The following is a 219,797-nucleotide window of genomic DNA, read 5'->3' as shown; positions in this document are numbered from 1 at the left end:
GTCGCCAGAGCCTCGTCTGTTAGTGAAACAGGATTCGCCGCGGATAGGTGAGGTTGACAATTGGGTTTGGAGAAGCTATATATTGCGCTGGCAACCTGAAGGGTTGCGCTACAAACCCCTTGAATCTGGTATTTTAGTCGCCTCTTACGACAGGCATACCTACCGCGGGTATATTCTGACCCCCTTACCCGCTGGGGGTCCTATTATTCTCCTATTATTTCTCATTCTATTTAGTTCATTTAGTGACTCATTATTACAAGGACTCTTTTCTGACAATTTGTTACAATCTAAGTCCTCAATACATAATCCTTCCAAAGACTCTGCGCCACGTATGCTTGTCCCTCCTCCAACTCAAAAATATTGTAACGAACTTACTGAAATTCCGCTCATTCTAAATCTTCTGCTAACGTTCGAATCACTAAACTGTTGAATAAATAACTCCAATATTGAATAATGCAAAAATGGTCTTTATTAGACTACTTGAAAATAACACTTATACTTCGCAACTGATAGCTTGCTTAAATCAAACTGATTGTCGTGCCTCAACTGTTGCCGCCTTTATACTGCCTGGTTTCCTCGTTGACATATTTCTAAGCGCTTCTATTTCTAGAATTTACTACACTGAACCAAAAAAGTGCATGTATACTCAGAAAAAGTGCGTATATTTTAAGAAATGTTCATTGAAAACCTCTCCAAAAACCGTATTCATAGAATTTCAGAATATAAATACAAGCAATAAATTTAGTCAAGCAGCTTAATGAATATGGTTCTCATATTATAAGAACGAAGTTTTGTCATAAATATAATTTTACGAACTTTTTCTTAGATCGTACCAAAACGGACCACAAATACGATTTTTTAGAATATCTCGATTCTTGCGCCACCTAGCGGATATTTTTTAATAGGTTGCTTTTTATTCTTGTATGTATTATGTGTTCGAAATATGAGCCAAATCGGATCACAAATACGATTTTTGTGAATATCTCTATCCTTGCGCCACCTAGCAGCGAATTTTTTTCATAGGTCGCTTTCTATTCTTGGATGTATTATGAGTTCCAAATATGAGCCAAATCGGACCACAAATACGATTTTTTTGAATATCTCGATCCTTGCGCCACCTGGCGGCGATTTTTTCCTTATTATTGCATATGAACTACGTTACTCAACAAAATAAATAGACACTTGGTTTATCCTGAAAAAAACTCAAATGCAGTGGCTCACAGCTTAATTGATAATTTTCATTTAAAATTTCGCAAATTTCCTAAAAGAAACCACATTCAAAAAAATGTCAAAGGTTATTCAAAGGTAAGGAGAATTAATCAAAATTTCAAAAATGACCATCAAAATTTTCAAATTTTTTTTTTTTCAGAATTTCTAGAAAAATTTTGAGTATGCATTTTTGTAGCCCAATAAATTTTAGTATAATAACGTGCAAGCTAGAAATAGCTTAAAAATTTTCCTGAATTTTCACAATTTTTTTCTTCGAGGGTGTTGAGCAATTTTTCCATACATCGCATGAACGAAAATGTATTTTGTATGTGGGAAATTGTGCAAAAACCTCGCCGAAAAAAATTCTGGAAATTCAGGAAACATTTTGAGCTATTTCTAACTTGCACATTATTATACTAAAATTTATTTGGCTACAAAAATGCATACTCAAAATTTTTCTAGAAATTCTGAAAAAAAATTTGAAAACTTTGATGGTAATTTTTGAAATTTTGATTAATTCTCCTTACCTTTTTTTGAATTTGTTTTCTTTTAGGGAATTTGCGATATTTTAAATGAAAATTATCAATTAAGCTGTGAGCCACTGCATTTGAGTTTTTTTCGGCATAAACCAAGTGTGTATTTATTTTGTTGAGTAACTATATATTCCAAGTTTCAAGCTTGTATCTTATAGGGAAGTTACTTAAATATCAATTACAAAATTCGTGCCAGCCTGTCAAGTCAAGCTAAATAAAACCGTTTAATAAAAATGTAGTCGAATCTGGTAATGCTAACATGTATTTAAGCATATTTTTATAAGCTGAGTCCGAGCCCCCCATTAGAACTGCCGTAGTTGTTCTTAGTTCCCAAGATACAAAAAAATCACAGATATCTATGTTTTGGTGACTCATTTCGAAAAACCGGGAAAATTACATGTGGATCAATTGGTTTTATCGAATATATAGAAAAAAAAATTGGTTTTATAATATTGTGATATTTTTAAATACTTTATTAATACCACCAGCCGCCGAGGTGCGATAATCCTAGAAGGTTTAATGTGCTCATATTCATCGTTCCAGCGATGGTCGGGCTAGTACCTTAATGGTGCTTGTTACCGGAACGTACCGTATCTATATACGGAAAAGGACCATCAACATCGATAACACTCCCCACACGGTCTAGTTAGTGTCGGCGTACATGGCCCATGATAGTGATGCTACGCAATTTTGTAGTTAAAACATCAACAATGTCCCGAGCGGATATGTTTCACATACAAAAACTAGGGTTGCAATAAAGTTATAAGCTGAGATGATCATTATACATACGATATCTGGGGTAGCAATACAACAAATGGTAGAGGTAACTCCATTTTTCACTACAAACTAAGCTCTAATTTGAGTATTTGTACAATAAACTAAACCTACCTCCATCGGAGAGGTTTAAAAGCTGGGAGAAGGTGCTTGATCTCACAGCCTTGATAGAAAATTGGCGGTTGTCGTACAAGCTCTCACTGTATTCTCTTCGATATGAAGTCCAGATCTGATAAAGCCGTTAGTTTCACTACATTTAAGAGTTCGCTTGTAAACATTTTTTTTTTTTATAATTGTAATTAAGTTTTTATTTTCACGTTATGACACATTGTTAACTTGTCTGTAAGATATATAACATCATAGACTAAATAAATAAGAAATTTCTATAACTCGCAAGAACTAGCCAAAACTGAAAAGAACTAGCGAGCGCACTCATAATATCCTATATGAAAATACTCTGCTCAGTATATAAACGAACAAACCCACTTCTCAGCTGCGCGTCGACCTAAACTCTTTATGATTACTAACTTTCATCTTCTGTGGCATATACTTTCCAAAATTTTCATTTCTTAATAGAAACACCACATTCTTTAGACTTTCTCCCTTTTTTCTCACATGCTGTTGTAGCGATAAGGTTTCTCCCCGAAGGCTTTGGGGAGTGTTATCGATGTGATGGTCCTTTGCCGGATACAGATCCGGTACGCTCCGGTAACACAGCACCATTAAGGTGCTAGCCCGACCATCTCGGGAACGATTTATACGGCCACATTAAACCTTCAGGCCATCCCTCCCTCCCCACCACCACGTTCACATCACTACTCGCTATGCAACAAAGCCGGCCCAGGTCAAACGTACGTAGGTTAAACAAAAATAGTGAGCGCTTCATAACTAAATGGCCACCGTACAATGTGACTCAAAAAGAGCTATAAGCGTACCTCTCCTGGTCCTCGCTTAAGAGCGAGAGCCTTCGCGACTAAGCAAGATTCTGTCCAAAGAACACCTTTGCGATCACATTATGAGTGGAAAGGATGGGGTATGCACGGAATTGGCTAAGGACTCAGTAAACGTCTTAACAAACACTTGTTTTCCTGTACGATAGCCCTTCCGCTAACCTGATTTTTCGGAGCTTCCGAAGGTTTATGGTCCTATCCGTAATGTCAGCATTGTGTATTGATACAAGTTAATGATAAGCTGGCTAGGTCATGTTATGGGAGTGAAAGAAGACACTCCGACTAAGAAAATATTTCTATCGGCACTCAAATCCATCCACTGTCTTGGAAGTGTCAGGCGGAAGAAGGCTAGGTTTGGTAAGCCATATCAGCAAAATGGTCATTAGTAGACAGTTACCAGCTATGCCAAGTTTTTCGTGACCATTATGAAATTTCTTATCAAAAATTTCTTGAAGACATGATTTTTATTTGCTTACATTGGGATAAGGCTTGAAAGTTATGGCCTCATATCGCATAATTTTCTGTAGCATCGTGCTTTTACCTAATTTATGTTTGGATTACCTTATCAGTTCAATATCATTTTGGGTTGTTGTGCATGTGTTTTTGATTAGATTAGGCTTTCAATTACTTATCAAATTATAAATACACACGCACAGTAGCGATCAGGTGGTCGCTTCCCAAGGCAGTCGGTTCTATGTACCGGAGCGGCTTGGGATTTTTCCCGACCAAGGACTGTCATTTCAGTGTAACCCCATTTAATTTTTTGTGTCCCTCCCACAAATTGTCATCCTCCCAGCAGCATCGGACAGGTTGTTCTGGGCTATATACCAAAACCAGACGTCCTCGTAACTTTTATAAATCGTTTGTGGCTCCTTGCCGAAGGGCGTCCCGTAGTCTACACCTTAGCACAATAAACGGAGACGCCCTCGATCGCGGCGACCCCCAAATAGGGGATATAAACGAACGCATCAGATTGCTTGTGATGAACACAAGCGGGCGAAATGGGAGGAGCATCTAAGTAGTTGTAACCTCTCTGCTGGTGTGGGTAAGCTTTGGTCTACCGTAAAGTACCTATCGAATCCGTCCAAGCACAACGACAAAATTTCCATCGCCTTTGGCGCTAAAGTGCTGTCGGATGCGAAAAAATGCGCGAGCGCTTTTTGCCGACAATATATAATGTATTCTACGGCTGAAAAAGTTAGACGGAGGGCCAACAGACACGCACACCAACATAAATTCAGCGCGTCCCCAATTACCATCACCGCCAAAGAGGTTGAGGATGCCATCGGTCAAGCTAAACAGTCTAAAGCAGTGGGCCCAGACGGCATAGCCATGCAGGTGCTTAAAAGCCTATGAAAAGAAGGTTTCAAATATTTAGCACATGTCTTCAACTTAAAAGCTTTTGATACGGTCAACCATGGCATGTTACTGCAAGACCTGGAAGGGTCTACCCTTCCCCCATGTCTTAAAAGGTGGACCGCAAATTATCTGGGTGACCGGCAGGCATCGGTGCAATTTAGAAACGCAAACTCAAAACCAAGAAGAATTAAACAAGGGGTGCCACAGGGTGGTGTCCTATCCCCACTTTTGTTTAACTTGTACATATCAAAGTTAACTTCGCCACCAGAAGGAGTGACTATCGTTTCCTACGCCGATGACTGCACAATAATGGCCACATGCTCAGGCCCACAGATCGATGAGCTTTGCAACAAAATAAACGGCTACCTCCATGATCTCTCCAGTTTTTTCACCTCGCGAAACCTGAAATTATCATCGTCTAAATCATCGGCGACCTTACTTACAACATGGACATCCCAAATGTCGACCATTTTGAACATCCACGTCAATGGCACTACGCTGCCGACTGTCTTACACGCCAAAATCTTGGGTGTGACGTTCGATCAGGATCTACATTTTGGGGAGCATGCAGCCGCAATTGTACCGAAAATCCAGAGCCGTAATAAAATCCTTAAATCTCTTGCTGGCAGTACTTGGGGAAAAGATAAAGAAACGTTCATTACCACTTACAAAGCAATTGGCCAGCCGATTGCATGCTACGCGCCCCCGATTTGGTCGCCAACCCAAAGACTACTCACTGGAAGAAGCTATAGGCCTGCCAAAATAATGCCCTCAGAACCGCCACGGGGTGTCTTCTTATGTCCTCAGAACACCACCTACATAATGAGGCGAGAATACTCCACATTAGGGAGAGAAATGAAATGCTAACCAAACAGTTCCTGTTGAATACCCAGAAACCTGGGTATCCTAACAGATATCTGATTGATGAGCCAACACCGCCCAGGGGCTTAAGGAGTAATCTCCGTAAGCGTTATGAGGAAATACGGCACCTAAGAACACAGCCGTATGAAGCCAAAAAACACATGCAGGTCCTCAGTGAACTCCACAAACAGGCGTCGGACCTCTATGCTGGGAATTGCCCGGTGAATCCTGTACTCAAAGAACAATACCCTAAACTTGCAGAAGAGGAACACGAACTCCCTAGGGAAACGCGAGTCACTCTAGCTCAACTTCGTTGTGGACAGAAACAGGTTAAACTCTTACCTATTTAGATTCAACCTCGTCATAGATAAAGTATGCCCTTGTTGCAATGTGTCCCCACATGACACCAACCATCTCTTCAAATGTAATGTGGAACCAACACCTCTAACACCCCTCTCATTATGATCCACCCCTGTTGAAACAGCAAGTTTCCTTGGACTCCCGTTAGAGGATATTGATGACAATTTGCGATCGGTCGCGCCTATTGGATGGGGCGAAGCACTGCTACAACAACAACAGCAGGTGGCCGAAACCATAATGCGACCACACTTGATGAGTAAGTAGGTCTCTAGAAACATTGACGGCTTCTCATTAAGGCCTATTCGGAAAAATAAAACAGAACATGATTAGATTCAGCTTACTCCATTATTTTTGTTTCAACCTCCTACTCACATGTTAATTAAGTATGTACTATATATGTTCTTTACTAGTCTCAATTATTTAGATTAAAGCTCTTATTTGTTTTTTATTCATTAGATTTAATGTTTGCCTAGATATACACACATATTTATATGACTAGCACAATAAATATACTGTTCGCCATTGTCGTGCTAGGATGTCACGAAAGATAAATAAATAAAAATAAAATAGATATGGAAGCTCCTAAAAGTTTTCCAAAAGCATATATTTCTACAATTTTTTTGCCATTTTCATTTTTGAAACTTTTTGTAAATGCAATTTTACAGTTCAAGGAATTTTCATATAAAGTAAATTTGAAACGGCTAGAAATTATCATCGTTTAAGATAACTTTTTCAAAAAATTGGTAAAATTTTTTTCTAAATATTGAGCGTAATCTAAATCTTCCAGATGGCAAACGATCATTAAAAAAGACGAGACTTGTAAAGAGGGTTCGAAGAAAGTTGACAGAATATCAGCTTTCTACGGATGTGTATCAACGTTGTTCCGTTGCTCTGTCGGTTGTTCTTATTTTAACAGTACCTCGCCCTGCTTAGAGATATACGCCGCCGATAAACGCCGCCGCCGCCGATTTTTGTCGTTTTTTGTACGCCGCCGCCGAATGTCAAAAATATCGGCGCGGCGGTGGCGGCGTCCGGCACGGTACTATATTTTATACTCATTTAAGACTGTTTAAGCCATTTATTGTTCATGTCGAAAATTGGACGGATATGGTCGAAAGGGGTATCAACGGATGCGCATCACTGCCAGTTATAAGAATTCAAAACACTCAAAGAAAAATTCAAGGTTCGAAACGAGCTCAAGGCCAGAACAATAATTATTTGTAATGAATAGTAAGTAGAAAATTTTCAGACAAACTGCCATAGCTGCGCAGATAGATCCATTTCGAAGGGTGCTAAGCCTTCATCATCAGTACGCGTTAGGCACGCTGCGCTAACCATTTAGCTATCCAGCGATGGTTTGTTTGACTGACAAGTTGCTACTTCTATTCCTTCCTACCATCCATATTTATTCAGCGTTGCTCCATCTGTTGTAAGACACTGATGATGTTGGATTTGTTTATTGTCATTTACTTTATTTGACATTTCCCAAGTGCTGGTTTATTAAAACAAAAACAATTCTAAAAGAAAAATTATATAAAAAATTTAAATGCTCACTTTGCATAATTTAAAAAAAAAATTTATTCAAATAAAATGACCCAAGTCGAACATGTTTTGAAATTGTCCTTAAGTGGCTAAAAAGCAAGTTACCCGAAAAAATACTGATTTTTTCAAAAGTTCTATATTCCGATTCGCGTAAATAATAAGCAAAATCAGTAATGCAAAATCCTTTAGTAGGTTGACATTTCCTAAAGTTGGCGGCCCTATCCCAACTAGTCTCTTGGAGTGAATCACAGTGATTCTAGCCTATCAACCAAGTTTAAATATCACCTACACGTTTCGTCTCCTGTTACATATGTGAATACGTAGGCACATATATTTACCATGAACACTAAAAGTGGTGAAGCAAAAGTTTTTCACAGACAGTCGAACAAATGACCGGGTATGCTACTACTCTAACGTAGTGGACAGTCGAACTAGTTTGAAAAATGAAGCTACGCGGTTGTTCATAATGAATTATTGTATCAAAAGGACGGAACACAACAGTTTTAACTGAGCGTGTAACCTTTACATCTTTCAACTTAAAATCGGTCGACTTTCATTCTAAAATATCGTTTTGGTTTAGCGAAGACTATTGAAATCAATGTTTCGAACACAAACGGTTGCAAATTTTGGTCTACATTTAAAAAAAAGGTATCCAGGGTCCTTGTAAAATTTAAATTATGTAGGATTATACTATTTTCACCCATGAGTTACGCAATAATATCCACTTGGACTGCTTATGATTTCGAGGGCGGCAGTCTTGGACGAATAGTTACTCCCTAACGTTTCAAGGTGTTTCTCTGGTAGTGCTCGGCAGTATAGCGCGACAAAAAAAAAATCTTAGAAAGTCTTCGGAGCTATACATAGAGCTTCTAGTGACATTCACGAAGGTATGAGTTCGAAGTCGCAGTCCTATAGCTTCTGTCCTGGCATGTTGTATGAGGGCCAGGAGGCGTGGTAGCGACTGGTGGTGGACAGGATTGCTACTGTTCGCAATTCGGGAATTATAGCTCTTAAAACATCCGAAAAAACTAGATGCCTCCTTTGGCGCGATTAACAATAGGCCAGCGTTGGTGCTCATCGTTAAAACTGTACCATGAGAGCCATGAGTATTTTAAGAGTATTAATACCAACCGTAAGTCGCCTTTGTGCGTGACCAGCAAGGGGTCACAAATAATATAAAGAAATCGTGTCGATAACGGTTATTAGAAATTATACCAGAACATCTCCTTCGGTTGAACTACGCTTTCTACGAGACATACAGACAAAAGTGTGGCCATTTAAAGTACCAGTCCCTAAGACCGAGGTTAGGTTCGAAGTTTCCCTGGAGTAAGTAAATGAAGGACAGTTCCTCCGCAAGGAACTGCTCTTGAAATTTTTTGAACGATCCGCGAGACTTTGAGGCAAAAACCCTGGATCTTTCCGAAAACGCCAAAACGTTGATTCCCTTAAATACATACAAACAAAACCTTTCCTAAATATAATTTTTTTAAATATAAAAAAGCTTTTTAAAGCAAGAACTCCGCCGTACACCGGCGCGCCGCCCTCGCCGCCGCCACCGGTATATAATAGTGCCTACGCCGCCGCCGCCGCCGATACAGTGATCGGCGTAAACCTCTAGTCCACATATCCACTTGGAAGATGAAGCACGGGTATACTGAAAAAAGCCCTTGGCCGTCTTAAATCCCCAAATCATCATCCTCCAAATTTGAAATAGCTTTCCCAATTGCAAACGCCTTTAGCGACATACATACATATGTATGTATAGTTGTGCAAATGCGGCCGACGGTCATAAAACAAATATTCGTATTATTAATCACTATACTTTGGCGAATTCAAGCACAGCACTTTGCAATAGTGTATATGGGCTATTCCATCCATTTCCACCAGTTTTAAACCCAACCCCTTTAGAATTGGCTGAAAGTTTTTCTTCTTTTTCTAGCTTACGAAAGACGTTTTTCAGAATTTTTTCAATTTTTTCATCCAACTCAAAAAAAGTTATGAATTTAAAAAAAAACACCGTTTTTGTTTTCAAAATGCTATAACTTTTTCAAAAATTGACCGTTTGGGATCTTTTTTTTTTAAATTTGTTTTTAAATGTACTTTTCGAAAAAATCCAAAAAAATTTTTAAAGTTTTTTTTTAATTATTCAGTTTTTCGAGATTTTTCGAATTTCGCCATTTTTTTTTTTCTCATGAACTACTTCAATCAAACCTGCAATCATCCCCACTAATCCCGGAGTGGGCCGATTTTTTTTTATTTAATTGAAAAAAAAAATTTTCAAAAATAAATTTTTTTTTATCAATTTTATTTATATAACAAAAAAATGTAAGAAAATGATTTTTGAGAATTCTTTTCTTTATATATTATGGTAATCTGCGATTAAAATAACCAGGATTAATGACTGTCACAGTAAACATATAAGTTGTCTAAAAATAATGTAACAAATTATGAATTTATTTTCTGGCGTTTAAATATTTTACAAATTCTTTGTTCTTCTGAATTTAATTTTAATTTTTTTAAGAAATAATTTAATTATTTTTAATTTTAATTAATTAAAAATAATTAATAATTTAATTAATTTTAATTAAAGCACGAAAATTTTCACCATCATCATCGATCGATTCTTCATCAGTAGAAGAGAGTAAATCCTTTTTCAAGTTCTCACAACAAAAATTGTTAATACATCCCAGAGCACGGGGAAAAAGTGTCAATAAAATATGACACTATGGCGTCATCGCCATAAACAAAGTCCAATTTTCACAACTATTCTGTAACAGATGTCGCAGTGCTGTGAATATCAATTGGCAAGAACCAGAATTGAAGTAGGAATAATGAAGACAAACAAAAAACCGCTGTGATGGCTGAATGGTTATAGCAGCGGCGCCTAAACGTTGCCGATGAAGGAATTTAGCAGTTCCCGAAATGGATCTATACAACGAGCTTTGGCAGTTGTCTAAATTTTTTCTTTCTTCTATTCTAATTTAAAATTTTTTCAATTAAGAAAAAATATATTATAACAATAATAATGATAAAATAATTATTGTTAGGCCTTGGGCTCGATATTAACTCGCGATATTACAAATCAGTAGGCCGATATAACAACAAAAATTGTTCTCAGATATTTTATTTATTTTGTTGTACAAAAATTGATTGTCTTTTGACCTTCTTGATGGAATTGGTGATTGATTCAATAGTTGTAAAGCACGGTTTATTACAGGTAATTGAGTTGCAGCGCTAACTTGGGATTCCGAGGTTGATTGTAAATCATCTGTGTTACTGTCACTATATTGTTTTCATAACTGTTACTTGCGGCTTGCTTAACTATTTTCGAAGCTTCTTTACGACATGAACTGCATAATAAATAATAATCACCTAATCCTAACACTACTTTCATAGCGTCAGTCGCTGAACGCAAACCAATTTTTTTATAATGAGACTCCAACTCAAAAGGATTGCAACATCGATAGAATGGTTTATTTGATGCCATGATATTTCGATGCAATTATTTTAATAAACGTAGATAAGTATTGAATAGGAATGTATGTGTATACCGGCCTAATGCAGTTGCTGGACAGCGAAAGCGAGTCATTTTAATCATAGATTACCATAATATATAAAGAAAAGAATACTTAATAATCATTTTCTTACATTTTTTTGTTATATAAATAAAATTAATAAAAAAATTATTTTTTTTCTATTAAATAAAAAAAAATTAAAAAAAAAAAATCGGCCCACTACGGGATTAGTGGGGATGATTGCAGGATTTATTGAAGTTTTTTATGAGAAAAAAAATGGCGAAAATCGAAAAATCTCGAAAAACTGAAAAATTAAAAAAAAAACTTTAAACATTTTTTTTGTATTTTTTCCGAAAGGTACATTTAAAAACAAATTTAAAAAAAATACCGTCACAACGGTCAATTTTTGAAAAAGTTATAGCATTTTGAAAACAAAAACGGTGTTTTTTTTAAATTCATAACTATTTTTGAGTTGGATGAAAAAATTTGAAAAAATTCTGAAAAACGTCTTTCGTAAGCTAGAAAAAGAAGAAAAACTTTCAACCAATTCTAAAGGGGTCGGTTTCAAAATTGGTCGAAATGGGATGGAATACCCCATATATAGTTATGTACAGTGGTGGTCACCTAAAAAGCACACTTCTACTTTAAGACAGTATTTCTAACTGCATTTATCCTTCAATTAAAATATAATGCTTTCTCATTCAGATTTCCAAAGAAATCAAGTTCAAAACTTGAAGAAAACTCACAGCAAAATTTTAAACTTTTTGTTAGACATTTTTAGAATTTCTTAGAGTAAGTTTTTTCTTAGCTAATGGCGTTTTCCTTTCTGGAAATAACGTTACACTCATGTTGCAATCGTTAACTCTAACTTTTGATCTGGGTTACTTGACGTTAAGCCAAATGGCTATTTATAGGTAATAAAACCCCTTTTCTAATTGAGTGGAAAATATTTTGTGAAATGAACACACAAAGTCATGAGAGAGCTGAAAAGAACCAACAGAGTGACATTGTTTTAGAAAAGAAAACATCGTAAAATGCACATGGATGGCTGAGTGGATAGAAGCATCCTTCTTTACTTGAATTATGAATGTTACAGATTTCGAGTTCAAAACTCAGTTCCTGAAAAGCTAGCCGATAAAGAAATGAAATTCAGAAACATGTTCTAGTAACCATTGCCATGTGCAAATTTTGTAATTTTTCTCTATCATCAATAAATTTGACTTTAAACAATATGCAAGTTTCAAAACGCTATTGACTGCAGTATAATTTTGAAAATTTTCTGTCGAGGGTGTTGCTAATTTTCTCCCATAATCTTCCTTCATTGAAATCAAAAAGAGAAAGTATTAGAAATTATAATTTTTTGCGACCTTTTTCTTCAACTAATTATCCTGCTTTGCTGGCTCGAGGTCCGTGTTTTATAAATTAAACACAATTGTTTCTTTTTTCAAAAAACCGATATATTTCGATTGCTCTGCGGCAATCGCCTTCAAGGTCACAGAGCTAATAAAATCATAATAACAACAATTAACAAATATACATATCAAACATTAAGGTAACATATTTACATACTTTTCTTAACATGTCTGCTCTGTGTGACGTGGAGTATGGTACTGTCTTTTCGTTAGCAGGCGTTTGTAGATATGAGCGGAATGATCCACATCACTCTTAAAGCTGGAGTCATTGGTGCCGTTTGTCGTATCGCTGGAGTCGTATCCCTAACGTAATCAGCTGTTTATCGTTACTACGGTAAACCAAAACCCAATTGGTTGGCTACGATACGGTTACGACCTTAAGCTGGAGACATTGGTGCTTTATCGGTAACCGTATCGGTAACCTTTTAACAGCTGATTCGACCAACCTTATGAGAATCAATGCAATCGATTATTGGTGCCGCTAAGGTCGTAACCGTATCGTAGCCAACCAATTGGGGTTTGGTTTACCGCCGTAACGATAAACAGCTGATTACGTTAGGGATACGGATACAGCGATACGACATACGGAACCAATGACTCCGGCTTTAGCGGCACCAATAATCGATTGCATTGATTCTCATAAGGTTGGTCGAATCAGCTGTTAAAAGTTTACCGATACGGTTACCGATAAAGCACCAATGTTTCCAGCTTAAGCGGGAGTCATTGGTGCCGTATGTCGTATCGATGTAGTCGTATCCCTAACGTAATCAGCTGTTTATCGTTACGACGGTAAACCAAAACCCAATTGGTTGGCTACGATACGGTTACGACCTTAGCGGCACCAATAATCGATTGCATTGATTCCCATAATATTGGTCGAATCAGCTGTTATAAGGTTACCGATAAAGCACCAATGTCTGCAGCTTTAAGCTGGAGTCATTGGTGCCGTATGTCGTATCGCTGTATCCGTATCCCTAACGTAATCAACCCAATTGGTTGGCTACGATACGGTTACGACCTTAGCGGCACCAATAATCGATTGCATTGATTCTCATAAGGTTCGTCGAATCAGCTGTTAAAAGGTTACCGATACGGTTACCGATAAAGCACCAATGTCTCCAGCTTTATAGTTGAGTCGTATGTTTGTGTTTAATTCAGGCATAGGCAAATTGGAAATGCAGATGGGTTAGTGAGAGCACGATGATCGCGCACATCACCTGATGTATCGGTTTGCTTAGTTTATTCGCTTATTAGCAAGCAAAAAGACAAAATCCTTTGTTATTATATTTTTAATGTGCACAATGGGAAGCAAAAGGTTTATACAATTAAATACATTGTATTTGCGCAAAAGGGTTGTTGCTTGCTAATAACATTCGTCAACATTGCGAGCGACGCACAGAATCGATGTTGCTGCGCAAAATGCTCGTGACTACTAAACTAAACAGAATAAGAATACGTGTGAATTGAGTGTGCACGATTGTGCCACTAAATGCCGATGCCTGGTTTAATTTATAAAACCTCGAGCCAGCAAAACAGGATAATTAGTTGAAGAAAAAGGTCGCCAAAAATTATAATTTACGTAGACGGAAGGCACGCCGTTGGCATCAATCACCAAACATGGGATATGCTACAATAAAGAACTATAACGAAAAAGCTAGATTAACAATCAACAAGTTGCAGTCAACATCAAAAAAATTGGTAAAAGTCAAATCAAATATAAATTTCCTTTTATTTAAATGTAGAAAAACAAGAATTATTCCTAAGTTTATAATTCCAAAAAATGTAAGAAATTATTTGTATCTGACTCGGACAGACACACGGACATAGATAAATTATTACACAGCCATACGCAGTTTTACCTCATGAAAATCTTGAGCCTTCTGATAAAACACAAACACACATATTACAAAGATTAAATCAGCGAATGGATCAAACAACAAAAAACTCAGAGAACAATTAGGTGAGACCGACTTCAAAGAGCTAATGGAAAGGGAAAATAATCTCGCAAACAAAACAAAAACAAAATTTAAAAAGCGCCAAGAGTTAAAATACAAGAAAATCCGAGCGAAACGTAATGAAATACTCACTAATAATAAATGGGTTTTCACAGGCAACTACTGTACATTTTTATAATTCTTTAAAATTCACCAATCCTTAAGCCGGAGTCATTGGTGCCGTATGTCGTATCGCTGTATCCGTATCCCTAACGTAATCAGCTGTTTATCGTTACGACGGTAAACCAAAACCCAATTGGTTGGCTACGATACGGTTACGACTTTAGCGGCACCAATAATCGATTGCATTGATTCTCATAAGGTTGGTCGAATCAGCTGTTGTAAGGTTATCGATACGGTTACCGATAAAGCACCAATGTCTCCAGCTTTAAGCGGAAGTTACCCACGAACGTACGTACAAAAAACGTGTCAGCTGATACAACCTATCTTATGAGTGTGCAATGTAAACGAAAACTCACCGACGTTCAACGTACATACGTACCATGGTTCAACTATACATGGTTGGCTCATCTGTAAAGCAACAAAATATGTCTGTTCAAATTGTCAAAATCTGTGTATTGGTGTTGGTGCGAATGGTATGGAATGGAAACATAAAACTTAGCAGTTTTTGTATGTGTAAGTAAAATGTTGCCAATGTGTTGGGTTCATTTTGAGTTTGCCATCTCCTTTTGACAATCCCTTCGACCATGCAATGACATAAATAAAATCATCTGGTGAGATGAGCCAAACTGTATAATTGAACCATGATACGTACGTAGCCCGGAACGTAGAAATCAAACCAATTTTAGCCGGAGTCATTGGTGCCGTATGTCGTATCGCTGTATCCGTATCCCTAACATAATCAGCTGTTTATCGTTACGACGGTAAACCAAACCCAATTGGTTGGCTACGATACGGTTACGACCTTAGCGGCACCAATAATCGATTGCATTGGTTCTCATAAGGTTGGTCGAATCAGCTGTTAAAAGGTTTCCGATACGGTTACCGATAAAGCACCAATGTTTCCAGCTTTTGATTTTTTCCGTAAGAACGTGTCAGCTGATCGCTGTCTCTCAAGACAGAGTTGCCTATTAAATATTTTGTGTGCTAAGTTTTAACCAATTGCAGTTATTATACAAAAATGCCTAATGATTGTTTAAAATTTTGTTGAAATATCCTAAAATTATGATATAAAATTGGAGGTTATAAGTAAATGAACTAGAAATTCTTATTCAGTACTTGTTTCTGCCATTTGCACCATGAAAAATTTTAATTCCAAAAGTTGATGTTTGCATAAGCATGTATGCGAACTGCTCAATGGCAACAGTGCTTTGCTGTAAACAATACACACACAAATATGTTATATACATGTACACAGACGCACACATTGATTCCTACGGGTTTGAAGGTTCGGTCAAACGTGCTTCGTACAACAGACGTCCGTACGTACGGCAAACGTGGGTGCGTAACTACCGCTTTAGGTGTATATATACCTGCGATACAGGTAGTACTACTGAACATACAAGAATATACAAGTTGTACTACACACATGCGTTGACGCCATTGGTTGTAGTTGTGCTGCATGAGACGAGACCGTGCAAGTACTTGTACATTTTTCTACTCACAGCCTGTTGTACGCATACACATCAGTTCTCATGCCAGTGAACTGAATGAGCGCTTGTACAAAATTTGTGTGAATGTATTCTTAGGCATATTTTAGTGCAGAGCCGACCACACAAATGCTAAAACAATTGCATAAGTGTGTGTAAAAATTGAGTGACAACTCCCCACAGTGTGCTAAAAGAAAATGTGGACTGTGAAGTTCGAAATTAAAAAGGACCTTGGTTATTTGATTTCAAGCTAATCCTAACAATACTTACTTATATCCATATAACTAAGAACGCGGAGGTCGAGCTAGCCAGATAAAACTTTTTTATAAAAGAAGGTATGGTGTTTCTTCAATGCAAAATTTACTTAAAAAATCACTTTTTCATCAAGAATAAACTATAAAACAAAGTAAATGTAAAGATAGAAATACATATTTTCAAAACATAAAGTTATTCAATAAAAAAAAATTTATAAAAATTAATAAAACTAAGTAGAACGTATAAAAAGTTACTTATATTAAATTGTCAATATTTATTAATAATTAATTAATTATTATTAATTATTAATATTTAAATTGTCAATATTAATATGTATGTTCAAAGGAACTTAATAATAACAACTAAAGCGTATTAAAAGTCACTTTAACATTGCAGCATATTGTTTTTATTATGTGCCCAAAAAGTAGCATGGACTTTTCCTTATGCATTCACTGTTGATTTTAATGAGTGACCAGCGACAGCAAACGATCGTGATCGCACATCGTTAGTGTCTGTGTGAAAATACGAACTCAAATTGCGCAATGTGCAACTTTTGGCCGGCTCTGTTTTAGTGCTTTCATGCAGGGGTCTAGTAAATATGTTAAATGTTTGATATGTATATTTGTTAATTGTTGTTATTATTTTTTAATTAGCTCTGTAACCTTGAAGACGATTGTCGTAGAGCAATCGAAATATATCGGTTTTTTGAAAAAAAGAAACAACTGTGTTTAATTGTTGTTATTATTTTTTAATTAGCTCTGTAACCTTGAAGACGATTGCCGTAGAGCAATCGAAATATATCGGTTTTTTGAAAAAAGAAACAACTGTGTTTAATTTATATAACGGACCTCGAGCCAGGATAACTAGAAAGTATTAAATCGCACACTAACTACAAAAGAATCACAACTTAAAATTTTTCAAAATCGTTTTTTTCCATAAACCAATTCATAGTACACATCTATAACTGCCCCTTAAATTTCGTTGTCATTATTTTCTTCTTTAACTGTAAAATTACCGTTATGCCAGTTTTCGTGGGCATTGCATCGCTTGCGCTCTATCAACTAAAGAGTACTATTTTTAGTTGTGTCAATCTGCTTATGAACAAGTGAACAGTTTTTTACGCATAAAGTGTATTATTTTAAATTCTAACTATCTTGTTGCAAAAATTTTTTAACTTTGTTGTGTATTAATTAAAATTGTGTCTTTTTATAGTAAAGAGTGAGTAAAGTTGCTTGTATTATTGTGAAATGTGCCTTTTTTGATGAAATAATTGTGAATGTACGAGTAGTAAGTTTTCTTAGAAATAGTCATAATTCAAAACTGCTATATATTTTGTCCGTAAACAAATAATTACAACAAAACTTCGTCAATTAATTTTATAAGGAAGGTATCCTTCTTTGTAAAACTGGATTTCAGTATAACATTACAGACGTTTTCACATAAACCGTTTTTCTTCTCTCCTGAACATCTACATTTTTTCAAGTTGTGACTCTTTTGTAGTTAGTGTGCGATATTTTAATTAAAATAAATAAAACAGCTTAAGATAAAAGCAATGAAGAATACCATCTAACAAAAAGGTGTGATATTTATGTGACCACCACTGTTTATAGTTGTGTACAAAATAACAAACAGCGTAATGAAAACAGACGCCGGCCTTCGCTATTTCCAAATACATACATATTTATTATAATAGTCATGCGGGGTCCTAGTATTTAATGGGAAAGGTGGGTGGTTCTTATTTGCATTGTAAGTGTTTAATTTTAATAGCATTCCCCCAACCGTTGTTGTAATTGCTTTCAATTATTGGTTATTTTGAAATGTTCTTTTCAGTTTCGCTGTATATATTTTTAGAGTTTTACGAGACCATTTCGTGGTTCCTTAAAGCCGTTTTCCTGGTTTGCACACCCCTTTTTATGTTATTTTAAGCCCTCTTGGTTCGTTTTATAAAAGAAATTCGCTGTCGGAGCAGCATCTCAATGAAGATTTGAATCACCTTAGAGCTCAAGCTGATAATTCTCATACTTCTCAAACCTAAGGCGTTGCTTTTCAGCAGTGGCTCAACTCGAAAATCATAGCGTTCCTAATAAAAAGGGCATATTATCATATTTCAAAAAATGCTGTTTCTCAAGTTGCGAAAAAGATAGTTCTGAACTTTTCCTAAAGTGTAATTTCCAAATTGGAATCAATTGTGGGATTACAATACTCCGGTATTTTGAAAGCTAAACATGAATAAATAATTTATAATTTTAAAGGTCCGTAGTAACAGCTTTATAATCAGGACAGTACCCCAAACCAAGTGGCGTTGTTAGTTTTCGGCGTCTTTTTTTTAGCAACCGATAGAAGCACTGTGTGGTGATACGTAGCTCAAATTCTAAGGGTAATTTTGTGTACGTAGAGGCTACCTTCGCCTTTCAGGTCGAGAATAGCGTGACCTCGACTGGATAAGATTCCCAACACGGATTTTGTAAAGGCAAATCTACCATTACTTATCTACTGAATTCACAACTCATGTTTCTAATGGATTTACAGAAAATCTTCACACCGATGTAATTTATACCGATTTCAGTAAAGCATTTGACAAAGTCTCCCACTCCTTGCTTGTCTACAAGCTTTATCGACTTGGCTTTCAACCTGGTCTCACAGTGGATCTTGTATTGCGGTCGAACGCAAAAAGTAATTCATCGATGCCCCACAGGGCAGTCATCTTGGTCCGATTCCGTTCTTGCTTTTTATACCCAGCTGTACTTGTACACAGGGTATTATAACTTTGATTGGATAATGGTCGGCTGTACAGGTATAAAGGAATCGAGATAGATATATCAAAATGATCAGTATCGAAAAAAAATTTGATTGAGCCATGTCCGTCCGTCTGTCCGCTAACACGATAATTTGAGTAAATATTGAGATATCTTCACCAAATTTGGTACACGAGCTTATCTGGAGCCAGAATAGAATGGTATTGAAAATGAGTGAAATCGGAGGATAATCACGCCCACTTTTTTATATATATAACATTTTGAAAAACAAAAAAACCTGATTATTTAGTAAATAATACACCTAGAATGTTGAAATTTGACGTGGACTGATATTGAGACTCTTGATACAAATTTAAAAAAAAATTTTAAAATGGGCGTGTCACCGCCCACTTGTGGTAAAATCAATTTTACAAATATTATTAATCGTAAATCAAAAATCGTTAAACCCATTGTAATAAAATTAGGCAGAGGTTGCCTTTACTATAAGGAATGCTTTGAAGAAAAATTAATGAAATCGGTTAAGGACCACGCCCACTTTTATATAACAGATTTTTAAAAGGGTCGTGGACGAATAAAATAAGCTATATCTTTGCAAAAAAGAGCTTTATATAAATGTTATTTCATTTCCCAAGTGGATTTATAACAATAAATAGGAAAAATTTCAAATTTTAAAAAATTGGCGTGACACCGCCCCTTTTATGACTAAGCAATTTTCTATGTTACGGGACCCATAACTCGAAGAAAAATTAGTTCAAAATAGCTTGCTTAAATGAAACTGATAATACTGCTATTGCTCGCTAGATAGCGTCTTAAATCCAATTGATTGTCGCGCCTCTACTGTTGCTGCCTTTTATAGTGTTTGGTTTCCTCGTTGACATTTCTAGGCGGTTCTGTTCTAGAATCTACTAGTTGGTTATCTGCTATAAGTTTCTCAGCTATAACTACAGATTCACAATTTTTATAGCTTCTCTCACATGCGCGTGTATTTGTGAGCGACACTTTCAACAATTATAATTGCATATCTCAGATAAGATATCTGTATGTGTTTGTGCGTTGCTTCTCCGCTGCGTGTACGTACATATGTGTAGACATAATGATAAATTTGGTTATGTGCATACAAGTCGCTGCTTAGCATCGGCTTAGGGATGACAGTACCCCTTATTGTTGCTAATATTCGTAACAAAATGTATTATTGCGCAGCCTTGTAACACTATTAAGCACACAAAACAAACAACAACAGCATTTAATGTGTACAGCTGGGTATGTAATGTTCGGTTTTACCCGAACATAGACCTCTTTACTTGTTATTAATGAAACTTGAACCACAATAAACTATTCCAAAATCTTAATATATGCTGATGATATACGCTGAACCTCAATAAATGTAAATTCATGTGCCTCTCTCGAAAATCTTTGCCACCGGCCTCTTACGTAGTTGATTATTTTCACGATGGATGTTAAACTAAACCTTCATATTAATGCTACTGTCATTACGGTTAGAGGTGTTCAACTATTCATGAAACGATGGTCTAAAAAACTTAGCGACCCCTATGTAACTAAAGCGCGTTTTACCACATTAGTTATACCGATATTAGAATACGAATCAATAGTCTGGAATCCGCAATATCAAATTCATGCAGATAGACTAGAATCAATACAAAAGAAATTTTTACTTTTCTTTATTGTGGTACTCTGCGTATAATCTTCCCCCTTATACCTGTCGGTTGAAGCTTATCAATCTTCCAACTCTTGCAGGTCGTAGAGAAAAGCTAGGCGTTATATTTATGTCTAAACTACTGAATGGATTTCTAATCGTTTTCTTCTGAACGAGGTAAACTTCAAACGTCGCACCTCTTCTTTTGAGACAATATAGAGCTAACTTCGAATTAAATGAACCTTTTCGGTGTTTGTGTCATGGCTTTAACTCTCATTCGAATTCATACAACGGATTCACTTTTAGCTATAAAGAAAACTGTCCTATCCTACCCTTAAGCCGCAACAAAATAAAAAATAATTTAACAATGTACATATGTATGTAGTATATGTATAAGTTCTAACTGTTATGTATAATTCTCGACTGATGATTTTATTTCGTAGCTGAGCAGTTTTAGTTCACGACGCTTAACAAACCTACGCCCATTAAAAACTCCCCGTGATGATTGGGCGGGCTTTGGTGAGTAGTAATCCCTTGGGTTTATTATCATAACAAGAAAGGAAAAAAGTGTGTAATTATTTCTGTATTTCTAACTTATTCAATAGACCAAATGCCACAGGAATGGTTCTTTCACAAGGGTGCCAATTTTTAAGAATTTTTATACTCAGCTGAGCAGAGCTCACAGAGTATATTAATTTTGTTCGCATAACGGTAATCCGTAACGGCATAAACTAATCGAGATAGATATAGGCCCCTATATATCAAAATGATCTGGTCGAAAAAAGAAATTCATCCGTCCGTCTGTCCGTAAACACGATAACTTGAGTAAATTTTGAGGTATCTTGATCAAATTTGGTATGTAGGTTCCTGGGTACTCATCTCAGATTGCTATTTAAAATGAACAGAATCGGAAAATAACCACGCCCACTTTTTCGATATCGAAAATTTCGAAAATACGAAAAAGTGCGATAATTCATTACCAAAGATGGATAAAGCGATGAAACTTGGTATATGGGTTGACCTTATGACAAAGAATAGAAAATTAGTAAAATTTTTGACAATGGGCGTGGCACCGCGCGCTTTTAAAAGAAGTTAATTTAAAAGTTTTGCAAGCTGTAATTTGGCAGTCGTTGAAGATATCGTGATGAAATTTGGCAGGAGCGTTACTCCTATTACTATATGTGTGCTAAATAAAAATTAGCAAAATCGGATGACGAACACGCCCACTTAAAAAAAAAGTTTAAGTAAAATTTTCACAAAAAATTGAATATCTTTAGAGCATATAAGTAAATTATGTCAAAATTCAACTCAAGTAATGATATGGTGCAATATATACGTAATACTCCAATATTGCTACAAAAGGCTAGGAACATTCTCAAACATCAGAGTGCCGATATATTGCTGTTTAAACGTTTTTGTTTTTGTATTCAATAGTCGAATGTACCTAAATTTAAATTTTTCTTGTCACACTTATGCTTCTACAATCACAAAAATTTTAAAGGCTGTCTTGTTTTGATCTCGAATTCAAAACACATCGCGAGTATTTTCTATTAGCAATATAGGAGTATTAAATACATGGGTGCAATAAAATACAAAAATAATATAAATGTAGTTTAAAAAAACTAAAAAATACGCAAATATCGTGCTGTTTTAGTATCTACAATCCACTTAGATATTTGCTGTTGATAGCATCGTAGCACAGAGGTTCGTGTCTCCGCTATTAAGCACAACTCATTTTGCCGCTAATTGCCGCTAGATGGGTCTAACTCTCCTTTGCGCGCCTAGGCAAGAGAGTTACAAACAAGCGTCATACAAGTGAAGCTAATATAAGCGTGTTAATAAGGATAATGGGAATCTGTTCTTAAATAATTGCATTGTCATCGGTCCTTGATACGTATGCAAAGTTTCAAATTAACCAGACTTCTAGAAACCGGTGAAAATTAAGCTCAAAAATTCCGTTACATACATACATGGATACATAGATAGATACAGGCCAAGCTAATAAAAGCGTGTTAATAAAAGAAAATTTCAAAAATTTACCAATCCTTGTGAAATTTGGTAGGGGCGTAGATTCTATGACGATAACTATTTTCTGTTAAAATGGGCGAAATCGGTTGAAGCCACGCCCAGTTTTTTTACACAGTCGACTGTCCTACCGCTCGACCGTTAACACGATAACTTGTGCAAAAATCGATATATTTTTACTAAACTTAGTTCACGTACTTATCTGAACTCACTTTATCTTGGTATTAAAAATGGGCGAAATCCGACTATGACCACGCCCACTTTTTCGATATCGAAAATTTCGGAAAATTTAAAAAATGCCATAATTCTTTACCAAATATGAAAAAAGGGATGAAACATGGTAATTGGATTGGTTTATTGGCGCAAAATATAACTTTAGAGAAAACTTGGTAAAATGGGTGTGACACCTACCATATCAAGTAGAAGAAAATGAAAAATTTCTGCAGGGCGAAATCAAAAGCCCTTGGAATCTTGGCAGGAATACTGTTCGTGGTATTACATATATAAATAAATTAACCGTACCCGACAGGTGATGTTCTGGGTCACCCTGGTCCACATTTTGGTCGATATCTCGAAAACGCCTTCACATATACAGCGAAGGGCCACTCCCTTTTAAAACCCTCATGAATACCTTAAATTTTATACCCATATCGTACAAACACATTATAGAGTCACCCCTGGTCCACCTTTATAGCGGTATCTCGAAAAGGCGTCCACCTATAGAACTAAGGCCCACTCCCTTTTAAAATACTCATTAGCACCTTTCATTTGATACCCATATCGTACAAACGCATTCTAGAGTCAACCCTGGTCCACCTTTATGGCGATATCCCGAAATGGCGTCCACCTCTAGAACTATGGCCCACTCCATTTTAAAATACTCGTTTTTAATACCTTCCATTTGATAACACATTCCAGGGTTACCCTAGGTTCACTTTCGTACATGGTGATTTTCCCTTATTTTGCCTCAAAAGCTCTCAGCTGAGTATGTAATGTTCGGTTACACCCGAACTTAGCCTTCCTTACTTGTTTTAAAGAATATTTGCGACCGGGTTTCCGGACTTGTTCTTTGCTGCTATGCATCACTAATTAATATCTGGGAATGAATGTTTTGCAAATATTTGTGTGTGTGTATTTTTATTTATTTAACCATGAATCATTCTTGTTTTTTTTAAATTTTATTCCAATAATACTACAATTTAATAATTTTATAATAATAATAATATAAATTGTTTTCAATTCAACATTTAACATATAAATACATACATACATATACAAGATTTCTGTAGCATTTCTTAGCTTGCGCTTGCTTTTTTAAGTATTTACATTTACAAATAGTAGGAAAAGCAAACAACAAAGTTATTACAATACCAACTAAACAATATACAAATGTCATAGTGGAAAACGACTAAAATATTGGAAAACCATAGAAGCATGAGACCGGATCAACAAAAAAAAAAAAAAAAAAAAAATTAACTGCCATGGAATCGTAACATCCGTAACATGGTTTTCGGATTTTAACATACATGATCCAACTACTTGTTTCGTGTGCAGCATGATGATATACGTCAACGATAAATTGAACATAGTCCCTTAATTGATTATTTTTTAGTATTTGTTTAACCAATACGACGTTTTTATATCTATAATGACCTTAAAAAATGTTCCAACGTACTTTTGGTCCTCAAAATAAATCGCGATTTGTTTGCTATCATATTTTATAATCCCATTTAACTTATGCGACTGACGTATCACGTAATTTTCTTTCGTATCGTATTCGATCCGCGATCGGTCCCTGGTTTTTCATCGGAATTAATAAAGTAATCCCGACTTACAAAGCTTCTAAAAATGTCAGTCCGAAATATCTAATCCAGACACGACAAAATCCACAGCATCCATTACCCATTATCAAGATTCGACGAAATCATGATCACACACCCGACAAGACACAGTCTACACCTTTCCCAGTTTGAGTTCAGAAATTTACAACTCAAGTTCTGAAAATTGCAATTTAAGTTCAGAAAATCACAATTCAAGTTCAGAATTTCCAATTTAAATTCAAGTTCAGAAATTTACAATTCAAGTTCAGATTTTCCTATTCAAGTTCAGAAAATTATAATTCAAGTTCAGAAATTACAATTTAAATTCAGAAAATTACAACTCAAGTTCAGAAAATTACAATTCAAGTACAGAATTTTCATTTCAAGTTCAGAAAATTACAATTCAAGTTCAGAAAATTGCATTTCAAGTTCAGAAAATTACAATTCAAATTCAGAAAATTATAAGTAGGGTGTTATTTTTCAAAAGTTATTCCAATTCATAATACGCAATGCAATACTTATACGTTATTTGCGGAAGTGTTGATGCTTCGTTTACAATGGTGGCTTGGATATACTGTATCCCAAGTTTTCTAGAAGGCTTGTACATCCCGAGCTAAGAAATCAAACGTAGGATAACTCTTTGCAACAAGTGCAAGAGGACGCTCCGGCCATGAAAGTACTTCAGTCGACACCGCAGTTTGGAAGCAGTGGAAGGGGGAGACCTCCACAGAGTTGCGAGAGGCAGGTAGAGGAAGACCTGATCTGGGCACACAGTACTTGTACGTTACTTGCGGTATTGTGGACGCTCCGTTGATTTCGTCATCACTGCTGTCATACTCAATGCAGATCAATGTGCTTGTGACCTTTATGTAGAATAGAGGTAGATGTCCTTGTAACTGACCTCTTATAACAGGAGGAGAGAGAAGAGAGGAAACGGTTTTTTTCGCTATCTCCTTCATGTGAGCAAAATTGATTTAAGTGAGTTAAGAAGTCCAATGCTTTCTTAACATATAGTAGGCCTTCAAATCCTTGAATCAGATTATTAGTGCTAACATTTACCACGTTACATACTTTAATTGCAATTGCATGAAAAAAACAAATGCTCACAAATTTTCTGAACTTGAAATGAAATTTTCTGAACTAGAATCGTAATTTTCTGAACTTGAATTGTAATTTTCTGAACTTAAATTGGAATTTTTGAACTTGAATTGTAACTTTCTGAATATGAATTGTAAATTTGTGAATTTAAAATGGAATTTCTGCACTTTAATTGTAATTTTCTGAACTTGAACTGGAAACTCTGAACTTGAATTGTAAATTTCTGAATTTAAATTGGAAATTCTGAACTTGAATTGTAATCTTCTGAACTTAGTAAACTGGAAAAGGTGTAGATAACAAATCTGAAAAGCGTTCACTTAGAACGAAATTATTTTTATATATATATATATATATTATTTTACTTCAATTATTATTACTTTCACTTTCTGTCGACATTCTAATATTTTTACACTCGTTCTTTGTTCTTGATCAAAACATTTAGTAAAATCTATATAGCTTGCTTGACATTTCATCCTTATAAAGTCGGAGCTGGAATCCTAAAAAAATATTTCGAATTTCTATTCCAAAGTTCATGTTGGATTTTAGAAAGTGTCAATTGTATTTTAGAAATAGCTAAATCCAATTGAAGTATTTTAAGTATTTTAAGTCGGGATCTTGCTATGTTATACTATATATGTATGTATATTGTTAGATCGAAAAGTTCGTATGCCTGATTTTGTCTTTTCTGGATAGTCTTGTTTTAAACTTTGTGGAAATTTCTAGATTTTGAAGGTAAGGGTTATTAAGTGCTCCCAAAATGTTTGTTGAAAGTAATGTAATTTACAAAAGCTACGGCAAATTTACAATATTTTCATTCAATTAATTAAAAGTTAAGAAATAGTTTAACATGCCAATAATTTGTGGCATTTTAAATATGAAATCATATATGTATGTAATACTACAGGCTAGGTACACTTACAAACATCAGAGTGCCGATATATTGCTGTTTAAATGTTTTTGTATTCAATATTCGAATTTGGAATTCAAAACTCATTGCGAGCATTTTGTATTAGCAATATAGGAGTATTACATACATATATGTATGAAATGCTCAATTCATACATATTAGACTGGGTCGATGACTTTTTTTCGACTTTGATTTTTAAGGTTTTTTTCATGACCTACAATAATGACCTACCTAAAAAAAAATTCATTTGATTGTAAAATTTTCATGTATACCCTGTCCGACCTAAAAATGTGAAAAAAATTTAATTTTTCAAAAAACTGGTATCGCCATTTTTAGCGGACAGTTTTGGGTCGGACAGGGTATATATATGTAAATTTTTTTAGTAGGTCATGAAAAAACCTTAAAACTCAAAGCCGAAAAAAAGTCAAAAAAATGAAATTTCGCAGGCTCGAAAATAATTTTTTTGGGTATGCGTAGTGGAACTTTTTTCCTGATCCCAAGTCCTATCGAAAAATCGATGGCGCAATATCGGTTAACTTTCGTCTATACAAATCGACCCACCCTAATACATATGTATGTGCTTCACCCTCCATACAAAAATAAATACATGTTACGTCTCCATTGTATTTATACATAAAAATTATTTAAAATTGGTCCAAAAAATTTTGTAATTTTTCTTTAAAATTTTGATGGAAACGGGTATTTGAATAAGGGCATGTGGGAATAGATCGGTATAAAAAAAAAAAACGGATGAGCTGGCTAACAAAGGGGCACGAAGCTTGCTCCGTAGACGTCCCAATCAGTATGGGCGAGACTACGAGAAGGCGAGAGTTGCACATGATCGACCAAGCGGGAAGGTGTGGGCCAGTGAGCTGCAATTATTCATCTTTTAAGGTTATTAGTAGACTAACGAAAAAATTAGTATTGGTGCGTACACAAATAAAGAATATCAAGCACTTATATCCACTAAAACACATTTACATAGTCATGCTTCGTAAAATGAATAAGCCACGAAGCAGTTCACTACTCAATTGTCTTATTGAACAAGAAAGCCAACTGTGTTATACGAAAACACTAATTAGAATCAGTAAGACTAATAGTGCAATAAAATGAATGTAGTCATATCAGTTTTCTGACGCTAGCAACACAACGATGTACACGAAACTAAACTGAATACAGCGCTAAAGAAAAACCGATAGTAAACGAAGTATACAGTATATTACACACGAAACCAACATGCTACTGAGTTAAAGCGACTATGACTTCAGTGTATACTCAACAATGTCATATATGTATGGGACATATGTGTTGCGGGGCACTCGTATGTATTTTTTATTTTATGTACTAGTTACTCATAGTATTTTTCTGTACTTGACTAAGTACACATTTAGACACAATTTTTTGGCTCATGACTAAGTGCACTAATTTTATTAGTACTCAAAGCAGATCTCTGGTGTGGACGCAAGAGCGTGGCTGTAAAGAATCGAAGATCATGCGTAGGTTTTACAACCTTATTAACAAAGTTACTCTTATTATTAAAATTATATTAGGTGCATGACGGGTATTCTGACTGAACATGCTTTTAATTTGGGTCTAGTCAGTGACAGCAAATGTTGAAAGTGCGGGTTAGAGCAGTAAACGATCGAGCACGTTTTATGCTCGTGCGCTGCGTTTGGCAGGCTAAGACTCCAGCAGTAAGTGGCATAGGTTCTAGAATGCTTCTAGTTTCGGCGACGGGGTTATTTTATAACATAGGTCCTGGGTTTTAATAGGGTTTTTCAGTTTTATCGCTAAAAAAAAACTTCTGATAACTCTATCGACTCATGTGAGTTCCTCACGGGCCGGCCAGTTCAACCTTACTAACCTGTCAAACGAAAAGGGCACCTTGTTTTTCTGGGGTCTTAGATTTAAAATAAATAAAATTTGTGTAATTCTGACCAAAATTCTTTTCTAAGAAAAAGTTTATAAACGAATACTTTTTAACGTTAAATAATTCTACAACGTATGAAAAAAGTGTAATAATTACATACGCAACTTTTTTGTTGAGCCGCCTTAATCTACACACGTATTTTATAGCCACAATTACAACATGTACACATTAGGGTGGGTCGATTTGTATGGAAGAAAGTTAATCGATATCGTGCTATCGATTTTTCGATAGGATTTGGGCTCAGGAAAGAAAAGTTCTACCCAAAAAAATAATTTTCGAGCCTGCGAAATTTCATTTTTTTTACTTTTTTTCGACTTTGATTTTTAAGGTTTTTTCACGACTTACTAAAAAAAATTTCATGTATACCCTGTCCGACCCAAAAATGTCCGCTAAAAACGTTGTCGATAACAGTTTTTTTTGGGTATGCGTAGTCGAACTTTTTTTCCTGAGCCCAAATCCTGTCGAAAAATCGATGGCGTGATATCAGTTAATAAATCGACCCAGTCTAATGTACACATATCAACAAAAATTTGTTGCCATTTAGTTTTACCCTTCATCTCAAACAAACTTCCAAAACTAGTTAGACACATTTTGGCATAAGTCGTAATTTTAATAACTTAAGCGAGTGTTCACGATTTTTTATATGGAAAGTTAAGCAGCCTAATGTACATACAAATACATATATAATAATTTAATTAGACATTTTTGTGCTACCTCACAATTTCTTTTTCTGTTCTCATGATTAATATTTAGTTCTATAACTCATGCAAAAATGATAATCAGGTTCTGCTTCGCAAATAAATAAGATTTTAGTTTGTTTTTAGTTTAAATAAGTAAATTTTTCAAATTTTGTATTTTTTTAACTTTTCACAAATTATACGTGAATGCACATTATTTTCACTTTCGTTTTAGGACTGTTTTATTTACTTATTTATTTTTGCAATGAAATTTCGCTTTTATCTTTGCTCATTACTATTATTAAGTATATATTATGTATTGTATGTAAAAGTGTTTGTGTAAGTGCTTTTAGATTACTTTTATATGTGTGATTTTCTACGTATTTTATATGGAGATATTTTTTGTTATATTTTACGTTTAATTTTGGTTTAATATTATTTTAATTAGTTTGCAGAATCAAAAATTTTATTTTCTATCTTTACGCCGTACCAGTTTTCGCTTATTTGCTGCTTTTTGTTTTTCGGTAAAAATATTTGGAATTGCATTTTAGAATATATCAGGACACATAGACCAGTCTTGAATTTCCTTTTGCTTCCAATATTTTTCATTGAAAACATGCACCAAATTTTCGCTACCCTCCCCTTTTTCACGTCTAAACCATAGTGGTTCGTATGGAGGATATGGACGCCCTTCATTAGCGGCTGCCTCAGCAGCTGATTCTCTTTCGCGTCGTTTGAGTCGCTGCTTTTCTTCGAGACGCAATTTCTCACGATTGCTCTCATCCCAAAGTCCTTCTTCCATTAGGCGTTGATCGGGTCGTAGACGTGAATCTGTAGGAGCTACACCCTCCTCTGGTTCATTCAATTGGGCGGCTAATGTAGTAAAATTGTAATATTTTTCAGAATCTGGTGGCGGTAAACGACGCGTCCAAATTGTTTTGTAACCATTCGTTTGATAGACTGGACTATCAGCTGTACCGGAAGTAGAGAGTACTGGCGCAATTTCAATGGAAGAATCCCATGTTCCACGTAACACCCATTTTACTTCTTTATTTCGATTCATAATTACACCTTTAACACGTCGTTGTTGCTCTCGTGAAAAATATGAATAGGCTATATATTTGAGGTGACATATAAGACCTGATGCTTTATTGAGTCCACGTATTTCCATATCGCCGTGTTGATCCACCCACAACTTGCCAACTATAATATTATTTACAGTGGTCGTAACTTTACGCCATGTGTATTTATGCCCAGTTGCGTGAAAATTTACGAATGCGTTGCCCAAAGGAATAACCTAAAAAAAAAACCGTAAAATAAGTTTTATTTGCAATATAAGGTAGTAAGATCGCATTAGATTAGAAAATCGTTATTCCCTGCAGTTTCCTGTCAGACCTTAATAGTAGTAGAATACCCTGAGTTTTCCACGTTCATTATGATTTCCTACCAAATAAATAACATTGTACGAGTATTAAACTGGGTCGATTTATTAACCAAAAAAAGTTCCACTACGCATACCCAAACAAATAATTTTCAAGTCTGCGAAATTTCACTTTTTTGACTTCTTTTCTACTCAGCGTGCTTTGCACACAGAGTATATTAACTTTGCTTGGATAACGGTTGGTTGTACAGGTATAAATGAATCGGGATAGATATAGGTATAGATCATCAGTGTAGAAACAAAATTTGATTGGGCCATGTCCGTCCGTCTGTCCGTTATAACACGATAATTTGAGTAAATATTGACATATCTTCACCAAATTTGGTACACGAGCTTATCTGGGCCCAGAATATATTGGTATTGAAAATGAGCGAAATCGGATGATAACCACGCCAACTTTTTATATATACAATATTTTCGAAAACACAAAAAAACTGATTATTTAGTAAATAATACACCTAGAATGTTGAAATTTGACGTCTGGACTGATATTGAGACTCCTGTCAGTTAACACTTTGTAGTATTTGTACTTGTATTGAAATGTAAAATCTAGCAACGTTTTTGTAAAACGACTTTTGTCATATTTTTTCCGAAATCATAAATTTATTCCTGAATTTGTAACCCTTTGGAAGGAGTCGTTCGTTCTATTAAATATTATAACGTTTTATAAAATTATTCGCCTACAATTTATTTAATTTTGGTCAACTCGCGACAGTCAGAAGTGCAAAAATAATTAATTAACGTTTTATTTCGTGTAAAATAGAGCTCGAGAAATGTACGGTCGTGCAATTGAAGAAAGCATTAGGTAATGAAAACGTCTGGAACAAAAGAAGAACTTATTTTGAGGCTACAAGGAATTGGGTGTTCAATATTGCAGGAAGATGATGTGTCGATTCCATCGGAACAATCTAACCAAGAAGATGAAAGTGTAGTTATGGGCGAGCAAGCGAATAACGATTTGAAGCAATTGTGGCAGGTCTTAAAAAGATGATTGCAACACTCACGGCAGCAATGGGGCAGAGCGGCTTCTCGGCATCCACAACATCTTCGGCTAGTGAACATTTTGATGGTGAGCAATTGTACACACCATGTCTAGCAACATCGAAGACTAGGACTCCGACTACGACGTCCATAGTAGCGGCGGTAAATTTTAGTTCGAGATATACCAATAACCAACAGACTCCTTTCGTTTAGGCAAGCAGTAGTGGTGTAAGCAGTGAGGCTGTTGTACGGACACAATGTCAAAACCATGGTACTTTTCCTACTGTAACAGCAAATCAAATTTCAAGGTCTTGTTGGGGTGCGCAGTCAAATATGTCAATAAGAACACCAATAGTTACAGAAAGTGAACAAGTGAGGGTATTAAACGAGAATATGCTTCACGTAAATTCATCACAGGGTTATGCGAATTTGCGTGGAGAAACTTTTACTTTAAATAGTAACAAATGTGGTTTAAAAGAAGTAGTAGAAATGTTGCCAAGCTTTGATCCTTGTAAAAATGATATAACATCTATACAGTTCATGGAAAGGGTATAACAATTAAAAGATGCGTATGGTTGGGATGAGAGACTGGTGAATATGGCAATGCTGAGTAAATTGAAAGGTGTTGCAAAAGGCTGGATAGATTCTCAGCCAATATTTAGAGTCTGGACAGAATTTGTTTGTGCATTTCTGACAGATTTCCCGTGTATTATTAATACAGCAGATATACATATTAAATTGATAAATTCGCGTATACGTAGAGATGAATCTCGGATTGAATATTACTACAGAATGTTAGCACTTGGGAAACGCGGCCAAGTTGAAGATAATGCAGTAATTAAATATATCATAAATGGGTGGAATGATAAAGAACTCATTCGAATTTTATCAACAATGAATTTTTCAAGACCTTCAGATTTGTTGCAAGCTTTAATGTCTTTAAATAATAGTGGTGGGCAGACATTTAGTTTTAAAACAATTAACGAAAATAAGATACGGACCGAAGTAAATAGTAAAGAAAGTATGTCAGTCGGAAAGTCATTAAATGTATTAGAAGGTCCAGTATGTTTTAAATGTAAAGAAAAAAAAGGGCATATTGCGAAAAATTGCAAAACAAAACAAAATCCAAGGGTTAATATTATTAAAAAACCTGAAATTAATAATAAAGAAATTATAAAAGACCTTAAAATTGGTAATATAGAGAGTAAAGGATTAATTGACTCTGGAAGTGGAAGTTCTTTAATAAAAGAAGAACTGGCAAAACATTGTGAAGGTGAACTGGTGAAATGTGATGTAAAGTTGAACGGTTTTGCTGTTGGTTATGTGAATGCAAGGAAGCATTATCGACAGTGGTCACAATTAAAAAAAAAAAAAAAAAAAAATGGTCACAATTGAAAACAATAAATATATGTGTAAACTTTTGATAGTCAACAATGAAGCTATACCTTATGATGTATTGGTTGGTCGTGATATTTTGAACCAAATGAAAATAGTAATGGAAAGTGGAAATTGTAAAATTGTGCCACTGGCTGAACAATATTTATATGGCATTAATGATAATGATGAGAAGACACTACAAGAACTTTTGAATAAATATACTGATTGTTTCGGTGAAAAATTGCCAGAATTGGGTAAATGCAAAAATTTTACGATGGATATTGTTTTGAATTCTAAGAAGCCTGTTAATCGCAAACCGTATCAAATGCCAATTCCTAAATAAACAAGTAAGGAAGGCTAAGTTCGGGTGTAACCGAACATTACATACTCAGTTGAGAGCTATGGAGACAAAATAAGGAAAATCACCATGTAGGAAAATGAACCTAGGGTAACCCTGGAATGTGGTTGTATGACATGTGTATCAAATGGAAGGTATTAAAGAGTATTTTAAGAGAGAGTAGGCCATAGTTCTATGGATGGACGCCATTTGGGGATATCGCCATAAAGGTGGACCAGGGCTGACTCTAGAATTTGTTTGTACGAAATGGGTATCAAATGAAAGGTGTTACTGAGCATTTTAAGAGGGAGTGGGCCTTAGGTCTATCGGTGGACGCCTTTTCGAGAAATCGCCATAAAGGTGGACCAGGGGTGACTCTAGAATATGTTTGTACGATATGGGTATCAAATGAAAGCTGTTAATGAGTATTTTGAAAAGGAGTGATCCTTAGTTCCATAGGTGGACGCCGTTTCGAGATATCGCCATAAAGGTGGACCAGGGGTGTCTCTAGAATGTGTTTGTACGATATGAGAATCAAATGAAAGGTGCTACTGAGCATTTTAAGAGGGAGTGGGCATGAGGTGTATAGGTAGACGCCTTTTCGAGATATCGTCATTAGGGTGGGCCAGGGGTGACTCTAGAATGTGTTTGTACGATATGGGTATCAAACGAAAGGTGTTACTGAGCATTTTAAGAGGGAGTGGGCATTAGGTCTATAGGTGGACGCCTTTTCGAGATATTGCCATTAGGGTGGGCCAGGGGTGACTCTAGAATGTTTGTACGATATGGGTATCAAACGAAAGGTGTTACTGAGCATTTTAAGAGGGAGTGGGCATTAGGTCTATAGGTGGACGCCTTTTCGAGATATCGCCATTAGGGTGGGCCAGGGGTGACTCTAGAATGTGTTTGTACGACATGGGTATCAAATGAAAGGTGATAATGAGTATTTTAAAAGGGAGTAATCCTCAGTTCTATAGGTGGACGCCTATTCGAGATATCGCCATAAAGGTGGACCAAGGGTGACTCTAGAATGTTTGTACGATATGGGTATCAAACGAAAGGTGTTACTGAGCATTTTAAGGGGGAGTGGGCATTAGGTCTATAGGTGGACGCCTTTTCGATATATCGCCATTAGGGTGGGCCAGGGTGACTCTAGAATGTGTTTGTACGATATGGGTATCAAATGAAAGGTGGTAATGAGTATTTTAAAAGGGAGTAATCCTTAGTTCTATAGGTGGACGCCTTTTCGAGATATCGCCATAAAGGTGGACCAAGGGTGACTCTAGAATGTTTGTACGATATGGGTATCAAACGAAAGGTGTTACTGAGCATTTTAAGAGGGAGTGGGCATTAGGTCTATAGGTGGACGCCTTTTCGAGATATCGCCATTAGAGAGAGCCAGGGGTGACTCTAGAATGTTTGTACGATATGGGTATCAAACGAAAAGTGTTACTGAGCATTTTAAGAGGGAGTGGGCATTAGGTCTATAGGTGGACGCCTTTTCGAGATATCGCCATTAGGGTGGGCCAGGGGTGACTCTAGAATGTTTGTACGATATGGGTATCAAACGAAAGGTGTTCCTGAGCATTTTAAGAGGGAGTGGACATTAGGTCTATAGGTGGACGCCTTTTCGAGATATCGCCATTAGGGTGGGCCAGGGGTGACTCTAGAATGTTTGTACGATATGGGTATCAAACAAAAGGTGTTACTGAGCATTTTAAGAGGGAGTGGGCATTCGGTCTATAGGTGAACGCCTTTTCGATATATCGCCATTAGGGTGGGCCAGGGGTGACTCTAGAATGTGTTTGTACGATATGGATATCAAATTAAAGGTATTAATGAGGGTTTTAAAAGCGAGTGGCCCTTAGATGTATATGTGAAGGCGTTCTCGCGATATCGACCAAAATGAGGACCAGGTGATCCAGAAAATCATCTGTCGGGTACTGCTAATTTATTTATATATGTAATACCACTAACAGTATTCCTGCCAAGATTCCAAGGGCTGTTGATTTCGCCTTGTAGAACTTTTTCATTTTCTTCTACTTACCCATTTTACAAAGTTTTTTCCAAAGCTATATTTTGCGTCAATAAACCAATCCAGTTACCATATTTCATCCCTTTTTTCGTATTTGGTATAGAATTATGGCATTTTTTTAATTTTGCGTAATTTTCGATATCGATAAAGTGGGCGTGGCTATGGTCGGATTTCGGCCATTTTTTATACCAAGATAAAGTGAGTTCAGATAAGTACGTGGGCTAAGTTTAGTAAAGATATATCGGTTTTTGCTCAAGTTATTGTGTTAACGGCCGAGCGGAAGGACAGACGGTGGACTGTGTATAAAAACTGGGCGTGGCTTCCACCGATTTCGCACATTTTTACAGAAAACAGTTATCGTCATAGAATCTATGCCCCTACCAAATTTGAGAAGGATTGGTAAATTTTTGTTCGACTTATGGCATTAAAAGTATTCTAGACAAACTAAATGAAAATGGGCGGAGCCACGCCCATTTTGAAATTTTCTTTTACTTTTGTATTTTGTTGCATCATATCATTACTGGAGTTGAATTTTGACTTAATTTACTTATATACAATAAAGATATTAAATTTATTGTTAAAATTTTAATTAAAAATTTTTTTTTTAAAAAGTGGGCGTGTTCTTCATCCAATTTTGCTAATTTTTATTTAGCACATATATATTAATAGTAGTAACGTTCCTGCCAAATTTCATCATGATATCTTCAACGACTGCCAAATTACAGCTTGCAAAACTTTTAAATTACCTTCTTGTAAAAGTGGACGGTGCCACGCCCATTGTCCAAAATCTTACTAATTTTCTATTCTACGTCATAACGTCAACCCATCTACCAAGTTTCATCGCGTTAACCGCCTTTGGCAATGAATTATCGCATTTTTTCGGTTTTTCGAAATTTTCGATATCGAAAAAGTGGGCGTGGTTATAGTCCGATATCGTTCATTTTAAATAGCGATGTGAGATGAGTGCCCAGGAATCTACATACCAAGATCATCATCAAGATACCTCAAAATTTACTCAAGTTATCGTGTTAACGGACAGACGGACGGACGGACGGACATGGCTCAATGAAAATTTTTTTCGATACTGATGATTTTGATATATGGAAGTCTATATCTATCTCGATTCCTTTATACCTGTACAGCCAACCGTTATCCAATCAAAGTTAATATACTCTGTGAGCTCTGCTCAACTGAGTATAAAACAAGTAAGGAAGGCTAAGTTCGGGTGTAACCGAACATTACATACTCAGTTGAGAGCTATGGAGACAAAATAAGGGAAAATCACTATGTAGGAAAATGAACCTCGGGTAACCCTGGAATGTGTTTGTACGATATGGGTATCAAATGAAAGGTGTTAATGAGTATTTTAAAACGGAGTGGGCCTTAGTTCTATAGGTGGACGCCTTTTCGGTATATCGTTATAAAGGTGGACCAGGGGTGACTCTAGAATGCGTTTGTACAATAAGGGTATCAAACGAAAGGTGTTAATGAGTATTTTAAAAGGGAGTGGGCCTTAGTTCTATAGGTGGACGCCTTTTCGAGATATTGCCATAAAGGTGGACCAGGTGTGACTTTAGAATTTTTTACGATATGGGTATCAAATGAAAGGTGTTAACGAGTATTTTAAAAGGAAGTGGGCCTTAATTCTATAGGTGGGCGCCTTTTCGGGATATCGTTATAAAGGTTGACCAGGGTTGACTCTAGAATTAATTTGTACGATATGGGTATCAAATGAAAGGTGTTAATGAGTATTTTAAAAGGGAGTGGGCCTTAGTTCTATAGGTGGACGTCTTTTCGAGATATCGCCATAAAGGTGGACCAGGGTTGACTCTAGAATGCGTTTATACATTATGGGTATCAAACGAAAGGTGATAATGAGTATTTTAAAAGGGAGTGGGCCTTAGTTCTATAGGTGGACGCTTTTTCGATATATCGCCATAAAGGTGGACCAGGGGTGACTCTAGAATTAATTTGTACGATATGGGTATCAAATGAAAGGTGTTAATGAGTATTTTAAAAGTGGGTGGGCCTTAGTTCTATGGGTGGACGCCTTTTCGAGATATCGCCATAAAGGTAGACCAGGGATGACTCTAGAATTTGTTTGTACGATATGGGTATCAAATGAAAGGTGTTAATGAGTATTTTAAAAGGGAGTGGGCCTTAGTTCTATAGGTGCACGCCTTTTCGAGATATCGCCATAAAGGTGGACCAGGGGTGACTTTAGAATTTTTTACGATATGGGTATCAAATGAAAGGTGTTAACGAGTATTTTAAAAGGAAGTGGGCCTTAATTCTATAGGTGGGCGCATTTTCGGGATATCGTTATAAAGGTGGACCAGGGTTGACTCTATAATGCGTTTATACATTATGGGTATCAAACGAAAGGTGATAATGAGTATTTTAAAAGGGAGTGGGCCTTAGTTCTATAGGTGGACGCTTTTTCGATATATCGTCATAAAGGTGGACCAGGGGTGACTCTATAATGTGTTTGTACAATATGGGTGTCAAATTAAAGGTATTAATAAGAATTTTAAAAGGGAGTGGTGGTAGTTGTATATGTGAAGGCGTTTTCGAGATATCGACCAAAATGTGGACCAGGGTGACCCAGAATATCATCTGTCGGGTACCGCTAATTTATTTATATATGTAATACCACGAACAGTAATCCTGTCATGATTCCAAGGGCTTTTGATTTCGCCCTGCAGAACTTTTTCATTTTCTTTTACTTAATATGGTAGGTGTCACACCTATTTTACAAAGCTTTTTTATAAAGTTATATTTTGCGTCAATAAACGAATCCAATTACCATGTTTCAACCCTTTTTTCGTATTTGGTATAGAATTATGGCACTTTTTTCATTTTTCGTAATTTTCGATATCGAAAAAGTGGGCGTGGTCATAGTCAGATTTCGGCCATTTTTTATAGAAAGTGAGTTCAGGTAATTATGTGAACTGAGTTTAGTAAAGATATATCGATTTTTGCTCAAGTTATCGTGTTAATGGCCGAGCGGAAAGACAGACGGTCGACTGTGTATAAAAACTGGGCGTGGCTTCAACCGATTTCGCCCTTTTTCACAGAAAACAGTTATCGTCCTAGAATCTAAGCCGCTACCAAATTTCACAAGGATTGGTAAATTTTTGTTCGACTTATGGCATTAAATGTATCCTAGACAAATCAAATGAAAAAGGGCGGAGCCACGCCCATTTTGAAATTTTCTTTTATGTTTGCATTTTGTTGCACCATATCATTACTGGAGTTGAATGTTGACATAATTTACTTATATACTGTAAAGATATTAAATTTTTTGTAAACATTTCACTTAAAAAAATTTTTTTTTTAAAAGTGGGCGTGGTCGTTCTCCGATTTTGCTAATTTTTTTTAAGCATACATATAGTAATAGGAGTAACGTTCCTGCCAAATTTCATCATGATATCTTCAACGACTGCCAAATTACAGCTTGCAAAACTTCTAAATTACCTTCTTTTAAAAGTGGGCGGTGCCACGCCCATTGTCAAAAATTTTACTTATTTTCTATTCTGCGTCATAAGTTCAACGCACCTACCAAGTTTCATCGCTCTATCCCTCTTTGGTAATGAATTATCGCAATTTTTCGATTTTTCGAAATTTTCGATATCGAAAAAGTGGGCGTGGTTATAGTCCGATATCGTTCATTTTAAATAGCGATCTGAGATGAGCGCCCAGGAATCTACATACCAAATTTCGTCAAGATATCTCAAAATTTACTTAAGTTATCGTGTTAACGGACAGACGGACGGACGGACGGACGGACATGGCTTAATCAAATTTTTTTTCGATACTGATTATTTTGATATATGGAAGTCTATATCTATCTCGATTCCTTTATACCTGTGCAACCAACCGTTATCCAATCAAAGTTAATATACTCTGTGAGCTCTGCTCAACTGAGTATAAAAATAGTCGAAAAGATAATCGATGAGCTACTCAATTTAGAAATTATTCGACCATCAAAATCTTTATGTGCATCGCCAATAGTTTTGGTGAAGAACCAAAACGGCAAAGACCGATTTTATGCGTCGATTTTAGAGAATTGAATTCAATAACAGAGAAGCAGCCATGGGCTATGCCAACCGTAGATGGTGTTTTGTCAACGTTGGCTGGTAAACAATACTTTTCAACGTTGGATCTCATGTCTGGCTATTATCAAATTGAGCTAGCCGAACAAGCAATGCAATACACTGGTTTTGTAACTCATCATGGTCACTTTGAGTTCAACAGAATGCCGTTTGGGTTGCGCAATGCACCAAGTGCGTTCCAGACAATGATGGCTAAAGTTATGGAACAATTACGAGGTAAGGTAGTCAGTTATGTTGATGAAGTTATAGTGGCATCAAATACGGTGGAAGAGGGAATCAAGTTGCTTGAGGAATTTTTAAAAACTATAAAAGAGAATGGGTTAACGTTACGTTTGTCAAAATGCTCATTTTTGAAGAAATCCGTAAGTTTCCTGGGGCATGAATTGAGTGGAGATGGCTTACGACCGAGTAAGGCAAAGACCTTAGCAATAGAAGAGTTTCCGGCACCTAAAAATGTGTCAGAGGTACGGCGGTTTCTAGGTTTGACAGGGTTTTTCCGTAAATTTATATCACAATATGCTTATATTGCAAAACCAATTACACAGTTGACTAGAAAATCGATTGTATACCATTGTTCGGAGGAATGTGATAAGGCATTTAAGCGATTAAAGCAACTGATGATGGAAGAACCAGTGTTAGGTATTTATGATGTTTTGAAACCACATCTATTGCATATGGATGCTAGTTCGGTAGGAATTGCTGCAATTTTGTTGCAAGAAGAGAGTGAAGGTAAATTTAAACCAATCGCATTTTACAGTAGGGTTTGTTCGGATATAGAACAAAAATATCATAGTTACAAATTAGAAGTTTTAGCAGTAGTCGAGGGGTGTGATCGTTTCCGTACATATTTGTTAGGGAAGTCATTTACTATAGTAACGGATTGTAGCGCAGTTACTACAATTAAACCAAAAACACCTTTCATACCTAGAGTTGCTAGGTGGTTGTTGAGGTTAATGGAGTATGATTATATTATGGTACACAGAGCAGGTAGTTCTATGTCTCATGTAGATGCTATGAGTCGAGCACCAGTAGAAAAAGAATCCATTGTGCAAGATGTTGCTGAGTGGGCAATGATGGTTAATTTACCAGTGGATGATTGGGTTGTATCGATGCAGTTGCAAGATAAGAATTTATTTGATATAATTGAAATTTTAAAAAATTCTAAGGAATCTAGTAATCGTAAGGCTATATAAGTAGACTATGCTATTAAAAATGGACGTCTATATAAGAAAGAGGGTGATGAGATAAAATGCTTGGTAGTTCCAAAAAGATTTCGATGGCGAATTTTAAAATTATGTCATGATGATATGGGTCACACAGGTTTAGAAAGTACTTTAAAAAAGTTAGGGAAAATTTTTGGTTTCCAAGGTGTAGAGATTTTGTAAAAAATTATTTAAAATCGTGTGTTGAGTGTTTTTTCAGTAGAGAACCATGTGTAAAAGAAGGTAGATTTTATGGGATGAATATTCCTTAATTTCCATTTGAAGTTTTACACATGGATCACCTTGGGCCTTTTATTAAGAGTAAAAGGGGATATGAGCATATATTAGTAATAGTTGATGCCTTAACCAGTTATAGCGTTTTGGTTCCAGTTAAATCTACGAAAACTAAGCCAGTTATAGAAGCTTTTGACCGACTTACTGTATTTGTTGGTTTACCGAAGACGATTGTTACTGATAGAGGCACAACGTTCACATCAAACAGTTTTGTTGATTATTGCAATAATAATGTTATTCAACATATGGAGGTAGCAGTTCGTACTCCTCGAGAAAATGGTATTGCTGAACGAGTAAATCAGTCAATATAAGCTTATCTAAAGGCAGTCGTTACTAATTCTAAAGATTGGGATCTCGAGTTAAGGAATTTACAATGGAAGATAAATAGTAGCAAAAATTCCACCACTAAGCATTCGCCGTTGGAATTAATTTATGATTTTCCATTGCGAGATATAACTGGCAACAAAATCCTTGCTGCTATACATGATGACGACAATCAAATATCACTTAATGTTAAAGAAAAGCGCGAGGATGCAATTAAAAATATTGAAACTGCAAGAAAAGTTTGGAAGAAAAGGTTTGATGCACAGCATAAATTGCCATATCAATATCATGATGGTGATTTGGTATTGTTGGAGTCACAAATACAAAGTACCGGTGAATCTCGAAGACTTGAGACTAAATATAAGGGACCATATGTTGTTAAAAAGAAATTGCGATACGATCGGTACATTGTGGGTGATATTGATAGTATCAATAGAAAAAATTGTCGGAAGTTTAGCACAGTTGTAACAAGCGATAAATTGAAACCATGGTGTGTAGCATTTACCGAAATCGATGAAGTTTATGAAGAAGAAAATGTTGAAGATAATATTTAATGGTGTACCAGCCCGAGGACGTGCTTGTTTTCAGGAAAGGCCGAATTGTCAGTTAACACTTTGTAGTATTTGTACTTGTGTTGAAATGTAAAATCTAGCAACATTTTTGTTAAACGACTTTTGTCATATTTTTTCCGAAATCATAAAATTATTCTTGAATTTGTAACCGTTTGGAAGGAATAGTTCGTTCTATAAAACTATTCGCCTACAATTTATTTAATTTTGGTCAACTCGCGACACTCCTGATAAAAATTTGAAAAAATATATTAAAATGGGCGTGGCACCGCCCACTTGTGATTAAATCAATTTTACAAATATTATTAATCATAAATCAAAAATCGTTGAACCTATCGTAACAAATTCGGCAGAGAGGTTGCCTTTACTAGGAATGCTTTGAAGAAAAATTTACGAAACCGGTTAAGGACCACGCCCACTTTTATATAAAAGATTTTTAAAAGGGTCATGGACGAATAAAATAAGCTATATCTTTGCAAAAAAAGAGCTTCATATCAATGGTATTTCATTTTCCAAGTGGATTTATAACAATAAATAGGAAAAACTTCAAATTTAAAAAAATGGGCGTGGCACCGCCTCTTTTATGACTAAGCAATTTTTTATGTTTCGGGAGCCATAACTCGAAGAAAAATTAACGGATCGTAATAAAATTGGGTACACAGATTTTCCCTATAGCATAAAATATTTCTAGAAAAAATGGACGAGATCGGTTAAAGACCACGCCCACTTTTATACAAAACAAGTTTAAAAGGGTCGTAGACTAGAATAATAAGATATAACTTAGCAAAAAATTGTTTTGAATCAATGATATTTCACTTATCAAGTTTTATTGTAAGAGGAAATGGGGAGACATTTTTTTTAAACGGGCGGTGCCACGTGTTAAGTAGTAATTTATTTAAAAGTAATTTATCTGAAATGAAATGTGCAATTGAAGCTCACGCTGAGTATATAATGTTCGGTTACATCCGAACTGACTTGCAATGTTTTTTTCATGACCTACTAAAAAAAATTTCATTTGATTGTAAAGTTTTCATGTATACCCTGTCCGACCCAAAAATGTCCGCTAAAAACGTTGTCGATAACAGCTTTTTGAAAAAAAAAAATAAAATAAATATTTTATATGAAATTTTTTTTAGTAGGCCATAAAAAACCTTAAAAATCAAAGTCGAAAAAACGTCAAAATAATGAAATTCGTAGGCTCAAAAATTATTTTTTTGTGTATGCGTAGTGGAACTTTTTTTCCTGAGTCCATTTCCTATCGAAAAACCGATGGCGCGATATCGGTTAACTTTCGTCCATACAAATCGACCCACCCTAACGAGTATAGCTAGTAAATAAGGGAACATGAAAAATACCTTTGAAATTTTATTCCGAAAAAGGTTGTATGCATAAATGTGAGTATGTAAGGTAAGTGTAGGTGTTAAGAGGCTGATAGCTGTGCCTAACATGGATAAAAAACTGTTCTTCAAAACACAACAAGCATAGACCAAAGGTAAGTCGATAGACACGGCACTGCATATGGTGGTTATAAACATAGTGAAAGCCTTGGATTATAAGGAGTACTTCTTAGACGTTGCCGGGGCTCTCAACAATGTCTCTATACTGGCGATCATGGTGGGTCTTAAGGACATTGAGGTACATCCAGCCATAACCAGATGAATCGGCCGCACTCTTAATTGCTGTAAGACTACTTCGCAGTGGGGGCTGTATGGGGCAACAAAATCGGCGAACAGGCGCACGTCTCAGGGCGGGGTCACCCGCTAATCACCAACCAACTGCTCAGCCGGTTCAATGTGGGACCCGTCAAAGTTACGGTGTACGCAGATGAAGTTGTCATAAGTGGAAAGTAAATACATAAATATAGGGTGCGGTAACCTCCGAGGAGATTTGAGGCCGCGCTTCTCTTCCTTTGCCTATAAATTGGCGGGACGTGGTAGGTCCCACAAGTTTTATGCTGACGCCGAAAGGCATCTGCAAGGCAGATGAGTTTTCACTGAGAAGCTTTTCATGGCAGAAATACACTCGGAGTGTTTGCCAAGGCACTGCCGACGGGCTTTGCCCGGGGCGTGAGCCCAGGATATTCGGTGTGGTAGAAGGAGCGCCACCGCGGAGAAGACGGATATGGTCTTGTTTACTAAGAGCTATAAGGTCTCAAATTGGATAAGGCCTAAGATGTGTGGTGCTGCAGGAGAAACCTTGGACACTACTTAGGCACTAAGTTAGTTAATTTAAATTCATATAAATTAAACTCTTACCATTTGCCAGATTAACAGTTCAACTCAATTCAAAATACAAAATATTTAACTTTAATGAATTTTAACTTTGAATTTATACAGAAATATTGTCATAAAAATATGATTTGTACTTATTGTCAGTAAATGAAAAAATATTATACGAAAATATGTACATATATTGAACAGTCAAGTTCACTACATGTACATATGTAGGCTATTAATGCTTAGCATAACGGGAGCCCTGAAAACAACCACGACGCCTGCACCGTTTGCCATTCTGCACATTCCACCTGTAAATTTGGTGGCGAAGAACACAGTTTAAACACTGCAACGATCCCCAGTATCGCCAAATATTAACGTAGACGAATTACAAAAAATCGCATAATAAATTAAAAACCTAGAAAAGTAGTGTACCAAGTAGGTCATAATCCAGGCACGAATCTATCAATCTTTGGTTAAGTTAGCGAAGGAACACTTTCTGGGTATGTATGCAGCGGGAAATTAAAAAAAAAAAACAAGTAAGAACGGGATTTCATACTTTTCATGAATGGGGCTGAACAATAATCTTATCCCATTCGTAATATCCTAATAATCGGGTATATAAGATATGAAATATGTATATAGTAAACAGATGTACATATGTACCTAAGCGATTTTTAAGATAAATATAAAATAAACAAGTAAGGAAGTTTAAGTTCGGGTGAAACCGAACATTACATACCCAGCTGTACACTTAAAATGCCGTTGTTGTTTAATAGTGTTACAGGTCTGCGTAATAATTCATATCGCTCATTTACTTCAATAGTGTCATAACGCAAAAAACATGACTTTTGAGTTAATAACATATAAACGTACCCAATATCATGATCTATGTTGTATAAAAAATCTTTGTGATCGGTTAAAAATTTACCACGTGCTATAAAAATTAAAATATGCCTTTATATGCGTAACATATGGCAGTTAAAATGTTTGAATGGCTCTCCTAGAAAATTGTGTTTTTTGAATAATGACAATATTGAAGTAAATGAGCGATATACATATGGTTCTATTCTGAATTAATTTTTCTTCGAGTTATGGCTCCCGAAACATATAAAATTGCTTAGTCATTAAAGGGGCGGTGCTACGCCCATTTTTTAAAATTTGAAGTTTTTCCTCTTTATTGTTATAAATCCACTTGGGAAATGAAATACCATTGTTATAAAGCTCTTTTTTGCAAAGATATAACTTTTAAAAATCTTGTATATAAAAGTGGGCGAGGTCCTTAACCGCATTCGTTAATTTTTCTTTAAAGCATTCCTTATAGTAAAGGCAACCTCTCTGCCGAATTTTGTTAGGATAGGTTTAACGATTTTTGATTTATGGTTGATTATAATTGTAAAATTGATTTTATCACAAGTGGGCGGTGGCCACGACCATTTAAAAATTTTTTTTTTTTATTATTATCAAGAGTCTCAATATCAGTTCACACGTCAAATTTCAACATTCTAGGTGTATTATTTACTAAATAATCAAGTTTTTTGTGTTTTCGAAAATGTTATATATATAAAAAGTGGGCGTGGTTATCATCCGATTTTGCTCATTTCAATATCAATCTATTCTTGGTTCAGATAAGCTCGTGTACCAAATTTGGTGATGCTATCTCAATATTTACTCAAGTTGTCGTGTTAACGGACAGACGGACGGACGAGCGGACATGGCTCAATCAAATTTTTTTTTTCGATACTGATAATTTTGATATATGGAAGTCTATATCTATCTCGATTCCTTTATACCTGTACAATCAACCGTTATCCAATCAAAGTTATTATACCCTATGTACAAGTACAGCTGGGTATAAAAATAGGTAGGTACTTTGTGTGACAATGCTTCTTATCTGAACAATCGGTTGTGGGGGATATATGCTATATATACGACCGATTTCATACGTTTTTTCAGACAACAATATGTGCAAAATACGAAAGCATATCGGGCCATAACCGCAGAAAAGGCTTAACCGACATAAACTAAATCATTCAGTAGACGCTTTTTATACCTTTCATGAAAATGAAATGGTAAATTAATTTCGTCACGAAACCCAAAATTGTAAGTCCTTAAAGGAAAATAGATAGACCCACCATTAAGTATACCGAAATAATCAGGATGAAGAGCTGAGTTGATTTAGCCATGTCCATCTGTCCGTCTGTCTGTTTGTATGCAAACTAGTCCCTCAATTTTTGAGATATCTTGATAAAATTTGGTGAGCGGGTGTATTTGGGTGTCCGATTAGACATTTGTCGGAACCGGCCGGATCGGACCACTATAGCATATATCCTCCATACAACCGTTTTTCAGAAAAAGAGGATTTTTGTCATATCTTACTCAATTTAACAGATTGAAGCTTCAAACTTCACCATATAATTTCGTATATTGCACATATTGTTGCCTGAAAAAATTGATGAGATCGGTCGTATATATAGTATATATACCCCACAACCGATTGTTCAGATAAGAAACTTTTCGTAATTACTGCCCTATTTTAAGAGCTAGAGGCTTCAAATTTCAGCGAATGCTTACGCATATAGCATATATTGTTGTCTGAAAAAATCATAAAGATCGGTGATATATATATTGATTGCTTACGTATATAGTATATATTGTTGTGTCAAAAAATCATAGAGATCGGTGATATATATAATATATATATGATGGTATACATAGTATATATATATAGTATATATATTTTTTTTTGCGATTTCGGCCCCATTTTAACAGCTAAAAGCTTCAAATTTCACCAAATGCTTACGCGTATAGCATATATTGATGTCTGAACAAAACATTGAGATCGGTGGTATATATAGTATATATCTCATACAACCGATTGTTCGGATAAGAAACTTTTCGCAATTTCTGCCCCGTTTTAATAGCTAGAAGCTTCATATTTCACCGAATGCTTACGTATATAGCACATATTGTTGTCTGAAAAAATCATAGCGATCGGTTGTATATATAGTATATATCTCATACAACCGATTGTTCAGATAAGAAACTTTGCGCAATTTCTACCCCGTTTTAACAGCTAGAAGCTTCAAATTTCACCAAATGCTTACGTATATAGCATATATTGTTGTCTGAAAAAATCATAGGGATCGGTGGTATATATATTACTAGCAGACCCGTCAGACGTTGTTCTGCCCTAAATTTGATCTATCTGCATACATTTTAATAAGCTTTTTCCGTCTAACTCTGCCCTCCCCCTCTTCACCTTTTCTTTGTCCTTTTACTCACTCCTCCCTCCGGCTTTTTCGCTTCATCTATCTCTATCTTCGTCTCACTCTATCTCTTCTCTATCTAGTCTTCTTCTCCTTCCCTCTTTTCCCTTCTCTCAAGTTTTTCCCACTCTTTTTAATACCTTATTGCCAGTCCCAGAGGGTGGTATGCATTTTGCGCCAGTCCCATTCCGAGTCCCAATCCACTCCGAGTCTCAGTCCCAGTCCTAGTCCTAATCACATTCCCAGTCCGTCTCTGGTCTACTTCCCGGAAAAAAGGATCGTAAATACTAACATGTATAGGCAAATTTATATACCAAATTTCAGGCAAATCGAATAGGACGTATGTATGTAAATAGGTATGTGGGTATTATTAATTCATGTGTTTATTTCGGCTTCGCATGCATATTTATCAGTTTTGCCAGGTTGATGCGACTAAATCGAATATCACAATGAAAATTACTTTAAAGCTCTCAGCAACAGCTTTCATTTGATATCCATATTACACGCACATTCTAGGGGTATACGGGTCCACGTTTTGGCCTATATCTCCAGACACTAGTCACCCAGCGGTATAAAACTTACTCTGTACTAAAGCACAATGAAAATTACTTTAAAGCTCCCAGCAAACAGCTTTCATTTGATATTCACATTACACGCACATTCTAGGGGTATAAGGGTCCACGTTTTGGCCTATATCTCGAGACCCTGGTCACCCAGCGGTATAAAACATACTCTGTACTAAAGCACACATCAACAGCTTCAATTTGATATCCATAATGTAAAAACACATCCTAGTGTTACCCTGGTCCACGTTTTGGCCTATATCTCGAGACCCTAGCCATCCACGGGTACGAAAAATACTCCGTATCAAAGTGCTCATAAACAGCTCCCGTTTGATACCCATATTGTACAAACATATCCCAAGATTACCCAGGTTCACGTTTTGATCTCAAGACCCTAGCCAGAACGGGATAAAAAGTATCCTATGTCTGTCTCCTGGTTCTAAGCTACCCCTCCACCAATTTTCAGCCAAATCTGTTCATCCGTTCTTGAGTTATAAAGAGTGTAACTAACACCACTTTCTTTTATATTTATACTTGCATCACATTAGGAACTTCAAAAATAACAGTATTTCTCCACTATTTAATGGATGTTATTATACATACAAACCTTCCTCTTCAATCTCTCTATCTATTAAAAAAAAGCGCATCAAAATCCGGTGCGTAGTTTTGTTTAAGCATTCAAAGGGATATAGGGACAGAAAAAGCGACTTTTTTTATACTATGTACTAATAGTGATAGTGATAGTGATACATGCAAAAATACCAAAAAATTAAACTTTTGTTTAAGAATTTTAAGGAAATGTTCAATATTTTTAACGAAAGAGTATTTTTCAAGAGATGTATGCATTCTTAACCATTTATGTTGCATTAACTTGGCAACAACGCATAAATATGTCAAGCTGATATGATATGAAAATACATACATACATCCATACATATAAATGTACTCCCGAAGTTAAATAACGCAGCGAATTCTATGTATGTACGTATGTGTCGCATCACGCCTCACTCAAGCAATTGCTCGCACAGTTGACACCGAACAATCACACGCACGAATTTTTTGGTAAGAATGTAACTTTTGTTTAAACTATTTGGCTGACATAAGAAAGGAATCAAGTATTTTTTTTGATGCAGATCGAAGGTAAATATTTCAAAGTTTTACTGAAAAGTAGATTTTTTTAAATCCATCCATCCGTTAATGAGTTATAGCTGTGTAAAGAAAAATTTTATGATTTTTACTACATTTTGGCAATTTGCCCCGCCCCTATAATATATATCTTCAAACTATATTAACTGTACCATCTCAGGTAGATAAGCTTTCAAATGCAAAAAACCGTTTTAAAATCGGAGCATTATGTGTGAAGTTATGTGCATACATGGCATTTAGCGACTTTATTTTATAAGATTTATAGATATACTTCACATAAACTGTCATTTTTGCCCCTTTTTTACGGCTAGAAGCTTCAAAATTCATCTAATTTCATCTAATAGTTACGTTTACGTCATATATTTTTGAAATACGTGATTCGTAGTCATAGTTTTTACATGCAGACCACAAAAAACGTGAAGCTTTGCATGCTCACACAAAGTACCTACCTATTTTTTATTTTATATTTATCTTAAAAATCGTTTAGATATGTTCAAATTTCACCAAATTCTTACGTGTATAGCATATATTGATGTCTGAAAAAATCATAGAGACCGGTGGTATATATAGTATATATCTCATACAACCGATTGTTCAGATAAGAAACTTTGCGCAATTTCTTCCCCATTTTAACAGCTAGAAGCTTCAAATTTCACCAAATGCTTACGTGTATAGCGTATATTGTTGTCTGAAAAAATCATTGAGATCGGTGGTATATATAGTATATATCTCATACAACCGATTGTTCAGATAAGAAACTTTGCGCAATTTCTGCCCCATTTCAACTGCTAGGAGCTTCAAATTTCACCAAATGCTCACTTATATAGCATATATTGTTGTCTGAAAAAATCATAGAGATCGGTGGTATATATATTATATACCCCATATAAACTGTAATTTTTGCCCCTTTTTTACGGCTAGAAGCTTAAAAATTCATCAGATTTCATCAAATAGTTACGTTTACGTCATATATTGTTGAAATACGTGAATCGTAGTCATAGTTTTTACACGCAGACCACAAAAAACCTGAAACTTTGCATCCTCACACAAAGTACCTACCTGTTTTTTATTTTATATTTATCTTAAAAATCGTATAGGTATGTAGATCTGTTCACTATATATTTCTTATCTTATACATCAGCCCCATTCATGAAAGGTATGAAGTCTTCGGCACAGCCGAAGACAGTCCCGTTCTTAATTGTTTTGTATCAATATTGTGATTACTTTAGATAGTAACGTGAAAGTTGGTGTGTATATAAGACTATGTAATTGACGTATACTGATGTGGGATTTTTTTACGTTTCTTTAATAATAATGGCGCATTTTTCGCTTACGCCCTTTTTGCTTTCCAAAAAAAAGATTTCATTACTTGAAAGTGTCGGTTAAGCCAAATTAAAATATTAAAAGTACACATTTGAAAACATTAAAAACAGTGGTTGGTGATCCAGATCAATGTTTTTATTCAGATTTCAAGACGGAATTCATAGTTATTTAAATTTAGAGATGCAGACTGATTAACAAATATTTTAAATTTACAACTAAACTAAGTATTTTTAAATAAAAACTATACAACTAAGGTACAACCTATTCATTTCACATTGCCGTCTTCTACATCAGTATCTGGTAATGTATCTGTGATAAAAGAGTTGTGTTTTAAGTTGAGGTATTCTCTGTGGAAAATTTTGGGAATTATATTTTTATCCCAAAGTGATTTTAAATCTGAGTAATTTAACGATGAAATTATTTGTAAGCTCCTGTATAAACTGAAGTAGAAGGTCTCTTCTTTCGTAGAAGTCTTTTGGGCAGTGGTTTCGGAATCCTCCTACCTCGTTTCCCAACACAAGTATCTTCTTCAACTATTTCCTCTGAAGAATCGGCCTGTGTTTGCAAGAAGTCCATAGTGAGATAACGTACGTCTGTGAGACGTACGTCGTTTTAATTTTGCTCTCAGTCTCCCACAATCGTAAAGAGAGGACATTCTCATTCTCAGTTTTCTCAGCTACCATTACCAGCTTGTCAGTGTGGGGTGTTTTACAGTAGTAACTTTTTTGTTTGCTGATATATGTATATACGATTGTTTTTTAAAAATACGTCTAAGAGACGTATCGTAATCTTTTACGTGACTACAAATTTAATATGTAATTTTTGCCTAAAATGGTAATTTTAGCTAATATTTTTTTAAGTATAGTTTAAAACAGTTAATTCATTCAATTGAAAAAAAAAAATGTATTTTATTTTAATTTTTTTTGCTATAAACTGACGTCCTTCGAAAAAGACTGATTTTTGTAAGGACAAGTCCAAGACAAGTCAAACTTAATTTTTAATATATTATATATTTATGGTCCTTAAACTTGAACACGTCTGTCAGACGTAAGTTATGTTTCTAGGGTAAAAAAATAACGTTATCTTTCTAGGGTTAAAAAGACGAACATTACGAAACATGCACACCAAAATGTAAAAACTTTGTATTAAAATGACAAAATTTCTGGAAAAAAAGGCTTAACCTACACATTGCGAGCACAAAAAAATATAAATAAAGTGTTTTGTGCACTTGAGCCAAAATTGCCTCATCTATAACTTCGTATCGGGACTTCGTAGGACTTTAATTTTTTTGGAGCTGGTGCATATGGTAATGGCCTTTCGGTTTCCATCAAAAACACAAAATCTAAAATAATTTCGGTTAAGCCCTTTGTGCGGTTATGGCTCGATATGTCTAATCGGACACCTGAATATACCCGCTCACCGAATTTTATCAAGATATCTCAACAATTGAGGGAATAGTTTGAATAAAAACAGACATACGGACATGGCTAAATCAACTCAGCTCTACATCCTGATCATTTCGGTATACTTATTGGTAGATCTATCTATTTTCATTTAAGGACTCACAATTTTGAGATTCGAGACAAAGTTAATATACCATTTCATTTTCTTGTAATTTTATGTATATAAAATCGGCAGAGTGTAGTGATAGGGCATATCGTCGACGTTCTGGCAAAATCACTAAGTAAAAAATGATTAATAACTTTTGCCTGTCATAAAAAGGTTCGTATGTGACTTGATGATTAAATTCTAAGTATGCAACCAGCTATACATGCTGAAATGGACTTTTTGAGGTTTGCGTGTAAAGGAACAGCCCTTTTTGAGAATGTTTGCGGTCATTAACTCAAAAATGACAAAATGATCTTAGTGTATATGTAGTTTTTCAGTTTTACTGATCTGTTAGGGTCAAGTGCAAATAAAATACGATTTATTCCACCATTTAGCCCAACGTTTCGATAATTATCCTTATCTTCTTCAGGGGCGGTCTGTATTTGTTTATAACAGAATACAAAAACAAAAACAACATTAGAAATAAAATTACACGATTTAAAATACGTAGTTATAAACAAAATATTGCACAATTATAAATTTAAATTTTACATGAAATATTACTCCACAAACAATTATTTACATAAATTCACTCACATTGGTATTTAAAAACGATTTTATCATTACTTTACTAATTTACATTATAATGCTACCATCACTGTATGGTAAACTTGTCAAATTTAAAACTAATTATATGTGTCATATGCATAATAAGTAAGTCGCGGCTATGTCTTGTGTATCTTCTTTCTTGTTCATTGCCTTTTCTCTGTTTTGCATTATTCTTAGGCTCTCGAGTGTGTACCTTGTTCTTTCTCTCGTGTCTTTGTCTATTATTTTTGTAGTTGTGAAATCTACTGTGTGTTTGTTGTTTACCGCGTGTTGTGATAACGCCGTGCTGTGTTTTTCTTTGTTGATATCGGCTTGGTGCTCTGCAAGTCGTGTGTTTAGCGCCCTCTTCGTAGTACCAATATATATTTTGTTGCAATGTTCAGTTTCATTTCCTTTGCACTCTATTTGATATACCACGTTGCTTTGTTGTTGTATGTCGATCGGGCTTTTTGTTTTTGTAAATAATGTTGATAGAGTGTGGTTTGATTTGTAAGCCAGTGTTACTTTTGGGTTTTTTGTTATGTGTTGTGCTAGATTTTCTGAGAGCCTGGGAATATAGGTCGTACTAAAATATTGTTTTGGCTCATTCGGCAGCTCTTTCGTTGTGGTTTGTGTGGGTATATTTATTAATTCTTGTTGTTTATGGTCAATTAGATTACATATTAATTTATTGGGATAATTGTTACTTCTGAGCGTCATTTTGATTTTTTCTATATTAGCGTTATGAAAACATTGATTGCTGATGGTCAGTACTTTATGTATAAAATTTTTGGCGGTATTTAATTTATATTTAAAGGGTTGCGATGAGTAGAAATTTTTTAGGCGGCCAGATGATGTAGGCTTTGTATACCAGTCAAGTATGATATTATTGTTATCTCTATATATGCGAGTGTCCAAAAAGGGGATGTTGTTGTTTTTTCTATTTCAATGGTAAACTGCAGTCTATTGTGGTATTTGTTGAGTGGGCTTAAGATAATTTCCGTGTCGCTTCGTTTTATTATTGCAAATACGTCGTCTACGTATTTGACAAGAAATTTGATGCCAGTGTTTTGTTGCTGGTTCAGCTCAGAGTACATATTTTGTATAAGATCGTCCATCACAATGTCCGCAATGGTGGGGAAAGTGGGTTACCCATCGTCATTCCAAATGTTTGTAGGTAAATATTGTTATTGTACATGAAATAGTTATTTTCTTTTAAGCAGAACTCTAATATGGTTAAAAACTTGTTTTTCGGTGTGGTTGTGTGTTGTTGGACTTTTTCCCATTTTTGCATGACTATCTTTATTGCTAGAGCCGTCGGTATGTTGGTGAAGAGCGAGACGACATCGAACGATACTAATACATCATCATTACATAAATTTACATCAGCTAATCTATTTTTCAAGTCAAATGCATTTTTAATGTTGTAGTCTTCTGATATTAGTGGCTTCAAGATTTTTCCTAAATATATGGATAATTCATAACATGGAACACTTATGGAAGACGAAATTGGACGTAAAGGGCATTCGGGTTTGTGGATTTTGGGTAAACTATAAAGTTTCGGTGCGGTTGCTGCCGAGCTTGCGAGCTGTTGTTTTTCTCTGTAGTTTGTGTGCTTTCCTTTGTATAGTTCGTTCACAATACTATTGTTTTTCTTTTGCAGTTTTGTTGTGGGGTCGACTCTGACGACTTTGTATGTGTTCTTGTCGCCTAGTAGTTGGTTCATTTTCTCCATATAGTCTGTCTTGTATAGCGCAACAGTTCTATTTCCTTTATCCGCATTCGTAATAACTATGTTGTCTCTGTGTAAATGTAGAAATGTTCTAGTTTTGTTGTATGACTCTATGATAAATTTTTCAGTTGAGTTTTGTTATACTCAGTTGAGCAGAGCTCACAGAGTATATTAAGTTTGATAGGATAACGGTTGGTTGTACATATATAAAGGAATCGAGATAGATATAGACTTCCATATATCAAAATAATCAGGATCGAAAAAAAATTTGATTGAGCCATGTCCGTCCGTCCGTCCGTCCGTCCGTCCGTCCGTCAGTTAACACGATAACTTGAGTAAATTTTGAGGTATCTTGATGAAATTTGGTATGTAGATTCCTGAGCACTCATCTCAGATCGCTATTTAAAATGAACGTTATCGGACTATAACCACGCCCACTTTTTCGATATCGAAAATTTCGAAAAACCGAAAAAGTGCGATAATTCATTACAAAAGACAGATAAAGCGACGAAACTTGGTAGATGGGTTGACGTTATGACGTAGAATAGAAAATTAGTAAGATTTTGGACAATGGGCGTGGCACCGCCCACTTTTACAAGAAGGTAATTTAAAAGTTTTGCAAGCTGTAATTTGGCAGTCGTTGAAGATGTCATGATGAAATTTGGCAGGAACGTTACTACTATTACTATATATGTGCTAAATAAAAATTAGCAAAATTGGATGAAGAACACGCCCACTTTTAAAAAAAAAAAATTTTTTAATTCAAATTTTAACAAAAAATTTAATATCTTTACTGTATATAAGTAAATTAAGTCAAAATTCAACTCCAGTAATGATATGATGCAACAAAATACAAAAATAAAAGAAAATTTCAAAATGGGCGTGGCTCCGCCCATTTTCATTTAGTTTGTCTAGAATACTTTTATTGCCATAAGTCGAACAAAAATTTACCAATCCTTCTCAAATTTGGTAGGAGCATAGATTCTATGACGGTAACTGTTCTCTGTGAAAATGGGCGAAATCGGTGGAAGTCACGCCCAGTTTTTATACACAGTCCACCGTCTGTCCTTCCGCTCGGCCGTTAACACAATAACTTGAGCAAAATCCGATATATCTTTACTAAACTAAGCCCACGTACTTATCTGAACTCACTTTAACTTGGTATAAAAAATGGCCGAAATCCGACCATAACCACGCCCACTTTATCGATATCGAAAATTACGAAAAATGAAAAAAATGCCTTAATTCTATACCAAATACGAAAAAAGGGATGAAACATGGTAACTGGATTGGTTTATTGACGCAAAATATAACTTTGGAAAAAACTTTGTAAAATGGGTGTGACACCTACCATATAAAGTAGAAGAAAATGAAAAAGTTCTACAAGGCGAAATCAACAGCCCTTGGAATCTTGGCAGGAATACTGTTAATGGTATTGCATATATAAATAAATTAGCAGTACCCGACAGATGATTTTCTGGATCACCTGGTCCACATTTTGGTCGATATCGCGAGAACGCCTTCACATATACATCTAAGGGCCACTCGCTTTTAAAACCCTCATTAATACCTTTAATTTGATATCCATATCGTACAAACACATACTAGAGTCACCCCTGTCCCACCCTAATGGCGATATCTCGAAAAGGCGTCCACCTATATACCTAATACCCACTCCCTCTTAAAATGCTCAGTAACACCTTTCGTTTGATACCCATATCGTACAAACATTCTATAGTCACCCCTGGCCCACCCTAATGGCGATATCTTTAAAAGGCGTCCACTTATAGACCTAATGCTCACTCCCTCTTAAAATGCTCAGTAACACCTTTCGTTTGATACCCATATCGTACAAACATTCTAGAGTCACCCCTGGCACACCCTAATGGCGATATCTCGAAAGGGCGTCCACCTATAGACCTAATGCCCACTTCCTCTTAAAATGCTCAGTAACACCTTTCATTTGATACCCATATCGTACAAACACATTCTGGAGTCACCCCTGGCCCACCCTAATGGCGACATTTCGAAAAGGCGTCCACCTATAGACCTAATGCCCACTCCCTCTTAAAATGCTCAGTAACACTTTTCGTTTGATACCCATATCGTACAAACATTCTAGAGTCACCCCTGGCCCACCCTAATGGCGATATCTCGAAAAGGCGTCCACCTATAGACCTCATGCCCACTCCCTCTTAAAATGCTCAGAAACACCTTTCGTTTGATACCCATATCGTACAAACATTCTAGAGTCACCCTTGGTCCACCTTTATGGCGATATCTCGAAAAGGCGTCCACCTATAGAACTAAGGATTACTCCCTTTTAAAATACTCATTACCATCTTTCATTTGATACCCATATCATACAAACACATTCTAGAGTCACCCCTGGCCCACCCTAATGGCGACATTTCGAAAAGGCGTCCACCTATAGACCTAATGCCCACTCCCTCTTAAAATGCTCAGTAACACCTTTCGTTTGATACCCATATCGTACAAACATTCTAGAGTCACCCCTGGCCCACCCTAATGGCGATATCTCGAAAGGGCGTCCACCTATAGACCTAATGCCCACTCCCTCTTAAAATGATCAGTAACACCTTTCATTTGATACCCATATCGTACAAACATTCTAGAGTCACCCCTGGCCCACCCTAATGGCGAAATCACGAAAGGGCGTCCACCTATAGACCTAGTGCCCACTCCCTCTTAAAATGCTCAGTAGCACCTTTCGTTTGATGCCCATATCGTACAAACACATTCTAGAGTCACCCCTGGCCCACCCTAATGACGATATCTCGAAAAGGCGTCCACATATAGACCTCATGCCCACTCCCTCTTAAAATGCTCAGAAACACCTTTCGTTTGATACCTATATCGTACAAACATTCTAGAGTCACCCTTGGTCCACCTTTATGGCGATATCTCGAAAAGGCGTCCACCTATAGAACTAAGGATTACTCCCTTTTAAAATACTCATTACCATCTTTCATTTGATACCCATATCATACAAACACATTCTAGAGTCACCCCTGGCCCACCCTAATGGCGACATTTCGAAAAGGCGTCCACCTATAGACCTAATGCCCCACTCCCTCTTAAAATGCTCAGTAACACTTTTCGTTTGATACCCATATCGTACAAACATTCTAGAGTCACCCCTGGCCCACCCTAATGGCGATATCTCGAAAAGGCGTCCACCTATAGACCTAATGCCCACTCCCTCTTAAAATGCTCAGTAACACCTTTCATTTGATTCCCATATCGTACAAACACATTCTAGAGACACCCCTGGTCCACCTTTATGGCGATATCTCGAAACGGCGTCCACCTATGGAACTAAGGATGATTCCTTTTCAAAATACTCATTAACAGCTTTCATTTGATACCCATATCGTACAAACATATTCTAGAGTCACCCCTGGTCCACCTTTATGGCGATTTCTCGAAAAGGCGTTCACCTATAGAACTAAAGCCCATTCCCTTTTAAAATACTCATTACCACCTTTCATTTGATACCCATATCGTACAAACACATTCTAGAGTCACCCCTGGTCCACCTTAATGGGGACATCTCGAAAAGGCGTCCACCGATAGACCTCAGGCCCACTCCCTCTTAAAATGCTCAGTAACACCTTTCATTTGATACCCATATCGTACAAACAAATTCTAGAGTCAGCCCTGGTCCACCTTTATGGCGATATCCCTAAATGGCGTCCATCCATAGAACTATGGCCTACTCTCTCTTAAAATACTCTATAATATCTTTCATTTGATACACATGTCATACAACCACATTCCAGGGTTACCCCAGGTTCATTTTCCTTATTTTGTCTCCATAGCTCTCAACTGAGTATGTAATGTTCGGTTACACCCGAACTTAGCCTTCCTTACTTGTTTTATATTACGTTTGAAGTGTAAGATTCTGTGGCTAACTTGACTTCTCGCGACTTCTTTATCTTTTTCGTTATCTATGGTTTGAATTACTTGTTCTATTTCTGCAATTGTATGTATAGGTGAAAAATTTGTATTTGTTGTAGGCAGTGTGAATTTTCGTCCCAGGGATAGCACCCACATCACATCTTCGGGGATTTCGATGTTGGCTTTGTTCACAAACCAATTACTGTTTATATTAATTCCTAGTTTTCTTATTTTTTCGTATTTAAGTTTTTTCATTTTTGTTTCTAGTGTTGCTTCTTTCTCTTTTGCTATCTTCTTACTGAGAATGTTTTGTTTGGTGATGAACTGGTCAAATTCCTGTTAGCCTAATGCATGTTTTAATTGTTGTTGTACGTGAAAAATTAATTAGATCTTTTGTTGTTTTGATGTTGATGTTGGTTTGTGTAAGTTCTGTTTAATATTTTCGAGAGAAATTTCTGTTTGGTCTTTTCTATTTTTGTTTTTACTCTTTCGGACGTTGTTTGTAGTTTTATGCATTTTACCGTGTTCGTCGAGTGGTTTGCTGTTAGCTCGTATCTCTTGCATTCTAATAAGAATTTTAACTGCTCGGTTAGCTTCGCGAATTTGATTTTTTGTTTGCTGTAGTGTTTGAGTGTCATACACATTGTTTACTATATAGTTTGGCAACTTAAACAGAGGTTATGTTGCGAATAGAGTGGAAGGCAGTGGACTAGGCAGTCGAATGTCATAAAATGAAGGAATGGTGTTCGGAGTTTTTTCAAAATTAAAAAAAAAATTGATAAAAGCTTTAATAAAAATAAAACTACTGTTTTAATAACAACAAAAACGCCTTATATATTCTATGTACATAAATTCGTAAAGATTATCTCACTTTAAAATTTGAGTTAAATAATCGTAAGTTTTGTTTTGAAACTGAGTCGAGAACTGTTCGTGTGAATGTGCGAATTTTCACCGATCAGCTGTTAGTTGCGCTACTTGGTAAAATTTACAATGGTCATACAGATATGTTCACCGTATTTGAATTTCATGTGTTTGTAGAAGTGTTTCATTTTTCCTCTTTGTTTGTTGCTTTTGTTGTTGGTTGTTTTAAACTTTGTTTTTACCGGTAGGCTTTCATGTAAAATTTAAATTTATAATTGTGCAATATTTTGTTTGTAACTACGTATTTTAAAACGTGTAATTTTATTTCTAATGTTGTTTTTGTTTTTGTATGTTATAAACAAATATATACCGCCCCTGAAGAAGATAAGGATAATTATCGAAACATTGGGCTAAATGGTGGAATAAATCGTATTTTATTTGCACTTGACCCTAACAGATCAGTAAAGCTGAAAAACTACATATAAATTAATCAAACTGAACCGAAATTACCATTCAATTGATCTTAGTGACGTTTGCTTGAATGCCGAGATATGTATTGTGGCGAATTTTCACATCACTAAATAAATGCACAACAACAAAAACATAAACACAGCAAGCTACATAAACACATTAATCATTATTTACTCACATACATACAAGAAAACGAAGAGATAACTCACACACAGATGTAGTCATCAGCCGAAGTAGTACTCACGCATACACCCGCTATGGCTATACGAGATACATAAACTACACATACCCTTCAAAAAACGCGAGTACTCCATAAATAATGTAAGGAATATTCCTTTGAGAGTATAAGAGTGTTCCAAAACTAATCTGTATTCATACAAAAAATGTGCTCCAATTAACATTGCGATGTCCTAGGAGAGGAGTAGGTGATCCCACTCTCGCTTTGTTTGTGAGTATTCCATAGAGTACATACGTGAGAGTAATTTCCAAAGTACTTTCACTGTAGTACTCCATGGAGCACCCACAGAGGATCATATGCCAAAGTACTAAAAAGGAATTGTCTCGGAGTGAATTTAATTTAAAATGAAAGTAAATGAAGAGGGGCAATGCAACTTTTATAATTTTTACTACGAATATTCTTATGTTATTTAGCATTTGCGTGAATAAAGAAACTAATATTTCTCTATACTATAGTATGCATACATAAAACCAGTGCGCGGTTGCATTTTATCAGAGTTGCCATAGTAAAATTTTATTATCAGTTATTTGTATGCAATATTTTACTTTTGGCAACTCTGTTCGATAGTCATCGTGTCGTGATCACGGTCGTTAGCAATGATCGGCTGATGGTGGTCCGCAAGCGCATTGCAAAGGAGTATTGTTAAAGTACTCCAACATGAAGAAAATGGAACACGTAATCCAACAATTTTTGCAGGGTATATATGTATATTGCTAATAACCAAGCACAATTATTCTGGAGTACAGCTTAGCGAAATGGCTAGACCTTCGGAGAAATGGATGAACGAGAAAACAGAGAGGGTCTACCACGTTATCCCCGAATCAAAATCCCCAAAATCTAAATCCCCAAAATCAAAATCCCCAAAATCAAAATCCCCAAACTCATAATCCCCAACACAAAATCCCCATTTTATGTGTGAAATAAATTCAAATTAGGTTTAAAATCGCCGCGACCAAAAAATGCTCATAATTCATACCAACTTTCTGCATAGGCGGCCTTCGGCCGCGCTTATAAAAAATAACCCTGGGCTACGCCATGCCAAGTCCGGGTGTGTGGTATAACCGTGGCTACCGCCACGGTGATGTCCTTCTGCGTAGTACACGCTTCTGTTACCTTGTTCGAATTAGAGCGACTAGCAGTCCTATATATGGATAAGTAAAAATATGTATTGCCAAAACGTGAATACATAGTTATACATACATAAATATGAATGAAAGAGGAAAGAGATATTACTATTTTTTACACGGTCATGATGTTTATCATAGCACTGGGATTTTGTGTTTGGGGATTTTCATTTTGGGGATTATGAATTTGGGGATTATGTGTTTGGGTATTTTTTTTTTCTCTGGGGATTTTGTGTTTGGGGATTTCGTGGCACTCCCACAATTACTCAATTCAGTTGTCTTAAAACTCAAATATTCACGTTAAAACAGGCGATTTCACATAGGTTTAAAAAAAACTATAACAGGCGTTTCAGAAATAGTTAAATTCCGATTACTTGACAGCTAACGCAAAGTATGCAATCGATGGGAAGGTGTAGAATTATTGTTCCTCTGTCTATTCTTAAGGTGTGGCATGTGCGTTGGTTCCACATTACAATTGAATAGATGGTTGGTGTCATGCGGGGACGCATTACAAGTAGGACATACATTTTGTATATCGGGGTTGATTCTGAATAGGTAAGAAAGAGTTTAATCTGTTACAGTACCCAGATCGGAGTTGAGCTAGAGTGACGCGCGTTTCACTAGGGAGAGTTCGTTCCTCTTCTGCTAGTTTTGGGTATTTTTCTTTCGCCGGGCAATTCATGGCATAGAATACATTTTTTTTAATCACAATAGTTTTTAAATTGGTGAGTCATATTAATCACATAAATGAACCGGAGAAAACGCATACTCATTAGCTCCATAACCTATTATGAGGAATATTAGCATCTCTAAGGTTATTAAATAGAAATGGTTTCTATAAATTATATAAATTTTTTATATATTTTTTGTATTTTTTTTTCAACTGGTTTAACTGTTTGTTATTCACAGGAATTCTTGCAATTACAATAGGTATAAAACTATGATTAGTTCCACAAATTTCAGAACATTGTCCAAAAAATAATCCAGGACGATTAATTATAAAATTAGTTTGGTTTAATCGTCCTGGTGTTCCATCAATTTTTAAAGGCACAACAACAGAAACATTAAGCAAGCTACATAAACACATTAATCATCATTTACCTACATACATACAAGGCAACGAAAAGATAACTCACACAGATCACACACAGTCATCGGTGGAAGTAGTACTCACATATACACGCGCATATGGCTATGCGAGAGGCTATAAACGTGTATCTGTAGTTTATAGCTGGTAGCCTATATCTGGTAACCAAGTAGAAAATTCTAGCAGAAGAAACATCTAGACATTTGGGCACAGAGTATAAAAGCAGCGAAAGCTGAGTAATCTGCAATCAGTTTGATTTAAGCACGCTATGGTTTGCGAAGTATAAGTATTTTTGTGAAGTATTTTCAAAGTAGTCTAATAAAGACCATTTTGCATTATTGAATATTGGAGTTATTTATTCAACAACGATACGAACGTTAGTAAAATGTGTAAAATAAGAGAACTTTCCCTAAATTCGTTACACTATTATAATTTTTGTAAATAGTTTAACAGTTTATTATAATAAATTTTTATCACTCGTATTCATTTTCTTAACTCTGGTTTTATAAACTTAATTTTAGTATTTTTGGTTGCATTCGTTACACTGTGCGTCGTAGCTTTGCAATGCTGGTGCTATACAAAGGAAACCATGTTAAAAGGTTAATTTAATTTTATATAGCTTTTGGTGTACCTACAGCAAATGTATGTCAAGTTTGATAAAGTAAATAGGGGGACAGACAGGGATCATAAACTTTTTTATCATTAACCAATTGAAGTTAACGCATGGGGTATAATAAACAAAATTCGTGCGAATTACGCATACCAGTGATCAGCTTTACAGCCCTGTAGTGAATACAGACTTGTGTAATGATAGCAGTTCTTCAGCCGAAAGCAAAATTTTATTGATTCATTGTTTTATGCCCTTAGTTTCTCATTTTTCACTTGTTAAATGCCGTAATCTAAGTTCCGTTGCTTAAAGTAAGTTAAAAGCGAGTGAAAATATCATTTTTAGTGTCTTCAATGAGTGTCACAGGAACATTCTTCAGGGATTTTCAAACTATTTTATATTAAACACTGGATTTTTCCTAAACTCTTAACAGTAGATGATTGTGAATGTTACTGTTTTAAGGTCAGAAATACACCACAAAGTTTTACCAACTATAGTTACTAATACGATTCTCGTGCGAACAACTTCACAAAAAACACTTTGAAAATTCTACACCCTGAAAAAACACTAACATTCAGAGGTGTTTATTTCTTGGGGGGAGGGTCACACGTCACTATGCCGCTAGTAAATAAATGCTGCACAACCACAACAGCAATGTAAGCAGAGATAACCTCCGAAGAGGTCTTAGGCCGAGCTTCTCTTCCAACGGCACCTGCAAGGCAAATGAGTTTTCACTGAGAGCTTTTCATGGCAGAAATAGACTCGGAGTGCTTGCCAGACACTGACTGCCGAGTGGCGACCCCGCTTAGAAAAATTTTTGTCTAATTGAAAAAAAACCTGTTTCTAAAATTTCGATGTTGCTACCATCACACTACGGTGCACAGTGTCGCGAAGCGGCCAAAAGTCAAAAAAGTTCATCGATAGATATTTTTATAAAACTTTGACAAACGATGGGGAATACATCCATTAAATCATTTCGAACAGAATTTTTAATAATAGACTTGCGCGCTTTTATCGGGACTTTCTGTAACCTGGAATTTTGTTAATTGATAATTTTGCCTACGGTTTTTTTATGAAAAAGGTCAATGAAACAAACTTAAATTCAGAGCTTGTTAGTAAATGTAAATATCTCAAATGAGTTTTTATTATATTTGGAAGTTTTCCAAACATGGCAACCCTACTTTTTTCTTTATTCATCGATCAGGTGCTGGTTAGGTTAGGTTGAACTGGCCGGTCCATGAGGACCTCATATAGACTGATTGAGTCCGTAGTGTTACCAGAAGTTTGTTTTAACGACCAAACTGAAAAACCCTATCAAAAACCAGGACCTATGTTATAAAATAACTCCGTCCTCTTGGCAAATACTAGAAGCTTCCTAGGACTTAAGCCACTTGCTGCTTCTAGATCTGACAGCTGTATCACTACTAATAGCTGGAGTCTTAGCCTGGCAAGTGCAGGGCACGAGCACAGAACGTGCTCGATCGTTTCCTCCTCCAGCCCTCACTTCCTACATCTGCTATCACTGACCAAGCCTAATTTAAAGGCATGTGACGCCAGAAGGCAGTGTCCAGTCAGAATACCCGTCATGCGTGTTCAGTCCTCTCTTATTAGTTATAGAAGCAACTGTGTTAGTCTAAGGTTGTAAGACCTACACATAATCTTCGACACTTTACAGCCCCGCGCTTGAACCCACGCCTTTCCCGCTTGGTCGATCATGTGCACCTTCGCTTAATCTCGCCCAATCTAATTGGGACGTCTACGGAGCAAGCTTCAAGGGATGCGCCCTTTTTAGCTAGTTCGTCCGCTTTTTCATTCCCATCTATTCCCATATGCCCTGGGACCCAATATAGATGTATGCTTCTCCCTGTCCCGATTCTCTCCAGAGACTGCTTACACTCTAACACGCATGTAGATGCTGTGCAATGCGAGACTATTGCCTTAATTGCTGCTTGACTGTCAATATAAAAGTTAACACGGTTGCAGCTTAAGCTATTCTCTTCCAGGGTTTCTACTGCTTTGGTTACGGCTAATATTTCCGCTTGGAAAACGCTACATTAATCCGGAAGCCCCGGAAGCCTGTAGGATCTGCTTATTTCCGGATCAGCGCAGTATAACGCAGACCCTACTCCTTCCACTACTTTGGAACCATCGGTGTACACATGTATCGCCTCGTCCGCCATTTGCGCACCCTTGCGCCAACCGTCCACCTCTATTGTGGCCTTAAGATCTCCCTCGAAGCGCAGATAGGGAATCAGGTAGTCTGTTCGTCTTGTGATGGATGACGCTATACTACTATGGCCATATGATCGGCGCTCAAGCTGCCCCGAAGCACCGATCCTGGTTGCGGGCGGTAATGCTTTGTTCTTTTCTACCAGGTCTACAGGTAGAATGTGCAGAATGGCATACAGTGCAGCCGTCGGGGCTATTTTCAGGGCTCCCGTAATGCTAAGCATCGATAGTCTGCATACGCCCTCTAATTTTTTGAGGTATGTTGTTTTTGTGTGGCTTTCCACCAAACAAGAACTCCATAGTATATAATAGGGCTTACAATCGCTATAAAAACCCAATGAGAAAGGGCGGCGATAGGCCCCACGTACACCCCAGCATTCTTTTACATGCATAGAGTGCCGTTGAGGCCTTCTTGACCCTCTCCTCCACGTTGAGCTTCCATGACAGCTTACTGTCTAGGATGACGCTAATATTTGCCACATTATGAACGATGAGTAGATTGCACGTATTTTTTATGGAGAACGGCAGATTGAGCGACATTAGCGCCATCTGACATGAAAAAGTAACCAACTTGAAACTTTTTTTGTAAGCAAAGCATAAAAAGAGTACGACATTTGCTGTGGCTAAGGGTGCTTTCACATTTTGCAAGTGAAATTATTGTTCACACTCGTTGGTACTTTTCTAAGTTTTTTCACAATAAAAACTGCATTTTAACAAATAAATAGGACACAAAATATGTTAGCAAGTATTTTTCTTGTTTAGTAAGAATGTTTATAACAATATTTCGCGAAATTTTGTATGTGCATGGGCAAGGCGACTTTTCTATTGAGCATCGAAAAGGTAGCACCCATGGCAATGGTGATGCAATGTCACGAAGACCATGTAATTTGAAATGCAAACACTGTTCAAAAGCTGAGTCTAAGGAAGACATCATAGATGTCCGGCTTATGACCATAACGTGTACGGATAAATGGGACATGGAACAACTAAAAAAGCACAGATCTGTCAGATGTTATGGAAGGGCTTGAGCGAAACGAAAGACCAAATAGAGAAGAGATGTCAGCAGAGAGTCCTATTGCGAAGTCATACTGGGCAAAGCGGAACAGTTTACAATTGATATCCGGTTGTCTGCATCGAATATAGGAGAGTGAGGATGGTCAATGTAAGAAGAAATTGATGGTTGTTCCAAGGAAAATGATTCCTGATGTTCTCAGTGAACTACATAACGGTCCAAGTGGAGGTCATCTTGGAATCACGAAGACGCCCAGAAAATTAAGCAGATATTCTATTGGGTTGGTTGCCCTCAGTCGGGCACTGAGCGGATTGCCAATGGCGAGGTTTGCAGCAGAGCAAAAGGGCCCAAAACCCGAAGTCAAGATTAGATGAAGCAATATATTTCAGGTGGAAAGGATCTCCAAGAATGTCGCAGGTCCATATCCTATTAGCTACCACAGAAACAAATACGTACTGGTTGTTATGGATTATTTCAGCAAATGGCCAGAGATATACCCAATACCAAATCAGGAAGCGGAAACAGTAGCAGATGTGTTTACAAACAATTGGGTTTCAAGGTATGGTGTACCAATGGAGTTACATTCTGACGAAGGCAGGAATTTTGAATCAGCTGTGTTCCAAGAAATGTGCGCATTCGAAAAACACGGAAAACTGCATTGCATCCTCAGTCCGATGGTATGGTGGAACGTTTCAATAGAACCTTGGAGGAACACTTAAGGAAAGTAGTCGACAAGTACCATAAAGAGTGGGATACATACACACCATTATTCTTGATGGCTTACCGATCGGCATTGCATGAGACAACGGGCCAAACTCCCCCAAAGGTAATTTTTGGCAATGACCATCGACTGCCAGCTGATTTGAAGTTTGGGATAGATTCCGATGCGGAGAAATGCCAAGAAATCCACTGGTGTCTTGGAGGACAACGAACCAAGATTATGAGTGACAAGATGAAAGCCAGAACAAAATTTATTACACACATACACACGCATATAACTAGAAGCCAAAACGTGAATATCAGATACATACAGGACAAATAAATAACAAGGTTGTTCGTGAAAAGTGTAGACCATTCGTGTAATATGCAAACGGGGTAACAGAGAGTATAAAAACAGCGCAAGCTGAGAAAAAATGAATCAGTTTGTTTTTAATGCGCTTTTAGCGAAGTACGCGAGTATTGTGAAGCACTAAAGTAGAGTTGTAAATAAAGGAAATATATTGCTATACTGAATATTTGAGTTATTTATTCGACAGTTCAGCGCATTGTCTACAAGTAGAATATGTAGCAGCACGCACATACACAGCCACGCTCACCTGATAAAATGCTTGTTCTTGTTCGTTTTTCTTATGGATGCTATTGGCACTGTTGTACTTCTTAGGTCCAAGAAAAGTGCAGTAGCTGCTAACGAAAACTCTGTAAAATTTTTATTGTAAAATTACAAAGAAATATCCTTATTTACTTTCAAACGAGCACCTAATTATATCTCTCTTTAAAATCCATGTTTTGGACAATTTTAATTAACAAATTGTGATACTTTATTACTGGAGACGATTGCTAAAACACGACCAAAACCGTCGGGGGAGGTATTAATGGACGCGTTTTTGCCTCGCTTCCAATAATTCGAATACTTTTTCGCCTTTGGACTATTGATAACACGACAAAACGTGTCTTTTCATTTCTCTTTCCACATTTTTGGACGAGTTATTGCAGTTGCTGTTGTTGTTGTTGTAGCGATAAGGTTGCTCCCCGAAGGCTTTGGGGAGTGTTATCGATGTGATGGTCCTTTGCCGGATACAGATCCGGTACGCTCCGGTACCACAGCACCATTAAGGTGCTAGCCCGACCATCTCGGGAACGATTTATGTGGCCACATTAAACCTTCAGGCCATCCCCTCCCTCCCCACCACCAAGTTCCATGAGGAGCTTGAGGTCGCCAGAGCCTCGTCTGTTAGTGAAGCAGGATTCGCCGCGGATAGGTGAGGTTGACAACTAAGTTTGGAAAAGCTATATATTGCGCTGGCAACCTGAAGGGTTGCGCTACACACCCCTTTAATCTGGTATTTTAGTCGCCTCTTACGACAGGCATACCTACCGCGGGTATATTCTTACCCCCTTACCCGCGGGGGGTGGGTTATTGGGGGTTATTGCAGTCGACCTTGATTTCAAACTGTTTTTCTTATTTTGTTTAAAGCTGGCTTCAGGTCAAATTGAGTAAAACACAATATGGTTAAGTTTTACTACCAATATATTTCGGTTACTCTTCCGGTAACCGTCTTCAGGACGTAACTATTGACAAAATCCAAAATAAAATAAAACATGGACAATTGTGCATATTAAAAATTATAAAATTGAACAAAATATATGTACATACATTGCATTTATTTACACGTCTGCTTCGTCTGACGTGGATCTGTGTACTGTCTTGTTGGAAAGTAAATTTGTAGCTGTGCGCGCAGTTCGCTATATCTGTCTTATAATTGAGCCTAATGTTTGTATCTTTGTCGACGATATGTAACATTTCTAGAGTGAAACGTTTGCTATAATGTTATTCTTGCTGGAGAATCTTTGTTTCTTCAAAATTTGGTGTATGTGCTCTCATTTTACAGTGCAACATGAGCGCTGTTTTCAGATTCATTACATTATGGCAATGTTTTAAGTCCGACTTGTGTTGGGCAAGTCTACTTTTCAATTTTTGTGTGCTTGTTCCTACATAAACACTAGGGCAAGGCTCATTGTTTTTACCTCCTTTGCATGGAATTTCATATCCATTTCGGGTTTTTTAGATTTTGTTTTGTTGGAAAAGTTTTTCAAGGTATTTATAGGTTTATGTGCAATTTCAATATTAGCTTTATTCTAACAATCTGACGTCGCGAGTCGTTCAGAGAGTTGATGTACATAAATAACTGATTTGAAAATTACTGTTTTCGGATTTTTCCTTTTGGTTTTTGGTGTTTTGATTTACTTAATAAGCTTTTAATAGTTTCATCGGGGAAATCGTTATTCCTTAGTAATACAAATATTTTTTTTCTATTTGCTTGTAGTGCATCTCATCTGACGTTTGTAACATCCTTCGAATACAGCCCATTGCTGAATTTCGTATCATCGCCTTTGGGTGGTTAGAAAAAAAGTTGACGATTCGTCCTGATGCCGTCGGTTTCTTGTACCACTTTAATTTGAGTACATTTCCATACTTGTTTATCATTGAATCCAGATAAGGTAAATTTCCGTCTTGTTCTAGTTCTATGGTGAATTGTATACTTTTGTTGAAAGAGTTTAGTGCGTTTAAACTGTTTTGTACCTCCTTGTTTTTCGCGGAGAACTTTTGAACGGGTAGAAAAACTGAGCACCCGTCTTTGTATTCTTAATACTGGAATAACTACGGGTCTTCAGATACCCCAATTCAAGACTTTTGTATAATTTTCTGTAGGACCCATATAGGTGCACTACATTTTCGTACTAAATTCGTTCAAAAAAATTTACCATCACAGCAACCCATATCTGATATTCCGCGCTTTTTTTTTGTTTCCCTGCGTCGCTTTCCACGACAGCAACCCCGGTAATTTTGACACTACGTTCAGTGTCAAACGCATGTTCCACGCAGGTTCCACTGTGTTCCAAAATAGTTTGACACTGACCGAAGTGTCAAACGGCAGTGTGTTAGAAAGAGAAAGGAATTGTTTCTTTCTCATACATATCATACTTGTAAACCTGTACTATGGTTCAGCGATTCGAACGATAGCAGAAGGTGCACAACAAGCGGGAATTTCTAAAATTCGTTACAATATTGTGACGAATATTAGCATCACTAAGCTGCTAGTAAATAATCACACAACAACCCAAAACATGACCCAAAACATGAAGCAGTCACTCTTATGTACACATTGAAGCTAGCAACACTTATGTAGAAGGTGACAAAGAGGTATCTCACACACACAGATGTGGTCATCAACCGAAGTAGTTACTCACACATACACACGCATATGGCTATAAACTACAAATATGCATGTACTCATATAACTAATTACCAAGCAGGAGATACAAGAGTTCTAAAAGGTGAAACATCTAGACCTTTGGAGAAATAAAAGCAGCGCAAACTGAACAATTAGTAATCAGTTTGATTTAAACACGCTATCAGTTCCGAAGTGAAGTATAATTATACTACTCCCAAATTAGTCCGATAAAGGCCATATTTTGCAATACAGAATATTGGATTGGTTTATTCAACAGTTTAGCGATTCGAACGTTAGCAGAAGGTTTCAAATAAGCGGAATTTCCCAAAATTCTGTACAATATTTTATACATTGTTTACTGCTGTTTTTCCGCTTGCTACTGTACATAAATAAATTGTGTGTTGTTCACCAATAGCTATCATCCGGTGGCAAAGAGCCTGAGCTAGATAAATAATTTTGCATGTAAATGCAACTACAACGATTTGAGCCAGATAAATCCAGATAGAAGTCTGGTTAAATTTGTGAGCCAGATAATTTGTTAATTACTTGTCTTTAGTTTGGCAATGCTGCCTTTAATAAACCTACTTTTTCAAAAATAGATGTCGCTGCTTAGCCTTTCGGCGTATGAGTTAAATGAAAAACAGCGGCGACATCTGCCTATCACATTTCACGTGTGCGAAAATATCACGACATCTGCTTCTCAAGTCTCTCAATGATCCAGAGCATTCCCGTGATATTGAGCGGGAGCCGGAGCTGTAAAACTCAATGGATTACGCCAAATGATGACAGAGCTTTGAACCTCACAAATTTAATAATCTGGATGGGTTGCTTTTACGAAGTAAGGAAAACGGGGAACAATTCAATCCCCTTCAGCGAAGAGTGTAGTAGAAAAGTACCTTTAGTAGTTTATTAGTAGTGCTAATAAATATGTAAATGCCAACAGGTTTAGGGGGAAATAATTCATTTTCCACTAAATATTCCGTGAATTGAGAAAGACCTATAATGGTTTGGTCATTCTTTCAGAATTTGTTTGAAGAATGCCGTACGTCGGAATTTTATTCAAAAACACTATCTCAAAATTTGTTTCAAAAACTCCCTATCTGAGCAAAAGTGCAATGCATTTTGACATAAGACGGAGTTAATGAAAAGCATTCTGAGAAAAGGTGTTCTTCAACCTAATTCTGATATAGGCCGTTTTTTTTTTTTGACAAATCTTGAAGTGTTCCCGATAAATCGTTAATTTAGAATATTCGGAACACGTTCGTTTGATACTACCTCACGATGTCCAAATACTATGAATAAGTATATACATAATATTCCAAATATAAAACGATTCGACAAATTCCTTAATGGAGACGAATTTTCCAACATACGGATTGAATAAGTTAACATGCTGAGTACATTTCGTTATGGCATCTCCATTATTTACTAAAGACATTTTTAATTGAATAGAGTATTGCAAACTGATCTTTATTTAGATTACTTTGGGAGTAGTATTTCACAATTAAACTTCACAACTAATATCGTGCTTAAATCAAAACTGATTCGATATTACTCAGCTTGTACTGCTTTTATACTCTCGGCTTCCTCGTTAACCCATTTCTCCTAAAGTCTTGTCATTTCCGGAACAGTTGTAGCTCATGCTTGGTTAGTTACCAGCTAGATAAGTACATATATATTTGTAGTTTATAGCAATATGCGTGTGTATGTGTGAGTAACTACTTCGGCTGATGACTACATCTGCGTATGTGAGATAGCTCTTCGTCGTCTTCTACATAAGTGGGGCTAGCTTTAATATGTACATGTACATAAGAGTGGCTGCCTCATGTTTTTGTTGTTGTGTGATTATTTACTAACAGCTTAGTGATGCTAATATTCGTCACAGTACTTTTCATCAATTATCGGGTATTTCTAAACTGATTGCTTTCTATTTCTCCTACTAAAATGAGCAAAATGGCTGTAATTGTCAAAAAATTTACCAGCCGAGCCTTGTGATTGAATCATGGAAGCTGACTACGTATATGTGTATGTACATAAGGTTGGTCCTTAAAAATTAATTGAACGATTTTTTCATGCTGTTGTTGTAGTTATAAACGATAAAGACACTCACCGGGTTATCGATGTTGATGCTCTTTTGCAGAATATAGATCCGGTACGCTCCGGTTGTTGTTGTTGTTGTTGTTGTAGCGATAAGGTTGCTCCCCGAAGGCTTTGGGGAGTATTATCGATGTGATGGTCCTTTGCCGGATACAAATCCGGTACGCTCCGGTACCATAGCACCATTAAGGTGCTAGCCCGACCATCTCGGAAACGATTTATGTGGCCACATTAAACCTTTAGGCCATTCCCTCCCTCCAAGTTCCATGAGGAGCTTGGGGTCGCCAGAGCCTCGTCTGTTAGTGAAATAGGATTCGCCGCGGATAGGTGAGGTTGACAATTGGGTTTGGAGAAGCTATATATTGCACTGGCAACCTGAAAGGTTGCGCTACACAGCCCCTTGAATCTGGTATTTCAGTCGCCTCTTACGACAGGTATACCTACCGCGAGTATATTCTGATCCCCTAACCCGCTGGGTTACGCTTCGGTAACCAAGAACCATTAAGGTACTAGCCCGACTATCTTGGAAACGCTTAACATGAACACATAACACCTTCTAGGCAATTCCACCTCCATCCCCTAGTTCCATGAGGAACTTGGGGTCGCTAGAGCCTCGCCTACTAAATATGTGTATGATAAATTCGTATTTCTGACAGGATTCCTCTCGCTTAGGTGAGGATGATAATTGGGTTGGGGAACCTTTGAAACTATAAAGCTTTGTATTGCGCCTATTAACCCCTTTTTTCATGCTATCCCTTTAAACGGTAATACCAAGAGCATAGATTGGAGACGGCCAAACTGTGTCGTTCAGCAGTTAAATACTGGCATGTTTTCGAACACATAAATTTACTTTAAACCGAAACAAGTATGTAAATATATAGTACTTTTTTAAACGGATACACGTTTACGCGATTGCATGCAAAAAATAACAACAATATTTAATTAGAGCTATTTCGCAAAGTATGTTAACATATTTATACGCATACATTAAAGCTAGTGAAACAAATATGTATGGAGGTAAGTTAAGTAAGGTATCCGATCTCTACATTTGCAAATACCGCTTGAATTGATTAAGTAACCTTAGGTTAGGTGGTGTGGTAGACACTTCGGCAGTGGAAATTCACTTGGTCTGCATGGGGATCCGTTATGATGCCACATAACAGTGACGTAAGCTTAAAGTACCCCCAGCGGGTTAGTGGTCTTAGAATATACCCGCGGCAGGTATGCCTGTCGTAAGAGATGACTAAAATACCAAATTGATTCAAGGGGTTGTGTAGCGTAACATATAGCTTCTCTAGCCCAATTGTCCACCTCACCTACAAGTGGCGAATCCTGTTTCTTTAACAGCCGAGGCCCTGGCGACCCAAGCTTCTCATGGATCTATGGGTGGGAGGCGGGTGGACTAGAATGTTTTATGTGTTCATACCAAATCGTTCCCGAGATGGTCTGGCTAGTACCTTAAGGGTGCTTATTACCGGAACGTACCAGATCTGCATTCGGCAAAGGACCATCAACTTCGATAACACTCCCCAGTGTCCTTATCACTGCAACAACAACATAATAGTTGAATAGCAAGGATATAGTTTCGATTAAGTCCGACTTTGATCATAGATTAATTCGGCGGAGATGCTTTCCGGGAGTTGAACATTCAAGCATGCAGGGGCTATATGGCTCCATTTCATCATGTTGTTGTTGTTCTTGTAGCAGGTCTTTTCCGGATATAGATTCGGTACGCTCCGGTAAGAAGTACCATTAAGGCACTACCCCGACCACCTCGGAAACGACTTAAAATTACCCTAGCTCCATGAGGAGATTGGGGTCGCCCGAGCCCCGTCTGCTATATATGTATGCGTATGATTTTTTGTAAAAGGTTTCCTTTCGGGTAGGTGAGGTTAACAATTGGGTTAGGGATACTGTATAGCTAAAACGTTTGTATTGTGCTTACTAAGACTTTGAATTCCTCCATATCATCATCATTAATGCAGCTTTAGCAGGAAGGGCTTATGATATATTATAATGTACTGCATAGAATCCTTTTGGATAGATGAGTCTTGATGGACCAAATTATTTGGGAAACCGACTACTAGCCCCTTCCGCCCAGACAGATCCCAGCAAGAGGTGATTTCCACCCAGCGTTACAATTTTTAAAAGAAATTTCAAACTGAATTTTCGAGTAGCGAACGTCGGTCCAGAGACGGTTTTTAATTTTTGCATTGCGAGGTCTCAACTGGGAATCAAGTACTCATTCATCTTCCACCATACAGGAATAGGCTTCTTCTAATTAATTTGCCATCTCTAGAGAATCGTAGAGTATTACTTGGCGTTATGTTCATTCACAAGCTCATCATTGGCGTGATTGACTCCCCTGACCTAATCAGTCAACTAAATTTTGCGGTTCCTGCTAGGGCGTCCAGACATTTTGTGCCTTTTCATTTACCTCTATGCCGGCAAAATTTTGCTAGAAACAGTTCTCTGCGTCATTGGTGCTCGCGGTACAATGATTTATATAACTGCATTGGCTTTGAATGTTCGTTTGCCGCTTTACATACTGCTATACTCTTATGTTTAGCCTGATATTTTAATTTTATTTTTTCTTATACAATGCGATGTCAAATGTTTATAACATACTCGTTTTCTATGTACCTTTTTTAAATTTTTTGATTTTAAGAATGGCTCTGTATTTACATATATAACTGTCTATTACAATAATTAGTCGGCCGCTTTGTGTTTGCGTAATAGACAGATATATATGTAAATACAGAGCCATCCTTAAAATTAAAAAGTTTAAAAGAGATACATACAATCCCAGTTGAGACCTCGTAATGCAAAAACTAAAAACTGTCTCTGGACCGACTCAATCCGATCTATATGGATTTGATAGATTGGAGACCAAACACATGAACAGTACTGGAGAATAGGACGTACCAACGAGGTATAAAGGATCTTTGTGAAATAAGGGTCATCAAACTCTTTAGCCCAACGTTTGAAATATATATGGTAAAACTTAATTTCGGAACAAAAATAACACCTAGATCAGTTACCACAGATATCCGCTCCAAAGGGTTGCCGTTAAGTATATAAGATGTCAGGCACGGCATCACGGTGAAAAGTCATTTGCTTACATTTAGAGCAATTCAAAAAAAGTAAATTTGCAGTACACCAGCTTTGAAATGAGTCAAGATCGGCAGTTCGGAAAGTTTTACATCATCTGCGTACATAAAAACTCTAGAATGTAAGATAACCTTTGGTAAGTCGTTAATGAACAGGGTAAAAAGTAATGCACCCAAATGGCTACCCTGGGGCGCGCCAGAAGTTACATCAAACGACTTTGAAAGATTGTTGTTGAAGAAAACTCCCAGAGTCCTATTTTCAAGATAACTTGAAATCCAACTTAATAAAGGCGCTGGAAAGCCCAGAAGATCAAGTTTGTGAACTAAGAGCTCGTGATTAACAGAGTCAAATGCTTTACTAAAGTCGGTGTAAATTACATCTATTTGTATGTATGTATGTATTTGATGTATTTGAAAATTTGTTCATAGCACAACAATTTGGCAAATTATTTAACAGTGCTAGTCATGAATAGCATGAGCTATAAAAAATGAACATTATAATAATAATAAATTAGATTAATCAAATTAAATTAAATATAACAGATAATAGTGAAATATTTATGTATGTAAATGTAAATCTTAAAACTAAAGAAAAGTAATTAATAAATATTAAAAGACAGCAGTAGTGACGACAACCTTTGGCTGGTTATAGATCGAATAGTATTTAACAAATAAAGTAAGAAGACACAGAGAAAGGAAAAGGACTTAGAAATGAACATTTTAACAACAACAATTTGAGATCCAGTTTAAGAGTCGTTAAAAAATGATGTTAGCTCTTTTTTGAAGTGCAGAGCATTACTTAAAGTCGAAGACTTGTAGATAAGGAGTTCCAAAGACGTATTGCAGTAACAAAGAATTGGCGCTCAGAGGTTAGCGTGCGGTATCTAATGTGCTTAAGAAGAAGCACTGATCTTGATGATTGCAGAAAAACATGTTTACGATATAGATAGTCAGGTTCCTTCGTGTGTATCAATTTATGGAGGAAGGACAGTGTTTTGAATTTTAAAAGATTTTCGAAAGAAATGTTTAGCAACCTTTCAGCATGTTGTGATACGTGGTCAAGTCTTTTCAACCCAAAAAACATATCTAGCAATGTTGATGTAAACAACATTTAGTTTGTTCTTGCACAGATATTCACAGTTTGAGAAAATCACACAACCATGGAGTAGCGTAGGTATTAAGTACGCTTTAGCTAGAAGTAGTCTTATGTGCAAAGGCGTGAAATACTGTGTTAAGGAGTCATTTCCGTAAGCATTTTGAGGAAATACGGCACCTGAGAACCCAGCCGTATGAAGCGAAAAAACACAAGCATGTCCTTGGTGAACTCCATAAACAGGCGTCGGACCTTTATGCCGGGAATTGCCCGGTGAATCCGGTACTTAACGAAAATTATCCAAAACTCGCGGAAGAGGAACGCATACTCCCCAGGGAAACGCGTGTCACTCTTGCTCAACTTCGTTCTGGATACTGTAACAGGTTAAACTCTTACCTATCCAGAATCAACCACGACATACAAAATGTCCCCCCAGCGGGTTAGGGGGTCAGAATATACCCGCGGTAGGTATGCCTGTCGTAAGAGGCGACTAAAATGCCAGATTCAAGGGGCTGTGTAGCGCAACCCTTCAGGTTGCCAGCGCAATATATAGCTTCTCCAAACCCAATTGTCAACCTCACCTATCCACGGCGAATCCTGTTTCACTAACAGACGAGGCTCTGGCGACCCCAAGCTCCTCAAGGAACTTGGGGTGGGGAGGGAGGGATGGCCTGAAGGTTTAACGTGGCCACATAAATCGTTCCCAAGATGGTCGGGCTAGCACTTTAATGATGCTGTGTTACCGGAGCGTACCGGATCTGTATCCGGCAAAGGACCATCACATCGATAACACTCCCCAAAGCCTTCGGGGAGCAACCTTATCGCTACAACAACAACAACAACAACATACAAAATGTATCCCCACATGACACGAACCATCTCTTCAATTGTAATGTGGAACCAACGCCTCTAACACCCCTTTCCTTATGGTCCACCCCTGTTGAAACGGCAAGTTTGCTTGGACTCCCCGTTAGAGGATATTGATGACAATTTGTGATCGGTCGCGGCTATTAGGTGGGGCGAGCATTGCTACAACAACAACAACAACTGTGTTAACCATAGTGTACGAAGCATTCCATAGACTTTTCCAACCGTTCTAAAAAAATGGTCTTTCCATGTCAATGTTTTGTTAAAAATTACTCCTAAGTTTTTCGCCGTATCTACGTATTCTATAACGGAATTGTCGAACACTACATTCTCTAAATCATTAGTGGGAAAAGACCTTCTATGAATAACAATACATTTTGACTTATTCGGGTTTATACATAAGCCATTCATATTAGCCCATGAAAATATTTGATTCAAATCGTAGTTTAAGTTACTTATACACAAGCTAGTTTGATCACGAGGACAACACGTAAACAACTGCACATCATCAGCGTAGATATGAACATTACAATACTTAAGGACATCGGGTAAGTCATTGATATACAGAACAAATAACAGAGGACCCAGGATAGAGCCTTGAGGGACGCCTCTTAAGACATGTAGGAAGTCAGACTTTTCACCATCTATACATACTGCTTGAGTCCTATCGCCAAGATATGATCTTATAAGGGCAACTGCATGACCAGAGAAGTTAAATAAGTTCACCAGCTTCCTACAGAGCAGAGTGTGGTCTACAGAATCAAAAGCTTTAGAGTGGTCAAGAAGTGTTAAGAAGGCAATGTAACTTTCATCCACTCGCTCACGAATTTCTTCTGTCACAGATAATAGTGCCGTTGTACAGCTCCGCTTTGACCTGAAACCAGACTGACTGTCTGACAGGAGCTTGTATTCATGTACATATGATACGATTTGCCCATGTAGATTGTTTGCAATCTAAAAAACTATTCATCGCTACAACAACAACAACAACATCACCTCAATGGCACTCTCACTAATTTAAGAGCATTTTTTTTTTTATTTATTATCTTTAACAAATACATAAAGTACTTTTGATTCTACACTCACCTGCAAATATTTACCACGAAATTTGCTAGTCATGGTAAACTCCTGCCAGCACGTCCACTCACGTCCTTCACAATGTAACGCTGCCATTGGTGGATGATGGGAAACTTGCTCAGCAACGACACGCCAACCCAAATCATCCATACGATCACATTCGTATGTTTCACCTAAAAGTGGATTAAATGGTTTGCCAATCCGAGTTGTTGTGGTAGAATAACTAGTAATCGTAAACGCCGCAACATATGCCAATTGTTCACATTCATCTGTACAACGCGCTGCAGTATCTAACAAATCAGAATATTCATAATCTTCTGTAAGTCGTTGTAACATTGATAATGGTTCATTAAAATTTACAGGCATTGGAATTTTCGACAACTCCTTGCCAATACAATTTTTCATTATTGACCAAAGGTTGAGTGGATAATTTGGCTTATCTGGTACGCGTGTACGTCTTTGGCGGGTTGGTTTCGAAAGAACTAGGCTAGTACGATTTGAATCATTTTTGCGATTTTCCCCGCGCGATGGGTTTCCACTAAAATTAGTATTTTTTTTGCTAATCACAACCACTTGTTGTGGCTCGGATCGATTATTCATATTTTTATTTTCTTCATTATCCGATGAACTACTATGATGTTGTTCATCTGAATTCGAGTGCATATTTTGTAAATTCATTACAAACGATGAGCCATCCTCCATATCCTCATCCTTGTGTTGGTGACGAATATCACTATTCGCCGATGGCAATTTCATTACAAAACCACAATTATTTCTTGGGGAATTTTCACCAAATGCTCCATTGTTTTCTTCAGCATCGAAAAATTCTGTTTCATCATCCGATGTGAAAGTATTAATTGATACTCCACTCTCATTTGGTATTGCTAGCGGTTTGTTATGTTGCGCTGCGCTATGTGCGGCTTGTTCCAATCTAGTTTGCTGTTTGGCTAACATCTCAACCATTTCCTCTAAGTGTTGACGTTGCTCACGCTCATGCTCTACCATTTTTGACCATTTGTGGCCTTGCGATTCAGCACTGCGTAAATAATCGTTACATGCATTTATCATTGCATTGCATGTTATACGAAAAAGCGTTGCACGCTCATTGACAATTTTTGTGCGACTAGCAAGTGATTCTTCATCATTCGTTTCTAATTCACTAAGTGCTCTCTGTAAAGCAATACCATGCTTGGTGATCAAATCGTAACAGGTTTTCAAACTCTCCAAACGTCCACTTAGTTCAGCCATTACTGCGGTAATTTCTTGACTGGGTATAACATGTGAAGTTTCTACTTCTTCCTCTTCCTCCTTTTCCATAGTGCGTATAGCTTTAGCTTTGGCCAATTCTAGCGCTGTAACCCAATGTTGTCGTTCTACCTCATTGGCAGCTTTTATGTGAAATGTTTGTGTACCACCATTTGAAATGACGAAAGTACATGAATCCACCGTGTGTATAAGAGCACCTTGAAGTGATATAGTACCGCGACATGTGTGATTCATTTCGGCTTGATTACGATAGTAACTTAGAACACCTCTGGACAGTACAAACCAACGCCGTTGATAACCCTTAATATAATTAGTCCATTTCATGAGCCAACCTTTCACTTCTTGATCTTTAGTACCTGTGACGCTGCCACTCCGTTCGGGCGTAGGTTTATTCATAAGTATATCCGTCATTATGACGGTATATCAATTTTACGTTGCCCACGAAATTCCAACAAATCAACTCCTTATCCGCACGCACCTCTTCTTTACTAATGCGATTCAGTTCACCGCAATTGTGGCAGTACCGTAGTCACTGTCACCGTCGCCACCACCACCGCCAGCACCAAAAACTCGTAAACCAAGCGGGTAAAGTTCGAGACGCAATCAATTGTACAAACGGCGTGAAATTAAGAAAATCACAATATATATAACATGGATATCTACAACAAAAAAATTAGCACAGCAGTTAACGCCACGTACAGTAAAGCGCTTTTATCGCACACGTTATTAACACAATAATCATCAGTTTTCGTCTCTCCAGTTCTTTTTTTGTTAGTTATTTATTACATTAGAGTTTATTTAACACGATTTTACGTTTTAAATTTGCACAAATTTTTGCTTTTCAATGCAAAAATTGGAAAATCTAACTAAAGGCACAGACAAAAACGAAAATTTGACACATACAAGAGACGTCCAATTGGAATTGTAGTAGAAAGAGTGCTGCCACATAAATTGCAAATATTTGTGCTACCTGCTGTTTATACTTGCAACGTCATAAATAGTGAATATTTCGTTGGTGAGAAAACAAATTGGTGAACTTTTTGTAACCAACTGAAAGAAGCCGGGACTTTCGGGACCTATACTAGTTGGTGCTTCTAGATCTAATAGCCAAAGCCTTAGTCTGGCGTCCGCAGGATACGAGCACTGCTATCAAACTTCGAAGGATGCACATTTCTTAGCTAGCTCATCGCCTTTTTCATTTCCATCTGATCACATACGCCCGAAGACCCAATGTAAATGTGTGTTTCTCCACCTCCAAGGTATGTGATATTATCCCCTAATTTCCTCCGGTGTCAGTGTTTCTACTACTACAACCGGAAAGCTCCAGAGCATACGACTATAGTCTCGTCCCCCATTGCCGCCCTGCCATCCCCACCCCCCTGTATCTATATATTGGCCTTTAGATCCCCATTGAAGTACAGGAACGGGTCCTAGTAGTTTGCTCGTCATTATTTCTGGCGCTATACTACTACGGCCGTATGGCATTATGGTTCCAAGCTGCACCAAGGCATTGAGTTTGGTTGCACTTGTCAACACTACGATTTTCCCCAGCAAGTGTAAATGTGTGATGTGTAATCTTCCTGCAATTTAACACGAAGTCGGCCCATATAGCTAAGGCTGTACGTACATTGATGGAAATACGAGACAATAGCAATGTAATCTTATATCTGGATAAAAATCAAAACCCTAGGTACTTTGATCATATGAACGCGACACTATCATTTGATGTCTCATTAGTAATTTACCACTAACGCCCAGATTCTGAGCGTTACCCGTAAAATAGTAACCAGAACATTATGTAATGGCCCAAGTGGTAACGCTGTCATCACTGAAAACTCACCAGTGTCTGTGGAGAAATTTGATGGGTAGTTTTCTTCGCTTTCACGGTTGCCACTTTGGTCCATTTGGACCAAAAATGGTCTTGGTCCGCTGGTCCCTTTTCTTCAATTTTGGTCCTTTGTAGGCAGTAGCCACGATTGGTACTTTTCTTTGCTCAATCAATAAAATGTACCAGAACAATAACATTTCACCTAGGATAAATTATACAACACTATGTAAAATATATGAAAATAAAAATTGCTTCTCGCCTAGCATATCTTATAGCGAGCACTCTGCCGTGAGCCTAACACTTTCAAAACTTATACAAAGAAATTTGGCACGTTGATATTTAAATCTTTTCCACCCAGCTCAATGAGTTCAAGGAATTCCAGGACTATTGTGGTGTTAAGCCACGCAAGGTAATTGAAAACTAAGTATCTTGGCACAAGAAATACATTTAACTCGAAGACAGAAGGAAGCAAATGCTAAAGAGAATTGATTTCGGAAGAAATGTTTTGCATAAAATTATTCCTGTAGGTGCTAGCAGAACCCCTGAGGCCTGGGATCAAAACTCACACTTTCTGAAACTAGGTTCTGATGTGATGTTTAAACGTTAAGGGAAAAAGTAAGCATCTATAAAAATAGTACTAAAAAGTTGCATAGTTTCATTTATGATTTACTCAGTTTTCCACATACATAGTTGGGCAACACCAGAACGCAAATTTTGAAACGTTTCTTACTAAAACCTAACTGCACTATACATTTATTTCATTGCAATCAACAACATAATGCCAGAACCAGGAGCTTTGTGACCAAAACTAGGTTCACAACGTTTGGTTGGTGAAAGACAAAGACTTATCCTATGTCAAAATATAGTACCATTTGGGGTTGCATGCACAATAAACGGGACGTGATGTGCATATTCATATTATGCATGATAAGTTTCTACATAGGTATATTGTAATTTATTCTGTGAAAGTACATAATATAAAAAAATATGTATAGCAAGAGGCAACACTTTTTTACTATTATCTTTACTTATTTGCGCTTACAATTCTTTATTTTTCAGTTTTGCCTTTTTCTAAACAACAGCTGATGTGGTTATTTCGATATAACCACCTACTTTTGTGGGTAAAAAATTATCCGGCTACTTTCGCGGGTAGAATACCAAAAGGGTGTAAAAGTTACCACATGATTTCGTTACCGTGGTGAAGAATGTTGTTACCACACTAGAATCGGGACGTAAGTATGAAGGGTTGAACCACTTTAACCGAACCGGTGCTGTGTTTCATGACCATGTCCAAATTTTATCAGTGGTTTGAACCATTGAACCGAATTACCGATTTCATCTTTGCGAATTACTTACATTTTTGCAGCCTGATAAAGTCTGTTTTCTCTTACCGATGTCCTCCTGCAGTCTGACAAGAAATGTATTAAACGGAGCAAGGCATGTAATCAACCGTGTCTTCTACACTGGCCATGTAAAAAAGGAAGAACGCATACCAGAAAAGGGACATACTGTTATATTTTTGGTTGGAAAGGGACTGTCGCGTTTTACAAGTTATCCATGAAAGCAGTATTGATATTTGGTTTGTAATCATGAACTACATGTGTCAAAAGAAAACGGACATTTTAGTTTTCGAAAGACGCCAGATCATGTAATGACTAAGGTGCTTTCCGAAAACGAATCCTTACTATGGACCGATTTTTCCATCTTTGGCTAACACTAACTGATACCATATCTGCCCGGAATCGTTCTGAGATCTGTCAAATAAACTGCCAGTTCTTTCTAACTGAAGCTGCTGAAAACAGTACTGAGTTAGAAAATACTGGTGGGGATTTGCTTCATCTCCCTTGGCGTTAGCTACAACTAAGTACATTCCTTCTTTCCTTATTGTTTCGAAACCCACAAATCATTATTGTTTCAAAACTCAAAAGTCATGACAGACTTCGAAAACAAATAATAAAAAAAAAAAAATTGTTATGTTAAACGGTTTTATTGAAAACAATATTTACATTAAGTAATAATAATACTAAAAGCTAGAAAATAATTATGTAGATCCTAGGTACTAATCATCAGACTACTCATCAATCTAGGGCGTTCATCAGACAATTAAATAAAAGCGATGGACACGTCAAATTTCTATTGATAGTCATAAGTAAGACCAACTGAACCTTAATCAGGTTATACTACGCCTCACATTTTTAGAAATTCCACGCGCCCAAAGCTTTTATTTAATTGTCTGGTCAACGCCCTGCTGAGGAGTGTGATGACTAGTACCTAGGACCTACCTAATTATTTTCTAGCTTTTAGTATTATTACTTAATGTAAGTATTGTTTTCAATAAAACCGTTTCACAAAATTGCTTTTAAATTTTTTTGTCAAGTTTTTAGTCTTAATTGCCTATTACTTCTCATTCTATTTAGTTCATTTAATGACTCATTATTATAAGGACTCTTTCCTGACAATTTGTTACAATATAAGTCCTCGAACTCCAAAGTATTTTGATGTCACTTCTACCGAACTGTATGTAATATGTGTTCCAAATATGTGCCAAATCGGACCACAAATACGATTTTTTTAACATCTCGATCCTTGCGGCACCTGGCGGCGATTTTTTTTTTCATATGTCGCTTTCTATTCATGTATATAATATGTGTTCCAAATATGAGCCAAATCGGACCAGAAATACGTTTTTTCGGATACCTGCGTCACCTAGCGGCGATTTTTTCATAGGTCGCTTCATATTCCTGTATGTATTATGTGTTCCAAATATGAGCCAAATCGGACCAGAAATACGATTTTTTTGAAATATTTCGATCCATGCGCCACCTATCGGTTTTTTTCTTATTATTTCATTGTCATCGGGTTCTGAACTATATCCCAAGTTTGACGCTTGTAGCTTATCGGGAAGTCACTTAAATTTTAATTACAAAATTCGTGCTGGCCGGTCAAGTCAAGCTAAATAAAACCGTTAAAAAAAAAAAACAATTATAAAATTGGATGGAAAATTATTGCTGTAGTCCATTAAAAGCAGTAAAATTTTGAGCCACTGTCCCTCGGCGGGTTTCTTTAGCAGCAAATTCTCCGGAGTAGGGTTTTCATTAATTCGCTTTATATGGTCTATCCCATGGAGCCCTTAGATTTTTATACGCTGGACTATATCATTGGTTGACGCATAGACCATTTTTGCTGTCGTGTAATAATGACCGCCTGTCATACAAAACCGAGAAATCAAATTCAGTAAGAAATTGTTTTTCCCAACACAGGAGAGGCCTATACCACCCTCTTTTTCAAATAATCCATTCAATTACGTCGCGAGCGAATCCGTTGGGCTTTTTATTGCTGCTTTACGTTCATACCCGCGTAAAGCTCGTACATTTATTATTACAAATGTTCCCATGTTTGACACTGGGAGAGGAACCCAAGGATTATTTAATCTGATTTTCACAGGGTCCATGATCCCGAGCCAACATTATGAAGTCATAAAGTGCGAACCTTAAAGAGTGTTAATTTTTTATGTATTTTTTGGGCTTTCATTACAGAAAAAAGATAACACTCTTTAAGTTTCCTATTTTATGTGCTTAGTTTCAATGTGGTCGTATTAAATCGTTCCCGAGATCGCCGGGCTTGCAGGTTAATGCTGCTTGTTACCCGAACGTGCCGAATCTATATCCGGCAAAGGACCATTAACATCAATAGCACTCCCCAAAACCTTCGGAGAGTGTCTTTATCACTACAACAACAACAAGTATTATCTTTTTTCGTCAAAGAGAGTTTTACTCCTAAATTGACTTACTTAAAACTTTGTAAGGGCCACAACAGCAAAACTGGTCAACGATCTAAAGAGCATAAAAATAAACCAGTCGTCTGAGATAAAAACATTCAAAAATGCACAACATACACATTTTGTATTTAATATGATCTTTAATAGGTATTTTTAAAAACCATTTGTTCATACAAACATAATAGAAAAAATCTTACAATATTTACAAAATATTTTTGCTTTTTTTGCTGGCTAATTATTTTTAGTTAATATAATATAATTTTTTCTTGTTGATTCTTTGTTTAGAATTTATTTTTAATATTTTTATAAATGTATGTATATAGTCTGTGTTATGCTTTATGTTTATGTTGTTTGTTTAAAATATATGAATGTAATTATTTCTGTATAAAAAAATGCGTTTGCCATTTTTTCTTTTCGAAGCGATTAGGGTTGTATAGTATATGCCTGGTTTTCTGGTTATTGATATGGAGCAAAATGAAGTTAAATTGATATTTGAGGTTGAAAATTTGGGAGCGGCATGGGATTTTATGCTTTAAAATTTTTGAAAAAACAAACAAAAAAAAAACAAAGAAAGTTAGAGCATCTTGAGATGGAACACTGTAGTGGTGTACAGAACTCCGAAACTGGCTACTTTAAAAACTGGCGGATCTGAATCTTAAAAACATCGGTACAGGAGTTTGGAGGAAACGAAATTGCGTTGCAAACGTATATAAATAGCATTTGAAAAGATATTTCAAAGGAACTGAAAGAAATTGTTCGACTTAAGTAATTTCTTCTTTGCCAGAACGGACGGCAATTGGGACCACCAAGGGACAACAAGACTTGATTCACTTACTTTTTCCATTTCATTGGAGGAGTGATGAAACGTACTTTTTCTTTTCAATTGTCAACTTAGTTCAAACAAGCACTTGTTAGCAGTAGTTAGATTTCTGCCAATCTTTTATTGGCTATCTTAGACTTTGTTTGAAGAGGACTCTAATTCAGAATTTGTTTCAAGAACGCCATCTTTTAAAATTTTGTTGAATTAAGCCCTCTCAGATTATTTCATAAACGTCATATTCTGGTTTTCGAATTCGACAAAATTTCTCCAATTTGATTTTTGATTTGAAAAACTGCTTTTATTTTCTTAAATTAATAAAATGTTCAGATTTTAATACGTAAAACCTTGAAATATTGAGTTCAATATATTTGAAACGAGAACAGCAAACACAAAATCATATGATGGGACTCAAATTCGATTCCAAATTTTTTGTGAAATAAGAAAAAAAAATATTTTGACCTTGTAATCTCTCGAACCTGAGCATGACCATGATTCAAGCACAAGAGGTTTGCTATGCTAAACATTTTTCTTTTTGACAATTGCAGCCATTTTGCTCCCAAATCGAATTGACATCCGTTAACTGTGTTGTTTCTTTGCGATTTTTCGAAAAAATATTAGTAGTAGAAATAGGAAGAAATCAGTTTATAAATACCCGATAAGTACGGAACTGCATAATTCGTTAGAAACCTCAATCAATTTAAAATTCATCCTTCAACGTCAAAAATTCGACTAGTAAATCGATTCACGTAAAAATGTTATTAGTAAATATGGAGATGCCATACGGAAATGTACTCATTGATCATGTTAACTTATTCATTCCGTATGTTCGGAACATTCGTCTCCATTCATGAATTTGCGGAATCGTTTTATATTTGGGCTATTATGTATATATGTACTTATTTGGAATACTCGGACTTCGTGAGGTTACATCAAACGAACGTATTCCGAATATTCTAATTTAACGGTTTATCCGGAACACTTCCATGAATACTTAAACGGAGAGCTTTCCGAAATTTCAGAATAAATAAATACTCCCTGTGTAGCAGGACCGCACAAAAGCTTTACTCCTCTGGCAAAGTCAAGTCCGGAATATAAAGTTCTAAGACAAGAAGCCATTTTTTGTCAGTTCATTGCGGCTGCCAGTTCGAAATCGTCCTATCTCAAAATATTTTTAAAAAATTTCCCATTTCAGGATTTGTCACAAAAACACCATATATCAGAATTAGGTTGAAGAACGCCTTGTCTCAGAATGCTTTTATTAACTTCCTCTTACGTCAAAATGCATTGAAATTATGCTCAGATAGGGAGTTTTCGAAACAAATTTTGAGATAGTAAGGGAGATCAGGAGTTTGTGGAAATGGCCAGCATCATTGCATTGCAAACTTCTGGAGCATATTTTTTACTGTACACTAACAAAATACACGGCTATGCATTTGCTACGTTAGTGCAAAACACAACATCAAAAACCGTAGTGAACTCCTTGAGTGTATTTTTGAATAACACATTGACCACATTTTTCAAACAAATTCCTAAAGAATGACCAAACCAACATAACTCTACCAATTCACGAAATATTTAGTAGAAAATGAATTATTCGCTCCCCCATAACCTGTTGGCTTTATAAATTTATTATCACTACTAATATAATACTAAAGGTACTTTTCTACTACAATTTTCGCTGAAGGGGATTGAACTATTCCCCTTTCTCTTACTTCGTAAAAGCAACCCGTCCAGATTTTTAAATTTGGGATGGTCAGTTCCTTTGAAGAACAAACCTCTAGTAATTAAATCATGATATTTTGGTAATTTTTTCTTCATTACTAATTCTCATCGGAAATTACTTGAACGAGCTTTTAAAAGACTTTCAACAAGATCTAGTTTACTTTTTAAAGTAATTCTATTAATTTTTGAATTTCACCCTTTTATAACCAAGAAATTCCACACAAACCTTAGAAATATTTGTTTTTACTCGCTCCAGCTTAATATGTATATGTAGGCGATATATTGCCAGGTTTTTTGTCAACCCGAAATTATCCAAGTTTGCTCAAGAGTATTTTTCTTGCGGTGTAAGAACCATAATAATTTGAGCCTTCTCGGACGAATTTGGACAGCCATAAGAATTATTATTTTTTCATTTCGACTTTAGCTATAAATGTTTTTGAAAATGCTTATAATTAAAATACAAATACAGTACGGGGATTGTTATGATAACGGTGAAAAGCGCTACGTAGTAGTACCTACTTACATACATACAAGTACATATATAAACTGCTCCTCCTTACAATTTCTAATGCAATCGTTAAGTTTATAAATAATAAGAATAAAATCTGCTTGTAATAATAATGAGGGGGAAAATTAACAGTAAAATTTAAAGTGAGTTATGGAAGTGAGACATAAAAAGAGTGGTACACGTATAAAAATGTGGAGGAAAAGATGAGTGATGACAAGATGGTGACTACTTGACTGGATAGCCATAGACATTAATATAGGTGCAAAAATCAATTTATAGTTTATAAACTTTCATATAAAATGTAAAACAAAGTGGCCAGCTTCAATTGGCAAACAAACATGCTAGGAACAAAAGTTTCTGGGTTTTACATCGGACTATGAATGTTTTTTAACGATTAACCACTTTTCTACAAGATTACGGATAATATAAAAAATATACGGTTTCTTTTTATGTAAGGTATCCCTAGTTTTAATTCAATATATTATATAGAACACTGAAGGGTTACTCCACTGTTTTGTGCAATAATAAAATTGAAGCCAATCACATAACATCACTTTTTCAGCAACTAAATTTTTTGCTGCGACATTTTTCGTACAAAATTCCCCAAGAAACTAGTTTTATGCAAAATTTGTTGTGTATTGTGGTGGTTATATATCTTTTTATCTAAAAAATTCTGGCAGCGGCATATATAGTGCATTTTATTTGTAAAGGTATGGTAAAATTTATTTCGATTGGAGTAGAATTCAGTCCAGTGCAACTATTAATTCAAAATTGAGGCTAGGGTATGAAAATAAAATAAATAAATAAACAAAGGGCGTTTTTCTAAAGATTCAATAGCAAGGCGAATTCAGTACCATGAATTCGCTTTACCACGACCTGGTATAAGTTCGCCTTGAAGTCAGGTTATCGAACTCAATGAAAAATTTCTTTTGACATGACATTATTCTGCATGGCGAATTCGTTTAATTTGCTTTGCCTCACCTTGTATAGATTCGCCTTGAAGCGAGCAGGAAAAATTTTGAAGCTTTAAAAAAACGGCCTAAGTTTCATATTGGATTTGGTACCTATATTAATGTTAATGAGTGTAAACATTACGTAATTAAAAATTTCTTCAAAAAAAATTTTTGCTTGGAGGTGTGAGTGTAGCTCTTCAATGAGAAAGTTCAAAAATGATAGGTGTTAGACGATAAAATCATCTGAAAATTGCTAACGGACCTACAACTCATTAGAATTCTTTTAACATTTTGTGTGTGTGTGTTTATTTATTACAACATTGTGCTGTTATGCATCCTCACCAAGCATTATATATAAGTTATTTTCCAACATCCTCATTCTGGTGTATACATAGGACTCAAGCGAAATACGAACATTTCTTTTTTAGTTTGTGTTTGGAATTTGTGACTTATAACTAAAAAACTTCCTCGACTTGGGAATTTAATGAGGAGTGGAAATTTGTTGTTTTTATAAAGTACGTTTGAAAGTACATATCGCTCATTTACTTCAATAGTGTCATAACTCAAAAAACATGACTTTTGAGTTAATAACATATAAACCTACCGAATATCTTGATCTATGTTGTATAAAAAAATCATTGCGATCAGTTAAAAATTTACCACGTGCTATAAAAATAATTCTTTATATGTACAACATATGGCAGTTAAAATCTTTGAATGGCTCTCCTGGAAAATTGTGTTTTTTGAGTTATGACACTATTGAAGTAAAGGAGCGATATATTAAAAAGTAATTCCGTTAAACCGAAAAGATTGTAACGTATTAACTTTCAAAATCAGTGTGGCACCTCAAGATGCTAATTATTTTTGAACTTTCTCATTTAAGAGCTACACCCACACCTCCAAGCAAAAAATATTTTGAAGAAATTTTTAATTACGTAATGTTTACACTCATTAACACAAAATCCAATATGACAATTTGGCCGTTTTTTTAAATCTTCAAAATTTTTCCTGCTTGCTTCAAGGCGAATCTATACAAGGTGAGGCAAAGCAAATTAAACGGATTCGCCATACAGAATAATGTCATGTCAAAAGAAATTTTTCATTGAGTTCGATAACCGGACTTCAAGGCGAATTTATACCAGGTCGTGGCAAAGCGAATTCATGGTACTGAATTATCCTTGCTTCAAAGCGAGCAGACAAAATATTGAATCTTTAGAAAAACGCCCTTTGTTTATTTATTTATTTTATTTTCATACCCTAGCCTCAATTTTGAATTAATGGTTGCACTGGACTGCCTTTGAATTCTACTCCAATCGAAATTCTTGCATCAGTATGAATCTTCTTTCAACTTCCCAAATATCATATCGAATTAGTACTAAACTACCATCTTCCTCGATTTTTTTATCTTATCGTTTGGCAACTTCCATTACTATCGAAATAGTTCCTAAATGCTGTGTCGCTTTCGTATCTAAGTGACGTTTCGCATTGGAGGAATAGCCCTTCCCGAAAGCTGATAAGAAGTGGAAACAACGGCGATATTTCTGGCGATCTTTTCTTCAGATGCCTGTCGTAAGAGACGACTAAAATACCAAATTGATTCAAGTGCTTGTGTAGCGCAACCCTCTCAAGGGGTTGTCAGCGCAACATATAGCTTCTCCCAATTGTCAACCTCACCTACCCGTGGCGAATCATTTTCATCAATCATTAACAGCCGAGGCTTTGGCGACCACGAGTTCCTCTTGGAACTAGGGGTTGGGGAGGGAGAGATGGCCTAGAAGGTGTAATGTGGTCATATAAATCGTTGCCGAGATGGTCGGGCTAATACCTTAATGGTGCTGTGTTACCGGAACGTACCGGATCTATATCCGGCAAAGGACCATCAACATCGATAACACTCTCCAAAGCCTTCGGGGAGTGCCTTTATCGTTATTATAACAACAACAACAATATTTCTTTAGAAATTTGTATCAAATGAGTTACTTGCGCCAATGAAAATGCTGGCATATGGGTGATACCACGATAAATCGACCAAGTTGAAAATATTACTATATAATTCTTTGAAGCGTTTTTTAAGGAAAAAAATTGTTTTGTAGAAAATTTGCAAGCAATAAAAGCAGAATTTCTCGAATTTGCAAAAGCAGAATTTTTGAAAATTTAACCAAATTAACATTAATTGATAAAAACTAAAACGCAGATGTTTTATTAAAATTCAATTTTAAAATTTGTCAATATTAAATGAGTTTAACCCTCCATGAAATGCTAAAGGGCCAATTAAACTTCCTTAACCATAACGCCATAGTCGTAACATACCCATATCCATAACCATCTCCAATGCGATTTTTTAACCTAAAAATCGTGAAAATTTCATGAAAATGAAGGAAACGCAAAAAATTACAAACATATTCCACAAAAAATAAGCCCCTTAGTCCTAAGGTATCCAAAACAATGAATAAAGCCTACAAAAAGTCATCAAATTCACGAACTCAAATATTTTTAGGTTATGGATATGGCGAGAAACCAAAAACCAATTGGTTGGCTATGGTATGGTTATGGAGTTAGCGTTATGGTATGGCACCACTTATCGACACAAATCACCTACCCTGTGTGTGATTTGTGATTAATCGATTACATTGATTTCCATAAGGTAGGTTCGATTGGCTGTTTTATCTGGTTATGGTTTTATGGTTATAAGTCACCATTAATTGGCCCTTAACTCTGTGTTATAACGATAACTTGGCGCTCATCCAGTTGGCATTGTTCATGAATCATGAATAATAAAATTGTTTTAAAAAGGCCTTGTAATTAAAAATTTGCATGGAAATGTCATTTAATAAAGCCTCATAACCCTTTTTATGAATATGAGATAAAGATTGAATGACAGATTTACATCATCTAGATTCTTTTCGAAAATATAAAAATAATCTAGTCTAGAGTTTTCGAATTTTGAAATTGCACCATTCTAATATATCTATGTGTTCTATTATTTTTTTGAACTAAAGCAGCAGCGGCAAATTTTCGCAAGTTCATCAATCATATTCCTCTTATTTTTATTTTCGACGTTTTGAGGGAAAAAATCATGATGAAATAATAAAGGTGATGTCAACAACATAACCTCACTTTTTTGGCAGCTATATTTGCCAGTATTTACTTGTACTACAAAAGTACTAAATTTGTTTTGCTAAATTTTTCGTACAAATTTCATCAAAAAATTAAGTTTTCTGCAAAATTGTGTCTATAATCTTTTGCGGAATACAAAGTTATGTTTATGTCTAAAAAATTCTGGTAACGGCTTACATAGTTATTATATTTCTAAACGTATAGTAAAATCTACTCCGATCGTAGTAGAATTCAAATGCAGTTATGTATGATAGACAACCCTCTAAATTATGCATGCCGAACTTGTCAGAATATGGGAAAACGTCAACGGGATGACAACACCTGAATATTAATTGCATCATGGTTTTACTGAAACTATGCAAACCAATCTCTTAAATGTTTCCCAAAAATTTAGGAAATTCCATGAAAATTTCGGAAAAAGTATTTTCAAAAAGATGCTTGAAAGGCTAGTTTTTTCCGATATGAGAAAAACTTTAAACAAAAACAATTTTATGGCATTTGATTTATAGATTTTGATATGCTGTGCCCGAATATGTAAAAAATCACATCGTTGTAGCAATATTAAAATGTGAACAAAGCCTAAGCTATTATTTAAGCGCCCTTCAAGTAAGTGAGAGTTCTGTAGTCAAGTCGAGTTGACTGCAATGTAAAGTAATGACAGATTAAGTTCAAATCTCTGCTTCATTTTGTGTTCTTACCCCCAAAATAGAAAAAAATTAAATTACTTTATAAAAAGAAGTTTCCTTTACAATTCGGCAATTTTGAAAGCGTTATAAAACGATTTAATTGTTTTTTTTGTTAATAAAGGATTCAGAATACTTATTTGGTTAAAAATTGAGAATTTTTATGAAAATGTATTAAAAAAATGCGTTCAAAAATGCAAAAAAGTCGAAGAGTAAAAATGATAAATAAATGCAAACAATTAAGCAAAACTCATTTGCTTTAAGCCGAGCTCCTTATTAAAATTTAATCGATTAGAGACCCTATTTTGTAAATCGATACGAAGAAAGTATGCTTAAATTCTGTCACGTTTTCGAATTCAAAGGTAATTTTGAAGAGGATATTCGAAAATGAATAGAAGAGTTGAATATTTAATTCGAATACAAGCAACTTTCGAATAGACTTACGGAATACGGTTTCAGTTCAGCCGATTAACATCTGTGCGTATGTATGTAGGTGTATGTGTTTGAGAGTTTTAGGCTTAAGATAACGTTTTAAAAACTAAAAAAAAAAAACATGCTTGGAACATTTTATAAACTACATAGTATTAGTTAACCTAACGCAGTATTCGGCAAAAGGGTGTGGGTGGGGTGTTCGTGGAGGTGATAAGAAACAAACCAATGCTACAAATAAATCTACATAGTATTGTATGCCGCCGTATTGAAGCTTTGTTTTGGTAACGTTAACCTACTAAGTGGATGCGTGCGACCGTGTTGTGGTAAACGACGTTGCTGATGTTGTTGTTGCTGCTGCGTATTATCGCCTATTGTTTCGCGTATTTGAGTAGCGCCGCTATGCGCTTTAGCCGGAGATGGCGGCGGTCTACTATCATTATATTCATGCAATAAACGACCGGGGGTGAACACATTTTTTCCATCACCACCTGTAACACTTCCCATTGTTTTATGATGTGTTCCATGTTGGCCACCACTTTCGTAGTAAGAATGTCGTCGGGGTTTAGTGAGACTCACAGCTGGAGCAGTAGGCACAACAATTTTAGACGATGTTGTTATTGGCATAGAAGATGCAGTAAGTGTTGAAGCAGGTGATGATGTCAGGAGGTTATCATGCCTGCTAGCGGTGGTTGTAAGTGCAGTTGGTGTTTGATATTTATGCACCAGCACCTTAACATTACGATCTATAAATGGCTCACACATACTCGACGCAGATGACGTGGACGACGAAGACGATGAGGACGCGGACGAGGACAATACAGTTGAAGCAGCAGCAACAGATGTGGCAGGCGTTGCAGACTGTGTTATATTAGTAGTTGTTAAAGAGTGTGTGCCATACGCTGGCACATTTGTAAGCAGAGTATTTGTATCATTCAATATTTCAGCTGTGGACAATTCTACCTCACACAGACTGTCTGTATTCGTAGTGGGCATATCTAATGTTACCCCATGTGGTGGATTGTGTGTTGTGTGCTGATGATGTGGATCTATATGTTGGGCCACAGGAGATGAAGGCAGTGAATGATGTCCTTTTTTTGCAGTGGTATCTGTAACTGTTTGCTGTACTTGTAATACATTTGCGCTGGTTGTACTACTACAAGTGGTGGTGATGTTAGTTCCTGCTTTAGCTTCAAAATTCTTTTTGAGTATTTGCACACTGCCGGAGATGCGTTGTTGATCTGTAATTAGGCTTGTGACGCCACCACCACGCAGAACAACTGCATCATCTTCTATACTCTCATGTTCGCCAGCAATTGTCGTCGTTGTTCTCATTGTTTGAGACGGTGGTAGCGTATTTTTGTTTTCAATATCAGACATTGTGTATGAATCGGGTGCAGATGAGGCCGACAATAATTCATTATGTAGTGGACGGCTACCATCGCTACGACGCATAACCATGTTACATGTTAGTATGTCTACAGCAGGATTGCGGCTGTCAATCGCACTGGCCACCACCGCACCGGCCACCACCGCACCGCCCGGCACAATCTCTACACTATTGCAGCGATATGGAGAACAACGTATCCGTGTTGAACCAGCCGCTGAAGCACTACGAAAAAGATTTGTTGTACCTTTGGCATTGCGCTTGACGCTGGTGGTGCCAATTGTGCTCTCATCAGACATCGTAGGTTCACCATCCTCCTCTGCGCATAGTTTCTTTAGTGTATGGCTGTTGTTACCACTTCCGCATTGTTCTAGTTTCTGTTTGGTGCGCTTTACGGTACCAACATGCTGATGCTGATATTGTGTTGATCCGGCGGATATATTTTGATAGATGGGATGAGATGGTGGTGAGACAGTCTTGTTACTCTTATTGATATTAAGTTCGTGAATTTGTCCTTCGAGAATGGCTCCACCGCTGCCGCCGCCATAATGACATGAGTTTCGATTACTATCGAAAGCCGCCCATGAACTATTTCGTACCGGTACAGCACAGCGTGTATCGCCCGAACCCCATGAAGCATGACGCGCGGGTAAATCACGATGCCTTTGTGTACGTGGTGTTACCGCTACTCGTTCTTCGTATGCCGAATCTATACTACTGTTGGAGCCTAATTTGCTAGAAGGGCCGCTGTTGCTTGTAGCATTTGTTGCGCCACCTATTTGACACAGCACGTTGAGACGATCTAAAACTATGCCGCCACCGCCGCTGCGCATGTTGCCACCACTTAATAAATCACCTGTTCCGCTGTTGTGTCCCCCGCCAGCTGCAGTCCATGAATGCGTTTTGCGACTATGACGCCGTGCATTTGAAGCAGCACCGACTTGGTGGCCATCATTGCTGCAATCTGTGGATGTAGCGTCCATTGGCACAGCATCACTACTACCAAAATCACTGCAGACGTTGTGCTGGTTTGATAGCATATCACTACATGCACTTGTACGATTGTTCGCCACGCTTTCACTAGCATCCGCTGCAGTACTTTTAAAATTACAAGTTTGTGTTATCAACTTTGCCGATGAAGTCCATACGGGACTGTCTTCACTTTGTAAAGTTTTACCAACGCCACTTGTTGTGGCGCCTGTGTCATGCGATACGGAGCGCCCAAATTGCAAATTAAGTGAACGACGATCGTCTGCCGTTTTACGTGTATTTGTATGTGTTTCCAAATCTTGAACACGTGTGCGTACAGATGCTATTTGTTGTTGCCTTTGCTTCTTTTGTTGTTGCAACTGCTTTTGTTGCTGTTGTTGTCGTTGTATGCTGCTTGTTGGTGGTGGCGGTGGTGGTGGTGGTGGTGGTTGTACATTCTTTTGTATATGCCGTACTTGATTTTGTGTGACACTATAATTCTCACCATTACTGCCAGGAAAACGCATATTTTTCGGCTCCTCTGCTACGCTCCTTTCTGGTGTTAGATTTTCAAGCGATTGGCTTTGTTGTTTGATTGCGGCTGTCATGAGTGGCACGTGAGGCACCGCCTGCGGTGATGTGCTACTGGACCGACGCACTAAGCGATTTTGCTTACTATCACTTACGTCACCCTTACCTCTACCAGTAGACGCCTTTGATCGTCGTCCAATGTGTTTGATGATATTTACATCGCTACCAACATCGGCGCATGCAATTATATTATCACCACAGCTGACGACATCATGTGCGCCAATAACTCCACCTGCTTTTGATTTAGATTGATTTAACGCCTGTATAAGTGGTGTGGGCTCACTACCGGGCAGCAGACGTGCATCCTTTGTGCTCTTCAAATTCGTTTCACTTTTACTGCGCTGCAGTTTTTCCTTATTTTTCATTGCATCCAACATACCACGATAAGTTTCCAATTGATTAAGAAAATTCTTATTCGGTTTAATACAGTTACGTCGATCTTTAACATGTTGTAATGCATGCTTGAATTCCCAATTATATGCCTTCATAGCATAAGCTATAACCACTGAAGCTGAACGGCTGACACCCATTTTACAATGTACCAATACTTTGGATCCCTCGGACTTAGCGCGTGTTATATAGCGAAATGTGTTATCCCAATGTTTCAATAAATTGGTTTTTTCATCATCATAAACGCGTACGTTGAAATAGTCAAAAACGCCAGGAAAAAAGTTATCGATTTCACGTGTCACATTGAGTATATGGCGTATACTGAAAGAAGAGGAAATAAACAAAGGTTAGGTTAGGTTTAAGTGGCTGCCGTCCGCATCGGAGCGGCACACTTAGGCCTTTATAGGCCCATTGTGAAACCACACGGATTTGTTCCTACTCTCCTAATCAAACCACTTCGTTGAGTTTGTGAAGTCAACTAAGCGTCGTGTGTTGACCTCAGCTACATCAGTCAGATCTACGAGAAACATCTTGCTCATAAACCGTTGCCTTCTTTTGCCGAGCGCTGGACATTCGCAGTGTAAATCCCTAACAGTTTCAGGTTCTTCTTCGTTCCCGCAGCTTCTACAATAATCATTAAATGGAGCACCAATCCTTTCCGCATGCGGTACAATACAAACGTGACCAGTGAGATGTCCTACAACTAAGGAAAGATTCCTCTTACGGAGGGTTAGAAGCTCTCGCGATCCCTTCTCATTCCATTCCGGCCATGTAAGTTCTGCCGTGTAGCATCTATCATGATGCTTCCACCTGGCTGCGGCTTCCATCAGTAGAGCCACCTTTATCTTGAGCTTGCAGGTGGAGAGCGGCTTACCCAACCTCTTCCAGGATGGCGAAAGTGGAAGGGAAGTATCCTTTCTTGCAAGCTCATCCGCCATCTCATTACCTGGTATGCCCTTATGTGCCGGAACCCATACCAGATGCAGAGTAAACTGTTCAGCCATCACGTTAAGTTATTTGCGACAGCCTACTATAGTTTCAAAATTAGTTGTGACAGATTCAAAGGCTTTCAGCCCTGCCTGTCTGAGAAAATAAAAATGTGTTTCTGAGAGACTGCCTTCTGCCTAAGGCAGTCCACATAGTCTTGTATGGCCGCAAGCTCGGCCTGGAGTACGCTACAGTGATCCGGAAGGCGAAACGATCTTTCTATGTCCAATCGTTCCGAATAGACACCCCCTGCGACCCTGTTGTCCAGTTTACATCCATCTGTGTAGATCTGAATGCTGTCAGTGGGCCAATCTGGGTCATTCACCCACTGTTCCCTCTCAGGGATTAATATCTCGTATCCCTTGTTAAAGTTGGTATGTGGTTTGCGGAAACAAAGGTTAAGCGTTTAAAAAAAATGTTATATATAAACTTTACCCATTCTTTTGCAATTCCTCCAAATTGCTTGCATTCCATTCCGAACCAAGATAAACATGATCGAATATTTCTGTTGGTGCATCCATTTTCCCTAATATAGTTAGCATTTCTGCATCGATGAATGATTTGAACTCGCCTAAATCCATGTCAAGAAGTTCTTCCAGTCGCCCACGTATATATTTCGAAGTCACTTCATCTAAATCTACTGACATCATTATTTCTTTTAATTTCATTTTGATTACACCTTCTGTTTCCTCCTTTGCTGTCGGTCTACAATTGGATATAACAAATATTTTCATTGGTATAACGACAAAAAAAAAAAAAAAATCAGGCGGAACTTTGAAGCTAACAAAAAAATATAATCCTAAATTGGTAGCGAACTATATTTGTGGGTATTGCACAAAAATAATTTTTTTATTTAAGATTAATGATCCATAACCAAAAAAAATTTTTCCCCCTAGCTTCCAAAACATAGATATGGGATTTCAAGGTACTAAATTTAACCCATTCTAAGTTTATTTTTATACTCAGCGTGCTTTGCACACAGAGTATATTAACTTTGATTGGATAACGGTTGGTTGTACAGGTATAAAGGAATCGAGATAGATATAGACTTCCATATATCAAAATCATCAGTATCGAAAAATTTGATTGAGCCATGTCCGTCCGCACGTCCGTCCGTCCGTTAGCACGATAACTTGAGTAAATATTGAGATATCTTCACCAAATTTGGTACCCTAGCTTATCTGGACCCAGAATATATTGGTATTGAAAATGAGCGAAATCGCATGGTAACCACGCCCACTTTTTATATATATAAAATTTTGGAAAACACAAAAAACCTGATTACTTAGTAAATAATACACCTTGAATATTGAAGTTTGATATGTGGACTGATATTGAGACTCTTGATAAAAATTTGTGAAAATTTTTTAAAATGGGCGTGGCACCGCCCAATTGTGATAAAATCAATTTTACAAATATTATTAATCATAAATCAAACATCGTTAAACCTATCGTAACAAAATTCGGCAGAGAGGTTGCCTTAACTATAATGAATGATTTGTAGAAAAGTTAACGAAACCGGTTAAGGACCACGCCCACTTTTATATAAAAAGATTTTTAAAAGGGTCATGGATGAATAAAATAAGCTATATATTTTGCAAAAAAAAACTTTATATTGTAACGAATTTACTTGCAAATCCTCTTATTTGCAACCTTCGGCTAAGTTGGAATCACTAAACTGTTGAATAAATAACTCCAATATTTAATAATGCAAAATGGCCTTTATTAAAGTACTTCACAATAAATAACTCTACTATTGCCCGACAGATAGCGTGCTTAATTGAAACTGATTCTAGCGCCTCTATCTGTCGCTGCCTTTTATACTCTTTGATTTCCTCGTTCGCATCTTCTAAGCGCTTCCATTTCCAGAATCTACTAGTTGGGCATCAACTATCAAATTTCTCAGCTGTAACTACAATAGCACGATTTTATAGCTTCTCTCATTGCATACTTTCGGGAGCTCAGATATACGCATGTGGTTGTGCGTTGCTTCTCAGCTGCGTATACATACATATGTATAGACATAATGATTGATTCGTTTATGTAGATACATAATGATTGATTTATGGATGTGCATACAAGGCGCTGCTTAGCATCGGCATAGAGATGGTAGTACCCCTTAGTGTTGCTAATATTCGTAACAATATCAATGGTATTTCATTTCTCAAGTGGATTTATAAAAATAAATAGGAAAAACTTCAAATTTAGCAAAATGGATTGGCACCGCCCCTTTCGTTGCGGGAGCCATAACTCGAAGAAAAATTAACGGATCGGTTAAAGACCACGCCCACTTTTGTGTAAAAGATTTTTAAATTTTTATGACTAAGCAACCTTCTATGTTTCGGGAGCCATAACTCGAAGAAAAATCAACGGATCGTAATGAAACTGTGTACACATATTTTCCTTATACCAGAAAATATTTCCAGTAAAAATGGACGCGATCGGTTAAGGACCACGGCAACTTAGATATAAAACCAGTTTGACAGGGTCGTAGGCTAGAGTAATAAGCTATAACTTAGCAAAAAATAGTTTTGAATCAATGATATTTCACTTATCAAGTTTTATTGTACGAGGAAATGGGGAGAATTTTTTTTAAACGGGCGGTGACACGTGTTATTTAGAAAAGTTATTTATCTGAAATGGAATGTACAATTGAAGCTTACGCTGAGTATTAATGTTCGGTTACACCCGAACTTAGACAACTTTATTTGTTTTTTTTTTTTTATTTTATTTTATCCTAAAGGCATGAGGCCGCAAGGCAAATTTTTGAAAAAATTAATTGAGCATTAAATTACACAAACAAGTTTGGCTAATCTGGTATGCCGCGTATGTTCCCTGAATCGCTAGATGAATTGGCCTAGCGAGTCTCAGTTTGGCCCTAACCTCAAAAAATGCTAAGTGGCCAGCGATATTTTTCGAACCAGGTTGTGGTAGGTCAGTTCTGATAGAGTCGTATCCGCTTGCTTAACGCATCAAACCGTATGGGAATAAATGTGTAGCACTAGCAGATCAACGAACATTCTTTGGTGTAGCTGTGTTGTAATTCGTGTTTAATATTGTCGAGGATCTGGGGACAGTTTAACAAAATTTACAAGTCTTGTAATACAACCTGTTGTAATACCTGCAACCGGTAAGCTTGAAAGAAAAAAAATGCATATATGTGACCCGGCCTATGAAAAGGTGGCTTATGACTCAAAAAAGAAATTGCGAAAAAACAGCTGTTAAAGATAAACAATGCATTTTCTTCAGTTTCTTAGTAGTTTTTCTTTTGCATTATGAACAGTCATGCACAAAAGGCAACCAAAAAAGGCAAAAGAGCATAAATGAGATAAGTTCGTGTGTGTATATAAAGAGCGATGTTTTTTTCAATGCAAAGCACAAACCAGTTTCTGACCGAAAAAAAATCGTGCGAGTGCTCAGACTTAAAAGCAATGCTGAACGAGTAGGACGTGTGTCGCTTGTGAATAATGTCTGTCGAAGAAGAATTTAGCAAGGTTTTTCAAACATATTTCTGTGAAAACGAAGGGAAAGATGATGATTATTTCGGTGAACTACAAGCATTGTTTCAAGCTGAAGGTCAAATGGTAGTGGATGAAAATATCATCCCCAGAACACTTCTAAGCAAGTTAGGGCTTTCTAGATTTCACACCACGTAAAAGAGCGTCTCGAAAACTATCGAAACCAGAAAAAAGTGAAAAAATTGTTTTTGAGTCATAAGCCACCTTTTCATAGGCCGGGTCACATATCTATGATATAAAAATAAGTCGGGTTTTCCTTCCTGACGCTATAACTCCAGAACGCACGAACCGATTTCCACGGTTTTGCATTCGTTGGAAAGGTCTCGGGCTCCGGTTTATAGCAAAGAAAATTCAGGATCGACGCACAGGGTCTCGAGATATAGGCCAAAATGTGGACCCGGGTACCCATAGAATGTGTTTATAGAATGTGGATATCAAATGAAAGCTGTTGATGAGTGCTTTAGTAGAGGGTAATTTTCATACCCTGGGTGACTAGGGTCTCGAGATATAGGCCAAAACGTGGACCCGGGTACCCCTAGAATGTGTTTATAGGATATGGATATCAAATGAAAGCTGTTGATGAGTGCTTTAGTAGGGGGTAATTTTCATACCCCTGGGTGACTAGGGTCTCGAGATATAGGCCAAAACGTGGGCCCGTGAGCGCGTAGATGGTGTTTTTATATTATGGCTATCAAATTGAAGCTGTTGATGAGTGCTTTAGTATAGGGTAGTTTTCATACCTATTGGTGACAAGGGTCTCGAGATATAGGCCAAAACATGGACCCGGATACACCTAGAATGTGTTTTTACATTATGGGTATCAAATTGAAGCTGTTGATGAGTGCTGTAGTACAGGGTACTTTTCATACCTATTGGTGACTAGGGTCTCGAGATATAGGCCAAATCGTGGACCCGGATACACCTAGAATGTGTTTTTACATTATGGGTATCAAATTGAAGCTGTTGCTGTATGTTTTAGTACAGAGTAAGTTTTACACCGCTGAGTGACTAGGGTCTCCAGATAGAGGCCAAAGTGTTGGTACCCCTAGAATGTGTTTATATAATATGGATATCAAATAAAATCTGTTAATGAGTGCTTTAGTACAGAAATATATATTATACCGCTTGGTAACTAGGGTCTCAAGATATAGGCCAAAACGTGGACCCGGATACCCCTAGAATGTGTGGGTAATATGGATATGAAATGAATGCTGTTGCTGAGAGCTTTAAAGTAATTTTCATTGTGATATTCGATTTAGTCGCATCAACCTGGCAAAACTGATAAATATGCATGCGAAGCTGAAATAAAGACATGAGTTGATAATACTCACATACCTATTTACATACGTCCTATTCGATTTGCCTGAAATTTGGTATATAAATTTGCCTATATTATTTACGATGCTTTTTTCCGGGAAGTAGACCATAGACGGACTGGGACTGGGATTAGGGCTAGAACTGGGGCTGAGACTGAGACTCGGAGTGGGACTGGAACCAAATACATACCACCATCTGGGACTGGCAATAAGATATGAAGAAGAATTAGAAAAACTTGGGAGAAGAGAAAAGAGAGAAGGAGACTGAGAAAGAGATGGAATGAGACGAAGATGGAGATAGATGAAGCGAAAAATACGGAGAGAGGAGTGAATACAAAGATTAGGAAAAAGTGTAGAGCGGCGAGGGCAGAGTTAGACGGAAACAGCTTATTAAAATGTATGCAGATAGACCAAATTTAGGGCAGAACAACGTCCGCCGGGTCTACTAGTATTAGTATAATTAATAAAATAATATTTTAGCAGGAGTTCAATATCGAACTTCGAAAGAAAATATCTGACGGCTAAATTCAAATAATGGGGAAAATTTTTTTTTTGCTTATGGATCTGCAAAAATTTGGTTTGGTCAAAACCCAGACGAGTTAGGTACAATGAAATTAGGTTAATCTATTTAGAATTATGTTTTTTACTAAAAAAAATTTTGATTTTCAAGCAACTTTTCAAATGTAATTATTCTGTTTTGATTTGTAGATCATCAAATAAACGTATATTTGTAAAGTTTATAACATACTTGTTTCTTATGGCATCTGGTGAAGGAGGACGTCGGCTTTCTAGTGAATCCATAGCATTCCATTCATTCAGGCAGGACTGTTCCGATTCAATGTGACTATCATAATATGAAGTCCAATCATGCGACGGACCACGTGGATAAAAATTATTCTCACGAGCCTTTTGTGAAACTTTGTGTAAAGTTTGTAATGCAGACCTAGATAATACAAAAATGAGGTGGCATAAGTATTAAGTAGTCATAAAATTCATAAATTATTTTTATACATTTTTCATACATACCACATGGCTTGCACAGAAACAGGCTTAAAAATATGTGTTTTTCCATATACAGAAACACTGAAACCACTAAACAAGTGAAATAAGAAATGGGTTTAATAAAAACTTCAATGTTAAGAAAACTGAAATATACTGTACAAAAATTTGAGGAAAATTACACATTTCCAGGGAACCATCTTATTATATTTTCTTGCACTTGTATGCCTTTTACGAGGGTTGCTATTTATATTTTGAGCCTTGCCAACACTAATTGTTTTCCGGCGCCAGCTGACGTTTTCAATTGAAAGTTTGACGTTTTAAGCATAACCTTCTTCAGAAAATTTTGAAATTTGAGCACAACTTATGTTGTTTACAGTAACTTAAAAAATTGTATCTCAGCGAAAAAAGGGAATTAACTCGTGAAAATTTTAGTGCGATGATTTTTTTCGACTTTCGACGTGGATTATCAAAACAGGAGTGCTTTAAACAACTTACTTCCACTTTTGGTGATGAAGCCTCATCCTTTGCCACTGTGTAACGCTGGTATAACGAATTCCATCGTGGCCGCCGTTCGCTCAGGAACGAAAGTCGTAAAGGTCGTCTAAAATCAGTTGTTGTGCAACAAAACATTGAAGCTGTGCGCGAACTTATATTGCAAGATCATCATACGACTTATCGTGAGATTGAGGAATCCCTGGGCATTAGTATGACGAGCATCAATAAGATATTGCATGAACATTCAGCTGTGAAAAAAATTTGTTCGCGTTGGATCCCGCATAATTTGACAAAAGCTCAATCCTCAATACCACAATCGGAGTGGAAAAGGTGCTACGAAAATTAGTTTGAAAAAAGTGTATTGATTATCATGGTGAATACTTCGGAAAACAATAAAGCCATTTTCGATAATAAATTACTGTCTCTTCATTATTAGGTTCAAAATATAAATAGCAACCCTCGTATACAACGCTTTAGTGTGAGCCGAACTTTGTCGACATTAATAATTCTTTAGAACAGTTAGCCTTCTAGCAAGCCTAATGATTTATTTTAGCAAGACTCTTAAGACGAGGGCAATAGCCCTGTCAAAAAATATCTAAAAATAGTAGTAAAACAACGATCATTTCGACAAAAATTAATTTTGGCGGAGTCAATGCGTACACCGTTGAAAATAAAGTATCGAAAGTCTTCATCGATTCATAGAAAATTTGAATTAACTCTGTAACGGCTTTCGAAAATTACTTTGCTAAAGGATTGTTAAAAACGCTCCTTCATGAGAAAAATATATTTAAATAATTGGATTATATGTAAATTTTAAACAGCGGATCCACCCCCTCGAATAATGACATCGAAATTATTGCACAGTTTTTATAGAAATAATTGCTTTTTTTCTTTTTACCCATCGCCATCCAAATGTATTGTCGTATCGGCAAGTATAGGCAAAACGAGGCCAATGGTAGTACGTTCATTACAATCGATACCTAACAGACATGATTCCTCAACGCCATCTTCACATGCATCTTTACCATCACCAGAGGCGCTAATTTTTTCACTATCACTCTTTTGGCTCGGTCGTTGTGTAGCTGTTGTTGTCACCAACACATTTGTATTATGCTTTTCATGAACATCTGCCTTTGAATCCTCGCCACTACTTGATTCAGTTTGTGTTTGGTGTTGTTGTTGTAGTGGCTGCTGCTGTTGTGGGCTCTGCTGTTGTGGTTGTGGCGCTCGTAGAATACCATCTGTTGATGATTGATGCATAGCAACAATATTTGTTGTTGCTGCCGTAATGCTTCTCGTTTTAGTCGAATTCTGTCGCATTATTTTACTTTTTCGATCGGTGGTTGGCGAGTGATAACAACAACGTGATACAATTACCAAATACCTTGTGCGATTCGGTCGTTGGGATTCCAATTTGACAGCCTATGCATGGAAAACAAATTAAAACAAGTAAATGTGTCTAAGTTCGGGTGTAACCGAACATTATATACTCAACGTGAGCTTCAATTGTACATTTCATTTCAGATAAATTACTTTTCTACATAACACGTGGCACCGCCCGTTTAAAAGCAAAATGTCTCCCTATTTCCTCTTACAGTAAAACTTGATAAGTGAAATATGATTGATTCAAAACTATTTTTTGCTAAGTTATAGCTTATTATTCTAGTCTACGATCCTTTTTAACTTGTTTTATGATGTATATTGTAAGTAACTTGTTTTTTATAAAAAAGTGGGCGTGGTCTTTAACCGATCTTGTCCCTTTTTCCTGGAAATTTTTGTACCCAATTTTATTACGATCCGTTAATTTTTCTTCGAGGTATGGCTCCCGAAACATAGAAAATTGCTTGGTCATAAAAGGGGCGGTGCCACGCCCGTTTTCTTAATTTGCAGTTTTTCCTATTTGTTGTTATAAATCCACTTGGGAATTTAAATACCATTGATATAAAGCTCTTTTTTTGCAAAGATATAGCTTATTTTATTCGTCCACGACCCTTTTAAAAATCTTTTATATAAAAGTGGGCGTGGTCCTTAACCAATTTCGTTAAATTTTCTTCAAAGCATTCCTTATAGTAAAGGCAACCTCTCTGCCGAATTTTGTTACGACAGGTTTAACGATTTATGATTAATATTTGTAAACTTGATTTTATCACAAGTGGGCGGTGCCACGCCCATTTTAAAAAATTCCACCAAATTTTTATCAAGAGTCTCAGTATCAGTCCATATGTCAAATTTCAACATTCTAGTTGTATTATTTACTATATAATCAGGTTTTTTGTGTTTCCAATATTTTATATATATAAAAAGTGGGCGTGGTTATCATCCGATTTCGCTCATTTTCAATACCAATCTATTCTGCGTCCAGATAAGCTAGTGTACCAAATTTGGTGAGGATATCTCAATATTTACTCAAGTTGTCGTGCTAACGGACGGACGGACGGACGGAAATATGGCTCAATCAAATTTTTTTTCGATACTGATGATTTTGATATATGTAAGTCTATATTATCTCGATTCCTTTATACCTGTACAACCAACCGTTATCCAATCAAAGTTAATATACTCTGTGTGCAAAGCACATAACTCCGTTGTTATTGATTCTATCACTTTAAAATTTTTACTAAGGGTGTATTTTTTACATATATCATACCAAAATTTTTGAAAAACGGAGTTTCAAAAATCTGTTGGTTAGGGGCTTTGTGAATCAAGCTAACATTGCTTATTATTACCATTTTCAAGGTTTCCTCTGGATTAAGTAGATCAATCATCGATTGTAAATGTTGCTGTATATCTGAATTATTACTTTGTGTGCTATTCGTGGATTTTACCGAGTCTGTACTTAATCGTCGTTCACTTTGTCTTGTTGGGATATCCTTGAGTGTGAGACCCATGGCAGTGTCTTTGCCAGCGAAAAAACATTCGCTGAAAATTGAAAATTTTGGTTTTTTAAAACAAAGTTTATGTAGGAGAAGATATTTCATTACCTCTTTTCTGATTGGTTGCCGTCATCATCTTCCGCTTCTCCTTCCTGAAAAAAATAAAAAATGGATGTTTAGCGAATAAATTATTCAAGAGAAGCAAATTTATTTACATTGACCGGTCGACCGGTACGACTTTATAAACGACGTTTTTTATTTATTTTTTTTTTTTATCTATCAGGACAGGTTTTATAAGAGTCGACAGGCAAATCTTCGAAAACATAAAAAGCGATAAATTACTTAGCTAAACAAGGAAAGTTGGCGGATATTTTAATGTGGCACATGTACTGAATCCGTAACCGCCGTCCGTGTTGGCGTAGCGGGTACCAAAAACTATCTATTCGTGATTTTTCCGTTTTTGTGGTTAGGGTCGAACCGCTAATCGTTAAGCCGATTCTCTTGGCTGGCGACACTTAGCGTATCAAAATACATGGAAAGGCAAATCCAGCAAAAAAAAACAGTACATATATAGGTATTCATGCCTCATGCATTTCTAAATATTAAAGCACTAACAGAATACGACCCGTTAGGCCAATTATGTTGGTGTCCTAACTTCAAAAAACGGAAGATATCACTGAACTGGGACCCGATAGGCCAATTCTGATAACGTTTCTTTTTTGTATAACTGTATAGTTTGTCGCTTTTAATTTTTTATGGAGATCTGCCTTTTGACCCCATAAAATACGTGCAAAATAAGCTTGAAAAGAAAAAATATTTGTAGAATTCAATTAAGAAAAGAATGAATTTTAATTTTTTCATACAATAGGAAGTTCGCTTTGTCTTGCAAACGGTGCAAGAATTGCACGGAATGCATGGATCGCACAGATTGCAAAGTCACAACAACAAAATATATGCAATCTGTGTACAAATTAAAAATCAACCCTGCTGCAACGCTATTCCTCTCAATTCACTCACTACGTTCACGAAAAGATTGAGCAATTCCTTTTATATCTCTTCGTCGTATTTTGTTATTTAATGCGCCAATTTTACGACATTGATGCATGCTATAACTTCCAAATGGGATACTTTCGTGGTCTTGTCGTAGGATATAAACAATTCCATGCACCTTACAAGACAAAGCGATTCCTCTGTATATGAGTAAAATATATTAGTATTTCGAACTTCTTTGGAGGCTAACTTCGAAAAATGATGAAACTACTTTTTTCCTATTGGATCAACTTTTACAAAAAAATTGGTTTGGTCAAATCCTTTGCCAAGTGTTTTCCAATATAATAATGTAACGAATTTAGGGAAATTCCGCTTATTCCAAACCTTCTGCTAACGTTCGAATCGCTAAACTGTTGAATAAATAACTCCAATATTCAATAATGTGAAATGGTCTTAATTAGACTACTTTGAAAGTTCTTCACAATAACACTTATACTTCACAACCACGGTTGCCACACCATGTTTTCATCGAAAAAAATACCAAATTTTTGATAAATAGTTAGTTTAGAGCGGAAACGACTCACACACACGACAATATAAAATTGATACACCTTAAAGTCTAAAGTAAACTATATTTGATTGTGATACAAGCAATTCACAAAAGTGTCGCAGTCGTTGTTAAATATAAAATATCAGGATATTTCCATGGTTTCCTATACAAAATTTGAATAAACTTAGCGAATAGGAGACTTAATTCAAACTGCAAAAACAAAAACACTACTTTTAAGTATTATATTTTCAAATTTCTAGGATAAATCTATGCCTTCACTAACTATACGTTTTGAATGTAGTTTTGCTGACAAAGCTCTTAGTTGTTAATTGAAAAGAAATAAAATGTATAGCACAGCTAGATTTTAGTAAGAAAAGACTAAAAAATTTGCGTTTTGGTGTAGCTGAACTATGAGCAAACTCAGTAAATCATAAATGATGCTTACTTTTTCCCCTGAATGTTGAAATTTCATACCAAGGCCGAGATTTAGTAAGTGTGATTTTTGAAAAACTCACATTTACTGAATTTAGCCCCAGGCTTCAGATTAAAAATCAAACGTCTTAAAAGTTTCAACTGTGCAATAACGGAACCTGATTACTGACTTATTTTGTTTTGTTGATTTTTCGACAGGGTGGATAAATGATGTATATTGGAACGATTTTCCGTCATACCTTGTCAAATTTGATTTCGTGACAAACCGGTTTCGGCGTTGTGGCATCATCAGTGTCGATTTTCGTTCTGATCTGTTGTTGGCGTTTGTCCTGTATTTATAGTTCGTAAGTAAATGAACAGGTATTGCCAAAATTGATGCTTGTGTATATTTAGGTATGTGCATGTGCTACGTGCTCATTCACAACCGAGGGTGAGTTTTACTGATCGATTTGTTTGGCTGACTGAGGCAGGTAAATGTCCGTGATTTTAGTCGTTTGACCTTCTTTGTGGGTTTGTTGTTTTTGAGCGTTAATTATTTTGTGTTTATTTGTTGTTGTGGCGGCCACCGTGGTGTAATGGTAGCGTGCTCCGCCTACCACACCTGATGCCCTGGGTTCAAACCTGGGGCAAAGCAACATCAAAAATTTTAGAAATAATGTTTTTCAATTAGAAGAAAATTTTTTTAAACGGGGTCGCCTCTCGGCAGTGTTTGGCAAGCGCTCCGGGTGTATTTCTGCCATGAAAAGCTCTCAGTGAAAACTCATCTGCCTTGCAGATGCCGTTCGGAGTCGGCATAAAATCATGTAGGTCCCGTCCGGCCAATTTGTAGGGAAAATCAAGAGGAGCACGACGCAAATTGGAAGAGAAGCTCGGCCTTAGATCTCTTCGGAGGTTATCGCGCCTTACATTTATTTTATTTTTTTTTTATTTATTTGTTGTTGTGTGTTTGTTGTACCTGTGTGATTAGTTTGTTTCTTGTAAACAAGCTTTAAAGGCTCGAATATTGTGTCAGAAATTTGTGTTTATCTGTTCGTTTATTATTCTACCGTCGAATGTTTTCGAGTACGTTGAGACGTCGGCCTTTTGCTTGTATGTGAAGAACCCTAACTGTTTTATTGATGTTTGCTGGAGAACAACCTGATTACATTTAGGTGTACTAGAAATTAGTTAACAGCGTTGTTATTGAAGTTTATGGGGTTCTTTACCTACGAGAACAAAACACAAAACACTTCTTTCGAAATCAAATCTTTTTTATATTTGCTTCAAAATCTGAAAATAAAAGTAAATTTGTTCAATCGCGATTCGTTATTCATTTATAAAGTTACCGCTTCCAAGAAGTATTCCAGCCTTACTTACAGTTAAAATATTTCTTATGCCAAGCTACTTAGTATTCAAGTATTCGGCGTGCCTTAACACCACAATACTCCTGCAATTTTTACATAGGATTTATTTGTAAAAAATTTCGAAAGTGTTACCAAACATAAAACCAATTAGTTTCATTATTTTACTTAGTTTTCAATTAAAATTTTAACTCGACGGCCTTCGTAATGCCTCAATCAGTGGAAAGCCCTCCCAAATTTCTTAGAGGCACACGTGCATTTGAGAAAAATGTTCTTAGCTCAACTAAAGAAAAAAATCTATCACGAAAAGTGGATACTAAAAGAAGATTTTTTTCTGATAAGTCCGTGTAATGTGTTTGCCCTTAGATCCATCACTTTTCTTATTAATGCCTCGCCTAAAATATCTCCTATGAAATGTGATTGGTCTACTACATTTTATTTACTGAGCAATTCTTGTGGTAAGATTTCCATATACATAAGTAAATTGAAAACTATATGTGGGTTAATGAAAGTGTGCCAAATGTTGTGGGAAGAGTTGTGAATTTCAACCTCAGTGAAAAAGGAAGAAAAGTACCAAAATCGTGGCTACTGCCTAAAAAGGACCAAAATTGGAAAAAAGGGACCAGCGGACCAAATGGGGTTGGAAGGGACCATTTTTGGTCCAAATGGACCAAAAGTGGCAACCGTGTTCACAACCAATAGCGTGTTTAAATCAAAACTGATTACTGATTCCTCAACTTGCGCTACTTTTATACTCTCAGTTTTCTCATTCATTCATTTCTCCTAAAGTCTAGTCATTTCGCGAAACTGTATTCCAGAGCAATTTCAACAAGTAAAGGTGTCTAAGTTCGGGTATAACCGAACATTATATACTCAGCGTGAACTTCAATTGTACATTTCATTTCAGATAAATTACTTTTCTACATAACACGTGGAACCGCCCGTTAAAAAAATATGCCTCCCCGTTTCCTCTTAAAATAAAACTTGATAAGTGAAATATCATTGATTCAAAACAATTTTTTGCTAAGTTATAGCATGTCTATGACCCTTTTAAAATTGTATTATATCTAAGTTGCCATGGTCTTCAACCGATCTCGTCCATTTTTTTTTAGAAATATTTTATGCTATAGAGACAACTTGTGTACCCAACTTTATTACGATCCGTTAATTTTTCTTCGAGTTATGGCTCCCGAAACATAGAAAATTGCTTAGTCATAAAAGGGGCAGTGCCACACCTATTTTCAAAAAATTTAGTATTTTCCAATTTAATGTTATAATTCAATTTAAAAGTAAAATTCTATTGATACAAAGCTCTTTTTCGCTAAGATATAGCTTATTATTTTCGTCTACGACCCTTTTAAAAATCTTTTATATAAAAGTGGGCGTGGTCTTTAACCGATCTCGTCCATTTTTTTCTAGAAGCATTTCCTGCTGTAGGGAAGATTTGTGTACCAAATTTTATTACGATCCGTTAATTTTTCTTCGAGTTACGGCTCCCGAAACATAGAAAATTGCTTAGTCATAAAAGGGGCGGTGCCACGCCCATTTTTAAAATTTGAAGTTTTTCCTATTTATTGTTATAAATCCACTTGGGAATTTTAATACCATTGACATAAAGCTCTTATTTGCAAAGATGTAGCTTATTTTATTCGTCCACGACCCTTTTAAAAATCTTTTATATAAAAGTGGGCGTGGTCCCTACCGATTTCGTACATTTTTCTTCAAAGCATTCCTCATAGTAAAGGCAACCTCTCTGCCGATTTTGTTACGATAGGGTTAACGATTGTTGATATATGATTATTAATATTTGTAAAATTGATTTTATCACAAGTGGGCGGTGCCACGCCAATTAAAAATTTTTTTTTTTCAAATTTTTATCAAGAGTCTCAATATCAGTCCACATGTCAAATTTCAGCATTCTAGGTGTATTATTTACTAAATAATCAGGTTTTTTGTGTTTTCCAAAATGTTATATATATAAAAAGTGGGCGTGGTTATCATCCGATTTCGCTCATTTTCAATACCAATCTATTCTGGGTCCAGATAAGCTCGTGTACCAAATGGTGAAGATATCTTAATATTTACTCAAGCTATCGTGTTAACGGACAGACGGACGGACGGACGGACATGGCTCAATCAATTTTTTTCCGACACTGGTGATGTTGATATATGGAAGTCTATATCTATCTCGATTCCTTTATACCTGTACAACCAACCGTTATCCAATCAAAGTTAATATACTCTGTGTACAAAGCACAAGAGAGGCTACAGCAGTAAACGAGTGCTGGTGGAAGAGAGTCAGCAAATACCACCAAAATCCGAAGCAGTCATCTGGCAAAGGTTGATGGAGATTGTGGGACAAACAAATTGTGGGTTGTCGAGGCAGCAAACAAATCACCACCGAACATACTTGTAGGAAAAACCTTGGCTATGACAAAACAAGATGGACGTATTCCGGTAAGAGTACTCAATGAGTTCAAGTCACCACTCAAACTGACCAAAGGAGCTATTTTGGGAAGATGCCAAGAGGCTGAAGTAGTTATTAACTGTGAATAGCTCCAGGAACACGTTTAATCTAGTAATACTGATCTTTCAAATGACATCACGGCATGGACGGAGGGACTAGAGGAAGACTATCAGAGTAAGGCAAAACAACTGCTCCTAAAGTACGCTAACATATTTGACCAAGATGGTTCCAAACCAGGCCGTACCAACGTTGTGAAACATCAAATTGACACTGGAGATGCGAGGCCGATCCGTCAAGCTCCTCGTAGTGTTCCACTGGCGAAGCGGGAAGTTGTGAGTCAAATCGTACAAGAAATGAGCGACAGCGGCGTCATCGAACCATCAGCTAGTCCATGGAGCTCACCTGTGGTACTTGTGAAGAAGGAGGATGGAAAAATGAGGTTTTGCGTGGACTATCGAAAGTTGAACGACGTTACGAAAAAGGATAGCTACCCATTGCCAAGAATCGGCACACTGGACTCGCTATCTGGTACGAATTGGTTTTCCACACTGGACTTAAAAAGCGGCTACTGGCAAGTGGAGGTGAGGGAGGAAGACAAATAGAAAACAGCCTTCAGTGTCGGTGATGGTCTTTGGCAATTTACAGTGATGCCTTTTGGACTTTTTAATGCACCAGCTACTTTTGAGAGACTCATGGACCAGGTACTGAAAGGACTACATTGGAAAACATGCTTGGTGTACATGGACGATATCATCGTATTGGGCAAGAGCTTTGATGAACATCTTAAAAACTTGTAGGAAGTTTTCCAGAGAATAGCTGGCGCTGGTCTGAAACTAAGTCCCAAAAAGTATGCGCTGTTTAAAAAGGAAGTAAATTATTTGGGTCACTGCGAACGAAAATATAGAGGCTGTAAAGGATTGGCCATGACCACAGAACCTATATGAATTGAGAAGTTTCCTTGGGGTGTGTACATATTATCGCCGATTTGTACCAAATTTTGCCAGCGTAGCCCATAGCCTCCATGAGCTTACAAGAAAAAATAAAGCTTTTGAATGGAAGAAGGAGCAAGAGGTGGCTTTCCAAACATTGAAGGAGCGTTTGTGTATTGCCCCAATGTTGGCATATCCGATTCCAGGAGCAACATTTATTCTAGATACAGATGCGAGTGGATATGCTATAGGAGGCGTTTTATCACAACTGGTCGATAGACAGGAGAAGGTAGTTGCATATTACATCCGTTCGATTGGAAAACCAGAGAGGAACTACTGGGTTACACGGAGAGAGCTGTTGGCATTGGTATAGTGCATTAAACATTTTCACAAATACGTCTGCGGCCAGCGAATCTGCGTCAGGACAGATCACGCAGCGTTGAAATGGCTTCTGCAGTTCCGTAATCCAGAAGGACAATTGGCACGGTGTACCGAGCGACTACAAAGCTATGACTTTTCCATTGAGCATCGAAAAGGTGGAAATGCTGATGCAATGTCACGAAGACCATAATAAGACATAGATGTCCGGCTACTGACTATAACATGTACAGATGAATGGGACAAGGAACAACTAAGGAAGTGTCAGCTAGAAGATACAGATCTGTTACATGTTATGCAATGGCTCGAAAGAAACGAAATACCAAATAGAGAGGAGATGTCAGCAGAGAATCCCATTGCGAAGTCATATTGGGCATAGTGGAACAGTTTAGAGTTGATATCCGGTTGCTTGCATCGAGTATGGGATAGTGAGGATGGCCAAAGTAAGAGGAAACTGATAGTTGTTCCAAGGAAAAGGATTCCCGATGTTCTTAGTGAACTACATAACGGTCCAAGTGGAGGTCATCTTGGAATCACGAAGACGCTCGAGAAAATTACGCAGAGATTCTATTGGGTTGGTTGCCGTCAGTCGGTCACCGAGTTGATTGCCAATTGCGAAGTTTGCAACAGAGCGAAAGGGCCCAAAACACGAAGTCATGGCGAGATGAGGCGGTATATTTCAGGTGCATCATTTGAAAGGATCGCCATGGATGTCGCGTGTCCATTTCTTACTAGCAACCGCGGAAACAAATACGTACTGGTGGTTATGGATTATTTCAGTAAATGGCCGGAGGTATACCCAATCCCAAACCAAGAAGCGGAAACAGTAGCAGAAGTGGTTACAAACGATTGGGTTGCAAGGTATGGTGTACCAATGGAGTTACATTCTGACCAAGGCAGGAATTTTGAATCAGCTGTGTTCCAAGAAATGTGTAAGAAGTTGGGTTTTCGAAAAACACGGACAACTGCATTGCATCCTCAGCCCGATGGTATGGAGGAACGTTTCAACAGAACCTTGGAGGAGCATTTAAGGAAAGTAGTAGACAAGTACCATAAGGAGCGGGATACACACATATCATTATTATTGATGGCTTACCGATCGACAGAGCAAGAGACAACGGAGAGAAATGTCAAGAAATCCACTGGTGTCTTGGGAAAAGAGCTGAGAGAGATACACGATCTTGTAAGGCAACGAACAAAGATTATGAGTGACAAGATGAAAGCGAGGTACGATAAAGCAATTAATTCGAAAGGTTTTCAGGAAGGAGACTTGGTGCTGTTATACAACCCACAACGAAAAAAAGGTTTGTTTTGTTTTGGGATTCAAGGGGTTGTGTAGCGCAATATATAGCTTCTCCAACCCAATTGTCAACCTCACCTTCGAGCGGCGAATCCCGTTTCACTAACAGACGAGGCTCTGGCGACCCCAAGCTCCTCATGGAACTTGGGGGTGGTGAGGGAGGGATGGCCTGAAGGTTTAATGTGGCCATATAAATCGTTCCCGAGATGGTCGGGCCTGCACCTTAATGGTGCTGTGTTACCGGAACTATCGGATCTGTATCCGACAAAGGACCATCACATCGATAACACTCCCCAAAGCCTTCGGGGAGTAACTAATCGCTACAACAACAACAACAAAAAAAAAAAGGTTTGCCCCGAAATTGCAGTGTACTTGGGAAGGCCCATACAAAGTTGTAAAACGGATCAACGATGTAGTGTACCGCATACAAACCATTGGCAATCCACTAACCAAAATGAAAGTGGTTCATTTGGAAAGGCTGGCAGCGTTTAGATCGAGAGATTTGCCTGATCGGGACGATCAGACTCAGGTGGAGGGCAGTGTGACGAATATTAGTGACACTAAGTGGTGGCGGCCACCGTGGTGTGATGGTAGCGTGCTCCGCCTACCACACCGGATGCCCTGGGTTCAAACCCCGGCAAAGCAACACCAAAAATTTTAGAAATAAGGTTTTTCAATTAGAAGAAAATTTTTCTAAGCGGGGTCGCCCCTCGGCAGTGTTTGGCAAGCGCTCCGGGTGTATTTCTGCTATGAAAAGCTTTCAGTGAAAACTCATCTGCCTTGCAGATGCCGTTCGGAGTCGGCAAAAAATCATGTAGGTCCCGTTCGGCCAATTTGTAGGGAAAATCAAGAGGAGCACGACGCAAATTGGAAGAGAAGCTCGGCCTTAGATCTCTTCGGAGGTTATCGCGCCTTATATTTATTTATTTATTTAAGTGGTACTCACATCACTAATCTGATACTAAGTAAATAAAGCCACAACAACAATAAAGCAAGCTGCCACACTTGTATGTACGTACACAAATTAATCATTATGTCTACACATATGTATGTCCATACAAGCGGCGGAGAGAAACGCACAAACACATGCATATATGTGAGATACTCCCAAAAGTGGGCAATCATGTGTTGGAAGTATCACTCTCATATACACGCGCATATGAGAAGCTATAACGTGCAACTGTAGTTATAGCTGGTAAACAAATAGTAAATTCTAGAAACGCCTAGAAATATGCAAACGAGGAAACCGGATAGTATAAAACCAGCGCCAGCTGAGGCATGGCAATCAGTTTGATTTAAGCACGCTATATGTTGAGAAGTATAAGTGTTATTGTGAAAGTAGTCTAATAAAGACCATTTTGCATTATTGAATATTGGAGTTATTTATTCAACAGTTTAGTGATTCGAACGTTAGCAGAAGGTTGCAAATAAGAGGAATTGCACTAAATTCGTTACAATACTGATTAACTGAGACCAAAAGGCAGCTTAAAATATCGTAGGAAGATGAAAGAGTGCTAGGGGACTTAGAAAAAGTCACAAACCAACATTTTTTAACATTTAGAAATAGGTTATTGGCTTGACACCAGTCAACAAGATTATTAAGGTCATTCTGCAGAAGCGCGGAATCGGATGGGCCATTTATTTTGCGAAAAAGTTTAAGGTCATCAGCGTACAGAAGAAAACTAGAATACTTAAAGCAGGAACCTATATCATTTATGAACAGAACAAACAGGAGAGGGCCAAGAATACTTCCTTGAGGAACCCCTGATGTGGCTATAAACGGACGAGATTTACAGCGTTCTATCTATTCGTCAAATAAGATTTCCACCAACGTAAAAACACAGAGTGGAAGCCAATGTGGTCAAGTTTATGAATTAAGATATGATGAGAGACTTTATCGAACGCCTTTGAGAAGTCAGTATATAGGTATCAACCTGAGACCTATCTTTGAAGGCCGAGATACAGAAATCAGAGAACGTGGCTAGATTAGTGACAGTTGAACGTCCAGCGACGAAGTCATTTTGGTGGGGCTCTACAAGGCTCTTGGTCACAAACGCCAATTTTTCTTTTACGATTTTTTCGAAAAGCTTCGAGCAAACTGGAAGTTTAGCAATAGGCCTATAGTAAGCGACATAATTTTTGCTAGCAGATTTGTAAATCGGCGTGATCGTGGCTGCCTTCCATTTATCAATAAAAACCCCAGAGAACAGAGATAAGTTAAAGATATGACATAGAGGTGCACATAAAGATAAGCAACAATGCTTTAAAACGAGGGCACAAAGACCATCACTGTCACCCTTAAGCGAAGGCTTTAGCGTGAGCATGGCATTCCGCACGTCAAACTCGAAGATTGTGAGGGCTCCCAAATCTAATCCTCCGGGTACACATGGTCGCGAGTGCGGGACTTCAGAGCCAACTTCATAATTAGATTTGAAAAAATCAGCGAAAAGTTCAACTGTTTCATTTATATCGTTTGAACGTTTATCTTTCAAATTCATGCATACCGGAATTTTAGAACAACCGCGTTTAGATCGAACAAAATTCCAAAAAGCCTTGGATTTTCTTTGAGTTCCGATTCAAGTCTTCTCATGTATTGATTATAAAGAAATTTATCCAGTATATTAAATTGCTTAACACTATATAAGTATTGGGTTTTTTAGTCTTGAATCCATAGTATTTGCTTTATACAGCTTATTGAATTTGTTACGTGAGGCCTAGGGTCACACAGGGGCACCTTACCATAAAATATCTCAGCCAACTTTGTTCAGAAAGATTGAAAGAGGCAGTGACCTCATTAGAGGGAAATATATTTTGCCAGTTTAATTCAAACAAGTAAGGAAGGTTAAGTTCGGGTGTACCCGAACATTACATACTCAGTTTTAGAGCTATGGTGGCAACATAAGGGAAAATAACCATGTAGGAAAATGAACCGAGGGTAACCCTGGAATGTGTTTGTATGACATGCGTATCAAATGAAAGGTATTAAAGAGTATTTTAAGAGGGAGTGGGCCATAGTTCTATAGGTGGACGCTATTTAGGGATATCGCCATAAAGGTGGATCAGGGTTGACTCTAGAATTTGTTTGTACGATATGGGTATCAAATTAAAGGTATTAATGAGGGTTTTAAAAAGGAGTGGTGGTAGTTGTATAGGTGGTCGCCTTTTCGAGATATCGGCATAAATGTGGACCAGGGGTTACTCTAGAATTTGTTTGTACGATATGGGTATCAAATGAAAGGTGTTAATGAGTATTTTAAAAGGGAGTGATCCTTAGTTCCATAGGTGAACGCCGTTTCGAGATATCGCCATAAAGGTGGACCAGGGGTGACTCTAAAATATGTTTGTACGATATGGGTATCAAATGAAAGGGGTTAATGAGCATTTTAAAAGGGAGTGGGCCTTAGTTCTATTTTCTAGATATCGCCATAAAGGTGGACCAGGGGTGACTCTAGAATGTGTTTGTACGATATGGGTATCAAATTAAAGGTATTAATGAGGCTTTTAAAAGGGAGTGGTGGTAGTTGTATATGCGAAGGCGTTTTCCAGATATCGACCAAAATGTGGACAAGGGTGACCCAGAACATCATCTGTTGGATACCGCTAATTTATTTATATATATAATACCACGAACAGTATTCCTGCCAAGAGTTCAAGGGTTTTTTATTTCGCCCTGCAGAACTTTATCATTTCATTCTACCTGATATGGTAGGTGTCACACCGATTTTACAAAGTTTTTTTCTAAAGTTATATTTTACGTCAATAAACTAATCCAAATACCATGTTTCATCCCTTTTTTCGTATTTGGTATAGAATTATGGCATTTTTTTCGTTTTTCGTAATTTTCGATATCGAAAAAGTGGGCGTGGTCATAATCCGATTTCGGCCATTTTTTATACCAATACAAAGTGAGTTCAGATAAGTACGTGAACTGAGTTTAGTAAAGATATATCGATTTTTGCTCAAGTTATCGTGTTAACGGCCGAGCGGAGGGACAGACGGTCGACTGTGTATAAAAACTGGGCGTGGCTTCAACCGATTTAGCCCTTTTTCACAGAAATAAGTTATCGTCCCAGAATCTAAGCCCCTACCAAATTTCACAAGGATTGGTAAATTTTTGTTCGACTTATGGCATTAAAAGTATCCTAGACAAATTAAATGAAAAAGGGCGGAGCCACGCCCATTTTGAAATTTTCTTTTATTTTTGCATTTTGTTGCACCATATCATTACTGGAGTTGAATGTTGACATAATTTACTTATATTGTAAAGATATTAAATTTTTTGTTAAAATTAGACTTAAAAAAATTTTTTTTTTTTAAAGTGGGCGTGGTCGTTCTCCGATTTTGCTAATTTTTATTAAGCATACATATAGTAATAGGAGTAACGTTCCTGCCTAATTTCATCATGATATCTTCAACGACTGCCAAATTACAGCTTGCAAAAGTTTTAAATTACCTTCTTTTAAAAAAGGGCGGTGCCACGCCCGTTGTCCAAAATTTTACTAATTTTCTATTCTGCGTCATAAGTTCAACTCACCTACCAAGTTTCATCGCTTTATTCGTCTTTGGTAATGAATTATCGCACTTTTTCGGTTTTTCGAAATTTTCGATATCGAAAAAGTGGGCGTGGTTATAGTCCGATTTTGTTCATTTTAAACAGCGATCTGAGATGAGTGCTCAGGAACCTACATACCAAATTTCATCAAGATACCTCAAAATTTACTCAAGTTATCGTGTTAACGGACGGACGGACGGACATGGCTCAATCAAATTTTTTTTGATCTTAATGATTTTGATATATGGAAGTCTATATCTATCTCGAATCCTTTATACCTGTACAACCAACCGTTATCCAATCAAAGTTAATATACTCTGTGAGCTCTGCTCAACTGAGTATAAAAAGGTATCGTTAAGTTCATGCAAATTAGCTAAACGGAAGTTAAATGAGAGATTTCCTAAATGGGTTGCCGCAGGGAAAGCATCAAAGGTTTGTAAAAAGCAACAAGCGGAAAGTGGTGCACATCGGATGCACTCAGCGGGAGAATGCTCTCAGAGAGATCAAATAATAAATTCTCGTTGACAAATACAAGATCAAATAGCCTATATACACTGAAAGAAATGGTGCTAGTAAAATCAACAAATCGGTTCTGTTGTTCTTGACTTAACGGAGATTCGGTGAAATTGATCGAATTATGGTTAATTCGACCGATTCCTTGACAAGCGCACAAATTAGTTTAGTGATTTCAACAGAAGAGAAATTGTCGCTCTTAAGTTAACAAAATTCTAACTAATTTTTTTGTTAACACAACTGACGGCCACAGTGGTGTGATGGTAGCGTGCTCCGCCTACCACACCGAAGACCCTGCTTTCACACCCCGGGCAAAGCAACATAAAAATTTTAGAAATAAGGTTTTTCAATTAGAAGAAAATTTTCCTAAGCGGGGTCGCCCCCGGCACTGTTCGGCAAGCACTCCGAGGGTATTTCTGCCATGAAAAGATCTCAGTGAAAACTCATCTGCCTTGCAAATGCCGCAACATAGGTACTTTCGTACAAAGCTCTCGCAACAACTTTTTTTTTCTGTCAATTACGAATCAACGATTTGTGCGCAGTTGATTCAACATCTTGTTGCGATGGATACAAATTGACAGAAATTTCGGTTGAATTGATCCTTATTTCGCTTGATTTTACCAGTCTTTTTCTTTCAGTGTACCACCGATCTCTATGATTTCTTCAGACAACAATATATGCTATATACGTAAGTATTTGGAGAAATCTGCAGCTTCTAGCTGTTAAAATGGGGCAGAAATTACGAAAAGCTTCTTATCAGAACAATCGGTTGGGGGCTATATGCTATATATACGACCGATCTCATTCATTTTCTCAGACAACAATATGTACAATATACGAAAGCATATGGTGAAGTTTGAAGCTTTAATCGGATAAACTGAGAAAGATATGACAAAAATCCTCTCTCTGAAAAATCGGTTGTATGGGGGATATATGCTATAGTGGTCCGATCCGGCCGGTTCCGACAAATGTCTAATCCGACACCTAAATATACCCGCTCACATAATTTTATCAAGATATCTTAACAATGGAGGGACTAGTTTGTATACAAACGTACAGACGGACATGGCTAAATCAACTCAGCTCTTCAACCTGATCATTTCGGTATACTTATTGGTGGGTCTATCTATTTTCTTTTAAGGACTTACAATTTTGAGATTCGAGACAAAGCTAATATACCATTTCATTTTCATGAAAGGTACAAAAAATAACCCTTATCAAAATGCTTTTGAATTGTCTCTGATAAAGCGACAATGTTCAGTAGTGACCAGAATTGTCCCTGTCAATTCTATGAAATATGTAGCACAGTATATTTAGGTTAGGCTAGGTGGTAGCTGCCCTGATAAGGAAAGCTCACTTGCACAACACGAAGGTCCATTGTGATACCACATACAACAAAAATAATGGTGACGTAGATCAAGCTACTTAGAGAATCGTTGCGTATAAATAAAGTTCCGAATGATACCGATCTCAACCCTGGATAAATCCTCGGTAGATCCAAGTGAGTCGCGACCGAAGTTCTTTCGCCTAGTTCTGGCAAAAGCTGGGCAATCAAGCATAAAGTGATTTGGTGATTGCACCACATCATCCTCCATACAGCTACAACAGGATGGAGTTTCCAGTATATTGAGACGGACCGCATGGATACCCAAGGGACAGTGCCCTGTCAAAACCCCAATGACCATTGATACATAGGTGAGCCTTAGTGAACCCAGTATGTATATTTATTCTATAAAGTTTTATCGAAATTAAAAAATAAGATATTAATATTATAGTCATTCTTGCGAACCAAATCTTGTTTATTAAAAAACATACTTATTTCAGTTAAGAGCATATACTTATTTCCATAAAAGTGCCCAACTTGGGAACTATGAGTCATATATACCCCTCGATGGTATAATAGCAAACAAAGTTGCATTTATATTGATAACAATCAGTGATACTATAGCAACCAAATTTCTGTGCATTTGCAAACCAAACAAGGAAACTAATTTAGTTCAAATTAAAAATAACAAATATGGTGTATATATGTATGTACATATATATCAATGTGTGTGTGTGTATGAACTACGCTCAGTATACTTGCCACGTAACAAACACAGCGCAAAAGCAAAATGTAGGGCTATTCTTGAAAGATGATGCAACTAACTGTCAGAGTCCACGTCCGAAAAGTTTTATGTGAATGTACTCTTCTGCAGAATTAATGGACGATATACATATATACGGCGGCCACTATAATGTGTTAGTAGCGGGCGCACTGTCGTAAAATAAGTATGCCTTTCGTAAATGGCGGCTAAAATGCCGGATTCAACGGGTTTATGTAGCGCAGCCCTTTCAGGTGGCCAGCGCAATACATAGCTTCTCCAAACCGAATTGTCAACCTCACCTATCCGTGGCGAATCCTGTTTCATTAACAATCGAGAGAAATTGAAATTTTGGAGAAACAATTTCTGCTGAATACTCAGAAACCTGGGCATCCCCACAGGCATAAAATTAAGAGGCACCGCCTCCCAGGGACTTAAGAAGTAACCTCCGTCAGATTAAAATCTTAAATTTTTAGAATCAACCCCAACATACATAATGTATGTCCTGCTTATAGCGTGTCTCCACATGACACCAAGCATCTTTTTAATTTCAATGTGGAACCAACGCCTCTAACACCCTTTCTCTCTGGTCCACCTTTGTCACTCTGCAAGTTTCTTTGGACTTCCGTTAGAGGATATTGATGACAATTTGTGAGTGGTCGCACCTATTGGATGGGACGAAGCACTGCTACAGCAACAAGAAAAAACAGAATCTTTAATACAAGTGTTTTCAATTAGAAAACAGTTTCTAAACGGTGTCACCCCTCGGCAGTAGTTTGGCAAATACTGCGAGTGTATTCCTGCCATGAAAAGCATCTCACCAAAAATTGAGAACTAAAGGAAGCTTACATATTTCCAACATTCGGTGCATTTATCTGTAAATGTCGAAGCGATGGGAAAAGCTATAGTTTTAAATCAGACCTTGCTTACACCGGTTTGACCAGTGTTTCACCCTGACCGACTAATTAAATGTATGATTTGGGTGCAGTATTGCATAACGAAAGCCTTACGATGCAAAATTTTTCAGTAAAATTTAGTTATTTTAAAACTGTGGTGATATTTTTGGTTGTTGTTGTTGTTGTTGTATTAACAATAATTAATTTTGGGTAGATGTACTTAATAAGTACAAGAATATACTCAAAACTAAACAAATTTGTTTACTGGGAAGCTATGTACGTTATTAATACAAACTAGGGTGGTCCATTCAAATTTAGCAAGCAATTGGTTAGATTGGGAACGGCTAGGTTGTTGTTGTTGTATTAACAGTGCTTCGCCCCACTCAATGGGCACGACCACTCAAAAATTGTCATCAAAATCCTCTCTAACGGGAGTCCCAAGAAACTGGCCTTTTCAACAGAGGCGGACCATAGGGAGATGGGTGTTAGAGGCGCTGGTTCCACATTACAATTGAAAAAATGGTTGGCGTCATGTGGGGCACATCACATGCAGGACATACATTACGTATATCTGGGTTGATTCTGGACAAGTAGGAGTTTAACCTGCTACATTATCCAGAACGAAGTTGGGCCAAGGTGACTCGTGTTTCCCTTGGTAGTGCGCTTTCTTCTTCTGCAAGGGTGAGATATTACATATTAATAACGGGGTTCACCGGGCGCGTCCTGAAAAAGGCGTTTACCGATTCTGTATGGATTTGGTTAAGGGCGTGCTTATGCTTGCCTGGATCAAACAGCAGTGTTGGCAGGTGCCGGATCTCGTTGTTGTTGTTGTTGTAGCAGTGCTTCGCACCACCTAATAGGTGCGACCGATCACAAATTGTCATCAATATTCTCTAACAGGAGTCCAAGCAAACTTGCTGTTTCAACAGGGGTGGACCATAATTAAAGGGGTGGACCATAATTAAAGGGGTGTTAGAGGCGTCGGTTCCACATTATAATTAAAGAGATGGTTAGTGCCATGTGGGGAGACATTGCAAGTGGGGCATACATTTTGTATGCCGGGGTTGATTCTGGATAGGTAAGAGTTTAACCTGTTACAGTATCCAGAACGAAGTTGAGGTAGAGTGATTCGCGTTTCCCTGGGGAGTATGCGTTCCTCTTCCGCAAGTTTTGGGTACTATTCTTTGAGTACTGGATTCACCGGGCAATGTCTGGCATAAAGGTCCGACGCCTGTTTGTGGAGTTCACTGAGGACACTCTTGTTTTTTTTTTTTGCTTCATACGGCTGAGTTCTCAGATGCCGTATTTCCTCATAATGCTTACGGAGATGACTCCTTAAGCCCCTTGGCGGTGTTGGCTCATCAACCAGATGTCTGTTGGGATGCCCAAGTTTCTGGGTATTCAACAGGAACTGTTTTGTTAGCATCTCATTTCTCTCCCTGATGGGGAGTATTCTCGCCTCATTATGTAGATGGTGTTCTGGGGACATAAGAAGACAGCCCGTGGCTGTTCTGATGTTCCCTTAATTCCCGTGGAGGCGGTGCTGAATCAAGCAGTTGTTTGCTAGGATGTCCTGGAAACGGCTAGGTCGTGTTGTACAGGGGTCTGAGTTCATATTAGCCGATAAACCCTCAATAAATTAAAATTTGAGGATATTACCTATGTGCGATACCCTTTAATCGTTTTTGATTGGACCCAAAATGTATATGTGATAAATTTGACCAAGGCATTGTCATTTATTTAATTTGTAAGGGCAACCCTAATGTACACAAATGCAAATTTAACAAATATAATGTGGTACAACAAAGAGGTCATTCATGGAGACTATAAATATGTTTATAAATATTTTTGGGCAATGATTATTGACTAGTTGCCGCTTAAATACCTATAAACTTCCAACATAAATGTGATAAGTTCACTTTTTTTTTAGTTTAATTTTTGGGGCGTAATCGTCAATAATATATTTGACTCATATTTGGTAAATTTTTTTTTTTTGCAATAAATATTTCAAAACTGACCAACAAGCCTAAGTGCAAAGATGGTCTACTATTTACGTACATCGCAAGCGAATTCGTATAAATCATAACAACAGAACGCCCCTCATATCAAATTGAGAATTTAGCATTGCAGATTTCTATACACTCATCAATATTTTCCAATAAATACATTTTAATAACTATACAACCTTCATCTCTCCTGAGCATTCAAAAAATTAACTTATCACCTTTTCATTTTCAGGTACATATGTATGTGTATATAAAATTATTAATCTGCGCGTTTGCGAGCGTTTAGAACAAGGTCAAGAAAATGTTCAGTAGAAAATGTATTTATTTACATGCAAGCTTTTGTGCACACTTTCCCTCTCCTCTACATCTCGCCCACTCCCTTGATTTGAATATCTTCCGTCTTCGTAGAAACGAATAATGTCATACATCAGAAAGTTTGGTACAGATATTCTTTAAACATAGATATACCAAATCCTGGAGAGAAAGGAATTTTTTTAATAAATTTTCATATAGGGCGTTTTTACACCCCAGCGGGTCAGGGGGTCAGAATATTCCCGCGGTAGGTATGCCTGTCGTAAGAGGCGACTAAAATACCAGATTCAAGGGGCTGGGTAGCGCAAGCCTTCAGGTTGCCAGCGCAATATATAGCTTCTCCAAACCCAATTGTCAACCTCACCTATCCGCGGCGAATCCTGTTTCATTAACAGACGAGGCTCTGGTGGCCCCAAGCTTCTCATGAAACTTGGGGGTGGGGAGGGAGGGGATGGTCTGAAGGTTTAATGTGGCCACATAAATCGTTCCCGAGATGGTCGGGCTAGCACCTTAATGGTGCTGTGGTACCGGATCTGAATCCGGCAAAGGACCATTACATCGATAACATTCCCCAAAGCCTTCGGGGAGCAACCTTATCGCTACAACAACAACAACAACAGATGGACAGTATGCGTTCCTCTTCCGCAAGTTTTGGGTACTGTTCTTTGAGTACTGGATTTACCGGACAAATCCTGGCATAAAGGTCCGACGCCTGTTTGTGGAGTTCGCTGAGGACCTTCTTGTATTTTTGGCTTCATACAGCTGAGTTCTCAGGTGCCGTATATCCTCATAATGCTTACGGAGATGACTCCTTAAGGCGGTGGCTCTTCAATCAGATGTCTGTTAGGATGCCCAGGATTCTGGGTATTCAACAGGAACTGTTTGGTTAGCATCTCATTTCTCTCCCTGATGGGGAGTATTCTCGCCTCATTATGTAGATGGTGCTCTGGAGACATAAGAAAACAACCCGTGGCGGTTCTGAGGGCAGTATTTTGGCAGGCCTGTAACTTCTTCCAGTGAGTGGTCTTTAGGCTTGGCGACCATATCGGGGACGCGTAGAATGCAATCGGCTGGCCAATTGCTTTGTAAGTGGTAATGAGCGTTTCTTTATCTTTTCCCCAAGTACTGCCAGCAAGAAGTTTGAGGATTTTATTACGGCTCTGGATTTTCGGTACAATTGCGGATGCAAGCTCACCACAATGTAGATCTTGATCAAACGTAACACCCAAGATTTTGGGGTGTAGGACAGTCGGTAGCGTAGTGCCATCGACGTGGATGTTCAAAATGGTCGACGTTTGGGACGTCCATGTTGTAAATAAGGTCGCGGAGGATTTGGTCGGCGATAATGCCAGGTTTCGCGAGGCGAAAAAACTGGAGATCAGGGAGGTAGCCGTTTATTCTGTTGCAAAGCTCATCGATCTGTGGGCCTGGGCCTGTGGCCATTATCCTGCAGTCCTCGGCGTATGAAACGATAGTAACTCCTTCTGGTGGCGAAGGTAGCTTTGATATGTAGAAGTGGGGATAGGACACCACCCTGTGGCACACCCATCATCGTTGCTACTGAGGACGCTTGCGAACAAATAAAGTTGTTATTGTTGTTGTAGCGGAGTTTTGTCTCATCCAATAGATGCGACCACTAACAAATTGTCATCAATATCCTCTAACCGTAGTCCGAGGAAAATTGCAGTTTCAACAGGGATGGATCAGAGAGAAAGGGGTGTTGGAGGCCTTAGATCCACATTGCAATTGAAAATATGGTTGGTGTCATGTGGGGTTACGTTACAAGGACATATACTTATTATGTATGTATGTCGGGTTTGATTCTGGATAGATAAGAGTTTAACCTACTACAGTATGGAGATCGTCCACAACGTTGTTGTTGTTATAGCGATAAGGACACTCCCTGAAGGCCTTTGGGAGTGTTATCGATGTTGATGGTCCTTTGCCGGATGCAGATCCGGTTCGTTCTGGTACCGAGCCCGACCATCTCGGGACCGATTTGGTATTACCACATGCGACCTTCTAGGCCATCCCGCCCTCCCACACCCTAGATCCACGAGTAGTTCGGGGTCGCCAGAGCCTCGGCTGTTAATGAACGAGTATTCGCCACGGATAGGTGAGGTTGACAATTGGGTTGGAGAAGCTATATACTGCGCTGGCAACTACTTGAAAGTGTTGCGCTACACAACCCCTTAAATCTATTTCTATTTTAGTCGCCTCTTGCGACAGGCATACCTACCGCGGGTATATTCCAACCCGCTGGGGTTCCATAACGTCCTCTTGAGCTTTAACATTGTATTGTACTTCGTAAAATGGATGCTGACATTGATGCCAAAAAGAAATAAGTCAGATACTTATAAAACGGTTTCTATAAATTTGCGAAGTTAATGTATGCTGCCATCTTTGCGTCATAGTTAAATTGTTCCAGTGGTTCCTGGCTCTTAGAAAAAAGTAGAAAACTCACGTAATTCGAGGGTGCAAGTAAGTCTTTAAACGGAGTTTTTTTTTCTAATTTTTCCTGTTATAAACCTTTCAAGGGTATAACTGAGCTGTTGCATTTGCAAGTTATATTCATTTTATTATGATGGCGTCCCGTATAACAGCGCATTAAGTTTCTAGGTCCGGCTTAAGAGGACCCTAGACACCTAGACACGTAGCGAAAAAAAAGGTGGACGTTGGCCGATTCTCAGACCTGCCCAATATGCTCACAAAATTTCATGAGAATCGGTTCAGCCGTTTCGGAGGAGTTAAGCCTCTAACACCGTGACACAAGAATTTTATATATTAGATATCTAATTTGGATAGATGCAGTTTTTGTTGTTGTTGTTGTTGTAGCGATTAGGTTACTCCCCGAAGGCTTTGGGGAGTGTTATCGATGTGATGGTCCTTTGTCGGATACAGATCCGATACACTCCGGTAACAGCACCATTAAGGTGCTGGCCCGACCATCTCGGGAACGATTTATATGGTCACATTAAACCTTCAGGCCATCTCCCCCTCCCCACCCCCAAGTTCCATGAGGAGCTCGGGGTCGCCAGAGCCTCGTCTGTTAGTGAAACGGGATTCGCCGCTCGAAGGTGAGGTCGACAATTGGGTTGGAGAAGCTATATATTGCGCTACACAACCCCTTGAATGATGTCAGGTTATATAGTACGTATGCGTATGTACTACATATCTAAATACCTTAATGCAAGCACAATTAGAGCACTAACAAATCAAGAAGAATTAAATAATTTGGTATTTGCGCAACGCATTTTTCTTCATATTTTGCAAATTTTATAAACCATGGACAATAATAACAATAAAAAAGCAGACAAAGTGTAGGAAAAGAAACAATATAACAAACACATATTCATATAAATTTCTATGATACTAATCACACTTGAGTTGTTAAAGTGACCAGTCTACGAACGAGTTCATCATTGGTCTCAAATACATACTATTCAAAAGAGTTGTTTTAATTGCTTCTATGGTTACGAGGTTGTACTATTATTTTTTTTTGTATATTTTACCATTGCATTTACCATTTTTATTCTAAGGTAGGTGGTAAATTTCAACTATACTCCAGCACAATGGAGTTGGTCAGCCGTCGTCTTCGAACAAAACGTAAGCCCCCTCCCACCCAGATCTTTTATTAATCACTTTCAAATATATGTGCTTTTGCTTTACAAACAAAATTAATGAAACGTATACGTTAATTCGTACATCAAAATCTTGCGCAAACCAAAACTTCACACTGAATACACTCGTTTTTCACTTTAAGTAAAGGAAGTGTTTGCCATCTATCAAAAAGTGTCGCTCCCTTTGTGCAAGAACACACACAAACTCACCGATCCACATTGTGGCGGCGAACCAGCAACACTTGGCGAACGGTGCACGGTCACCAAAGCCATGCTTATCTGCTGTTATATCATACGTTTTTCACTAACAAAAGTTATTATAAATTCATTTTTATTTAGTTAAAAAATTACGTTAGTTCTTGGCACAACGCATTACAATTGCAATAATTACGGCAGACTCCAAATATATAAAAAAAAAAAACTTTGCTGTCAATTTAGCTGTCATTTGCGCATTTGTTGGTTGGCATTACTTGTCGGGCCTATCGATATTTGTAGAACAAAAAAAATCGGTTTCTTCGATTGATAAATACGCATTAGTAAAAATATATAATTCACGAATTACACTAAGGCAAGGTGCACACGAGGCTACGCGTCATAGACGCGTACAAGACATTTCATATAGCTACAATTTCTCTACGCCTCAAGATCTGCACACGTAGCTACTTTCTAGCGTCGCTACAAAAAGCAAACAATTATTGAAAAAAATTTAAATTAAATTTCTTCAGCTTTATCCGTCCCCGAAACCAAAGGAAAATAGGTATTAAACGTTGTTTGCATCCCCGTGCCTTTGTAAATTATGAAAGGCAATTTTAAACCACCGCAGACTAGATAAAAAGGTTATTTCTAGTTTCCTACACTATTTAGCCTTTTAAACGCTTCAATAATGTCTAACCAAGCTGTTGTGGTATTTAATACTCTTTTTTGCTTTGGTAATATACCTTTCACGCACTTTTATTAACTAAAGTAACATTTTTTAACTAATTACACAAATTTGCATACAAAAAAATGTAAACAAACCTCTTGTTCTTCCTTTTTTTCAAGCGTACGTACGCTCAGCGACCAACATTGCTGTACGCTTAGCTACACGAAAATTTCATGATTTGTCGCTTTCATGCAGCTGACGCCCCGTATGCAGCTCTCCATTTAAATACGTGTGTTCGGCATCAAAGCGTACAAATTTCGCCTCGTGTGCACCTTGCCTAACCATATTAAACGGCTAGGTCGTTCGCAACTCTTCGTATTACCAAAGAGGATAAATATATCTATCTTCTTTGGCATTTCTTTTCGCGCTTGTTCGTGATATTTTTTGTTGCCATCAATATCCTCTAACGGGAGTCCAAGGAAACTTGCAGTTTCAACAGGGTGGACCATAATGAGAGGAGTGTTAGTGGCGTTGGTTCCACATTACAATTAAAGAGATAGTTGGTGTCATGAGGGGACACATTGCAAGCGAGGCATACATTTTGTATGTCGGGGTTGATTCTGGATAGGTAAGAGTTTAACCTGTTACAGCAGACATGCTTAACCAACGAACCGATATCATTTCGTTACGATAATTAACGTTAATAAACGAAACAAAGTCATTTCGTTTCGTTTATTAACGTTAAGAACGTCAAATTAACGAAATGATTTCGTTTCGTTTTCTTCCATATCAAAACGAAATCAAATCGTTTATGTTGATTATTAATTTCAAACTATGCTGGCAAAGCTGATTGGTGGCAGAGTCATTAAAGGTGAAAGCATTAGCCAAGCTGACTGTAACTTTTCTCATGAATTTTGACAGTACGAACATTTCTCAGAGTATTTTTGACATTACCACCAACGAATTACACAAACAAACTACATGGAGTTTGTGTGTGTATGTCCGCTCGCTGTTACCACCTTACGGCTTCACCATGGATATAGCATTGCCAGCACAATTCAAACATAAAGTATCACGTTTTTGTTAACGTTTTTAACGTTAACGAAAGCTTTTCGTTTCGTTTAAAAACGAGATACAATTTATCTTGATAATTTCTTTATCGGTAATATTTCGAAGTGTTTCAGCGGAAACGGTGGAAATTTTTTGATAAACGATTAGCTTAACGTTAAGGTGCATCCCTGTGTTACAGTATCCAAATCAAAGTTGAGCTAGAGTGACTCGTGTTTCCCTGGGAAGTGTGCGTTCCTCTTCTGCAAGTTTTGGGTATTGTTCTTTGAGTACTGGATTCACCGGCCAATTCCTGGCATAGAGGTCCGACGCCTGTTTGTAATGTTCACTGAGGACCTGCTTATGATTTTTGGCTTCATACGGCTGTGTTCGCAGGTGCCGTATTTCCTCATAATGCTTACGGATATGACTCCCTAAGCCCCTACGCGGTGTCGGCTCATCAATCAGATAACTGTTGGGACCCCCAGATTTCTGGGTATTCAAGGGGAACTGTTTGGTTATCATCTCATTTCTCCCCTTGATGACCTGATGGGGAGTATTCTCGCCTCATTATGTAGATGGCGCTCTGCAGACATAAGAAGACCACCCATGGCGGTTCTGAGAGCAGTATTTTGGCAGGCCTGTAGCTTCTTGCAGTGAGTAGTTTTTTGGCTTGGCGATCATATAGGGGACGCGTAACACGCAATCGGCTGGCCAATTGCTTTGTAAATCGTAATGAGCGTTTCTTTGTCTTTTCCCCAAGTACTGCCAGCGAGAAATTTAAGGATTTTTAGTATCAAAAGCCTTTGATAGGTCTACCGCAGCGAGTACTGTTCTGTGGTGGGGTTTTGATTTAAACTTCAATTTATCTGGGTGCTAATGGCATTTAGCGCGGTGGTTGTGCTATGAAGTTTTCTGAAGCCATGCTGATGACAGGCTGGTTGCAAATTTGCTTTGAAATAGGGGAGCAAATGGCTTCAAGTGTCTTGATGTAGGTCCCGTCCCGCCGATTTGTATGAAAAATTTACAGGAGCACGACACGAATTGGAGAAGAAGCTTGGCCTTAAACTCTTCGGAGGTATATGGCGTCTTGTATTTATTATTATTTATTCCGGAGAGGACTGAACATGATGCGGAGCTAGAAAAAGCACCGGATGATTGCTTAAGGGCCAATCAAACTTCCTTAACTCTAACGCCATAGTCGTAACCATACCCCACCCATATCCATACCCATCTCCATTGTGATCGATTAATGGTTCCATAACCTTAAACTTCTAACATTGCAAAAAATTACAAAACATATTCCAATAAAAAATAACTCTCTTAGTCATAACGTATCCAAAGCAAAAAACTAAATATACAAAAAGTTAATAAATTCATCAACTCAAATATTTTTAGGATATGGTGAAAAACCAAAAACCAATTGGTTGGCTATGATATGGTTATGGCTTTAGCGTTATGGTATGTCACCATCGATTAAATTGATTTCCACAAATCACACAAGAAGATTGCGCATTGAGCATGTAAACATTATTAGATCAGCTGATTTTTATGACGTATGAATTGACTCTTTTCCTTTAGCTCTTTTTTTCTCGCTCAAGAGTTATCTATGATGTAGATGCGCAGAACGAAGCAAATTTGAGCTCGTGAATGCGCAATCTGGGTAGGTGATTTGTGATTGATTTCCATAAGGTAGGTTCGATCAGCCGTTTTATCTGGTTATGGATAAGTCACCATTAATTGGCCCTTTCTGTTGCCTACGGTTCAACTATCAAAAAATTGTTATCGTTACTTCCGGTTTTTAGAAAGTTTTGTTAAACAGGACAGCAATACCCATGGTTCAATTATGTACAGGTTGGCTCATGTCATCAGCTGATTTTATTTATGTCATTGCATGGTCGAAGGGATTGTCAAAAGGAGATGGCAAACTCAAAATGAAACCAACACATTGGCAACATTTTACTTACACATACAAAAACTGCTAAGTTTTATGTTTCTATTCTATTCCATTCGCACTAACACCAATACACAGATTTTGACAACTTGAACAGACATATTTTGTTGCTTTACAGATGAGCCAACCTGTATATAGTTGAACCATGGCAATACCAGACAATGTTTACAATGTCTGGCAGCACTCCCTTTTATTTTTGTTATGTTCTTCCATTTCAATTTCAAGATAACAGATGACGCACCTGCATTATCGAATTTTCCTTTTAAAGCAGTTCGTAAATATTGGACAAATTTTAGCCACTGCATTACATTGATTATAAAATTAAAACAAAAAATATATTCTGACTGCGTTATATATTTGGAATTAGTGAGCAATAGAAATCTTGAAAAGTTAAGCCCATTGACAAAAAATTACAGACGAAGTTTATTGTGGTGCTTACTGCAAATTCTTCATCTGCGTTTACATTATTGTTTTCTTATTTATTTTCTTATAACATTTATATAAATAACTCAAAAATGTCAACATTAATTGAAAACGACGAACAAATGAATAACCAACGCTTATTGCCGAGGATTGTGCTAATCGCTTGCGGTTCCTTCAGCCCACCGACGCCAATGCATTTTCGTATGTTCGGTAAGATCCAGACAGCAAGTTGTGAAATTCAATGCAAATATTACATATTAACATAAATACATATTTTCAGCATAGTTATATGCTTTGTCAATACATATTCATTTTGTTTAATTATAGAAATTGCGCGTGATTATTTCACAACACGGGGTACACATCACGTTGTGGGTGGCATCGTTTCCCCAACACACGACTCGTATAAGAAAAAAGGACTTGTCGCCGGCACCCATCGTTTTGCTATGATAAAGCTAGCTTTACAATCTTCTGATTGGATAAAGGTAAATGTTTTGTATTACAGTTAGTAGTCAATCATTTCAAACTTAGCAAATTTCTTTTGGAATGAAATTGTTGAAATTTGATAGATTTCCCCAGCCACTCCGTTGCACTTAAAACCTAAGCGCTATATAAGGAAGTAATAATAAAGTAGACCGATTGACATTTTTATTTTCAAAACTTCCAAATAAGGCTTGAGAGGTTTATCGATACACCCAGCCCGTTAGTGTTGATTTATCTCCCCGATACCACCAATAGGTCATTCGATCATTTCATAGGTAAATCTTACCCAGCAACCAAATGCTACTAGCTCTGCTAAAACAACAACAATAACTAAAATCCACTTTACCAAGGGTTCGAGGGCTAAAAAAATTGTTATGGAGGCAAATGGGCTGTTACCAAGAAGACCGACAGCATGCGCAACATTCCCTAAGACTTCGAGGAGCTTGATTGCGGTATTAAAAGAATTGCGAACTGGTTTTCATATCCTTTAACTTGAGAGTTTCTAAAATCCAAGTGCCATCCTCACCTACGGGAAGTGAATCCTTTTCTTTAGTACGTAATTGCCTGGTGGCGCTAAGCTCCTTGCAAATAGCAAATGATTCGCGCTATAGTCTGTATAGTTGTTGTAGCAATGCTTCGCCCCATCCAATAGGTGCGACCAATCACAAATTGCTGTTTAAACAGGGCGGCCCATAATGAGAGGGGTGTTACAGGCTTTGGTTCCACATTATAATTGAAGAAATGGTTGGTGTCATGCGGGGACACATTGCAAACAGGATATACATTTTGTATGTCGGCTTTGTTTTTGGATAGGTAAGACTTTAACCAGCTACAGTACTCAGGTCGAAGTTGAGATAGAGTGACGCGCGTTTCCTTAGGGAGAGTCAATCGGTCTAGTAGTTGAAGCTTGTATAACCTAAGTCTTACGAATGAATATCCGGAAAATGGCTACCCTATCCAACATCAATCTTGAGGAAGTGTTTTGAGGCACAGCAACAACCCCGTAAAAAAATTACAGCAGATTTTCGCCATTTTTATTCTTATTCGAATAAGAAAGCACATTTTATAGCAATGAACCAAGTATCAACAATGCAGCATTTAAAATATTACAGCTCGAAATCCGGCTTAATAGACTCGGTTCCTAAAGTTCGTAACCACACTCTGTGTTTTATTGGACCACGATTCTTCTCTACGTTCACCTGTTGCCTGTGAATTACATAAGCTATCGATAGATAGATAGATAGATTGATATTTATTATTAATATGTTTACATATTTTTTGATTTCACAATAAATTCTAAATATCACAAATTCATTTTCAATTCACAGACGTGTATGATATATATATATATATTAAGTAATAAAAAGTAAAAAGTAATAAAAAGTATTTTAGCCTCGAATAAGATCTATACATAGCCGTTTAAAATTCATAATATTATTCTCTCGTTTGATATAATCAGGTAACGAGTTAAATATGTTAAGGCCCTTATATAATAATGTGTTTTGGGCTGCAGTAGTCCGCTGTAATCCTAGTCGAAAGTCATTCGCATTCCGCACAGCATATTGGTGTGTATCGAATTCAAATTCAGTATCGAAATAACAAATAAAAGACGCTCACCAACACCGGAAGACAGTGATGGCCTCAATAAGTAAAATGAACCAGATTTTTATACATTCAAAGATTGTCATTTCGAGAGTACTTCTCAAAACATTTCTGATCTTTTCACTACCACTATGCATTTGCTTACAAGTCAGAGCTGAGTTATTCATAAGTTCTATAATATGTACTTTTACATAATGCATGCTTTCATGATATGCATGTTCTCTTGATTTTTTCAGGCTTCAGATTGGGAATTGCAACAACCGGAGTGGTCACAAACGCTCAAAGTGCTGCAGTATCATCAAAATTTCATGAATAATTATATTAACTCACCGTTAGAATATGATATGAATGGTACAATACCTGGTTGGTTACCATCAGGATTACGTGAACGACAAGACCCTGTACAATTAAAGCTATTATGCGGAGCAGATTTGTTGGAATCGTTTGCTGTGCCAGGACTATGGGCAGATGAAGATGTATGTAATTTGGGTACCTTTTGACAAAAAAGCATTATTTGTAATTTCATTAAAATATGCAACAACTTATGGTTTTAGCCAGCAGTTGTGTATAAATAAGCTGTTTCGTCATTTCTGTATACTTAACTTTTAAACATACATACATACAATGTACCTATATCCTTATAAATCTCATTAAATTTTTTTAGATTGAAAACATTGTCGGCACTCATGGCCTGGTCGTAATCTCCCGCCATGGATCTAATGCTGAAAAATTTATATTCGAATCAGATTTGTTGACAAAATATCAAGTAAGTCCTCTGCTTCATTAATACATACATTTAAACTTACGGTCAAAAAAAGCACTGACATATATGAAACACTTTTTTTATATAATATAGTTCAAGAGCGATATTACGATTGTTGAATTTAATTCTTTTTTTGGATACGTCTCAATTGAAAATATACGTATGTATGTGACCGTTTAGCAAAATTACAAAACTACATAGGGAATCAAGGGGTTGTGTAGCGCAATCCTCTCAAGGGGTTGCCAGCGCAATATATAGCTTTTCCAACCCAATTGTCAACCTCACCTGCCCGCGGCGAATCCTGTTTCATTAACAGACGAGGCTCTGGCGACCCCAATCTTCTCATGGAACTAGGGGGTCGGGAGGGAGGGATGGCCTTGAAGGTTTAATGTGGTCATATAAATCGTTCCCGAGATGGTCGGGCTAGTACCTTAATAATGCTTTGTTACCGGAACGTACTGGATCTATATCCAGCAAAGGACCATCAACATCGATAACACACTCCAAAACCTTCGGGGAGTGTCTTTATCGTCTATACATCAGCAAAACTTCATACGGCGATGATTACTATGACACGTTTCTGAATTTCCATGAGGGGACAAGCTCGTAAGAATATGGACTTTTTGGATATGTTTCAGAATTCCCAATTTTTCATTAACAAGCTCTACGGGTACCGGAAGGCGAGTACCTGCAGTCATCATAGTGGTTGGAAGGCGCTTGACATCTACATCCGCATGTCTGCAGCTATTTAGGTTCACATAACTAACCCGAAGGGTATTCTGAAACATATCCAAAAGTCGATAATCTTACAACATTGATCCGTCACTATATTCAACAAAATTAATGAATGTCTCAAATAAATCAAAAAAATTTTTATATGATATTGTCTTAACTTCATTAAACAGAAATTATAAATTCTAAATATTTTTTTATAGGAAAATATTACGCTCATAACAAACTGGATACCAAACGAAGTCAGTTCCACGGTAATACGCCGTCTACTGTCACGTGGACAATCTGTTAAATATTTACTTGATGACAGAGTTATTGATTATGTAAAAATGCAAGAACTTTTCGACTGCAAACGGTGAGTAGAAGTACAAACGAGTAGAATCGAGTTTGCATGTTATCACATTAAATCCCAAACCGAATGACACAAAATTATTAACATGAATGGAAATTGATTTCACAAGATTCTTGTGAGAGTATTCTAGATTCTAGAAAGAGAAAAAGTTGGTAAATGGAGAAAAATAGAGAGAGAGAGAGAGTGAGGGAAGGGATAAAGAGAGAGGTGAAGAAAGAGAAGGGAAAGAACGGAAAAAGCGAGAAAGAGAGAGTAGAAGAGGGAAATAAAAGGAAAAAGAGAAAAAGGAACATAGGAAAAGAGTGAAAGGAGAGGGAGACAGGTAAAAGAAACAGCGAAAAAAGCTGCAGAGAAATAAAGAATGAGAGGGAGAGACAGAGAGGAAGAAGGAGAGGAGGAATAAGAAAATAAGGGAGAGAAAAGGGGAGAAGAAGTGGGGTAGGGAGAAAAAAAGATATATCGGGAGAAAATGAGAGAAAATATAAAATTATCTCCCAGAGACGAGATGTTTTTTGAAACGCTCTCTCTTTGAAAGAGAATTATGAAGAAAAGAAAAATGGTGATGATTTAAAACAACTAAAGCCGAGTGCATTGTCTTATACTGAATTGAAATACAACTTTTCGAAGAATGCAGGCTTTAGATTGTTAAAAAGTTTTTGAATGTTCTAAGATACAGTATTTTGTGTTATTCGGAAGTAATCTGAAATTATAATACTCTATTAACTACTTAGTCACGTAAATATATACACACAAAGATTAACGAATAATATATGTTGCTCTAACAATGTGGATACGTACAGTGATTTTATCATCAGTCTCCTTCATCACACTCACTAAAATAAAAAAAGCTAACCTTCATAAAATTCCCAATTAAATACATAATAAAAAAAAAAATAAACAAATACATCAAATTTCAAGGGAAACTAATTACTTATAAAATATTGTTTTATCTACTTACATTTTGCTGGAGTTTTAGGTGACCTAAGACAATCTTAAATGGTTCTCCTCGTAAAGTCACTACATCGCCTTATAAATATTGTAGTTTTAAGCAAAATTGCATTCGGCCAAAATCTCTTAGTTCAACACAATCAAAAGGTCAAGTTGAATGGAAACTGTTAATGGAGTGTGAGTTGGAATTTTATAGAAATATATCAAAAAATGTATATAGTACGTATAAGGCGTTTTGTTTAGTTGTACTAATAAATAAATTGCATGGTAAAAAAAGTAATTTAAAATTTGAATAAATGTATGTACACACTGGCATACATACATATGAATGTACCTACAGATATTAGAATGACTCACCAAAGCAAAGCTTATTTTACAATTTAAAACGTTTTAAAATTGCTGTCAAAATATTATGAAAAAATATAGTTTCAAAATGCCTCCAGATGTGTTTCGAAAATAAGAGTGGTTTTTGAAAACATAAAATAACCCTCTACCATTTCCCCTTCTTCTCCTTCTTCATTTTACTATTCTCCTTCCACCTCCCTTCCACCACCCCTTCCCCTTCCCCACCCCTTCCTATTCTTCTTCTTCTCATTCGCCTTCTCCTTTTCCTTTGTCATCAAACTCCCCCTTTCCCTCTTCCTTCCGTTTCTCTTGCATATCTTGTATATCAGCTTTTGCCTTATGAAAACTTTAACCAAAAAGGCAAAAGCACTTTCGATGTTTAGCGACAGGACATTACATGTGTATTTCCCGAAATAGTAAGCCTATAACTTTTACCATGGTCATTATAAACAAAAAATTGTGTCGCACTATCTGAAGCTCTATTGCGTTTCATTAGAATGTGTTTTTATGGAGCGGGTCCCAAGGCCCCTTTATAAGACGAGTGTCCTCACAATCGAAACACATGTTCAGTGGCTACCTAGAGAACCCTTGCTTTGCTTGTCCCGCTTACAAAACATTCTTCCTTGCCATTCCTCGTTGATTGGCGATAGGAGCCACACACGAGTGCCACAAAGGATATTCTCCTGCTTTCGTTCGCGTAATTATACTATTCAAACATCTTTCATAGGACAGATAAGCAATGAGAAACCATCCGACGAAGGTTTGACGATGTCATACATAACGTTTCGTTTTCAAGAACTATTTTTAAGAACACACTTAATGGATGTCTTTTTGAATTAGTCCAATAAACGAACATTTTGAACCATTTTGGAAATAATTTGATTGGAATTTTTAAATAAAATAAATTTTACAATTCCGATAGAAAATGGACCCATTAAATTTTTGTATAAGAAGTGAGAGAGTCTAATATAGTTAAGGCGCATTCTTTTGTAGTCGAGTATAAACAAGTAAAGATTTCTAACCGAACATTATATACTCAGCGTGAGCTTCAATTGTACATTTCATTTCAGATAAATTACTTTTGTACATAACACTGCCCGTTAAAAAAAAATGTCTCCCCATTTCCTCTTACAATAAAACTTGATAAGTGAAATATCATTGATTCAAAACTATTTTTTGCTAATTTATAGCTTATTATTCTTGTCTACGACCCTTTTAAACTTGTATTATATCTAAGTTACCGTGGTCTTTAACCGATCTCGTCCATTTTTTTCTAGAAATATTTTATGCTATAGAGACAACTTGTGTACCCAACTTTATTACGATCCGTTAATTTTTCTTCGAGTTATGGCTCCCGAAACATAGAAAATTGCTTAGTCATAAAAGGAGCGGTGCCACACCCATTTTAAAAAATTTCAGTGTTTTCCAATTTAATGTTATAATTCAATTTAAAAAGTAAAATTCTATTGATTCAAAACTCTTTTTCGCTAAGATATAGCTTATTATTTTCGTTTACGACCCTTTTAAAAATCTTTTATATTAAAGTGGGCGTGGTCCTTAACCCATTTCGTTAATTTTCCTTCAAAGCATTCTATATAGTAAAGGTAACCTCTCTGTCGATTTTGTCATGATAGGTTTAACGATTTCGCTCATTTTCAATACCAATCTATTCTGGGTCCAGATAAGCTCGTGTACAAAATTTGGTGAAGATATCTCAATATTTACTCAAGTTATCGTGTTAATGGACGGATGGACAGACGGAAGGACGGACATGGCTCAATCAAATTTTTTTTTCGATACTGATGATTGTGATATACATACATATGTATGGAAGTCTATATCTATCTCGATTCCTTTATACCTGTACAACCAACCGTTATCCAATCAAAGTTAAGATACTCTGTGTGCAATGCACGCTGAGCATAAAAACACATTTAATGGAGGTTTTTTTGAATTAGTCCAGAAAACGAAAATTTTCAACCTTTTTTGAAATAATTTGATTGAAATATTTAATTAATTTCATTTCATTTTTGTATAAGAAGTGAGACAGTCTAATATAGTAAAGGCACATTCTTTTGTAGCCGAGTATAAAAAATAAACACCATAAGATAAGTTCACGTGCGTATAAGTCAATAACACCAACTGAAGTGCTCTCAATTGTGAACGGATAGCCAACACAAACTAAATTTAGGGGAATGAGCAGACAAAAGCGCAATACTTCTATGAAGAAGTAGAACAAAGAGATAAGCGGGTGCACTAAAAATGGTAAATATTTTATTATGAATAGTTCGCTACTCGGCTATATAAGAATGCGGCTTCAGACGAAATCAGTAGTTGGTACTTATAAAATCATTGTGCGCATCCAAATTCTCTCATAGAACAAAGCTTATTTAAAGTTTTTCCTAAGCAAAATACTGAATATGAAAATCTACATAGAGAAAATATAAGTTTTCTGCAAACTTGAATGTAACATCTGCTGTTGGACCTATCATCAACCTTACCTTTACCTTTACCAAAGAAACAAAGTAATCACACAGGTACAGCAGACAAACACACAAAACAAATAAATACAAAACAATAAACGCATCAAAGCAATAAGCTTACAAAGAAAGTCAAACGACTAGAATTACTGACTTTTACCTGCCTCAGTCAGCCACACAAATCGATCAGTAAAAACCACCCTCGGTTCTGAATGAACGTGCTGTGTGTACACATAAATATACACAAACATCCATTTTGACAATACTTACTGATGTACCTAAGAACCAGGGTTGAGTCATTTTGAAATGAAACAAATCAAAATAAAAAATAAAAAATATTCATCATTTTAAATTTTCTAATTGATGAATAACATGTTATTTTTTATTCAAGCATTTCTTGAATAATGAATAACATTTTCTCGTTATTCAAAATATTCTAATTGATGATAAACGCCCATTCTTATTTTTGCAAATTTTGAATAACGAGTTGAGTTATTATTCATTATTTACAAAATATGGAATAACAATAAAATTTTAGTTTTTATTCAGTTATTCAAAAATAAAAAAATAAAACATCGAGATGCCCTGAAAATATACCCACATGCGTAACCAGTTCGCGTGTAGTTCTGAAGCTTCTTAGGGTAATATTGAGATGATTTTGGGGAGTATTCGCGGGTTTTTTTGGGGGCCGTTTGGAGGTAATTTCTGGGACACCCTAGCGATCCTCACGGGGTCCATTCCAGGGGCTCCCTCGCGATCCTTCTAGGGTTTTCGGGTCATTTCGGGATGACTTTTGCAACTCGGGGTCTTTTGGAGGTCATTTTGGCATGGTTTAGGAAGTACCTCGGGTTTCTCCCGGGGTCATTACGTGACCTTTTTGGGACTCCCTCGGAGTCATTTGGGGGTCATTCCGGGATGATTTTAGGGACTCTCTCGAGGTCCTCCCGGGATCATTTGGTGGTCATTTCGGGATGGTTTCGGGACTTGTCGGGGTCAATTGGGGGTCATTCCGGGTTATTTTTGGGTACTCCCTCGGGGTCATTTGGGGGTCATTTCGGGATGGTTTCGGGGACTCCCTCGGGGTCATTTGGGGGTCGTTTTGGGATGGTTTTGGGAGCTCCCTCGGGGTCAATTCTGGGTCATTCCGGGTTCTTTTTGGGTACTCCCTCGGGGTCATTTGGGGGTCATTTCGGGATGGTTTCGGGGACTCCCTCGGGGTCATTTGGGGGTCGTTTCGGGATGGTTTTGGGGACTCCCTCGGGGTCAATTGTGGGTCATTCCGGGTTCTTTTTGGGGACTGGTTCGGGGTAATTTGGGGGTCATTTCGGGATGGATTCGGGGACTCCATCGGGGTCATTTGGGGGTCATTCCGGGTTCTTTTTGGGGACTCCCTCGGGGTCATTTGGGGGTCATCCCGGGATCTTTTTGGGGACACCCTCAAGGTATTTTGGAGGTCATTCCGCGACATTTTTCATACTCCCTCGGGGTCATTTGGGGGTCATTCCGGGATCTTTTTGGGGACTCCCTTGGGGTCATTTGGTGGTCATTTCGGGATGGTTTCGGGGACTCCCTCGGGGTCATTTGGGGGTCGTTTCGGGATGGTTTTGGGGACTCCCTCGGGGTCAATTGGGGGTCATTCCGCGTTCTTTTTGGGTACTCCCTCGGGGTCATTTGGGGGTCATTTCGGGATGGTTTCGGGGACTCCCTCGGGGTCATTTGGGGGTCGTTTCGGGATGGTTTTGGGGACTCCCTCGGGGTCAATTGGGGGTCATTCCGGGTTCTTTTTGGGGACTCGTTCGGGGTCATTGGGGGGTCATTTCGGGATGGATTCGGGGACTCCCTCGGGGTCATTTGGGGGTCATTCCGGGTCCTTTTGGGGACTCCCTCGGGGTCATTTGGGGGTCATCCCGTGATCTTTTTGGGGACACCCTTGAGGTCTTTTGGAGGTCATTCCGTGACATTTTTCATACTCCCTCGGGGTCATTTGGGGGTCATTCCGGGATCTTTTTGGGGACTCCCTCGGGGTCATTCCGGGATCGTTTTGAGGACTCCCGGAAGGGTTCCGAACTGATCCCGAAATTATCAAAAATGATCATCTGGGGGTCCACAAAAATGTCACGGAATGACCTCCAAAAGACCCCGAGGGAGTCCCCAAAAAGATCCCGGAGTGACCCCCAAATGACCCCGAGGGAGCCCCCAAAACCATCCCGAAATGACCCCCAAATGATCCCGAGGGAGTCCCCGAAACCATCCAGAAATGACCCCCAAATGACCCCGGGAAGACCTCGAGAGAGTCCCCAAAATCATCCTGGAATGACCCCCATATGACCCGTGGGAGTCCCCAAAAAGAACCCGGAATGACCCCCAATTGACCCCGAGGGAGTCCCCAAAACCATCCCGAAACGACCCCCAAATGACCCCGAGGGAGTCCCCGAAACCATTCCGAAATGACCCCCAAATGACCCCGAGCGAGTACCCAAAAAAAACCCGGAATGACCCCCAATTGACCCCGAGGGAGTCCCCAAAACCATCCCGAAACGACCCCCAAATGAACCCGGGAGGACCTCGAGAGAGTCCCCAAAATCATCCTGGAATGACCCCCCAATGACCCCGTGGGAGTCCCCAAAAAGAACCCGTAATGACCTCCAATTGACCCCGAGGGAGTCCCCAAAACCATCCCGAAACGACCCCCAAATGACCCCGAGGGAGTCCCCGAAACCATCCCGAAATTACCCCCAAATGACCCCGAGGGAGTACCCAAAAAGAACCCGGTATGACCCCCAATTGACCCCGAGGGAGTCCCCAAAATCATCCCGAAACGACCCCCAAATGACCCCGAGGGAGTCCGCGAAACCATCCCGAAATGACCCCCAAATGAACCCGGGAGGACCTCGAGAGAGTCCCCCAAACCATCCCGAAACGACCCCCAAATGACCCCGAGGGAGTCCCCAAAACGATCCCGGAATGGCCGTCAAATGACCCCGAGGGAGTCCCCAAAACCATCCCGAAATGACCCCCAAATGACACCGAGGGAGTCCCCGAAACCATCCCGAAATGACCACCAAATGATCCCGGGAGAACCTCGAGAGAGTCCCTAAAATCATCCCGGAATGACCCCCAAATGACTCCGAGGGAGTCTCAAAAAGGTCACGTAATGACCCCGGGAGGAACCCGAGGTACTCCCTAAACCATGCCAAAATGACCTCCAAAAGACCCCGAGGGAGTTGCAAAAGTCATCCCGAAATGACCCGAAAACCCTGGAAGGATCGCGAGGGAGCCCCTGGAATGGACCCCGGGAGGATCCCTAGGGTGTCCCAGAAATTACCTCCAAACGGCCCCCAAAAAAACACGCGAATACTCCCCAAAATCATCTCAATATTACCCTAAGAAGCTTCAGAACTACACGCGAACTGGTTACGCTTATGGGTATATTTCAGGGCATCTCTATGGTTTATTTTTTTATTTTTGAATAACTGAATAAAAACTAAAATTTTATTGTTATTCCATATTTTTTAAATAATGAATAATAACTCAACTCGTTATTCAAAATTTGCAAAAATAAGAATGGGCGTTTATCATCAATTAGAATATTTTGAATAACGAGAAAATGTTATTCATTATTCAAGAAATGCTTGAATAAAAAATAACATGTTATTCATCACTCAAGTTTTCTTGAATAATGAATAAAAATTTTTTTTTTTATTTTTTCGTCAATGGTTATTCAAATTTGTTGATAACGCCCATCCCTGCTAAGAACTATGAATACAAGACAAACGACAACAGATCAGAACGAAAGTCGACACTGATGATGGCACAACGCCGAAACCAGTTTCTCTCGAAACCAAATTTGACAAGGGATGACGGAAAATCGTTCCAATATACAGCTTTAGACAATTTTTAAAAGCAGGTGCCAAAAACGGAGACGTAGGAATAGGGAGTAAGCATTGTAGTGATATATAGTACGACGTACCTCATAATGTATAAAAATTATATTAAATTAAAATTAGAATCGTATGAATTAAATGGGGATTATCCTCATTGCTTTTAAATGTATGAAAACATTTACTATTTGAAGCAATTTTTAGTTTATTATAATTTTTATTTAATAACTTGGGAAAAAATTAACCGACGTGACTGTCGCCGTGTCCGTGCTGATGTCACGTTGTTTAAAATTTTCCCAAATTATTAAATAAAAACAAGTAAGGAAGGCTAAGTTCGGGTGTAACCGAACATTACATACTCAGCTGAGAGCTTTGGAGACAAAATAAGGGAAAATAAACATGTAGGAAAATGAACCTAGAGTAACCCTGGAATGTGTTTGTATGACATGTGTATCAAATGGAAGGTATTAAAGAGTATTTTAAAAGGAAGTGGCCATAGTTCTATAGGTGGACGCCTTTTCGAGATATCGCCATAAAGGTGGATCAAAATGTGGACCAGGGTGACCCAGAACATCATCTGTCGGGTACCGCTAATTTATTTATATATGTAATACCACGAACAGTATTCCTGCCATGATTCCAATGGCTTTTGATTTCGCCCTGCAGAACTTTTTCATTTTCTTCTACTTAATATGGTAGGTGTTACACCCATTTTACAAAGTTTTTGCTAAAGTTATATTTTGCGTCCATAAACCAATCCAATTACCATGTTTCATTCCTTTTTTATATTTGGTATAGAACTATGGAATTTTTTTAATTTTTCGAAAGTTTCGATATCGAAAAAGTGGGGGTGGTCATTGTCGGATTTCGCCCATTTTTATTACCAAGATAAAGTGAGTTAGTTAAGTACTTGAACTAAGTTTAGTAAAGATATATCGGTTTTTGCTCAAGTTATCATGTTAAAGGCGAGCGGAAGGACAGACGGTCGACTGTGTATAAAAACTGGGCGTGGCTTCAACCGATTTCGCCCATTTTCACAGAAAACAGTTATCGTCATAGAATCTATGCCCCAGAGGAGATTTCAGCGGAGAGTCCCATTGCGAAGTCATATTGGGCACAGTGGAACAGTTTAGAGTTGATATCCGATTGCTTGCATCGAGTATGGGAGAGTGAGGATGGTCAAAGTAAGAGGAAACTGATAGTTGTTCCAAGGAAAAGGATTCCCGATGTTCTCAGTGAACTACATAACGGTCCAAGTGGAGGTCATCTTGGAATCACGGGAACGCTCGAGAAAATTAAACCGAGATTCTATTGGGTTGGTTGCCGTCAGTCGGTCACTGAGTGGATTGCAAACTGCGAGGTCTGCAGCAGAGTGAAAGGGCCCAAAACCCGAAGTCATGGCCAGATTAAGCAATATAACTCAGGTGCACCATTTGAAAGGATCGTCATGGATGTCGCAGGTCCATTTCCTACTAGCAACCGCGGAAACAAATACGTACTGGTGGTTATGGATTATTTCAGTAAATGGCCAGAGGTATACCCAATCCCAAACCAAGAAGCGGAAACAGTAGCAGAAGTGGTTACAAACGATTGTGTTGCAAGCTATGGTGTACCAATGGAGTTACATTCTGACCAAGGCAGGAATTTTGAATCAGCTGTGTTCCAAGAAATGGGTAAGAAGTTGGGCATTCGAAAAACACGGACAACTGCATTGCATCCTCGGTCCGATGGTATGGTGGAGCGTTTCAATAGAACCTTGGAGGAGCATTTAAGGAAAGTAGTAGACAAGTACCATAAGGAGTGGAATACACACATATTATTATTCTTGATGGCTTACCGCTCGGAAGTGCATGAGACAACGCGCCAAACTCCCACAAAGGTAATTTTTGGCATCGTTGGATGAACGATGTAGTGTACCGCATACAAACCGTTGGCAAACCCCGAACCAAACTGAAAGTGGTTCATTTGGAAAGGCTGGCAGCTTTTAAATGGAGAGATTTGTCTGATCGGGACGATCAGACTTAGGTGGAGGGCAGTGCGACGAATATTAGTGACCCTAAGTGATACTCACATCACTAGTCTGATGCTAAGTAAATGAAGCCACAACAGCAATAAAGCAGGCAGTCACGTGTATCTACATAAACGAATCAATCATTATGTCTACACATATGTACGTACACGCAGCGGAGAGAGACGCACAAACACATGCATATATCTTATCTGAGAAGCTCCCAAAAGTAGGCAATTATCTGTGGAAGTATCACTCACATATACACGCGCATATGAGAAGCTATAACGCGCATCTGTAGTTATGTTATAGCTGGTAATTTTATAGCTGGTAGCAAATTCTAGAAATAGAAACGCCTAGAAATATGTCAACGAGGAAACCAAAAAGTATAAAAGCAGTAGCAGCTGAGGCACGACGAATCAGTTTGATTTAAGCACGCTATCTGTTGAGCAGTAGAAGTGTTATTGTGAAGTACTTTAATAAAGGCCATTTTGCATTATTGAATAGTGGAGTTATTTACTCAACAGTTTGGTGATTCGAACGTTAGTAGAAGGTTGCAAATAAGCGGAATTTCCCAAAATTCGTTACAATACTCTGTGAGCTCTGCTCAGCTGAGTATAATTATAATCATTTATGTATGTACATCTGAGTAGATCATCGCATTATTATTATTGAAATCCTTTTCGTTATTTATATTAATATTAAACATTTACCAAAATTTTGTTCTATATTTACTGTTTGGCTAACACATAATTAACATTTGGTACAGTAAAAATATAATTGGAATAATTCGTCAACCAGCATATTCTAGAACAATGAATAATTTATATTTAAATCGTGCTAATACTCGCACTAATCCAAACTCCACCGTCAACAATTCGTCACCATCAGATGAAGAGATTGATAATGATGACGACGACGTAGATGTTGCGGAAAGAGGACTACTTATGACAAAGCGTACATACTCTATTAAAAATATTCTAAATAGTTTTAATTTAGATAATCGGCAAACATCAAGCTTGAATATGTTTTGTTGTGGTGATAATGTTGTGGATGTTGGTCAATCAAGGAAGAAATTGTTGCCTAGTCGCCATGGACCAGGGCAAGTTGTGCAGGTGGTAACGACTGAGAAGGGCATGGAAGTTTCAACGGAATTACAAAGCAATGTTGATGGAAGAGATGCAGTAAGTTAAACATATTTGGAATAAGATAAAAGTCGAATAATCTTATTTGCCTTGTTTTTGATCATTAAAAAATATGTGCTAATAAAATTTTTGATTTAAACTTTAGACTTTTATAAATTCTTCTAATGACCCCCGCAGTCAGCTAGAAAAAAATAACACTGTGCAGCAGCCGGCTGGGTATTGGACCAAACTCACTTTTTTTGTAGAGAATGCGGCTTAAATAGGCAAAGTACTATCTCCGTTTTTCGAAGTTAGCCTCAAAAAATAGATATCGGCATTCGAAGTTCGAAATTCTACATTTCGAAATTTTGTTTTATTTTTTGTTAACACGTTCAGCAAATTAAAAAAGAAAAATGTGGTCGTGGTCCGCTTTTTTCTTTTATTTGAATGACTGAATTCTTTTTTTTGAAAAATTACAGTACGAGCAATTCCAGTGGAGAGTATATGCAGACATTGAAGTAGTAGCCCCTATCATGGGACCATCTGACTTTTCACCTCGTATAACAGCTGTTATACTAAATTTCTCAAAAAAAGAATTCAGCCCTTCAAATAAGGAAAAAGGGTGGACCACGACCACATTTTTACTTTTTTAATTTGGTGAACGTTTTAACAAAAAAAAATAAATAAAATTTCGAAATGTAGAATTTCGAACTTCGAAAGCCGATATCTATTTTTTGGAGGCTAACTTCGAAAAACAGAGATATTACTTTGTCTACTTAAGCCTCAATTTCTACTAAAAAGTGGATTTGGTCCAATACCCAGAAAAAAAGTTGATTTTGTCGCATAGTGTAATTGGTTAATTAAGTTATTCTTATTTTTTCCTTATATACTTATTCAACATTTTACCATCTTTTTTCAGTATAAATATAATAAATGTTTTCCTTTAAATTTTTTTTTCAGTCTGATGCCAAGAAAAAACGAAGAACCGATGCTGTCAACGTTTAAAACAAGTTCCTGAAACAGTTTTCAAAGAACTCTGTTGTGTTTTTTTTGTTGGTGATTGCACTTAATATGTAATGTAAAACATAACACAATAAAACCAGACAGATGAAATCACTAGTACAACAACAAATATATGACGGCCGGTTATGAATTTTAAAGCAGTAGGGAGGGAACATTTTAGGTACTATTTTGCTACTTTTTTACCACCTCAATAATGTAAAAAACCAATCTCGGTATATCTCCACATTGGAAACGGGAACATGAAGGAAAAGAGAAGAGACACCAGAGGAAAAGGGAAGTAAAAGTAGAGAAAGTTGGAAGGAAGTTGAAGAAGTAAAGAGAACAAGAGGAAGATGAAGATTGATAAAGCATTCACATTGCGCCACAAACTTGAGATTACGGGGCATTTTCGTATTTTCCAGTACTGTTAGACTTGGATAAGAGCAAGAGCGGGAAGAGTAAAAGGAAAAGCAGAAGATTTTAGGTAGAATAAAAAGGATAAGGAAATTGAATGAGCCGATTAAGGTAAACTTGAAAATGCAGAGGGAGAGGAAATAAGACAGCAACTGGGTTACACAGAGAAGAGGAAGGTGGATAGAGAGAGAAAGTCAGAACAATGTCTGTCGGGTTTTATCATACGGCTATGAGTATTTCATGTTTGTCTAAACCAGGGTCGGAAACTGTTATTCCTTTTATAATATTATTCCTAGCAAAACTATTAATTTGGGACTTTTAATATATTTGGATCAAGATAAAAAGTATTTTCGGATTTTTATTACCTAATAAACATTTTTTTTAATTCGGATCAGCCGTTTCTTTGTTTTCAATCCAGACTTTTATTTTGGCCTTAAAAAATATAAGTCCGGATGTAAATTTTATTTCCGGACTTTTATTTTTAAAAGTCCGAGTTTAACTAGTTCTATTGGACTCAAAAAATAAAAATACAGATTTTACTTTTATATGTGGACTTTTATGGAAAAAGTCCGAAAAATAAAAAGGATGCGGGATTCGACATGATATTGCTATAGAGATACCTGGGAACTCAAATATTTTCACCTAGGAACATTTTTTGACCAGGACTTTTTCGACTCCGAAAAAAAAAAATTATTATTTTCCGTCCCTGATCTAAACGCTTCCAGGATAAGTCAGAGCTGTTAAAAATGAAGTTCTGATAAGCCAGTTTTTTTTGCTATGAAATAAATCTATAAGCTCTAACTTGCCGAAGCATCGTTGCTGTAAAACTTCTGTCGATATATATTTTTACAACTTCCACTTATTTCTGTTCAATGAGCCTACCTCAATGCTTGGTTTACGTAGATAAATGTGGGGTAGGTCATGAGACCGTATACATTCAACACTGAGTTTTCATGTTACATGCCTCCCAGATAGTCATCCGCAACTTCACATGTTTCTCGATCGTCAATCATCTCATTGACGTCAGCAGGATGTTTTCATATTCCGTAGTTGTGGACAATGTTATACTCCGAAGATGCAGCCATTCAGTTACGTTGCCAAAAACTTTTCCATTTCCTCTTAGAAAAAGGAAATAAACTATCCTACGGAAGGAAATACAGACGGTATTTTCCGGCACGTTACTTCATATTTTAGAAAGACATTAATGTAGTATTTTTTTTATGATACTGAAAAAATCAAAAAGCAACACTTAAATTTATGAGCGCGAGTATTGTCAAATACGACTCCATTTTGTAATATTGACTTCACCTTTCTGGTTTATTGCATCATGATTTTAAATAAGTTTGAAGTACTTTGAAAAAGACTAAATAAGTTAAAATCAATCAAAGCGCCTAAATGTATGCTATATTTTTTTTTTACTATATCTCAGTTTAATACAGTTAAAACTAGTCAATCTAAGGCCCGGCTTTTCAGTAGCTGGTTAAGCTAAGTTTAAACTGCTGAGCAGTTTTTCAGTCACAGTTTAAGGCCGCCTTTTGGGTATGCTTTTTGTGCGGCAGCATTGGTTTTTTTATTATCTAGATAATTTGTAGATACGGCAACAGCTGGATTATGTTTACCTAACAAACATGGAAAAAATTCTCCAGCGAAATTATATATATAGTTCCGGAATTGATATTCAACATCATTATTTCATTATTCTTAAACCATATAGTTGCTATCCAACTTCATTCTCCAATCACTAACCAACCTTTGAGAAATTTTTTAAAATTAAAAGTTTTCGAGTTGACCTCCAACGTCATTAATATTTTCCAATTGATATCCTAATTTCGAGAGATCTTGAGAAATGTACAGTTCTCAAATGAATATCCAACAAGTTTCTCCAGTTGATATCCTACACTGAATATCGAGTTGAGTTGAAAAAAAATCTCCAAGGTGGTACCACTAAAGCAAATAGCTATTTATTGTGAGAAATAAACTCCTAATTGATAGCAGTAATGAGGCGTAAGTAATCAAAAATAAATTATATAGGCGGCCGCCGTGGTATGATGGTAGCGTGCTCCGCCTACCACACCGAATTTCCTGTGTTCATACCCCGGGCAAAGCAACATCAAAATTTTAGAAACAAGGTTTCTAAGCGGGATTGACCATCGGCAGTATTTCGCAGGTACTCCGTTTGTATTTCTGCCGCTCGGAGTCGGCATAAAACAAGTAGGTCCCGTCCGGCCAATTTGTAGGAAAAATTAAAAGGAGCAGCACGACACAAATTGGAAGAGAAGCTCAGCCTAAAATCTCTTCGGAGGTTAGCGTGTCACATTTATTTATTTTTTAAATTATATACATTTCATGTTATTTTTGTGAAAAAACTGTAGTATGGAATCTTACATTTGAGTCCAGTTAAAGAACAACAAGTTGTTAATTAAATTTGTTTAACTTAAGTAATAGCATTTTTTGCTTTATGAAAAATTATCTCTTTTACTGAGTACCCTATGATTCTCGACTTGAGCCACTGTTTCGAAACAACTCTTGAGATTTTAGAAGTATGCCTAGTTATCAACATGAGCTCTAATGGTACTCAAGCCCAAATGTTTGTTGGGTATATTCGACGCCACGAACGAACGGAAATCACCGATAGGTTGACTAGAGTTTAACCCAGCCAGCCAGTTCGACCGCTTAAGCTCAGCTCAAACTGCAGTTAAAGTAGACTGAAAAACTGCAGAATAAGTTTAAGCGTAGTTTACCTGACAAACTGAGTTGAACTTGTACTGAAAAACCGGGCCTAACTGTAGCTTATTCATAAAACAACTTTTAAGATTCGCTCAGGGGGTCTATTTTGTGTGTATGTAGGATACATGAAATATAATGCTACAGTGCCTGTTAAATGGTGGCGAAAAGTTTTAAAAATTTATTAGTTCAGTTAAAAAATTTAGTAATTTTATAAGTTGGAAATATTACAGATTTTACTTGGTTACTTTAATATACTACATATGTATGCTTTATAAAATATTCCGAATTTATAAAATTCTTAACTTAAAAAGATATATGTAGTAATTTGTGTGTATGTATCTACATAAATAAATATTAGATATGTTTTAATACATACATATTGATCATCGAATATAATATCGATCGGAATTATATAATCTAGTATGAAACTCGTAACAAAATTTTACAGTAAAATATTGAAGTTTGGGCCAGCTGGACCGTTTCGAGAACGCTTCCGTGTTTTCTTTGCGTTCCTGAGAAATTATCATTGGCGCTTACAACGTTTTTCGAGCTATTCTTTCAATTATGAATTCCATAAAAACAACCCGATTTTTTTGTTGTATGCAGTTAGGTATTCTAATGTAATCATAGTAGCAAGGCGAATCTATACTGTACCGAATTCGCCTTGTCATAGTAGTTAAGAACGCGCTTTATATAAATTTTATCAAAGAAGCTATGTAATGTACTTGCACGCCTTTTGTTGAAAAATAAAAATAAAAACCAACAACTATCATCTGCAAAGATTTCTTTCACTCATATGACGCTCTATCTCTTCTATCGCCAGTAGCCAAGAAAATTGAAGCAATCCTGCTCCCTTATTTCACCGCAAACCGGAGACCTGCCAACCATCAGCGCGGTTTTCGAAAATTAAATAGCACCGCCACCGCGCTAAACGCCAACAACACACAAATAAATTGCGTACTGAACCAAGAACCGCACCATAAAACTGTACTCGTAGCCTTTGACAGAGTTAATCGCAGCACGTCACTGCAATTTATTTATTTATTTATTAGTCTACAAATTTTACAATTAATCAGACTAAATATATTTACGGATTACAGAATAAATTACAGAAGCATACATAGTGAGCAAAATTATATTATAAAATATGTATATATATTATTAAATCAGTTGTCGGGATGAACTGTGATGCCGAGCAACGGAATTGATTATTAGTGCTGTGGGAGTGGACGTGATTTCGAGCAGCTGATGTATATTTAACACACAATGAGTAGGGCTGCGATGTGTGGGAGGTTGGAAAGGACGTGATTCCAAGCCACCCGCCCAAAGTAACAGATTTAGTTTAATATGTTAATTTTGAAACAGTTATGAGTTCAAGGCAGTGAGTATATATTTTTTTATACTGTAAAGTGTGTCACAAGTATCAATATTATTGCAGTGATTATTGAAATCTTGATACAGACAACGAAGAGGTTCATGCATTCGAAAATTCGATCTACATGTAATTAAATATAGCGGTTGGAAATACCGAGAGGGCCTAAAAGGGACATTAATCATATCCTCGCCAAGCAGAAATGGACTGTTTATCATCCCTCTTAATAGTTTTACCATGAATAAAATGCCAAACATCTCCCTACGGCTCTGAAGATTCCTTGATGGATCCCAGGGCAAATGATTTAAAGCAAAAAGCAAAAATTGCTTTTGGACCGATTCCAAATTTTCGCTATGAATCTGATAACGCGGGTTCCAGATAATGGAAGCATATTCCAATAAGGGTTTTCTTAGTAACGAAAAAAAAAAAAGAGTTTTAGTGACATAGGGGTCATTGAATTCCTTTGACCACCTTTTTCCGAAAGCCAAAGTCCCTCGCCCTATTCACACACGATTCGATAGGTAAGTCCAGTTTAGGGTCCATTATAACGCCAATATCAGTAAAATTTGTTACTAGCTTAATGATATAATCGCCTATCAAGTACTGATTGGATTTAAAAGATTTCCTCGTAAAACACATAAACTTGCACTTCGGTAAGTTTAGTAACATGACGTTCACATCACACCCCTCAACTAAGTTATTCAGATCCGATTGAAGAAGTGCCCTATCTTCAGGTGAGCGAATGGGCATAACCAGAATGACATCATTAGCGTACATCAGCGGCATTCAGCGCTTCAAAACATTTGGGAGGTCATTAATGAAGAGCAGAAACAACACTGGACCAAGGTGACTTCCCTGGTGAACTGCAGAAGATACTTTGATGAATTCAGACAAGCAATTGTTAAACACAACGGTTTGCTTTCTTCTTCCAAGTACGAAGAAACCCAAGAGAGAAGCCGTCATGAGAAACTCAATCGATCGAGTTTTAGTAGGAGTAAGGAATTGGAAACTTTATCAAACGTCTTACTGAAATCAGTGTAAATGATATCAATTTCGCAGTTCGTCCTAAAGTTATTGGATACAAGGGTTGTGAACTCCAGCAAGTTAGACACAGTGGACTTACCCTTGAAAAAGCCATGCTGTGACAGGCCCACTGCTGAAGATACTGTAAAAGCCAGTTGCTTTGTGACAATTGATTCAAATAGCTTTGGAATATCACAAAGTTTGGCTATTCCTCTATAGTTTGTGACACAAGATCTACTCCCACTTTTATAAAGTGGTATTATATTATTATATTATGACTCCCTCCACTCCTTAAGGAATATCCCTTGCCTCAATATTCGGAATGGTCCACTCTTGCTCATAGTCTCAAAAGGTGGGCCAAGAAGAATTAAACGTCTGTTTAACTTTTACGTATCGAAGCTAACTTGTCCGGCCGGAGGAGCGATCATTATTTCCTAAGCTGGTGACTGCACGATAATGGCAGCAGGTCCTCGCCTCCCCATTGATAAGCTATACTGTAAAATTATCAACCATCTCCCCAGTCTCCAGATTTTTCGCTTTACGTAACTTTGCACTACCACTGCTCAAATCCTTGGCGGCCTTATTCACGATGTGGGCGTGGGTCAAAGTCGGAAATATTGGACATCTACGTCCATGGTATCACGCTACGGACTGGCTGACAACCATAAATATTGGGTGTGACGTTCGAAAATGATCTACATTTTGGTGAAAATGCAGCCGCAATTGTGCTCAAAGTTCATTTGTAACAAAATCCTCAAGTCCCTCGCTGGAAGCACTTGTGGAAGAGACAAAGGCCCGCTTGTTGTTATTGTTGTGGTTGTTGTAGCGATAAGGATACTCCCCGAAGGCCTAGATGAGTGTTATCGATGTTGATGGTCCTTTGCCGGATGCAGATGCGGTACGTTCCGGTAACAAGCACCATTAAGGTACTAGCCCAGCCATCTCGGGAATTGCCAGACCCCTTGTGTGCCGTGAGTCTCCGAGATGGTCACCGACTAAACGATACATACTGGAAGAAGGCTTATGAAAACACCGCGCTCAAAACTGTCACTGGATATCGTTTTATGTCGCCAGAACATTATCAACACAGTGAGACATCCTAACAGACATCTGATTGCAGAGGCCCCCCTCCTAGAAGCACACGTAGTAATCTGAAGCATTATGAAGAACTAGGGCGCGAAAGAACACAGCCGTTTGAACATGATGAGCAGATAAACAGCCCCTCAGCATCATCCACGATGAGTCGGCAAAGTCCTATGCAGATAAATGCCAGGCGAACCTCGTTCTCAGAGTCCGATACCCGAGAATCGCAGTTGAAGAAAGCAGACTCCCCAGGGAGACGCGCGTCACTCTCGCACAACTTCACAAGAAGAAGATGGATGTTACAAGAAGAAGATGGATCTCGAATTAATGCTGAGATCGCACGAAACAAAAGTGTACTAAAAATTTCTCAATGGGCAAAGTGCTTCATGGTTGCGAGGTCGTAGATGTCAAGCGCAACATGGCAGCAAAGGTGCGGCCACGCTTTCTCGTTTACAATCCTATTTTTCCTTTATCCAGTCCCCATAAAATAGCACGTATGACGCGACTAGTTTCGTCAGCGTACATTAGCAGCCGTGTGAACAGAAGGTGATTGAGCAATTTAGTTCCGCTGCTCGGAATATCTTATCTATGTAGTATCTAGTTGAACTCACGATATGCAGCCGCCTTATTTGAAACTTTGAAAGGTCTCGAAATGCTCAAATAGTTCTTTACCAATCCTTAAAGATCTATTGATGCCGTTCATCGTTTTATTGGGCATAGCCGATTAAGTTTTGCAGGAAAATATCAACTTACCGGCCTGCACTATTCAGGGCTGGAATGTTGTGGGTTTAAAAATATTGTCTTCCACATTTACCAAAGAAGTTCTTTTACTACAGTAGTGAACGTATGTATGAAGTATATACCTACATATTTATATTTATGTTATTGACCTATGCTTAAAGAGATCTCCACATACCTACTTACGTTCCTTATTATAAATACATACTTAAGTTGTACCCCATATAACATTTCGGTGATGGTACTGCATGCTCAAACCGTTTACTAGTTTCGCGGAAGAGCATTTGTAGAGCAAAAATGCTAATCGATACGATAATAAATGTTGCTTGATATTCTATTGAGCTAACTGCTTTGGATTAAGAGCTATATGAATGCGCCCTCGCGGATAGATGAGCCCTTAGAAGACTAATTATCAATTCCTATGTACTTCAAAATGCTAGCTGGGACTGCATGTACAATAGAGCGGGTCAAATTGTGATAGAGCTATCAAACAAATTTTATACTATCGAGAAAAAATACTTGATCCAACTAAACTCAGAGTTGCACAAAATTTAATATCAATTTTAATGCTTCAGATTATACCGATATGTTGATCTGAATGACGATAATTTACTATCTGAACCGGCATTCACTTCATACAATTCGTAGATTATGATGAGCCATCACTAGATGATCCTAATATTCCAATGCATATACCAGGAACAGGAAGATATTTACAGTTGTTAACATCGGTTTCCAAACGTGTTATAAAAAAAAAAAACGTGAAGGTGTTATGGCTGTTACAGCAGAAAGTCGTGAAAAACAACCACGAATGGAGAGCAAAAAAGATTTTAAAAAATAATAACATAACATTACTTTTATTTAGAAAAATACGTTAAAATGGTCAATTCTAAGTAAAGAAATAATTTTTTAAATAAATTACATTAAAATTATAAAAATTGTCTTTTTTTGCTTATTACTTGAAAATATAGGTTTTTTAGAGTTTACGATTTCTTCTCGAATACAAGCGAGATTTTCGAGACCCGGAAAACCAGAACTCGACATCTCGCGAGATTCTCGTGTCTCGAAGTACTCGTAAATCTCGCGAGCTTCTCGACATAAACTTAATTGCTGTATTGACAGTTTTTATACACTTGAATTTTTTTCTTGTGACTTTTTTGTTGATTATATTGCTTCAATGACATTTAACTCAAAACATATTTCTTATACATATACTTTTGTTGGCAATATTTTATTTTTCAACGAGATATCAGGCACATGGCTTCTCGCGAGATTCTCGAATCTCGACTTACTCGTAATGTTCGCGAGATTCTCGAATCTCGAACTACTCGTAAGGCTGGCGAGATTCTCGAATCTCGAATTACTCGTAATACTCGCGATCTTTTCGACTTTCAATTCAGTCCCTGCATTACAATATTCTATGCATTTTGGGGTTTTTTACATGTGGTTTTGCGGACGTTTTGGTTTGTGCTCCAGAAGAAATCGTAAGCTCTATATAAAATAGCCAATGAATCGATTCAGTTGAATGTCGAGAAGCTCGCTAGCCTTACGAGTAATTCGAGATTCGAAAATCTCACGAGCCCTACGAGTAATTCGAGAATCTCGCGAGAAGACGAGACTCGCGAGAAATATCATCTCTGGTCGAGAAATCGTAAGCTCTAGTTTTTTTTGAAAATTTTTTTCTACTAAAACGAATTCGAAAAAAGCAAAACTGAATGAAAGTTTTTGGAAATGTTCTGGACTTATTTCAGTTGTAAAGAAAAAAAAATTTCCATAAGAAATTTGTTCAAAATGATAACATAGTAGTTAAAAGTTCATTTTAGGCTAATTTCTAAAATTCTGAAATGTACGTAAAATATCTTTAAAGCAAGCCCAATACGATATTTTTCCTATAATTCTGTCAGAAGATATGAAAATTTTTTGGTCAAACCCTACATTGGTATGGCAAAATATCTATTTCGCAAAAGTGGGGGACTCAAAATCGGACTTAGAGCTATGGTGTCTTCAGCAATTTTTCTTAGAATCATATGTATATTACGTTTTTGCTATACTCCTGATGGAAACAAATTTGACCCGCTCTAATGTACATATATATACATAAGTTGACAAGCTAAAACTCATTGCAGGAGTATTAAATTACAGGTAACTCTGCTTAAAGTAACATACATATCTACAGACCAGCTATATAATACAATTTACATTTGAATGTTTTGGTGGGTGCTTGTAAAACCCATTTATCAACAAGGTGTTGCAAAAGTCATATAATGTCAGTGCATTGGATGATGCTGATGACACGGGGAGACTTTAGAAAAAGGTGTTGCCAAACAAAAACCTTACGCTTCGCCGCTCGTCTACTAACCTATGGAACGAAGGCCAACGAATGCACGAGTATGGCAACGGGACCTGGCCCTTCGATAAATGAATTAGTTTCCAAAATAAACAGCTATCTCCACGGTCATTCTAGTTTCCTCACCTCGCGCAACCTGGCATTATAACCGACAAAATTCACGGGCACTCTGTTTACGGCGTGAAAGGAACAGGTGACGCAAATATTGGACGTTTACCTCTATGATGTTCACGTCATCCAAAGATCTGTGGCGTAACGTTCGATAAAACTCTGACCTTCAAGGCGCATGCCACTGAAATTGTATCTAAAGTACAAAGCCACAACAAAATCCTCAAATCGCTTGCCTGCAGCACCTGGGGAAAAAGATAAAGAAACGTTGCCAAACACGTACAAATCAATTGGCCGGCCGCTCATGTGATACGCGTCACCTGTTTGGTCGCCTGGTCTTAAAAATACATACTGGAAAAGATTGCAGCCTGTAAAAATGCTGCAATCAGAACTGCCACCGCATGTCTCCTTATGACCCACGAACAACACCTACATAGTGCAGCCAAAGAGCTCAACATTAAAGAGTAAAACGAAATGTTGAACAGGCAGTTTTTGCTAAATTGTCACAAACGAGGACATCTCCTTAAGCACTATGACGAGATCCGGCACCTGCCAACACAGCCTCTAGATCGAGACAAGCACAAACAGGCCCTAAGCAAAATCCAGACAGAATCGGTAAAAGCATTAGCCAGGAAGCGCCCGGTGAACCTTGTTAGCAATACACAATATCCAACTCTTGCAGAAGGTAGAAAGCACTCTACAAAAAAGGGACACGAGTCACCCTAGCCCGACTTCGCTCTGTATAATGTAACAGGTTAAAGTCTTACTTGTCCATAATCAACCCCGGCATATGTAATGTATGTACATGACAGCAACAAATTACAAGGTAAGCTAAGCCTAAATATCTTCGAAGGTTTATTTGTAGACTTAAAAAGTTTAATTCGAACATCTAATTTTGCACCTACGCACAAATAGATGATGTCTATTAGGTGTACAAACGTCATGAAAGAACATCATATCTGCCGACCTTAACGCTAGGATGGGAAAGGAAGGAGCCTTTCTTTGGCTCTACAGTCGGAAAATCAGATATAACATCTCTCAACTGGTTGAGGTTGCTTGACATCGCCGCTGCTTGAAGTATGATGATCTGCAGTGCCAAGCTGTAGCAAAAAATCCGATGGTGGAGCACGGCAGCTAATCGATGGCGTCGTGTTCGGTGGCAGGAAGGGCTCTAGTTTCTTGGATGTGCTCACTCTACGAGATTCAAACGTCGACTCGGATTAACACCTTTTGGTAGGTAAAATACACGTTTATGTGCAGCAAAAAAGTATCGGCAATGAAACAAGGAAAATTAATCGCCGAGAAGCTTCCCAATAAATACACAGCGGTTGATTATTCCATTTAAATCTCACACCAGCTCTCTGAGAGCAATCTTCGACCTAACAATGTAACCTAGCCGTGCGAGTAAATCTCTTAAGTTGCAGTGACCGATAAAACTATAGATATGACGACAAATGTCGGGCTGGCTAGGAGGAGTAGGAAGCTGTTCACAGGGCAGCACCACCAGCCTCGTAAAGACTTTGAAATACCTTTTCAAGCCATTGCGATGCTCTAGGAAATAACAGAAGCAGCACGTCTGAACGGAAAGGGTATAATAAGCGCCCTAAAGAAGGCGTGGAAAGTTTGTTGTTAAATAAAGTTAAAAAAATTGGGTGTTGTGATGAATGAGGGCAAGCCGTAGTACTTGCTGTCATGAAACAGAGAACCAGTGCATTCGCGCCTTGGCAACTGGTGCCAGGTCTATATGGGAACCAACATTAATAGCGAAAACGATTTCAGAATAGAAATCAAACGGAGAATCAGTTACGCTCAAGTTAAAAAAAAAAAAATTAATCTAAGGCGCGATAACCTCCGAAGAGATCTAAGGCCGAGCTTCTCTACCAATTTGCGTCGTGCTCCTCTTGATTTTCCCTACAAATTGGCCGGACGGGACTTACATGTTTTATGCCGACTCCGAACGGCATCTGCAAGGCAGATGAGTTTTCACTGAGAGCTTTTCATGGCAGAAGTACACTCGGAGCGCTTGCCAAACACTGCCGAGGGGTGACCCCGCTTAGAAAAATTTTCTTCTAATTGAAAAACCTTATTTCTAAAATTTTGATGTTGGGTGCGAATCCAGGGCATACCGTGTGGTATGCGGAGCACGCTACCATCACACTACGTTGGCCAAGTTTTACTTTGACTAAATAGGTAAATGAAGAGCAAGGTCTTCTCCCGATGAACAAAAATCACGACCTATAAGCTCTCATGTTATTAGCGATAAAGACACTTCCCGAAGGCCTTGGGGAATGTTATCGAGTTGATGGTCCTTCGCCGGATGCCGATCCGGTACGTTCCGGTACCAAGCTCGACCATCTCGGGAACGATTTGTTATGACCACATGCGACCTTCTAGGCCATACCGCCCTCCCACCCCCTAGATCCATGAGGAGTTCGGGGTCGCCAGAGCCTCGGCTGTTAATGAAACAGGATTCGCCACGGATAGGTGAGGTTCACAATTGGGTTTGAAGAAGCTCTGTATTGCGCTGGCAACCTGAAAGGACTGCGCTACACAAATCCCTTGAATCCGGTATTTTAGTCGCCTCTTACGACAGGCATACCTACCGCGGGTATATTCTAAACCAGGAAAAATTACTATCAGAATCTTTAGAGAAAAGTGTTCCTAATTAGAAAACATGTTTCTAAGCAGGGTCGACCTTCGGGAGTGGTTTGACAAAAACTCCGAGTGCATTTCTGCCACGAAAACTGGAGTCGGCATAACACATGTTGCTCCCGTCCCGCCAATTTGTAGGAAAAGTTAAAAAAAGTAGCTTGACTGAAATTTCATGTGAAGCTCGTCCTAAATCTCCTTGGAGGTATATCACACGTTCTATTTTTTTTATAAGTCTTCCATCAAAGCTTTTCTAATGTATACCACGAAATTTAGGGCTGTGTCGAGAGAAGTTGGAATGACCTTGAATTATTCGAGAGAAAAATTATCGGGTAGATCTATGATACTGTCCGTGATGCCAAAGGCGTCGTATTTGGAAACAGAGAAAGGAGAAGGCTTCTAATGCTTTGATAGCGAGAAAGACTTCATCTCCTTCGCTTACCACGTCATCCGGTTCTATGTCCCGGAGCGACCCGGGTTTTTTTCCCGACCAAGGGCTGTCATTTCACTGTAATCCCTTTTAATTTGGTGCGTCCCTCCCTACCACGATGGGTCTTATTGCTCATTACTCATTTTGCACCACCTTGCACTTGGCTTTCTAAATATATATCAAGCTATCTGTATATACAGATATGTAGTACATATTTATGTATATCTAACGGTATATGCATCATATTGAATAGTTTGAGTTACTACGATTTTCTAATGCATCGAAGAAGGCTTCAGTTGCTCGCGTTACTTTAAGCCGTCCAGTCGTATTACCAAATGACTTCACCGTTCCTTCAGCGTTTCGAAATTTTGTTTGGGAAATTCAAAACGCAATTTTATTAACTAAGAATAATCTAGTTATTAGGAAGTTAAAAGGATAATTTACACAGAATGTTTTTCAAACGTCGTCGCAAACCCGCTGTGCGTCCATCTAAGGCGTATTATCAATTGAAAGATACATCCTCGATGCATTCACACAATGATCAACTGCCATTTCTGTCGCGTACTCGTTTTAGTGCTCTGCCAAAATTTCAAATTTTTAGTGAAGAAAAAGATAATTTGACTCTTTTCATTGCTGTGCTTTATGTCGTCGATTTATTTGGTGTTTTGCCTTTAATAACTTTGCCCCATCTGTTGGTGAAATTGGGTTTCCTTGGCATACCCTTGGTTCTCTCCATAATTGTACTACAAATTTACACATCATTTTTACTCAGTCAATGTTGGATTATGGCAGAATCGTTTGACCCGTCGATAGCACAAAAGAGCAGGTGAGTTATCGATTGTAAATATTTAGATAGGGTGTGGTTAACTCAAAACTTTGTGGGGGATGAATCCCAGCTGCTTTAGATGCAAATGGTAAGAGGAGTTTGGACGTCGCTGATTAAAAGGCCGTCATGCTCCAACATCGCAGGAATGAGCCTAGACCCACTGTAAACTGTAAAATGTTCCGACTTCAGCGTACAGTTCGCACAATTGTTCGTAGGATCTTTTCCGCTTATCCGCTTCGCTGTTAAAAATTCGTTTTGGTTTGGGTTTTGTAACGAGGTCCGGTTTTGGGTTACTTATTGACTTACTTAATTGGCGCTTAACCGTTTAAACGATTATGGTCGTCCAACAATGTGCGCCAGTTGTTTCTTCGTTAGATTAACTGACGCCAATTGGTCCCATTAAGGGAATTTATATCATGTTGTACCTGATCCCATCAGCGTAATGGGGCCCGCCTTATTCCTCTGCTTCTTAGTTAGAGCATCATTTTACGCATAACATGGCCTAGCCAGCGTAGCCACTGTGTTTTAATAAAGCTTGGTACTCGCCTCCGCGGATACGTGGAGGTCCCTAAATATTTCGAAGAACTTTCCTTTCGAACACTTCCAGAGTCACCTCATCGGTTTTAGATAATTTTTTTTGAAGTTTGCTTCGGTTTAGATTTCGGTTTACCCAGAGTTTCGCTTCGGGAATGTGTTCATTCTCTAAAATTATTTTCGGTTTCGGTTTTGCGTAGAACTTGTTTCCGTTTCGGTTTCGTTTTATAAAACTGGCTCCGGCCTCGTTTTTCTAAAATTTAACTAAACCTATTCTCAGTTTCTTTTTTCGCTTCTTTCTTTGAACAATTTCTTTTTTATTTGTTTTGGTAAGGTTTCGTTATTTTAAATTAACTCAGGCTTTGGTTTCACAAACTGTTTCGGTTTAGTTCTATAAAATTGATTTTGATCATGGTTTTGGTTTAAGTTTAGGTTTTGCCTTCGAACTTAAAGATTTATTCTGTCCGTAAAATATTTCCGTTTTTGATCCATTCCTAAAAACTACCCCGACTGTAACAAGGTCCAAGCCGCGGATCAGATTGAGTGTAGGCCGTATGGCCATATCAGTATAACGCCATCAAAAATAGGGCCAAATATAGTCTACACGGTCCCTTTTGTCTGAGCTTTAATACTTTCCGAAAAGGGTAGAACATACTATACACGTGTATACCAATGGTTTCCAATTACCGGAAAGGGTCGTCTCTGATGTTTATGTGTCTTTCAGACGGAAATTGTAGCCGTGAAGTAAGCAGCAGACATTTTGGAAGAAGCTTCCTAAACTGCGATTGTGTATATATGTATATTGATAGGCAGCGTTTAAGGCAATAATCTCAAACAGTACTTCCTCAAGAAATATCCTGGAAAGAAAAGAAGCATTGCAGGGACTTCGCTCAGGCTGGACTATATATATTTACTATAATGGGATAGAAGGTAACGACAGAGATAACGAGTTGACAAAGGAGGATACAGCACTCGATGAATCGACGGTAGACATCACAATATGCTTGGGAAAATCAAAGAAAGACAACGCGAGGCTGCAAAATTTCTTAGATCATGTGCTACTACATTAAACACACAAATTGCTAATATCTCTAAAGAGAGAAGACGCCAGCCTCATGATGGGCATTCTAACTGGAGACTGCCTTTTGGCTTCACATGCTTATAAGTACGGCCTCGTCAGTAACAGCACATGTAGGAAGTAGGAGATGCAGAGATAAACTGTTGGCAGTTGGGGGAGTTTTCTGTTTGGTGGTCAAACACATTCTGGTAACACTATAGGTACATTCAGTCCATGAAGTCTTTATTGACCGTTCTCTCCGTTTCGGGTGTCTAAAGAGTTTCGGTATTGGTTTTGCAAAGAGTCTCGGTTTAGGTTACGTTATTTAATTTTTTTCGGTCTCATGATCGGTTTTGCAATGAGTGAAGCCTCCGTTTTGCTCCTTTTTCCACTTTGACTTTCATTCTTTAAAACCAGCTCTGGTTTTGGGTTTGCAAAGAATAGAACGGAAAATGTTCTTCTCTCGACGAGCTATAAATTCTTGGATTGAGATTTACCATCTTGAAATTCCTGAAAGCTCAATCAGGAGGACAGAGTTACAAAAAGTTCAGCTTATAAATTCGATTTTTCGTTTTACCGTTTATATACTTTCAAGGGCACGGTGTTCAATGAATAGTTAGAAGTGGAGGGGACTTCTAGCCGTCCAGCGGTCAGAAGGGGCCACTTAAATCCACAGAGTCGAAGGTTCCAGGGGGGAACTTAAATCCACATACCGAAGTGTATCGGAATCATATCCTACTCCCTACTCTTACTCCCAGCAACATTCTAGTAGAATATGCCTCTTTATCAGCTAGGAGCACTTTTTCTTTGTCATAAAATTATTAATCATGGCTAACCCAATAAACACCCAAGAATCTATTAAAATAAGATTAGATCGCGCTAAGATAATTATAAATCCTTTAATTTTACAGATATCCCTATGCAGCTATTGCGGATTTGGCCTATGGATCCTGCCTCAGCCAATTTGTACGCATCTTACTAGATATTAGTATTTTTGCTACGGCTATACCAAGTTTGGTGATTGCGGCACAAAATCTTGAGCTCGTCGGCGAACGTATTAGCGATGATAAGTTTTCCTTTTCATTTTGTTATTGGGTTATTATAATAGGAATATTATGTTGCCCACTGATGTGGCTACGCAGTCCTAAACATATGCGGTAAGAGCAATAATGCGTTACAAAAGTGGAAAATCTACAGGTATGCGAAAGTAAATAGAGCTACTTGCGAGGTAAAGCCGTTTGTTAGGGGTTTCTTTTTTAGTTGAATGCTTTAAAGACGAAATTCTTTTAAACTGTTCGGGATCTGCATCCAGAATCTACGATATGTCAATTAAGCACATTAGTCACTCTACCACGGCAGGAGGTTGCCCTAAAGAAGGACTCCGGTGTCGGAGCAGGGTTTTTCTTTGCATAACAGAAAATGGCCCTTTGCATTTGTCTTTCCAAATTGGCTAGTAACCTGCAAGCGAGTTTACTAAGGTTCAAACCAAAAGTGTGAGCCCTCTATTGCCAACTTATGGGTATCAGCTTTGATCAGCCGTTCAATACCACGGTGGGTTAAGGGACTTGAAAAATTCCCGTAAGTAAGCATTAATAATGAAAAGGCAACTAAAATCTACCTAATCGATGGTTCGAGGAATGCAACAAATTGTTCCGGTGGCAGTTGGGTTAGTATCGATAGTGCTAGTACCGGAAAGTACCGGGTTCATATCTGTCAAAGGTCAGTCCACATTCGCAACACTGCCCTAAACTTTTCGGGAGTATTTTTGCGGCCGGACACAGTAACAATATCAGCTGTCCAAGAGCTGTAAATGCACAATTATCGGCTTTGATCAGCTGTCCAATACCTGTAGTAAAAGGCGACAGTCGTTACTGCGCCATTCGGTATAGTAGCCCATATCATTAGTACTCCACTATACCCTCGGTGAGGGTGACAACAACAAAAATAACATATAGGAAATATTATAGCTTTCAAAGAGTGACAGTAAAGCGGGAGACTCTCAGCCACAATAAGAGTCGCGTTCTTTTCGAATAAATGGGATAGTACCACGTAGTACCTAGGAACGAGGATAAATAACACTTCGAGCCTCGATCTATGATCCCGGCAGAGTCTAAAACTGCATGCTTATATAATCGTATAAAACATAGGCATTACTGTGATGTTGAATAATCCAGAAAATTGGGTGTATGCAAAGAAATATCTGGAAATACCGAAGCTGCCCTTCGGCAGTGTTTGGCAAGCGCTCCGAGTGTATTTCTGCCATGAAAAGCTCTCAGTGAAAACTCATCTGCCTCACAGATGCCGTTCGGAGTCGGCATGAAACAAGTAGGTCCCGTCCCGCCAGTGGGCGCAAAGCAAAAAAAGCTTGGACCAAAATACCAAGTTGAAAAGAATACTATTAAACATTATTTGGAAGCTATGAAGATACAAATTAAAAAAAGAAAATCGAAACCAGCTACTACATAAAAGCAGGAACAAACAATTAAATCCAGGTTGAGGCTACTTTCGCAAAAATATTTTTCCACATCTTCAAATTACAAATGCCTTATGGACGATGACAGCTACTTCACAGTGGAAGGCAACGAATGGCAGCCAAAATATTACTTCGAGTCCAGAAAACGAAAAGCTTCCGAAAAAGTGAAGCATATTCAAAAAACTGAATTTCCAGGGAAAGTTTTGTTGTGGCTAACAATCAGTGAACGTGGGATAAGTGAGCCCGTATTTTTCAAGGGTTGCTTAGCTGTTTCTGCTCAGACATATACAGAGAAATGCATTCCGGAACTTCAAAAATTTATTAATAAATACAACAAAGGGGACTAGGTAGTGTTCTGGCCGGATATGGCATCGTCACATTATGCAAAAAGCACGCTAAGAGACTTACATAGCCGCAAAATCGAATTTGTACATAAAAAGTATAACTCCCCAAACGTTCCTCAGCTGAGACCAATTGAAACTTTTTGGGCAAATTTGAAAAGACGTGCTTATGGGAAGGGCTACTCTGCCAAAAACACGACTTGTTTAGTTAATAAAATCAAAAAGGGGCTCAAAAACTTCGAACGGTAGGAATTCAAGAATCAATGAGGAAATTGCCGGAAAAATACGAAAAGCAAGCCGTAATGGAGCAAATATTTATTTATAAACTAGCTTTCCCCGAGTCCGTTGTAACGCCGAGATCGAATGAATGTTACGTTATTTTTTCTGTTTTGTTTGTTGATAATTTAGTTTATTGTTCTGTAAATTGAATTGAAATCTGGACGCATATTTGGTGAAATTTCCGTTTAAAACATTTTTGTATTGTGTCTAATTGTAATTCATGTGGGTACACAATATTTTTAGTTTATTCGTTCGGTGCAAAGATAAACAAATTTTTTTTGGCGTTCCAACTCTGGAGCAAGCAACATATCGCTGGCCATGGGAAAAGCACGGACTCTGTAAATTTAATGCTGCAACAGTAAGCGATTATCCTTGCGCTTTGTTGATTGTAATTGCAAAAGCAAGGCGTACAGGAAACTGTAAGCGCTTAAAATTGAATGCAAAATCTGTAGGAATCATTGGGATCCGTGGTATGAGCACATCTTCACCTTTGACTTTACCGCTGATGGTTGTTGCTTCGACTACATACGGCATTAATTTCTAAACGCAAAGTCTGGTTCCTTTGCACAATTTTGGTGGGGTGGGCTTAAATTCCGAAGAAGCATGATTGGTGAGCCAATTTTCAAAGTTGATATATGCGCATGCATTCCAGGTGGTTCTAAAGAGTTTAGAAATTCAATTGGATAATTCCCAGTTTGAGCTTCATCTGTAACTGTGGCGATCGATTTATATTTCGTCACTTCACCAGGAAATTGGTTTTGAATGCGATAATTGATTTTGTTAACATGATAATTTTTGCGAGCTAAGATAGTGCGTTCGCATAGCCAAAAAAAAACATTTAAATTTAAAATTCTTAATTCTGAAATAATAAAAACTTTCGTCTTGATAGAAGGAACCTACAGCCAAAATTTGGTGATGATTGAAGTGTGTGAAACACGTTTCCATAGGGAACACACACACTGAATTTGATTTTTATAGAAGATGTAGATAGACTGCAGCTAACCAATTTTCGTTTTAACGGTGGCAGATAATGTCCAAAAGGAATAACAGCCAAACTTAACAATGCAGTCAAATTTTAGGTGTTAAAATAACCTCAGTTTGTACTTCAGCCATAGTTCTGAAAAAACCCATTTGTAGGGAAGGTACCACGCCCCTTTTTCCCAATTCCACATTTCACTGGAGGTGTTAGGATTTAACGTCATATAGCTCCTTACCAATTTTCATTATCTTACCATTACTACATCCAGAGATATGCAGTATGATATATTCCATTTATATGGGAGGTGCCACGCCCCTTCTATATATATCGAAATTTTTTTTAGCCTAAAACCTTCGCGTTGATCGAAGGAACATATGCAAAACTTTGGTGAAGTGTGGGAAATACTTTTCCATAGCGAACATACACACACACACAATTTAATTTTTATATATATAGATTTATCTTATATATCGAGATATTAAAATAAATCAAATTTAAGTAAAACAATACTTTGTTTTGACTATAATATGTTTGTTCAGATTTCAGTCACCATACGTTAAAAGGTCTTTCGAAAGTTATATATAGGATATTGATAGCAGACACATGACAAACATACTCCTCACGAAATAAAAAAAATATTACCTATTCCGTTAATGTCGGACCAGCGACAGAAATGTTCTGCATCTAATATAATGCTTAAAGGTATCATATATGCGGAAGAAATTGGTGCAGTTTCCGGATAAAGCCAGTCAAATTCCAAAAATTGCTCAACGATCACAACTTCGTCTCCTTTTTCTCCTAATTCAGTTGTGAATAGTTTCGGCAGATCCTACAGTATATAAACACCATATTTTATTTTAGTATGTGTGCATACGGGAAATTGCAGAATTATGTCTAGAGCCTAAAGAAGCTCCACTTAGCTCTCGGGTGCACCGCTGATCTACTTTAAGTAGTAGATTGGTCAGCGAAGTCCACAAACGAGCATTCTTCAACGAAACCTGACTATACATATGAATAATCCTGTGCTCTTTCGATTCATGAACTTTTTTTAAATTAGAAATTGTGCCCCTCTCAAAGGGATGTACTGAATGACTGTCTTTCGGAGACGTCGGCAATATAATCAAATATTCATGGGTCAATATACTGATCTTGCTTACGAAATAACAACGCTGGAGTTGAAGCTTCTATTTAGACATAGCGTTTCTACTGAATTCAGTCATGTTAACATAGTCTCTACATTAATACGAGATAAAAGTAGGCAAAGTGGCTCCAATTATTTTTCCGCATCTGTATAATTATGTTAATGTAATTGTAAATTTATTTAAAAAGATGTGAAATAAATATTATTTACAAAGTATGAGCTCGTGATGAGCAGCTATGTTTATGCATTTATTATATTTGCAGTGGATTGACGATTTTCTCACTTGTGGTCCTCGTTGTGATTGTGATTCTTTTGTGGTTTTGTCTTTTCGCTTCGCCACCATTGGACAAACCCTTCGAAGGTGTCAGCTTGGGTAAGATCACATACCGATCGAACGTTCATTGACTTTTTCGTTTTATTTACGGTATCTTTGCATATTTACATATTTATTTGAGTTTGTTTTATTGCAATTCTGTAGAATTACCATCGTTATGGGCACTTTTAAATGGTTATAGCGTTTTGGCTTTCCAGTTCGATATTCATCCAATGTTACTGACCTTGCAAATCGATATGCAACAAAAATCTCAAGTTTACTGGGCAGCCTTCAGTGGCATCACAAGTAAGTTTGCATTGTTATACATTATTATATTGTTAATTGTAATTTTATTCCGATTGCACTAAACATAATTACATTAAAATTAACCCCATCGGGGGTCGCCAACGCAATTTATAGCTTCTCCAATCCAATTGTCAACCTCACCTCCCCGTGGTGAGTACTGTTTCTTTAACAGCAGAGGCTCTGACGACCCAAAGTTCTTCATGGGTCTAAGGGGTAGGAGGTCGGGATGGCCTAGAAAGTTTCGTGTGGTCATACTAAATCGTTCTCGAGATGGTCGGGCTAGTACCTTAAAGGTGCTTGTTATCGTAACGTACCGGATCTGCATCCGACAAAAGATCATCAACATCGATAAAACTCTCCACTGGTCTGCGGGGAGTGTCCTTATTGCTACAACAACAACAATAAAATTACAATGCACAAAAATAAAATACCTACTTCTATTCCTATTCTTATATTCATATTCCTATTCCTATTCTATTCCTATTCCTATTCATATTCCTATTGATATTCCTATCCCTACTCCTATTCCTATTCCTATTCTTATTCCTATTCCAATTCCTATTCCTATTCTTATTCCTATTCCTATTCCTATTCCTATTCCTACTCCTATTCCAAATCCTATCCCAATTACTAATTCTATTCCAATTACTAGTTCTATTCCTATTCCTATTCCTATTCTTATTCCTATTCCTCTTCCTATTTTTATTCCTATCCCTATTCCTATTCCTATTCCTACTCCTATTCCTATTACTATTCATATTCCTATTCCTATTTTTATATTCGTATTCCTATTTTTATATTCCTATTGCTATTACTATTCCCATTCCTATTCCTATCCCTATTCCTACTCCTACTCCTACTCCTATTCCTATTCCTATTCCAATTCCTATTCCAATTCCTATTCTATTCCTATTACTATTCATATTCCTAATCTTATTTTTATATTCCTATTCCTATTACTATTCCTATCCATCTTTCTATTCCTATTCCAATTCCTATTCCAGTTCCTTATTTCTATACCCATTCTTATTCTTATTTCTATTACTATTCATATTCCTATTCTTATTCCTATTTTTATATTCGTATTCCTATTTTTATATTCCTATTCCTATTACTAATCCCATTCCTATCCCTATTCCTACTCGTACTCCTACTCCTACTCTTACTCCTACTCCTACTCCTATTCCTTTTCCTATACCAATTCCTATTCCAATTCCTATTCTATTCCTATTCATATTCCTATTCCTATTCCTATTCCTATTCCAATTCCTATTCCTATTCCCATTCCAATTCCTATTCTTATTCCTACTACTATTCCTATTCCTATTTCTATTCCTATTCCTATTCCTATTCCTATTCCCATTCCTGTTCCTGTTCCTATCCCTATTCCCATTCCTATCCGTACTCCTATTCCTATTCCAAATCCTATTCCAATTACTATTTCTATTCCTGTTCCTATTACTATTCCTATTCCTATTCCAACTCCTATTCCTATTACTATTCATATTCCTATTCTTATTCCTATTCCAATTCCTATTCTATTCCTATTCCTATTACTATTCATATTCCTATTCCAATTCCTATTCTATTCCTATTCCTATTACTATTCGTATTCCTCTTCTTATTCCTATTCTGTTCCTATTCCTATTCCTTTTACTAGTCCTATTCCTATCCCTATCCCTATTGCTATTCCTACTCCTACTCCTATTCCTATTCCTATTTCTATTCCAATTCCTATTCTATTCCTATTGCTATTACTGTTCTTATTCCTACTCCTATTCCTGTTCCTGTTCCCATCCCTATTCCCATTCCTATCCCTACTCCTATTCCAAATCCTATTCCAATTACTATTTCTATTCCTGTTCCTATTACTATTCCTATTCCTGTTCCAACTCCTATTCCTATTACTATTCATATTCCTATTCCTATTCTGATTCCTATTCCTATTTCTGTTCCTGTTCCTATCCCTATTCCCATTCCTATCCCTACTCCTATTCCTATTCCAAATCCTATTCCAATTACTATTTCTATTCCTGTTCCTATTACTATTCCTATTCCAACTCCTATTCCTATTACTATTCATATTCCTATTCCTATTCCTATTACTGTTCATATTCCTATTTCAATTCCTATTCTATTCCTATTACTATTCATATTCCTATCCTTATTCCTATTCCTATTCTATACCTATTCCTATTTTAATATTCGTATCCCTATTTTTAAATACCTATTCCTATTCCTATTCCTATTATTATTCATATTCCTATTCTTATTCCTATTCCTATTTTTATGTTCCTATTCCTATTAATATTCCTATTCCTATCCCTATTCCTACTCCTACTCCTATTCCTACTCCTATTCCTACTCCTACTCCTATTCCTATTCCAATTCCTATTCTATTCCTATTCTTATTCATATTCCTATTCCTCTTTTTATATTACTATTCCTATTACTATTCCTATTCATCTTTCTATTCCTAGTCCTATTCCAATTCATATTCCAGTTCCTATTTCTATATCCATTCCTATTCCTATTCATATTCCTATTCTTATTCCTATACCTATTCCTATTCCTATTCCTATACCTATTCCTATTCCAATTCCAATTCCAATTCCTTTTCCAGTTCCTATTTCTATACTCATTCCTATTCCTATTCTTATTCCTATTTCTATTTCTATTCCTATACTCGTTCCTATTCTATTCTTATTCATTGTAATTTGTTATTGAAAGTAATTTATTTCTAAATATTATCATTACTTATTTCTTTTTTCGTAAATTATTCCCATTTTTTCCAGTTACTTGCACCATTGCGATTTTTGGATCTATTATTGCAGCTTACAAGTTTGGTACGATGATTGCCGATAACTTGCTCGAGACGCTGCCGAAGAGTGTTCCACTATATTTATTGCTTATACTAATATCGTTACAACTGTGCTTTTCGATTATCGTGGGCAGCTCGGCAATGTTTTTGCAAATTGAAAATAATCTACAAATCAAAGAGTGTAAGGCAAAGCGATTGATGAATACGTAATTTAGCCGATTAACGCCCATTATAACATAGAATATGCATGGTCAAGGAGGGGTTACTACGAGCAGCGGCCAATTGTTCACATTGAATATCTTGAGAAACATTAGCTTTAAGAGAGTTATCATTTATTCCGTAACAAGCCAGTTCTTCGAATCGTAAAAACTATGGGTATTTTAGTCTGCTATGAGTCAAATCTATACGGGTTGCTGGAGAGGTGCCTAGATTTTCAACTTTAGAGAAATCTTTTTGGTGACAGTGTTCACGTGCACTAAATCAATTTCGAAACAAAACCAGAGCCAAATCGATATTCTTGAAGATTGTTTTGTTCTTCCAAAATTTTTGGGGACCAGATCCCCTACGAGCACCAGTCAGTGAAATGATACGCTCTTCATAAAATATTGTAACGAATTTTGGGAAATTCCGCTTATTTGAAACCTCCTGCTAACGTTCGAAATGCTAAACTGTTGAGAAAATCACTCCAATATTCAGTATTTCAAACTGGCCTTTATTAGACTACTGGAGAGTACTTCACAATAACACTTGTACTTCACAACCAATAGCGTGCTTAAATCAAAACCAATTCTGACTACTCAGCTTGCGCTGCTTTTATGCTCTCCGCTGCCCCATTCGCATACCTCTACCAAAGTTCAGACATTTCGCCTTCTAGAACAGCTGTATTTACTGCTTGGCAATTTAGCTTTATATATGCGTGTGTATGTGTGAGTAACAACTTCGGCTGATGACTACATATGTGTGTGTGAGGTATCTCTCCGCTGCCTTGTAGATAAGTGTGGCTAGTCATAATGTGTACATGCACATAAGAGTGGCTGCTTCGTGTGTTTGCTGTTGCGTGACGATTAACTAGCCTAGTGATGTCAATATTCGCCACAATATGTTAACTAATTCAAGAACAAAAAAATGTATGCTTACACATTCAACAAAGGGCATTAATGGGTTAAACAACCGCATATAGTATATGAAAAGTACTGCAAAATGTTAAATTATTTACTAATTTCCAATCTCTTCCAGCTTTCTCATGGAAGCGTATCGCTTTACGCTCTTCCGTAGTTGGTCTCGAAGTGCTTATCGCAGAATTTGTGCCCAGTTTCGATGTACTCATGGATATTGTGGGTGGTACAATTGTTGCGCCGTTAGTTTTCATTTTACCACCTCTGCTTTATCGACGCATCGGTCAAATGGAAAAAACACATCAGCGTATCGCTACAGAATCTTCCTATGGCAGTATACCGTTAGATTTGAATTTCGAACCCGTTCACACTGATATGGAACAGTTATTGATGTTGGAACAACAACAACAAAGTGGTGTGGCATTCTCTTGGCGTTTACGTTTGCGTATATATTGGTTAAGATTTTTGAAATTTTGCCGTCAACTTCACTTTGACTTAACAGTATCTGTGTCGGTGATGTTATTTGGTGCATTGGCCACAATCATTTCAACTTATTTGAATATATTTAGTATAACGGACTTGTTTAGATATGAGTCGACATGCTTCTTTAATATGACCAAGGACGTTGGTAGGAGTCAAAAGTATTAAATATTTGTAAATGATTTGCAAGACAATTTTGAAATACCTTTTTTTACTTAAACTTTAATAATTAGGTTTGTTTGTTTATAGCGAGAGAATGTCTCAATTGTGTTGTTAGTGTAGAAATGGGATAAACTGAAATAAGCTCGAAAGCAAATACAAGCAGGATAGCTTAATGGTTAAGGCAACTGCAGTTTCAGCGTGTGATTCGCGGTTTGAATCTCGGTGAAACCTTTGATAACATTACGAAACTTCCTGATGATGATTACGTGGCGGTTTTCGAAATAGTACCATCGCAATATGCCAGTAAATGTTTCTTTCGACTGTCTTAAAACATGTCGGTCCGGGTCGGCCAATTTGTAGGAAAAGCTAAATTTAAAGAAAGAAATATGAGGAAGCCTGTGAGGCTGTTATCCGTGTAGATTAGATATTTATCAATAATGTCAAGGAACCCATGAAGGACGCTATAATCATGGCGAAACATCATTAAGTGCATCAAGAAGTGCATTCCGCTTTAGCCTAGATGTGTAGAACTGCAATTAAATTCTCGGTTCGTTCTTAAAAGAGCTATCAAAAAGTATATTGTTATCGTAATAGCAATAAAAACACCCCCGCAGGTTTTTTGGGAGTGTTGCGGTACCTTCCGCAAAACAACAACTTTAAGGTACTAGCAATTTTATATGATCACGTTGAACCTTCTTGAATATGCCCCCTCTTTCCGTAAGAAAATTGTGGTGACCAGGACTCCCCTTACAGGTTAACAATTCGTTTGGAAAAGAAGGGTATATATAGATTGGATCTTACGATTTTTCGAACTTGTTCTCGTGAGCTTTTCGACATTCAATTTAATGTATGCATTTGCTGTTTTATGTAGAGCTTGGGATTTCTTCTGAAGCACAAGCGAAAATTTCTACAACACTACAAGTAAAAAACATCACTATGCTGTTAGTAAATAAACACAACGACAGTAAGCCAATCTCACACATACATAGACGGCAACGAAGAACACTTCACATACAAAACCAGCACCTAGAATCGAAGAGATTATTTCACATACACATATGTAGTCAGCAGATAAGAGCGAAGAGGAAAGAGATACAATCACACAACACGTTATTGTCAGCTAAGATCATAATCTGTTACTCACAAATACACACGCATATAACTAGAAGAAAACATAAACTACAGATATACACGTATATAGCTAAATAACCAAGTATGATATACAACTATTACAGAAGGCATATTCGTGAAAAGTCTAGACCTTAGGAGAAATAGGTGAACGAGAAAATAAAGGCAGCGCGGTGCAAGCGCTAATCAATCAGTTTTAATTTTAACACGCTGTAGTAAAGTACGTGATAATTGTAATTGTGAAGTACTGCTCCCAAAGTAATCTAAATAAAGAACGTTTTTTATACTGAATATTTAAGTTATATATTCGACAGGTCAGATATTCGAACTTTAACGGAAGTTGCAAAATAATTATCAACAATTTCTCAAAACTCGTTACAATATTGTTACGAATTTTGGGAAATTCCGCTTACTTGAAACCCTCTGCTAACGTTCGAGTCACTAAACTGTTGAATAAATCACTCCAATATTCAGTAATGCAAAATGGTCTTTATTAGACTACTTTGAGAGTACTTCACAATAACGCTTATACTTCACAACCAATTGCGTGTTTTAATCAAACAGATTAAGGGGTTACTCAGCTTGCGCTACTTTTATACTCTCCGTTGCTGTATTCATATATTTCTACTAAAGTCTAGACGTTTCGCCTCCTACAACTGCTGTATATCCTGCTTGGTAATTTCTATATACACATATATTTGTAGTTTATGTCTATCTTATAGCTATATGCGGGTGTATGCGTGAGTACTACTTCAGCTGATGATTACATGTGTTTGTAAGTATCTCTCTGTTGCCTTGTATGGATATGTGTAAATAATGATTGATTTGTTTTACGTACACAAGAGTGGCAGCTTGCTTTATTGTTGTAGTGCCGTTATTTATTTAGTATCAGCTTAGTGATGCTAATATTCGTCATAATATATATAAAAAGAAAAACCAGTATTTTTTACTATCGAAAAAAACTAGTTTGTTTAAAAATTCGTTAGCGAAACTCAGAATTTTTTTCATATATCGATAACGAAAATCAGTATTTTTTTATTATTAAAACGAAAATCCATTATTTTTTTTAACATCAATAACGAAGCACAAGCATTTTTTCAATCTCGGTAAGGAAAACCATTTGTATTTTGATATTGATAACTTAATATCAGTATGTTTTGAATTTCGATAACAAGCACTTTTTGAATCACGATAACGAAATTCAGTATTTTTCAGAAATGTTTGACAATAAACCTATATTATTTTAAACTAATAACGATAAACCAGTGTTTATTTATTTCGATAACGAAAAAAAAGAATGTTTTTAATTTCGAAAATGAAAACCCAGCAACTCAATAACGAAACACCAGCATATTTTGAATCCAATATTTTTTTAATTTTGATAACAATGACCAGTATTTTTCTAGATTTATGGAGACAAACTAGCATTTTTTAATCGCGATGACGGAAACCAGTATTTCTTATTTTCTATAACGAAAAACCATCCTTTTTGAATGACAATAATCAGTATTTTTTCGAAATCCATATCGAAAAACCAGTATCTTCTAATATCGATAAAGAAAAAACAGAATTTTCTAATACCTATGATAAGGAACGAGTATTTTTGTTTAACGAGAAAATGGCAAAAATAATTGAAACGTAAAACCAGTGTTTTTTTATATCGAAAACGAAAAACTAGTATTTTTAAAATTTCGATAATGAGACTAGATAATAAATTTTTTTTTATCTGAATAACGAAGTACCATCATTTTTTAACCTCGAGATGGAAGTACAATTTCGATAACAAGCACTTATTGAATCACGATAACTAAAGCGAGTATTTTTAAGAAGCGTATTATAAACAGGTATTCTTTAAAATTTATAACGATAAACAAGTATTTATTTATTTCGATAACGCAAAACAAGTGTTTTTTCAAGTTCGACAATGAAAACCCGGCAATTTTTAAATCCAGTATTTTTTTAGTCTCCATACGGAAAACCAGCATTTTTTATTTCGATAGCGAAAAATCAGAACTTTATAGATTTCGATAAAAAAAAACAGCTTTTTATAATCTTGATAACAAAAACCTGAATTTCTTAGTTTCTCAAATGAAAATCCGCCATGTTTGAATGTCGATAATTAGTATTTTTATGGTACCATTAATGCAATTTCTCCTTATCCTTTTAAATCTTGATAATAAAGTATAATGATCAGTGGCGTAGTGAGGTTTTCTCGCGCCAAGAGCAAAAAAGTTCTGTTCCATTGAAATCTGTATTATAAAATTCACCCAGGTTCTTAAAATTTCTTTCTAAGTCGGTATTATTCTTGTTTAACAAATTTCCGACGTCTAGGAGAAATCCAAATTTAAAATTAAGGTCATTTAGTCGTGTAACTCTTGTACGTATTTCTTGTCCAAGACGACCGAGAATACTTTTCATAACGCGAGAATCCGATTCTCCGGGCATTTGAGGGGACATTTTACACGTTTTACTAATCAATATCCCATTTTTCACAAAGAGACTTCGTTTTTGCTATTGCTTCTTCACAGAGAGTCTCTCGACTTTCCGATAGTTCAGTCGCTAATAATTTAAGGTCATGATACGCTTCTCTAAAATTCATCCCGGGATCGTGTAATCTGAGCTGCTCAGGATCAATCCTCCTTAAGATTTCACACCAGAAATGAACTAATGTTATGAAATTAAAATTTGGTATATTTTGCAACAGAACGGTAGCTTCACTTTTGGTGTCACCTGTGATCTTAGTGTCCTCTGCTAAGTGTTCTGCTACATTCTCTAGCCCATCGACGATAATGCTAAACGCTTGTATTCTGACGCTCCATCGTGTTTCCGATTCACGTTTGCAGGGCCGTACCGAGACTGCTGCAGGCGGTGCGGTGCACCAGGCCCCCGCTCCGAGGGGCCCCCAAAGTTCAAGATGTTTATAATATTTTTGGAAAAAATATCGTTCTTTGGAAAAATCTTCAGTTCTCTCGTGATAATGAATATTCCGAAAATGATCGAATTACCCTCAAAACTTTGAATCCTAATCGCTGTGCTGGTCGATATGATACTGTGTACGCTCTTAAAGTTAGGTTGGGGCACATTCTCAAGAATTTGTCACGTATCGTTCTTGCAAGCAAAAAATCCGATAAAAAAAATTAAGCTGCAGCACTCAAAAAAAAAAATTGGAAAGGTTTGATTTCGTATTACTGCCGACAATCCAATGCAGAATCCTAGAAAAAGTAAATGTTGCATATAAAGCTTTTCAGTCAAAAGAACTTGACCTTTTTACAGCTAAGGACTACCAGGAAAATGCTTTCTCAGAAGTCACCAACATTCGTAATTCTTTTAACGAATTGGTTTTTAAAGCTTCTGAAATGTATGCGAAATTAAATATCAGTAACAAATTTGAGGAAAAAGAAAAATCAAAAAAATATTTTGATGAGCTCTGCGAAGATGAAAGGCACACTGATCCTGAAAAATTGTTCAAGGTTTCAATTTTCTAACCACGGGTTGATATGATTTGCTCACAGTTAAAACACAGATTTGAAGGCATGACTATGGTTCTGGATACGTATAGAGTTGTACAACCTCAATTCATTGCTATTTCAAGTGAATCCGAAATAAGAGTAGAGGCAGAAAAATTCGTTCAAAAGATTCCAGATCACATATCCCCATTGTATCCTGCATAGTTGATGTCAATGAAAGCTGGGTTCAATTCAAAATTAAGTCAAATGAAAATGAAAACAATCAAAGAGCTGGCAGATTTTCTTGTAATTGAAAACAGTTCATTGATATAAAATTTTTCAGATGTTTATACTGCTTGCATAATGTTCTTCACCATCCCAGCAACAACTGCCACCGCTGAATGATCGTTTTCAAAATTAAACTTGATTAACAATTATTTGCGAAGGTCGTTGGGTAATGAACGATTAAGTGGACTGGCAGTCCTATCTATTGAAAATAAAAGAGCTCGGAAAATTGATTTTTCAAAAACAATCGATGATTTTGCGAGTATAAAAAGTAGAAAACAACTTTTCTAGAAACTCACAGTACGTGCAACAAAATTTGAAATTATAATGTTTCTGAGATTTTACATTGAGTATTAGTCATTAATTTACTAATCAAATGTAAGAATATTTATTTTTTTGTAACGCTAATCACTTGTGCTTAGCGACACAAGTAGTTCGACAATTTGGCTGTAAAAAAGAATGTAAAGAAACTATGTATGCAACATAATATAAAAATATCCTACAAGCAAAACCTTTTGTGTCGTATAACCTTTTTTTTAGAAAAAGGGCCTCCTGTGAATTTTGCACAAGGGCCCCACGACCTCCGGTACGGCCCTGCTCGTTTGACAGTTTTTTATACTCAGCGTGCTTTGCACACAGAGTATATTAACTTTGATTGTATAACGGTTGGTTGTACAGGTATAAAGGAATCGAGATAGATATAGACTTCCATATATCAAAATCATCAGTATCGAAACAAATTTGATTGAACCATGTCCGTCCGTCCGTCCGTTCGTCTGTCCGTTAACACGATGACTTGAGTAAATATTGAGATCTCTTCACCAAATTTGGTGCGCGAGCTTATCTGGACCCAGAATATATTGGTATTGAAAATGAGCGAAATCGGATGATAATCACGCCCACTTTTTATATATATAACATTTTGGAAAACACAAAAAACCTGATTATTTAGTAAATAATACACCTAGAATGCTGAAATTTGACATGTGGGCGCATTTTTAAAATGGGCGTGGCACCGCCCACTTGTGATAAAATAAGTTTTACAAATATTATTAATCATAAATCAAAAAACGTTAAACCTATCGTAACAAAATTCGGCACAGAGGTTGCTTTTATTATAAGGAATACTCTGAAAAAAAAATTAACGAAATCGGTTTAGGACCATGCCCAGTTTTATACAAAAGATTTTTAAAAGGGTCGTGGACGAATAAAATAAGCTATATCTTTGCAAAAAAGAGCTTTATAATAATGGTATTTCATTTCCCAAGTGGATTTATAACAACAAATAGGAAAAACTTCAAATTTAAAAAAATGGGCGTGGCACCGGCCCTTTTATGACTAAGCAATTTTCTATGTTTCGGGAGCCATAACTCGAAAAAAAATTAACGGATCTTAATAAAAATGGGTAAACAAATTTTCCCTATGGAAAGACATATTTCTCGAACAAATAGAGGAGATCGGTTAAAGACCACGCCTACTTTTATATAAAATATTTTTAAAAAGGTCTTAGCTAAAAAGAGCTTTGTATCAATAGAATTTTACTTTCTAAATTGAATTATAACATTAAATTGGAAAACACTTAAATTTGAAAAATGGGTGTGGCATCGCCCCTTTTTTGTCTAAGCAATTTTCAATGTTTCGGGAGCAATAACTCGAAGAAAAATTCCTTATAGCAGAAAATATTTCTAGTAAAAATGGACGGGATCGGTTAAAGACCAAGGCAACTTAGATATAAAACAAGTTTAAAAGGTTTAAAATAGACGCAGTCTAGAATAATAAGCTATAATTTAGCAAAAAATAGTTTTGAATCAATGATATTTCACTTATCAAGTTTTATTGTAAGAGGAAATGGGGAGACATTTTTTTTAATGGGCGGTGCCACGTGTTATGTAGAAATGTAATTTATCTGAAACGAAATATACACCCCGGGTTACACCCGAAATTAGACACCTTTACTTGTTTCAAATCATTTTTTAATAATTCCCATCGTAACGTTGAACAAGAGAAAAAAAATATATGCTTTCAATTATTTCACAACCCGTCGCAATCTTTCCGAATATATGCATGCATTTTTTAGTATAGAAATTTTTTTCCAGAAATCAGTTATAATAAAAACACAAATTATCCAGGAAGTTATGCTTTGCGGACCATTTGGCGCCTCCCTGTGAGTAGCGCTTGCCCCCTCACTGCGCCACTGATAGGAATTGCCTTCTGTTAATCTTCCAGTTATCACCAATTTTGGTAGCTAATTCCGGATCAACGTATCGTTTATCAGCCAGTGTGAAGGTTTCTATAGAGTTCTACAATTTTTTAATCGCTTTTAAAGTTTTGAAAAACATATTCAAGCTTAAATCTATCTGTGGCAGACTGCCTCATAAGATACCAATGAAATAAAGATGACTGAATAGCTAAGCTGATTTGTCAAAAGAACTAATGATGACATCGTACTTAGCACCATTAAAAAGAGAAACAAAATTTATATTGAATATAATTCGTTTGAATCCTTATCGAAATAAGATAACTCCAAAACAAGTTTTAAACGTAATGAAGCCACAAATAATAAGAATATTTAAACACGAAAATTAAATTTGTTTACAAAATTCTTTTTCTTTATATTTTGATTTATCACTAATTTGACTAAGCAGCGTAGTCTTTAATTAGTAGCTATTATTAATTATACAAAAATAAATATGTTAATATGTATGAATGTAGTCAAAAACTGGTGGCAAAATTAATATAACAGATGAGGCACTTAATCGAAACCACGCCCACTTGAATATAGGTGTGAAATATTTAGTAAGTACTTCCGTAAAAAATCTTCACACTTTACATATGTACATATACATAATATGTATTTACGAAGTCTACATATATTAGGGTGGGCGAATATTTTCAAATCTAATTAATCAAATGTCGCATCATCAGATTGGCTTTGCCTTAAAAACGGTGCAAGGATTGCACGGAATGCATTGATTGCAAAGTCACAACAACAAACGGCACGCAAAATATTATATGCAATCCGTGCAATTAATAGAATGCTTAAACCTATCGAAATGAAAATCAACCCTGCTTCAACGACCCGCCTCTCAAACCTCACATTTTGCTCACAAAAAGTTGAGCAATGGTTTTTATATTTTTTCCCGTATTTTGTTGTTTTATGTGCTAATTTTTTTAAGGAAAAAGGATGGTTTTACCGATCAATTTGTGCCGTTAGAAATTCTGCCGCTAAATTTGGATATACGCAAGCATTCCAGCGCTAGTGGTCCCGTGACTGAGAGCACTGACTCCAAATATTATTTCCTTGCACAGATATTTTCCTAAGTAGCCGTCTCCTAAGAGCAATTGGGTAACACAGTGCATTACATAGGCAAAACGTCATGTGCTCCATCCCTTATAATAATAATAATAATAATAATAATAATACCCAACGGATTAATACCCTCCAAATACATATACTTACTACATACAAAAATCAGTCCACTCAAGAGTTTAGCCATAAATATAACGCCTAGTATTTCTCTACGACTTGCAAGAGTTGGAAGATTGATAAGCTTCAACCGACTAGTATAAGGTGGAAAATTATACGCAGAGTCCCACTGAAAATTCCTTAAAGAGAAAAGTAGAAATTGCTTTTGTATTGATTCAAGTCTATCTGCATGAATTCGATATTGTGGATTCCAGACTATTGATGCGTATTCTAGTATCGGTCTAACTAAAGTGATGAAAAGAGCTTTAGTCACATAAGGGTCACTAAATCCTTTGGACGACCGTTTCACGAATGAAAGAACACCTCTAGCCTTATAGCCTTATTGACAGTAGCATTAATATGAAGGTTGAAACTAAATCTATCGTGACTCCCAAGTCCTCAAAATAGTTTGCTGATAGCAGACAAAAATTATTAATTACGTAAGAGGCTGCTGGCAAAGATCTTCGAGATAGGCACATTAATTTGCATTTATTGAGGTTCAGCGGCATTGAATTTACGTTGCACCAAGTAACTAGGCAGTTTAGATCCGCTCGGAGCAAGGGACGTTCTTCGATAGACGCATAAGACCTAAAAAGTTTTACATCATCAGCATACATTAAGATTTTGGAATATTTTATAGTGGTACAGATATCATTAATAAATAGCAAGAACAGAATTGGACCAAGGTGGCTGCTTTGTGGGACGCCAGAGGGAACATCGATGACATTTGAAAAAGTATTTTTAAAAATAACTTTGTGCGTTCGACCGCAGAGATACGACGAGATCCACTGGGTGAGACCAGGTTGGAAGCCAAGCCGATCCAGCTTGTTGATAAATAAGGAATGGGATACTTTGTCAAATGCTTTACTGAAATCAGTATAAATAACATCGGTTTGAAGATTTTCCCTAAATCCATTAGAAACATGAGTTGTGAATTCAAGTATATTAGTAATGGTAGATTTGCCTTTACAGAAGCCGTGTTGCGGTTCTACAATCAAAGTAGAAATGGAAAATGTTAGCTGATTGGTAACGATAGCTTCAAACAACTTTGGGATGGCCGACAACTTTGCTATTCCTCGATAGTTTTCTACACACGACCTACTACCAGTTTTGTGAAGGGGTATGAGAAAAATTACCTTCCAAGCAGAAGGAAAGACTAAACGTTTTAGGGATATATTGAATAAATCAGTTAGAAGCTGATAAATGTGTTCAGCGCATTTTTTAAGAAAATAAGTGAAAATCAAATCAGTACCGCACTTGTAAGAAACGTTAAATATGAAAAAACTTCATCTGGAGATACGAGGATTGCTATTTATATTTTGAGCCTTGGAAACACTAATTTTTGCTGGCGCCATCTGACGTCTTCAATTGAAAGTTTGACGTTTATAAGCATAACCTTTTTCAGAAAATTTTGACATTTGGGCACAACTTAAAAATTGTATCTTAGCAAAAAAAATGGAATTAACTCGTGAAAATTTTCGTGCGATGATTTTGTCCGAATTTCGACGTGGATTATCAAGACTGGAGTGCTTTGAACAACCTACTTCCACTTTTGGTGATGAAGCCCCATCCTTTGCAACTGTGAAACGCTTGTACAACGAATTCCATCGTGGCCGCCGTTCGCTCAGGGTCGAAAGTCGTGAAGGTCGTCCAAAATCAGTTGTTGTGCAAAAAAACATTGACGCTCTGCGCGAACTTATATTGCAAGATCGTCAAACGACTTATTGTGAGAATGAGGCATCCCTGCGAATTAGTATGATGAGCATCAGTAAGATATTGCATGAACATTTAGATGTGAAAAAAATTTGTTCGCGCTGGATCCCGCATACTTTGACAAAAGCTCAATCCTCAATACCTCAATCTGAGTGGAAAAAGTGCTACGAAAATTGGTTTGAACGCATGCAAAAGTGTACTGATTATCATGGAGAATACTTCGAAAAACAATAAAGCCATTTTCGATAATAAGTTACTGTCTTTTCATTATTAGGCTCAAATTATAAATATCAACCCTCGTATTTTTAAATACCTCAGCTCTTTAGTGAACCATATTTGGAGTGGTTCGGTAGACACACGTTTTCACTTAGGTACGTGTTTTTCCAAAATACCGTAAATGGTGGTATAAAAGTCACAAACATTTTTGTCAATATCTACCGTATTTGGCCCAAGCCACTGTAGATAAATTTTGATTACGTTTACTTAAATTAGCCTTTGCAAAGTCAAATCTGAAACTAGAGTCGTATTTAGTAGCAATGCTACTCGGAGAATTTCTTTCCAATTCGTATGTTATTTCCAGGGAAGGATGGTAAGGGCTTCAGGTACAGTAAGAGGTTCATCCCTCCATAAGAATGGATTTTGATGTATCGTCAACAAATACCAAATCAAGGGTCATCCCGAACATGTTAGGAATTATGTTTATTTGTTGAAGCAAAGTTCAGTTATTTCGGCTAAAAATTCGTTGTGGGACAGTTTTGAAGAAATAGGTACAATATCCTGGTCAGATATGGTTCATAATACATGCGGGAGATTAAAGTCACCCAGGACTATCATCGAATCAATGGGCTTCAACATAGAATTAACATTTTTGAGCAGGGAAATATGATCCATATGCACCGAAGGATCAAAAGATGTTGGTCTATAGCAGACGGCGATATAGACACAACTCATTCCGAGCTTTATTCTAATGCATTTGAATTCTGTAAAATCAATAATGGGTAAATTAACCTCAGCTGAATGTACAGAAGAATGTACCGCAAGGAAAACTCTACCTTCAATTCTATTCAAGCGGTCATTTCTGTATATTTGGTAAACATGGTATGGGAATCTCGGAGTTAAATATATGAGGTTTTCGCCAAGTTTCAGTTAAAACGATAATGTTGTAATTGCAGTGGAACATTTCAAACACAATTCAGTTAGTTTAGTGTTTAAAGCTCTAACATTTTGATAACACAAATTTAGGGCCGATTCTAATGCACTTGAATTGAACATTCAGTTTTTTGATGCAATATTGTTATGCGGAAAAGTAGCAAGATTTGTGCGGTTAGAAATTCTTTTTTCATTATGCCACTAAATTTGCATATTTTTATTTATTTATTTATTTAAGTTTATGAATTTTAATCCTTACAGATATGATACAATGAAAATTTAAGTAATACTTATGCCTAAAACTAATCGGTGTACCTAGAAAGCGGACTTCAAAATATTCATAAATTCAGCCCTTTGTATATAAAACTCAAGAGCAGCGGAATTACTTATTGAGTTAAGCTCCCGAATAGCACGCATAATGGGAGCATTACCAGCGTAATTCGTTCTGAAATAATTGTAACAAAATGGAAAGTAATTTCTGAGAGATCTCTGGGGAACATTAAATCGTATCCTTTCCCGCAAATGTGGGCAATTAATGTAGCCATTAATAATATTATACATGAATGACAAGCACAGTATAGATCTTGGATTTTCCAAAGACTTCATGCTTAAAAGTAAAAGACGTGCAGAGTAGGAAGGAATCGGCTCCGAAATGTTTAATGGCTAAAGGGCATATTTAAGGAACATTTTTTGAATTCTCTCAATTCTAAAAATGGCCGTTGGGTTGCTTGGTCTCCAAATGAAGACAGTATATTCAAGATGAGATCTAACGTATGACGTGTAGAGCAGCTTAAAGGTATAGGGTGTGAGAATTTTGAGGCATTGCGCCGTACAAATTCGAGCATAGAATATGCTTTCGATGTTCCGTAGTTAATGTGATTAATGAAAGAAAACCTTTTGTCAAAAACGACACCCAGGTCTTTAATCTCATCAACACATTGAAGTTCATAGTTAGATATACTGTATTTTGTAGACAAAATGTTAGTTGATTTTGAATAAATAATTTGGAAGCATTTATGTGTATTTAAAGAGAGACAGGAATTCAGGCACCATTGGTGAAGCTTATTTACATCATCTTGCAGCTTTATGGTATCTTCTGGCGATTTAATAGCTGAGAATATTTTTAAGTCATCTGCATAAAGTAAACACTTTGCAAACGAAAAACAACTGCTGATGTCATTAATAAATAATATAAATAAAAGTGGGCCTAGTATACTTCCCTGTGGAACGCCAGATGTCGCAACAAAAGGACTAGACATTTTCCCATCAATGGTAACAACGCAGTATCTATTACTTAAATAGGAACGTATCCACAAAAGAAACGTTCAATGAAAACCGAGACAGCTTAATTTTTTTATCAGAACTGTGTGAGGAACTCTATCAAAAGCTTTGGAAAAGTCAATGTAAATGCAATCAACCTGTAGTCCAGCAGAGAAAGACTCTACACAGTATTCGTTAAAAACAGCAAGATTTGAAACCGTGGATCTATCAGCAAAAACCCGTGCTGGTGGGGGGATATAAGGGATTTAACAGTAAAACTCAACTTGGCGTTCACAGCATGCTCAAAAAATTTAGAGATTGTGGACAGCTTGGATATTAGTCTATAGTTACGCACATCATTCTTATTTCCACATTTGAAAACGGGCGTAATCGAGGTGAGATTCTAATCATCGATGAACGTCCCAGATGATAATGATTTATTGAAAATCAGACTCAACGGATAGACCAAGGCTGTACAATTTTTTTAACAAGACAGAAGAAAACCCATCAACGTCAGTTTGGGATGAGGATTTATGTATAATAATAGCTTTATTAACAGCCTCACAGGAGAGATTAAGCGTACCGAAGTTCAGGATACTAACGGCATCCAATGAAAAATCAAACGCTTTATTATTATCATGCTGAGAAAAATTTGACTTAAAAACTCAGCAAATAAGTTCGCTGCCTCACTTAGAGATCGCGCAGGCTGATCATCAAGGAAAACTCCAGAGGGTACATTGGAGCCACTTTTTTTGACTTTATATAGTTGCAAAAAGTTTTAGGATTCGATTTAATATTCGACTCAATAATTTGAATATAGTTATTGTAGAGAAACTTATCTAAATTATGAAATATCTTTAAACAGTGCTTGTACTTAGTAAAGAATATATGATTCTTTGAGCGTTTGAAGTTACGCATGTATTTATTTTATTATTTTATTCGTAAGCATTCCAGCGCTAGTGGTCCCGTGAATGAGAGTGCTGACTCCAAATATTATTTCCTTGTACACGTATTTTCCTCAGTATCCGTCTCCTGGGAGCAGTTGGGTAACACGGTGCATTACATATACAAAGCGTCATGTGCTACATAACTTAACAGCTGTTATATGTAAATTTTACTGTTCGTCTACCTTCCTGTTAATATTTTCTACGTTTTTGGCACATCCTGAACGTCCCATATCGTTTCTTACCTAATAAATTTCACGCGATGTAGGTCTTCATCCCATAGCGTTTTTCTTACCAGCGCCAAAGGGTCGTGGGGTTGTTATGGTGATCACTTGCACGGTTGGTTACTTGCCATGCTATTTCTACCTTAATGACGACGTCAACAATTGCACTTGGAGTGTATTTTACAGATCTAAAAGCTATTCTGCCTAGGAGATAGCTGTTGTATTTCACAATCGTCAGGGAATGATCAGTTAATTAGGGATATGTTATACATATCATCATAGGACATTTTGGCGCATAGGAGCCCTTGAACTAATATACATTTTTGATGTGCAAATATCTTTGCTCCCGGGAATCCAGAATGTAACCGCAAGTGCAGTTGTTCTTGTTTTTGTAGCGATAAGGTTGCTCCCCGAAGGCTTTGGGGAGTGTTATCGATGTGATGGTCCTTTGCCGGATACAGATCCGGCACGCTCCGGTACCACAGCACCATTAAGGTGCTAGCCCGACCTTCTCGGGAACGATTTATGTGGCCACATTAAACCTTCAGGCCATCACCTCCCTCCCCACCCCCAAATTCCATGAGGTGCTTGGGGTCGCCAGAGCCTCGTCTGTTAGTGAAACAGGATTCGCCGCGGAGAGGTGAGACTGACAATTGGGTTTGGAGAAGCTATATATTGCGCTGGCGACCTGAAGGGTTGCGCTATACAGCCACTTGAATCTGGTATTTTAGTCGCTTCTTACGACAGGCATCCTACCGCGGGTCTATTCTGACCCTCTAACCCGCTGACGCAAGTGCAGTCTTTAGCAGTGGTATGCTATATGGGGTAATGCAGAAAGTAAGCGTAAGTTAAAGTGCAGGGGACTGTAGCGTAATGTCGGAAAATGTACGTGAGTGAAATAAGACTGCAAATAAAGATATTGAAACTGACGAAGACAGAAAACCAAATCGCTGATATATATAAAAACGAAAAAGTAAAACGACTAGTGCTCGCAATGGAGCCAGAATCGACAATTTCTCGATGGTCAGCCAAATCACTGTCGATTATGTTACAACAATGTACGCTCAGCCCAGAAGAGTCGCAATCATAAACTTTTTAGAAACTTCATTCAGATCAAAACAACGGAACATAGACGCAGTAACAACAAAAAGCCTTTAAAAAATGAGATGTAAGTAACGCCAGCCTGAAGCAATGCGAAAGACGTCCAATGGTTGGCGGCGGTTTCAAAAGTGGTGGTTTTTAGTTCACGGACACACGGTTGCTGCATGGAAAGCAATTATGGTGCATTAGGTATTTTCCATCTAATCGCGCAAAAAACAAACGATACAAAATAAAAGAAGTAAAAATAAACAAGATGGAATAGAATAAGGGGAACAAAAAGGACAGTTGTCGATGCTGTCATTGGGGATTTCTCCAAAAGTGGTAAACTGGAAATTTAATACTGCTGTAAGGCCGTTAGTCGCCTATGCTTCCCTAGTTTACTGGCAGAAAGCCACGCAACAGCAAAACTAAGCAAACTGCATCGACTAGTTTGCATTGGCATAACAAGTCCGCTGCTGATGCACTTATTTTATCCTGATAGAGAAAGAGGCAACACTAGGCGCACTACGCCTTCAAAATATTTTGGAGTTGAACCCAGGAAATATGATAGGGATATGTTGTGGCTCGATCTGCCGTTCTTCATAAAGATACGTGCAATCTACTCATCATGCAAATGATTGCGTTGAACGCATCTATATGAAAATTTTGATTGTGAGGCGCCCATTAGCTTCTAGTTCCAATATGTGACGGTCTACTCAACTCCAAAAATATAGCATAGACCACGTTTACACATGCCTTAGTCTACAATAAATCGTCAATAGATAAGCTAAGCATTTAAATATGTTCCATCCCTAGGAAACAGATCATTTTCTGTAAAGTTTTTACGTTTCTCTTTTATTTTGTGCTTCCAATTGGAGACGAAACTCTACAGTTGGAACTTTTTCTATGAAAAAAAAACCGCATCTCTAAATTTTTTCATAATTACCGATTATAATAATAAGTGTTATTTATCTAGATATCTCACACTACAAGTGGGCTAACCAACTTAATTATTAACCCATCGAAACCACCCCTCCCACACCACAAGCAGGCAAACCCACCTAACCTTGGGTGCAGCGAGTTTAGTCGCATATATTTCTTGAAATAAGTCTTATTTTTCTTATTACATAAACACATTTATTATGAAAACAAGTAAGGAAGACTAAGTTCGGGTATAACCGAACAGTATGTAATGTGAGATGCTGATAGCTAAGGAGACAAAATAAGGGAAAATCACCATGTAGGAAAATGAACCTAGGGTAACCCTGGAATATGTTTGTGTGACATGTGTATCAAATGGAAGAGTATTTTAAGAGGGAGTGGGCGATAGTTCAATAGGTGGACGCCATTTAGGGATATTGCCATAAAGGTGGACCAGGGATGACTCTAGAATTTGTTTGTACGATATGGGTATCAAATGAAAGGTGTTAATGAGTATTTTAAAAGGGAGTGGGCCTTAGTTCTATAGGTGGACGCCTTTTCCAGATATCGCCATAAAGGTGGACCAGGGGTGACTCTAGAATTTGTTTGTACGATATGGGTATCACATGAAAGGTGTTAATGAGTATTTTAAAAGGGAGTGGGCCTTGGTTCTATAGGTGGACGCCTTTTCGAGATATCGCCATAAAGGTGGACCAGGGGTGACTCTAGAATTTGTTTGTACGATATGGGTATCAAATGAAAGGTGTTAATGAGTATTTTAAGAGGGAGTGGGCCTTAGTTCTATAGGTGGACGCCTTTTCCAGATATCGCCATAAAGGGGGACCAGGACCTTTTTGAGATATCGCTATAAAGGTGGACCAGGGGCGACTCTAGAATTTGTTTGTACGATATGGGTATCAAACGAAAGGTGTTAATGAGAATTTTAAAAGGGAGTGGGACTTAGTTCTATAGGTGGCCGCCTTTTTGAGATATCGCTATAAAGGTGGAACAGGGGTGACTCTAGAATTTGGTTTTACGATATGGGTATCAAATGAAAGGTGTTAATGAGTATTTTAAGAGGGAGTTGGCCATAGTTCTATAGGTGGACGCCTTTTCGAGATATCGCCATAAAGGTGGACCAGGGGTGACTCTAGAATTTGTTTGTACGATATGAGTATCAAATGAAAGGTGTTAACGAGTATTTTAAAAGGGAGTGGGCCTTAGTTCTATAGGTGGTCGCCTTTTCGAGATATCGTTACAAAGGTAGACCAGGGTTGGTTCTAGAATGCGTTTGTACAATATGGGTATCAAACGAAAGGTGTTAATGAGTATTTTAAAAGGTAGTGGGCATTAGTTCTATAGGTGGACGCCTTTTCGAGATATCGTTATAAAGGTGGGTGGACCAGGGTTGACTCTAGAATGCTTTTGTACAATATGGATATCAAACTAAAGGAGTTAATGAGTATTTTAAAAGGGAGTGGGCTCTAGTTCTATGGGTAGACGCCTTTTCGAGATATCGCCATAACTGTGGGCCAGGGGTGACTCTAGAATTTGTTTGTACGATATGGGTATCAAAAGAAAGGTGTTAATGAGTATTTTAAAAGGGAGTGGGCCTTAGTTCTATAGGTGGACGCCTTTTCGAGATATCGCTATAAAGGTGGACCAGGGGTGACTCTAGAATTTGTGTGTACGATATGGGTATCAAATGAAAGGTGATAATGAGTATTTTAAAAGGGAGTGGGCCTTAGTTCTATGGGTGGACGCCTTTCGAGATATCGCCATAAAGGTGGACCAGGGGTGACTCTAGAATTTGTTTGTACGATATGAGTATCGAATGAAAGGTGTTAATGAGTATTTTAAATGGGAGTGGGCCTTAGTTCTATAGGTGGACGCCTTTTCGAGATATCGTTATAAAGGTAGACCAGGGTTGGTTCTAGAATGCGTTTGTACAATATGGGTATCAAACGAAAGGTGTTAATGAGTATTTTAAATGGGAGTCGCCCTTAGTTCAATATGTGGCCGCCTTTTTGAGATATCGCCATAAAGGTGGACCAGGGGTGACTCTAGAATTTGTTTTTACGATATGGGTATCAAATGAAAGGTGTTAATGAGTATTTTAAAAGGGAGTGGGCCTTAGTTCTATGGGTGGACGCCTTTTCGAGATATCGCCATAAAGGTGGACCAGGGGTGACTCTAGAATGTGTTTGTACGATATGGATATCAAATGAAAGGTATTAATGGGGGTTCTAAAAGGGAGTGGGCCTTAGTTCTATAGGTGGACGGGGTTTCGAGATATCGCCATAAAGGTTGACCAGGGGTGATTCTAGAATTTGTCTGTACGATATGGGCATCAAATGAAAGGTGTTAATGAGTATTTTAAATGGGAGTGGGTCTTAGTTCTATAGGTGGACGCCTTTTCGAGATATCGCCATAAAGGTGGACCAGGGGTAACTCTAGAATATGTTTGTACGATATGAGTATCAAATTAAAAGTATTAATGGGGGTTTTAAAAGGGAGTAGACCTTAGTTTTATATGTGAAGGCGTTTTCGAGATATCGACCAAAATGTGGGCCAGGGTGACCCAGAACATCATCTGTCGGGTACCACTAATTTATTTATATATGTAATACAACGAACAGTACTCCTGCCAAGATTCCAAGGGCTTTTGATTTCGCCCTGCTGGATTTTTTCATTTTCTTCTACTTAATATGGTAGGTGTCACACCCATTTTACAAAGTTTTTTTCTAAAGTTATATTTTGCGTCAATAAACCAATCCAATTACCATGTTTCATCCCTTTTTTCGTATTTGGTATAAAATATTGGCATTTTTTCGTTTTTCGTTATCGAAAAAGTGTGCGTGATCATAGTCGGATTTCGGCCACTTTTTATACCAATACAAAGTGAGTTCAGATAAGTACGTGAACTAAGTTTAGTAAAGATATATCGATTTTTGCTCAAGTTATCGTTTAACGCCCGAGCAGAAGGACTGACGGTCGACTGCGTATAAAAACTGAGCGTGGCTTCAACCGATTACGCCCTTTTTCACAGAAAACAGTTATCGTCCTAAGATCTATACCCCTACTAAAGTTCACAAGGATTGGTAAATTTTTGTTCGATTTTGCAAATTTTTATTAAGCATACATATAGTAATAGAAGTAATGTTCCTGCCAAATTTCATATGATATCTTCAACGACTGCCAAATTACAGCTTGCAAAACTTTTAAATTACCTTATTTTAAAAGTGGGCGGTGCCCAAAATTTTACTAATTTTCTATTCTGCGTCATAAGTTCAACTCACCTACCAAGTTTCGTCGCTTTATCCGTCTTTGGTAATGAATTATTGCACTTTTTCGGTTTTTCGAAATTTTCGATATCGAAAAAGTGGGCGCGGTTATAGTCGGATATTGTTTATTTTAAATAGCGATCTGAGATGAGTGCCCAGGAACCTAAGTACCAAATTTCATCAAAATACCTCAAAATTTACTCAATTTAACGTGCTAAAGACGGACGGACATGGCCCAATCAAATTTTTTTTCGAGACTGTTGATTTTGTATATGGAAGTCTATATCCATCTCGATTCCTTTATACCTGTACAACCAACCGTTATCCAATCAAAGTTAATATACTCTGTGAGCTCTGTTCAACTGAGTATAATGAATGAGTCTGACTGACTACCAGTTAGTTTATCTTTATAAATGGAAAATCAAAAGTTTACAACAACAACAAAAAACCATTGTAACAACTCATCAACACAACAATTTATAAAAAATAATAGCAATAACAATAATAATATTAACAAATTAATTTTAAAATGTCGATGCATGGCCTTCAACGTCCTTGACGTTGTATTTTGACGCAGATGTGTCGATGATGTCTTTCTGTTTTTGTTGTAGCTGCGACAACGATGATTGCTTGTTGCGGATTTGACGCGTGATGAAATGTGTTGTTATTTCGTAGTTGTTGCAGGTGCTGTTGCTTTGCAAAAGAAAAAAAAGCAACAAATTTACGACAGGTGTATGAGAGATGATTTGCTGCCACAGTTTGTTGTGTCTGAAGCGGTTGCTCTGTGTTAGCATAGGCATTGCTGTTGTTGTTTTTTGCTCTATACAAATTACTAACGTATTTATTAATTTACGTTTTGTTGCGCTTTGTTTGCTTTGCATTGAATGCGGGTACTTCGTTTTTTACCTTCTCTTTTCTATAAATGCACATAATTATTACAATTTTTTTTCTGCTAATTATAATTATAGCGTATCACGTTTTTTGTGAATGTAAATTATGAAATTCCTTTCAGTTTGCGTATTTTGTACTTTATTCTTATAAATTTCAGGAATATGACTAAGCTTAGTTAGCAGCATACCTAGGAAATGTAAAGAATAAAAGTATTTGAAATTTAAAATTGAATTTGATTATCTAGTTTAGCTCTAAAGGTTGACAAGATAATTTCCTTAAAGGCAAACTTCTTCAGAATTCCACATAGCTCTCCATGTACCTCTAGTATTCGAACTCATAGAATAGCTCACAATTAGCTTTGTAAATGACTACCGCCTTCTGTGAAGAACGAATGAATAGCCAATAACGCTAATAGAACCAATTTTCTGCCAATCGCTTTGCATTTCGAAAACTTCGCCGTTATTTGTACACATTGAAGATCCACATCATCCACATATCAACAGGTGGTTTACCTTTTCGTTTTCATAGAAATAATATTATTTTTTTTGGTAGTAAAGTTCATTGGCCTCGATTTGAAAAGTCATCAATTGATAAACTCTTCCTTATTCGTTGTTTTCAAACAAATTTATTATTGGTGCATAATTATCCGAATAATAATATTCTCACAGATATATTTAGTTCGTTCTAAAAAAAATTTAAAGTTTAGATTTATAAACAAATGTTTGTGTGTGTATATATTACATAGGTGTTCGAAGTTCTCAACCGATTTTGACGAAATTCTATTTAAGGCTACATAACATTTTGAAAGTGTGTGCGGGATTTCGTTCCAAGGCTTTTACATATTATAAGGAATTTTTGGAAACTCCAGATAATTATACACCTTCTGCTACCGTTCGGACCGCTGAACTGTCGAATAGATAACTCCAATATTCAGTATTGCAAAATGGTCTTTATTTAGACTACTTTGGGAGTAGTACTTCACTAATAGCGAGTTTAAATCAAACTGATTTCTGATTCCTCAGCTTGCGCTGCTTTTATACTTTGGTTACTTCGTTCGCCCACATCTCCTAATATCTAGACGTTTCACGAATATCCCTTTTAGAACAGTTCTATCTCATGCTCCGTTAATTAGCTTTATACATGTATCTTTGTAGCTTATGCTTTGTTGCTATCTACGTGTGCGAAATATACGCTTCGCTTCAAGCTGCTGGTTATGTGCGTGAAATATTCTCTCTTGCCTTCTATGTATATGTGTATATGGTGTTTTGCTATGATATGTTCATGTACATAAGTGTGACTGCTTGTTTTAAAGTGTACATATACATAAGTGTGGCTGCTTGCTTTATTGTTGTTATGCATTTATTTAGCAGCAGCATAGTGATGTATAGAACTCCTAATATTCGCCACAATATATAAGAGAATTGGGCGAGGAACTTGATGAGGGGGTGGAGGAATGATATGAATATAAAGGTTAGGATGGGTTGAACTGACCGGTCAATAAAAACCTCACATAGACTGAATGTGTCTTAGTGTTACCAGACTTTGTTTGACAACCAAACGGAAGAGCCCAAATCAGGTACCAGGACTTAAATATGGAATTACTACGTCCTCTTGGAAAATACTAGAATTTTTCTAGGACCTAGCTTAATTGCTGCCTCGAGATCTGGCAACTTTGCCGCCCTTAATAGCTGGAGCCTTGATCTGGCGATCGAAGGTCGCACTTCCTACATCTGCTGTTACTGACGAGGCCTAATTTATAAGCATGTGACGCCAAAAGGTGGTGTCCAGTTAGTATATCCATCGTGAGCCTTAAGTCTTCTCTCTTCAGAGATTTGAACAACTTTGTGAGTCTGGTATCGTTGGATTCGTGTATGTCCACGCGGAAAGAAAGGAGTAATAGAAGAAAGTTTGAAGAAGATGGGCCTTACAAAATACTACACATTTTCAAATGGAAGACTCTCCACCAGAAATTGGGACAGGATTTTGTAAAGAAGGGGGCTAGGTTTTCCATATTAATATTATGGACCCTCCAAGAGGAAAGTATTGATAGTTACTAATTGTTTTTTTACTGAGGTTTTTTGGCTAGATATTGTATAGTTTTTGTAGCTTGACCCCAATCAGAAAAGTGTAGCTGGTGTGCTAATGTGATATGAATTTTCAGTGTCAGTATATCGTAGGCACAATATTAGTCGAAAGTACAGGGTTCTTAGTTCCAATGATGCTAATGGCTGGGGTCTTTAACATACCAGTACTTCTCCTGCTTTGGTTAGGTGCGAAGATGGACTGTGTCGTTTTGGATAAATGAGCCGTGCATTTTAACTCAAAAGCCGGATCATATAAGAGTAAGGCATATGTTTGAAATAGAAAGTGGATGGGTCGCGATCTTTGTCATGTTGAAATTATGTAGGGAGGTATTCCTTTGAATCTGACATATATTCTCTCCAAAAAAATAATAAAACGACCAAGAAAACATGATTAGGGATAGCAAAACCGGAGAAATGTGGAGTAAAGGATGGAAAGGAAAAGGCATAAATACAGCGCAGAACTAAGATGTGATATACGCAGAGAGTAGGAGAAGTGTCTTGAGATGACAAGGTGATGTGATTTGGTCATACTGTTAAAGCGATCAATGACTTGATATGATCAGATTTTTTTGTTAAATAGAACCAATGGCGGCTCATCCGAGAGTGTATTGCATATCGCCAAAGAGGAACCGTTAAAGTATAACACGGGACTTAAAGCCGCACATATTTAATACGCTGCTTGTATAGTGCAGTCGTAGCACCCAATATAATATACGATTTGAAGGCTTTAAAAAGGGGATAAGAGGAGGTGTGCTCCAATAACTTAAACTGGTTTACTTCTCTCTACATCCAACGAAGCTCCTTTATCTGTCCGGATTTCTTCGACAATCAAGCAATGATAGAGTTATTTCAGGGCAGGAACATTTCACAGAAGGTAGCAATCGAATACGCTTAAGACACTGTCCTCATTGTTCATTACTTTAGTGATGTGGATCCTTGGCAACAGCATTATACCTAGAATCTGTGCTGTTGACGACATAGCAAAAAAAGGTCACAGTTCAAAGCTTAGAAGCATGCCACCTCTATTGATATATGTATGCACTAGATAAGGTACGATGTTACCGAAAACCACTAATAGATACACATGTGACACGTCCAGTCCAGACTCCCTATTAATGAGAACCGACCGAGGCTTCTAAAAAATCTAAGTCGCCATCAAAACTCCATCAAAAGCAGAGCTAAATATAGATAAGGTTGTGGAGGTTTTGCGCTCTAAAAGACAGACAAACTGGATAAAGTCATTGCACTTCCAAAAATGACGCTGAGCTTTAGAGGCACAGTACTTCTATGATGTGATAAATTGTGTGATATCATATTTTAGATATTAGATCTCTGATTTGATGGCTATTGTAGTAGTTGTTGTTTTGAGATATGATACTATAAAAGAGGCAGCGTATATGTATGACGTAACAAACTATTTATTTTATACTCCTCTGCCAATTTTTTTTTTGCAAATTGTACAATATGATATGTGGTTTGAAGTTCTCAGATTTTATGTGCATTTAATCGTCGACTATGAGCAATATCACCTTATCTAGGTTAAAGACTAAAATATGCTTAGTCTCAGAATCCGGTTCAATACATTATTTCATCGGTTATAAAACGCGGCCGCCGTAGTGTGATTGTAGCGTGCTCCGCCAGTCAAACCGAAGATCCTGGGTTCACGCCACGGTAAAAGAAATATCAAAATTCTTTAGAATAAAATTTTTCTAAGGAGGTCGCCCCTGGGCAGTATTTGGCAAGCACTCCGAGGGAATTCCTGCCGTCGAAAGCTCTCAGTGAAAACTCATCTGCCTTGCAGTTGTCGTTCGAAGTCGAAATAAAACAAGTAGTTCCTGTTCGGCCAATTTGTAGGAAAAATTGAAAGGAGTACGACGGAAATTGGAAGATAATCTCCTAAAATCTTTTCGGAGTTTATCGCGTCTTAAATTTTTTTTATTTAAAAATGTCCTACTGCAAGGTAAAGTTAGTACATTTGAAGCTGAGTTGAGTTTAAGATATATGCAAACATTTAGATACCATATTAATACGTATTCTGCCTTTTTGAAATATCGAATTTCTACAAAAAGAATATCATCTTAAACAAAACAAAATTATTTCATTGTTTTGTTGCTACTGTGGTGTGGTAGTAGCATGCTACGCCTAACACACCGAATGTTCTGCGTTCCAAGCCCGGCAAAGCAACATAAAAAAATTACAAACAAGTCAAAAAGGTCGGCCTGGATCTCTTTGGGGGCTAATCACGCCAGTTACTTATTTTTATTTGTTATGATGTGCCTTCATTTAAAATAAAAGTAAAATTTAAATATCATCTATATATATATGAATTTACTAATGAACTAAAGTTTGTGGTGTAGCTTTTTAGTTTAAAAAAATCTAATTTTTAGCCAATTTCTGTGACTAACTGCAAACATATTTTCCTGTTATTTTCGATTCCGGGTTCTAGTCTTTGATATTAAGTAATGGCGCCATATAGGGAAAATAATCACGCATTACAAATGAGCGTGACACATTTTTTTTTATTTGTTTGATGTTTTTTCTACCAAGTTTTGCCAATTAGTTATCTAATAGCAGTTTTTGTGAGTCTCATCAATTCTATAGTAGAAATCTGCCCAGTATGTATTGTGTTGTATTGAATTCTAGAAAAATTTATGACTAGTTAATTCTACTTTTGTGTGCTTTCTATTGTAATTTAAAAATAAAGAAACTATTAATATTTCTTAAAAAAATATATTTTAAACGGAAGGCTTACAAACATAACTGACAAATCTTACGCTTTAGTTAGTTTCTATTGTTTAAATTTACAAATAAGCTTCTTGTATTCTTTCACGCGAAGAATTACGAAAGACTTAAGAAACGAACTTGACATTGTGAAGTGTTTGCATAAATTACAGACATTACATAGAAAGTGAGATTAATCAAAATAGGAGGTGGGTAAGATGTAAAAATGAAAGTGAAACATACAACAACAATTGTAATAGTAAAAAACCAGTTAAGTATTTGTAAATTACAGAAGTATTCTATAAATAAATGATTTAAAGTTATATTGACCTATTGTAGATAGGTGATTGGCTTTAACCAAGATTTCTTAACAGTGAGCTGCTAAGAAGCTCTTTTTTGTCTACCGAAAGTGTAATATATGCTTCAAGCAACCAAAGTTGCTGATGAAGTTCAACATATTTTGAATCTCGTCGATTTCGGACAACCTCCACATATATTCCTGAGAGAAAAGGGTGTTAAGTATTTATAAGAATGACAAGTGTCTCATCTATAGAATCGGCCGATGCTCATTAGCTAGCTAAGCAGGAGGAGTGACAAAGAGTCAAGGGCCATAACTTCATTTGACATAATGACCGTCACCCCAGCGGGTTAGGGGGCTTAGAATATACCCGCGGAAAGTATGCCTGTGGTAAGAGGAGACTAAACTACTAAAACTTATTCCAGGGGTTATATAGCGCAACCCTTTCAAGGGGTTGTTAGTGCAATTTAAGCTTCTCCAATCAAATTGTCAACCTCAACTACCCGTGGCGAATCCTGTTTCTTTAAAAAGCCGAAGCTCTGGCGAGGTGGTCGGGCTAGTACCTTAATGGTGCTTGTTACCGGAACGTTCCGGATCTGAATCCGGCAAAGGACCACCAACATTGATAATACTCCCCAAGGCCTTCGGGGAGTGTCCTTATCACTACAAAAACAACAACCACATTATGACCGTTTCAAAAATCCCACAGCGGTTAAAGTGGTCATAACATCGATTTTCAAATTCTGTTCTTTGATATGGTCAACTCATATTTTCTTAAGTGGGCATAAGGTCAACTATTTTGTTTCACACCTACACGTATTACTTAACAGATGGTGAGTTTACGGTTATTTTTGATATTTTCGTTATATTTTTCGGAAAAATGCAACGCTGCTTTGCTGTATTTTTGTTCCATTTCAGTTAAAACTCGGATAAAATACCTGTGCGGTGAGAACTTTTTTTCTGTAATTGTCTCCGTATAGTAAAAGCATAGAAATGGTTATAAGGGCAATCGGAATTTTTCCAATTGGCCATAAGTTCAATTTTGAAAACGATATAAAGTAAACTCACCTAATGCCCATTTAAAGTGGTCAAAGAGCCAATTGCATTAATGACCATTTGAAGTGACATCTTGCACGTTGAATTTATGTCTCACCATCGCCAATAAACTACGTAGTCTTTTTGTTTCTGTAATAGTCTCGACACAGTAGAAGTTTGGAAATGGTCCTAAGGGCAATTGGAAATTTCTAAATGGCCATAATTTCAAATTTGTCAAGGACATAAAGTAAATTGGTATGATACCAATTTGAAGTGGTCATAGAGACAATTGACTTTATGACCATTTGGAGTGTCAAGCAAGAATATTTTCAAGCCATGCTGGAGGTTTGTCTTAATTCAAACTCGTGAATTCAAAAAAGTCGCTTCTTGAGCAGTTGACAACTTTTCGAAATTTTGACATCAAGGAACTATGGATTTTATTTCACCACTTAGGGAAGGTATTATTGTTCCACGGTCTTTTCAATAAATTTTTGGGCACCTGATACTCTTTTTACTCAAGTCCCAACCTGGCTGTACAGGTTGTCTGGAGTTTAAGTGTCTTGTTTCTGCAGAACCTGCCAGGGACTAGTCTGTCGAAATGACTTCAAGATGATCGTTTTGCGATTTCATGCGGCAGCTTTACCTTTCTGTCTACTATTATATCAAAAAATATTGTGCAATCGAGGAAGTTTTTCGTAACCCTAAAACTCCACGTCAAAAAATGGATGACATGCCCATATACGAAAAACTCATCGAAAATAAACCGTGAACTCTTCGGTTTGGGCTTAGGTTTTGACTTTCAATCTTTCCTTGCTACCATGGATTGAATAGGAAATTAAAATGAAGGGGTCTAACGTCTGCACACTGACAAGATTTTATGGCAATGGTCTGCGTGTATCAAGGAAAAGTTCATCACCAAATTTAAGCGCCCGGCGGCGGCGGTCTCGTAAGTCGCAATCGTCGGCTGTTCTATCTTTACAGCAAATCGGGCAAAAAATTAACGAATTAAGGCACCGGTCAAAGGAACATTTTTAACCACACCCATCGGCGAAAGCAAATGAAGAACAAGGCCACCATTCTATCGTAAGGAACAAATGGAGAATAACTGCAAGCCACTTGATATTTGATTTATTCTGGTTTGTTGATTTTCCGACAGGGTGGATAAATGATGTATATTGGAACGATTTTCCGTCATCCCTTGTCAAATTTCGTTTCGATAAAAACCGGTTTCGGCGCTGTGGCACCATCAGTGTCGATTTTCGTTGTGATCTATTGTAGTCGTTTGTCCTGTATTTATAGTTCGTTGGTACATGAACAGGTATTGTCAAAACGGATGTTTGTGTATATTTATGTATATGTGCAGTGTGTTCATTCAGAACCGAGGGTGGTTTGGACTGATCGATTTGTGTGGCTGATTGATTCTCTTTTTGGGTTTGGTGTTTTGGTGCGTTAATTGTTGTTGTGTGTTTGTCTGTTATACCGGTGTGATTACTTTGTTTCTTGTAAAGAAGTTTTAAAGGCTCAAATATTGTGTCAGAAATTGTGTTTATCTATTCGTTTATTATTCTACCGTCGAATGTTTTCTGTTTGTAGATTCCCATGTTTTTTACTTGTATGTGAAGAACCCTAACTATTTTATTGATGTTTGCTGGGGAACATTTATTTCCGACCATTTGATTCACGAAGTTAGACCCTGGTATAATGATTGGATCCGTGTTTTTTTTTGTTGTAATCTCTACTGTGCTCTCTGAACCTCGTTCTAATTTGCCGTTCTGTTTGTCCTATGTAACCATGTTGGCATCCGCAGGTAAGCTTGTATACGCCGTGGCTGCTAAACGGATCCTTTGGGTTAGTGTTAGTTCTAAGTTTTCGCCCTAGATTGTTCGATGTTTTGAGCGCTGTGTTAATGTTGTATTTTTTAAAGAAGTTTAACAATTTTTAAGTTGCTTTTTCAGTATATGTCATAGTCATCCAGGTGTTATTATTTTCCTATTCATTATTTCTTTTTGGTTCACCATGCGTCCTACCGAGCTCATTTACAGGTGCTTTTTTATATCCGTTGTTTGCAGCATTGTTATATATGACTTCAAGGTCTCTCTTATATGCCTCTTGTATAAGAGGTGTTCTTCGAACTCTATGTACCAAATGCCTTAATGCTGCATATTTATGCTATTGGGGGTAATTTGAGGTATTATTTATTATTATGTCGGTGGCCGTTGGCTTTCTATATATGTCATAGTTAAATCTTTTGGTTTCTTTATCAATATTTATCGTGAGGTCTAGATAGTTGATTCCTCCGTCTTTTTCGGTTTCCATTGTAAATTTTATATTTCCGTGCTGCTTGTTGAGGTACTCCAGTACAAGCTCTTCGTTATAAGTTCAATTCAACGAGTCGTCGTTGTGTGCGGACGTGTTTCTTACCGCTCTCTCGTTTATTTTGTTTACTTTCATTTTATTTTGTCATAATGGACGATTGTTGTGCCAAGTGCAATAAATGCTTTTCGAAATCTGACTCTAATATCGTGCCGTGTAATGGTTTTTGCAAAAGATTATTTCATCGTGCATGTTGCAAAAATATATCGGATTATGATGTGAGACTAATCAAATCTAATCGTCACTTGCTCTACTTGTGTGAGGAGTGCGTTGATATGCCGGATAAGCTCTGCAAATCACTTGACTCTGTGCTATCTGCTCAAAAACTTGGTTTTGAACTCATCTCAAGTGCTATTGATAACAAATTTTTTAATTTTTCAAAACAATTTGATTATCTCAAAGAATTGTTAATGAACTCGTTGAAATCATCCAACAACAATCTGAACGTTGCTGAAAGTTCTCCGAATGTCAACAACAAAAACAATGCGTCAACTTCCCCGTCTAGTGCTATCATACACAACAACAACTCATGTGTCGCCAGTTTGCAATCAAATCCTCTGCAAATATCAAACGGCCTTTCTTCCAACAATAGTCGTGCTCTGCCTACATTTTCTTCTTCGTCTACATCTACTTATTCTAACGAATCAGATATGCTAAACGCTTTCTCAAGTAATCAATCTACTGTTTTAATCTCTCAACATCCATCCACACCTACACATACAAATGAACAAACACAATGATCAAAGTCTCTCACTAATAACATTTCTACTTCTACCTGTACATTGGCATCTACAATTTCTACTTCTACACTTGCATTTAATACGCAACCACTCGTGTCAAATACTCTCACTATCAATAACGATAATACTCCTACAAATACATCAGCAGCAACTAAGGTAAAGTCTATTGCCAACTCCAAGCAGAGAAGAAATATGAAAAATTCAAGCAATCCGTCGACGGCCACTAACAGTGAGTTATCAAATACTAGCACCGTGCCCTCTTCTTCTTCCGCTACATCATACGCCAATGCTGATGCCAGCGCTCTTAATAAATCACCTCTGCCATCAAATGCCCACATTACAGTGAATCCTAGCATAAATGCACCAAAAGAAAAAGTCGTGTATTCATCAGTAGGTAGTGGCAATAACAATAATGCTGAGTTAGATGTCCTAGCCTCAGAGATGAGATAGATGATTAGCCTCATAGATAATACCTTAAGTTGTAATTTGATTCAAATCAATAATTTATTTAATACTCTCTCGAGGTTACTTAATCTTATATTCGTCGACGAGAATTTAATATATCAACTCTCTGAGAGTACTTTTCCTGTATGTCTATCTGATAGGCACCATATACCAATAGCTATTCATCTACATAACTTTGATGCTATCCCTACATCACCTGCTTTAGATAATTCCTCTTTCAACTTTCGATCTACTGATTTCGGCGAGCTGAACAATGTATTATTTGAAATTAACTGGGAAAACATATTTCCCTCTAATGACGTCAGTGTTTGTTATGATATTTTCTTATCGAATTTGACTGAAACATTTAAAAGTATAGTGCCTCGTTTTGGGCCCAGGCTTCATAAATTACCATGGTATAATAAAACTCTTAAGAGGTTGAAAAATAAGCGTAACAAACTCAATAACTTATTCAAGGCAGATTCAGATAATATCCTTCTCAGAGAACAGTTCACTACCAGTGTGCGTCAATTTAATGTCCTTGACAAATTCCTTTACAATCGCTATATGGGTAGGCTTGAAAATGAGCTTAAAGAAAATCCCAAAGCCTTTTGGAACTTTATCCGATCCAAACGTGGTTCGACGAATATACCGATCTGCATGAGCTTTAACGGTGTACGCTCCCAGTCCCTACCAGAAACAGTTGAGCTGTTTGCTGATTTCTTTAAATCAAACTTTGATGATGCTACTGTAGATCTGAATGACTCTTATTCGCGATCCGGGCTCTATGATCGTCTAGATTTTGGCTCCCTCGTGATCTCCGGCGATGACGTCAGCAATGCTATGTCCTCCCTTAAACCCTCGTTAAAATGTGACAGTAACGGCCTCCGTGCCTTTGTCCTGAAGTTCTGTAGTTTATCTTTGTGCATACCTCTTCGGCATATATTCAATTTATCCCTGTCTTCCGGAAGTTTTATCGATAGGTGGAAAAAAAGTTCCATTTGTCCAATCTTTAAAGCTGGCAATAAAAATGACGTCTCTAATTATAGGCCTATCGCCATACTAACAGTTTGCTCGAAGCTTTTTGAGAAAATTATAAAAGAGAAGCTAACTTTTGTCATCAAAAGCGTCATTGAGCCGTGCCAACATGGGTTTGTGGCTGGTCGCTCGACTGTTACGAACCTAGTGTCGTTTTCTGATTTCTGCATCTCTGCATTTCAGGACGGTTGCCAGGTAGATACTGTATACACCGATTTCACGAAGGCTTTCGATAAAGTATCGCATAAAATCTTATTATTTAAACTGGAATCCATTGGATTTCACTCTGTTTTCCTATCATGGTTAAAATCTTATTTGTCGAATAGGTCCTTGTGCGTCGAAATTGAAGACTGTAAGTCCCAACCTTTCTTGGCAACATCCGGGGTACCTCAGGGTGGCATTCTTGGTCCTCTTTTATTTGTGCTCTTTATTAATGACATTGGTTCCTGCTTTAATTCTTCTGATTTCCTTTTATATGCAGACGATCTTAAGATTTTTCGTAGAATTAATGGCCCGTCAGATGCAGTGCTCCTACAAAATGATCTAAATGATCTTGTTGCTTGGTGTAATGCCAATAGTCTCTACTTAAATGTCAAAAAATGCTTTCAAATATCTTTTTCCAAGTCGTCTACCCTGCATACCACGCCCTACGGTATTTCAGGTGTTCCACTGGCTTCTGTCAAAGAAGTTATTGATCTAGGTGTTGTCTTCGACACCTCTTTCTCCTTCGTTAGTCATATCTGTTATGTCCTTCTGAAGGCTTACAGAAACCTTGCCTTCCTTCGCAGATATGCAAAAGACTTCAAGGATCCCTATACCAGGAAGGCACTTTTTATCTCTTTAGTTCGCTCAAAATTAGAATATGCCTCAGTTGTCTGGAATCCCATCTATAGTGGCCACTCTGCCAGAATAGAGAGGGTTCAAAGAAAATTCATTAGATTTTGCTTAATTTCTATTAACTTTGACGATCCAACCCCATCCTATTACTCGCGATGCATGCTTATCAATCTCCAGTCTCTTGAAATCTGGGGAGCTGCGCATCTACTAATGTAGAAGTACGTTCAAGTCTTCTCTGGATTTGTGGCTGAAATTTATTTTTATTATTTTTTCATCTCATTGTTAACTTTTTTCTTTTTTATTATTTACACGGTAATTAATATATAAGTTTGACTATATAGTTTTTATATCTTTCTATTCATTTGTATCTAGTCTGTAAGATTCTTTTCGACCATAGACTTAATAAACATAAACATAAACAAAACGCATATTAAATCATCCACATATCTAGCATAGAACGACACGCCTAATTTGGACTTCAGCTCCTGTATATACTTTTCTTCCAGATTTTGTTGTCTATATATTTTATTGTTGAACTGAAAATAGTCTTGACGTAAGGTGGTTCTTAGAGTATTTGTGATTTGCATACATTTCTCTTTGTTTTTTGTATTATGAACTGTTGTTGAGCTAACTATGTCCAAAGTCTCCGATAGTGTTATTTATGGGTATAAATCTTTTATGTCATAAGATGCCAATTTGCTGTTCTTTTTCAGCTAGAGATGTTTTCTTAGAGTTGTTTTCTTATTCCGAAAGTTTCTGTCCACAGGCTCGACCAATAATTACCAACATACTAATAGCTAGTTGTTAGTTTGGCATCTCGAATCAACCGCAAACATCCTCAACAAACATTTATGACTAAAAATTGCAATCTTCATTGCTTAATTGTTTCTTTTAGACCACGGTTTAATCAAGCAAAATAGGCCCGATTGCTTAGGTATAAAGCTCTAAGGCGCTTACTGATCGCAGCAGCTGTCAAAGTAATAAATTGCAAATAGTAGCAAAAGGAAAAGTACTAAATAGGAAATGAAGAGCATTCAAAGCATACAAAAAAAAAAAAAGAAGTAAAAACATAAATGTCCTTGAGAAATATTTATGTGAGCCAGTGTCTTAGCTAACCGGACGTCAGAAATTATTTGAACTTTGCATGCATGCAAACTTTACAGCTTCTGTGAAATAAGCGCAGCTGCTATAGCCCATCAGTAGGATCATTAGCAACACGCATTGACGACATTGGCTTTATGGCTGATTTGTATGTATTTGTGTGTGTGTGTGCTACAGTGCACCAACCTAAGAAACAAAGGATTTAGAATTGTGAATGTTAAATAGCACTTGTTCAGCAATGGCTAAAATGGTTTAACCATCTTCATTAGCTTGCGGATCATGCAGATAAACCAGATTTGGTGCATTGCTTTGCGTTAATGGCGCACTTTTGTGCTAGAAATCTATGCAGATATCAACTAGCGTGCAAACAGACATCACACATATGTACACACATATATATGTATATATGAATAAAGTATATACATTCATAAGTATACACCCATAATGATTTCTAGCAATTTTTTACGAGCCGCAATATAGAGCCTAAGTACGTATTGTAAAACAGAAGTAAAAACTTTGGTCTTATAAAAATCGCATTATGGCATGCGATGCCTTGACGATTTCTTGGAACAGTGAATGTAAAACAAAGCAAATTAAGAGGTCAACGTTTTGAGTGTAGCTGAGTTTTATATACGCAGCTGTGGGTTTGAGAGGGAAATGTTGTTGTAGCAGTGCTTCGCCCCATTCAATAGGCGCGACTACTCACAAATTGTCATCATTATCTTCTACATTATGCATATCTAGGTTGATTCTAGATAGGCTAGGGGGCTTTACCTGTTATACAGATCGAAGTTGAACCAGAGTGATGCGCGTCTCCCTGTGATCATAAGCCCTTAATTTTCGCTCTCAATTCAAAACCTTAACGTAGTCCACGACAAACCAGACATCATGAATTTATTGCACAATTTACAAGTGATATTCAGCATATTAATGGACAAGCAAATGTGGTAGCCGATACTTTATCTAGGGCATTTGAAAGAGAGGCAATTCAAAATTCAGAATTTAATTTTAAAATTTTAGAAAAGGAACAACAACACGATGAAGAACTAAACAATATTTTATCTTAACAATCATTTCAAAGTTTAAAATTAGTTAAAATTCCTGTTTTAAATTTCAATATATGGTGCGAATCATCTGGAGATTGTCCTAGACCGTTCGTTCCAAATAATTTACGCAAAACAGTATTTGATAAGTTAAATGGGATAGTGCATTCGGGTACTAAAGCTACTCGCCGTCTAATTATAAGAAAATATTTGTGGCCAAATATGAATAAAGAAATTAACAGATGGCCCAAGATGGCCCAAAAATCTAAAGCTTATCGACATAAGAAATCACCATTTAGTAAAATTTCAATACCGAACAAGAGATTCGAACATATTCATTTAGATATTGTATGGTAAGCTGGTTTGATTTGCATAGACGAAAGTTAACCCATATCGCGCCATCGATTTTTCGATTGGTTTTGGGCTCAGGAAAAAAAAGTTCCACTAAGCATACCCAAAAAAATAATTTTCGAGCCTGCAAAATTTGAGTTTTTTGACTTTTTTTCTTTGATTTTTAAGGTTTTTTTCATGACCTACTTAAAAAATTTTCATTTGATTTTAAAATTTTCATGTATACCCTGTCCGCGAAAAACTCTGGCGATAACAGTTTTTTGAAAAAAAAAAAATATATATTTTTTGGGGTTTGAGGAGTGTTTTGGTGAAAAAATTTATTTCTTCGCCATTTTTTTTTAAGGGTTTCTACAGAAACGTGAAAAAGTGTTGCCGATGAAAACGAATTTGTCTCATAGTTCCTTAAAATTATGCGATAAAAACGTTGGCATTAACAGTTTAAAAAAAAATTTTTTTTTTTGGTTTTTCGGACTTGTTTTGGTCGAAATCGATTTTTTTCATTTTCAAGGCTCCAAATCATTTTTTATGTATATGTTTCCGTTGGACCCACCAATAAGTATACCGAGATGATCAGGGGATGAACTAAGTTGATTTAGCCATGTTTTCTTGAGCCCAAAACCTATCGAAAAATCGATGGCGCGATATAGGTTAATACATCGACTCAGCTTATTGTAGGCCTTTACCTATTTCAAAGGACATCGCTATATTTTAATTATTATCGATAGGTTCACACGTTGGCCAGAATCATACGGATTAAGGAAAGTTTCTGCAGAAGCAATTGCAAATAAATTTTTACGTGAATATATATCTTGGTTTGGTATACATCTCAATTTACTTCAAAATTGTTTACAGAATTAACAAAGTTATTAGGCAGCCATCAAATTACAACGTCGCTTATCATCCTCAAGCGAGTGGCATTGTAGATCGATTTCAAAGACAATTGAAATCTTCTTTAATGGCTACAAATGGAACCAGATATTGGTATGGTGAGCTACCTCTAATACTGTTAGGCTTGCGATCAACATTTAAAGAAGATATTTCGGCTACACCGGCTGAAATGGTTCTTGGACAAAATTTACGGTTGCCCGGTGAGCTTATTGTTCCAACATTTGAAAAATTGTCGTCAAATGCAATTTTGGGTAAATTACGTGAAAAATGCAGAAATGTTCATTCGAGTTTAAATCATCACAACTCCAATATTGGTATTTACGTTCCGAGAGATTTACAAACATGTAAATTTGTTTTTGTTCGTTTAATTAATAAGCGTTATTTACAACAACCGTATGAGGGTCCATAAAAGTTATTTGAAAAAAACAATAAGTATTTTAAAATTGAAATTGATAATGAAATCAAAACTATCCCGATTGAGAGCCCAAAGCCAGCGATTATTGAAACGTTACCTAACAACTCTAACACTAATCACAATAACATTGGAATAAAAAAGAAAGTCACATTTAATTGATTTAATGTTAATTCTCTGGAAGGCGGAGAAATGTAGGGTTCTTATTATTTTTATTTAACTTTGTGTTTAAGTTACTTTGAACTTTGTAATTTTAATATGTTTTCATCAATATTTTAATTTTCAATAATTATTTTTAATTATCAAAAATTTTCATTACATACAATTGGATTCGATAGAAACGATTTAAAATAAACATAAACAAGTAAGGACGGAACTGTCTTCGGCTGTGCCGAAGACTTAATACCTTTCATGAATGGAGCTGAACAATAATCTTATCCCGTTCGTAATCTCCAAATAATCGGATGTATAAGATAAGAAATATATATTGAACAGATGTACATACCTAAACGATTTTTAAGATAAATATAAAATAAAAAATGGCAAAAATCCCTTTATCTGAACGATCGGTTGTATGGGATATATATTATATATAGCTCCGATCGAAATGATTTTACAGGAAATCTTCTATGATATATTAAAATATATATCACCAAGTTTAGCGATTTTATATTGGAAATTAAGGGAGAAATTGCCAAAAATCTTTCTATTTGAACGATCGGTTGTATGGGATATATACTATATATAGCTCCGATCAAAGTGATTTTTTCAGAAAATCTTCTATGATATATTAAAATATATATAACCGAGTTTCACGTTTATACTTTCTAAATTAAGGGAGAAATGGCCAAAAATCTTTCTATCTGAACGATCGGTTGTATGGGATATAACTATATATAGTTCCGATCAAAGTAATTCAGGATATCTTCTATGATATATTAGAATATATATCACCTAGTTTCACGTTTATACTTTCTAAATTGCAGCAGGAATTACCAAAATCGTCCTATCTGAACGATCGGTTGTATGGGAGATATATGTTATAGTGGTCCGATCCTACCGGATCCGACAAATGTCTAATATAATACAAAATACATCCTTGTGCCAAATTTCATTGAGATATCTCAAAATTTGAGGGACTAGTTTGCATTCAAACAGACAGACGGACGGACGGATGGACGGACATGGCTATATCAACTTAGTTCGTCGATCAATTCGGCATACTTAATGGTGAGTCTATCTTCTATATTTCTCAACGTTACAAACATCGGACCAAAGATAATATACCATTTCATGTTCATTAAAGGTATACAAATATATTAACCAACCAAGTTACTCATTTTACTAGAGTATTTTCTCATAATGCTTGCGGAGATGATTCCTTAAGTGCCTGGGAGGCGGGATGCCCAGACTTCTGTGCATTCGGCATTTTATTACTCTCCCTAATGGAAGGTACTCTCACCTCAATGTGTAAATGGTGTTCTAGGGACATAAGAAGACAGCGCGCAGCAGTTTCGGGAGCGGTGTTTTGACGGGCCTGTAGTTTCTTTCAGTAAGTAAACCTTAGGCTCGGCGACCATATTGAAGACGCGTAGCATACAAATGGTCGGCCAGTTGCTTTCAAGTGGTAATGAGCGTATCTTTATCTTTACCCAAAGTGCTACTGGCAAGAGATTTGACAAATTTGTTGCGGCTCTTGATTTAAGGTACAATTGTGAATGCATGCTTGCCAAACTGTAGATCCCAATCCAGTATTTTTGGATGTAAGACAGTATGGTCTACATTTGTAACCCCATTTTGTAGTGAAACGAAATATATTTGCACTTCTGCGTACGCAGTAAAATTTGTTCGAAGATGGCTAACCCTGAACTTTAAGTTCGTCCCCTCTGACGCATTTGTTATCAAAAAGCTATCTATTTGCTACCGATCTTTTGTCAAAAACCTATTTTTGTAATATCGAACAATTATCGATTATTTATCGAAAAGTTATCGCCTATCATCTAAAATTTTTCAATATGTTATCTGTAAGCTATCGATCTGTTATCGGAGTGTTTCCAACTTAGTATCGGCATGTTACAGTTTTGTTATCAATTATTTATCGGAAGTTATCAACATGTTATCGGCGTGTTATCGATTCATTATCGAAAAGTTATCTATTTATTATCTAGAAGTTATCGATTTATTATCGAAAAGTTATCGATTTCTTGTCGGCGTGTTATAGTTTTGTTATCGTCGACTCACTCCAAATAGCGCACTCGTAATCATCTAAGTATGTTGGTTTTGAACGCGGATAATATTCTCACTGATTCCCATGTCCTATAAATAAACTTTTCTAAGTGATCCTGAAAAATAAAAAAAACTATTCGCAGAAAGTTACTCGCCCACACTGAATGAGTAACGTGTAGAAACACTCCTTTGATGGCATAAAAGCTACCGTCAGGTAAGCCTTGTTAAAATAAACTCCGTACTCGTGCAGCTGGTTATAAATAGATTAAACTTAATGCAGGAAAAACTAAAAAAATGAAATCAAATATTATGCAAACTTCTGTTGCCCGGGAGAGAGTTGTTAAATCTTATATTTCAAATTATTTATAGCTTTTTTCTTCTTCTTCTGTGTTCTCTATTTCGGTGCACAAGTCCGTCTCTTTGTGTGCTTCTATAATGATCGGAAAAACCTGCTTAAAGCTATTAACTGTTGGCAAACAGCTTCCTGCTAGTCATATGATCCGACTTACCAACGATCGAGGCACTGCACTTCGGCACTTGAAGAGTAATAGACCAAAAACCTTGGCAGCATAATAAAATGCAATAAAATATGCAGACATCGAATAAATTGCGCAGGCGCCCAACCCTATTTCAAAAACATTTATTTTTAATTAACGCAACGCTATTAGCTCGTAAATGTTGCCTGGTCACCCAATATGGCTTTACTGAAGTCTTAATTTAATGAGACCAAACTTGATGTTGCCTTTAGCTACTGACACTGAAACTGAATACTTTGACATTCCAATATAAAAGGATCACTCTTTTGTGTTTATTTTACTGTGACGGATGTAGAACTAAAACTTATATTTGCCAAGCTCTCTTTCAACAGCCACATTCATTTTGTAGTATTGAAATCATATCGTCGGTCAAATGCCAAAGTCACGAATGAGCACATTTGATGTTTTGAGAAAAACGCGTAAGAAATTGTTAAAAAGGGAGATTTAATTTTCTATTTTTCAACCACTATTGGAAGGTTTACTTTTGTAAACCACTAAGTCATGTTAATTGAAAAATGATTTTTAAATTAAAAAAAATGCGCATTTGTTGTTTTGGCTTTGCAAAATTTGATATATATAATATTTCGTTAAAACATGAATGGCACATTCGTGACTTTGGCATTGTACCGAGGATAAGCTATGTTAGGTTTTCTTAGAACAAATATTTCTGAGTTCTCAAACCCTTATACCTGTCCTCTCGTTAACTTTTGTTTTTCGCATTATCCAAGAAACTTTTGAATCTACTTACCTTCTGAAGCGCAAATGACACTGCGATATTCAAATATTTTTTTATTGCGAAAACTTTAAGACAAACTATCTTCGGAATGCCAATTTGTCAAGGGTTGTTAATGAATTAAATATTGTAACGAATTTGCTGCAAATCCTCTTATTTGCCCCTTTTGCTAGGTTCGTATCGCTAAACTGTTGAATAAATAACTCCAATATTGAATAATGGAAAAATGGCCTTTATTAAAATGCTTCACAATAACACTCAAACTGTGCAACGAATAGCTTAATAACCAAACTGATATCTTAAAGGAAACTGACTTTCAAAATAATAGTGCTATTGCTCGCTAGATATCGTCTTACTCGTAGCTGCTGGACAATTCAAATCAAACTGAATTCCATTTTACTCCCTTGTGCCGCTTTTATAGTTTACGCTGCATACATCTAGGCTCTTCTATTTCCAGAACTTACCAACTATTTCGAGTGTTTATAGTTCTCATATAGTTTCTACTTGTTTACAATTTTCTACTTTTCAGCGTCTCTCAGATGTATGTGAGTTTGTAGTTTACAGTCTCTCGCACACACATAGGCGTATAAGTAAATGCATCTGTGTGTGACATCTCTCGGCTGCCTTATATATGTGTATACATGATTTGATTATTGACGTGAACATCGCTTAACATCGCCTTAGTGATGGTATAGCTTAGGGATGCTAATATCCGTGACACTGCCCTCCACCTAAGTCTGATCGTCCCGATCAGACAAATCTCTCGATCTAAACGCTGCTAGCATCGCCAAATGTACCACTCTTCTACTCCGTGGTTTCTCAATGCTTTGTATGCGGTAGATAGTATCACTGATCTTCTTCACAACCTTGTACGGGCCTTCCCCACTGCACCGAAATTTGGATGGAACACCTTTCCGCCGGTGAGGGTTGTATAACAGTACCAAATCTCCCGCCAAGAAACCTTTCGAATTATTTTCCTTGTCGTACCTGTGTTTCATCTTACTACTCATTATCCTGGATCGTTCCCTCGCACTCTGTTGCTTGACCAATGAAGAACTACTTCGTAGAGCTTGCGCTGGACGGATTTCCTTTGCATAATCAGTATCGTTCCGACGCTTTACAACAGTAGGCTTGAAACCACCCTTGCACTCTTTCTTCGTTTCAGTACGTCCGTTAGGGCTTTTCAATGCCAGTATTTCTCTCACAGGTACCTTCGGTTTTGATTTGTTTGGCCCATTTGTTCCATCAACCTTTACCTTTGAATTTCGTGGCCTTCGTCGAGTCTTCTCCACCAGTACCCGATTACTGCTGAACCCTTTTTCCAAACTAAAGTTAAGTGGTATGTCCTGGTTCTTATAGCGCATAATTTTTCTCCGCATATCGATCCTGACGTCATGGTCAACCAAGAAGTCCACTCCCAATATGACTTCATCAACGATCTCCGCCACAACGAATTTGTGTAGAACCATGACTTTTCCAATTAATACCTCACATACCACTTCGCCTTGGACTTGATTATATTCGCCTGTTACCGTACGCAACCTTGCTCCAGGTAATGACTTTACTCTCCTGTAGACCAAATCAGATCGAATCAAGGAATGAGATGCCCCCGTATCTACAGTCAGTACACGCTCTTTACCATCCACATTCCCTCTGACGGTAAGACTGCTTGATTTCCTTCCAATTTGCGACACAGATATCACAGGACATTCAACAGCCGGGGCAAGTTTCCGTTCTTTACATTCGACACGCTCTTGCTCATTTCCGCCAGCTTTGCGTTTACGGCCACCCACATTGTTGGAACTATTAGGACCAAGATCGCAATGACGTGCAATGTGACCTGGGTTGCCGCACTTGAAACATTTAATAACTCCGGCATTCTTCTGTTGAGATCCCTTCAGTGCTTCCATTGCCTCTCGTAGCCGTGCCTGAAGTTCAAGTTTAACGCCGCTTGTATTCAATCCACGGCTCTCCAACTCCTTCTTTATTTGCTGGATCTTCAATTCACTGAACTTTGCCATGTCCTTGTTGTCCTCCGGAATTTATTCAACAATTGCTCTTCTGACACCAATTGTAACGAATTTGCTGCAAATCCTCTTATTTGCCCCTTTTGCTAGGTTCGTATCGCTAAACTGTTGAATAAATAACTCCAATATTGAATAATGGAAAAATGGCCTTTATTAAAATGCTTCACAATAACACTCAAACTGTGCAACGAATAGCTTAATAACCAAACTGATATCTTAAAGGAAACTGACTTTCAAAATAATAGTGCTATTGCTCGCTAGATATCGTCTTACTCGTAGCTGCTGGACAATTCCAATCAAACTGAATTCCATTTTACTCGCTTGTGCCGCTTTTATAGTTTACGCTGCATACATCTAGGCTCTTCTATTTCCAGAACTTACCAACTATTTCGAGTGTTTATAGTTCTCATATAGTTTCTACTTGTTTACAATTTTCTACTTTTCAGCGTCTCTCAGATGTATGTGAGTTTGTAGTTTACAGTCTCTCGCACACACATAGGCGTATAAGTAAATGCATCTGTGTGTGACATCTCTCGGCTGCCTTATATATGTGTATACATGATTTGATTATTGACGTGAACATCGCTTAACATCGCCTTAGTGATGGTATAGCTTAGGGATGCTAATATCCGTGACAATATAATCTCAAATTCTATCCATATTGATTTTTCGGCATCGAAATCTGTTTTGTAAGATTATTTGCTATGTTCATAGACTAATTCAAATAAATAAAACAGCTGCGAATTCGTTCACATATTTTGAGGCGACTGCCACGCGAAATTTGGATAGTTTTTAGGTGAATTTTTAGGCTTGTTCGTAATTAATATATTGTAACGAGTATTGGGAAATTACTGATTCTCTTAATGACCAAATCTCCGAATTATCGAATAAATAACTCAAATATTAAATATAACAAACGTTCTTTATTTAGACTAATTTGGGAGTAGTAATTCACAATTATCGCGTACTTCAATAAAGCGTGTTAAAATTAAAGTATATATATATATATATATATATATGTATGAGTTTTTTGTGTGACAATATTATCTTATGGATAGAAACCTGCAATCGGTTTGTTTTTGTCTGTACTCGGAAATATGGGTGGTGCCTACCGATGAGTTTGGGTGGTTAGTTGAGTCCAGTAGAAATCAGTATTTTTAGTCGTTCTTTCTATTTTGTGTGCTTGTTGATATGTGAAATATACTATTAATTTCTGACCGACTCTAGCAAAGTCTGTTCAGAGTCCATAATCTCATACTCACCAGTCGTCTCAGAGTAGGTTAGGTTTATTATGTTCGGTAACACAACTACTTGTATAATCTAGTTTTGTAAGAGTACTAGTTCAAATTTTATCTATCCTAAATCACTGCCTACGAATATCTTCTTCGTAACCCCGGCCTTTTATGCGAATACTTTATCTCCGAAGATGAAAAATATTACCCAATAGAAAAGTCAAGCTCATCACCATTCAACGAACATTTCAGGTAAGATTAGTGTCGGTGGCATCTTTTTATAGATAGAGTTTAAACAAGCCTTTACTCTCACTGAATCCAAAATCGAAGATCTCCGCTCCTCAGTGAGTTGGTATCCTGTTGCATTAAAAAGACACGTGCGCAGCTTCTAATAGTATCAACCCCAATCCACTCCGCATTGCACTAGCCCCTGCTGCTCTTTATTCTTTGAAGTGCCCGCTCAATCAATCTTTCAAAGGTTATGCTAAATTAAAGTTGAACTTTTTCAAAAGCTTCGCATTCATTATATTCGAGGTGCTAAAATTTCTCATAAAATGCAATGAAATGAAAATTTCCTTCAAATACAATAATGTACCTTAATATTAATCAATGTTCATGTGTCAAAATATTAATACAAAAACAAGTTGATAATAAAACTATAAGAAACAAATTAATTTGACAACTCTTTAATTTAAAGTCAAAGCCAATTGAAAGAACATTTGATTGTGTTCAAAAGACTTAAGAAGCAAACTTCATAGTTTAATGCGTCATTCATATGCATCTTATAAATAATAACAGGTAACAATTATGATAATCTCTCAATCAAGTATTTACGCATTATTATTTTTGTCGATATAGTGTTTTTAGAATGACTAACGGTTGATGTGATCTTATCTTCTTGTTCTTTTTTTCCTTCATATATTAAATGCAACGCAAGCTCTTGTATATCTATTATGATTTATCACTGCTGTCTGCCAACAATTGACTCATCATTATTTAACTAATTACATCATATTATTATTATAGAAGATTATGTTTTATAATAAGCAAACTGAAAATTTTTGTTTTGTTGGAATAAATTCATGACGTGTTTTCTAGATATGAAGGAAATGCGAAATAAAATTTGCAATTTTACACTCTTTGGCGGTCCTTAAGTAAGGTTGTACGGTCAACAAAGACGCTCTAAAGATTGAATTGGTCATAGTGTTCTATGATATAAAGCGACTGTTTTTAAATTTTGCTTGCAATTTGACGACGTAAATGATTTTTATCGCTGTGTAAGTTATATAATAGGAAAAGGACAGGTGAAGGTAGCCGACGTCACCACGAAGATGTTAGAAGAGGACGAACAGCCAAATGGTGCTGCGAGTCGCACAGAGGAACACCCCGAACAGCATTTACTACCCGCAAAAGAAGTCCCGAGAATGCCAATCGCAATTTGCAATAAGTGGGAGAGGCTGAAGAGGGCCTCGAAAGCTCTAAACCAAAAGGGCAAGGAGAGGAGGAAGACGTTACGACGAAGGTGCTGGAGGGATACAAACAGCCCAATGGTTCTACGAGTCTTACAGATAAACCTACCTGATTCCCTATCTGCGTTTCGAGTGAGATCTTAAAGCCACACTAGAGATGGATGGTTGGCCCAAGGATGCTCAAATGTCGGACGAGGCGATACATGTGTACACAGATGGTTCCAAAGTAGTGGAAGGACTAGGGTCTGCGGTATACTGTGCTGATACGGAAACAAATAGATCATACAAGCTGCCAGGTCACTGTTGTAGGTTTTCCAAGCGGAAGTATTAGCCATAACCAAAGCAGCAGAAATACTGGATGAGAGACAGCCAATTAGAAATTAGAGCCAATTAGAAATTAAGGCAACAATCTCGCATATGTCAGCATCTAAATGCATGTTAGAGTGCAAGCAGTTTCTGGAAAGAATCGGAACAGGGAGAAGCATACATCTATATTGGGTCCCAGTGCATATGGGAATTGATGGGAATGAAAAAGTAGATGAACTAGCTAAAAAGGGCACATCACTTGAAGCTTGCTGCGTAGACCTCCCAATTAGAAAGGTCGAGATTAAGCAAAGGTGAGAGTGCATATGATCGACCAAGAAGGAAAGGCGTGGATTCAAGTGCGGGGCTGGAACATGTCGAAGATTATGTGTAGGATTTACAACCTTAGACTAACAAAGTTGCTTCTATCATTAAAAAGAGGGGGCTTTAGAATCATGACGGGTATTCTGACTGGACACTGCCTTCTAGCGCCACATGCCTTTATATTAGGCTTGGTCAGTGATAGCAGATGTAGAAAGTGCGGGTTGGAGGAGGAAACTATTGAGCACGTTTTGTGCTCGTGCTCGTGCCCTGCGCTTGCCAGGCTAAGACTCCATCTATTAAGAGTGATACAGCTACCATATCTGGAAGAGCAAGTGTCTTAAGTCCTAGAAATAGAGAGAAGACGGAGAGTTGACTATAAAACATAAAGGGACAGGGTGTGGGAAGAGAAAGGGAGTAGAAAAGAGAAATTAAAAAAAAAATAATAATAATGTAAAGGAAATGGAAATTTAAAGGAGAGGAGAGAAAGAGAAAAAACGAAAAGAATAAAACAACAAGAACTGAAAGGAGGAACAGATATACGAAATCATAGATTGAGATAAGGGAAAAAGGAATAAGAAATGTAAAAACGATAGGAAAGCCAAAGCCCCAATCTAACAACGCCATTGTTTGTGAATTCTGGAGATCTCTAAGTGCAAAAACTTCTAGCCAATATATGCGGCTTTTTGAATGATTAGAGATGGGTGGGAGTTTCACTAGAGCTGCTGCGGCATATGTGACCTCAGAGCTTGCTGATGTTTTAAACGTCTTAACCTAAAAATTTCGACTAAATGGGTATGTCCTTAGCTAAGCGGCTGGGGGTCTACCAAGTAAATACAAGGAACAACGGAAATAAGGAAAATTCCGCTATGGGACGTTATGAGGACTACAATTTCCCCCAGAATGCAGATTCATTGATGCTTGTGAGGTGACATAAGATCTCTATCGAGTTTTTGAGCTGCCATGCATATTTTAAAGCATACCTTCATCAACACAAACAATAAATCAATCAAATAGTTGGAAG

At 37.1% G+C, this 219,797-nt stretch overlaps 4 protein-coding genes across 10 annotated transcripts; 2 read left to right on the top strand and 2 right to left on the bottom strand.

The window, feature by feature from the left end:
- Positions 1-23,929: 23,929 nt before the first annotated feature.
- Positions 23,930-80,665, bottom strand: Osbp (oxysterol binding protein). The gene is made up of 2 exons (XM_067761752.1): positions 78,055-80,665; positions 23,930-30,538 (listed from the first exon to the last, which is right to left on the bottom strand). Exons 1-2 carry the CDS (start codon positions 79,720-79,722, stop codon positions 29,789-29,791), a joined length of 2,418 nt encoding a protein of 805 aa, XP_067617853.1. The 5' UTR covers positions 79,723-80,665; the 3' UTR covers positions 23,930-29,788.
- Positions 80,666-85,225: 4,560 nt separating this feature from the next.
- Positions 85,226-129,449, bottom strand: ssh (Protein phosphatase Slingshot). Of its 2 annotated transcripts, none has more exons than XM_067761750.1 (8): positions 129,257-129,449; positions 106,786-106,829; positions 106,531-106,723; positions 104,703-105,226; positions 103,334-103,399; positions 103,056-103,250; positions 97,909-98,178; positions 85,226-96,807 (listed from the first exon to the last, which is right to left on the bottom strand). In XM_067761750.1, exons 1-8 carry the CDS (start codon positions 129,317-129,319, stop codon positions 93,393-93,395), a joined length of 4,770 nt encoding a protein of 1,589 aa, XP_067617851.1. In that variant the 5' UTR covers positions 129,320-129,449; the 3' UTR covers positions 85,226-93,392. The 2 variants fall into 2 exon arrangements, with proteins under 2 accessions (XP_067617851.1, XP_067617852.1); XM_067761751.1 differs by lacking the exon at positions 129,257-129,449 and adding an exon at positions 128,951-129,215.
- Positions 129,450-133,140: 3,691 nt separating this feature from the next.
- Positions 133,141-152,959, top strand: Nmnat (nicotinamide mononucleotide adenylyltransferase). 6 transcript variants are annotated; one of them, XR_010949010.1, is made up of 7 exons: positions 133,141-133,542; positions 133,660-133,817; positions 135,654-135,893; positions 136,082-136,183; positions 137,116-137,267; positions 138,241-138,389; positions 147,915-148,053. XR_010949010.1 is itself a non-coding variant. In XM_067761748.1 (7 exons), exons 1-7 carry the CDS (start codon positions 133,425-133,427, stop codon positions 149,053-149,055), a joined length of 1,011 nt encoding a protein of 336 aa, XP_067617849.1. In that variant the 5' UTR covers positions 133,141-133,424; the 3' UTR covers positions 149,056-152,959. The 6 variants fall into 6 exon arrangements, 3 of the variants coding, with proteins under 3 accessions (XP_067617849.1, XP_067617848.1, XP_067617850.1); XR_010949012.1 differs by having other exon boundaries at positions 147,926-148,027; XR_010949011.1 differs by lacking the exon at positions 147,915-148,053 and adding an exon at positions 147,696-147,832.
- A 9,307-nt stretch (positions 152,960-162,266) lies between these two features.
- mah (mahogany) lies at positions 162,267-174,810 on the top strand. The gene is made up of 6 exons (XM_067772444.1): positions 162,267-162,769; positions 165,272-165,517; positions 169,837-169,946; positions 170,052-170,192; positions 172,988-173,194; positions 174,250-174,810. The coding sequence occupies exons 1-6, from the start codon at positions 162,393-162,395 to the stop codon at positions 174,774-174,776; spliced, it is 1,608 nt and encodes a 535-aa protein (XP_067628545.1). The 5' UTR covers positions 162,267-162,392; the 3' UTR covers positions 174,777-174,810.
- Positions 174,811-219,797: the final 44,987 nt, after the last annotated feature.

The sequence above is a fragment of the Eurosta solidaginis genome, chromosome 1, assembly GCF_040869045.1.
Source record: "Eurosta solidaginis isolate ZX-2024a chromosome 1, ASM4086904v1, whole genome shotgun sequence".
Classification (NCBI taxonomy): domain Eukaryota; kingdom Metazoa; phylum Arthropoda; class Insecta; order Diptera; family Tephritidae; genus Eurosta; species Eurosta solidaginis.
The sequence above is the reverse complement of the archived record's forward strand: the minus strand, read 5'-3'. Positions and strand labels throughout refer to the sequence as shown.

Excerpts from the sequence above, each read along its gene's own strand:
- Osbp (XM_067761752.1), bottom strand. The coding sequence starts at position 79,722 with ATGACGGATATACTTATGAATAAACCTACGCCCGAACGGAGTGGCAGC. Across the intron at positions 30,539-78,054 it reads TTCGTGGTAAATATTTGCAG|GTTATTCCTTTGGGCAACGC; the intron begins GTGAGTGTAGAA and ends TTTTTTTTTTAG.
- ssh (XM_067761750.1), bottom strand. The coding sequence starts at position 129,319 with ATGGCTTTGGTGACCGTGCACCGTTCGCCAAGTGTTGCTGGTTCGCCG. Across the intron at positions 105,227-106,530 it reads CAGAGGAAACCTTGAAAATG|GCTGTCAAATTGGAATCCCA; the intron begins GTAATAATAAGC and ends TTCCATGCATAG. Across the intron at positions 103,400-104,702 it reads ATACATTTGGATGGCGATGG|TGGTTTCAGTGTTTCTGTAT; the intron begins GTAAAAAGAAAA and ends TCACTTGTTTAG.
- Nmnat (XM_067761747.1), top strand. The coding sequence starts at position 133,425 with ATGTCAACATTAATTGAAAACGACGAACAAATGAATAACCAACGCTTA. Across the intron at positions 133,818-135,653 it reads AATCTTCTGATTGGATAAAG|GCTTCAGATTGGGAATTGCA; the intron begins GTAAATGTTTTG and ends TGATTTTTTCAG. Across the intron at positions 148,111-149,010 it reads ATGTTGATGGAAGAGATGCA|TCTGATGCCAAGAAAAAACG; the intron begins GTAAGTTAAACA and ends TTTTTTTTTCAG.
- mah (XM_067772444.1), top strand. The coding sequence starts at position 162,393 with ATGTTTTTCAAACGTCGTCGCAAACCCGCTGTGCGTCCATCTAAGGCG. Across the intron at positions 165,518-169,836 it reads CGCAGTCCTAAACATATGCG|TGGATTGACGATTTTCTCAC; the intron begins GTAAGAGCAATA and ends TTATATTTGCAG. Across the intron at positions 173,195-174,249 it reads TAATCTACAAATCAAAGAGT|CTTTCTCATGGAAGCGTATC; the intron begins GTAAGGCAAAGC and ends AATCTCTTCCAG.